Source organism: Aotus nancymaae, unplaced genomic scaffold (genome assembly GCF_030222135.1).
Source record: "Aotus nancymaae isolate 86718 unplaced genomic scaffold, 86718_ANA_hifiasm-v0.15.2.pri h1tg000007l, whole genome shotgun sequence".
Classification (NCBI taxonomy): Eukaryota; Metazoa; Chordata; class Mammalia; order Primates; family Aotidae; genus Aotus; species Aotus nancymaae.
In genome coordinates this window covers 52,474,161-52,762,518 of record NW_026988418.1, presented here as the reverse complement: position 1 = coordinate 52,762,518, position 288,358 = coordinate 52,474,161, and the positions used below count along the sequence as shown (strand labels likewise).

Here is a 288,358-nt window from a genome sequence, read left to right as displayed (position 1 = left end):
CACTCCTGTTGCCCAGGCTGGAGTACAATGGCACAGTCTCAGCTCACTGCAACCTCTACCTCCCAGGTTCAAGCGATTCTCCTGCCTCAGCCTCCCAAGTAGCTGGGATTACAGGTACCCGCCACCACACCTGGCTAATTTTTGTATTTTTAGTAGAGACGGGGTTTCACCATGTTGGCCAGGCTGGTCTCAAATTCCTGACCTCAGGAGATCTTCCTGCCTCAGCCTCCCAAAGTGAAGAAGCACAAATTTTTTAAAGGCCTTTTTCCTCCTAGCCACTCAGTTTTATTCTTGGAAGTAACCACCTTTTATAGTTTGTTGTGACTCTACATGTAAAACCTATACACAAAAATACACACAACACACACTGATGGGACATTCTTTTCATACCACACAAACAAGGTCATATGTGACATGATTTCCTGCTGCTTGCTTTTTTCACATAGTAATGTATCATGGATATCTTTTCATATCAATATCTCTATGTTTGTCTCAAACTTTTTAAGGGATACTAGTATGAACATACCATCATTTGTTTAACAGTTCCCACTTGGTAAACATTTAAGTATTTTCTCCAACTTTTTTGTTATCTCAGACAATGTTGCAGCATTGTCTGCAACATATATTGAGAGTGTGCAGACAATGCTGAACACCATATATATAAATCATGTATTTGTCAGATATATGATATATATAATTTATCAGTTATATATGATAAATTCTTACAAATGGAATTATTCAGTCAAAGAATATGCACACTTTGAAATTTGGCAAATCATGCCAAAGTAATCTCTAAACAACATTTCACCAATTTATACTCCTACTACAACGCATGAGTGCACCTATTGTACTATGTCTATGCCAACACTAGAAATAATCACGCTTTTTAATCTTTTACAAATTAATACGTCAAAATGCATTTACTCTGTTATAAGTGAGGTTACTCAGTTACATTTCCTTGTATCATCTGTATCTTCACATCCATCTTTCTAATGTTCTGTTAGTCTTCTCGATATTTTAAAAGCACTCTTTATAAGCAAATACTTTCCTAGTTTGTGCTTTTTCTTTTATTATTGTTTATGACTTTTTTCTGCTGTGTACAAGTATTAAATATCTATATTGTTAAATTTATCCTTTTGTGTGATTTCTGGATTTTGTGTCAGAATAATCTTTCTCATTGTTAAAATTATTAAAAACAAGTTCAATTATGGTTTTCTCTAGTACATTTACTGTGTGGTTTTTATTTATTTATTTATTTATTTATTTATTTATTTATTTATTTATTTATTTATTTATTTTTTGAGACGGAGTTTCGCTCTTGTTACCCAGGCTGGAGTGCAATGGCGCGATTTCGGCTCACCGCAACCTCCGCCTCCTGGGTTCAGGCAATTCTCCTGCCTCAGCCTCCTGAGTAGCTGGGATTACAGGCACACGCCACCATGCCCAGCTAATTTTTTGTATTTTTTAGTAGAGACGGGGTTTCACCATGTTGACCAGGACGGTCTCGATCTCTTGACCTCATGATCGACCCACCTCGGCCTCCCAAAGTGCTGGGATTACAGGCGTGAGCCACCGGGCCCGGCCTGTGTGGTTTTTATTTTAAACCTTTAGTATTTATTTTGGCAAAAGATTATCAAGTAGAAATTTGGTTAAAAAAAATTTATTCCAAATGCCATGTCAGTTTTTTCCAACCAAATATTTAATAAATAATTAATAATGAGTATTAACTTAAAATATCTTTTTATCAATAATCAGTTTCCATGTGGATTTAATTCTATTTCTGTATTATCTATTCTGTTTTAAATATTATAGATTTGTAATACAGTTTATTATCTTGCAAAGCTTGTGCTCCCTCTTCAATCTCTAAAATTTTCCCATGTTTAGTTTTCCAAATAAACTATAGCATCGCTTTATCAAAATCAAAACAAAGTTGGTATTTTTATTGAAATTACTTGCTTATCTAAATTAACGTAGGGAGAACTGGCATGTTTACAATATTCATTCTCCCTATCCAAGAACAATATATTTTTTTCATTCATTAATCTTGTTTTATGTCCCTCAGCAAAGTTTGTTCAGATGAATTGTGATTTTGCACCACAGAGGCAGAGAGTTATGAGGAATAATTCTTCTCAATTATCAGATGTATGGATATTTGTTACCAGTGATTTTTCTCCTTGTGCTATTATGACAGCCCATAATACATGAAAATATGAATAAGACTTAAAGTTTTCTTCATATATGCTCTGCACCTTCCTTACTGAATTTATTTCTAAGTAATTACATTTGTATCTTTGGTAAATGAGATATTTGATATCATTATATTTTCTAAACTTTATATTTTTTCTGTGTTAGTTATTAACTTTTTTATTAATTACATATCAGATTGGGCACGGTGGCTCATGCCTGTAATCCCAGCACTCTGGGAAGCCAAAGTGTTAGGATCGCTGAAGCTCAGGAGTTTGAGTCCAGCCTGGAAAACATGGTGAAACCCTGTCTACAAAAATTAGCTGGGCATGGTGGCACACATTTATAGTTCCAGCTACTTAGAAGGTTGAGGCAGGAGGCTCACTTGTGCCTAGGAGGTTGAGGCTGCTGTGAGCTATGTTCACACCACTGAACTCCATCCTGGGCAACAGAGTGAGACCCTATCTCAAAAAAAAAATTACATATCAGTTACCTACTGGATTCTCTTATTGTCTCTAAAGTTTTTTTCTCCCAGTTGATTTTCTTGGAGCTTCCAGATATATAATTATATCAAGTAGAAATAATTTTTAAAATCTTTTTGGTCATAAAATTTACATATTAATTATTTTTTTCTAATTGCTTTGGCTAGTACATTTTAAACAATGTTAAGCAATAGTAATAATTGTTAGCAACTTGTCTTGTTTCTGAGTTTAACTGGAATATTTAATTAGTTTAATTAGATTGTCTTTTTTGTAAGTTTAATTAGAATTACTAAGAGTAGTGCTGGAGTTTAAATCAAAATATGCTATTTATTATGTTAAGGAAGAATTCATCTATTTTCACCCTTAAAAAAGTTTAACTGAGGGACAGATGTTTAATTTTTCAAATATCTTTTCAATATTTATTGAGTTTTTTCTTTGACCTATTTATATAGCAAATTATATTAACAAATTTCCTAATAAGAAATTATTCTTGTCTTCCTGAAATAAATCAATTTAATCACATTCTATTGCTGGTGCATTGAATTCAATTTGCTCTGTTTTACTTGGTAGGGTGTTTTTTTAATTCATTAGTAAGGTTTATGCATGTTTTTCTTTTATGTGCTGTCTTTGAAAGATACAGTCATATATTACAAAATGATGTTTAAGTCAATCATGACCCACATATACAACAGTAGTCCCATAAGATTATAATATAGCATATTTCCTGTACCTTTTCTACATTTAGATATGTTTAGATATACAAATACCATTGTGCTACAATTGCCTGTAGTATTTAGTACAGTAGCATGTTGTACAGGTTGTAGCCTAGGAGCGGTAGGCTATACCATATACCCTAGGTGTGTAGTAGGCTAAACCATCTAAGTTTGTATAAGTACACAATAATGAAATTGCCTAACAGTGAATTTCTCAGAATATGTCACCATCGTTAAGTGACACATGACTGTATTAGGATTACTGTTAGGCTAGCAGGCCTTTTCTGAAAACTAGCAGAGGAAATTTTCTCATTTTAAAAGTTGATCTCAACCAGAGATGGAGAATTCTCTGGAGAGCATATGATTTCTCTTGGTATAATCCGAAGTATAGATATGGGTATAGTTTAATTCAAAAATATGTACTGAGCAAGTAAGCATTGGGTGAAATTATATAAGAGAGAATTTGGCTCTTAAAATTAGTACATAAGGCAAAAAAATCTAAAATGTTATTTATCAAAATGTTAAAGGGTACCTTCTATTGTCCTGAAATTTAAAAAAAAGAGACAAATAACTGGTAACAAATAGCCATACATCTGATACAAAAGCAACCTATATCCTTGAAAGATTTACCACAAGATGGAAAAATTAGTGTGGTGAGCCAATACCAGGCTTATTTAAATTAAAAAAAAAAAAAGCTCAAGACATTTAAAATGAAAACTCAGAGAGTCAGTAAGGTAAAAAACTGTAAACTGAGGCCGGGCATAGTGGCTCACTCCTGTAATCCCAGCACTTTGGGAGCCCAAGGCGGGCAGATCACAAGGTCAGGAAATTGAGACCATCCTGGCCAACATGGTGAAACCCTATCTCTACTAAAAATGCAAAAATTAGCTAAGCGTGGTGGCATGCGCCTGTAGTCCCAGCTACTTGGGAGGCTGAGGCAGGAGAATCACTTGAACCTGGGAGGCAGAGGTTGCAGTGAGCTGAGATCGCGCCACTGCACTCCAGCCTGGCAACAGAGCTAGACTCCATTAAAAAAAAAAAAAAAAGCCTGTAAACTGAGTCAGGAATACTGTAGTATTCCCCCACTTCTCCTCATAGGTGACCCCTCCTAAGCCAAGTGAGAAAAGAGCTCAGGGAAATCTCCCACAGAGATTTTCTTCCAGAAGAGAGAACTGACACATTAGCCTCCAACTGGGATGTGAGCTGCAGAGACTTTCTAGTGCCCTTGGATCAGAGCTGAGCCTGGGGCAATTCTCGAGGGATGATGACAATGTTCTCAGGGCTTTGAGGTTATGCGTAAAGACAAAACCTTGTGAGGACCAAAGTGACAAGAGAAGAAAAGATGTCAGTATAAGTGGCTTATTCTTCCGAATTTGGTGTGGCAAAGATGTTGAGTTTTCCTCTGAACTAAGGAATTCTCTCATGAACTACTATTTTGAAAGGTCTCCATCCTAGAAGGTTGCCTGCCAAAGCAAGACAATACCAGTAGAAAACGTCTGATTGTCTACCACCCTACACAGGAAAGCAGAGTTGTAAGAGCTCATCTAGAGAATGGGTCTCCAATACTGAGAATTAGTGCAGTGCCAAAGGCCCTCACAGGAGTCTCCAAAGAACCCACAAAAGTTCTCAGAATGAGAGAGTCCATCTGTGTTCAGCTATCTGCCATATGGTAGGCACTGCAGCCAAATTTTATCCTCACCTGTCAAGTATGACTTTGCCCGTGTACCTCTCATCTCATCCTTCTCACCTTACCACAAGAGCAGCTAGAAACAAAGAAAGGGGAAAAAGAGTAGAACAAGGCAATACAATTGTGGAAGGAACAAAATACGACACATCTTCTTCGGCTGCCTTACAGATTTTTGAGTGGGGTCTAATCTTGGTATGAAGTGTGGGAAGGGAAGTTTGGAACTGGATGAGTCAATGAAAGCATGATTTGAGCTGAATAGGGAATCCTATCTATTATTTATTTATTTGTATCCAATAGAGAGAATTTAACATGGGGAACTGACTTGCAAAAGTTCAAGGAGTAGTAAGACAACTTAGACATCACCAGTGGTAGGAAGGTGCTACCACGAGAACTGGAGAACAAGTAAGGGAGTTGGTGCTGCCTGTGTTCAGGGGTTAGGGTCACCCAGAGGAACGCAGAGGGAATAGGCTAGATGGTGGGTGCTGGGACAACAGAAGAGACATTGCCACTGATGTAGGTGCCGCCTAAAGCAATGGGAGATTCTCCCCTCTTTTTGGGTGCCTATATTCCACCATTTTTATTGCTTAGGCCTAACCACAATCTAATTGATAAAAGAATCTGGGAATGTAGCATTATGGTTAATTTCAGGTGCTGACTTGACCGGGTGAAGGAGTACGCAGAATGAGGTGTTTCTGGAAGAGATTAATATGTGAGTCTAAGTGGACTCAGTGAAAGAGATTCTCCCACTTCCACTTAATGAATAGTAGATAAATTTTCTCTTCCTTGTGATTTTCTTCATAACATTTTCTTTTCTCTAATTTACTTTAAGAGTATAGTATGTAATACATACAACATACAAAATATGCATTAATTGACTGTTTATGTTAACAGTAAGGCTTCTGGTCAACAGTAAGGCTTCTGGTCAACAGTAGGCTATTTGTAGTTAATTTTTGAAGGAGTCAAAAGTTAACCATGGATTTTTGACTGCACGGGGAGTCAGTCCCCGTAATCCCCATGTTGTATAAAGGTCAGTGTGGGTGGGCACCATTCAATCTGCTGGAGCCAAATAGAACAAAAACAGAAAAAGGGTGATTTGTTCTCTCTCCAGACCTGGGATACCCTTTTCTTCTCCTGCTTTGGACATCAAGACTTCAGGCTATCTGGACTTTGGACTGCAAAACTTATACCAGCAGCCCCTCAGTGAACTGAGCATCTTAATACCTAAGAAATGAGATAATTCTAAACCCAAATATCCCAGAAAAGGCTATGGGGTATGTCAAAGATATTGCCAAGGTATGAGGGAGATCAAACAGTCCCCATTCAAATGCAGAGGTGAGACATACGGCATAGTCAAAATTACCCTTGAAAATCTTTCAGGAAAGGGTTATATCAGAGACTAGCACCCCATCTTTCATTAATTCCAACAGAGTAAGTTTTTCTGCCAGCACTAAAACAGCTTGCAGCTATTTCAGTTGGGGACAGATGAAGTAGTTGGCTGAGTTTAGCAGTCATGTTGTAGGAAAAATATGTACCTTTAAACACAGGAATCACACCCAGCACAGCAATATGCTCACACTATAAGAGGCACAGAGAAACGGGGTCTGTGTGAGAGAATGGAAAATAGAAACTGATGATCTCCAAAACACTGCTTCTTCTGGGCCATCAGCTCATTAAATGCAACGGTGAATGGCATCACTTACTTGCCCTAGTTAAATCTTTCTCCATCCCTTTTCTTGCTTTCCTCCCCAACCCCACCCAACCATGTATACAGCTGACCTTTAAACAACATGGGGATTAGGGGGACTGACCCCTGCGCAGTCAAAAACCCATGGATAACTTTGATGCCCTCAAAACTTAACTATGAATAGCCTATTGTTGACCAGAAGCCTTACTAATAACATAAACAGTCAATTAATGTGTATTTTGCATGTTGTATATATTACATACTATATTCTTATAATAAAGTAAATTAGAGAAAAGAAAATATTATGAAGAGAATCATAAGGAAGAGAAAATAAATCTACTATTCATTAAGTGGAAGTGAATCATCACAAAGATCTTATCCTCGTCATCTTCACGTTAAGTGGGCTGAGATGGAGGAGGAACCTTTTTTGACAGATCCTAGGATGGGCCTTCTCTTTTCTGTGGTTCTCAAGCACTTTTTACTCTTCTCAGACATCCTACCATATTTTGCTTTGTGTCATTATTGAGTGTCAACACGTTGTGAACTTCTTGAAGTCCTTGTCTTTACCTCAGTACCCATGACAAAGCCATCCATGTTTTCAGACTCAGGGACACATTGTAAGAGGCAGGAGAGATTAAGTTATGCTGGAATAAAAACGCAATCCCCAATATTGCAGTATTTTTACTCTACCAAGGTTTATCAGAATCTCACACTAAATTTCCAGTGTAAGTTTTTAGGGGGGCGGGGTGCAGGGGGTGGAATTTGTCATTATAATCTCTCAGAAACCAAGGCAGATAGAGGTTCTACCTCAACAAGAGCTTCTATGATCCCTGCAGCAAGAAATGTGACTATAGAGAACTGAACACTGGCTCTGACATCCTCCATGTCATTCTTCTCACATTTCATGGCCAAAGTAAGTTGTATGGCCATGCTTACTTTTAGGGCAGGATACGGAAGTGTGGTATAACAGTGTGGCTGGAAGGAGGAGGAAAATCAAAACATTGATGAACATCTTAATCATATCACAACACCATGCTGTATCGCAGTGGACCATTTTGTCCCTTCTGACTGGGACACCCTGCCCACCTTGTCCCTTCATCTGAATAGCTCTTTCTCATCCAGCTGTTTTCAGAGTTCTTTTAAAGATTTTGTTGACCTTAACCTGCAATCACCACTACCACCAAAGCTGGATAAAGTGTCCCTCCAATATGCCCAAATAGTACCCTATAGCCATACGAGATCACAGTCACACCGGTTTGTAGTTTGGCTTGACTCTTTATCATTAAGCCAAGAATTGGTAACCTGTAGGCCAAGGACTAAATCCAGCCTGCCATTGGTTTCGTAAATAAAGTTTTATTGGAACACAGTCTTGGCCGTTCATTTTCATATTGGCTATGGCTTCTTTCACCCTAAACCCATTGAGACCACAACCCCTTGAGGGCAAGAGTTACATTCCCAGTACCTTCTGTATCCCAGCACTAGCAGAGCAATAGGCTCATACTAGACATTCAATAAATCTATGTTAAATAAATGAAGAGATGTGAGTGTTTATTGAATTAAAATCATCGTCAAGAAAAAAGGACAGAAAAACAGGGAACAGGGCATATCAGAATTTCACATTTTGGCAAGACAAACTCTCTCGGATTCTCTGTTTCAGCTACACATCCTATGACTTTTTTAAAAAATGAGTAAACATGGGGAGTCAACATTAATCTTTTAAAGGTCAAGGCAACTTGAATTTGCCACAGTCTAGTTAGAACAAATTAAGCAACCGTGACACTTACGAAATGTTTTAAAATTACAGAATTGCTAAATCCACATCCGTTTGCTCTGTAGAATATTTCATTCTCTTTGATTAACAAATCTGACTTAAATGAGATGTGGACCCTTCAACACAGTATTGTAAGCCTACAAAAGTCCCACAACGGGTATGAATTGCTTTCAAGCTGGGTATCTACAAGGTAACCTCAGCATACTTGCTCAGAGCTTCCACAAGTAAACACACAGTGCTGCATCTGGGCTCTGGTGAGTTTACAGAATAGGAAAAAAAATATTAAAATACAGGCAAACCTGGTAAGTACAGCATCCCAGCTTGTTTATAAGAGCAATTTCAGCTAGTACACATCCACAATTTATTTGCAAACAGATTAATTAATGTTTCAGCAGCTGTTTGCAGCCAGTCTGTGATCTCGCTGAGCACAAATGACACTTTTTTCCTCTTCTATTCCATAGGGGTAATTTCAGCAATGCTTAGATTAGGTTTTTAGTGTATCAGCCCACATGATAAAATAAGTTGAGTCCTGAAGCAGCCATGATGGCTTTACAAGCCAAGTCTCTCGTGATTCCCCTGTGCCACTGTTCTTGGGCTTCCTTTTAATTATGGCCTCAAAATGCCAGTTTGCAAACAGAGCTGCAAGATGAAAACCTGACATTTTAAAAAAATTGTTTTTTCCTTCTACTTTTAGGTCCCTCCGGGTTGGTATTCGGCAATGTGTACCACTGGGTGTAATAAAAGCAAATGCTTGAATATTTTTCAGTAACCTGCCAGAGAATAAACAAATGGAAGAACAAATGCTGAAGAGCCTACAAGTAATGCACTGTCTAAGCTAGGTAGATCGCTACTGACAAAGCAAGGCAGCTCTTCCCGTTTCATTTCTCTTCTTGAAAAAAAAAATAAGGAAGACGAGACAAAACCCCCAAAGCCTCACTAGGCTAAATTTCCTTACTCTCCTTTGAACAGACTACACAGATTTTGTTGACTAATTGAGATCAATCCCAGTTGTAAATCGCCTAGCTATCCTACAGCTTTAATTAAGCTACCAGAGGGAGCTGTTTATCAATTAACACTTGTTACAAATTATTAGTAATTATATGGACTTTGTGTATACACTATAGCTTGCAAGACCAAAACTGCCTTTCCCAGTTGTTAGGGAGCAAATTGAATAGTTAATAGGCTATTTGGATGAAGGCACTAGTCATCACCATAATTATAGAATTTCTTCCTTGGCAGAAAGATTTAAGGTGAGTTTCAGCACTATTAGCAATAGTTGAATAAACATCACTTTTAAGTGTTTCTTTTGCCAGGGCTTTGCAAGATCATATTAACTGGTGGGCTTTCTATTACGGACTTCAGATCTGTATTCACTTTTTGAGTAATAGACATAATGAAGATGGGAATATTAGGTAAAAGTTGATAACATATTCAAGCATTAAGGCTACCTATTGTGGTATGCACTGCATTCTGTGATAATTTTAATTGGCTTAATTGAGATGCACAAGCCTGGTTAATGTTTAATTCCTTTATATTAAAAAAAGAGTCAAGTAGTTAGACATTTCTTCAATTATGTTAGATCTTTCTAGACTTCAAAGGAATGTTACATTAGACAGCTAGATACAGGGTGAACTGATTAAAGAATAAAGACTGCTCATTATAATCTAAGAGTACAAAATTGGTTTGTGTAGCCTTTGAAAGTCAAAATTATGAGCTAAAACTTGAGCTACAGTAATTAACCCAATTTATAGTCATTCTTGCTTATCTATTTGCTTATAATTAGTAATTTAGAATGATCCATGAGATTGATTTACAGATCTAAAGCCCATTCAGGGACCCAAAATGCTTTGTCTATGATTTCTACAAACACTGGAGGAATGTATTTAGTAGCATTAGTAAACATCTGTTAATCAGTTAAAAATATCAGTACAGAAAATACTTGATAGCTAACTTCATTACCTGCATAAAATACTAAAATATTTGTGTAATGTAATCTACTTACAAAAATTTTTAAGTTTAACTTACATTTGCTGTGGCTTTCTGGAAAAAAAATGCAATCAATTAAAAGTTCAGATATCTTAAGGTGATCAACTTTTAATTACTCTTAATAAGTAAGTTTTTTAAGAATACAGCCACTTATGGTGGCTCACGCCTGTAATCCCAGCACTTTGGGAGGCTGAGGCAAGCGGATCATGAGGTCAGGAGTTTGAGACCAGCCTAACCAACATGGTGAAACCTCATCTCTACTAAAAATACAAAAATTAGCCAGGCGTGGTGGTGCACCTGTAATCCCAGCTACTCAGGAGGCAGAAGAATCACTTACTTGAACCCTGGAGGTGGAGGTTGCAGTGAGCCGAGATCATGCCACTGCACTGCAGCCTGGGTGACAGAGCGAGACTTTGTCTCAAAAAGAAAAAAAGAAAAAATAATAATACAGATGAAAATGTCATCTGCAGTGTAATTTAATTATGTGTACTCCTTCTAATCCTGTGAGAGCCACCCCTCTCTCACACACATGCATTTTCCAAGTATTCTAAATTCACTTCAGGGAATCATGACAGACTTTGGTGGACGATGGGGCATAAACCATTAGAGAATCAGGAGATATTAGAGATGTATCTATCAGAAATAAATAGAATGATTAGCACATTTGCGAAATAAATGTTTCCAGGACCTCACTAACACAGCAATATAAAAACTCGAAGCCTTTGGTGTGATGAGTGATACATAAAAAGTGAAGACAGAGAGAAAACGAATCAGAAAGAAAACATCAGGACCTCACTCAAGAGAGTCCCAAGGCTCAAAGCAAATCAGGTTTCCTGGAACCTTTATAATATCGTGACTCTGTGTTACTTACCATATGAGCGACTGTGTGTGTAACAGTATTCCTCATAGTTGGTTTCATGGAACAAAAGTTCATCCAGATGCTCCATGAAAAGGGGATTCCACAGACCAGTAAGTTTGGGAAATTTTGTATTATATCCCTCTCTTGAAGAGTCATAATACCTATTAGTACAGTAAATGCTCTACTTATTTTACCACAGAACATTGTTTTCATTGAATACCGATTAATATTAGTGAATATTCTCAGACCACAGTAGTGTCATAATATGAATCCAAATGAAATACTGGCACTTGTTTTTCCCAAAGCAATGTTGATCTCATATGTACAAATTAATGAACTCTTCCCATCTCACCTACTTCATCATGCCCCAGCATGGATGTAGTTTAGCCCTCAGAGCCTTCTGCAAACAACCATAGGAGAGCAATGAGGCTTTCGTTCTCCTATTGTTTCTGGCCGTTTGCACTGATCTGCACTTGATACTCTATGTAGCACATGTGCTAGAGTTTGCAGCTTTAAATGAGATGAGGAAACTGTGACCTGGAACTGGGCAGGAAAAGAGCCATTTTAAACTTGATGAAAATATAAGTCCTACAAAAATTATTTTTTATTATGCTTTAAGTTCTGGGATATAGTGCAGAATGTGCACTATAGGGTTGTTACATAGGTATACACGTGCCACGGTGGTTTGCTGCACCCATCAACCCGTCATCTACCTTAGGTATTTTTCCTAATGCTATCCCCGCTACCCAATGCCCCGACAGGCCCCGTTGTGTGATGTTCCCTCCCTGTGTCCATGTGTTCTCATTATTCAGCTCTCACTTATGAGTGAGAACATGCAGTGTTTGCTTTCTGTTCCTAAGTTAGTTTGCTGAGAATGATGGTTTCCAGCTTCATCCATGTCCTTGCAAAGGACATGAACTCATCCTTTTTTATGGCTGCATAGTATTCCATGGTGTATATGTGCCACATTTTCTTTATCCAGTCTATCATTGATGGGCATTTGGGTTGGTTCCAAGTGTTTGCTATTATGAATAGTTCTGCAGTAAACATACATGTGCATGTGTCTTTATAGTAGAATGATTTATAATCCTTTGGGTATATACCCAGTAATGAGATTGCTGGGTCAAATGGTATTTCTGGTTCTAGATCCTTGAGGAATGACCACACTGTCTTCCACAATAGTTGAATTAATTTACACTCCTACCAACAGTGTAAAAGCATTCCTATTTCTCCCCATGCTCTCCAGCATCTGCTCTGTTTCCTGACTTTTTAATGATTGCCATTCTAACTGGCATGAGATAGTATCGCAATGTGGTTATGATTTGCATTTCCCTAATGACCAGTGATGATGAGCTTTTTTTCATATGTTTGTTGGCCACATAAATATCTTCTTTTGAGAAGTGGATGTTCATATGCTTTGTTCAGTTTTTGATGGGGGTTTTTGCTTTTTTTTTTTTTTTGTAAATGTGTTTATGTTTATTGTAGAATCTAGATATTAGCCCTTTATCAGATGGATAGATGGTAAAAATTTTCTCCCATTCTGTAGGTTGCCTGTTCACTCTGACTATAGTTTCTTTTGCTGTGCAGAAGCTCTTTAGTTTAATTAGCTCCCATTTGTGAATTTTGGCTTTTATTGCCATTGCTTTTGGTGTTTTAGCCATGAAATCTTTGCCCATGCCTATGTCCTAGAAGAAAATGTAGAACAAAAATTACGTTAAAGTACTAACCAAACACAAAGTAACAATAATTCCTTTCTCATTGCTTGTGATATAAATAAGCAAAAGCTAGGGTCCCATAGACTGATATGGAAATTACATATAGATATGTGAGTGTGTATGTATGTGTGTGAGAACTAGAAGCAACGATACCTCAGTACTGATAAACACACCTACAATCCAGATCTTGGTTTCTAAATGCCATTCCTCACCAAAAGGAATTAAGGCTCTATGACCAAATGACTGGTTCCAGCCCTGTGGCAGGATGTGTACAAGATGAGCCTGGAGCATATTGCTATGCTAGAAGGTAAGGAAGTATACAAAGACTAATGGGGACATGTCAGAAGGACAGAGAATCCAGATTCAGAGGGCCCCTCACTAGCTAAATCTGGGTCAATTTGAGCATCAGAATAAATCACTATAGTAACAAATTCCAACCCATAGAATAAAATAAAATCCTGTGAGTCTATACAGAAAGAAGGAAGATAAAAAGGAAAAAAAGGGGAAGAAAAAAGGAAGGAAGGAAGGAAGGAAGGAAGGAAGGAAGGAAGGAAGGAAGGAAGGAAGGAAACATTTTCTGAAAGTAAAATGCCAACTAATAAATAATAAATACAGAAGAAATGATAAAATTCAAAATCAACATTTAACACCAACATAGTAATAATTATTTCAGTCAAGAATCACTAATAGATATTAAAATTAGTGGGTATAACTTGATGAAAATAAAATATTTGCATAGTCTCAAAGTATCTCTCCACAAAATACTTATTGATTACCAAACGTAACTTTATAGTGGGAAAATCTGGCCAACACCATGTTGACCAAGAGATCAAAGTTAGCATGACGGCTAATGAGACTTATTGGTGTCACATGCCTCCTGATGTGATGCACCAAGAGAGATGCAACATCACTTCTGTATTTTCCCTGACAAAAATGTACATTCTGATTCTAGCCATGAGGAAATATTAAATAAACTAAACTGAAGGACTGTCTTTAAAATGACTAGCCTGTACTGTTCAAAAATATCAAGTTCATGACAAAGAAAAACTGAGGAACTCTCCCAGGTTAAAGAAGACTAAAAAGATATACCAACTAAATGCAAAAAATAATGCTGGATTCGATCTTGAACCAGAATTATTTTTTCTTTTGTCATAAAGGACACCAATATGATAACTGGCAAAATTCATGTAAGAGTTGTAGATGTTAAGTTTAGCCTAAAACTACCTCCTTTCATATTTTAAGTTCATCCTAAATGTTTCTCCATAAACTGTAACCTATTCTTGGCTCCATCAACAAGTTTTGACTAATCAAAGATCAAACCATGTTCAAATAAGGCAAACTACTAGCTGTAATCAATCTAGCTGTTTCTGTACCTCACTTCCATTTTCTGTCCAAAAATCTTCCACCACATGGCTGCGCTAGAGTCTCTACGAGTCTATTCTGATGCAGGAGGCTGCCCGGTTGGTGAACGCTTCTTTGCTCAAAAAAACTCTGTTAAATTTAATCTGACTCAGGGTTTTCTTTTAGCATAGATTAGATATTAATTAACTATATCCATGTTAATTTCCTGATTTTGACAATTATACTATAGTAATACTATAGTTATATAGGATAGTGTCATTGTTTTTAGGCAATATACACTGAAATGCACGGCAGTAGGCCGGACGCGGTGGCTCACGCCTGTAATCCCAGCTCTTTGGGAGGCTGAGGCAGGCAGATCATGAGGTGAAGAGATCGAGACCATCCTGGCCAACATGGTGAAACCCCATCTCTACTAAAAATACAAAAATTAGCTGGGCGTGGTGGCATGTGCCTGTAGTCCCAGATACTCGGGAGGCCGAGGCAGGAGAATTGCTTGAACCCGTGAGGCAGAGGTTGCAGTGGGTGGAGACTGAGCCACTGTACTTCAGCCTGGCACCTGGCAACACAGCAAGACTCTGTCTCAAAAAAAAAAAAAATGCATGGCAGTAAAGTTGTATGCCTGCAACTTAGTCTCAAATGATTCAGAGAAAGGGCTTTATATGTATACATAATATATATAGGCATTATATATATATATATATGCATATATATATCTAGACAGAGACAATTATAGGGCATCCACTAAGAACAATTTTTGGTAAAAAATGTTAACATTTGGGGAATCTAGATGAAGGATATATAAGAACATACTATGGGCTGGGTACAGTGGCTCATGCCTAAAATCCCAGCAATTTGGCAGGCCAAAGTGGGCAGATTGCTTAAGCCTAGGAGTTCAAGACCATCCTGGATAACATGGCAAAACCCTATCTCTAGCAAAAAGTAAATTAGCCAAGTGTGGTAGTGTTTGCTTGTAGTTTCAGCTATTTGCAGGGGCTTAGGTGGGAGAATCACTTGAGCCTGGGTGGTTGAGGCTACAGTGATCCCAGATCATGCCACTGCACTCCAGACTGTCTCAAAAAAAAAAAAAAGAATGTACTATGCTTTGAAATTTTTTAAGTGATTTTGAAATTATTTCAAAATTAAAAATAAAAGGAAATAGAAAAGAAAAAGCTATGATCTTGGAAAGGAAGCATGCTAGGGAAAAAACCCTGAGATGTGTATTCTTAGCCAGTTATATATAAGCCTTCCATTTAGATTCTCCAGGGCTGTGCTGCCTTCTATTCTTTGAAAGTAGACCCAGCTGCTTGGCCCCTAACACTGTCTTCCTGTCTGCCCTCTCACTCATGCTCCTGCCAAAGCCCAGGTTTGGGGAACTGCCCACAGGACCTGAACCCTAGAAATAATTCTGTGCCTTCTTCAAAGAATACTCACTTATAGCTATGCACACCATTGTGATGCCAGGGTCACATGGCAAACCCCAAACTACCTCTGCGAGAAGGTAAACGGAGATGGTGTAAAATTGCAAGTAAGCATAGAGCAAAGGTCTTAGAGTCACAACTAGAGGAAAGAAGGAGGAAAGTCTGAGTCGTTTGGTCTTTGAAACCAAAAGTTACTCTTTCGCCTTCAAAAACCCATTGTTTTTTAAAGGAACGACAAGTTGGGAAGAGGCGGGGTGTGTGAGGGGAGGAACTGCCACAAAGAAAAAAAATGTCAGCTGCATGGAGTCGCTAAGAAATGGGTACCAAGAATAAAAGAAAAAAAGAAATGGAAGAGTTTTTCCATTGGGATCTTTGAATGTTCAGTGAAACAAGCTAACAATATAGGTAATTAATGATAAAGACATCTGCTAAGAACAAATTATGACAGATAGCATAGACTTCTGGAATTGAATAACCTTCCCACTGGTGTCTTCAGAGATTGAGTTCATAAAAAAATACTCATTGAGAATAAAATATTCAGCCTTGATATGCACTCTCCATATTCAAGGTTTATTATATATTTTTCTGTCAATGAAATACTTTCTCTCACTGAAAGTGGTTACTAGGTAGGATGTTGCTTATTAAGAAAAGCAGATATCCTCAGAACCATAAGGAGAGAGTAATGGTATGATCTCAAACTCAGCTGAAATTAGAATACTGTTGCTATGTGAAGAGACTTAAGAGTGAATCAGAATCAAATGGAATTTAATCAGGATAGGTTTGGGGCTAATGAGCATTATTCTATTAAAAAAGAAGAAAGTAGTTCCTAAAACATGGTTTCTCATTCTGTTTCACTACTAGGCCATCGTAAGGCTTTAAACAAACCATATGAACACTCTAGAGTTCAATTTCTCTGGCTGCTGAATGTAGAACTATGTAAAGAAGGACAAGAAGGGAGTAAGGGAGACAAGTTAGGAGTCTATTGCTATAACCCAAGCCAGGACTAATAGTAACCTGAGTCAGCATGGTGGCCGTGTAGGTGTCAAGTGAGGGAGGTAAACCAAAGAGATTACTCTCACTGAAAGCCTATAAACTTACCTTCCCTGTAGGACTTTCTTCTAAACTATAGCTGAAGGGAGAAATCAAGACTATGCTTTTGGCTCTCTAAGCTGCTAACTATCAATCTGACTCATTTATTGAATACACACTAGATGCAAAGACCTGTGCTAGGTGCCAGAACTTTCACAGTGTGAATAAGATAGATATCATCTCTGCACCCAGGACCTTATAGCCTAATTGAATGAAGAGACAAGCAAATCAGCAATTACAGCGCAATGGAAGAAAAGCTAGAATGGAAGTGTTCAGAAGCTAAAGGATCACAAATGAGGTCCAAGTTACCCAATTGTGGGAGAATCAGAGAAGACTTGGAGAAGGTGGCATCTAGGCTGATATCTAAAGAGTAAAATAAATTCCTTAAAAGAAAAGTGGGCAAGATAGGGGAAGAGATGATACCTGGGCAGCGAGAATAGCAGGTATGAAGTGTCAGCAATGAGAAATGGTAAACTGGATAAACTGAAGGTCGTCTAGTATGGAGTAGAACATGTAAGCGATGAGTGAGTATGCAGGGCAATTATAACCCCTATTAAAACGTTCAGTCTGTATCCAAAAGGAAGTGAGAAGGATTTGAAAAGTTTTAGCAGGAGAGTAACAGTTATTAACTCAATTAACAAATAATTACTGGGCATATACTATAAGCCAAAGATTTCTCTAAGTGCAAGGGAAATAGCAGCTAGATATGATCAGATATTTATGCAAGAACAGTAAGTCAAGCTACTTAATAAAAAACTGTGTATAGAAAGGCAAGAAGAGAGAGGAAGATCAATTAAGAGTTTATTACTGTAACCCAAGAGAGGATTAATTGTTGCTTGGGTCAGGGTAGTGTCCATATAGGTAGAAAAAAAGACTTTGAGAGGCACTGGCTCCCCTAGCCAAGAGTTTCATTGCTGTGTCCAATAATAGGAAAAGAAGGTTTGGTGATAAACAGCATTTAGCATAGTGCATACTTCATCTTTGAGAAAAGCAGGCTTCTGCAGTCACCTACTGAAACATTATTGCTTTGACATCAAGCAATTTTTAAGTACTTTATTAACTCTCTACATACCTACCTAGACAAACCATTATTAAAAATACATAATCCAGGACAGGCACAGTGGCTTATGCCTATAATCCCAACACTGAAAGGCCAAGGCAAGTAGATCGCTTGAGCTCAGGAATTTGAGACCAGCCTGGGCGACATAGTGAGACTCTGTCTCTAGAAAAAAAAATACAAAAATTAACCATGTGTGGTGGTGTGCATCTGTAGTCCCTGCTACTCAGGAGGCTGAGGTGGGAGGATTGCTTGAGCTCTGGAGGCAGAGGTTGCAGTAAGCCAAGATCATACCACTGCACAACAGCCTGGGTGACAGAGCCAGACCCTGTCTTTAATTTAAAAAAAAAAAAAAAAAAGTAGAAAAACCAATAACAAATAAAGAGATTGAAGAAGTAATTTAAAATATTCCAACAAAGAAAAGGCCAGGACCAAATGCCTTCACAGCTGAAGTCTACCAAACATTCAAAGAATTGTTACCAATACTTCTCAAACTCTTCCAGAAAAACAGAGCTACAGGAAATACAAACACATTTCACATTTCACAATGCCAGCACCACCTTGATACCTAAGCCAGACAAAACACCCCAGGGAAAAAAAAAAAAAAAAAAAAAAAAAAACTGTAGTCCAGGCCAGCGTGGTGGCTCACACCTGTAATCCCAGCACTTTGGGAGGCTGATGCGGGCAGATCACCTGAAGTTGGGAGTTTGAGACCAGCCTGAGCAACGTGGAGAAACCCCGTGTCTACTAAAAATACAAAATTAGCTAGGCATGGTGGTGCAAGCCTTTAATCCCATCTACTCTGGAGGCTGAGGCAGGAGAATCACTTGAACCGAGGAGGCAGAGGTTGTGGTGAGCTGAGATCATGCCATTGCACTCCAGCCTGGGCAGTAACAGTGAAACTCCACCTAAAAATAATAAAAAGAAAAAAGAAAACTGTAGGTCAATACCTCTGATGAACACTGATGCAAAAATCCTCAATAAAATATTAGTAAACAATTAACAACAACACATCAAAAAGATTATACATTATGACCAAGTGGGATTTATCTCTGACATGCAAGGCTGGTTTAACAGACATAAATCAATCAATGTGACAAAACACATTAACAGAATGAAAGATTAAAACCACATGATCATCTCAATTGATGCAGAAAAAGCATCTGACAAAGTTCAGCATCTTTCTTGATAAAAACTCTTACATTAGTTTAGGTACAGCAGAAAAGTTCTTCAACCATAATAAAGGCATTTATGAAAAACCCAGAGCTAACATTATAATCAACAAAAGAAAACTGAAAGGTTTTCCACTAAGATCCAACATAAAACAAGGATGCGCACTCTCACCACTTCTATTCAACATAGTACTGAAGGTACTAGCATGAACAATCAGGTAAGAAAAGCAAATAAAAGGTAGCTAAATCAGAAAAAAAGAATTAAAAACATCTCTATTGGCAGATGATATGTCTTATGCATAGAAAAGCCAAAAAATTCAATTAAAACCTGTTATAACTAATAAATGAATTCAGTAAAGTCATAAATACAAAATCAACATGCAAAGATAAGCAGCATTTCTATACACAAATAACAGCCTAGCTGAAAAAGAAGTTCAAAAACCAATCGCATTTATGATAGCATCAAACATAACCAAGGAGATGAAAGATTTGTACACTGAAAACCATAAAATGTTGATAAAATAAATTGAAGAAGTCACATGTAAATAAAGAGATATCCTACATTCATGGATGGAATACTTAATATTGTTGAAATGTCCATACCGCCCACAGCAATGTAGAGATTTAACACAATCACTATCACAATTCCAAAGGCATTTTTCACAGAAATAGAAAAAAAATAATGCTAAAGTTTGTATGGAACCACAAAAACTCAAGAATATCCAAAGCAATAGTGAGAAAGAAAAACAAAATTGCAAGCCACATATCTGATAAGGAGTTAATAACCAAAATCTACAAAGAATTCTTACAACTCAAAAGAAGAAAAACAAATAATTTTATTTTTAAAATGAACGAAGGAGTGGAACAGACATTTCTTCAAAGAAAATATAAACCTGGCCAACATGTATATGAAAAGGTGTTCAACATCACTAATGATCAAAAAAATGCAAATTAAAGCCACTATAAGATACCACCTCATACCCATAAGGGTGACTATTATCCAAAAGACAAGAGATAACAGATGTTGGCAAGGGTGTGAAGAAAAAGGAACCCTAGTACACTGTTGATGAGAATGTAGATTGGTACAGCATTATGAAAAGCAGATTCCTAAAGAAATTAAAAATAGAACTACCACATGACCCAGTGATCCCTCTTCTGAGTATCTACCCAAAAGTGATGAAATCACCACATCATAAAGATATCTGCACTCCCATGTTCAGGGTGGCATTATTCAAAATAGCCATGATGTGAAAACAATGTAATGTTCGTCAGTAGACAAATGGATTTTTTTTAGTGTGGTATATATACAGAATGGAATATTATACAGACTTTAAAAAGGAGATCCTCCCATTTGCCACAACATGGATGGGCCCTGAAGACATGGTGCTAAGTGAATAATAAGCCAAACGGAAAAAATACATATATTCTGTATGTAAGTGAGATCAGGCAATGTTCTGGTGAATGGAGAGGATAGGAAAATGTAGGGCAAAAGATACAAAATAGCAGATACGTAGGATGGGCAAGTTTGTAGATCTAATGTACGGCATGAGGACTAAAGTTAATAGAATTGTACTGTATTCAGGATTTTTTTTAATGGGTATAATAGATTGTAGCTGCTCTTGTCACCAAAAAGAAATAACTATGTGAGACGATAGATATGTTAATCTGCTTCAGTACAGTAACTATTTTACTATGGGTACATACCGCAAAAATCATGTTATAAAGCGCAAATATAAATAATAAAATTTATTCCAAAAAAAGTACATGGAATCAAAAAGAAAGACTCTGCCAGCATACCTGGCCTCCCTTCATGCACAAAAGTAAATTTAACTCTGAAAATGTCTGCTAAACATAACCTTTTGTCACCAGAAATATTGTTGGCAGCTGCTGGTGACAACTTATTTCATTACATTCTAATGATGTGAACTGCTCCCTCAGGATGATTTAGCCTGATGTAGACAAAATGCTTATTGCTTCTTTACTCGTGTAGAACACAAATGATTGCCGAGAAACGCAAATCCAATATTCAGAATTTTAAGCTAACCTAACAGATCAGCAGCATTCTATGAATAAAGGCAATTTAACAAGAACATATTTTACAGCCTGAATTACTGCTATGTTGCACTCTATGTGTGCATCTATTAATCCAGGTTTTATTCTGAAGCCTGGAATTTGGGAAGCCCAGGGAATTTCTTGGCATAGTTTCAACGTTTCCCCAGCCAGAACTGGATAATCCACAGATTCTTTAGCTGGGGCAACCATTGGTAACTTGTGGGAGTGCTGCAGAAAGACCACATATTGCTTCCAGCTGCAGGTGGCTTTAATGGAGTACTTCTAAATATCAGCCAGGGACCAGGTTCTTCAGAATCCGGGGTGTTGGTTAAAAACATGGATTTGGTGCACCTATCTGAGACCTACTTCATAAGCACCTGCACGAGTGCGGCCTGGGAATCTGTACATTGACAAGCTCCCAGGGAAATGTGATGTGCAGCCAGGTTTGTCAGCTTCCTTAAGGGATGACCTGAGCAGGAGCAGGCACACAAAGCTCATCGGCACAACCCACAGAAACAACAGTGTCTTTCGCAGGTGTGTTCACCAGAGCACCAAGTTCAAGCACTTATTACCTCTAGTTCCAGTTCCGTCCCTGCACTCCTGATATGCTCTCCTTTTGATTCGATCTGTGAGATTTTGGACAAATTACTTACCCTTTCTAAGCCTGTTTCTTCAAATCCAAAACAGGGATAATACCACAACTGACTAGGTTGTTATAAAGAAATAAGTACCTGACATACTAACCAATTAATCACTATTACCTATCTAAACTTTTATCTGGCTTCATTTAGGTTTTACTTCTCCTTCCTTACTGGAAAACACTACTTTAGTTTTCCCCTCTAAGCCCAACATATTTTCTTCCACTCCTCTCTCAAATTTGCATCTCCATATTCTGAGCAGGAACTCACCCAAAGGCTCCAATGCTACCCAGCCTGGCCTGTTTAGAACCACACCGACACTCTCTAAGGCTGGATTCTTCCTTTGAGTATAGTCATACAGGAAGGAGCCTGAGGGATCTGGAACTCCAGACCATTCTGCACAAGTTGATCAGCAACAGCAACTTCCAAGATGATATTCGTTACTTGCCCCCAGGAAACGGGAACCCCTGAGTCTGTCATGTGGCCTGCATAGTAGTGTATTGACTGATAGCACAAGGGTGATGATTATCATAATAATATCTACCACTGATTTTTTTTTTTTTGGGGGGGACTGTTTTCTTTTTCGCTCTGTTGCCAGGCCGGAGTGCAGTGGCGCAATCTCGGCTAACCACAACCTCTGCCTACTGGGTTCAAGCGATTCTCGTAGTTCAGCCTCCTGAGTAGCTGGGATTTCTAGGATTACAGACACGCACCACCACACCCAGCTAATTTTTTTTTTTTTAGTAGAGACAGGGTTTCCACCATGTTGGTCAGGATGATCTCGATCTCCTGACTTCATGACCTGCCCACCTCAGCCTCCCAAAGTGCTGGGATTACAAGAATGAGCCCGCGCCAGGCCAGAGCTGAACTTCTTAAAACAGAAATCTACAACTGGAATCTCCACGTCTACACTTGCCATTCACTTCTCAAACCACTCCAGTCTGTCTGCCATCTCTGTCTCTCCACTGAAGTACTCTTACCAAAGTCCTCAATAGCCTATTTGTTATCAAATCCAAAAGATAGGTTGGTTGTCATGTTTTTGCTTTTGCTTTTGTTTTTGTTTTTTTGTCCAAAGTTTTAGAGGTTTGAAATGTCAATTCTCCCTCTTGCTTGAAATGCATTCTAACTTTGGCCTCTTTAACTTCACACGTTCTGATTTTACCTCTGTCTCTGAATGCTCCTTCTGAGTCCCTGTGGTGATCTCTTCCTTCTGCATCTCTCTCTTTAATATTGCTATTCCTCAGGATTCTTTCTTAGCCCTTTTTCTTACTGAATAAACATATTTTTTTTCTCCTTCCCCTAACCTGATATTTTAACACATTCCCAAGTTATTTGCCTAGGATAGACAGAAGCCAAACTCCGGTTTTAACAGGAGAGAAGGAGATATAATATAGCCACCAGTAATTTTTTAGGTTTGAGTGCAGGAAGTTAAAGAAATACCAATCCGATGGTTTCTATTTTCTCTAAAGAGTGGCAAGCAAGATCATCTGCTATACACGTGGGTAGAAGGTGGTAGAGTCAAAGAATATTCGGAAAGAAAAGGATATTGAAATAGTCATCATGGAGGACTGATAAGAATATTTAGTAGGAAAATATAAAAGGATTACTGAGAGATGTTAAGATCCTAGTAAAGTGGGGAATGATGGTTTTTAGATGTCCCCAGTCTGCCTGTGATTTTTCTCTAGCACTCTAAAAACGAGCATGGAGAAGGTCACAGGTGGTTGATCTAAGGTGGGATTTTCCAGATAAAACCAATAAAGGACAATAAAGGAGTAAAGAAATTAAGGACAACAGCAAGAGAGTGGCCAAAGTCCTGGTTTATGGAGGTCTGTGCTAGGAGGATAGAAAAGCATAAGTAGCAGGGGTCTGAGAGTCAAAGTCTTGATAAGTTCCAAGGAACGGCTGTAGTTGGCCATAACTGAATAAGCAAACTGGGAAGACCAGTGAGTTTAATCAGAGCATAGGATCATGGATTTTATTGTATGAAAGTTGGTACAGTCTGGATGATGAGAAAGCCCAGAATATGGCCATGGTAGTCGCTGAAGATAAATACAGGTGATGGTCATTGGAAATAAAAGGTGAGTTTATAGAGTGGAGGGGCCCAAATAAAAAGCCCCTTCTGTGAATTCATCATTTTGCAACTCAAAAGTAATATAGCCTTTTTCTATGCTCTTTCCCAAAAGCATTTCTGTTATTGCCCTTATTCCACTGTATTCTAATTAGCCTGGTCTCTGTTTATTTCTACTTAACTGTGAGCTCTTCTTCCAACCCGCCACGGTACATACAAGGTCAGTGAGCATACAACGTTGAATAAATGAATGAATGAATAGCAATCGTTGTTTTCATGTGACTTCATGTTACAGACCTTTTTCTCCAGTTCCTGGAATACTTCACTGTTGTTATTTATCCGCAAATAAAAGATAAGTATGCATTTTATTTCTTGTCTATATATGATTATCTTTTAATCATAAAACATTTTCTTTTTTCTAAAGAAATTATTTTCTACAGTTTAGATATGGAACCATTATCATTATTTTTCACCTCAAATAATATTTCTTTATCACTTCATCTCACATCAGAGCCATGCTAAGGGTTCTACTACTGTGGAAATTAAATCTTCAGATAGATCCTTCCTTGATATAGAATCATTATTTCATTGCATGAATGATTTATTAGTTGCCTTCCGTATGTCAGACAGTCCCGTAACAAGACTCTAGGGATAGAATGATGAACAAGACAATTGCTCTCTTCAGTCAGACCTATAGACAGATAAGGAAGTAAGCCAATGGCCCAGCAGTGACTATATCAGTCAAGATATGTTGCAGTAACCAACAATCCCAAAAATCTCACTGACTAAAAGGCAGAAAAGCTATGTATCTCACACACGCAAAGTCTGTTGTGTGTTTCAGTAACTCTCCAGGCCAGCTGCCCTCCATACGTTGATTCACCATTACGCCTCCATATCAACACAAGCTTTCAGAATTCCCAATGCGGAGGAAGAGAGAGAGGGACTTGAACACAGAAATTATGTACGTCAATTCTGCTCACAAATTATCAGCCAAATCATAACACGGCCACACATAAATTTAAGAAGACGTGAAGATGCAATCCTCTCACATGCTCAGAAGTAAAGAAACAAATACTGGGCCAGGTGCAGTGGCTCAGGCCTATTATCCCAGCACTTTGGGAGGTGAGTGGATTGCTTGAGCTCAAGAGTTCAAGAGCAGCCTGGGCAAATGTGGCAAAACCCAGTCTCTGCCAAAAATACAAAAATTAGCTGGACATGGTGTCACGTGCCTATAGTCCCAGCTACTTGGGAGGCTGAGGTCGGAAGATGGTTGGAACCCAGGAGGCCAAGGTTGCAGTGAGCCAAGATCATACCACTGCACTCCAGCCTGGGTGACAGAGTCAGACCCTGTCAAGAAAGAAGAAAGAAAGAAGGAAGGAAGGAAGGAAGGGAGGGAGGGAAGGAAGGAAGGAAGGGAGAGAGTGAAAGAAAGAGAGAGAGAGAGAGAGAAAGAGAGGGAGAGAGAGGTACTGGTAAACAGTACAAAGCGACTGTTACAATGACAATGGAAAAGGGTAGACACTGTCATTAGAAAAGCACACAGGAAGGGCTTCTCAAGTCTTGGGAAGTCAAGGAAGGCTTGCTGGAGGACATAATACTTAACCCGAGACCTGAAAGGTGAATGGAATTTCGTAAATTAAATAGATGGTTAAGGATGACAGTCCTAGTCAGAAGGAGCAGTATATGTAGGGTAAGTATGGAAAGTTTATCCTCTTGCCTGGTTCTGCTACTGTTACAGAAGTTGCAGCCAGCAGCATGAGTGCAAGTGGTGAGCTAAAGAACCAGGGCTGTAGGAATCAGTAATAAGCCCATACACACAGAGAAATGTATGTGTATATGTGTGTGTACATACATACTACGTAAATATTAAAATGGAGAAATGATGATAGCTGTCACTGGAGAGTTGATGGAGGTGCTCGCCCCACTACCACCCTAGGGGACATGAACACCCAGATGTGCTGAGGATTTCCAAAGTTTTAGCACCAAGCTTCCTGGGGTCCACTGACAAAAACAAAATTACTTCCCTAGCAATTAAGTCCCAGGGACATAAGTAACAAGTACCTGGCATGGTGGCTTCATGCCTGTAATCTCAGCACTATGGAAGGCTAAGGTAGGAGGATCACTTGAGCCAGGAGTTTGAAAAATAACAGGTTGGTTATGTATTTCGACCTATTTCTCCTAATATCTCCCAACCTCAATGCATTCTTTGTGCTATACTATTGTACCTACATTGTATGGTTACTGTGAGGATCAAGCAGTTTAAAACCCTTAGCGTAGATGCTTAGCACATAGTAAGACCTCATTTAAATCAGCTATTACTCTTTGCCCCACATTGAATTAAGCGCTTCCCCTGAGCTACGTACTTCTGAACCTCCCCAATCCATAATAACTATCATCCCCATTTTACAGATGAGATAGCTGTGAATAATAGCGTAACATCCCCCAAGTATAAACAGCTAGTCGTGGTGGGAACAGAGATTTAAACCTAGGACTATCTTAATTTAAACCCTGCTTAAACTGTTTAACTAAATTGCCACTAACAGAAGAACAGCCAAGCTCATTTAGAATGAGGATGATTTTATATTTGTCTGCAAATTTCTTCATAGAGGTCCACACGTATTAGACAAGTAAAACCATGAGCCAATCGTAAAGCATCATCAACACAGTCTGTAGCAATGGCGACCCTCTGCTGTAGACCTCAAAGAGATACAGCTAAAGTCGTCCAGTTTAATTTTAAAGTTTCTTTCTCATACTTAGTTGGCTGGAAGCAACTCAACTCTCAGAATCACATATCTCTTTCACTCATCTTGAACACACTTGTTAGTGCAGATTAGAACTTGTTAAAGATTAATTCTTAAAGCATCCTCAAGCTTTCTTTTCTAACAAAGGAAACATCAATTATAGGCTCACACGTAAACTTTGCCCCTTTCTTGAATACTTGCTGCCCTTTATAAATCTTAGATTTCTTCCCCTTGAGTATTCGTTCAAAGGAGAGATTTTATTGCCTCCAGGGGTTGTTAAACTGATTGCAATACTGCCTATTTAGAGCAGTTCAGTGGGAATTAAGCTGGTTCAATGCTGTCAGACCCAGAATATAGCTGTCAAATAGCATTACAAGTAAAACACCCTTGATAAGATATAATGACCAAATGTCAATCTGTTTTTCACTACCCTTACTACAGACTTCTCCTGCCACACAAAAAAAGCAATGCTTTATACTTTATAGTAATAGGACATTCTGATATTTCCATTAAAATTCTAGCAGTGTTTTCAATAATAAAAAGCATAGTTATAAAAGCAATCTGGGCTCAAACATTGATGGAAACATTCTTTTCTCTTTCACAAAGCATTGGCAATCTGTTTCAAAACTAACAAATTTTAATAATGCAAGTAAGTGCAGAATTGCCTTTAAACCATTTTTAAGTTTTATCATTCATTCATTCCACTAATATTCACTGAGCCTCTATGAGTTTGATATTGTGCTACATATTAGGATTCAAACATATGGTTACTTGTGAGCAATTTTAAATAGCCTAGATTTAATCCTGCAGGCCACGGGAAATAAATGTAAGATTTTAAGCATAGTCGGATTTATCTTTAGAAAGATTAATGTGGCTACAGTGTATTTCCCCTCATCCCTGTCTTTTCCTAGCATTGATTACATTTTATAATCATATATAAGTTTATACCCATCTTCCCACTAAATTGTAAATCTGTGAAAGCAGGGATGCTGTCTACTTTCTTTATTATGGTATACCCAGAACCCAACACAGTACCTGGTGTCGGAGCCATTTGTTAATTTTATGCATGATTAAATAAATTAACCAATTAATATCAAAGGGTATTGAGATGGTATTTTAAAAGATCATTTAGAAAGCTGCTATAGTTCATAGGCAATTTATTATGACCTAAAATAAAGGCAGTGATATTGTGGCAAAATAGGACCTTATTATATATTTAACGTGGATGGCATAGAAAAGTAAAGTGTTTAGAATAACTCAGAAGTTTCTTATTTGACAAGTGAATGCTGATGCCCTCAGAGAGAAAAAAATCAGGGTAAAAGACCACTCAGCTAATCACTGATAAAACATTATTTCTAAATTTTAGGCATTATAGACGATACACCAAGATACAAATAAGATATATAATATGTAACCCCCCTTTAAAAGGTGTTGGGCACCATTTTAGAAGAATGTTTAAAGTATAAATCACTGAATAATTTAATTGGTGACTTAATCAATTAATGACCCACAATCACACTGGGATCAACAGTTAATCCTTCCTCTTTTCCCCTCTCCCACTTCTGTCCTCTCCATCAAAGGAAATTATTTTTACCCTAAAAGGATAGACTAGCAGTTTACTAATACATCATATCAAATCATTTCCTTTTCCTGAGAAGAGTTATTATGTCAGTAAATTATAAGAAAATCATAATGTCCTAGATCTCAGAATGACATTTGCTTTGGTTTTTCACACATTATTCACTTCCCCTACTTTCATTTTTATTATACAAGTCATTTCACTGCCCAAAAACATTTAGTTAATCTCCCATTGTATTTAAAATTACATTCAAAGTCATTTGCTTTGCAGCGCAAACCTCTATAATTTGAATTCTACCTGCCTTTCTAATCTGTCTCACATACATAAGCAACATAACCATCTCAGGCAGTTTTGGTTTTTTTTTTCCCAGTATAAGAAAATTAGTCTCATTGCACTGTGGTCATGCTTCCCATCTTTGACCAGGAATAGCTTGTTTGCTGTTTCAACGGACCTGTTTCTGAAGGACTTTTACTATTTCTAAAACTCCAGCTCATCCCCTACAGAGGAACATATTTTCCATTATTGAAAACATTACAAAAAAAAAGTGCAACAGGATCCAGAAGAAATTCTAAAACAAGTGTCTTAGAAACAATGCGAGTAAAGAGAACATCATTATAACAGGTGCTTACCTTTCCCGGGTGACCATTGTGAAGGGACTCTTTGTCATGTGAAGTGAAGGTTTTTTCACAGCTGCTAAAAAATTGGTCTCATTTCTTTAGCATCTCCAGCTGGATCTTAATCTTCACTTTCTTTTGTACAAAGCCTATGTGAAATAAATGATTGGCTCCAGTTTCCTGCATTTTTCTTTTTTCCATTTCAATTATTTTTTTAAATTAATTAAAAAAAATTTTTTTTTTGAGATGGAGTCTTGCACTGTTGCCCAGGCAGGAGTGCAATGGTGCAATCTTGGCTCACTGAAACCTCTGCCTCCCAGGTCCAAGCAGTTCTCCTGCCTCAGCCTCCCAAGTAGCTGCGATTACAGGCATCCACCACCTCGCCTGGCTAATTTTTTGTATATTTAGTAGAGACGGGGTTTCACTATGTTGGCCAGGCTGGTCTCAAATGCCTGACCTCGTGATCCACCCACCTCAGCCTCTCAAAGTGAGTCACTGCAGCTGGCCAATTTATATATTTTCTATTTGCATTTGAAGTACAAAAACCCAAATAACAAAATCAATAAATTAAGCAAAAGATTTTAATGTGTTTTGTTTTCTCTGTTGTATAAACAAATAGATTAGAATGGAACATAAATTTTATCAGAATTTTTCATCTGTATAGTAACAAGTAAATTTTTAACTCATTGATGTCAGTGGTGAATTTATTTTCCAAAATTAAAACTCTAGTTATTCCTGAGATTTTTGTGTTTTATTACTTTTAATCCAAAGACAAATAAATAAGAGCACTTCCAAGTAAGAAAAAAAACTATTTAACTGCTAAATAAGGCATAAAATTAGGAGATTATGCTGTATGATAGTGATTATGCTGTTCCCTTGTAAAAAAAAATGAGGTACACAAGCTTCAGCCACCTTCTCTAGACTCCCTTGAACATTCTACATAGCTGAGAAAGGAAAGAACAGAGAACTGAAAAAAGGAGGGCATAAAACATAAACATTCTTTTTTTAAATAAAAACTTTTTTTTTTTTTTTTTTGAGACAATCTCACTTTGTCCATGAGGCTGGAGTGCAATGGCAAAATCTCCGCTCACTCCAACTTCTGCCTCTTGGGTTTAAGTGATTCTCCTGCCTTAGCCTCCCGAGTACCTGTGATTACAGGCGTGTGCCACCACACCCAGCTAATTTTGTATTTTTAGTAGTGATGGTGTTTCTCCATGTTGGTCAACCTAGACTCGAACTCCCAACCTCAGGTAATCTGCCTGCCTCAGCCTCCCAAAATGCTAGGATTACAGGCGTGAGCCACCACATTTGGCCTAAATGAAAACTTTTAAACATGATATAGAAAAAGAATGTTGCCATTTATTAAGCACCTTACTTTCACCTTCACAGGAAATGAATTGTATAGCTTACACATACACACACACACACACATACACACAAAAGCTTCCAGGTCAGTCTCTTTTAACTGTCCTCCTGTGTTCAACTCACAGTTCCTCTTAGCTGTTTACCTCTTTTCTCACTTTGGGTGTGTCGGCTTTGTTACAACAGAGTGGTTTTTGACCACTAGATCCCTTAGACCTGCTCTGCAGTCCTTTCCTCATCCCTACTCAGCAACTTTACTATACTCCACGCCAGCTTTTTTATACTTCTATACTCTTAAGCACAAAGTCAATAAATCATTCCTGCCCTCAACATTATTGGGAGATGGGGGTTGGGATGAGGGAAAAGCCAGCAAAAGTTGAAAGTCCTTCATATCCTTTTCCTTTTTCCCCTAATTTATCTACATTTGAGCCCGTCGTGCCCATCAACCCTGGTCTGAGACAAATCCCTGCAGGTTCTCCATTTCCTGCCACCCTGTATTGTCTAAGACCTCATGTCCTCCGTCATCTTCTCTCCTCTCCTCTCAGCCCCTCCTTTCCACCAGATTCCTGCCTTCCACTTAAAAGTACATTCATTTTTATCTTCATTTTCTTCTTGATCCTGTTACTTCCTTTGTCTACCAGTTCTTTTCCTTTACCGCCAAAGAAATAGTCGACTTCCTTATTTGCATGCTCTCAATCGGATTCACCTCTCAGCTCACTCTAATCCAGCTTCTGCCTCCACCTTCACCCCTAAAATAGAAACTCTCTGAGATAATTATTGTAATGGCAGCCAAATCTGATGTCTCCTCTGCAGTCCTCATCTCACTTGACCTTTGGTTAGCATCTGACCTACAAATCACTTCCTTTTTCTCAGAATTTCTGAAACTTCTTTTAGTACCATGGACCCCTTTGACAGTCTGATAGAGCCAAAACTATTCAAAACATTGTCCTTAAACAACAAAATAAAATACCTGTAATTACGAAGAAAACCAATTTATTGAAAGACTGTTATCAAAATATTTTTATTTGTGACACAGCAATATACGCACTACTTTATTAAAGGATTCAATTAGAAGACAAGTCAGTATATCTAATAACTACCGTAATTCCAAAGAATTAATGCGATATCTATAACAACTTAATATGGCATGAAAATGTATAATTTCTATTAATGAAACTCACAGGTACTATAAACACTACTACGGTTTGTTACCAATATTCATAATAAATTCTATTTGGTATATTGTTCCACATTCTCCTTTGGGTCTTTAATCCATCTTAGGTTCAGCTTTGTACATAATGGGAAATAAAGATCCAACTGTATTGGAGATATGGCGGGTGAAAGAGTGAGCCGATGCTATAATGTTTCAAATCACTGTAGTGAACAATCTATCATCTTCCATCCAATTTATGATGCCACCATATATCCATGCCTCTGTCTGCACTATTAATTATGAAATAGCATTGTGTATGCGTCTTCTCCTTGTTACTCCTTTTCAAAAAATACACTTCATGAATATCAGTCCAGGTAAATTTTTTAAACCTTGAGTTCTTGAAAAAAAGCATCCTACTAGAATTTCTATTAATATTGTATAACATATAGATAAATATAGAAGGAAGTTGATATTTTTATAAGTAATGCCATCCATGAACTCTATTTATTCTAATCTTGTTGTGTCCCTTAAAAAAGTGTAAAACTTTTCTCTTTAGAAGTCCTATGTCCTATGTGTCCTTTACTGGGTAATTCCTAGATACTTTCATTTTTTTGTTACTATTAATATTATAAATAATATCTTCTTTTTTATCATAGTCTAGTGAGTTATTGTTAGTATAGAAAGTGCACTATAGATTTATGTAAGTCTATCTTATATCAAATAACACTGTTGAACTCTCATATAAGCTCTAATTGACTGCTAAACTCTGCTACATTTTCTATGTTGACAATTATATCATTTGTAAATGATGACTATTATGTTTCTTACCTTCCACTTTCTGTATCTTATTTATTCTTCTTCTTATACTGGCTAGAATCCCCAGTACAATGTTGAATCATTATTAAAATAAAGATAAAGGGCATCCTTAAACTTTCCTGAATTTCAAAAAGAATTCGTCATTGTTAAGTATGGTATTTCTTGAATATTATTAAATGTGGTATATATTGTATTATGTCCTTTCTATTGTCAGTTTTCTAGGGCTTTTCTCAAGATATATATGCTGAACTACCTTAAAATTTTTCATGTGGATTAAAATCATCACATAATTTTTCACCTTTAGTCTCTTAATGTGGTGAATTCCTATGATAGATTTTCAGATACTAAACCATCTTTGCATTCAATAGATAAAACCTACTTGATTGTAATGTACCATTTCATAGTATAACATCAGTTTTGTTAGTTTATATTTCATTTAGGATTTTGTCATAATTTTTGAATGGGCTTATAATAAAATGGATCACTAATTTTCTTCTTCCCCCATACTATCTTGATCCAGTTTTGAAGTCATTGACAATTTATAAAATAAATTGAACACTTTAAAATGGTTAATTTTATGTTATATAAATTTCATCTTAATTTTTAAAAATATTTTGGGCAGTTGTGCTCCTGAAAGTGAGGCATGAAAGCCCAGGCCCTTATTCCCCTTTGTGTGAGCTTAGGGAGTATAAAATGGGGGTGTGCCTTCTAGTGGTCAGTGTCTGGCATTAAAATCTAGGTTTGACCACTTCCCACTGGCGTTTCCTGCACCAGAGAACCATGCTCCACAGGGAATCCCCACCCTGGTCTTTCTTAAGGCTTTCATCTGCTCCCATCCCCAACCTGACTCAAGTAGAAGCCTGATGTTACTCCCCTACTCCCACCAGTTGCTGGGCTAGTGCTACCATTTTTCTTTGTTGACACTTTAGGTCATGAACAGAACAATGGGGGGAGGAAAAGAAACGGCACAACTGAAAAGTTCTCCATTGCCTACTCCTGTCCTAGGCACACGGCCTTCTTCTGCTCTGGGCAACCACTGATTTCCAATAATAGGGCTCATCAAATGTCTCTCTCTTCAGGGACTTGTCACAGTTCTTTGTCCTCTTAGAGTCAACATTCATGCTCTGTCACAGCTTCTGTGTTGAGTTGAGGGGAGGAAGCCATAACTCATGTTACCTCACCACTACTTAACTGTAAAGCGTCATCAACTCTATAAAAGGTGGTGGGGGCATCTTACGGAAAAACAAGGATTATTTGGATAATCTTAACTAACATACTCAGTGCATATCTGAGGTTCAGAGCACAGCTGAACACCAGCCCAAGGTAATTTACACTTAGGATAATTCATGATAAGTACAATTACCAAGACTATCACCCCCTTATGTGTAAGAAAGCTACTGAGTGAATTCTCAAGTATCCAAAAGATGTAGACTGGAAAAATTAAGAAGAACCAAAGAAATCTCCATCTATCTGGAGCACCTTCTGTTAAAATTCCTACTTTCAAGATCCAACTCTACCATTTGACTTTGCACAAGTTACTTAACTCTGCATGCTTTAGTTTCTGCATTTGTAAAACTGGATAATAGTACCCACTTCGTAGGGCTGTTGTGAGAGTAAAATGATTAATAAATATAAAGAGTTATTAATAACATCTGGAATGTAGTATGTAGTCAAGAAATGTTGGATATTATTAAAATATTTTCAAATATAATAGCTAGAACGGCAAAAGAGCCCCAGATTAAGAGTCAGAAGATCTGAGTTGTAAATCCAGCTCTGGAATTAACTCACTCTATGACCTTAGGCAAGTCACTTCTCTTTGACTGAATTTCCTTATGCATAAAGTGAGGTGTTTGGACTACAATTTCTCTAAGTCCCTTCAATTGTATAACTCCAGTTGTAACATGTTCTTAATTCTTCACTAAATGAACATATATGAATACAAACATATATTAAGTGGGAATCAGGCTTTTTGTTCTATGAACATTTACCAATGCAGTGTGCAAAGATAAATAAAAGATACATTGTTGCCATATGGGAATTCAGTAGACAACCTAAATTTTGTGAGTTTCTCTGTACCTGGGAGTTGGCCACAAAAGAACAAAAGGTGGGAGTATATTCGGTGGGCGGGAGAAGTTGTTCCATAGCTTCTGCTTCCAAATTTAACTAGAATTGTACTGCACCACTCTCAGTGAAATAAGACAAATGCCAATTAGACAATTAACCCACTTAGAAAAAAATGTGCAGCTCACTGCCAGCACTCATTTAATTTTACATAAGCACAGTCTTTGAGGCTGAAGCAAATCTGACTGATTTCCAATGTGAAAATAAAAGATAAAAACTATTTGTATTAGTCCACTCTCAACACTTCTAAGAACTTCCCTAAAACTGGGTAATTTAAAAAGAAAAGAGGTTTAATTGACTCACACTTCTGCATGGCTGTGGAGGCCTCAGGAAACTTACAATTATGGCGGAAGGGGAAGTAGGCACCTTCTTCACAAGGTGTCAGGAGAGGGAAGATCAGTGAAACTGCTACTTATAAAACCATCAGGCCAGGTGCAGTGGCTCACACCTGTAATCCCAGCACTTTAGGAGGCTGAGGCGAGTGCATCACCTGAGGTCAGGAGTTTGAGACCAGCCTGGCCAACATGGTTAAACCCTGTCTCTACTAAAAAATACAAAAATTAGCTGGGCATGGTGGGTATGCCTGTAATCCCAGCTACTTGGGAGGCTGAAAAATGAGGGAGGCGGAGGTTGCAGTGAGCCAAGATCACACCACTGCACTCCAGCCTGGGCAACAGAGTGAGACTTGGTCTCAAACATAAATAAATAAATGAAGTTTCCTGAGAACTCACTCACTATCATGAGAACAGCATGGGAGAACCATCCTCATAATCCAATCACCTCCCTCTCTCAACACAGAGGGATTACAATTTAAGATGAGATTTTGGTGAGGATGCAGAGTCAAACCATATCATCCTACTTGGAGTTATTTCTAAACTGAACCAATATCAGAACTGTCTATTTCAGAAAAACCAGAATCGTCAAATCAATCTTCAGGCAACAACTGTTCAAGAACAATGTTAACATCACACATAGGAATGCTATGTTTTCCAGGATCTGACATATTCAGCAATCGAGAATGACTATATTTTGTAAACAAGAATACCACTAATAAAAGCAAAATGCTATAAATAGAACAATGTCTTTTGTTTCCAAAGTTGATACTAGAGCAATGCAAAAATAATAATAATAGTGAGACATTTTGTGGCAAGGTTATCTCGGGGTAAACACTGCAGCCACAAGTGCCACTGGGGAGTATTCTCGAGGCAAGGGTTAACAGACATCTCCTCTGGCCAGAGGTATGAATGGGCATGAAGACGCAATGCACAATTATAACAGAAATAACAACATATTTCAAAGTATGCAGAGGAGGGATGAAGGAGGATTTATGACATGTTTTTCGATAGGATAAATCAGTCATCCTACCCAACTTCCAAAATTAGAGCCTTCTTCCTTTGGCTAGAGCATTAAATGTCTATTAAAATACAGTTGACCCTGAGACGGGCAGCAGGCGTTTATGCCTTAATATAAATGAGTTTAGTCCATTCTTTGCCTTAAACAAGGGGAAGCAAGCTTGAGGAAAGAGTGCCCTCATTAGAGAGAAAAGGCAAGGCAAGGAGATGACTGTAAAAGTCCTCTAATTTCTTATACTCATATTCTATTTAAATACTATTTAATTGAATGATTCAATCATAATTACAAATAAACAGATTTAGGAACAAGCAGAGGATCCACTACAAACACACACCCTGCGAGGGGGTGCTGAATGCACATGGGAGCAGTGAGTGGTCAGCTCGCAGGAGCACCCAGCCAGCATGGACACCAGAAGGCAAGACTGCTGCGGGAATGGAGCATGTGGGCTGGTCAAGAGCTTCAGCTGTACTTCCCAATTTTTCTCAGGGTTGGGTCTGACTGTATACGATGACCAAACTCTACCACTGATAATTCAGAAATACAAAATAACACATAACCCAAATAAGTAAATGTCATCCCATTGTTGAGCCACGGGGTGTGATGAGTACATCTACCATGTGCTAAATGCCAGGCAGTGCTAGGTGCTTTATGTTTATTGTCATATTTTGTCCTTACATAAACACTATGATATAGGTATTGTTTTTCTATTTTGCAGAGAAGGAAACTGGGGTATAAACAGGTTAAATCGTTTTCCCAAAGACAGAACAGCAATCAAGAGAGGAACTAGGATTCAAACCCATGTCCACGGACTCTAAATTCTATGTTACTTGTTACTACATTTTGCTGAATTTTATATGTGTTATTGTAAAATATTGTCAACAACATATATTAAAAATTAAAAATTTTGGCCAGGCGCGGTGGCTCATGCTTGTAATCCCAGCACTTTGGGAGGCTGAAGCGGGTGGATCACAAGGTCAGGAGTTCGAGGCCAGCCTGGCCAACATGGTGAAACCCTGTCTCTACTAAAAATACAAAAATTAGCTGGGCATGGTGGCAGATGCCTGTAATCCCAGCTACTCAGGAGGCTCAGGCAGGAGAATCGTTTGAAGCTGGGAGGCAGAGGTAGCAGTGAGCCCAGATCATGCCATTGCACTACAGCCTGGGCGACAGGGCAAGACTCCATCTCAAAAAAAAGAAAAAAAATTTGTTTAGGCCAGGTGTGATGACTCATACCTGTAATCCCAGCACTTTGAGAGGCCAAGGCGGACAGATCACTGGGCAACATGGCAAAACTCTGCCTCTACAAAAAATATGAAAATTAGCTGTGCGTGGTGGCACATACATGCAGTTCCAGCTACTCGGGAGGCTGTGGCAGAAGAATCATTTGAACCTTGGAGGCGGAGGTCGCAGCAAGATCATACCACTGCACTCCAGCCTGGGTGACAGAGCAAGACTCTGTTTCCAAAAGAAAAAAAGGTATATGAACACGAATAAGGCCCTATTCCTGAGGAAATCTGAGTCTATTAAAGAATAAAATAAGGTAAGACCACCTGGGTTCAAACACTAACTCTATTTCTAACTGGTTGGAAACCTCGGGAAAGTTATTTAATGTCTTTCAACTTGAGTTATCCTGTGTGCAAAATGGGATAAGAAGAGTTCCTACCACATAGGGTTGTTGGGCGCAGGTGAATATATAAATATTTAGCAGACTGCCTGAAAAACAGTGGACACACAATAAATATTAGCAAGCACGATTATTGTCACTGACACTGTGAGTCCTCATGGGAGATAATCATGCAGCATGACTATTTCTGACTCCCACTGTCCCTTTTAAAATGTATGCAGTGGGGGAAATACTTCTCCTGACCCTGGACAAAATCTCAGGCAACAGCACAACCCTTCTGATTATTCCCAGGTAATAAATTTAAGAAAAAAGCATTCAGGTCACTTTAGGCCATAAAAACTCTTAATTCAAAAATCAGAAAGTCCAGTCCCTCATAAGAAGTGTAACTTCTAACCTGATTTAGTGTTAAATTGTCTCCCAGGAGGGTTTTGCTGCAGGCTGGCAGCATTTAGTAAGAAAGAGAGGCCTCTTCCTTGCCCATCCCCATAGGCCTTTCCAGTCCTCAGCATTTCTTCTCTCCCCCAGCTTGTTGTCTAGTTTCTGACCCTGCCAGAGGCAAAGAAAGTGTGATGGAGGAGAGGTAAAGGTGGGCAGAAAGTTCTTATTTTGACTGATGCTCTTTTGGGCCAGCTTCTGGGGGCCTGATAGGTGTTTAAAGATGACTTTTTCTAACAATTCCCTGGGTTCTTCAGGGCCCTCCCCCAACCAAAAAAAAAATTAGAAATATTTGACTGCTCTTCATCTGACAGAAATAAAGTATCTTACCCTGGCTGGCCACCTCCTTCCTCTGAGGTCCCCTGTTATCCTCTCCAGGCAGCAATCTTGGGAAGGATTTTAAATGACTCCTGCCTGGGTCAGGCTCCCACGTGGTTCACATTCGCTCCAAGGGTAACTCTCCCTCATCAAACTCTGGGAGTGTCTCTTTCCTCCTGTCATTAGAGCAGCTAGCCAGCCTCTCTCTTTGCCTTTTAAATTTTCCAAGTAGGATTCAGAAAGCAGCTGTGTCTTCCTCACTGCCAGAGACACACATCTCCATGAGATCCCTTCGGAAGCTCTCTCTGGACTTCATCTGAAGGGAGAAGCAGTCTCTGTGCTCTTCCTGGAGGGGGCAGAGTACTCACAACCACGCTTTCTCAAAAGAAATCCTATCAAACTTCTCATCTCCACTCTCTTAATCCTTCAATATCTTTAATGTGAGTAGGGTTTTTTAACAGTCATGACACTCATGAAAATGTGCATTTTTGAATGGCAACCCACTTTGGAATTTCGTACTTTCTGCAACGTGGCACCTTGGTCAAAATGTCCAATTTAATTTTATTACATTATTATCAATTTTACTGAACTACAAAGTAACTCTTTGTTGGAAATAGATGCTTGGTGCTGCAAGGAAAAATCAGCCCTGAGACAAAGGATCTTTCAGCAAAGCAATTTTTACTTCCTGGGCTGCAGGAAGGGTACTCTCACTAGCCATCGTGCCACAAGAGTACAATGAACAAAGGAAAACACAAAATGTATCCCTTAAGCATTTGGGCTCATCTTTACTGCTGTGTCTGATCTCCGTTGGCTGGAGCCAGATCTCACAATCTAAACTAAAACCCAATTAGCTAACAACTTACAAGTTTTCTAAACAGGTAAAAGCAATGGAGAGTTGGGACATGCTTGTGAGCACATCCAGCACAAATATCTTGGTTAAAGTATAAGGACATAGAATGTACTACATGCCTGTAAGCATGGCAGTTTAACAACTACATAGCATAGGGCTTAACAAAGTTATTAGCACACTTATTCTTTAACAAGAAAGGAAACTTTAAAAAGGAACTTTTGTACTTTCCACACTCTTTATGGTAGACTAACTGCTGTGATACAAATATAAACAACGTGCAATGGTAATATGGAAGAATAAACAAATATTTATTGAATACCTATTATATTCAAAGCAGTATTCTAGGTGTTTGAGACAGATCAGTGAACAAAACAAAGATCCCTGTTCTCATGGAGTTTATATTCTGGTAGGAGGATGGGAGAACAGACAATAAACATATTACATTGTATAATGTGTTCAAAAGTGGCAAGTGCTACGGGGGAAGAGAAAACTAGCGCAGGAAAGAAAAGCTCATAAAACAGAAAAGAGATTACCAGGGAAAAACAGTATGAAGAAAGGCCTGCAAGTTTAAGGGGAATACCATAATCAAAGAACTGAAGACAGTGTGGTGTGGCCAGAGTCGAAAGCAATATTCAAGATGCATGTGTGTGCAGCCCCTTCCTCAGGCCTCATCTCAACTCAACAATTTGCACTAAGCACCGTTATTTGCACATTGCCCTCACCTTTTCTCTGGAACTCACAAGAGTTTGCTCTTTGCTCTTATCCCTATGGATACATGTCTGAAGCCTAGAAAGAAAAAAGGTACAAGAACTCATTTAACACTTTTTAAATTGAAAATTCCATAAAATGGATCTGAAAAGTCTATTGCCTATTCAACAACAATAAAAAAGAATTGTCAAACACCTATACATAGTAGGCAATCAGATGTGAAAATGTACAACAGATGTGGTCCTTGTCCATTTAAGGAAGCATGGCAGAAAAGAGAGAAGCAAGCCCCTCACCTCTGCACAGTCCAGCACGGCTCTGCACCTGTAGGACCCACCGCTCAGGGCCCAGCACCACAGCCAAACACTAGAGACAGAAAGAAGCCTCGTGCCACTTGCTTCACAGGCAGACTAGACAGCAGGCAGTCTGAAAGGTAAAATGAAAGATGAGAAAGAACTAGAGGTTCTGCAATAGTGAGTTACGTTTTTTTTTTTTTTTTTTTAAAAAAAAAAGCACTATGAGTTATTATTGTAACTGTGGCTTTATTTCCCACCCTTACCTCAGGTCAACCTGTCTTGAAGAAACGCAGTCAATCGCAGCAAGGAACGTACTCATCACTACTGTAACTGTAATAACAAATGTATCTTTAAAGTGCTACTGTGAGGAATCTATTTTTTTTTCTTTAAATACAAACCAAAGTCTTCAGGACAGAGTTAGCCTTCAGGCTAAAAATTCCCCATTGAAATTCTAATCCCAGCTTTTTCACTGAAATAGCATCAATCAGACCATCACCAGTAAACAAGTTTTTTACATTCTTAACTCCCTTCTTTAAAAGAGGTTTCCGTAATTCGCTTGGAGATAGGGTCCCCCAAGCTCCAGATCCATGGGCTGTGCCCAAAGAGAGCAATTTAGAAATTATTTTCTACAGCTTTAAGAAAGGGATATGGTTTCATTAACAACAACAAAGTACGGCGGGGTGGGAGGAAAAGTGAAATTACGGTCTGAAGCCGTTGAACACCTTTTGAAAAGTGGGACTCTGCTGCCCCCTGCTTTCCACTATAAAAACTACTTAGGGCATAACGAAATCACTAAATCATTGAAGAACCAGTCTCTCTTTCTCTCTCTCTCGCGTTCTCTCTCTCTCTCACACACACACACACACGTGCATGCACAAACACACATACACATCTTCCTCTCTCTCTGTATCACACACACACACGTGCATGCACAAACACACATACACATCTTCCTCTCTCTCTCTGTATCACACACACACACGTGCATGCACAAACACACATACACATCTTCCTCTCTCTCTCTGTATCACACACACACGTGCATGCACAAACACACATACACACCTTCACACATAACCTCAAACCAAAATTACTGACAATACTTTAGCTTAGGGTCTCCACAAACTTCCTCTGTTACCCAAACCCCTTTATTATGTAAACACTGGTTACCTAGAGGCAGTGATGAGGGCTCAGGGCGGCTTCAGCACGCTGAAGGGCACCATGGATCTGTCTTTAGAATCTGTTCCTGTCTGTCCTCTTCCTGGAATTCTCCTTGGATTTTGACCATCGCTTGCTTCCATGCTGACAGAGAGTCTCCAACCCGTCACCCAAACTTTATTCATACTTGAATATCCAAAAAGGACTTCAAACTCAAAATGACCAAAACCAAACTTAGCATTTCTCCTCACAAACCAGCCAATAGGAGGCTTTCCTTCAGTGAGCTTGATTTATTTTCATGGTATTACTATTCTTCACTCTAGATAAAAAAATCGTATTTCATTTTTGATATTTTTCTGTCTCACTGGCCTCCTGCTTCAAATGAATGCCAGGTACTGCCTTCTTCCACGCACATCTTTTAAACCTATTTCCTCCTCTCCACTTACCCAGGCTTAGGCCTTCCTTGGGCCCGCATTTTTTCTGTCTGGAATGTTACACTAGCCTTCTAACTGCAATCTCCACCTCATACCAGCTTGTCTTCATTCCAATACATCTTGTAATTGCTGGCAGATTCATCCTCCTGAAGTACAGCTCTGTTCATGTCACTCCACTGTCTCCCTCATGCCTCAGAATAAAATCCAAATCCTCTAGTCTGGTATTCCAGGCTCTCCACGACCTGCCACCCACTGATTCTTCTACTGCGTTCAAGTACCTACATATAAGGCACAGATTGTTCCCTAGAGACAGTGCATGATTTTCTTCTGCACCTTGCTCCTCCTGTTACTTCTTCCTTGAATGCTTTTCTTCTGCCACTCTTATTATATTCGATTCTTTTGGTCCAAATCATTTGCACTTTTCAGAGTCCAGAGTGCTAACCAATACACTATGGAACCCACATCATCTGCATCTTTGAAGTCCTAGGTTAAACACCACTTCCTTTGCAAAGCCTTGCCTAATTCCTTCCATTGGAATAAATCTTTCTTTCTCTGAAGTCTAATCACATTCCATCTGTTCCTTTCTTTAGTTCAAATGAACAAATATATATTCCTTTTCTGCTGTGTACAGGAATCTGCCTGGTAAGGGCACAATTGGGGCAAACCAAAACAGACACGATCCCTATCCTCGTGGATCTCACAGTCCAATATTTGCCACTTTCAAATTTGTAGCCTCTTTCTGTGCAAGTCTTACTTTTCCTTCTAGACTGAAAATTTCATGAATGCAGTATGAAATTTTACATTTATGTATAGTTCATTCACTTCATGCCCCTCTCATACATAATATTTAGCAGAATACATTGCATGTGTTTTAATACATATTCGAATAAATTAACACATGTATTAAATGTTACTAGATAGCTGAGCTCTAGGGTCATTACCCACTTCCCAAGCAAAAGTAACTGATTAACTTTTTTTTCTTTTCTGAGACTGAATCTCACTCTGTTGCCAGTCTGGAGTGCAGTGGCGCAATCTCAGCTCACTGCAAACTGCACCTCCTGGGTTCAAGCGATTCTTGTGCCTCAGCCTCTCGAGTAGCTGGGATTACAGGCGCGGCCACCATGCCCAGCTAATTTTTGTATTTTTAGTAGAGATGGGGTTTCACCATGTTGGCCAGGCTGGTCTCAAACTCCTGACCCCAAGTGATCTGCCGGCCTTGGCCTTCCAAAGTGCTGGGATTACAGGCATGAGCCACTGAGCCCGGCAACTGATTAACTTTTGTGTCTAAGTCTATGGATTCCCTGGTTTTAAAAGTCCTTTATCATTTTAAGTGTACCCAGAACAGAGTTAAGTGCTCATCCACTGGAATCGAAGGCAGGCATGAATTCCAGCACTGCTCCTTACCAGCTGTGTGAATTGAAGTAGCAGTGGAAGTTACTTCACCTCTCTGAGCTTCAGTTTCTTTGTCTGAGTTTGGATGAGCAATTAAGTAACAAAATAAATGCAAGGCAACTAATGCAATCATGGTACATCAGTGTTCAACAATTTGAAGCTATCATTATTTATTTCTGTTGTCTTCCTTTGAATCATAGCATGTTGATACTGTTTCCCAGAGCATGTTGCTATTTCAGTGGTATGCTTGCTTCTTCAGCTTCCGTGACAGATTCCATGAGAAAACTGACAAAGCAGTCATTCCCAAGCCCCTTCTTCCTTCCCATCTTTTACTATAGACACATAGGGATGGCCATAAGCCAAGAGACCGAGGCAAATAGAGAATTCCCAGGAAAATATTTGCTTTCCTGATAACAGAGACGGATAGGTCTGGCGACTACTTCCCTACTATCCCTCCTTTCTGTCTTTAATGTAGATATATTTCTTGGAGCTGCAACTGCATCTTGAGATTTTGCAGGGAAGGCCAAAAGAATTGAGATGCTGACTCAGACAACACTGAGCAGCTAAACGAATATAGTCATCTAACGTCAGACTTCTTGTTATGCGAGAAAAGTATACCTGTTTCTTTAAGCCAACATAAATAGATTTTTGTTGCTTTCAGCCAAATACAATCAAGACTGATTCTCAAGCTCTCAAGGTAGTTCAGGGTATCTGTAAGAGAACATTCTAAAAAGATAATGTAGCTCTGTTATTCAAAGACTCTTCAATGCATAGAATTCAAATATCTTATCAAAACATCATATAGGAAGAGTCTTACATGTCTAAAGGGGATTCAGATTAAGAATCATCATGAAACTAATCCTGAGGGGAAAAGTTGTAATGACCCATTGAGAAAACCTTGGTTGTGGTCATCGGCTGCCTGCCATTCTAGGTGCTGAGGTGCCAGTGTAGAATTAAAAGACAAAATTCTTGTTCTCATGGGGCTTAGATTCCAGTGAAGGAGACAGGTGATAAGCAAATAAATAAAATAATTTTAGATAGTGGTGAGTGGTAACAGAGCGATGGGATAGAGAATGACTACATGAGAAGTCCTCTCTGAGGAAGCAGTTTAATGTAGCTGAATGATGAAAGGGAACCAGTATTGCAAAGGTTTGGGAAAAGAGCATTCTGCCACCCACTGATTCTTCTACTGCGTTCAAGTGACCTACATATAAGGCACAGATTGTTCCCTAGAGACAGTGCATGATTTTCTTCTGTGCCTTGCTCCTCCTGATACTTCTTCCTTGAATGCTTTTTTTCTACCATTCTTACTATATTTTCTTCTGCCACAATGGCTAAATTACAATAACCACAATGGCTAAAAGACAAAAAACAAGTGTCGTATATCAGAGGAATAGAAAGACCAGTGTTCCGGTGGCATAATGAGTAAGGGGAAGAGTGGCAAGATATTAGAAAGACGGGCAGGATCACATATGGTATTGCTGGCATAGTACCAAATTTAGATTCACAGGAAGCCTTTAGAAAAGGCATGCAGAGAGACCTCAGTGTTCAGCAGTGGCCGCGTGTAGTGTGAGCAAATACTCATGGGGAACACTCCTTGGGGGATATGGAAAACTGGTGTAAGGAGTGGTAACTTCAGGGAAATTAAAGAAAGTAAGCAAACAGGTAGAGGTAAGGATGAGAGAGTTTGACCTATTTTTGTTACTGGAGGAGAGTTTGACCCATTTTCGTTACTAAACTCCATGGGTACTCAGACAGCTGATGGATCTTAATGAAACTTAGGGATACATTTGTAACTAGAGAAGAAAGAAAGCTATTCAACACTTTTTCTCCCTCCATCAAAATCTTCCTTGGAATATTGCCTCTCTTTGTTCTTGGGAGGCCCCTTGGTGGGAAGCGACCAATTGAAGGAAAGGGCACTGTCTTTATGTTACATACAGTTCTCACTGAACATCGTAGATGGTTTCTTGGAAACCGTGACTTTAAGAGAAACAATGATAATGAAACTAACTTTACCACAGGCTAATTGATATAAACAAGACTGAGTTTCTATGGCATATTTCTACTCACAATACACCACCAAATATCTAAATAAAGACGAAAAACACTAAATAAAGACATTAAATGCTAAAATAAATATGACTATACATATGTCTAAGAAAGATTAAACAAATAGTAAGATAATTATTTACCCAATTTTTGGTGAATCAGTGAGTGACAGAGTCAAAGTGTTGGTGGATTAAATCAAGGAACACGTTTGCAAGGCAGACAATATAAGGACCACCCTCTCCCACCATGCAGTTCAAAAACAATCACTTCCATTCTGCATCATTTATTGTTGTGCATTTATATGATTATTGTCTACTTTACAGATTTTGATTTTGATAGAAATTTGTATTTCTACGTTTATTCATTTGTTTGTCCAACCCACTTATTCCAATTCAGGGTGGTGAGTAAATAGAGTCTATTTGGGCAGCTCAGGACACAAGACAGGATGCCATGCCATTGCAAGGCACGCACGCGCACATACACACACACACACACACACACACAGATTGGGACCATTTAGACACTCAAATTAATCTAGCATGCCCAGCTTTGGGATGCTGGAGGGAACTGGAGTGCCCAGAGAAAACCAACACAGACATGGGGAGACCTTGCAAACTCCACGCAAACAGTGGCCCAGTCAGGAGTCAGTGTTTGTTTTCTCATCAACATTATAACAAAACAATATTATTTGAAGATGTGCTGTACTTTCTAACAATCATACCAGCACCATTGACTACAAATTTTCTCCTGTAGAGTTTTGAGCATGGATGAAGTTAGAAGAGATATTTTGGGATCTCTGCAGCATGAGGGAAACCCATGAAGTCTACAGGGCATATTTCTTATGTACAGTGTATCTTAGAAGCAGTTTCTAGGCCTTATACAATTTTGTTTGGAAATCAGTGTCATCAGATAGACTTGGATAAGTAGGTCATTCTTGAATTGCAGTTGCTTCTTAATATTCTTTAAGATTCCTAAGGACAAGGATAATATCTGTTTTGTTCATAACTGTATACTTAGCTCCAAGCATCAGGATCTGGCACATAGTAAACACCTAATATATATAATATGAATAAATAATGCTTCAAGAAAATAAAGTCATACAGGTTTATACAAATTAATGAGATACCAGAAAGTAAAATAAAATACCTACACAGATTTTTGTAAAGGCTATATATTTATAGATAATACATCTAAAAGAAAAAAAATAGCCGTAGCATTCATTCATCCAACAAATTCCTTTCTGGGGCATCTATTATGTGGTAAGCACTGTGCTAGAAGCTGGAGATAAGAAGAAAAAAGAGTGACACAAGACCTTTCTGGGAAGCAGAGGTCTGCAGTGTAGAGTGGAGAAAGAAACCTCTCCACATTTTTGTGTATGTTCTGATGAAGTAAGCAGGGGATCAGGAGGCTCAGAGTTACTGGTAAATATAAGGAAGGCTGAGAAAACCCAGGAATACTTCCTAGAACAGCTGAATCTAAACTGCTTTGTTTTGTTTTAGGAAAATCTTAACACCTTTAAGCAGAACATTTAGAGTTCTGCTCTAAGTTCAAATTCCACACCTAACTTCCTTTAGTATATCTAGACCAGTGGTTCTCAGCTAGGAGTGATTTTGCCTCCCATTTCACACTGTCTGGGAACATTTTTAATGGTCTATATGCTACTGGAATCTATTAAGTAGAGGCCAGGGATGTTGTTAAACATCCTGCAATGCATGGGACAGCCTCCCACAACAAATAATTATCCAGTTTTGACCACACTGTGACAAAACTGAGAATCCCTGATCTAGAATGAGAGAAGAATTAGGAAGAACCATGCAAATAAAAACAAATATATGATTTAGTCAAGGTTTCTCTAATGGGATTAATGTGACCACAGAAATCATTTAATTAGATGCCTCAACTGTAAGTCAATAAAGTACAAATAATAAAACAATCAATTTTTTGTGATGACTATGAATAAAGTACTTAAATATCATGATATGTACAATTCATATATTTATATTAATCAGTTATATTCCTAGCATTATGTATGAAGCCCAGGGTCTCAGAAAAACATTGCTTAATTAGAATTCCAAATTGAAAAATGTCATACTTAGATAGGATTTTTTATATATAGCTTTCAGTTTCTAGGATAGAAAAGGCTTAGCCCACTCCTTTTGAGTTTAAAATTACATTATACAGTCATATGTTCAGCATCTTTTGGCTGGATACGTTTGTTCCCTATAGGAAGTTTATAACTTGTAAAAGGAGTTTTATGCAGAATACAAATTGGAAGAATTACATGACTACCCCTTGAGGGTACTGAGTTGTGCAAACAACATCATTTTATCTGACGTAGTGGCTTTGGATTGGTTTATCTGCTCACCCTAGGGCTGTCTGGAATTATAGATCAGGGACATCACTGTCATACCCCAGCTGCTGCAGAAAGCTACTGGAAGAAAAGGAGATTTATGAGTATTCTGGTTATACTGAACTAAGGACACAGGAGCTATACAACAAGGAGCCTGGTGGCTCTAAATTGTAGGCATTATGCAAAAAGAAAATGCAGAGTTGGGTGTCAAGGGAGTCCTCCAGGAGCAATAGGACATCTTTGTAAAGTCTCTAAAGAGTAAATTTAACAGCTATTAAAGAACACCACCCTGTTGTTGCAGACACTGAACTTTATATCACCAGAAAGATACAAGGGATTTTCAGGAAAACATCTGTCATTTAACAGTGATAGTGACCCTCAGCACTGACAAGCAATTCAAATCCCACTCGAGTAGAGTGATTTAACCCTTTCGGGGTGGCCAAGTTTGAAGCTCTATTAGCAGGTTATTAATGTCCTTGTCAGTTGAGAATCTTTGATGCCAAAGGGAAAAAAAAAATCATTGAGAATAAGTATGATTAATTCTTTCATGAGATCTTCATAAATGATTTCCTTTCAATTATATCCAATTATCAGGTCATGATTTTGTTAATTTTGACCAAAGTTCTGTGAAAACCTTAAAGAGAAAGGAGTAGATACAATATAATCTTCAAAACATGAAAGATCAAAACAAGGTCAAAATTAATTTTAAAAACAATTTTTTTTTTTTGCCTTAACTTCACATAAGGATTTACCAGGCCAATACTTGTTTTTCTCTCTTATCTCTAACTAAAAATGAAAAAACTAGCTCTGATTTCTTTTTTTAGATTAACAATAGGAAACCTTAAAATGTTAAGAGGCCGACCAGGCACCCTAGACAGTGTTAAGGGTTTATTTACATTCATTTAATCTTTGTAACAATCTAGCAAGGAAAGTAGCATTATCTTCATTTGATAGATGAGAAAACGGAGGCTTTTCTTAAACGTTTTTCCCAAGATGGACAGAACTAAAAGATGGCACAGCTGGGGTAGGAGTGGGGAACAGCAGGTAAGGAAGGTGCATTAAATCCCAAGTCTACCAAGCTGTGTTACACTATGCTGCCCCAAGGAATTACATTTTTATTTGTGTCAGACACATGAATAGTAAAATTCTTCACTTGAAAGAGAAAGCATTAACACTCTAAGTTGATCATGAGCTCCCCTAAACACCATACACATATATCCCATTGCTTACCTGATAACACGATTTCAATGCCCCACGGGAAATGGCAATTTAACATGTACCAAAATTGATTCATCATCTTCCTCCTGTAAACTTGCTCTTTCTCTTTCTCTTACCTCAAGAAACAGTATCAATATCTATCTCCTTGCAAAGGAAAATGGATTATAAGGAAATGTACAAATACTGTTAATAGTGCTATTTATCTTGGCAGTTAAATTCTAGGTATTTTTTATTTTATTTTTTATACTTCTCTATATTTTCCAGATTTAACATTTACATTATAATGTAACATATCATTATAATCTGTTTTAAAAATAAAAAAAAAACAGAAATTGGTAGAGTGCAAAAAACAGTCCACACACTCCCAATTCAACTTCCTTCATGTGTAAACACTATTTATATATACTTTCAGCCATTTTTTTCTAGGCAAATGTATTTTTATTTCTATGCATCCTGTAGAAATAGTTTGAAATTTGTATACTTACATATACATATATATCATTTTTCCTAAGTGAAATTCTAATATATACTATATATTATATTGTAACTTGCTCTTTCCTCTTAACAACATATCTTGGAGATTTTTCAAGTCAAAACATACAGATCTCTCTCATTCTTCCTAATGGCTACAGAGTATTCAATCACAATGCCTGTACCATAATTTAATTATTCCCTTTATTGCTAAATTTGTTTCCTATTTCTCATTATTACAAATAACGCTGCAAAGATCATTCTTATATCTATATCTTGTTTCTTAAACAAAAAAAATACTTTTTGCCTTCACATTTTTTCATTTTTGGTGCTTGGGTATATCTTACAACTGATGGCACGTTACCATCACCGTCATCCAGGTGATATTTGTTTTGTTAACTCTGTTTGTTTTTGACATTTTCCTGTAGGAGTAAAAAAGCATTAGCTTCAATGCATTTTACATTCTATGAAATAAGTATCTTTTCATTAGTGTGTATTTCAGACATTCGTGATTTCCAGCAAATACCTAACTATTTACAGGTGGGATTGCTAGATTAAGGAGTATGTACACTTTCAATTTTGCTAGATACTTCCAAATTGTCCTCCAATTTATACAGCCATGGATGGTCTTGGAAAGGGCTTGTTTTGTTTTCTTCACCAACAGTGACAATTATAAACCTTTTCATATTTTCCAAGGTAATGATTGATAAATTGGAGCTGTTGACTTAATTTACTCTTGCTTCATACATATTGCAAATAATCCCCCGCCCCGTTACTCTTTTTCCAACTTTGTTAATGATGTCTTTCACCCTTCAGTTTTTTCATGTACCAAATTTGTCAAACTTTTTCCTTACGGCTACTGGGGTTTATATTTTGCTTAGAAAGACCTCCTCTCCAAAATTAGAAAAGATTTTTTCTGTATTTTCTTTTTGTACTTGGGTAGTTATGTTTGTTTGTTTGTTTACTTGTTTGTTTTAAATCATACATAGCCTCTTTATCTTTTACCCATTTTTTGGCTGGAGTGCTGTGGTGTGATCTCAGCTCACTGCAACCTCCGCCTCCTGGGTTCAAGCAATTCTCATGCCTCTGCCTCCCAAGTAGCTGGGACTACAGACACACGCCACCACGCCCAGCTGATTTTTGTATTTTTAGTAAAGAGGTTGTTTCACCATGTTGGCCAGGCTGGTCTCAAACTCTTTACCTCAAGTGATCTGCCTGCCTTGGCCTCCCAAAGTGCTGGGATTACAGGCGTGAGCCACTGTGCTTGGACTTTTACCCATGATTTTAATATGTAAACTATATATCTACATATTACTTGAGTTTGTTTCTTTAATGTTTCACTGCTGTATTTATCTTTGATATTCTTACTGTAGGTTTGTTGTTTGTTTGTAGTAAGAAATGTAAGTCAAATATTCCTCATTTAAAAACAATTTCTTGGTTATATATTCTGCATATGAGTTTCTGAATAAACTTAAGTGGTATATACTGCTAGTAATACACTAGTATCTGCTAACATCCATTCTCCCTTTTTCTCTAATGGAAGCCCTGCTTTTTCACCTAGGAACACAACCATATAGAATAAACACAATTCCCATCCTGAAAGCTAGGTGTATTCATGTGGCTGCTTTAAGCAATGAAATTCATGTAGAAAAATAGGTACAATTTCTGGGAACAGTTCTTAAAATGGAGATGTAGGACTTCCTTTTCTCCCTCTCTACTGGTTGGAATATACACAGGACGATTGAAGATAAGATTTTGAAGACAGCAAAGTAACACGATAGAGGGAGCATCAGTCTCTGACACCGTGCAGGGTGACACCGGCCCTGCCTTGTCTACCTGAACTTATGTATATGAGAAAGACACTTCAATATTCCACGAGCTGGTATTTTTAACTTTCTCCACCGCCACTACTAACCCTAAGTAACAATTGGAATGGTAATTAATTTATGAATTATCTGAAGATAACTGACATATAGACAATATTTTTCAGACAGGAATACAGTGTTGCTCTATCTATTCAGGCATTTTATTTCCTCCATTAAAATGTATCATTTTTCTCATATGGATTTTGCATTTTTCCTATTGTTTATTCTTAGATAGTATACAGTTCCAAGTTTTGTTGCAAATGAGATTTTCAAATTACATTTCCAATTGGCCAAGTCTATATTCTATATACAGATTTTCTATATAGTACAGATTTTCATGGTGAACTATTAAACAAAACCACCTTCTATCATTTCTAATAGTTTTTCTATTGATTTTCTTGGGATGTTTTTCTCCACAATCACACTGCCCAACATAAGGACTATGCTGTCTCTTCCTAATACTTCTGTTGTTTAGGGTTAAATGATTGTTGTATAGGCAACAGTCATTACTGTCTTAGTCCTGACTTGAATACACGTGTTTGATGAAGCTTTCTGGAAGACCTCCCTAATCCTCACCCAAGTTAAAAAGGTTTTATTGTATTCTCAGCCCGACAAATTTAAATCTGGAATGTGTTAAATCTTAGAAAATGTTTTCCCAACAGCTATCAAGCTTATCACGTGATTTTTAAATTAAAGTAATACATTTCCTAAAAGACTGAGTTACATAATACATTATGTTGCACTCTTCAGATAAACCTCACTCTACCATGACAATTATTTTGGGGGATTTAACTGGTCATGTTTCCTCAATGATTATATTTGTTCATAAGTGAGACTGGTCTATGGTTATCTTGGATGAACAATTTTCTGGAATAAGGGTTATGCTACCCTCAGACTAAACGGAGGCGTTTCAACATTTTTTATAATCTAGAACTGCTTAAATAAATAGGGATTTTCTTTCATAAATTTTTATTTCCCTTTAAATGCAAGCATTACATGGGCACTGTTTTCTTTTATATCTTATTTTTAAAAATTGATTTATTGCTATCCACTTGCTGATTTCTAGTTTCATTTTGTATTGTGATGACAGGATGGACCCTGAATTTCTACCTATCAACAAACAAACAAAAAAAAAATTGTGGCTTGCTTCATGGTCACCTTTTCGTGGCATTTGAAAAGAAATATTCTATAGCTATTACTATTTGTGCACTACATAATTCAGTTTCCCCAATTTTGAACTCTTTATCTGACAATTTCTAAGAGCTGTGTTCAAACACTTAGCTATGATTACAAATTTGTCAATTTCTTGTTCATCCAAGTTTTTCTTTACATAATTTGATGTCCTGCTGTGCATAGTGTTTTATGACAGTTAATTTCTGAAATCCCTGCATGTTCTAAAATTGCTAAAATGTCCTTACTGTGCCCTTTCCCTTGATAGTTTGACTCAGACAGGAGTTTAAATTCAAAACAGTTCTCCCTCAGAACTTCAAAAATAGCAGTATCTTATTAGCACTCCAATGTACAGATGACAAGTCTGAGATCAATGTGATTCTTTTCCCCTTATAGTGGAAAAGCAAGCAAACAAAGAAAAATCTGTTTCTCTTTAGACATTTCGAGATTTTTCTCTTTCACTTCAGATTACAGATATTTTGTCAGTATTCATCCTGTATGACTTCTTCATTGTTTTTGCTCAGCGCTGGAGACTTCTAACATGAATCTTTCATTAGAAGATTTTTTCCTATTCTTCTCTTTTTTCACCGTCTGGAACTCCTACATATATTTATACTTAAATACACATACATTCAAAAATCTTTCTTGGAGGCCAGGCATGGTGGCTTACCCCTATAATCCCTGCACTTTGGGAGACTGAGGCAGGCAGATCATGAGGTCAGGAGTTTGAGACCAGCCTGACCAACATGGTGAAACCCCATCTCTACTAAAAGTACAAAATATTAGCTGGGCGTGGTGGTGCATGCCTGTAATCCCAGCTACTCAGGAGGCTGAGGCAGGAGAATCACTTGATCCCGGGAGGCGGAGGTTACGGTAAGCCGAGATCACATCATTGCACTCCACCCTGGGCAACAAGAGCAAAACTCCATCTCAAAAAAAAAAAAAATTATTGAATACATTTAGCTGGCACTGTGATATATGCAGGGTATTCAATGGTGAATTCTCTACGTATGGCTCTTAACCTCACGAAGTTTAATTTTTAAATAAGTGGTGTTCTGAGTTTTCTGTCTTTAAGAGATATGTCTCCTATGTCTTTTACTGTAACTTCCATCTTTTTTATCTTTTCTTGTAATACTCGGAAGTATCTTCAGTTCAAAATTCTAGCTCAGTAATTTGATTCTCAGCCATGTTTATTCAACTAATCAGCCTAACACAGTTTATTTTCACAACTGTTTTTTATTTCCAAGATACTTCTTTATAGCAACTTGCATTTTTAAAACTAGTACAACCTCTAAAATATTTAAGATTATATTATGACATATATGATGAGAATTACATATAAAACTATTATAATCAGTACTAATTATTATTCCATATAATATTAATTATACTTACTCCAAAGTCATTTTTCCCCCTGAATTTTTTCCCCAGGAATTCTTTCTGCTTGCTAAGTTTGCTGTGTATTTTTCATGTTGCTCTTTTCCTTAAACATTTGCTGTTTCTTGTTTGTCTATTTGTAAATGAGAGCCTAGGAGTCAACAAACTTTTTATATAAAGGTTAGGGTTTAAGGCCCACACATAGTATCTGTCATTTGGTTTTCTACAACCCTTTACAAATGTAAAATCTACTAAGAAATAGGTAGTGGGAAGCCTGCAGATAGCAGTTTTCCAACCAATAAATTTCTCAGTATCATTGTCTGGAATTTATTTTCTGGGATTGAAGGAAAAATTCCCTAAGATTGTGATTACAGGAATTCTAGCATTTCAATTTGTGTGAAGAAGGAGAGGAACAGTCAGAAGAAAAATTGGGAAACGGACAGCTGGCAGATTTTTGTTTGCTTGTTTTCTTAAGTATAAGGAATAAAGCTCTTTGTGGTAATCACAATATACCTAGGGCATTGCCACACTTTGATGGCCGCTATTTATATGCTCTGTGTATATACTCTGTGAGTCTCACCTTATTTGGCAAACATCAAGTTGTGTTATAGCTTTAGTTCAGAGGAATTCTGTGGACCAGCAGCTGTAAGTCAGAGACTAGGATAACTATCTAGTCCTTTAAAAATCTGGCTTAGCACACTGCAGATAACCCATCACAGAGCCATCTCTACAACGGGAGGTAATTCCTTAATTACCATCTGTATGTGGCTGTCAGTTCCTTGGCTCTCTGGGTTTCATCAAGATCTAATTCCTTGTTTCACATCTTCCAGAAATATTTCACAGCACCCTTCTTGTCTTTCTAGTGTGATTATAAACCTATTCTTATTACTGAAATTTCTATTATTGTATTTCCTATGTAATTTTAATAGAATGTTAGAATTTAACAACTTGAGACAAGCATGCCATTTTAATCTGTAACTCTCTTAAGTCCATACTTTATACTGATCTAATAAAGAAGCTGCTCATAGTTCCTTTCCATACTCCATGCTATTTCACACCTCCCTATCACCAAGGGGGCCATTCATCACCATTAATACTACCTCACCCTGACCCCTAATATAATATTTAAAAAAATATTTTTTTCAAATAGAATCTGGGAAAAATTATCATTGGGGGATTCTCTGCAATATTTTATGAAAGCATTAGAATTTATGACAGACCTCTAGGAAACAGAGGTCTGGGAAAGAAAAAGGAAAAGACAAGAAGATATTAGACTAACATGGCTGTCTCCAAGGAGGCCTCAAAATTTACCATTGCCAAGAATCTGCCCTTCAGCCTTGCAGACTCCCTGGATTTGTTTGAATACCAAATAGAAATTCAGCTCTCAGGGCAGGAATTGTAACTACCAACTAAAGGCAAATTGTTTATTTATAGAATGAACTGGAACTGTCACACGGGCTGGAACATTTTGGCCTGTATGGTTACGCCATTTTCTGTCTATTAACAGGTGTCAAACTGTAATCAAAAGTTTGTATGCCAGACGCAGTGGCTCTTGCCTGTAAACCCAGCACTTTGGGAGGCCAAAGCGGGCGGATCACTTAAGGTCAGAAGTTCAAGACCAGCCTAGTCATTTTGATGAAACCCCATCTTTATTAAAAATACAAAAAAATTAGCTGGACATGGTGGTGTATGCCTGTAATCCCAGCTACTCAGGAAGCTGAGGCACAAGAATCACTTGAGCCCAGCAAACAGAGGTTGCAGTGAGCCTAGATAGTGCCACTGCACTCCAGCCCTGGTCGTGACAGAGTGAGACTATGCCTCAAAAAAAAAAAAGTTTGCTTGTAATTAATGCCACTGAATGGTACATTAAAAAATGATTAGAATGGTAAATCTTACCCTATGTATACTTTACCACAATAAAAAAAGTTGGCTTATAATCAAAGTAAGGACAATTAGGTAAACAAATTAAATGTTAAATAACATCTAAAATAATGTGATAATATCTACTTCTGCAATAAGAAAAATCTTCTCAACAGAGTTCTTAAACACATTTCAACATGCATTAACATTTGCCTTTGTAGTTGTTTTCTGTGTCTACATGTACAAGAATGAGCTTATTATATGGGAAAATTGCTACTCCTACTAATTTCACAATATAGTTGTAAGTATTAAATGAGAAAGGAAAAGGCCCCATTTGCTGACTCCCACAGGTCTGTTACAGATTCCAGTCCTTTTGGAAAATATTATAAAGAATCCCCCGAACCTATGCCTACGTTTAAAAGGGCAGAAACTCCTGACTTGATAGATTTACATGCACCAGAAATTTGTATGAGGGCCCTATGAATGTTCTCAAAATGCAGTCACTGACGACTACCTTCAAATTCATGTGAGATATTTGTTAAAAATATATCACCTCCAGGCAAGGCTTGGTGGGCTCATGCCTGTAATCCTAGCATTTTGGGAGGCTGAGGTGGGAGGATTGCTTGTGTCCAGGAGTTCAAGACCAGCCTGGGAAACAAAGTAAGACCCTATTTCTACAAAAAAAAATTAGTTAAGTATGATGGTGCACACCTGTGGTCCCAGCTACTTGGGAGGCAATGGGGGAGGACTGCTTGAGCCCAGGAGGTAAGGCTGCAGTGAGCCATGACTGTGCCACTGCATTCCAGCCAGCATGACAGAGAGAGACCCTGTCTCAAAAAAAAAGAAAGTGGAATTAAAAAATCACCTCCAAAGAATGTGCTCTAGTAAATCTAGGGTGGCACCCCCAAATCCTCACTTCTACAGACATTTTAAAACTATTCCCCCTTTCTTTTTTTTTTTTTTTGAGACAGAGTCTCACTCTGTCACCAGGCGCCAGGCTGGAGTGCAGTGATGCGATCTCGGCTCACTGCAACCTCCACCTCCCGGGTTCAAGCAATTCTCCTGCCTCAGCCTCCTGAGTAGCTGGAACTACAGGTGCACACCACCACGCCCGGCTAATTTTTTGTGTATTTTTTAGTAGAGACGGAGTTTCACCATGTTGGCCTGGATGGTCTCGATCTCTTGACCTCGTGATCCATCTGCCTCAGCTTCCCAACCTTTTCTAACATTTAAGGTGACCTGAAGGATGAAGAATCAGCCAAGGAAAGCTGACAGGTACAGGCTACAGAAACAGAAAATGCAAAGGTCTTTGTAGGAAATAACTTCATTAAAAAAAAAAAAAAAGTAAAAGCAGGCCATTATGGTTGGTAAGAAGAATGGTATGATATAAAGTTGGAAAGCTAGGCCAGTCCGATCAACATGATAAGGAGTTCTAACTGTATAGGTACCAAAAAAAAAAAAGCATGAGATTAACATCACCTGAATTACATTTTTAAAAGCTTATACTTAAGTAGAAAACTGAATCTATCATGTGGAATCAAGATTGGTTAATAAGAAATGATGGAGAGGGGATCCAAGATGGCCAAATAGGAGCAGCTCTGGATTGCAGCTCCCAGCGAGCGCATGGAGGGTAACTGGTTGCCACATTTCCGGACAGATTTTTATTGCCCACAGACCAGGAGATTCTCGGGTGAAGGAGTGCCACAGGTCTCCAGCGAGGCTGTTTCGGCCAGCACCGCAGATCTCTGCACACGGGTCTGGGCGCTGCTTCAGCTGGAGACTGAAGCACCTGGGAAACAGAGTCACCCATTCAACTGATAAAAAGGGGACTGAAATAGGAAGCCAGGCCAGGAGATTCCCAGGTGAAAAAGCGCCACGAAACTCCAATGCGGCTGTTTCAGCCAGCCCAGCAGGTCTCTACACAAAATCTCATACAAATCCGGGTGCTTTTCAACGGCGACTGGAACGCCTGGGAGACAGAGTCACCCGTTAAACTGAGAAAAAGGGGACTGAAACAGGCAGCCAGGCCAGGAGATTCCTGGGCGAAAAAGCACCATAACCCCCCAGTGCGGCTGTTTCAGCCAGTGCAACAGCTTTCTGCACAAGAACTCACATAAATCCGGGCACCATTTCAACTGGTGACAGGAACGGCTGGAACACAGAGTCGCGCGTTCACCTGAAAAAAAAAGGGGTCTGAGGCTGGGAGCCAGGTGATTAGGCACGGCCGGTCCCACCCCCACAAAGACCAGCAATCTGAAGCATTCTGGAGTCAGAGTTTTACAGCAAGCACAGTTGAACCCGAGACAGTCCAGCTCTGTGCGGGAGGGGCATCTGCCATTACCGAGGCAGTCCACCACTACCGCGGTAGCCCACCATTTCCGAGGCAGTCCGCCATTGCCGAGGTGGCCTGCCATTACTGAGGCAGTCCACCATTACAGAGGCTGTCCGCCATTGCCAAGGCAGTTCTAACTATACCCCTATAAATAGGACTGCAGGGAAGTTCACACGGCAGTTGGGCGGAGCCCAGGGCAGATTAGCAATGCCTCTGCTGGCAGACTTTGACTAGGCTGCTTCCTAGCTGGGCAGGGCATCCGTGAAAATAGGCAGCAGCACAACAGAAACTTATAAAGCCCTACCTTCCCGGGACAGAGCACCTGGGGAAAAAAAGGCTATTATGAGTTCCGCTGCAGCAGAATTAAACGTACCTGCCCAGCAGCTCTGAATGGAACAACAGAGCTCACAGCTAAGCACTTGAGCTCCTATAAAGGACAGACTGTCTCCTCAAGCAGCTCCCCAACCCCCATATATCCAAAGAGACACCTCATAAAGGAGAGCTCAGGCTGACATCTGGCAGGTACCCTTCTGGAACAAAGATAGCAGAAGAAGAAACTGGCAGCAACCCTTACTGTTCTGTACCTGCTGCAGGTAAGCCCCAGGCAAGCAGGGCCTGGAGTGGACCTCCAGCAGTCCTACAGCAGAGGGGCCTGACTGCTAGAAGGAAAACTAAAAAACAGAAAGAAATAACTTCATCATCAACAAACAGGACATCCACTCAGCAACCCCATCTGAAAGTCAACAACTACAAAGACGACAGATAGATATATCCACGAAGATGGGAAGAAACCAGTGCAAAAAGGATGAAAACACCCAAAGCCAGAATGCCTCTCCTCCTCGAAGGCATCACAACTCCTCACCAGCAAGGGAACAAGGCTGGATGGAGAATGAGTCTGATGAATTGACAGAAACAGGCTTCAGAAGGTGGGTAATAAGAAACTTCTCTGAGCTAAAAGAACATGTTCTAACCCAATGCAAAGAAACTAAGAACCTTGAAAAAAGGTTTGATGAAATGCTAACGAGAATAAACAGCTTAGAGAGGAATATAAGTGAATTGATAGAGCTGAAAAACAACAGGAGAACTTCGCAAAGCATACACAAGTTTCAATAGCCGAATTGACCAAGCAGAAGAAAGGATATCAGAGGTTGAAGATCAATTCAATGAAATAAAATGAGAAGGCAAGATTAGAGAAAAAAGAGTAAAAAGAAACGAACAAAGCCTCCAAGAAATATGGGATTATGTGAAAAGACCTAATCTACGTTTGGTAGGTGTACCTGAATGTGACAGAGAGAACGAATCCAAGCTGGAAAACACTCTTCAGGATATTATCCAGGAAAACTTCCCCAACCTAGAAAGGCAGGCCAATATTCAAGTACAGGAAATACAGAGAACACCACAAAGATATTCCTCAAGAAGAGCAACCCCAAGGCACATAATTGTCGGATTCACCAGTGTTGAAATGAAGGAGAAAATGCTAAGGGCAGCCAGAGAGAAAGGTCAGGTTACACACAAAGCGAAGCCCATCAGACTCACAGCGGATCTCTCAGCAGAAACCCTACAAGCCAGAAGAGAGTGGGGGCCAATATTCAACATCCTTAAAGAAAAGGGCTTTCAACCCAGAATTTCATATCCAGCCAAACTAAGCTTCATAAGTGAAGGAGAAATAAAAGCCTTTACAAATAAGCAATTACTCAGAGATTTCATCATGACCAGGTCTGCTTTACAAGAGCTCCTGAAAGAAGCACTAAACATAGAAAGGAACAACCAGTACCAGCAACTCCAAAAAATACCAAATGGTACAGAGCATCTACACAAAAAAGAACTGCATCAACTAATGGGCAAAACAGCCAGCTAGCATCAAAATGGCAGTATCAAATTCACACATAACAATACAAAGCCTAAATGTAAATGGGCCAAACACCCCAGTCAAAAGACACAGACTGGCAAACTGGATAAAAAGCTAAAACCCATCAGTGTGCTGTATCCAGGAAACCCATCTCACATGCAAGGATACACAAAGGCTCAAAATAAAGGGATGGAGGAAGATTTACCAAGCAAATGGAGAGCAAAAAAAAGCAGGAGTTGCAATTCTCGTCTCTGAGAAAATAGACTTTAAACCAACAAAGATCAAAAGAGACAAAGAAGGACATTACATAATGGTAAAAGGATCAATGCAAAAAGAAGACCTAACCATCCTAAATATATATGCACCCAATACAGGTGCACCCTGATAGATAAAGCAAGTTCTTGATGACTTACGAAGAGACTTAGAATCCCACATAATAATAGTGGGAGACTTTAACACCCCACTGTCAATATGAGACAGATCAGTGAGACAGAAAATTAAGCATATCCAGGACTTGAACTCAGACCTGGACCAAGAAAATCTAATAGACATTTACAGAACTCTCCACCCGAAATCCACAGAATATACATTCTTCTCAGCACCACATCACACCTACTCTAAATCTGACCACATAATTGGAAGTAAATCACTCCTCAGCAAATGCAAAAGAATGGAAATCATAACAAACAGTCTCTCAGACCACAGTGCAATCAAGTTAAAACTCAGAATTGAGAAACTAACTCAGAACCGCACAGCTTCATGGAAACTGAACAACTGGGTCTTGAATGTTGACTGAATAAACAATAAAATGAAGGCAGAAATAAACATGTTCTTCAAAACCAACGAGAACAAAGACACAACATACCAGAATCTCTAGGACACATTTAAAGCAGTGTCTAGAGGAAAATATAGAGCAATAAATGCCTATATAAGAAGCAAGGAAAGATCTAAAATCGGCACCCTATGGTCAAAATTGAAAGAGCTAGAGGAGCAAGATCAAAAAAACTCAAAACCTAGCAGAAGACAAGAAATAATTAAGATCAGAGCAGAACTGAAGGAGATAGAGACACAAAAAACCCTTCAAGAAAATCAATAAATCCAGGAGCTGCTTTTTTGAAAAGATCAACAAAATAGACCACTAGCCAGATTAATAAAAAAGAAAAGAGAGAATAATTAAATAGATGCAATAAAAAATGATAAAGGGGACATCACCACGGAATCCACAGAAATATAAACCATCATCAGAGATTATTACAAACAACTCAATGTACATAAACTAGCAAACATGGAAGAAATGGATAAATTCCTGGACACTTGCATCCTCCCAAGGCTAAACGAGGAAGAAGTTGAAACCCTGAATAGACCAATAACAAGGGCTGAAGTTGAGGCAGCAATTAATAGCCTACCACCCAAAAAAAGCCCAGGTCCATATGGGTTCACAGCCAAATTCTACCAGACATACAAAGAGGAGCTGGTACCATTCCTTCTGAAACCATTCCAAACAATCCAAAAAGAGGGAATACTTCCCAAATCATTTTATGAGACTAACATCATCCTGATACCAAAATCCAGCAGAGACTGAACAAAAAAAGAAAAGTTCAGGCCAATATCCAGGATGAACATAGATGCAAAAATCTTCAATAAAATACTGGCAAACCGATTGCAACAGCACATCAAAAAGCTTATCCACCATGATCAAGTAGGCTTCATCCCAGGGATGCAAGGCTGGTTCAACATAAGCAAGTCTATAAACATAATTCACCACATAAACAGAACCAAAGACAAAAACCACATGATTATCTCAATAGATGCAGAGAAGGCCTTTGACAAAATTCAACAGACCTTTATGCTAAAAACCATCAATAAACTATTGACGGAACATATCTCAAAATAATAAAAGCTATTTATGACTTACAAAGAGACTTAGAATATCATACTGAATGGGCAAAAACTGGAAGCATTCCCTTTGAAATCAGGCACTAGACAAGGATGCCCTCTCTCACCACTCCTATTCAATATAGTATTGGAAGTTCTAGCCAGAGCAATCAGGCAAGAAAAAGAAATAAAGGGTATTCAATCAGGAAAGCAGGAAGTCAAATTGTCTCTATTTGCAGACGACATGATTGCATATTTAGAAGGCCTCATTGTCGCAGTCCAAAATCTCCTGAAACTGATAAGCAACTTCAGCAAAGTCTCAGGATACAAAAATCAATGTGCAAAAATCACAAGCATTCCTATACACCAATAACAGACTTAAAGAGAGCCAAATCAAGAAGGAACTGCCATTCACAATTGCTGCAAAGAGAATAAAACACCTAGGAATACAACTAACAAAGAACATAAAGGACCTCTTCAAGGAGAACTACAAGCCACTACTCAACGAAATAAGAGAGGACACAAACAGATGGAGAAACATTCCATTTTCATGGTTAGGAAGAATCAGTATCGTGAAAACGGCCATACTGCCCAAAGTAATTTACAGATTCAACACTATCCCCATGAAGCTACCAATGACCGTATTCACAGAACCAGAAAAAACCACCTTAAACTTCATATGGAACCAAAAGACAGCTCACATAGTCAAGTCAATTCTAAGCAAAAAGAACAAAGCTGGAGGCATCACACTACCTGACTTCAAACTATACTACAAGGCTATAGTAATCAAAACAGCATGGTACTGGTACCAAAACAAAGATATAGACCAATGGAATAGAACAGAGGCATCGGAGGCAAGAGCACACATCTACAACCAGCTGATCTTTGACAAACCTAAGAAAAACAAGCAATGGGGAAAGGTTTCCCTGTTTAATAAATGGTGTTGGGAAACTGGCTAGCCATGTGCAGAAAGCAGAAACTGGACCCCTTCCTGACACCTGATACTAAAATTAACTCCAGATGGATTAAAGACTTAAACATAAGACCTAACACCATAAAAACCCTAGAAGAAAACCTAGGGAAAATCATTCAGGACATAGGCATGGGCAAGGACTTCATGACCAAAACACCAAAAGCATTGGCAACAAATGCCAAAGTAAACAAATGGGACCTAATCAAACTCCACAGCTTCTGCACAGCAAAAGAAACAATCATTAGAGTGAAACGGCAACCAACAGAATGGGAAAAAATTTTTGTAGTCTACCCATCTGACAAAGGGCTGATATCCAGAATTTATAAAGAACTAAAGCAGATTTACAAGAAAAAAACAAACAAGCCCATTCAAAAATGGGCAAAGGATATGAACAGACACTTTACAAAAGAAGACATCCATGAGGCCAATAAATATGAAAAAATGCTCATCATCACTGGTCATTAGAGAAATGCAAATCAAAACCACATTGAGATACCATCTCACACCAGTTAGAATGGCGATCATTAAAAAATCTGGAAACAACAGATGCTGAAGAGGATGTAAAGAAATAGGAACACTTTTACACTGTTGGTGGGAGTGTAAATTAGTTCAACCATTGTAGAAGACAGTGTGGCAATTCCTCAAGGACCTAGAAATAGAAATTCCATTTGACCCAGCAATCCCATTACTGGGTATATATCCAAAGGATTATAAATCGTTCTACTATAAGGACACATGCACACAAATGTTCATTGCAGCACTGTTTACAATAGCAAAGACTTGGAACCAACCCAAATGCCCATCGATGATAGACTGGACAGGGAAAATATGGCACATATACACCATGGAATACTATGCAGTCATAAAAAATGATGAGTTTGTGTCCTTTGTAGGGACATGGATGAACCTGGAAACCATCATTCTCAGCAAACTGACACAAGAACACAAAATCAAACACCGCATGTTCTCACTCATAGGTGGGTGTTGAACAATGAGAACACATGGACACAGGGAGGGGAGCATCACACACTGGGGTCTGTCGGTGGGAACTAGGGGAGGGACAGCGGGGGATGGGGAGTTGGAGAGGGATAACATGGGGAGAAATGCCAGATATAGGTGATGGGGAGGAAAGCAGCAAACCACATTGCCATGTATGTACCTATGCAACAATCATGCATGTTCTTCACATGTACCCCAAAACCTAAAATGCAATAAAATATGTATTACAAAAAAAAAAAAAAAAAAAAGAAATGATCATGACTTGAACTGGGTTGGTTGCAGTAGAGGTAAAACAGTGGGCAGATAAATTTTGGAAGTAGAACAGATAGACTTTTTGATATTGGAGGTAGGAAGTGGTAAAAAGGGAAGAATATAGGATAGTTCCTAGGCATGAGGCTTGAACAACTGTGTAGTTTATACAGAAATTTCTTTGGTTATTTAGAACTATGTATCTCACTTTATAATAGAGAAAACAAGTAATACCTGGAAAACAGAGGTTGAAAGGTGTTTAAGATCTTATATAAATCCTTATTACAAAAGCAGTGAAAATGTAAACACTAAGGATCACAAAAACTAACCTGCCTATAAACTGCCCAACTACAAATTATCCAATAGGAAATACATGAATTTGAATTTCTGAATTAAGCACAGTAACAAAATACACTTGTATTAATACCTTGCTAATCAGCTAGTCTGGATAAAGGCTCATGCATCTAACAACAAAAAAATACTACTTAGATGTTCTTTCCTATCGCTCATTCTAAAACATTTACCCAGTTTACAGAGGATTCTTGTTATATACTCTTCTTTCCAAAAGTTTCCAATCTCAATCAGATTACCAGACATTCTTTTTTTAAAAAATCACTCAATTCACTAACAAAAGAACCAAATACTAATAACCTAGAGGAATTTATTATGCTTTTACCTTAGCCCTTCCACAATTTTTTTTTTTTGAGACATAGTTGCAATCTCAGCTCACTGCAACCACCACACGCCAGGTTCAAGCGATTCTCCTGCCTCAGCCTCCTAAGTGGCTGGGATTATAAGCACACGCCACCATGCCCGGCTAATCTTTGTTATTTTTAGTAAAAACAAGGTTTCACCATGTTGGTCAGGCTGGTCTCGAACTCCTGATCTTGTGATCCACCCACCTCGGCCTCCCAAAGTGCTGGGATTACAGCCGTGAGCCACCATGACTGGTCCAAATATTTTTAAATAAAAGAGAAACAAGAAGATAACAAGTCCTATTATCTTTAAAATTTGAACTCCTAAACAAGGCTTTCTGAAGCCTGCTACGTAAATACAGACTCCTAGATAGGATCCAAATTTCACTAGTCTTCAACTAACCTCTTATTTGGCACCAAATCCCTAAAATTAGATACAAGTATCTTTTGGATATTCCTAGCTTAAAGGTAGGCAAACCTAGTTCACCTTAAAAAAAAACTTTATTGGTCCAGAAAGTCTAGTTTTAAAAGCCTTATTTTATACAAAAAGATAAATTATCTGTGGGATTCTACAAATGTTCATACATTCACCCACTTACTTATAATTTGATATATCCATACATTTATCCATTAGATGCCTCAAAACTTTGAGAAGCTAATTTCACTGAAATATAGCCCCCTAGGCCAGGCATAGTGGCTCACACTTGTAATCCCAGCACTTTGGGAGGCCAAGACAGGCAGATCACTTGAGCCCAGGAGTTTGAGACCAGCCTGGACAACATGGTAAAACCCCATCTCTACAAAAATTAGCTGGGCAAGGTGGCTCATACATAACAGTCCCAGCTACTTCGGAGGCTGAGGTTGGAGGATCACTTGAGCCCAGGAGGTTGAGGTTACACTGCACTCCAGTCTGGGCAACAGAGCGAGACCCACTCTAAAAATAAAATAAAATAAAATACAGTCTCTGCTCTCAAAAGAGGCCAAAGTAAAGATGAAAAAAAATAAGAGCACTACTTTTTAGTGATGTAGATAGATGGTTGTTTGAAAATAAATGACTTCAGAATAGATCCTCTATCAAGGATCTAAATGTGTAGGTGTGTAAGCCACAAAAAGTAATTTTTTAAAAGGATAGAAATATCTGAAAGAGAAATAATTCTTTAAAAAGTAAAGTTTGCTTCTTGGTTCTTCAGCCAAAAATAGACATGACAAAAGAACTAACACAACCACAGAAAACTTATTTGTATTCAAATGTATTTTCAGGAAGACTTCAAGATTTGACACAGGTACAGAGAAAAGGAACAAACTAAAACAAATATAAATAAGGTCAGCTACAGACTGACCTCTATTTGAAATGTGTCTTTAAAAAAATTTTTAGTCTTACTTTTTAAAAATATGATTGAGAATTTTTTTTTCTTTAATTCAAGTCTTCTTAATTGATTTAAAATACTTGTGAACTGAACTCATACATTAAGGCAAATTTTGATGTTAAATACTCATTTAATCGATGAACTCTGTTTCATCTAAACTGCTAATCCAGGGAGAAAGTTTTCGTAAAAAACATTTTATTGCTACAAAGAGAAACATGGTCACAAAAAGCCTTTAAGCGTATCTTAACGCAAATTACTATTCAATGTCAATGCAGTAAAAAAATACACAGAGCACAAAATACTTGCCCAGTTTATATCTTCTAGGGTAAGTATTCAAAAAATTAATGCACACTTGAATATTCACTCCCAAGAGCAGCATTTAAGATAAAATGATTAGTATAGATATACTAACAATACACATTTGTTACCCTTAACATCAATAAAGTAATAAAAATTAAGCTTAAAAATTATACAAACAATTCATCGGATCTAAGTTTGGTAGCTATAAAAACTAAACTAAAATAGTTTTACCTTCATTTTATTAAACAAATGTCAAACATTTAGAAATTATATAAAACAAATTTTAACATGTGGAATGCATGCAACATGGATGTTAATTCATTTTAAGCTATTAAATTTCTTACCCTTTTTTACATTAGAACAGAAATGTAAAGCTCCTTTTAAATCTAATACCTTGTATTTAATTTTCTTCAGGTTGCTCAACAGGAAAGTCAGCAGGTTCTTCCTTTGCTGTTTCTTCCTCAACGTCCTCTACTTCCTCCACTCCCTCTACTTCTCCCACCGTCCCTGCTTCCCCTCCTTCCCCCACTCCCTCTACATTTCCTTCACCCTCTATTCCTCCTTCTCTCACTTCCTCTGCTTCTTCTACTTCCTCTGCCTCCCCCACTTCCTCTGCTTCTTCTTCCTCCTCTTCATCTTCCTCTTCTTCAATAGGTTCATCAATCTTCTCTTCATCCTCCTCATCTCCTTCTATTTGCTGATCCTGAGAATGGTCTTGAATTTCAAAAGGATTCTCACCCTAAAAACATAAGAAATGAGTTTTAAAATCAGCACATTCATTGTTACATGATATGGCAAGTGAAATTTTTACTTTCCATATCATGAGGAATAAATACCATTTTGAAACTTTTTATTTTAAATTATAACAAATTCATTATTTGTTGAGTGTCCATTTCATACCTATGTGCATATATAAATGAAGCCATTACTTTATACTCCATAAACTGGAATAAAGGCCATATTTTCCCCTTAACTATATTTCTAAAATCATATATATATGACAAAGGCAAGTGTGGTTTTTGGTAGAAACAAAAGAGATGATGCAAAGATGTATATTTTACTTACTTAAATGAGTATTTAATGTTACAGAATCTCTGAAAAACTCAAATGAAAATCAGGTACCTTGTTTTATGTACTAGTTAACATGCCTCATTTCTACTTTTAAAAAGTAGACAAACCTCTCAGTAAACATTCACAGGTACAACTTTAATATTTTAATACTTGAATTATATATCTGTATCAATCTCATATAAATTTGACCATATCAGAAGGCCATATTAATGTAGTAAGAAATGAAGTTAACAGTGGAGAGTATTAAACAGGAAAATATTAAGACTGGCACTATCCTTTAAGATTAATGGCACAGGAAGGTGCAGGATGAAGCAGAGAACAAAAAGAAGAAATACCAGTGAGGAGGCTACTCTAATAGCCCAGACCAGGGAAATGTAAAAGACGTGGTGACATTATTAATGGAACAGGTAAATTACAATCACTATTCTAATGGAAAGGAAAAGGGGAAGAAGTGTGTATATGCTATTAATATATATAACTTCAGATATCTAGATGTCTAATAGGCAGCTATAAGTTTGCAACTCAAAAGAGAGGAGAGTTCAAAGTAAGATATTTAAATTTGTGAATTGCCTGCTTGCACAGAGTGCATGGTGAAGTGAGGGTCTTAAATGGGAAAGCCCTGGGATGGGACTGGTGGATTAAGTAGAAAAAAGGACTGGAATAGAAACCCTAGGAAGATGCCTATACTGCACATGGGGGCAGAAGTTAGAAATGAAGGAACACTTGGTGCAGGAGGAAACCCAGGACAGTAAAAGACTATCTGGGAAAAGAGTTTCAAGAGTGATAGATCAACAGTGTCAAATGACATAAAAATAAATAAAAAGCAGAAAGCAATTGGCAAAGGTCACTAGAGTTGATCACCATCACAAAATGAGGGTTCTTGAAGATTTATTGTACTATCCCCTTATTTTCATATATTTAAAATGATCATACGTTAAAATTTATTAAAGGTCACTAGATTTGATAATGATATCATTAGTAATCTTAGGAAGAGCAGTTTCAAAAGTATGATATGAGAGTTAGACAGTAGCAGTTGTCCAAGAATGTATCTTTAAATTTCCTATGAAGCTGTCAAAAACCACAGGCCCTGGTTCCAACACCCTGAGATTTCCATTTAGTCTGCACTGGAGCTCTTGCTGAAAACATAAATTCCTGGATTAATCTCAGACCACCTGAATCAAACTTTCCAGGGGAAAGTTTGGTAACTTGCACATTTAAGAAGCATTTCAGGGCAAAAATTAGCTGGGTGTGGTAGTGCATGCCTGTAGACATAGCTACTCAGGAGGCTGAGGCAGGAGAATCTTTTGAACCTGGCAGGTGGAGGTTGCAATGAGCCAACACCACGCCACTGCACTCCAGACTGGGCGACAGAGTGAGACTGTATCTCACACACACACACAAAAAGCAGCATTTCAGGAGGTATTTATCAGCAAAGTTTGGGAAACCCTAATTCAGAAAGCCTAAAAAAGGGCTTAGGCAGCTTTTTATTTATTTTAGCCTCACAGGTACCTGAGCACATTCCTTTGGTTGAGAAGGAAAGAGTGAATAATGAGAGGAAGTGAAGAGCACGTGCAAAGTAAACTACCATCTCAAGAACGCTGGGAAGAGATGAGATGATAAAATAGAGTGGGCCAAAATCTAGGAAAAGCTAAGTCATTTTTAGTTTAGGGAACTCATAAGCATGTCTGTTTGTGGAAGACTAGAAAAAAAAAAAAAACAGGAAAAAAATCAGATGCAAATAAGTGAAGAAATAATGATGAAATAAAGACACAGATGAAGGGCAAAGAAGATTCTTCCTCACAGATAATAAAGGTGAAGGAAAGATATATCTAAGGCAGAAATGCGAACACTTAACTGAATTCACATCTAATTGTCTCAATCTCCCTAATGCAAGAGAAGAAATAAGAATATGGTTAGTAGCTGAGTGTGGTGGTGCGTGTCTGTAATCCCAGCTACTAGAGAGGCTGAGGTAGAAGAATGGCTTAAACCCAGGATTTCAAGGCTGCAGTGAGCTATTATCGCACCACTGCACTCCGGCCTGGGCAACACAATGAGATTCTATCTTAAAATATATATATATATATGAAAAAGAATATGGGAAGCAAAGAGAGCATGAATGAAATCTGAGACATGAAGTTATCAAACGTTGAAAGAGTCACTATAGAAAACACATTACACTGGTAGTTATTAAGTAAAATTATTGTGAATTGAGTGAAAATCTGGGAAACACAGGACTGGCACGATAGAAAATTTTTTAGCAAGACAAACAATAAAGCTAACCATAGAGCTAGAACAAATAAGGAATTTTGGAACAGTAGCATTCCCTACCGAAAGGGGTGATTATGAATGCCTAGAACAGGGAGTTAAAGTTAAGGCAGAACAGGATGATACAGTTGGAGAATTAGGAGAAACTGATGAACTGATTATCTCGATGGGAACAAAGTATTTTTTGTTGTTGTTGTTGTTTTTCCTGTCTTCTCTGCTGTGTCTCTAAGGAACAAAGATTTAAAAGGGCATTTTGTCAGACTGAGAGCACTTGACAGTGGAGGAGCTTTAAGCCATGACCAGAGCTGACCATGAGCAGAGGATGTTCCAGGGAATGACAACAGGGAAGGGAGCAGAGAGGCACGCTAAACAAAGGGTCATTATTGAGTAATGTGATCTGAGTGCTTCTTGATTTTTCACATCCATATAAATCAACAGGGATCTTGTTAAAATGAAGATTCTTATTCAGTAGGCCTGGGTATGACCCAAAATTCTGCATTTCTAATGAGCTCCCAAGTGATGCCAATACTGAACCACAGATCACATTCTGAGTAACAAAGTTCTAGAGGAGTTCTCAGTTCAGGTGAGTTCTCTACAACATGTGCATGAGCAGAATACTCCCACAAGTGACGTCTCCCATTCCATGAAGTGACCAGACTGTGTAACTTGAGAACACTACATGGAAATTCTAATTTTGCATTCTTTCCTCATTAAATATTATCTTCATACATCAATAAAAACCACTGACTTCTCAAAAGTTTGTGACAAAGCAAGAATAAAAATCTAATTTTTCCTTCTTTAGCTACGATGCTTCTTTTTGATGCCACATCTCCCATAAAATTGGATTTCAATTCAGGGCTGCATTCATTTTTTTAAAGTATTGTCAAGAATATAGTAAACAGTGACAAATATTAACAACTATTAGATTAACAAATTAGAAAACAGGCCCCTAAGGGGCAAACCAAAAGAACTGGTATTATTTAGCTTAGAAAGCACTGGCAGAGGGACAATTTAATGGACATTAAATATATATCAGGTTTTCTTCACAGAGTAGCTGTTAACAGTCACAATAGCCAAAATAAACAAAACTTCTTTAATCTACACTTACTAATGTAAACAACACGCTCTTGTAAATCTTCAACACAACAGCTCTCTTCAGTGGAGAATAATGATTTTAAGGTAGGCATTATTTTGTAAAGACTGAAAAACTAACTTCTATCAGACCAGTGTGGGTATTACAAGAGAAGTAAAAACAGAACAAAACCAAAAGACTAACCTCTAAAATTTACTTCTATTAATTTCCCAAATCATAGGAAGTTCTTATTTGTTTAGTACTTATAATAAATTTTATGTAAAGATGGATTCAAGCCATAACATATGGCAAAAACCCTGACAAGTAAAGTGGGCCAGCTAGCCGGGCACGGTGGCTCACGTCTGTAATCCCAGTACTTTGGGAGGCTGAGACAGGCGGATCACGAGGTCAAGAGATCGAGACCATCCTGGCCAACATGGTGAAATCTTGTCTCTACTAAAAAATACAAAAATTAGCTGGGCGTGGTGGCGCACACCTATAGTCCCAGCTACTCAGGAGGCTGAGGCAGGAGAATTGCTTGAACCCAGGAGGTGAAGATTGCAGTGAGCCAAGATTGCGCCACTGCACTCCAGCCTGGCACCTGGTGACAGAGCAAGACTCTGAAAAAAAGAAAGGGCGGGGAGAGGGCAGGTATATATCCAATCGTTCACATATGAGTTTCCTAACATTAGAAGTAAACCTCTCTTCTCCTGTCCTCCAAATTTCATGAGATTCCTTCTTCTGGAACAACATATCTGATCTTCCTGCTACCCTCCAACTTTTATACAAGGAAAAGGAATGATTTATCAATTAGTACTCTTGGAAGAAAAAACTGGGTGTACACAACTCAATCCCTTCTGGGTGCCCTCTTTGAGGTCTTCTTAGTGACAGAAAAGGTACATTCTAGTCTGTTCTATGCCATGTGGCAAACTAGGAGAAGCCTGCTGATTGTCCATCTTGGCCAGTAACAGAAGTTGGGGGTATCTAAGTCTACCTAATTTAGAAGTGAAATATTAAAGTCCAGAGCAACCACATATCTAAGGTATCTTCTCCAAGTCAACTTTTTTCTTAAATCAAGAATAAAGCTGATATTTTGATTTTCTATTGAATTTACGTATTTCTCAATTGATTCAGAGCTACAAAGGTGGTAAGAGAGGAATCACTGCTCCCATTTGGCCAATCCCAACAATTAGGAAAAAAGATGTTTTACCTATATGTAAGATATTGAGTAAAATTCTTCTTAATATGTTATACTATATTCAAGTATCACAAAAGGTTACTATGTCACCAGTTAATCATTGCAATACAATATTATTGAAAAGGCTTTTGCCCTAAAATCTTACCTTAACAAAACGTTCATATCGCGCCTTCACTATTGGATTATTTAAAATGCTTGTAGCAGTCAAGACACTTTCTCTTTTTATTTGTTCCTTATAAGCCTACAAAAAACAGAACACACTGAGTACTTGAAAACCATGCCATGAAAAATATTTCCATAATTAAAGCAGCATTTCATGCTCAAACCCTTAGATTTAAATGATTAATTTTCTTACAAACTATACAGCAATAGCAACTACAGTGACCACAATCTAAACCTATGAATTAAAACAATGAAGATTCAAGCCAATCAGCTGCAACAGAAAACACTCAGTCCCCCAAATCTACAAGTCTAGATTCTACTAGACAGCTGCCTTCTCTTCCTTCCACTCCACATCTGCCTCCCCAGACCCCAACTATTAATTTTCATGCTATCAAAAAATAAAGAATAATTTTTCATACTACAAGGGTATCTAGTCTTCCTCTAGGCTGTAGTTATTTTAAGACTATTATACAGAGGAAGAAAGGTAACAATATAGAATGTCTAATTGCCAAAATGATGTCAAGGGAATATTAAGAGAAGAAAAAGACAAAGATTAAGGAAAGATTGTATGTGTTCAAAAATGCCTGAAGAAGTCTGAGTTAAATGAGGTTCACTTCAATACAAAATACAAATTTAAGACTTGGGAATGTTCTATTTGAAACTTAAGGCTTTAATAATTGAATCTTTAAATATGCTTTTCAAACAAACCAGTTTCCCACAATATAAGTATTTGTGTTATCTGAAGTAAAATCTGACTAAATAAAACCAACCAAGTCAATAGAGAAGCAGAAATATACTAACCAAAAAGAAGTAAATTTTTCAGGGACATTCTATTAAAAAATGTAACAATAGATGCTAGTTGGTAATTCTGGTTTTAAATGTGTTTTTCCCAACCATCAGAAAAATGTATCAGTAATAATCAAATCTTTACTTTCTTTCTTATTCTAGAACACATACACACACACACACACACACACATACACACAGACTCTCACAAAACTGTTTTGGACTTTAAAAAAAGTTAAAACAATTCAACAAAAGCTTTGATTTCCTGAATGCTTACCATTACCAGGCGCTATTTTAACTGCCTTATATGTTTCAATTAATCTAATTCTTTAAAAAAATCAGGTAAGAGTAGAATGATCATCTACCTTAATTTTACAGATAAGGAAACTTAAACAAAAAAAAGAAAGGCTAACTTGCTTGCTTAACACATGTTATAGACTGAACAAATCAGACAGTCTTACTCCAGGGCTCACAATCTTAACCAATATATACTACACTGCCACTCTGAGGATAATTAGTTATTTCCATATAAGACTGATAAATTGATAAAACTGCCAATAGGTGGAAAACTATGGCCAAAGAACAATAAAAAATTGATGGATAATCCAGAAACTTTATTAAGACAGACCAAAATTTTACCTGCTTCCCTTTGATATGATCAGGAGATTTTAAGTGCTGCTGGACTGAACTATGTAAAGCAGGGATATATACACTGCAAGCACTGCAGTGAACTGTCTCTACTTTCATCATGTGATCATCTGCAGTAACACCTACAAAAGACATCCAATTATTAAAGAAATGATTCATATATTATTTCTGATCAATGAAGTTTTTACTACTTAGTTTCCATGATTATTTATACCCCTTTCTCCAAAACAAATCTAGGTATATAGGTTTATGTTGAGTATTTCTACCACATCTCATAAATCTATATAAGTAGATTTAAAAATACATAGCTAACTAATTAAAATTATTAACATATGAATTACATTACAGTTCCTAATCATGTTAAACAACCATGCTCTGAGACCTGTACATTCATCTTCCCAAAACTATAATACAAAGGAAAACAAATGTTGATTTTGCAGTAAAACAAGAATTTTCATGATTATGAATGTGGATGAGTAAGGAAAGGAGAAAGGATGTCAAAACTAGATTCGTAAGGAACAAAGGTATTCTGGATCTTGCAAATGCTGACTGGGGTTTATTACAGATGAAGGCATAAATATATGCAAGGGAGTGAAAGAAAATGGTACTTTCTGCAAGTTAGTACGACTGGAACAGAGAATAAAAAAGAGAATAAAGATGAAAATAGAAAAAAAAGAAGGGCCTAAATAATAAAGGGCTTTATGTGCCATGCCTAGGAATTTGAATTTTAACCTGGAGAGGATGAGGAGTCACTGAAAGTTCCTGAAGTAATGAGATCATGTAGCAAAATCATAAATAAGAAAAACTGGAAGTAAGGGAACTACTTCAGAAATACTACAATTGTTAAGACAACAGACAAGGATCTGAACAAATGCAGTATTTAAAGGAAAGGTAAAGAAACAGATTTGTTAAATATTTAAAAGATAGAATTGATGTTACCAATTGATCAGTGCTATAGATACAGCAAGGAAAAAGTCTAGAATAACTCTCTACTTCTGGCTTTGGTAGGTGATGCAGGCCCTTTTCAAGATACAGGAAGAAGATAATTGTGAGGTATTGTTTTGCTGTCTTTGTAAGGTAGGATATGCTCAAGGAGATAATAAATATTTTGGGTATGTTGATTTTGTGTAACTGCTGTAGAGAGATGTCAGTAAGCAGTTAAATGTGTGAGACTAGAGTTCAGAAGAAAGATCTGTGCTAGAAATATAGACGTATAAGTAATCAACATCTAGATATTAACTTAAGCTCTGTAAGTAAGTGAATGCATTAGTAAACAATATAATAGGAGATGGTAATGGGGCTATTGACAAGAGTACTGAGAAACATCAAATTCTAAAAGATTGGCAGAGAAAGCATAAAGACTAAAAAAATGACAAAAGGTTAAAGAGTGTATTAGGCCAGTGAAGTGCCAGAGACACAAAGGAAGAAAAATTATTCATAAATAATAGTAAAAAATGTTACAGAAGATAATGATTCAAAAGAACTTAGAGAAGACAGTGTTAGTAACTTCTGTCAGAGCAGTTTCAGTAGACTAAGGGTAGTAGAAAGTTGTTTAATGTGCTTCATTTAATATATGGGAGATGAAGAAGCAGAGACTAGTGTGGGTTATGCTTAAAGAAGCATTGTTATTTAAAAAGAAAAAGAGGCCGGGCACGGTGGCTCACGCCTATAATCCCAGCACTTTGGGAGGCCGAGGCGGGTGGATCACGAGGTCAAGAGATCGAGACCATCCTGGTCAACATGGTGAAACCCCATCTCTACTAAAAATACAAAAATTAGCTGGGCATGGTGGCGTGTGCCTGTAGTCCCAGCTACTCGGGAGGCTGAGGCAGGAGAATTGCTTGAACCCAGGAGGTGGAGGTTGCGGTGAGCAGAGATCACGCCATTGCACTCCAGCCTGGGTAATAAGAGCGAAACTCCGTCTCAAAAAAAAAAAAAAAAAAAAAAAAAAAAAGAAAAAGAAAGGTTTTAGGAGAACTAGTATCTGTTTTTCTTTTCTTATTCCTTTTGTTGGCTGTTTTTTTTGTTTTTGTTTTAAGTAAAAGCATATTTACAAACTCCAAAAATGGAATCAAAAGAGAAAACAGGACTAAAAAACAGAAGAGTTCATAACTTGAATTTAGGGAGAAGGAATAGGAGAAACAGAGGACAGAGAGAAGTGTCTTTCATCTAGAGAAAAAGGTAACTTTTCCTCTGAAATTTAAGTGAAGGAAGTAATGGTAGGTAGTGATAAATTTTTAAGCATGAGAACAGGAAGTCAACGAAGTTCATTTCTGATAACCCACTCAGAGCAACTGCATATATGACTGTGTACTGTATCACTCTGGTGGCTAACAATTATATTTAAACAGGTTATGATATATTAAAATGCATGTAAAATTTTAAAATAATTTGTTTTAAATATTTACCTTCCATAACATCTTTTTCAATTATTTTGACTACTTCTGTTTGATTATTTGTCTGTTGCTTACGAATAGATGTTTTCTTGAATTTATTCACCATACACTCCTAGAAAACAAAACAGAAAGAATCCAAATAGTTTTCAATGAGTACTTAGTATAATGCTTAGCACTATGTTCATTCTATGAAAGATGCAGTATCTGCTATATAAGAATTAATATCTTTTCTCAAGGAGCTTACAATTTAGTTGAAAAGATAATCATAAAATACTAGGAACCTACAAAAAGTATTCATTTTTCAAAGTATATTTTAAGCATATACAGAAAGAGATCAAAAGGAGCCAGAATATTTAAGCGGTCTTCTCAGAGTAGGTGGGTATTTAAGTTAGGACACACAGAAACCCATTCAGGAAATACATTACAGAAAAAATGTTAATTAAGGGTCACAGTTCTGTGAAGATTACAGTGGTTTGGATAATCACTGTATTTCTTTCTAATAATTCCATCTCTTCTGTCCAAATTAATTGTATGTTCAATTAGCAGTCCAGCTCAAGCCCCTTCTTTAAGCATTCTTTAACATTCCCAACTGTCTTTCCCTTTATCAAACCCCTACAGTACTTCTGAATTCCTGGCATTGCCACTTAACAGTCATTTAGCTACTCTGAGCACAATCATTCATGATAAAAATGAGTTGTTTTAAGGCTCAACTGAAATAATGAATGAATGTATCTAGCATAACTCCAATTAATGGATGACAGCTGACTCCATATCAATAAAGTTGTTAAAGGACACCTCCACCAGAAACAACTGTGAAAAATGTAATAATTTCTGAAATAACAAATCCAAACTCTATTATAGAGGAATTCACAAGCAATTATGGGTTAATTTTAAAACAACTCTTTCTTTAAATAGTAAATTAAAATTTTAGAAATATAACATGTGAGAGATGGGGAAAGTGAAAAATGAAATCATAAGAAATTCACATCAATAAAATGCTTCTCATTTCAAAAACAGCTACTTACATGTAAAAACTCCATAATTACTTTATCAAATTTAGTTTGTTTCTGTATATGATCTAATGTTTCCTGATGTGAAGAACTTTCCAGATGCAGTTCAATATCTTTCTCTTCAAATGTTCGAAATTTACAAAATGAACATGTAAATGCCATTCTATAAGACAAAAAAAAGTCTTCCTTCAAATATTACTTTATTCACTTATAACAAGTTCACAAGAATATACCATTGAAACTAATTTTATCAACATAAATTATTTCCTTTCTTCCATTTTATTACTGAATTAAAATTAGCTTAAATCAAAAACAAGAAAAAACAGTATTTCTTTAAGTACTTATTTAGACAGCACAGTCATTTTACCACTTTACATTTCTGATCCACCTTGGAGCTTCCACGTAGGAAAAATGGAAGCAGTGGATATATAAATTATCTACTTCAAGCCTAGACCAATTAAAAAGCCAAAGCAAACCTCAAGAAGTATCAAGTTCCAAAGTTCTGTAACATTTTACATGTTGTTCCATCCTCAAGCTTCTAAACCACTGGTAGTATCAACAAAGTAAAGTGGCACACCATCAGACAATCATAATTCACTCCTACAGAATTCTTAGGTGATCAAAAGTCTTGCCTTCTAATGACCACTTCACTTCAGGATAACTAATAGGCCTGGACTGGACAAATGCATACATCTGTAAGCTCAAGAGCCACTCCAGAATGAACTGTCCCACTTGTTTTTGGTTTTTGGTTTTTATATTTTTTGAGATGGAGACTTGCTCTGTTGCCCAGGCTGGAGTAGAGTGGTGAGATCTCGGCTCACTGAAACCTCCACCTCCCGAGTTCAAGAGATTCTCCCACAACGGCCTCCCAAGCATCTGGGACTACAGGCATGAACCACCACACCCACTAATTTTTGCATTTTTAGTAGAGGCAGGGTTTTTTTCATATTGGCCAGGCCGGTCTCGAACTCCTGACCTCAGGTATCCACCTGCCTCAGCCTCCCAAAGAGCTGGGATTACAGGTGTGAGCCACTGCACAGAGCATAATTGTTTCTATCTTATGTTATTTTCTTTTCCTTGAATTATGCTAGCAGTCACATAACTGGTTTCTGTTTCTAGTCCCTATTTTCTAATTAATTATTTGCAATGCTATTAGATTTACTTTACTAGTTGAGAATATAAGCTCTGGAGCCAACTGCTGAGTTCATATCCTAATTCCATTTTGTGATCTTGGGCAAGTTACTTGACTTCTCTGGGCCTTGGTTTTCTTACATTGAGACGAGAAAGCTCACAGATGTGTTATGAGAATTTTTAAAAATACATATAAAGCCCTTAGAACAGTTCCTAACACACAATAATTATTCAATTAGTTATTGTTACTTCCTATAGGAGGTAAGAGCACATTACTCCTCAAAGAGCTTCATTAGCTCCTTAAGTCTCAAAAAACAAAGACAAAAATGTTTTCAGCTGGCATCCAGGAAATTTCCTAATCTCTCCTTCTTGGCTTTACTCACCAATTCCTTTAATAATATCTGGCACATAGCATGTCTTCATTAAATGTTTAAATTAGATTATACCTTTCACTCCACTAGAGTCACTTCAATCTACACTGCTTTCAATTTTCTAAATATCAATAACACATTCCTATTTATTTACTTTTATGGCAAACCATGGCCTCTACCTGGGCTTCCTCTCACAACTCCTCCTGTAACTCTGCCATTCCCAGATCAACACAAATACCACTTCCATCATCATAGCCTCCCCTGATTTCCCTGCACCCTTATTTATTTATTTTTTGCTCTATTGCCCAGGCTGGAGTGCAGTGGTGCAATCTTGCTCTGTTTCCCAGGCTAAAGTGCAGTGGCATGATCTCAACTCACTGCAACCTCCACCTCCCAAGCTCAATCGATCCTCCCACTTCAGCCTCCCAAGTGGCTGGGACCACAGGCACCTGTGACCAGGCCTGGCTAATTTTTGTATTTTTTGTAGAGATGAGGTCTCACCATGTTGCCCAAGCTGGTCTTGAACTCCTAGGTTCAAGGAGTCCACCTCCCCTCGGCCTGCCAAAGTGCTAGAATTACCACGCTCAGCTTCCTACACCCTTATTAAGAAGTTATTTCTCATAAGACTACATTGTACTTCTCTTCTGGTATCCTTCACCATATACTATTATATGTGTACATCTCTCACACATCCATCTTGTTCTCCCTAGGTTCCCTTAAGGGTAGGTATACACCTTTCCATCTTCTTTATTATGTTGAAAGCATTCAGATATCCAAGGGAAGGAACCTATCACAAGAATAGTGATTTACTCAATCTTGAATCCTCATAACTCAAAGTAAAACTGCTCTAATAAATGAAAATAATTTTAGACTACTTTAAAGAAATTATATCATAAAATAGTGACTTATGAGTTGACATTCTTTTCATTATATCAGATTTATATTTAGAGTTAGAGAAAATAGTTAAATGAAAGTTCAGTTCTTTCATTTTCTCCAAATCACAATTTGTTACATTAACATGAACATATCCAGATCTAAAATTTTTGATAGCAAAAGTACTCGTAGGGCAATTAAATTTAAAAGATTGCATCTTATAACATAAAATGATTTTTACATTCCTAGACACTGATAATTTCAATTTATTTCCACACCAAAACCTAACTGTGCCTGTTACTTCTACCAAAAGAAGGAATCACAAGAGATAAAGAGTGAGGCAGTACACTCACAAGGACCAAAAATAGTCGTAGTTTTTAAAACTACAACTACTCTTCTTTTTATGGATTGATTTGTTTAGAGATGAGGTTTTGTCATGTTGCCCAGGTTGGCCTCAAATTTCTGGGCTCAAAGCTTTAAGAAAAATTAAGACTTCTTAAAAAACTGCTAAATCACTTTCTAGAGTTATATTATTATACTGTTACCCACAATTTATAAGTGTCCTTTGACCATTCCTTAATTAGCAAGTCAAATTTCTCCTTAGTAATAAAATGGCATACTATTCTTTAAATTTTTAGTTTATTTAAATTACTGTTAAGTTTAAATAATTTCCTTAAAATTATTACTAGCTGTGTTTCCTCATCACATTAAATATTAAACATCCCAGTTTTCTTACTTTTCAAAAGAATTTGGGTGATGTTTTAATTTAATTTGGATATTAATAACTTCTCATGTTTATATTTTCCAAGTCTGTTTGCTTTCTTTTCAAATTTTAAGTTTTTATTTAGCCAAATCTGTTCATCATTTCCTTTGTAATTTATTCTATAACTTTTAAGCCTAGGGAAAAAAATCTCCTTGCAGAACATTTTGTTTTTCTGTAATTTCATTTTTTTACTACATTGATTCCAGGTGGCATATGAGAGGACTCTAAACTGATTTTCGTTATTTCACTGTTCAACCAATTCCCCTCGTTTCTAATATTTTCTTTACTAAATAGTACATTCTTCTTTACAGTCTCTTCACAGGCTAATAATTCCAGTATAATAATTAGCTTTGTGTATTACCACATATTTTTAACTATTATAGCTTTTTAATGATTGAATATCCAGAAAAGTCAGTACCTACTCATTTACTCTTCTTCAGAATTTTCTTTGGAATCTGAATTGGAGAGAACTTACGTATTTGTAATATTTAGTTCCTGCCCATGAAAATCACTATGATCACTGTTTCCATATAGTCAAATCTCAATAACAAGTCGGTTTCTTTTTGTTGTTGTAGTTTGAGACAGCGTTTCGCTCTTGTTACCCAGGCTGGAGTGCAATGGCGTGATCTCGACTCACCGCAACCTCCGCCTCCTGGGTTCAAGTAATTCTCCTGCCTCAGCCTCCCAAGTAGCTGGGACTACGAGCGTGTGCCACCATGCCCAGCTAATTTTTGTATTTTTAGTAGAGACGGAGTTTCACCATGTTGACCAGGATGGTCTCGATCTCTTGACCTTGTGATCCACCCGCCTCGGCCTCCCAAAGTGCTGGGATTATAGGAGTGAACAAGTTGGTTTCTTTTTAAGAATACTGTTATTTCTGGATATTTTATATTTTTTGGATTGCCCTCATGAATATAATGGCTTTTTTCTTATGTTTTCTAAGTAGTGATTACATATAAAATCAAAAATCAAAAGCATTCCAATATATCTGTATCTTTGAACAAGTCTTTTCATTTGAATCTTAAGAAATTTTTCACATTACAATTGATGTGTCTGTCTTTTCTAGGAAATCATTTTTTAATAAGCCTAATATTCTGACTCTAAACACAAACCTGTATCCATCTCCGTATTTCTCACTGTTTTTTTCTCTTCTGCGCCTTTGTTTCTCTCGCCGAGCCTCAATTCGTCGCTTTTCTTCCTCTTCATTTTTAGGATCAGTTTTTGCTAGGATATCACACAAAAAAGTAAAAGCTAAAATTCATTTTCCATTCTCCCTTTCCAATCATCAGTTCATAAAGTACATACTTATGAGGTTTACTTAGTGATTGTAATCTAAAATTGAACTCACCAAAAAAATCGGAGTTTGAGACTGTCCAGTATTTCTGAAACTTCATTGAATTAACTTCATTCATTTGAATACCATCATCACAAAAGAAGTCTGTCATATTTGCTTGTCACCTATGTAATTATTTGCTACAGATTTTTCTTTAAATCTGCTCATTTGTCCCATCTTTATTCTAAGCAATAATATCCTTATCACCTAAAATCATCTTGGACACCACATACATATTCTGGGAAACACTGAAGTAACGTGACCCAGCATGAAAACGAAAGTCCGGTAAACACTGGAGAGCCCTGGATGCAAGAATTTATGTTCATATTGTAGGAGCTCTCAGAAAATTTCTTAAAATGTATAGTCTCCAAAATAAAACCACGTTTGTTCTCTTTTTTAAAAAGTTTCTCTATTGTGATAAAATACACAAAACATAAGATTTACTAGTTTAACCATTTTAAAATGTGCAATTCAATGGCATTAAGTACATTCACAAAGTTATGCAACCATCTCCACTATCTAGTTAGAGAACTTTTCATCATCCATAAAGCAGTCACTCCCTATTTCAACCCTACCCTAAGGCCCTGGGAACCACTAATCTGCTTTCTGATCTACGGATTTGACTATTCTGGGTATTTCATATAAATGGAATCATCCTGTCTGTTGCCTTTTTGGTCTGACTTTTATTTAGCATGTTTTCACAGTTATGTTGCATCATGTATTAGTACTTCCTTCTTTTCTATGGTTTAATAATATTCCATTGTATGACTACACCATATTTTTTTAACCATTCATCTGCTGATGTATATTTCAGTTGTTCTACCTTTTGGCTATTATGAATAATGCTGCCATAAACATTTATATGTAAATTTTTGTTTGGGCGGGGCACAGTGGCTCATGCCTATAATCTTAGCTTTTTGGGAGGCTGAAGCAAACAGCTCACTTGAGGCCTGGAGTTCAAGACCAGCCTGGCCAACATGGCGAAACAGTCTCTACTCAAGATAGAAAAATTAGCTGGGCATGGTAGTGTACGTCTGTAGTTCCAGCTACTCAGGAGGCTGAGGCATGAGAATCACTCGAACCCAGGGACGGAGGTCACAGTGAGCCAAGATTGTGCCACTGCACTCCAGCCTGGGCAAGCGAGCATGATCCTGTCTCAAAAATAAAAATAAATAAATAAATAAATTTTTATTTGAACACTACTTTAAATTCTTTGGGGTAAAATACCTAGAGGTAGAATTGCTAGATCATATGGATAGTCTATGTTTAATTGCTTCAGGAACCACCAATCTGCTTCCCACAGTGGCTTCACCACTTTACATTCCTATCAGTAATGTGTGAGGGTTCCAATTTCCCCATATCCTTGTCAACATTTGCTATTTTCCTTTTTTTCTTTAATTATCACCATCCTAGTGGGTATGAAGTGGTATCTCATTGTGACCAGGTTCTTTCTTATAATACATTTAACTTTACACTTAAAAAAAATTACCTAATTGCCCTTAAATTTTTCCTTTTATGCACTGCTTATCCTTTTGGATGGCCTTTGAAAAATCTACTCATATATTACCTCAAATAAGAAGTTATTTAATCTTCCTTTCGTATGCTAAAACTATGACATGTTGTACTTCTAGCCAAGTGACAGAATCGGGTTCCTTTCCTACCAATTTTCTATAAAGTCATGTAGTCTATACTACAGCATAGCAACACCTCATATTGAGGAAAATTCAGCAATCATCTTTTTAAATGCCCATTTTACACCTGACAGAAGGCATAATTTAACTAAAGAATTTTAGTTCCATTCTTAGCTACACCACACTATTCTCAAGTTTTGTTATATAAAAAAGGGGGAATCAGGGAGGGATACAGAGGATACATATACATCTGCTTTACTGGACAATCAGTTTATCAAACTTTTGCAATATTTAACCATAACTGCAAAGTGTATCTTTGAAATAGGTCCCAAGAGAATCAACTGAATTTTCTATTATAGTCATGTCTAATAAAATTTCAAATTTGATACATAACAGTCTATCAATTGACAAACTGCAAAAAGTATCCCCATAACACATATTCTGCTTAGTTTCAGGTTTCCAGAATTCCAGAAATTCCAGAATATTGTTATTTCTTACTAAACAATAAGGCATGATGAGAAAGTAATTTAAGTATAGTTTTTAAACCTTTCTTGAATTTTATATTATAGAAAATATTTTAAGGAAAAAATCTAACATTGCAATTTCAGTTCTTTGAAATATTACATATTAAAATATCTATAATGTTATAATTAGGGAAAAAGTTATTTTAAAATAAAAGGGAAACATTAATACAAAGCAAACTTCTGTTACAGTCATATGGAGGTTTAAGAACAGGATTTCTAGAGCATTACTTGCTCTGGAATAAATCCTGGCATTACCATTTACTGGTTATTTGACCTAGGCAGCAAATTATTTATCTATTCTGTGCCTATTTTCTCAGCTGTAAAGGGTCTGATACACAACCACACAGGATTCAGGAAAAATAAATGGACCAGGGTATGCACATTTTAAAAGTATCTTTGGGTATTCATGACCAATTATTAACTGCAATAGGGGATTCAGAGATCTAATTTCTACAATCACAATTGGTATGTAGTTTCCCTATACAAACATGAAAAAAATTACCTAAAAGTATGGAATTAAAAAAAATAAAAAGTATCCTGAACCATAGCAATTATGTTTTCTTACTTACTGGGTGATTTGCTGAGGCTTATCTTCTCCATAGGTTTTGCTAGTTTGGGTTTCTTGATAAAGGTTCCACTGGGCTTATTAAATGGCTGCATCATTTTTCTCTTTATTCCTCTTGCAGCAGCAACTGTCACATTGGTGGATTTGTTTTGATAGTCAACAACAATTCCGGGTCTATGAATGCTTCCAAAATCACCCATATGCTGTAAATTTGTGAAATCAATAAATATTAGCATATTATCCAAGATAAAATATGAATTCATATAAAATTTTCATGTTAACTATCTACTAATTTTCACCTGAAAATTCCCTGGAATGTAACTAAATTTTACATGTCCATTCTGAAAAAACACATTGAAAAACTCTGTAAATTATTACATAAGCTCAAATCCACTGAGTTAGTACTTTTATTTCCAGTAGAACAAATAATATTTGCTACCTGTTTTTACTTTTACATTTCAAAATTACTTGAGATTATAGACAACATATGTGCCTGTCCAAATGTTACCACTTGTACAACTCTCTGACAACTCCTCTTCAGAGTTCCTAATTGATGTTTTCTCATGAAAAGACCCTAAAAGAAATCTTTATTTTACTAAAACCTGGCTTACAACTAAGATACACAAAGAAGACCATATTTGTAGTTTGAAGTAAAAAAGATCCAGAAATCATTTAGTATTTCTCCCTGTTGGAAAAGGGAATGAGAAGGCGAGATGGAACATTAGTATGAAATAGGAGAGTTAAAGCATAACCATGCATCAACTTCCAAGACACACTTCAGATAAAGAATTGCATCTGACGTTCCATTCACATTCTTACCTAGAGAAACATTTTTTGACCCAGAAACCCAAGAAACAAAAGTTTACAGATGAAGAGTCATGCAACCAAACGACTCTTTGTGTCCCTTCCTCTTCTCTGGTCATTATCCAAATCTACTAAACCAAGAGGCCACATGTCCAAAGAAATTTATTCTGCTAATCTTACTTTTAGAAGATAAAGATGGAGAAGTAATCTGAAGAGAAGGACCCAAGGGGAATTGTACAAGTGAAGATTAAAAATGTAGGTCCTATTGGCTCATATACTTCACTACCAGGAGGAGAAGAAGAAAAGTCCATTCAGACTAGAATGGTAAATACAAAGTACAGGAATACTTGTTTTACTATTATGAAAACAAAATTGACTTTTGAAGCCTCATTAAGAAAACACACTTTGCCTAAAATAATAAACAGCATGGAAAATATTACGTATTTTCCAAATTTTCAAACTAGAATGGATTTTCAATGCAAAACCCAAGGCCTATCATCCCAACTATTTTCAATTAACCTATAATCCTGAAGTATAGTGGAACTGTAATGTATCAGTTGCTTACATTTGTATACTATGCTTAGGAATACCTATCTAACCTAGTTGTGTTTCCAGGTAATTTAAAGTCACATCAGGAAAATATTCCTCAATTACGCATTAAAGGTGCAATGCATTTTTACATAAGTAAAGAGTAACTGTTAAAAATGCAAAATTTCTACACAAGTATAACAAGCTACACTGATATACCAAAGGTTAACAACCAGTCAAAAATGTGTACCCTACTACATTTTTTGCTAGAAATACTTTCCTCTGCAAAGAAAATATTAAGAGAAGCTGACTTAACAAGATTCTTATTACATTATAACATAAATACAATACCCTTTAAATGATCAAACTATATAGTAAACCCACAATCTACATACACTTACTAAGTAAAATTTCATGTCAATCAAGTAACCTAAGAACATAAAGCACAATGTTTACACTACATACCCTAAAATTAAACAATTGTGGACTAGTATATTTACTCATTTAAGCAATAATTTACAAATTATTACTTCCTAAGAAGAAGCCATAAACATATCTATACAGGTGGAAATTATTTCTCAAGAGTAAAACTAGTTACACAAGGGAAAATAAAACAACCAGCAATTGAGCATATTGTAAGAGTGACTTAGCAAAATTACACTGACCACAAATCATTGTACAATCTGTTACACACATCAACTTCTTCACCACATAAACATGGCTAAGCTATCCTAATCTATCATCAACTTCTTAGTCTCTTGTGCTTAATGTGAAACATGGAGCTTTGAAGAAATTCTACTTGCTAGAGTTTAGCAACAAAGTGTAAACATTTTATCATACATTGCACCTTTAACCTACTCAAAAACTCAAAAAGGGCTCAGTGACCTTTCACAATAATCCACAAACTATTCCACCAGCAAAACTGCTAGTGTTTACAAGGAAAAATGCAACTCCTTTTAACCCCTTTTAGACCAAACCTAACAGCCTCACCTTTTTAATAAAGGGATATTTGGCACAACTTCATGATCATCTCAAACTGTCACTTATTTTCTGAGGTGCTAGAAAAACTTTTATAGTCAACCTAAAAATTATGTTTATGACTCAGCTTTTGCTTCAAAATACACTGGGATGAACAGTGTTTATTCTAGTTGAAAACGATGGTCTTGAAAGGGTTTAAAAGAGTGACTAGTGAAAAGAATCTGAAAAGATTCTGTTGTACTTACTCCTCGGCCTCGGCCTCTGCCTGTTGATGGTCCTCCAAAAGCATCATAGTTTCTGCTTCCAAACGTACTTTCGGGATAAGCAGGCGTTCCTCTCCCCCGAGAGCCTACAGGTGCAGGCTTCATATGGGGTGAAGAAAAACTGCTGTAGGAAGAGTAATTCTCTCTTCCTCTGTCCTCCATAAACCCAGGCCTCAATTTTGAACGGGAGTAAGGTGCTTCCCAGCTAGACCCGCCCTGGTTTCTACCTCCGAAAGAGTCAAGGCTATTCCGGTAGGAGCTCTCAAATCGACCACCATAACTACCTCCGAAGCGGCTTTGTTCGGGTTCATTAAAACCATAGCCAGATCTGTACAGATCTCGCCCACCCAGAGAAGACCTGGAGTCGTAAGACTCATAAGGTCCAAACCTGGAAAAGTTGCACAGTGAGGGAAAAAACAAAAGTAAGCTTACTAATGTTAGACAATTCAAAAGACAAATTATCAGATGACATTTATCAACTAAAATTCATTTATACCATACTGGTTTGCACAGTTCTACTTTTGTTCACACTTGATTAGGGCTGGGCAGTTCAACGTGAGACCAGATAGAAAGCTATCTGAGTCAGATTTTAAATGTGAATTGAGTTTAGTAAAACTTAGCTTAAAATCTGCTTCTTAGCAGCTTTTCTATTTTATGAAGAAAAGATTTGTCTGTCATTATTTAAGCCCAGCCCTAGTCTTGGAAAAGGTCATTTGCTAAAGTTCACAAACTATTCAAACTTTTTTGACTCTATCCCTAATATTAAAAATTACAAAACATTTACAATATTTTGGCTTTCAATGGGGACACAAATTGAAGTCTACACAGATGTAGGTTATTTGTGACACAAGATCCTTTTGCACTCCCAATAATCTATATCACAAACTGCTTCATTGTGTCTGCAGTAATCCAAATTTGGGGAATTATCTCTGTTTGTAAAAATTTGACAATCTGCCAAACTTCAGCCAAGGTCAATTAATCAATCCTCGATCACTTTTTACTTGTAGACTAGAAAATCTAACAAATCTAGAAGGATAAACACATAAAATAAAACAAGATCACCAACATATACCCTCTACATATGAATTTTCAAGGCAGATGAGAAAGAATACATCTTATAATGTCTTCAATTATTTGAAAAAAATTATCACATAAAACTACCCTAAAAAGGGGAGCACACAGTCTCCTTGAAGTTTTAATAGAGTTAACAGAAGAAATAAATCATCTTCCTTCTCACAAACCCAAAGCATGGATTACAAAAGTTGCCTGATATCTTACAACACAGTTTTATAAAGGCCCACAGTTACACATGAGATAAAACAATAACATCTACAGAAATAGCTTATGCACATTACATTCACATATTAAAACATTAAGTGTTACATTACTTCTATTATTTACAGATCACTAAACAGAAGATACTATTTACTTCTGAATCCTAGTAACCATATAAAAATTATTCCTATTTCTGACTACATTTTTCAAAACATCTATCACATAAGCAAAATAGTTGCAACTGTTCACTTTCTTAATTTTTCTTTACTATAAACCATAGTGGCACACTGGAAGCAGAAAGAAGGAAAGTAAGCATCATTCAGTCCATCATTAAGAAATCCGAATCCTTCAATTTATGAAGAAGGATGACTGTTTCAAATGTCCACTAACTAGTTTTACTTATATTCAGCAGGAACCTTTGTGCCTCAAAAAGTGACACCCCTTCTCCTGAAATATAGTCAACCTTAAAGCTTGTAGTTGTTTAAGCAGGTTTAAGCTTTATACAGTAGTAACAATAAAATATAAATACAGTCTAGACTAGTCAAATGTATAGCATTCATGGCTTTAATACAATGCTCCTAGCCTAGAGCACAACTGTTTTGGTATAAATAGTACCTGCCAATAAATAACCTGGACATAATTTTTAAAATATTTTTATTATTGTAACATGCTCTTCCTTTAAAATTAAAGGAATATCTGTCTTGAATGTTTCTGAGAAAGTAAATGTTAGACTGGTTCAGTAAAATCCATTCTAGTTAGACTGCTTTGCTAATTTACGTAGCACCCCACGTTAGAAAAGATTTCTTTAATTATTAAGAAAAGCTTCACAAATAATATTTTCAATAACACTGTTATATCATTTTTCAGGATATTTTGATTGATAAGTAGTTAAAAGTAAAAGAAGTAAAGAAAAAGTTCACTGCTAAAAACAGAATATCTTACTCTATTATGTCGATATGATATAGTTATCTGTGTTTTCCTAAAATAGTGTCTGCAAGTAATCCTGATTTAAATTTTATACCCATTAATTAACACCTTTAAACATTTAAGGTGATGATTCAATAGCAAACAGTGAAGTTCAAGTATTATAACATGCCTAAAGAATACTTAAAATAATATATCCAGAATCTTATAGTTGTCTAATTATTTGGCCAAATGATTAAGCAATTTACCTGCTACCCCCACCACCACCACTGTGATTGTCCATGCCATATGACTGGTTTAGGTAGGAATCCATGGATCTTTGACCCCCATAGGATCCATGGCCATAGTCACGATCCATCCCTATAAGAGTTTAAAAAGAAAAAAGTTATATGATGCTCACCTTTACTGGCACTCAAAAGAAGAATTTTTAGATAAATATCCTTGAATGCCAGACCTCCATAAGATCCAGGACCATAATCACGATCCATTCCTAAAAGAGAGTCAGTAAGAAATTGTCAATGAAATACACCATTCTCTTCAGGGATCTTTGCACAAAACACAGGATATTCCTATCAATCATCTGAGATAATAATTTACCATTAATATTTAAATTAAACGCACACTAAACACTGAAGGGAAATACACAAAGATGAGAACCTACTGGATCAGATTTGCTAAAAAAGCCTGATGTTTCAAAGAAAAACATACTTTCAACTAAAAAGTTCTATAATTGTTTTCTATTTTTATTTTCTTTTGAGACTGGGTTATAAGACTGGCTAATTTTTGTATTTTTGGTAGAGATGGGCTTTCACCATGTTCCCCAGGCTGGTCTCGAACTCCTGGGCTTAAGTAATCCACTTACCTCGGCCTCCCAAAGTACTGGGATTACAGGCATGAATCACTGCACCCGGCCACAGAATTATTTTACATTTACCCAATATTTACTTTAAGGCCTTGTACTAAGTATTATAGCATACATAAAGATAATTAATAATGCATAATTCCTATTCTCAAAAGAAGTCAGCATTTACTAATGTCAAAGGGGAAATTTTTGTCCTATATGACGGCAGTAGACTATACTTGTTTTCTGCATCTAACTGCTCTTTAAATGTCTGAAAACTCAAAAGAAGCCACATTTCCAATTAGCCTTGTTCATAGTAATTGAAATAGATACTTTTAAACAGTAAAATCACAGATTGAGACCAATCTATGGCACTGTGCCTATAAATTATGACTCAACAAATATTTAAAGCTTCAAATTCCCTTAAAGAAAGAAAATGGGGGGAGTGGGATTTAAGAAAAAAAAGAAAATGAATGCAAATTCTAGCAACGTGAACACTTAAAAAAAAACTAATACTGTAAGCATATTAAGTCTAATTTATGACACTGCAATTCTGCCTAAATAAGAACCTCTGATATGAAAAATAAATAAAACAAAAGAGGTAACAAAATCAATTTCGGATGACTATAAAAATCAGAAAGTAAAACATTTAGAATTTATTTTCTATAAAGTCCTTTAAAAATCCCTCATTACTATCCTCCCCAAATATCATATACAAATAAATACAATAGTACACACAGAGTAAATACTTTAATTTTATATTTCTTAAAACATTAAATTTTATTTATAATCATTTAAATATCTCCAGTCCTAACAACAATAATAATGACAACAATAACAACTTTATAAAAATAGTATTCAAAGTCATCCAACTTTAAACCTGGTAGCAACTTAAATGTTCAAAATCAATCGTCTCATTTTATAGATCTGGGGAACTAAAGTCCAAAGAGATGAAATGATTTTCCCAAAATTCTATATGTAGCCTCTTGTCTAGTCTCATGCTATTGCTTCTACATGAAACATTTTCCTCTACCACCCTAAATATTGGCTTACTGAAACTTTCTAAAGTCCATTTCAAATACTAATGCATTCAAGAACACTTTTACTGATATTCTCTCAGCTGAGTGTCATCTTCCTTCTGAATATTTACAAAAGCCTACAACTCTCACATAGTGCTTGTGATACTCTGCCTTACACTCTGCCATTTGTGGCCTCATCTTAAATTTACCAGTCCTGTGGTAAGGGTCCAATTTTTATCTTAGAAAAGCAGTTGTCAAGGCAGCTGCTGACCACTAGGAGTTGCTGAGATCCTTTCTGAGGATCCACAAGGTCAAAATATTTTCATAAATAACATCTGAACATTATTTGCCTTTTTCACAGTGCTGACAACTTGCACCAAAGGTGCAAAAGCACTAGTGGGTAAAACTGCTGGTGACTTAGCACAAATCAAGGCAGTGGCAACAGACATCACTGGTAATCATTACATTCTTGAACATTACGTGCTCACCGTAAAAATAAAATATAAATGCCATTTTCACCTCAGAATGTCCTTGATGAAGCAGTAAAAATTATCAATTTTATTAAAACATGACCTTTAAGTACGTATCTTTTTTATATTCTCTGTAATGAAATGGAAGAACATATCACGCAATTTGGCTACATACCAAAGTATCATAGTTCTCCCAGGAAAAGCCATTGTGCAAGTGTTTGGTTTGTGAATTAAATTAGCCACTTTTTACAAGGAACACTCTTTTTACTATAAAGAAAGACTGACAGAGAAATACGATGATTTTCAGATTTGGAAATTTGGCAGACATTTTCTAATGAACTAAGTAAAACTACTTAGTTTTACAAAAACAACTGACATTATTTGTTGCCAATGATAAAATTCATGCTTTCAAATGAACATTAGAATTCTATAAAAGTTGTAACTACCACCTTGAGCTTGACAGCTTCCCAACACTTAAAGGCTTTCTGATAAGGCTGGTGGTGGGATTACTGAATATTTTTTAAATATTGTGCCATAAAACCTATCAATATTTGGAAAATCTGCATTTTATAGAAAAACCAGTATTTTCCAAATAATGCTGATATTACAAAATAACATGGTTAAAAAGTATCCATTCAAAGTGCAAGACTTACTAATGGATTTCAATATGACAGTACAAAAAGTGTATCAATATGTTAAAATACAAAACATATTGAGATATTTTACACTGTTTTTTTCATTTGAAGACTTCAAATCTGGTATGTAATTTACACTTACAGAGCACCTCAATTCAGACTATCCATGTTTTAAGTGCTCAATGGTAACCTGCAGCTAGTAGCTATCATATTGGACAACACAGTGCCAGATTAATAAAATAGTTAATTATTCATGATAGAGTTGGTAAGCATATAGTAAAATTTATACTCATATCTCTCAGAGGGTAATTTTGAGATTAAAACAAAGTTTTCAAAATGCAAAGTTTTCCTCTAAGGCCTGATATTTAAAAATACTGTTTAGTCAGGTACGCAGAGAAAAAAATCTTATGTTTTATTTTTGCTAGTTTCTACTCTGAGTTACCACTGGCTGCCTTTGAATACTAAATCCTTTAGTTTTTTAATTGTATTATTATTTCACTATAGAATCATAAAATTATTAACTTTATTAAACACTAATCATGTATGTGTTAGGCACTGTGAAATGTACAAAAATTAATAAAGCTACTTTTATATAGCAATGATTCTGGTTGATCATAGTACTGTTACTACTCATTTAAAGAGGACGAAAAGCCTTTATATTGTATACAATCAGTGTAGTTATAGGGCTACAGATTTTGTTAAGATGACTCCTTTTATATAAATTTTTCTTCCGGGTCACCAAAATGAATGTTAAAATCACTTTTAAAAATAAAATCGTGAGAACATAATAGTATCTCTTTACTATTAATATTAAAAGAAAGTAATTTACCCAGAAAAATAAAACTGACCTAATAATTTAAATCAAATATATTCTATCACTTGGATCACTCCTACAAATAACATGCTCAAAAATGCTAAAGCTCATTTTTTTTTTTTTTTTTGAGACAGGGTCTCACTCTGTCACCCAGGCTGGAATGCAGTGGCGTGATCTCAACTCGCTGCAACCTCCGCTTCCTGGTTTCAAGCGATTCTCCTGCCTCAGCTTCCCAAGTAGCTGGGACTACAGGCACACACCACCATGCCCAGCTAATTTTTGTATTTTGAGTAGAGACGAGGTTTCACCATGTTGGCCAAGCTGGTCTCGAACTCTGGACCTCAAGTGATCCAACCCACCTCACCCTCCTAAAGTGCTGGGATTACAGGCGTGAGCCACCGCACCTGGCCTAAAGCTCATTATTTTTAATTAAAATACAAAGAAGCGGCTATGGAATACTGGTGAAAAAAATCTGACCCATGACCAAAATAACTGTGTGACATTACGTCTTGAATGGGACTACTTTTTAGCACCTCTACACTACCAGCAACCTACTACAAGATACCAGCATCTACCACCTAGGTTATTGCAAAAGTCTCCTAACTGGTTTTCCTGCTCCACTTTTATTCCTTTGCTGTTTATTCTTAAGACAATAGCCGGAATAATTCTGACAAAATGTAAGTTAAATCATGTTCAATGCTCAGTAACCTCCAATGGCTTCCTCTTACTCCAAGTAAAGCCAAAGCTTAAAATAACATATAAGAACCTATACCAGTGGTTCTTAACTAGGGGAGATTTTGCATCCCCTGAGGACACTGGTAATGTCTGAAAACATTTTTGGTTGTCACAACTAGGGGGCAGATGCTACTGACATCTAGCATATAAAGGCCAGGAAGGCTGCTAAATGTTCTATGATGCACAGGACATACCCCCACAATAAAAAATTACCCAGTCCAAAATGTGAGAAAGTTGAGAAACCCTGCCCTACATATCTGCCTCATCACCTCTTCACTTACTTTATTATCAACTATATACACCCTTGATCACTCCACTCCTACTACACCAGGCTCCTTGATGTTTCTAGAACACAAGGTGTATACCCATATTGGCATCTTGCTGTTCCCTCTGCCTGGAATGCTCATTCCCCTGAACCTGCACTGTTTACTCCCTCAACTTGTTCAGGTCTTCGCCTGCTATTGCTTCTTACATATAAGCAAATTATCTTTGATTTTCAATGTTTTCTGGCTACATCTCACCACTCTAACCTTGTCTTAAGATTACTCAGCAAAAAATCATCTGTTCTAGTCAAGCCAGCATTCAGGTCTTGCTCTGTCACCCAGGCTGGACTGCAGTGGCACAATCATAACTTACTGCAGCCTCTACCTCCTGGGCTCAATCAATCCTCCCATCTCAGCCTCTGGAGTAACTGGAACTACAGGCAGGCACCACCATGCCTGACTTTTTTTTTTTTTTTAATTTTTTGTAGAAACAGGGTCTCATTATGTTGCCCAGACTGGTTTCAATTACCTGGCCTCAAGCAATCTTCCTACCTTGGGGTCCCAAACCACTAGGATTACAGGCATGAGCTACCACACCCTTTTCTCTCCCGTCTTCTATCTGCTATTTATATAAAAGGTATTATGAGGCAAGAAGGAAAACATGGAGACACTGGAAATACATTTTCCTTCCAATAAATAGTTTGGGGAAAATCTGTATCTTGCCATGTTTTCCAATGCCTTCTACTTCATTTCACTTGCCAGAAAATATAGTGTTAACAATAAAATATATTTTTGACTTTTTGGTATCTACGCATTGTTTATTTCTTAAATCCTGTAAGTCCTCCTCTAAATAGCCTCATGGCTTGCATACTCACCTATCTTAAATCTATGCTCAAATGTTACCTTTTTGGTGAGTCCTTCCCCAGAGACTCTAAAATTGCAACACAGACAAGCGCGCACGCACGCACACGCACGCGCACACACACACACACACAAACACACACATTTATTCTCCTTCTCTGTTATTCACCCTAGCAACGATCATCATCTAACATACAATATAGATTACTCCCTTTATTCCCCTGTGGACTAAATTGTGACATATATATTACTTCTTTATCTTGTGTACTGTCTATTTCATCCCACTAGACTGAAATCTTCACAAAGGCAAGAATATTTGTCTATTTTGTTCACTGCTATATTCCCACCTCCTAGAATGGTATCTGATGCCCAGCAAGCACTAAATATTCGCTGGATGAAGTCAAACTAAATCCCTGAAATTAAGCTCCTCATTTGTAAAATATAAATAATCTAGATCTAAAAGTACTGTCAAACACTGGCCTTTACCCAGAGGTGCCTTCCAAAATCATTCAGAGTAGTTTTGCACAACATACACAGCCAAAGACCACTTGCCCTGAAATTAAGATTCAAGAGGTATAGGCTATGTCTGAACAGAAAGACTGAAAAAGCTCCCCAGGAGATTCCAACAATCACCCTCACATGAGAACCACTGTTATAACTAAAATTAGGAGAAAAAATAAAAGTCATAATATTAGATCTTTTTGCAACACTGTACAATAATTAATAAACATCCGGGCCTGCATGAGTCTGCATTTCAAGTCCTATGTTTAGACACTAAATCCAACTATCCAGTAAATCCTAGATGGCCTTTTATCATTACAAATTCTCTCCCTCCCCTTCTCCCTCATAAAAGCACTAGTCCTACATGCCAGTTTAAAATCCTGGATTCATTTTTATTCAACCTTCTCAATTTCCTGTCGATTACTAGTCAGCCTGCAAGTTCTGCTAATTTGCTCTTTAAGATTACTACTATCACGTCCCAAGTGCAAGGTCTTAAAATCTTTATATCAAAACTTATGAAATGGCTTTCTAGTTAATTTTCTAGTTGTCAATCTAACCTACATGTGGATGCAAATTAAACTTCCTTTGGTAATTTTGAATTTCCAGCTCACAAATATATTCTTTAGTACTAATTTCCTATATGTTAAGCCTTTTCTGCCCACATGAAATCCAAAGTTCATCTTAATCTTTAAAGATAGTAAATAAAAATTAACTGTACAGTAATTATTCCCATAAATGACATAGTCTTCTTTAGTAGTACATTTGCTTCAGTTTTACTTTGTGAATATATTCTATTCTGTATAAAAGTTGAATTTTACATTTCTCTGGCAATCAGGATATTTAATGCCATTCCATCAAGTCCTTCACATGCTTTTTAACCTCTATTAATTGTTCTGTGTTCTTTTTTATATTATTTTCTTATGTGGCAGGGCCCTAACTCTAATACCTACCAAAATGACATTTGACTGTATTCTACATACCTCTCATAATTCTATCTAGCTCTGTAGTCACAGGTCTAATGTCATGCTCAAGTCAATAAACAATCAAGCTTCTTCATGTGCTCCTCCAGACAGCTCTTTATATACAAACACATTTGGACACACTGAAGAAAATGACCTCAACAACAAGGTCAAAATGCATTACAATGCAAGCTATGTAGAACCAAGCCAATAATCCACTCAGTATATTACTCAATACCAAAGCCTCAAATTTAACAAAAAGAACTCAGCCAGTGTCTTGTGATTCATCACTCAGAATGTAGTTAGGGCCTTTGGAGCAAATTAAAAGAATCACAATTCAAACAAAATGGACAAAAAAAAAAAAAAAAAAAAATCAAACTAATGTGAATAACCCCTAACATTTTCTGATATCAATTTCCCAAATTCAAAACTATATATGGTAAGACATATTAATACATAAGTGATATATGAATAACCAAAAAAATAACTGAAATAGGTTGAACTGGCTTTTTACATTGATATATATTTTTATGGGCATGAAGAGAAAAGCTGAAATGAAAGAGGATACTTACCATTAAAGCCCTGATAAGTATTCCTGCAAGCGGAGTGTGTGTAATCTATGAAGACACATTTAACAAAAAGGAATTAGTGTGATATTAGCAATAACTCAAAATTATATAACCATCTAGTCAAAAATAAGCACAATTTTTAAAATGACAGTAATTATTCCCATAAATGGCATTATCTGCAAAACTGGGGTACAAATAATTACCAATACTCCATTTGGGAAAACCGATCTCTTTTTTCTTCACTATCTCCCCAAATGGTAGATTTATTATCCAAATTATGGTAAACATTAGTTTACAACACCTGATATATAATAACAGCCAAAAGAGAGGATCCAGCACTGATTCGTACCAAGTAACAAAAAGGCAGATAGATTAAATTATGTATCAAATAATGCAAAAGCAAAGACATCTGAGAATTGATTTTAAGTAACATGAAATTTTTGCTAAGTTAATTTCTTTTACCATTTAATTTGCTCTTCAAAGATTTCAAGATTTTGGCCGGACGCAGTGGCTCATGCCTGTATTCCCAGCACTTTGAAAGACCGACGCGGGCAGATCACATGCTCAGGGGTTCGAAACCAGCCTGGCCAATATGGTGAAACCCCATCTCTACTAAAAATACAAAAATTGGCTGGCGTGGTGTTGCACGCCTATAGTCCCAGCTACTTGGTAGGCTGAGGCAGGATCGCTTGAACCCGGGAGGCGGAGGTTGCAGTGAGTGAAGATCACGCAACTGCACTCCAGCCTGGGCGACAGAGTGAGACTCTATTTCCAAAAAAAAAAAAAATTTCAAGATCTTATATGAGACATGCATATGCATATACATATATGATTTATTCTATATTAATCCAGAATGTGTCATCACTGAAAACCATATTGCCAATTACCTCACCAAAACTAATTTAACAACTGTTAAATTCTTTAGTTAATTTTACAAATATATTCTGAAAAAAACAAAAGAATTTAATGTAGTGGTCATCTGGATACAACAGAATCCTGCTACACTACACAGGATTAGATTCGGCTATGGTGTTAGTCAAATTCCACCTTCCAAATACAGCAGTGGTGTATCTGGGCAGTGAGAGAGGGAGTATTTTATCACTAATATTGTTTAGTATTTTATCACTGACACTGTTTAGAATTGTAGGCATATGGCAGTAATAGAAAGCAGACATAGTACGTTTTATTAGTTTTTCATTTCTCTACAGAAAATGGATTCCCTTATTGCTTTGGGTGGGGAGAAGAAAGAACTGCTTCCATTGCCCCACCTCCACCTTGTTAGCCTCTGTTATACGTTGGGTGTTGGCATTACCATCAAACTTTAGCAGGAAAATACAATAATTTTTTTTTTATTTTCACTCCCAACTCTGGACATTTCAAATATTCGTATTTTAAAGGTATCTACATCAAAATGAGTCAAAGTCCAACTAAAACAAACAAAATCACGAGTGTGCTAATCTGAAGAGCTCAACTTACTGTTTCAAAGTAACTGAAAAGTATCCACAAGAGGGCTATTCCAGTCCTCTTTCACAAATCTGTACCTAGATTTGACAGCCTTAACTCTTTGTAGCATGAAATCTTACGAAAAATCAAAAGCTCATTGAGTAAGACATATACTGAAATCACATCTCATTTAAAGATCATTTTTTTGGTGGGATTAAAGGTTTACAGCCTACTTAGCGAACTGGTTTTACTTCAGCATGCCTGGTTACTCAGGATTAAATCCAGTTTAACCATACAAGTCCTTTCCCATGTCTCCCTAATGTTGTCTCTACATACCACCGTATCTTGACAACAATTCCTAGTAAAATTTGAAGACAAAAGTGAAGACCAAATTAATTTTACTTTGTGACCCTGTAAAAGTGGTTTAAAGAACTGATATCTGAGACAACTGAAAGGTATTGCTAAAATACAGTTTATTTAATCTGTAGGTCAAATACTTACAAGGCTATGTACAGGTGTTTAAATGTGAAGGACATTTGATGCTTGCTGTGCCAAAATTCTGACTAACTTAAATCCTATCTACACACGATCCAAAGAAAAGTGGTTTGGTTCACATAAATATTTCAAATTAGAGATTAACAACGAGATAATTTTTGTTGATAAACACAACAGTTTGCTAACCAGGAAACATCTTGCTTTCCATTTCGCACAGATAGCTATCTATATATTAAAGACACCGTTTCAACTCATCTTAAACCAGGACAACCAGAAACATCGCTGTGAACAACCCTCCGAAAATTATATCTGGCAAGAAGTAACCCGAGGCTGAGGATTAACTAAACGGACGGTCTGGGTCGCTGCTGTGTGGGGTGAATGTGAGACTAGGTGGGTGAGGCCGCACTCGCCCGTTGGCTCGAGACCGGGAAGTTGGAGACGTCGGGGCAATTTCCACTACCAGGAGCCAAGGCGAGTCTGGGGCTCCAGCCCGGAGGCCCTCGCGCTCTGGGCGCGTCCTACCCGGCACCGAGTTCTCAGGTCTCCGCCGGCAGCCGGCGCCGGGCGGGCCGAATCAGGGCGCGTGGGTCCCCAAAGAGGCCGACTCTGGGCGCTGGGCCCGCAGCGGGCCGGCGGCCTCAGGGCCCGCAGAACAAAGCCCACACGGCCATCTTGAGACGGTAAACAGACCCTCAACGCAGGCCACCCCGCCTCCCGCCAGCCGCGCCGACCAGCCAGAGGCAGCGCTTACCATCCTCGAAGTCCATGGCAGAGGCTGGGGGCCGTCGGCCTTGGCGGCGCTGGGCTAAGCTATGGCCGGCGGCGAGCGCCCGCGATCAGCGATTCCACACGATCACTCGACGCGACCGAGAGCCGGCCCTACCCGCCCGGGAGCCGCAGGCCACAGAGAGGCTGGGGAGGCGGGGCCGACCGGCGCTGCCAGCTCCCTCGGCGCGGCCTGTTATTGGCTGGCGCGGGCTGGTGGGCGGACCCTCGCGTGGGGGCGGGAAGCAGGTCTGCTGTCAAGCTCAGAGGTGCTGATCCCCTGGAGCCCCCGAGGGGGAAGGAAGGTAAAAAAGGAGCGCCAAAGATTGGCGGGGGTTGTGGGAAAGCAAGCGGAGTGTACGGGAAGGGCCGGCTGCGGCCCGCCATGTTTGAACCTGGCAAGAGCGAAAGAAGCCGGTTGGAATGCCTCCCTCCTTCCCAAACTAATAAAACCCCATGCCTACCTTTTGCTTTGCATTGGCTAAGAATGACTGATCAGAACATTTGTAAGTACTTACGGAGTTTCTTCCATGGAGACACACAAGTCTGGGACGTTTTTAGAAGCCTGTGGCAAATTTAAAAAGCCAGATACAAAATTGCATATGGAATCTGATCATCACTATGTCAATAAATTCCCTTAAAAGACAAAGCATTGAAATAAAATGGAAATCTGGGCCGGGCGCGGTGGCTCACGCCTGTAATCCCAGCACTTTGGGAGGCTGAGGCGGGTGGATCACGAGGTCAAGAGATCGAGACCATCCTGGTCAACATGGTGAAACCCCGTCTCTACTAAAAATACAAAAAATTAGCTGGGCATGGTGGTGCGTGCCTGTAATCCCAGCTACTCAGGAGGCTGAGGCAGGAGAATTGCCTGAACCCGGGAGGCGGAGGTTGTGGTGAACTGAGATCGTGCCATTGCACTCCAGCCTGGGTAACAAGAGCGAAACTCCGTCTCAAAAAAAAAAAAAAAAAAAAAAAAAAAAAGAAATAAAATGGAAATCATAATTCTTTTTAAAAATTTTTAATTATTTTTGTAGAGATGGGGGTTTTGCCATGTTGCCCAAGCCGGTCACCAACTCCTGGGCTCAAGCGGTTTCCCCACAGCCCCGTCTCAGCCTCGCAAAGTGTTAGAATCACAGGCATGAGCCACCACGACTCTCATGGAAAGAATTCTAAAACATGAACAATGAATCTTTTGGTGATGACTTTTTATATACCCATGATTACGTATTATATATTCTCCAAATTACTGAGCACTTTGATAATGTAAAATATGTTTGGCATAAAACAAGATTTAATACTTATTAATGATTAGTGTTTATTAAAAGTTCTCTTTAGTCAAATACTATATTTCATTCTCTTTGAAGATATACTTAGTGATGCGGGGGGCGGGGGGTGCACTCTTGGCCATTTAAGTCAGCGGTTCTTGATTGTGACTGTACTCTGGAATCATCCAGGGCACTTTTAGTAAGTGCCAGTACTCAGGTTTCACTTCAGGGATTCTGATTTGATGATGAACCTAAAACTGTAACAAATGTTTATTTTCCAGACATTTAGAGATGTTATTGGACTAATTTCTTTTCTGATTCAGTAACCTGTACTCCTTGAGAAAATGTCAAGTCTAGAAAAATAACTTTAGAGACAGGCTATGATCCAGTTCTGAATTTTAAGGGGCAAATAAAAGAGCTATAACAGTTCACAGGTGGGTAAGATTTGTAGCAGAAGAGTCATCCAGAGCTTAAAGGATGACCTCCAAAAACACACATACTGGATTGTATTATTGCCATTTTGGAAATGGTGTTTGTGACATGAACAAAGTTATTCACACATTCAACAATCTGGAAAAAGACAAACTGACATTGGAGCAATTTGAACCATAGATTTTTTTTAAGGTTTTTTTTTTTTTCATATTAGAGCAAATGGTGGCAACAATGAGTTGATCATCAGACAGGAAACCATGAATCCAATTATTTACATTTTTCAGGGTCCACCCAGTTGCTGAAACCAAGTTCCAAGGAGGCAACCTCTGGAAATACAACTACGAGAAAAGCTCACAGACGCACTATGTGTATTACTGTTGCCCCAAAAATGGGCAGGGCATTTTTTCCTCCTCCATGCTGATTGATTCACTCTGTTCTCTACCCTTTTCTTGTTTCCTCCTTTTTTCCCTTCTATGCAGATACTCCTCCGTGTACTTGGAGTTACATCCCAGTAAACCCTTCATAAATGGAAAATATCAGAAGTCAAAAATGCATTTAATATGCCTAACCTATTAAATATCACAGCTTTGCCTAACCTATCTTAAATGTGTTTAGAACATAGCCTACAGTTGGGCAAAGTCATCTGGCGGGACAGGAAATTGTAGAATATCAGTTGTTTATCCTTGTGATTACGTTGCTGACTGGGAGATGCTGCCCAGCATTGCAAGAGAGTATTCTACTTCATATCACTAGCCTGGAAAAAGATCAAAATTCAAAACTGGACTATAGTTTCTACTAAATGCATGTCACCTTCTCACGGCTATAAAGTCAAGCACAGTAAGTCAGAGACCGTCTATACACGTATTATATTCACCTGAACTGAACATTTTTAAATTTGAACTCATAATTTCAAACCTGCTCGTCCTCCTGTATTCTTTCATCTCTATTAGTGGCATCATGAACAGCCACACACTATGCCATCCTAAAAGTCATCTAGTCAAAACTCAGCCCTCCCTCATCCTCCCACCTCCAATCCATTCTGAAGTCTTTCATCTGTTTATTAGCTCCTAAAATGTCTTAAACCTGCCTCTCCTCTTCATCCCGCTACCACAACCTAAGTTTAGACTCTCATTATCTCTCTCCAAAACTATTGCCTCAGCTTCCTAATTAATCTCTCTGCCTTCCAGCCTCCTCAGGGTTGCAGTGATCTAAATGCAAATCTGAACATGTCATCATGCGACTCTATCAAGGATTAGGTCTAGTCAAATCTCCTTACCCTAGAACACTTGCAGCGGGATCTGGCCACTGCCTGAACTGCCTCATCTCTGCATTTCCCTCACTTCCTCTCTCTCACTCTTTTGATTAGCAATTTCAGGTGACAGGTTCCCAAAACACCCCTATGCTTTTTCATGCCACTGAACTTTTGCTTATGTTGTTTCCTCTACTTGGAACAGGTTAACAGGTTAACCTGGTTAACCGTACTCATCTTCAAAACACAGCTCAGGATTTATCTCCTTTAAGAAACAGTCCCAGATCCCATCCCCACCCCCTAGGCCAGTACTTCTCAAATATTAACATGCATATGATTCACCTAAGGACTTGTTAAGACAAAATCACTTTCAGTCAGTCTGGGGTGGAACTGGAGAGTCTGCATTTCTAACAACCTTCCAGGAGATGCTGCCGCTGGTGGAGCCACACTTGGAGGAGCAAGGCCTCGAGTTCTGTGACTGCAGTATCTCCCTGCATTAAATATTCTGGCTTCATGTCTTCCCACATTAAAAGCTCTTTGAGATTAGAATCAAGACTTCTTTGTATCTTAAGTGCAAAACATATGTTTACCAAGAAAATTGAGTTCTCACTGAATGATTTTAGCTTTTTTTTCTTATTATTTTCCCCCAGGTTACCTTCTGGCAAAGAAATGATTTTATAGCTTGAGGTCTTTAGGTGTTGGCATGACTAGAAGGAAATAAATATTGGGTCACTGTATTTGTATGTCATGTGTGTATGTGTGCACGTATGCACGCACACACACACTCTCTCTCACACACACAAACACACACACCCTTATTCCCTAAAAGAGAAGACTGCCAGACAAGGAATTCCTAACTCAAGAACAAACCTGACCTTTGCACAAATGCATGGAGAGCCAGAACACACATATCTTTTCTCCCCTTCCTTCCTCTTTCCCCTCCTCTTTTCCAAATAGGAGGTGCTCTTCCAGAGGCAGATGGCCATACACAGAGATATCCTGCAATACATGAGAGTCTATCAAGCTGTCTTCTAATTCATTTATTCTACAAATATTGACTGAACACCATCTATGTACCAAGCATCATTTTCTTACTTCACAGTTATCTCTCTCCCACCCCCCACAGTCTACCTAGGCTGCCTGTCCTGTTCTTACTTTGTTTGGCTCAGATTTTTATCTTAAAGGGCCAACGCTTTGACAAAGCCTTATGCCATTTCATCTTCCATATATTTTACAACAGATGGCAGGTAAATAATGCCAGACCAACAAAGTCTGATGTGAAATAAAAAAGAATAGGGCCTTTCATGTGAAGAGGTAAAAGGATATAGGGGCTGAGGTCAAGACAAGACTGCCAGGAAAAGGAGGAAATGTGAGATCACACCTAGGACCTGATCCTGAGGGAGTTGTCAGAGAAGCCACACCTTGGAACCTGAAAAGAGCCAGGTGAACCGACTCCCTGAGGAGCCAGGGACCTTTGTTCCTCCTCTCCTAACCATCTGCCTACATTCCTTCTGCTCTAACCGCATAAGCCCATCTGCTGTTCCCCGAATAAGCTGTGTATTTTCACATTCCCCAGCCGTTGCTCATGTTGAACTCTCTGCCTCAATCATGTTTCCTCTCTTCCTTTGCCATACTTCAGGCTCAATATAAGTGTTGCCTCTTTGTAAACCTCTCCCTAAGTTCTTACTCGGAATCCCCTTCACTCTGTGTAACCTTATGAGCGGTTTATCACAGTTGGATTTTTGCTACAATTAGTGAGTGAGTTGGTTATATCCTTGCCTTGCTCCTCATTCACACTCTTGGGGTATGGAGACCCTTTGCAACCCTTTGTATGGCCTGTACATAGCACATTGTCACCATGTATGTTGAAGGAGAGGAACATCAACCAAATGATGAAAAAACAGGCTGAAATGAGGTGCCAGAGCTGCTTCTGCAGAAAATTACTGTGTTGTACAATTACGTTGGAAAGAAAGTGACAATAGGGTTGCAAAGGAGAGTCTTGATCCATACAATGCTTTTCTAATTTGCCACCAAATAATTCTTCCTCCATGTTCTTTAGGGAATCCATAGATCCTTAGAGGGGAAGTCAGAAACTAACAATTACTATTGTATAGTTAAGCAGCCAAACTTAAAGTGATTTCTACTGAGGATCTGAGGACATATCAAAAGAGAGCTAGTTACAGGGCCACAATAATGGAAAACTGCTGAAAACAGCTGCTGTGACAGCATTAAGTGAAATACATTTTATACATGGTAAGATATCTCTGCCTGGTTTTAACATAGAACTACAAAAAGATGCAAGTGTCTCTAAAAGCTGAAAGGAATAGTAATATAAGTTATAATTAACCTTTATTAAGCCCTGTATGTTCATAAATGTTCCAAAGCACTTTACAGGTGTTAACTAATTTTATCTGCTCAACAATGCTATGATTGCAAGTATTATTATCCTCCTCAATTTATCAATGAGGAAACTGATCCAGAAAGGTAAAGATTTGTTCAAAGTCACAACGCTAATGAAGCATAGAGCCAAGATTCAAATCCAGTCAGCCTGGCTCCAGAGCTTAAGCTTGCATCTCCATCATTTTGAAGTACCTACTGTGCTCTACTGAGCAGCTACTGTGTGCTAGGAATTTTGATGGATACTTTACATGCCTATTTCTTTACAATAAGGTAGGTTATACCCTTTCCTAAAAAAAGAAAAACTAATGAGAAGTTAAGTAACTCACTCAAGACCACACAACCAGCAATTGCTGGCTTCATGTTTATGATAAATATTGTTTAGTCATGCTTAGGTCTATTGGTGTATAGAGCCAACCTTGTGGACCCAATACCATCATCAGGGACCTCAGTTAAAAAAAAAAAAAAAAGACTTGTCGGTGCGGTGGCTCACACCTGTAATCCCAGCACTTTGGGAGGCCGAGGTGGGTGGATCACGAGGTCAAGAGATCGAAACTATCCTGGCCAACATGGTAAAACCCTGTCTCTACTAAAAATACAAAAAAAATTAGCTGGGAGTGGTGGCACGTGCCTGTGGTCCCAGCTACTCGGGAGGCTTAGGCGGAAGAATCGCTTGAACCCAGGAGGCGGAGGTTGCAGTGAGCCGAGATTGTGCCACTGCACTCCAGCCTGACGCTGGCGACAGAGCAAGACTCCGTCTCAAAAAAAAAAAAGAAAAAAGACTTTGCTAATCTATAGAGGATTTTTACATGATTGTGCATAATGCAGTCAAACAGAACTATTAATACACATAAGGTAACTATGTAAGTGATCATGAATGCTTTGTCCTGAGCTCTAGACCTTCCTCAGATTGAGAAAAAAAAAAAAACCGGTTTATTTTATATGAATTTATTTTCCAAGAAAGCAAGGTAAAGTTCCAAATGCAAAGTGCTTTCAAAATGTAATTGATACCTTCCTTTATTGGTTACGCATTATATAAAGTACACTTTTCTGGAAAATGAAGTACATTCCCTTATAGGAACTCAATTACAACTCTGAATAATTGTCATTCATTTTCTCTTACTCTTGTGTTATATTCCATTGTAAATTTTAATTTACCAAGTAAATTGAGAGCAAGCTGGCTGTGACACCTGTCAACCCCACTGATCGCCAGAATTGATTTGCTGGATCTGTCCTCCTAAGATGGTGTTCTGTTTCTTCCTGGCTCTGCCACATGTGTTGTTCCAAAAGCTGGACACTTCATTGGAGAGGATGATTTTTCTAGATGGAGAAAGACAACTGTCTACAGAGAATCAAGTTCTTCTGCTGGAATATTCAAGGCATGTTGAGTAGGTTCCCCTGCCTGACCGTGTCTCTCCCAATAGTTAAGATAATGAGCCACTTGAAGGCAGAGATTTCATCTTTGTGCCTGCAGCCCCCTAGTGCCATGCCTGGCATGTAGTCAATTCTTTAAAATGTTTCTTGAATGAATAAAAAGAAAACAGACACACAGCCAGTTCCTGTGTTCATATAGCTTCAATTACATGAAGGCAACACCTATAAATAAAAATACAGACATAGAACATTCAAACATGCATGGACACAATCTAAACCCCCTTCTTTAGAGTTCTTAGTTTACAAACGGAAAAGGCACCATCCTAGAATAGCCAGTAGAGGGCATCACACACCAAATATAGTTAGAATGTGGCTACAGAAATTGAGTTCAAGTTCTAGTTCCTGATGATCTGAAGAATTCTAAAGGAACACCAAAGCAGAGAATACTTTTGGCCTGTCCTCTGCAAGTGCCTGTATTTCTATTTTGGCGTAACCATGGATAGAAACTTTCCTGTTTGCCTCATTTCATTTTCAGAGATGACTTTTAAAGCATGAAACAGTGAAAAATGCTCACTATAATGGCAAATTTGAAAAGCAAGATATAAAATTGCTTAGGTCTATTGCTGTTTGGAGCCAGTATGAAATTCGATAACTGCTATGTCAATAAATTTTCTTAAAAGACAAAGCAAGCCTGGTATGATGGTGTGTGCCTGTAGTCCCAGCTATTCTACTTGGGAAGCTAAGGCAGGAGGATCGCTTGAGTCTGTGAGCTCAAGGTTGCAGTGAACTGTGAGCGTGCAACGTGGCTACACTCCAGCCTGGATGACAGAGACCCTGTCTCAAAAAGAAAAAAGAATGAAAGAAGGAAGGAAGGAAAGAAAAAAGAAAGAAAGAGGAAGAAATAAAGAAAGAAAGGCTGGGCGCAGTGGCTCACGCCTGTAATCCCAGCATTTTGGGAGGCCGAGGCGGGTGGATCACGAGGTCAAGAGATCGAGACCATCCTGGTCAACATGGTGAAACCCCGTCTCTACTAAAAATACAAAAAATTAGCTGGGCATGGTGGCGCTCGCCTGTAGTCCCAGCTACTCGGGAGGCTGAGGCAGGAGAATTGCTTGAACCCAGGAGGCGGAGGTTGCGGTGAGCCAAGATCGCGCCATTGCACTCCAGCCTGGGTAACAAGAGCGAAACTCCGTCTCAAAAAATAAATAAATAAATAAATAATAAAAATAAAAAAATCAAGAAAGAAAGAAAGAAAAGACGAGGTATTAAAATAAAGTGGAACGAAGAATCCAAAACAAGAACAAGGATTCTTTTTGTGATGACTTTTTATATATACATGCATATTTATTTTTCTGTATCCTCCAAATTTCTTGAGCACTTTGGTAATGTAAAATATATATTTGGCATAAAACAAGATTTAATATTTATTAACAATTAGTGCTTATAAAAAGTTCTCTATAGTCAAATATTGTGTTTCATTCTTTTTGGAGAGATAGTTATTGATGGTGGGTGTGAGGAACCTCTACTGGCCATTTAAGTCTATGGTTCTTGATAGTGGCTCTTCTCTGGAATCACCCAGAGCACTTCTGGAGTGCCAAGCTCAGGCCTCACTTCAGGGATTCTGATTTGATGATGAACCTAAAACTATCAATAATGTTTACTTATTTTCAAGACATTTAGGAGAGGTGTTATTAGAATAAGTGCTCTTCTCTTTCAGTAACTTGTACTTCTTGAGAAGAAAATGTGAAGCCTCGAAAAAGAACTTCAGAGATTGAATAACCATACATTAACTGATTGATCTATTTGTGGGAAATAATGTAACAACTACACCCTGAATCAGGGTTGCTACAGTTGTATGTGTGTATACAACTTAGAGCTCTAAAAGCTGGATTGGTTCCAATATTTCCTCTAACTACCCTGCAGCCCTTGGGAGATAATTAGCTAATGGCAGTAAAGGTCTTTTAAACTTGAAACATGTTGTATAAATGCTAACCACAGGAAACACACAGAGGATTTCCACTGATTGCCAATACTTTGCAACCAGAGACAATTTGTTACATCTTTCAGCCAATTTCTTTTTTTGTAACTGAAATCTTTCTAGTCTTTAATCCCAGGGAAACAAAGGAAGTTCTTTTTTTAATGCCTTTCCTACAAATCAAAGACCTAAGACAGTTGCTCCTTTCACTGCCTCACATGTGAGGTTCCTGCCTCAACAAAACACCACATTGTAATGTGGTTTGTGTGGATGAAGGTTAGGCAGTTCACTGGTTTGCTGTAACTGAAGCTGGGTGCTACCCAAAAAAGGGGTCATACTAGCTTCTCTAGTAGGAGTCCTGGTACTACCCTATACATCATCTTTTGTTTTAAAGCAAATAATCTGTGCACATGGTAATAAATCACATTGTATAAAAGAACTTCCATTGAAAAGCAACAGCCTTTCCTCCCTCCCCTTGCTCAGCTCCAGTTCTTCCGGAGAGAAAAACTTCCTTGTTTCATCGGGTATGAGATCACTTGGTGTTTACTTCCATTGCACTCTATATTGCTCGTGTTGGTTTACCAACCTTTAGTCAATAGCAGTTAATTCCACAGTTTTAAAATGAGCACGTCTCTCATATTGCCCTCTTCTTCCCAATGTTTAACAGCAGTAATCATATATTTCATTTCCCCTTTTGGAACTAAACCTTTATATTTCTAAATACTCACATTTCTATTTCTTTTTAATAGCATGTCTGTGGGCTTTCTCTTCTATAAAATGAAGCAGTGGTTCCGCTTCCCATTCCTGCACTTTTCCTCTCGCTTCTATTTTTGTCAGCTATACTTTACAACTAACAAAATTGTTAATATTTCTATTGTACTGCCATCGTAAAAAACTATTTTCTACTTTTTCTATAGGTTGACTTTAGAAGTTTAAGAAACTATATAATTCCTTCCAAAAAGTGTAGTAAGGAAAGGGAGAGAACTAACTATACATTGGAGAAACCTGGTAAACACTCGCTCGGCCAGGTGATTGAGGTCATATTGATAGTATGTGCTATCAATACATAGTATGAATGTGCTCTTGATTTGATGTGATAAAAATGGCACCTTACCTTTTCGGTTCTCCTCACAAAACCAATCACGCAGCCTAATAAGAAGAAAACAATTTTAAAAATCCCAAGTGAGCGACAGTCTACAAAACCCTAATCAGTAGTCCTCAAAACTGTCAAAATCATCAAAAACAAGAAAAGCCTGAGAAACTGCTATAGCCTAGAGGAGCCTGAGAAGACATGACAGCTAAATGCAATGTGATATCCTGGATGCGACGGGATTCTAGAATAGAAAAGAGACATTAGGGAGAAACTAAAACAATCTGCATAGGGTATGAACTTTAGTTATTAATAACGTATTGGTACTCATTCATTAATGTAACAAATGGGCTATACTAATGTAAGATGTTAATAACAGGGAAACTGACTGTAGGGTATATGGGAACTCTCTGTACTATCTTGCAATTTTTCCGTAAGTCAAACAGTTCTGAAAAATAAAGTTATTTAAAATTTTTTAAAAAATAAAAACAGGCTGGGCACGGTGGCTCACGCCTGTAATCCTAGCAGTTTTGGAGGCCGAGGCGGGCAATTGCCTGTGCTCAGGAGTTTAAGACCAACCTGGGCAACATGGTGAAACCTTGCCTCTACTAAAAATACAAAAAATCAGCTGGACATGGTGGTGGGCACCTGTAGTCCCAGCTACTGGGAAGGCTGAGACAGGAGAATCGCTTGAACCTGGGAGATGGAGGTTGCCGTGAGCCAAGATTATGCACTGCAATCCAACCTAGGTGGCAGAGAGAGACTGTGTCTCCAAAAAAAGAAAAGAAAAAATCCAATATACTGCACATACTCAATTATGATTAATATAAACATTGTTCAATGTTAATATGTTAGGATATTTTCTTTTCTATGGACTTAATGTTATAACCCCTGGGTCTCTCAAATGAGGCTATTTCTAGCATCAAGGTCAAATGAATTGCCTTTTCATAGACTCTCTTAATTGTTTATATTCCTGCCCAGTTGTAGTTTGCTTCATGTGTGGTCTGTGACTTTATTGTTCAGAATTGTTTCTCTTAAGTTTCCAATTGTCATTTTATCATTGTGTATTCTAGGCTGTGGCATTTTCTGCCCAATTTAACCATTAACTCTCCCCTTCCACCTTCTTTTAGAAATTTGTTGAAATTTCCAGTTTATTGCTTTCTACTGCTCCCTACTACATGCTTTTCTCCCCCTTGTGCTTATTTACTTTTATTTCGACGAGGTCATGGGAGAAGGTGAGTGCATATAGGTTCACTTTCCTGTCTCAAAAAAGAAACTTACTTCATCTTTCAAACAATTTCGTAGATACTAGAGTATACTAGTTGAGATCTGGCTCGAAGAAAGGAAAAGTATATGCAGCATTACTGGGCTAGTTCTAGTGCTCAGGGAAAAAGAAAGAGTGCTTTCCATCAATCAGTGGCCTTCCTGCCCCAGATATTTCTAGAAACAGGTTATTCTGATCAATACAATTCTCTTACTTGTTCTTAAAGAATCACATGATGGTAGGAAAATGCGTTGTTTTAATAGAAAGGTAGAAGGTACTTGTCCAAGGTCATTCAGCTAACAAATGAGAGCGTTATGACTCGGAAACAAGCAAGGGTGACCTGAGGAGTCTTCTGACCCCATCCTGAGTCTGGAATCACTGTTTCCCTCTCAATCCTCTCCAAGCCTCTCTGACCACATCCTTTTCAGAAATTCTAAAAGGAGGCCTAGAGAAAGGACAGCATAGGGTAGGAGGCTAAGAGGACTAGCTGGAAAAGTGTCTGCTCCTGCTTTTTTCAGGGATCTACTTGCTGTGGCTGAGATAAGAGAACTCTGGGGACTTACCTTCCCTCTTCACTCCCTCCCTTACCCGAAACCTGCCTGGGTGGAGCTGATACAGACAGCAGGCCTGGCTCTACTTGTTTTGGCAAAATATATGCCCTGGCTTTAGAATTAAATATCCCTCTTCATGAGGGAGGTAGTAGATGTTCCTATTTACATAATAAATCTTTCTCCTCAAAGTTTTCTTATTCCTAAATATTCATGCTGTTATGAATTGCTAAAAGAAGAAAGGTCATAGGTGTATGATGTTTCATTCAGTAAATTAATAAATATTAGGCAAAAGGGACCGACCACAACGGTCCTGTAATGCCAGCACTTTGGGGGGCTGAGGCGGGTGGATTGCCTGAGATCAGGAGTTCAAGACCAGCCTGGGCAACATGGTGAAACCCTGTCTCTACTAAAATACAAAAAAAATTAGCCAGGCATGGCAGTGTGCACCTGTAGTCTCAGCTACTTGGGAGGCTGAGGCAGGAGAATTAATTGCTTGAACCTGGGAAGTGGAGGTTGCAGTGAGCTGAGATTGTGCCACTGCACCCCAGCCCAGGTGACAGAGTGAGACTCCATCTCAAAAAAAACAAAAACAAACAAATATATATATATATATATATATATATATGAAGCAAAAGGAATTTTTCCCATGCTCTTTAACTCTTTATTGTTTTTTGCTTCCAGAAACTGGAAAGAAGAAAGAAAAATGTTAACAGTAAACTTGACTGTTTATTTAATTTTTAAAGCACAAAGTAATGAGGGAGAGGGCCTTCCTCCTCCATATCCTACAATTGCCTTCTGTAACTCTACTCAGATATTATCCCCCCAGGGCAACAGAGAGTATCCTCTAGAGGATGTAACTGGAGAGTCTAATAAGAAAGCCATGTTCAACCTTCAAAAACCATGGCAATAATCTGTTATAATCATTTCTTTGAATCATGTTGAAAATGCACCCCTTCCTAGGAGGCAGCCCTATGATGCACTAAGAGCTTCCATTGATTCTTATTAATTTATCTGAAAATGAAGGACAGCTGTGACTTACCAAAATTTCTTATTTATGAGGGACACATCTTGTGTTCCTTAGCCTCTCTCCATCCTTCCAGATTCTTGTCTAGGGAGCTGTACATTGCCAGTGAATTAAAAGGTTCAATATTAGAATCTTCTAATTTTTACTTGAGAATATTGTCAAATATAAATTTCAAACTCAAGTCCCCACATTGAGAAAATTATTCTTGATGCTAAAATGAAATATTTAAAATATCTCAAAATGGTTTGCCTTCAAAACCAGGGAATGCCTAGATAAGGATGATAGGACATCCATATAAACACTATTTAAAAATTTTAAAAATGGTTGAGATGGAATATCTGGTTACTATACATTGATTAATAGCATGAAACATTGGCATTAAAAAATATATATTGTGAGCAGTGGCTCACACCTGTAATTCCAGCACTTTGGGAGGCCGAGGCGGGTGGATCACAAGGTCAGGAGATCGAGACCATCCTGGCCAACATGGTGAAACCCTGTCTCTACTAAAAATATAAAAATTAGCTGGGCATGGTGGCGCATGCCTGTAATCTCAGCTACTTGGGAGGCTGAAGCAGGAGAATCACTTGAACCAGGGAGTCGGAGGTTACAGAGAGCCGAGATTGTGCCACTGCACTCTGACCTGGAGACAGAGGGAGACTCCATCTCAGAAAAAAAAAAAAAAAAAAAATTGGAGGCTGGGTGTAATCTTAGCACTTTGGGAGGCTAAGAGAGTGGTGACTCACGCCTGTGATCCCAGCATTTTGGGAAGCCAAGGTGAGAGAATCACTTGAGGTCAAGAGTTCAAGACCAGACTAGTCAACATAGTGAGACCCCGTCTCTACAAAAACTAAATTAGCCAGGCATGGTGGCATGTGCCTGTAGTCCCAGCTACTCAGGAGGCTGAGGCAAGAGAATCACTTGAGCCCAGGAGGTTGAGGCTACAGTGAGCCATGATCACGCCACTGCACTCCAGCCTGGGTGACAGAGCAAAACCCTGTCTCAAAAAAAAAAAAAAAAAAATGTGTAATCACTGAAAAGGTTGAGGTAGTTCTATATGTTTGATATGTATGTTTATAACATATAAAGTGAAAAGGCAGGTTACTTACAGGTTGTATGTCATCTCATTTGCATATATATAGTCTGTAGTATACATACATGTGTATATTTATGTGCATGAAAATTTCCAAGGGATCTAGTCTATAGAGTGGTTAACTGGAAGGTCAACTGTGAGGTGAAATGTTTGTAAAGGGATTTTTCACTATCCCAGTTCTCAATGTTGAATTTTTATAATAAGCTAGTTTTACAGGCATCATCAGCAGAAACAACAGTGATAATTCCATTTGGAGAAAATACAAGGTAATTGGAGATGGTCTGGCACATTGCAGCCATCATTATAATACCAATCATTTTGTCTTCTCCTAGTTAATTGGATACCAATAAGCAAGGATTGACTGTGTTGGAAAGGAAAACATTCTGAGCCATACTTTCACTAACAAACTGGAAAAAGCATACAATTGAATTGCGGGAGGGGAAATATGATGACCAAACTTGGCAAGGTGAGAGATTTCCCTGCCTAATCAGTTTTCCTACCTCTCCAAAAGAATCAGCCAGTATCTTTTAGTCTGGGCAAGAAACTCTGAGAGCATCCACCCCTACCACCCTTTAAGTGACCAACTCTGAGAGTAAAGCTGATAAACATCAGAGCACTGCAGCCCCACTTTTTCTGCAGATCCTTATTATCTTCTCAAGGAAATGGGAATTTCAAAAACACTAAATGCTCAGAGAAAACATCAAAGAGTCCCCTTACGCAACAGGCAATGTCAGAGCAATCCTGTGAAACACAGCTTCGTGTGGCATTGTTCTAAGGAGAGACTTTCACAATCCAGTCATCTTCATGTGTCTTCTCACTCTGCAATTAAATATTCTCTTACTGCCTCCTGTAGTTCCCCTAGTCTAGACATTATAATTATCATGACAATTCTTCCAATGTCCTAATTAACAGAGAATGAAACACCCTGGAAAAAGAAAGTCAGGACCCCGGGACTTTGAAGTCATATCTGCCAATGCCAATGAGGAAATTAGCCAAATATAGAGGAGAATGATTCACGGACTTCTTCACTTCCCTATCTCCCCTTGCTGACCTTCCTATACTCTTCTCAAAGAAACATATCGAAAGTTTGCTTCTACTTTTCTTCCTCCGTATTTAATCTTCCCACACCACATGGCTCTGTTGAGGTCCATCTAGGCCATCAGAATTTAGTAGCTAGTCTGTGCTGCACCAAGACATTCCAGTTTGCAGTGTGTTTTTGAAAATGTGCTTTTATAAATAAATTATGAATTTCTGCAGCACACAGATCATTTGTACATGACTGCCTAGATAGAAGCAACTTGAGCCTATTCAAACAGGACCCAGGTTTCAGATTTGGGACAGGAGGCTTATTAAAGAAGTATCCCTCCAGCCTCTTTTCCATCTTTCCCCTTGTGTAGTGAGGGACTTGGTGAGCCTAATAACAAAGCCACTGTACTCCGTCCAGTGCTCCACCCTTGTTTAGCTGCCACAGCTGTGAGTCAGGGGGTCCAGGGGTGCTCACACACAGCTCTGCCCAAGGTCAGGGCCACATTTCATACAAAGGGCTTGCCATTTACTGGCAGCTGCAGGATGTTTAGTGTGAGCCGAAATTCCCCAGCAATTGAGTTCTGTGGGCTGAACTGCCCTGCCCTTCTAGGGAACTCACACCCAGTATCTTATTACTTCTGCCTAGTCACTAACATCTCTCTGTTTTCAACTTTAATTTTCTTTCTTTTTTTTTTTTTTTTTTTTTTTTTTTTTTTGAGACAGAGTTTCGCTCTTGTTACCCAGGCTGGAGTGCAATGGCGCGATCTCGGCTCACCGCAACCTCCGCCTCCTGGGTTCAGGCAATTCTCCTGCCTCAGCCTCCTGAGTTCAGGCAATTCTCCTGCCTCAGCCTCCTGAGTAGCTGGGATTACAGGCACGCGCCACCGTCCCCAGCTAATTTTTTGTATTTTTTTTTTTTTTTTTTTTCCGAGACGGAGTTTCGCTCTTGTTACCCAGGCTGGAGTGCAATGGCGCGATCTCGGCTCACCGCAACCTCTGCCTCCTGGGTTCAAGCAATTCTCCTGTCTCAGCCTCCTGAGTAGCTGGGATTACAGGCACGCGCCACCATGCCCAGCTAATTTTTTTTTATTTTTAGTAGAGACGGGGTTTCACCATGTTGACCGGAATGGTCTCGATCTCTTGACCTCGTGATCCACCCGCCTCGGCCTCCCAAAGTGCTGGGATTACAGGCGTGAGCCACCACGCCCGGCTAATTTTTTGTATTTTTAGTAGAGACGGGGTTTCACCATGTTGACCGGGATGGTCTCGATCTCTTGACCTCGTGATCCACCCGCCTCGGCCTCCTAAAGTGCTGGGATTACAGGCGTGAGCCACCGCGCCCGGCTCAACTTTAATTTTCTTACTTCTCATCTGCTTCTCTCTGTCTTTAAAGAAATTTGGAGGCGTTATCAGTGAAAAGGGAGGTGTCAGTAGAGGGGAGGAGAAGAGGGGTCCTTTCTTCCCCCTCATTTTATACACATACACATCAAGAACCCAGAGCTTTGTGAGACCCTGGGGACCAGGACTCCTGGCTAGCTGTCTCTGGACATCCCTTAACACAGGGTAACGAGATTCCTGGCCCCTGTCACTCCCCATTTGCTCCCTGCCATGTTCCTTTTTAAGATGAATGACTAGCCTGAGAAGCCAAAGGGGTCAAAATGGCTTAAGAGGTTATCTCTCATTGATAATAATATCATTAGTAATAATATTTAACAGTTTACAAAGCCCTTTCACTTATATATTACTCTGGTGGAGCCTCACTAAACCCTGTGAAGTTGGTTTCATTATTATCCCCTATTCACAGAAGAAGAAATCTGAGTACTAAGTGGTCAAACAAATAAGACATGTGATCGCATTGGGACTCAGACTAAATGCAGATCCCAGGGACTGTCATCCAACAGTTGCTTTTAGTATAAATTGCCGCATCCATAGTACCCAGGATCAGGGAAGTTACCTTAGGCTGGTGTCTACGCACAAGTGACCACTAAGTGGACCAGAGGTAGATGGCTGGCCTGAGGCAGGCTTTCCATCAGTTGGTTAATGACTCATGAAGATGCCTCGGGCAAAGAGCTCTACCCAAAGGGCAGCATCACGGAACAAATGCATCTGCACTAGCTCTCTCAGGCATTTGGATTGAGGGATTGGCCTCTTGATAAAAAGAGGAAAACATAGGAAAAAAGCAGAAAGATAACAAGAGGGAGATGATCCTGGCTATGAGAAAGATAAAGGAAAATCAGTCCCTGGAGCTCCCTCAATCCCCAAACAGTTTTCTGGTTCCAGTTTGTGTATCTATGATAAACACTCTCTTTCCTAGAGGGCCTCAGTGTTTCTCTCCTCCTTAAAACCAAAGGAGCCTTTCCATTCTCTGTCCGCCAGTGATCTTTGCTGACTTATTCCAAAGCAGTGGCCCCTGTCAAGTATCCAACAGGAAGAGATTTGGGGCAAGGGAGTCTCTCAGATCTCACTAGGGGAGGTGGTTGATCTTATCTCCATATTTTCTGCTGCTTTCATTTCCTCTCTGCCCACAAAGAGAGGTTCTGGCCAAACCAGGAAATTCAGCTCATGTGGTCTCCAATTCAGCTGGTTAGGCAGGCAACACACAGGACCCACTACTGAATCCAGGTGGTTAATCTGGCTCTTGAAAGATCAACTTTACAAAGATCAAAATTTTTGAATCAATTTATTCTAAGATAAGGTAAACATGTAGTTTTGATTTGCAAGCTCTGATACTGTGTTCCAAGGGGAAAGATTCTTACAAACAAAAAGGTGGATTTGTTTCAGTAAGAGAATACTTTTTGTTAGGCATGGTGTCATACACCTGTGATCCTAACACTTTAGGAGGCTGAAGCAGGAAGATGGCTTGTGCCCAGGAGTTGGAGACTAGCCTGAGGAACACAGCAAGATCCTCCTCTCTACAAAAAACTTAAAAATTAGCCAGGTATGGTGGCACATGCCTGTAGTCCTAGCTACTCAGGAGGCTAAGGCAGGAGGATCGTTTGAGCAGGAGGTCAAAACTACAGTGAGCCATGACCATGCCACTGCACTACACAGTCTGGGTGACAGAGTGAGACCTTGTCTCAAAAAGGAAAAAAAGAGAGACTACTTTTGAAATTATACTGCAAAACAATGTGATGGCCTTACAAAATCTGTTTTCTAAACACCTCTCTGTGAAAAAGATAAAATAGTTGGAAGAAAGGAGTCATTTGAAGGAATTTTCTATCTCCAGCGAAGACTTTATTCAGGAGGATTTATTTTCCATTCGCCTAGATCTTATAAAAGGAAGCATAATCTGAATCACCACCTGGAAGTAGCTTTTGTACCTTTGCCTTTCTTTTCTTTTCCATTTTTCCTATAGCTATACTTTTTTTTCATTTTAGAAACAGGGCCTTACTCTTTCATCCAGGCTGGAGTGCAGAGGTGTGATCTCAGCTCACTGCAGCCTCAACCTCCTGGATTTAATAGATCCTCCCACCACAGCCTGCTGGGTAGCTGGGACTACAGGTGTGCACTACCACACCTGGCTAATCTTTGTATTCTTTGTAGAGATGGGGTCTTGCTATGTTGTCCAGGCTGGTCTCAAACTCCTAGGCTCAAGCAATTAGCTTGCTCGACCTTCCAAAGTGCTGGGATTACAAATGTGAACCACTACGCTTGGCTATCTATACTTTTTAAAAGTTAATCTGCATTTTTTTTTTAATTTTTTGAGACAGAGTTTTGCTCTTATTGCCCAGGCTGGAGTGCCATGGCCCAACCTCGGCTCACCACAACCTCTGCCTCCCAGGTTCAAGCGATTCTCCTGCCTCAGCCCCTCCGAGTAGCTGGGATTACAGCATGCAGCACCATGCCCAGCTAATTTTTCTATTTTTAGTAGAGACAGAGGTTTCTCCATGTTGGTCAGGCTGGTCTTGAACTCCTGACCTCAGGTGATCCGCCTGCCTTGGCCTCCCAAAGTGCTGGGATTACAGGTGTGAGCCACCTCACCCAGCCATCTGCATCATTTTTTATTGTGTTCAAACTTTTGGGAGGGGCCACATTCCTGAATACTTTTACCTGTTTTAACAAGAAGCATTGAATATGAGAGCCCCAGGTATTTAAATCAGAGCACTTCAAAGGCAGCTGGCTCTGCAATCCTGAATATAATAGTCTAAACAAATATGATTCAGCTTGAATTTGTTGTAATGCCAAGAGCTTTCCAACTAGGAATATCCTGATGTGAAACAGAAATTAGAAAGTATCTGGAATCTTTCAAAGCTAAAGTATAGTGGTTCAAGCCTCTGTTTCTTTGTTACCAGAGAGGTAAGACAATGAATGAATCAGTTGGGGACATATTTTGCAAATGAAAACAAAAGGGAAAAACAAACAAAAACACCTAAGGTTGACAGACTTAGTAGCCTCACAACATTTAAGTCAGGAGATAAGTATTTTGGCTTTCTGGCTTCTATAGTAGAGGGCAATAAGGAAAAAGGTTTTATATAAGCCAATTCCCAGTGTCTGCCATCAACAGAATGGTAGGGGAGAGGAAGCAATCTAAAGTCACCTGAGATGAAAAGCTCTCAGGCTTATGCCCTAAGAGGTAAAGTCCCATTCTAGATAAAACAATACTGAAATAGCTCTCTGGTTAGTGTTCAATATTCTACCTAAATAACATGTTTATAGTCAGGCAGAGAAAAAATGCATTCAGAGAAATGTACAGGGAGGAAAGCTCTGTGTCAACAGGAGATGACCTCACTGAAGACAGCTTCCAGCACCCTCTGTCTGGCTCACTGCTACCTGATTGGTCAGGTCACAGTATATAGTGATTCTTCCAGGAGGCCTACCTGGACTTCTTATCTAAATTATACGCCTCTGCTAAAATGCTCACATATAATCTTGAAGTTAACTCTTGTAACATATCTCTTTCATTTGTAAGCCTTGTTTGATATCTTCTTTTCCATTTAGACATGGAAGTTCTATGAGGACAGAGTCTGTATCTGTCATGTTCCCTGATATTTCTCAAACACTTAGCACAATGTTTGGCATATAATACGTGCTCACTAAGTTTGTTTTGGGTGGAGCCAAGCTGATTTGGCTCTCCTATTGATATATTATGCTCCTCCATAAGTTATCACATTCATAAATATTTATTATAATTACATAATTACCTATTTAAAATCTGCTTTTCTAACTAATTCTTTAGTTCTATGTGACTCCAGCATCTCTCATAGTGCCTGGTATATAGATATGATATAGATGTTCAATAAACACTTGTTGAATAAATGATTGCATTAGTCAAGATATATAACCACTGTGATACTCGGTTTCCCAATCTGCAATCATAACCACCACCGTAAGTACCATGATGATTAAATGTCATGCATGTGTAGAAGCTCAATAAAGAATTCTTTCCTCCTCATGGTGAACCCCACAGACTGAAGCTCTGGGGTTTGCCATGGAATGAAAAAGCAGAACAGAGAATTTGGAGAACTAATCTGGAATCTGGTCCCAGAAGCTTTAATCTACAAAAGGTCCATGACAAAAATAAGGGAGTGTTTTATTTTTCTAGGGCTGTCATAACATAGTAGCACAGATTGGGCATCTTAAACAATGGAAGTCTATTTTCTCACCATTCTGGAGGCAAGAAGTCCTAGATCAAGGTATTAGCAGTGTTGGTTTCTTCTGAGGCCTCTCTCCTTGGCTTGCAGATGGTCATCTTCTCTGTCTTCACGTGGTCTTCCCTCTTTGTGTGTCTGCATCCTAATTCTCTTTTCATAAGGAAATCAGTCATATTGGATTAGGGCCCACCCTAGTGGCCTCCTTTAGCCTTAATTATGACTTCGAAGACTCTATCTTCAAATAAATCCTGAGGTACTGGGAGTTTTGGCTTCAACATATAAATTTGGGAGTATCACAATGTAGCCCATAACAGGGGGCATTGGCAAATATGCTCCTATTCTCTCTTCAATTCAAAAAATATCTCACACATAATCTTCTGGTGAGGGTAATAAGTTTTAAAATACCTACAGCCTGCTAAGAGGGCAGTCTATCAGCGACTCCCTCCACTCAGTGAGTTGCTCCACTAAGTGGAATGCTTTCCTATGAGCCACAGAAAACTAGTCGCCCAGGTGATAGAGGAGGTCGAGGAATGAGAATTCCTCATTTTGACTCACAAGTTGCTACTGGGAAGGGTAGAGCTGGGTAGGCCTAGGAAAAATAATAAATAAAATATTTTACACATCTACTGTGTGTTGTGCCAAGAATGAGTGACATTAGTCCATTGCATTCTTTACATTAACTCCGTGAGACAGATGCATTATTATCATCATCCTCATTTTACAGTAAAAGAAGTTTAGACACATGGTAAGTCGGAGCAGGGATTGGAATCAAAGTCCTTCTGAGGCCAGAACACATATTTCCACCTTCTAGACTTCTTGGGGACAGTTTTCAACATGAGGACATAAAGATCATGAGGATCAGTGCATCAAAAGGAAGGCAGCAAAACCAGATTTTTCACTTTTCCTGTTCTACAATTTTGCAAACAAACAAAAAACAAAAGCAAACTTGTGTACCCATTTGGACATGTATCCTAGTGGCTGTCAGTGCTAGGAATATGGCTGTCAAATGCTCTATGATTTACCTGCCCACCCCAAAATACTAGCTCAGCTTCACAGGTGCAAATGTTACCTATGCAGGAAAGGCTGGGGCTCAGCCCTGACTGTTTCCCATTTTGGAAAGCCTGAAGGAACAGATCTTGTTCCTAAACCACTCCATGAATCAGGGCTTTCTCTAGGGCTGTGGTTCTCTACCCATACACAGAGACCCAATATACCTTTCTTATAACAAATATTTGTAACACTTCTCTTGCCATCATGAAATTAAGTACTTAGATAATAAAACCTGTGGGCCAGGCAGAGTGGCTCACGCCTGTAATCCCAACACTTTGAGAGGCTGAGATGGGTAGATTGCTTGAGGCCAGGAGCTTGAGACCAGCCGGGGCAACATGGCAAGACCCCCATCTCTACAAAAATACAAAAATTAGCTGGGCATGGTGGCAGGCACCTGTAATCCCAGCTACTTCGGAGCCTGAGGGAGGAGAATCGCTTTAACCCGGGAGCTGAGGTCGCACCACTGCTCTCCAGCCTGGGCTATAGATGGAGACTCTGTCTCAAAAAAAAAAAAAAAATATATATATATATATATATATATAAAGCCTGCCTACTCACATAACTTCAGAAACAAAAAAATCAACACTATCTAGAGTGACTAACAATCCTGGTTTTCCTTGGACTGAGGAATTTTCTGGGACACAGATTTTCAGCACTAACCATATTAACCATATTCAGTCTTAACCATATTTAAAAAAAAAAAAACAATAAAAGGAGAGTAAAAATAAGTTACCGTGTATTAGAAGACTTTGCTTGGGCCAGGTTACATGAGAACACATTGAAGTAGTCAGTTGCTTACACTTTCTTTCTTTTTTCTTTTTTTTTTTTTGGTGGGGGGGACGGAGTCTCTCTCTGTCACCCAGGCTGGAGTGCAATGGCACAATTTCAGCTCACTGCAGCCCCTGCTTCAAGCGATTCTCCTGCCTCAGCCTCTCAAGTAGGTGGGATTACAGGTGCCTGCCACTATGCCCGGCAAATTTTTGTATTTTCATCAGAGATGGGCTTTCACCATGTTATTCAGGCTGGTCTCAAACTCCTGACCTCAGGTGATCCACCAGCCTCAACCTCCCAAAGTGCTGGGATTATAGGCGTGAACCACTGTGCCCGGCTCACTTACACTTTCTTATAATGTGTGTTGTGGCACGCATTATAAGAAATGTTATATAATGAATGTTAGGATATAAGTAAGAATATCTATACAAGAAATAAGAAAATGAAAGAACAAGGGTATAGGCCACACTAGAATAAATATAGTTTAGAGAAATTTAAATTTATGCATGTAAGACTAGAGAAAGTGTCCATTTAATTGGAGTAGGGATAACATGCAAAACAAATTACAATGCAAAGTTGAAAACATGAGGACTCTGATATCCACAGTTGTGTCTTGTCATAAACGTAGTGTCTCTCTATATGTACAAATATATGCTACTTCGTGGGACTGAGTAGTGTCTCTTTTCTCAAAATCTCTTTGTGCTTTGTGGCATCTATGGTGCCAGTACTTAAAATGACCTTGGGGACCATGCTCTTGGATGGACAACAGGAACTCAATAATAAACTGTGCAAAGAAATAGTAACTTAAGAGTTACACAGAGGTTATGTGGCACAGCTCTGGGGGCAGCTTCCAAATAACACAAAAATATAAAAATCCTTCCATCTCATTATTTTTCTATTATGAATTTCTTATCCAATTGCTAAATTTGTTCAAATGCAGGGTGGTAATAATATGAACTATTTTTAAAACAATCTTTAGTCATAAAATTCAGTGAGATCAATTCTAAGTCTATTGAAAGATGTGCCAAAGCTTCTATGCTACATATTTGCACCTGACAGCTACAATTGCAGACTGATACAGGTGTGGCATTATAGTGAGTCAAATACCATGAGAAGCCTTGCAATAGGTGATATATTTTCTGAAGTGGTGATCATTTCTTGAAAAAGTCCCAACAAAACAGAATGTAATCTTTCCTTTGTTTAGCTGGTGATTGCATTCCTAAGTGGTTCATATTTGTATATAAAATGAAATTAGATCTTAGGCTTGGAACTTATAAACAGGTTTTCCATATACATGAACCTTGATCCATTGGGACATTAGAAGATCCCATATGATGACAGAAAATTCTTCGTTGTATGGGCTGTCTCACTATGGCAGCGTGTCTCTCCTCCCTCATCTCAGTTCACTAAATGCTAGTAGAGCCCACTCATGAATCACCAAATGCCATAGTTTAGACCCATTTCTTGAAGTGCCATCATAAAGGTGATGGAAACCCAAGTGCTAATAGAACTGAAGGCAGGGCCAGGCATGGATGCAGTGGCTCACACCTGTAATCCCAGCACTTTGGGAAGCTGAAGCAGGAGGATTACTTGATGCCAGGAGTTCGAGACCAGCCTGGGCAACAAAGCAAGGCCCCATCTCTACAAAAACTAAAATATTAAATACTTTGCTGGGTGTGGTGGCGTACACCTGTAGTCCCAGCTAACTCCAGAGGCTGAGGTGGGAGGATAGCTTGAGCCCAGAAATTCAAGGCTGCAGTGAGCTGTGAACATATCACTGCACTCTAGCCTGGGCAACAGAGTTGCCCTGTCCCCCTGCAACAGAGAGCCTGTCCCGCACTCCCAACCAAATAAAAAAGAATTGAGACACAGCAAACAGCAAATATCACCGTGGGAAGAGGTGCTATAACGGGAAAGGAGTTTGGATTTGGGTGGACACAGGCTTGAACTTCACCCACCAATGATGATTAACTAAGACCTTAGACAATTTACATAACCTGCCACGGCTTCAGTTTCCCCACTTTTATAATAGATCTATAATACTTCTGTTATAAGTTTGTATAAAGACTAAACAAGATTGCAATGTATATAAAATGCTTAACATACCTTTCAGGGGCCACATACCAAGTATTTCTTTCCTTGCCATTGAGTGAGAGAATCGCAGTTATCTCTAAGTGAAGGAATATGATGAGGGAAAGCTTCCCACAGCTCAGTTCTTGGAGAGAGACAAGAGGAGCATATAAAAGTGACTAATTCAGGAGGAGGTGATATCTGAGTTATCAGGTAGGATAAAATGACTTCGGTTCATAATCAGCAATAGGAGGCCTCAGTACAGCATAGTGACTCTGCTTGGGTTTTATACTCAGAAAACCTGGCTTCTGGCTGGGCGTGGTGGCTCACACCTGTAATTCCAGCACTTTGGGAGGCTGAGGCGAGCAGATCACCTGATGTCAGGAGTTTGAGACCATTCTGGCCAACACGGTGAAACCCTGCCTCTATTAAAAATACAAAAATTAGCAGGCGTGGTGGTGGGCGCCTGTAATCTCAGCTACTCGGGAGGCTGAGGCAGGAGAATTGCTTGAACCTGGGAGGCAGAGGTTGCAGTGAGCTGAGATTGCACCACTGCACTCCAGCCTGGGTAACAGAGCAAGACTCCGCCTCAAAAAAAAGGAAGGAAGGAAGGAAGGAAGAAAGGAAGGAAGGAAGGAAGGAAGGGAAGGAAGGAAGGAAGGAAGGAAGGGGAAAAAACCTGACTTCCTGTCTTAGCTCTGCTGCTTGCCAATGAGCTGGGACAAGTCACTTTGCTTCTCAGGTTCTTTATAGGTAAAATGAGTTCAACAATAGCTGCTTTCCGGTTTATTGTGGAATTCAACTGAGATGTAGGATGGAAGGCACCTGGCTGGCAGCCAGACTCTTACACACAGTAGCTCTTCCTCATGAGTTGAAAGCTGTAGGAAAACTTCCCTTTTGCCCTCTAAAGGTTCGCTGAAAATCAACTGACAAAAGGCCGATTAATAGAAGGAAAGATATAGAAATTTATTAACGTGCATGGAGGAAAATCACAGAGCTTGTCCCCTCTTTATCCATGAAATGGGGTCTAGATGTTTTTATATGTTTCTTCTTCGGAGAAAGGGAGATGGGGAAGTATGGGTGATGTAACGGGGTTAGTAAGTGATTTTCAGGGGAATTTAATAGGCTTCAAGAACATGTAATGGCCTGAGAAGAAGCCTGTTGGGCCCACAAAGCAGATCATGTTTTGTGACAAAACACTGTCCAGATTTGTTGACAGCCTTGTCTTTCTTCCTGTGATATGAGTTCAGTTAATTAAAACTCAGGAAAGGAGTAGAGGTATTTGTTTTTTCCGTTGGCAAGTCTGGACTGTAGGCAGATAAGGGAACTATAGAGAACAACTTCATCCTGTGCTTTGGGAAAGACGGAGACGGGGTACAGGGGAGGTCAGAGAGAACTTGAGGCTGCTTCCTCCATTCGGCACGTCAAAGCACCGTATTTTGGGGTAGCCGTTTCTGAGCCCCAACAGCTGCTAATCCAGCATCTGAAGAGACAGAACTGACGAACATGAACTTCTGTTATTTATCAGTTATTTCAACCAGGCTAGGCTGGGCTACACTGCAGTTACAAGTAAACCCAAAATTTCAGTGACTTAAATTTGAAGATATAGTTCTTATTCATGATGTTCCGTATCATGGTCTGCTAGAAGCTTCATTCCACACCATTGTCATCCTTCCTCCAGACTCAAGGCTGACAGAGCAACCACGATAGGAATATTGCTGGCTGCTATGACGGTAAAAACTTAAGATACTGAAGCGTCTTGACTTTTACAGCTTCCACATACATTTCATTGGCCAAGTCACATGACCGTGCCTTCAGGTGTGGGGGAAATTACAATCACCATGTGTTAGGAAGAAAAGAGAACAAGAATGTTTGTGAACAACCCTAATGACCATTGTTGTTAGGGAGCAAAGATTTCAGAAAGATTTAATTATCTCTTTTCCCAGAGAAAGACTTGCTGTGAATTAGCTCATTGAGAATTGCAGGTTACCAAGGATATGTTTTTCTTTTCTTGATGAAAATAAATAATTAGTAAACAATCTTGCTGGTGGTTGTACTTTTTGTGGTGTTTTTCTGTTGCCATGGCCCACTGCTGAATTTAACCACCCTAGGTTAATTTTTGTAGCTTTCTTTATTATAGTTGGGAAGATTGCCTTTTCCTCACCTGTGGGTCTCTTCCTCTCTCCAACATAATAAAAGTGTACCACTTTTGCATTTTTACCACTCACATTTTAGAACCCCACATTTCTGACAGCACCGAAAACATAGAACTCTTGATCAAAAATGATGGGTTTGAGGAGGCCGGAAGCAGTGGCTCACGCCTGTAATCCCAGCACTTTGGGAGGCCTAGGCGGGTGGATCACGAGGTGAGGAGATCGGACCATCCTAGTCAACGTGGTGGAACCCCGTCTTTTAAAATTAAAAAAAAAAAATGATGGATTTGAAACAGCCAATGCCTTTATGTATCTTTTCCACTGAGTTGATTCTCTTTTCTCATGACTCATAAGTGCTGGAAAATGTTGCTTCCTTTTCCATTTTTAATATGCAGGTGCTTCTCAGATGGTTATTCTGTAAGGAACCTTCCTAAAACTCAGGGTGTATGTCAATTATCTATTGCCACATAACAAATTACCCTAAATCTTAGTGTTGTAAAAGAATGGGCGTGGTGGCTCATTCCTATAATCCCAGCACTTTGGGAGGCCAAGGTGGGCAGATTACTTGAGGTCAGGCATTTGAGACCAGCCTGGCCCAGATGATAAAACTCCTGTCTCTACTAAAAATACAAAAATTAGCTGGGCGTGGTGGCAGACACCTGTAATCCCAGTTACTCAGGAGGCTGAGAGGAGAATTGCTTGAAACCAGGAGGCAGAGGCTGCAGTGAGCCAAAATCGAACCACTGCACTCCAGCCTGGGTGACAGAGCGAGACTCCCTTTCAAAAAAAAAGAAAAAAGAATGATAGACATTACTATATCTCATAGTCACTGAGGGTCAGGAATTTTGAAGCAATTTAGCTGGTAGTTTTTGCTTGGAGTCCCTCATGAGGCTGTAGTCAAGACGTTAGCCTGGGCTGCGGTCATATGGAGGCTTGACAGAGGCTGGAAGACAATTCGTGCACGTGCTGGAGAGTGCTGACTGCTAACAGGAGATCCCAGTTCCTCCCAACTTGTGGCCTCCCTAGGGCTGTTTGAGGGTTCTTTTCCCTGAGGAAGTGATGCAAGAGCAGCAAAAACAGAGCTGCAGTGCTTTTATGACTAAAACTCCGTCATATACTATCACTTCTACAGTATTCTGTTGCTTATCCAGGATGCATGGGCATTCTGGGAGGGCATTACACAGGAGTGTGGTCACCAGGAGGCAGGTCACTGGAGGCCATCTTAGATGCTGGCTATCACAAAAGTAGGGGAAGAATTCTCTTAATTCCCTTGAAGTCTACCCCAAATATAAAAATAAGAATTACAAGGTAAGTTCTATGAAGGCAGGGATTTTTTTTAATGTTTGTTCACTGCTTAGTACTTTGGACATTACCTAGCACCTAATAGCTTCTCAATAAATGCTTTTGCAATGAATACGTAAGAAAAATCAAGAAAACTTTTAAAAGTCTCTCAGTTAAACATTACAAACACTGTATTTTTCAGCTTCAAATAAGGTATATAAATGTCTTGGAAATGTGGTAGTGTCTTATCACACTGTAGATAGCCAACAAACATTGAGAAAATAATAAGACTTGCCAAATCCCCTCCAAATTGGTGTTTACAGGCGTGATTTTATTAGGGAGGCAAAGTAGCACAGTGAATAGATGCAGAAAAACTGAGATCTTTGTCTAGGTTCTACCACCAATTAGCTTGGTGAATTCAAGCAAGACTTAGCCTCTCTGGGCCTCACCTTTCCTACTTATAAAAGCAGAGACTTGAATTAAACGACATTAAAGCCACTTCTAGCACTAACATTTGGATATTATTTATTTGATCTCAATTTGAATTTTGCCATACACTTAAAACTAGGCTTATAAGAAACGATTTCTGATCTGCTCTATTTATTAGTTCTTTCGTGTGCATCAGGCTTCAGGCTAAAATGTGCGCATAGGTTTGTGTTTATTTCAAGTCTGTGGGGTGAGTCACTAAGTCTATGTGTATAAAGATTCCAGAAGCTCCTTGGGAAATAATTTACTGTAATGGAAGTGGGAGTTTGGTTCAAAAACAGTGTCTCAAGAATTGGAAGGGAAAGGCAATTTTTAAAATAGTTCCATGTCTACTTAGCAAATTATCTGATTTCATAGCCCCCATTAGCTCATGTTTGAGTATCCAAGAGATGGGGCTGGAAGTAAAATGGATGCTTTAAAATCTACCGTAATTTGACACAGATGACTTTTTCATGTGTTATTTATAGCTGAACACAGTACTCTAAGAGTGGTCTAACCCCAGGAAGAGAGTGCAAACACTTTTTTATTTGGGATAGTATGAAGTTAGAATTTTATTTTGGAGGGAGTGCATCATCTGAACTCTTCACAGTCAATAATCAAAGCTTCAAATAGTGTAGTAACCACATCTTCACATGCACTTTTCATTAACTACCATCTTGTCATTTTCATTCTATTGTTCTCAGTCCAGGTCCTTTGCATCCTGCTTTATGTCACTCATGCACTGGCAGGGTTTTGGTTAGTGTTCCAACAGGAAACTGGCCAGGGTGCTGGGAAACCACAAGGGGTTGTCCAGGGCTAGTAACTTCAAGCTGACAAAAAGATTGAGGATCAAGGTAAAGCAGCCTTCTTGTCTGTCATAATGAGGGAGTCATAGGCTGGACTGCAGGGAGGGAGATGTCCTCCATCCATTGCATCTCCTGCTGGAGCTTCCTGTGGCTAGACCCAGCTATAAGCCACGAGAGCTTATTGGCATGATTAGTATAAGCCAGCCTCCCCACAGAGAGCAGGGTAGAGAGTGGATCTGGGGGAGCAATGGACTTCTCTGGGTCATTCATTAAAAGGCAGAACGTCCAAGACCATGGATGGACATCTTTGGTACACCCACTGGACATTTTTCATTTCATGTTGATCCATTAATCTGAAACATATTGACCATATGACATATCTTAACCAGGAAAATTATATTCTTAACATACTGATGCCTCCTCCTTCTAGTGTTTTAAAAAAACTAGCTTTATTGAAATATAGCTCACCCGTTACAGTATACAAATTACTGTATTCATATTCTCTATCCTGTAATTGTATTGAAATAAAGTTTACCCATTTACAATGTGCAAATCAATCGATTTTAGTATAGTCACAGTTATGCAACCATTGCAACAATCGATTTTACAATTTTCATTACCCTAAGAGACTCCATACTCATTATTATATTTTAGAATATTTTCATTACCCCGCAAAGAAACTCCATTCTCATTTGTATACGCTCCTCATTCCTCTTCAGTGCTGCCAGTTCCTGGCAGCCACTAATCTACTTTCTGTCTCTAAATATTTGTTTACTCTGTACATTCCATATAAATGAAATTACACAAAATGTGGTCTTTTGAGTTTGGTTTCTATAATATTATAATACAGTAAGAAACATATATTTGGTTTCTGCCCTGGTTCCTGGCACTACAGCTCCTGAAACCCTTGGAGTCTCTGGAGACAGGACAGTAGCTTTTGTATGCTAATGAGATGACTAGTGGCTGGAATCTCCTAGATAGCCTCAGGATTGTAAGGGTTGGGGGTGGCTAGCTGCCAAGGAAGCCAACCACGTCATCAGAGGGTGTGAGCTTTCAAACCCCCAACCTCTGAGGAAGAGAGAGGGGCTGAAGGTTAAGTTGATCACAAATGGCCAGTGATGTAATCAATCATGCCTACATAATGAGGGCTCCATAAAAGCCCCCACAAAACTGGATTGCTGGACATCTGGAGGTAAGTGGAGGGCTGGTACACCAGAGAGGGTATGGAAGATCTGTGTCCCCTCCCCCATACCTTGCCCTATGTATCTCTTCAATCTTTCTGTCAATCTGTATCTTTTGTTATATCCTTTATAATAAATGTGTAAATGTAAGTATTTCCCTGAGTTTTGTGAACCTGTCTAGCAAATTAAACCCAAGGAGGAGGTCATGGGAACCCTGATTTATATGTAGCCAGTCAGTCAGAAATTACAATTCGTATCAGAAGTCGGGGGCAGTCTTGTGAGAATGAGCCCTCAACCTGTGGGATAGATAGTGTCAGGATGGAGTTAAACTGTAGGACACTCAGTTAATACCCACAAAAGAACTGTGTGGTGTGTGAAGAAACCCCCCTACATATCTGTTATCAGAAGTTCCTGTCGAGTGGTATGTGAGAGTAGGAAAAACACTTTGGTTTTTCCCATCTCTATCAGCTTCTTTCACTAAGTATAAAGTGTTCAAGGTTCACCCATGTTGCAAGCACGTATCAGTGCTTCATTTATTTTTGCTGCCAAATGTTATTTCACTGTATGGCTGTCCCACATTTGTTGATCTATTCATCAGTTGATGAACATTTGGGTTGTTTCTACTTTTTGGCTGTTATATATAATGCAGCTATGAAATTCATGTACATGTTTGTGTGAACATATGCTTTCCTTTCTCGTAGGTATATACATAGAAGTAGAATTCCTGTGTTCTATGGTAACTCTATTTTAAACCTTTCAGGAACTGCCAGACTCTTTTTGGCTGCACCATTTTAGATTCCTATCAGCAGAGTGTAAAGATTCCAATTTCTCCACATCCTTATCAACACTTATTATTATTTGTTGTTTTGATCATAGTTATCCTAGTGTATGTGAAGATTTTGATTTGCATTTCCAAGGTGGCTGAAGATGAGCATCTTTTCATGTGTTTACTGGTCATCTATGTATCTTCTTTGGAGAAATGCTTGTTCAGGTCCTTTACCTATTTTAACATTGGTTTCTGTGTCTTTTTTATAATTGAATTGTAAGAGTTCTTTTTTTTTCCTTTGCTTTTGTGTTTTTTGTTTGTTTGTTTTGTTTTGTTGTTGTTTGTTCTGGGACACGGTCTCTCTCTGTTACTCAGGCTGGAGTGCCACAGCCTTGATCTCCCAGGCTCAATAAATCCTCCCACCTCATCCTCCTGAGTAGCTGGGACTACTGGTGCACACCACCATGCCCGGCTAATTTCTGTAATTTTTATAGAGACGGAGTTTCACCATGTTGCCCAGACTGTTCTCAAAGTCCTGGGCTCAAGCAATCTGCCCGCCTCAGCCTCCCAAAATGCTGGGATTACAGGTATGAGCTGCTGTGCCTGGCCAGAGGTCTTTATGTTTTAGATATAAACCTTTTGTTAGATATAATGATTTGCACAGTTTCTCTCTCATTTTGGGGGCTGTCTTTTCACTTCCTTAATGATGTCCTTTGAAGCACACAGTTTTTCATTTTGAAGATACCCAATTTAGCTATTTTTTTCTTTTGTCGCTTGTGCTTTTGGAATTTTATTCCAGTGTTGTTTTGAAAGTATTTTTTCCTAGCTTCCTATTCAGGGTTAGAAAAATTGTCTGATTTCTATTTCCTGCCCAAAATTACTTAGAATAGTATAAGCTAATATTTACTGAGCACTTACAATGTGCCAGGCTCTTGTTAAGAGTTCAGACAGCTTGGGTAATCAGTCCGGGATCTCAGGGCTAGGAAGGATGAATTCAGCTAATCTAACTCTGGAGCCCATACTCTCAACCATTTCACTGTCCTACTGATTGGGTCTTCCTCATCTTGACATTTGATTCATTTTTGCAGAAGGAAAATGGTGCATTTGCTGTTGGTGTTGGACAAGTTATTCTGCCTATGTTCTTTGTTTTCTTCCCTTTTCTGAGGTAAGTCCTCTGCCCCACCCTTCCTAGGATTGCCAGAATCTACAAGCTGTCCAAAACACACATGTACTCATCCAAAAAGGCAAAACAACACTCTCATTCATGACACAGAACACTCAAAGCCCTGGGGTCACAGCTGCAGTCTCTCTCTGACCCTTGCCTCACCCGAGCTGTGCTGAGTCTTTTCTTTGGTTGTGATAGCCTAGGGTGTGACATCCAGGGACAGCTTTGACACCCCTCAGAAGTAAGTGCCATGCTGTGGCTTGCCTTGGGGCCCGCAAGAAGGACCCAGGTTCAAAATCCTTTCACTGTCGGTTGACTCAAACACGATCACATGGAGCAGTAGACACCAAATCAAGTCGGACTGCCTTCTCAGTTGTTTCCTTTCGGCAATATCGACATTTAAACTTCAAGTTTATTATTATTATTTTAAATAAGAGGTCAGAATTACTTAACAGGAGCCCAAGGACTTCTTACTCCACACTGCACCCCCTCATTCTGCAGTGTCCAATTGCCTATGAAATCCATTTGCATCTACTTCAGAAGTATCTCTCAGCCTCCCTCTCCCATTGGATCTTTCTCACCACTGCATCAGTCCAGATCTTTATCATCTCATTTCTCAGCCTTCTTTTTTCTTTAGACAGGTCTCACTCTGTCACCCAGGCTGGAGTGTAGTGGCCTGGTCTTTCGATTGCAGCCTCAACCTCCTGGGCCCAAGCAATCCTCCTGCCTCGGTCTCCTGAGTAGCTGGGACTACAAATGCATGCCACCATACCCGGCTAAATTTTTTGTAGAGACAGGGTCTCACTATGTTGCTGAGGCTGGTCTCCAACACCTGGGCTCAAGCAATCCTCCTGCCTCAGCCTACCAAATAGCTGGAACTATAGGTGCACGCTGTTGTGCCTGGCTGATTATTTTTCTTAGTTTTTGTAGAGATGGGGTCTCACTATGTTGGTCAGTCTTTGTTTCTCAGTCTTTTCTTCAGTCCAATTGAATTGAATTAAATGATCTCTTCATGGTTGTCTTCCTCAGTAGATCATGAGATCTTTAAGGTCAGAGACCAAAAACAATTAATTTGCCTAGAACCTGACATAGAACCTGCCATCTAAAGGCATTTAATTAGTATTTGTGAAAGAAATGGTGAGTGAGTACCTTAATTTCCCCACTGCTTACAAGTCCTCACAAAAGGCCTTGTAATAAAAACAATTAAGTATCATGTGACTCAGGTGTGTCAGGAATGCCTTCCTATTCTGCTATGTGGATAAGTTTGGCTAGTTCCCAAGGTTTAATCAAGGCAAAGCGGGTATCTTATCTCCTATAATTAGAGAGTCATCTGCTAGCCTGGGGAGGGGCAAAAAGATATGATACTCTGTCATCACTCATCGCAAGGGTCATGGCAGACACTTCTGTAACAAAAGACAAGTTAGCAAGAGAAAAGCATGACAAATGTATTTAACAAAGTTTTAAATGACGTGGGAGACTTCAGAAAGGAAGACCCAAAGACCCAGGAAAAGCTGGGTATTCTTATGCTTAGGTTTGCTGAGGAATGGACAGTCACACAGAAATGAAATCGGACAAAAAGGGCGTGCTGTAATAATGGTAATCAGCTGAGAAGAATGCAGCAAGGCCTGTCCTGATTCTTCTTGGCCTCGCTAACTAGCATTTCTTTCTCTGGGTATAGGACGAGACACTTGTCTCATGAAGGTCTTCAGGGAAGAGGAGAGAATGTCAGAGAGTGACATTTCTAGGTTTTATGGCCTGCTTCAGGGCAGAGGAGTTAGAATTTCTACAACCCATCTTAAGGAAGCTGTATTCTAGTTTTATGAGTTGCTTCAGGGGAGAAAGAGAGTCCGGAGATAGGAGGGTGGGAGAAGGTCAGAAATATGTTCTCCTGAGGCCCTTGCGATCTCCTTCAGTTCAAAGTACTTAGCATGTCAAAGCCTCAGACTTTAGGCCATTGTGTTTTAGCCCCATGATGAGTAAACTTCTCCTTATCTTAATTATGGGGGAGAGTCTGGCCTGTATCCCTCTGGGACCCACCTCTGCCAGGGACCACCAAGTGATCAGGATATTTCTCAAACACATTCATGCCTATTTCCTCAAGTTCAAACACCCTCTGGACACTTTAATTTTTTCTAAAAAATGTAGATAAGCATTGCAAAATCATTCAGAGGAGGAGGACCAACAGTTGTAAGCCTCTATGAGTAACCTGCTCCCTACTACCATATGAGGCAAAGAAGTGAGCAGACAGAACAAGGACTCACAATTTAGACCTTTACAAGATATCCCAAATGGCTGTTACCTTGCTCTCTGTCTCCCCAAGGTTTCTGCTGTCCTCCTCTTCGATCTTCCCTCTGAGATTCCTTTCTAATGATACCATCCCTTTGCCCCAGAAATCTGTCCCATTCTGTCCCATTCCTCACAAGACAAAGTGGTCCCAGTTGCTGCTGTCTCTTATTAAGGGCAAAGATTAATGCCTTGGGCTTCTGAAAGGCAGATTTCTTTGGCTCATCCTTCCCCTTGCTCTAAAGTAGGAAGAATGTGGCCAGTCCTGTAGTGGAACTTCTTGAAATGCTTTTCCCCCTTGGGTATGAGGGCTAATGGGGGAGCCAATTTTGTTTTGAAATAACTAAGGAGAAACATTTCCCCATAATCAGTATTGCTCATCTTCCAAAGACAATGGGGGCCAGTAGCACAGGAGCAAAGTATTTTTCAGACTTCGTTTGTTTGTTTGTTTTTGGAGCCAAAATCTTACTATGTTGCCTAGATTGGCCTCCAACTCCTGGGCTCAAGTGATTCTCCTGCCTCAGCCTCCTGAGTAGCTGGGATTACAAGCCTGTATTCCAGCCCCAGGGCTGGGCTTTTTTCCCCAGGATGTTAATAGTTCTTCACCTAACCCTATTATATTATTATTGTAGTAAAGGAGATTTCGTTGTCTTCCTGGACCTTTTTCAGTACAAAAGTCTCTCATTAGTTGAGAATATTTGTTTACTTTCTACTATAGAGTTTTTTGATCCTAAAAACTCTCCCTAGATGGAGTGGGGGTGGGGAGAATCTCCCTTATCCTGCCAAGCAAACTAAATAGAAACTTGAAAGTTTTTATATAACCGGAGTGAAATGGCTCAAGTGCCTGTAAACCCAGCACTTTGGGAGGCTTAGAAGAGAGGATTGCTTGAGGCCAGGAGTTTAAAACCAGCCTATGCAACATAGTAAGACCCTGTTCTTTCCAAAAAAGACAGACAGGAAGAAATTACTAGGTGTGGTGGCACACACCTGTAGTCTCAGCTACTCCGGAGGCTGAAGCAGGAGGATCGCTTCAGTCTAAGAGTTCAAGGTTACAGTGAGCTATGATCATGCCACTGTACTCCAGCCTGGGTGACAGAACAAGATCCTGTCTTTCTCTAAAATAAAAATAAAATAAAATAAAAACACTAAAATAATTTTTTTTTTAATCTTTAAAGAAGTTTGTATATAGAATTAGCAAGATAATTATAAAGGCAATGTTTATGGATTTGTAATTGCCTGACAGGTCCTTACCCACTGCACAGGTAAATTCAATTCACTGAGACAGTATTATTGCACTAAAGAGTTTAATTAACACAAGGCCAGCTAAGCAGAACTGGAATTATTACTCAAATCAGTCTCCCCAGCAACTCAGAGGCTTGGGTTTTTATGGGTAATTTGGTGGGCAGGGAGGAGTGCTGCTGATTGGTTAGAATGAAATCACAGGGGTGTGGAAAACAATTCTGTGCACTGGGTCAGCCTCTGGGTGGGGCTATAGGACTGGGTAAATCCTGACCCTCTGGTCTGGGTGGGTCAATCAGTTGCCAGAATCAAAAAAAAATCTGAAAAAAAAAATTCAAAAGAACAATTTTAGGTTCTACAATAGTGATGTTACCTACAGGAGCAACTGGGGAAGTCACAAATCTTGTGACCTCTGACCACATGACTCCTGAGCAGTAAGGGATTATAGAAAATATGCCTGTAGTTTAGCAGAATTCAGTCCCCTACCATAATCTTAATCTTGTGACCTCTCATTAGTCTTACAAAGGTGGTTTCAGTCCCTTAACAAGGGGGGGATTACTTTTAGGGAGGGACTATTATCATCTTTCCTTTTAAACTATAGGCTGAGAGTGGTGGCTCATACCTGTAATCCCAGGACTTTGGGAGGCCAAGATGGGAGGAGTATCGCTTGAGACCAGGAATTTGAGACCAGCCTGGTCAACATAGCAAGACCTCATCCCCATTTTAATTAAAGAAAAAAAAAAAAAGGTAAACTAAATTTCTCCCATGGTTAGCTTCGCCTATGCCCAGCAATGAGGAAAGACAGTCAGGCTGTGCGGCTAGAAGCAAGATGGAGGCAGCCACGCCAGACTTGTCTTGCTGTCATAATCTCTGCAAAGGTGGTTTCAGATTCAGGGCCTTGCTCTATAAAGTGTACTTAAAAAACTGATGTTTTCAATTTCAGAGGAAATAGATTTCTAAACAACATGTGCCTTTTTGCCTAGGAGCTAAAAGCTTTTAACTCCTCCTCTTCTTCCATCTCACAATCTGCCAGATGAAAGGAAAAAAATCTAAGATTTCTAGCAGATTCTTGGAATTCATAATTCAACTAATGCCTGCTAAATATCTACCAGGTGCAGTATTGGGTGGTGAAAATGCAATTTGTATCATTTAGGCAAAAATTCTCATAGTTTCTACAACCTTGCTTTGAGCAATAACATACTAAAACAAAGGTTAACACAAATCATGTTATTTCTTTTGCCATGTCAACCTAACAGCAAAAGAAGAAAACGCTTCTCCAAAATGACTTATCCGAAAGACCCTAAGCCCTATTGGGTATTGTCAAGGAATAGGTCATTGTGGTTCAGCAGTTAATAGAAAAGCATTCCAAATTCCTTCTGTTCTTTCCTTCAACAGCGACTTCACTTGACCTTGACAAAGAGACGTCTTCAAGGAAAAACAACTTTGAAAGGAAAACGGAATTTGAAGAGTAATTTAATCTTAACCATCCTTTCAACTGGAAATTTGAGCTTATAAACAGTTTCAGAAAAATGTGTTAGAGGTGTAGCTGGAAAACAAAATGTAACTTTTTCTTAAACTTCTGCAAATGACAGAATTATTCATAGGAATCAAAAGGGAACAATCTCTGAAGGAGAAACACTGCTATTTTACTAGTGGGTCTTCAGAAATACCCTAACTTTCCACTCATCTCTGTTCTAAGAAATCATCTACCTCAACTGGAACATTCCAGGCATGGGCAAAATAGTCTATTTAACTTTCATTATAATGTAAAATATTATTTGCCAGACTAGTTACATTGCTTTTCCAGATATCCCTTTTTCACCTAACACATTGTTACCAAAAATATTCTAAAGTCTCAAATGCATTTGCCCTTCTGTCTTCATTTTAATGTCAGATTCTAAATGAAATATGCATCAGAATACATACAAATGAATGTGTTAGAAGTTATTCTTCATAATTTTCCCTTTTCCATTTGTCTGAAATACAAGTTGTTATTTTTGTTGTTGTTTTACCTCTCAGGAAATGGTGTCACCTGCTCTATGTTGATCAAAACATAAATCTAGTTGACATTCTTGATTTCTCTTTCTCACCTCCACTATATTCAATCCATCCATATGTCCTGTTGGCTCTGCCACTAAATCAGAATCCAAGCCTTCTACTTTTCTCCATTTCCATTCCTTTTTTTTTTTTTTTTTTTTGAGATGGAGGCTAGCTTTGTCATCCAGGCTGGAGTGTAGTGGCATGATCTCGGCTCACTGCAACCTCCACCTCCCGGGTTCAGGTGATTCTCCTGCCTCATCCTCCCAAGAAGCTGGGATTACAGGTGCCTGCCACCACACCTGGGTAATTTTTGTATTTTCAGTAGAGACAGGGTTTCACTGTATTGGTCAGGCTGGTCTCAAACTCCTGTCCTCAAGTGATCGGCCCACCTCGGCCTCCTCCCAAAGTGTTGGGATTACAGGCATGAGCCACCACGCCTGGCCTCCCCATCTCCATTTCTACTGTTCTGGTTTGATACGGTTTGCTCTATGTCCCCACCCAAATCTCATTTCAAATTGTAATACCCACATATCTAGGGAAGGAGGGGACTGGGTCATGGGGGCGGTTTCCCCCATGCTGTTCTCGTGAGAGTGAGTTCTCACAAATTCTGGTGGTTTTATAAGGGGCTCTGCCCTCTTTGCGTCACTCTTCTCCCTCCTGCTGCCTTGTGAAGAAGTTGCCTGCTTCCCCTTCACCTTCTGCCATGATTGCACGTTTCCTGAGGCTTCCCAGCCACATTTCCTGATAGGCCTGTGGAACTGTGGTCAATTAAACCTCTTTCCTTTATAATTACCCAGTCTCAGGTAGTATTCTTTATAACAGTGTGAAAACAGACTAATATATGGTTTAAGTCATCAATATCTTGCACAAGGACTACTACATTAGTTTCTTAAAATCTATTCTTCCTCCACTCTTGCTCCTCTGAAATTCATTGTTCCCAGAGTTTCCATGTTGGCCTTCAAGAGCTTAGATTTGATCATGTTTCTCTTCATCTCCTTGAAATCTTCCAGTGTCTTCTATCATACTAAAAATGCAAACTTTATTCCATGGCCCATAATGTGGTTTACTTTTTTGACCTTATCACATATCCTTATCCCTCACTCACTACTCCCATCCTCTACAAAACTCTGTTTCTCGAACCCAAACACCAAACGTTTTCCCACCTCAACACCTCTGCAATTGCTATTTCTTCTTTCTGGAACTCCCTTCTCCAGATCCTTTTCATTATCCTTTCTCTACAACATGTGTTTCACGGACTAAGCAGCATAGGCATCATCTGGGACCTTATTAGAAATGCAGATTCTTAGGCCAGATCCCTCACCTACTAAATCATAGTCTACATTTTAACAAGATCCCTGGGTGATTCATATGCAAGTTATTAATCCCAATTGTCACATCTTCAGAAAGAATTAGCTATCCCCAATCTAAATTAGCATCCCAAATCACTCTCTATTACACCATGTATTTGATTCTTTTCATAGCAATTAACTTTAGATGAAAATACCTTATTTGCTCAGGGTGTGGTGGCTCACATCTGTAATCCCAGCACTTTGGGAGGTTGAGGTGGGTGATTCATCTGAAGTCAGGAGTTCGAGACCAGCCTGACCAACATGGCAAAAACTCATATCTACTAAAAAAAAAAAAAAAAAAAACCTGGGCATGGTGATGCATGCCTGTAATCCCAGCTACTTGGCAGGCTGAGGCAGGAGAATTGCTTGAACCTGGGAGGCAGAGGTTGCAGTGAGCCAAGATCGAGCCACTGCATTCCAGTCTGGGTGACAGAGCAAGACTCCATCTCAAAAAAAAAAACCATGTATTAAAAAAATAAATAAAATACCTTATTTGCTAACTAACATCTTGTTTTTTCCTCACTAGAATGTGAGCTCCATGAAAATGGGTTGTGTTTATATTGTCCACTACTGTTTCACCATCTAGCCTGTCTCATCAATAAATATTTAATAGCTCAATAAATATTCAAATACTGTACCTATTTTAATCTCATTGATCAAAGAGATGGTTGAATAAAGTTTTTAAAAATTTCTGTTTATCTGGTTCTTTTCTGATCAAATTTCCAGCCAGAAAAATGAGTCATATCAATTGTTTTAGCATAAATCATTTGCAGTACCTTAACTGAATTTAAGGAACAAAGGAAGAAGGCTGGCCTTGGAAAATGAGATGGTAATAAAGATGGCGTCACTAAGAACTACAAAAAATACCACTGCAGAAGCAAGTAAAATCAGATTACAGTGACTCCCCAACATAGTGTGAATTATGCTAGCTTCTCACCTTCCGGAGCATTTAAACACTGAAGATTGGAGGTTTACATTTCCTATTGTATTGCATAGAATACATCACCAGTTCGTAGTGTTAAGAAGGAAAAAGCTTGTTAATAACATCCAAGGTGGGGCACGGTGGCTTGTGCCTATAATTCCAGCACTTTGGGAGGCTGAGGTGGGAGGATAGTTTGAGCCCAGGAATACAAGACCAATCTGGGCAACACAGCAAATCCACCATGTTCGTAAAAAATTTAAAAAATTAGCTGGGTGTGGTGGCACATTCCTGCAGTCCCAGCTACTTGAGAAGCCAAGGTGAGAGGATTGCTTTAGCCCAGGAGATCAAGGCTGCAGTGAGCCATGATTACGCAACTGTATTCCAACCTGGGTGACAGAGCGAGACCCTGTCTCAAAAAAATAGATAAATAACATCCAATTAAGAAAATTAATCTCTTGACAATTTACTTCCCTCATTCATCAGCAAGCCAAATGTACTGTATTGATAGAATATGCACATATTAACAGGTGAAATAAAAACAGTTGAGTTAGTTTCTATACCATTTCCATTGTTCGGGTAAGAACAAACTCATAAGCATGTTTGAGCTACAAAATATGAACTGTGCAATGCCACTAATTCTGCATACAAATTATATTTTCTCTTATATTTGCATTTTAAAAGAGGATTGTACAATATACAGATAAGTGGTAAAATGTATGCTAATAATTTAATTTTTTTTCTTTACTTAGAATGATATTTGATAACCAATTAAAAACACTGTGATGAGAGAAAGAATGAGGGAGAAAAGATAAAACTTTTTATTTTAGAAAATGACTTCTTTTCATTTGGCTTGGTGTGGTAACCCACACCTATAATCCCAGAGCTTTGGGAGGCAGAGACAGAAGGATCACTTGAGGCTAGGAGTTTGAGGCCAGTCTGGCAACATAGCAAGACCTTGTCTTTTCAAAAAAAAAAAAAAAATCCGCCCCTCGACATGCTATATATATATATATGTGTGTATATATATATATATATATATATATATAGAGAGAGAGAGAGAGAGAGAGAGAGAGAGAGAGAGAGAGAGTTAAAGCAAGAAAATGACTTCTCTAATCTCTAACTTGCTTCTAGCTATAGTCTACAAGCTGTCCCAAGGAGCCTTCCTTAAAGGGACCAAAGCTTCTAACCACCCCCAGAATTAGCAAAGTACCTTTCGAAAGTACTGTGTTGACTATTTTCTCCAGTCGGGTATCACTTTTCTTAAATATCAAGATTGACTTGTTAACCAAACCTTCTCCAGGTGGAATAGCAGCACAAAGTTTGAGAGGAGATTGTTCTCTGCTTGCTCCAGGCTGAGATCAAGGTTTATTCAGGTCAGAAGAACTTGGTAACCACAGGTTAGATATGCAGATTTAAAATTTAACTTTATGCAAACAGTGTAACACAATCCAGGGACAAGGTCCGTAAAGAAAGGTCCTGACACCTTTACCTTTTTGTGTCTTGATGACTCTGGATCATTGAGACCTTTAGGTTTTGGCCTCCATGGAGAGATATCAGAAAAATTAAAAATGCTTTCTTTTCCGCTTGGCCCCATGGCACAAAGCTACCTGGCTAACAAAAACAATGAACAGAGCTTCCCAAGCACAAAACCCTGGGGAGAGAAATGGAATGGAGTGAGACGGCATTTCACCTGGGGTTGCATGATGGCTGGTAGAAACCTTGGGATGTGAAGTCACAAGCTCACTTCCTATCAATCAGCTATGTGACCTTAGGCAAATCATTCCCCTGTCTAGGCCTCAGTTTCTTCATTTATAAAATGGGATCAACGATATTTGCCCTGCCTGCCTAGTGAGATTGTTGTAAAAAGTAAGACAAGATCTTTCAAGGGAAAGTGCTATTTAACAGTAAAAGCATGCATAACGGTATAAGATCTAAAATGATGCATTCTGGAAAGCATTTTCAAAATTCATGTATTCAGTTATTTAACAGATATTTATTAAGCACCTACAACAGGCCAGGTTCTATTCTAGGTGTTGGAGGTAAATCTGGGAAGAAAAACAAATGAATATTTCTCTTTCTATAGGATTTGTAGTTGGCCGAGGATAAAAATTATGAGTAAAATAAGAGCGAGTTTGCAATTTTAAATCGGGTGGTGTGGCAGCCTGTTACAATCGTGGTCCCTCATAAATCATGCCTTCCTATATCTGCACACCCTCAAAATGGACTCTGTTGTTTCGAACTTGCCAGTCAGGACCCAAGGCCCTGAGAGATCTTGAAGCTTCCACTTTTTTTTTTTTTTTAAGACACAGGGTCTCTCTCTGTTGCCCAAGCTGGAGTGCAGTGGCATGATAAAGCTCACTGCAGCCTCAAACTCCTGGGCTCAAGAGAGCCTCCTGTGTCAGCCTCCCAAATGGCTAGGACTACCGGCATGCACCATCACGACTGGCTAACTTTTATTTTTTGTAGAGACAGGATCTGGCTATGTTGGCCAGTCTGGTCATAAACTGAAGCTTCCACTTTTGAAAATTGTTGCTGTTGTGTAAGGAATCCCAGACTAGACCAAAGAAGGATGAGATACATGAAAAGAAAGGCCCTGCCAACATCAGCACCAAGGCTCCAGCCACGCAAGTGAGGCAGTCTTACACCCTCTGGTCCCAATCCAGCTGTCAGATGACTGCCGCCTCCCTAGATGACCCTGGGAACCCAGCTGGCCCACAGAAGTGTTAGAAATAATAAATCAGTGTTTTTAAGAGAAAGCCAGAGAAAGCCTCTTTGGCAAGGTAATACTTAAGCAACAACTTGAAAAAGGAAGCTGTTGTGGACTGAATGTGTTCTCCCCCAGTTTTTATTTTGAAGCCCTAATACCCTGTGTGGCCATATCTGGAGATGGAGCCTACAAGGAAATAATAAAGATGAAATGAGGTCATAAGGATGGGGTCTTATCTGATAGAGTTAGTGTTCTTTTTTTTTTTTTCTTTTTCCTGAGACGGAGTCTCCCTCTGTCACCCAGGCTGGAGTGCAGTGGCGCGATAGCAGCTCACTGCAACCTCTGCCTCCCAGGTTTAGGCAATTCTCTGCCGCAGTCTTCTGAGTAGCTGGGATTACAGGCACGTGCCACCACGCCCGGATAAGTTTTTATATTTTTAGTAGAAATGGGGTTTCACCATCTTGGCCTGGCTGGTTTTGAACTCCTGACCTCGTGATCCACCCGCCTCGGCCTCCCAAAGTGCTGCGAATACAGGCGTGAGCCACCGCGCCCAGACTGATAGGGTTAGTGTTCTTATGAGAAGAGACACCACAGAGCTCGCCCAAGTCCCTGGTCTTCCCAATGCACTCATGGAAAAAAGGCCAGGTTGGGGACGTAGCAAGTAGGTAGCTGATTGCAAGCCAGGAAGGAAGACTTCACCAGAAACCAAATGGATCAGAGCCTTGATCTTGGACTTCAGCCTCTAAAACTGAGAAAATGCATTTCTGTTGTTTAAGCCATCCAGTCTATGGTATTTTGTAATGGCAGCCAGGGCCTACTAATACAGAAGCTATGCCGAAGTTTACCTGAAGTTGCAAAGGCCAGCTGGAAGGCTGTGATACCGGAGCACAGTAAAAAAGGACAGAAATGGAGGACATGGGGTCAGAGAGGTAAGGGGGGTGCAAATCGACAGGGCTTTGAAAGACTGCCTTTTACTCTTTTATTCTGAGTTAAAAGAAAGTCAATGTGGAGTTTTGAGGGGTGGAGTGACATATTTTCAAAGGCCATGCATTTCTGCAACGTTTGATTTTTGTGTAACAATGAACATGTGCTACTTTTGTAATCAGGAAAAAAGGAATCAGAACACTTAGAAGCCTACATAAGAAAAAGCAAACAAGTATAAGCTGCGACCTAATGCTAACTTATAGGGTACAAAGGAAAGGGAGAAAAGGGAGAAAAAAAGGGTGGGAGGAAGAGATTGTAGCTGACGAGAAGTACAAGTCCCCGCAGGCCACCATCCTTGAATTAGCTGAGAACCTAGATTAGATGCCTGTATTCTTTGCACTGCACTCCCACCTTTTTTTTTTTTTTTTTTTTGAGACAGGTTTCATTCTGTGACCCAGGTTAGAGAGCAGTAGCACCGCCTCAGCTCACTGCAACCTCCAACTCCTGGGCTCAAGCGACTCTCCTGCCTCGGCCTCTTAAGTAGCTGAGGTTACAGGTGTGCGCCACCATGCCCGGCTAATTTTTATATTTTTAGTAGAGATGGCGTTTCACCATGTTGGCCAGGCTTAAGCCCACTCTTTTTTTTTTTTTTTTTTTTTTTTTGGAGACGGAGTTTCGCTCTTGTTACCCAGGCTGGAGTGCAAGGGCGCGATCTCGGCTCACTGCAACCTCCGCCTCCTGGGTTCAGGCAATTCTCCTGCCTCAGCCTCCCGAGTAGCTGGGATTACAGGCACGCGCCACCATGCCCAGCTAATTTTTTTGTATTTTTAGTAGAGACGGGGTTTCACCATGTTGACCAGGATAGTCTCGATCTCTTGACCTCGTGATCCACCCACCTCGGCCTCCCAAAGTGCTGGGATTACAGGCGTGAGCCACCGCGCCCGGCCTTAAGCCCACTCTTAATTGCACCTCTGCAGAATGGCATCTGACAACAGATGGGGGTAGGGAATAGAGGGTGGGGACAAGAACAGAGAGCAAAGCATGGATTGAATCATTTTTTGCTAGGGATCAAGTACATCTGATTTACTTCACAACCTTGCATGTTGCCTGGCTTATATGAAGTAAGAGCTCGGTTAATATTTCTTGAAGAAATGACTGACTTGACCAGTCTCCTTAAGTTATTCTGCTTTCCCAGTCTCCCCATTCCCACCCTTTTTTTGTTGGTACAACTGAATTCTAAAGGACTTTTTTTTTAAACAAAGAGTTGGTGGAGTGGAGGGTTGATATTTAATATAATACAACAGCAAAAGTCTGCTCTATTTAAATCCTGCATGCCTCATGGTCTGTTTCTAGGTTTAAAAATGCAACAGATTGAACTAAATCTTCAAGTAAAGTTGAGATCTCACAGTGTCTCAGATAATCCTTTACATCTCATCATTGTTTATATCTTACTGTGGATTGTAACAGTGTTAAAATTGCAGTGGAAATGTTATATGAGTTGTGTTATCTTGTAAAAGCTAACTTCATATGTTTACTCATTTAATCTACACAGCTATGCTACAAGGAAAATACCATCATTCATTAACCCCATTTCACAGATGAGGAAGCAGAAGCTAACGCTCATGTTAGGTAACATGGCTTTGAGAAGGCAGTTCCAGCGGCCACTAAATTCTGCAGCTTCTCAGTTCCAATGGCAAAGAGCAGGTGATCAGGCACTTTTTTTAGTCCTTCCTTGCAGGCAAAAGATGGAGGAATGGTTAAAGATGCTCAATGAAAGTGCGGGTGGATAGTTTCTTTTGTTTTTGTTTGTTTTTAAATGTACTTACCCCTTTATCTCTCTAACCCCAAGTCCTTCAATTCTGTCCTCATTTACTGTGCTCCAGTGTCACACCATTCCAACTTGTCTTTGCAACTTCAGGTGAATGTCTTCTGTACTAATAGGCCCATGCTACCATTACAAAGTACCATAGACTTACTTATAGGGTCTTTGTTGCCAAGGCTGGAATGCAGTGGTGCAATCTTGACTCATTGCAGCCTCGACCTCCTGGGCTCAAGAGACCCACCAATCTCAGCCTCCTGAGTAGCTGGGACCACAGGCGCACACCACCATGCTCAGCTGGTGTTTCTTACAATTTTTTTTTTTTTTTTTTTTTGTAGAAACGGGGTCTCACCACGTTGCCCAGGTTGGTCTCAAACTCCTGGGTTCAAGTGATTCATCTGCTTCGTCCTGGGTCCCAAAGCATTAGGATTACAGGCATGAGTCGCTACACTCAGCTGGATTGTACTTTTAAAATGACCATTCTGTCTAAAGTGCTCATTTAAAAAGTGTTGCAAGTATGCTTGGCTGTAACCAGTGGTTTCATTCCCTAAACACTGTATATAAGCACTTTTTTTCTGAGTTCTAGAGGAGCTAACTAACCCTGATGAATAGAAGAAAAGATTCTTTTTGTTTTGCAAATCATACCCTTAGTCATCTATTCTGTAAACATGGGCTTTTATGGATCAGATATTTTAAAACTATAACATAAATATATTTCAAATAAATTCTATGAAGAAAGCAAATGACCAGCTATTAATATCTGTGGTCACAGAGATGAATTTTCATATTTTTTAATAGACTAAAAAAGTAGAACACTTTTAGTCCCAATGACCAGTCTAAGTTTCAAGTTAACCAAAAAGAGATACGAAATACTGCTCAGCCCAGCAGCAGATTCCTTATCCCTTGACCAACAAAAACAGTCAACATTCCTTATTGAGAACTGCTGTGGTTTGAATGTGTCCCCCAGAGGTTATGTAGTAGAAATTTAACCCCCGATGCAACAGTGTTGAGAGGTGGAAACCTGAAGATGTGATTGGGTCATGGGAGCGCTGCCCTCATGAACAGATGAATGCTGTTGTTTCAGGAGTGGGTTCTTGGTAAAAGGATGAGGTTAGCCCTCTTTCTCTCGCCCTGGCTCTCCTGCTCCCTTCTGTCTTCTGCCATGGGATGATGCGGCACGAAGGTCCTCGATGCAGGCACTTTAATATTAGACTTCCCAGCCTCCAGAACTGTGAAAAAAAATTTCTTTATAAATTACCCAGTCTTTGGTATTCTGTTATAGCAGCACAAAGAAGGCTAAGACAAAGACTCAATAAATTACCCCAAGTCAGAGTTCCTTGCTGCTACTCTTTGAAAATCTGTCTTCAGGTCTTTCAGCAGTAGGTCATTGGGTCTGACCCAAGTTTAGAGAACTATTTACAAAAAATCCTAACTAACCCAAGAGAGTTCTTGGTGTTACAATGTCTGAATACCCTGATTTACTAAGCAAAATACACAAATTAATACATGAATAGAAAGCTGTCTGTGACACATTAAGTCACCAGTGACTTGACTTTGCTGTCTTTTGAGAGAAAGGCAAAATAAGTTCTTACTTGGGCAGTGTCTATTTTCTCATCTCTTGTATAATCTTCTATTTGAATAGCTTTTTTTTTCCAGGTTTCAATGATGGATACATCTCTCAAATATTGTAGAAATATATATATCTTTTGAGATGGAGTCTCACTCTGTCACCTAGGCTGGAGTACAGAGGCACAATCTCAGCTTACTGCAATATCCACCTCCTGGGTTCAAGTGATTCTTCTGCCTCAGCCTCCTGAGTAGCTGGGACTACAGGTGTATGCCACCATGCCCAGCTAATTTTTGTATTTTTAGTAGAGACAGGGTTTCACCATATTGGCCAGGCTGGTCTCAAACTCTTGGCCTCGTGATCCACCTGCCTTGGCCTCAAAAGTGCTATTATAGAAATATTATTAATGAAATCACTTAAGTGTATTAAGCATTCAACATGCCAGGCATTGTCCTAAGCAATTCATGTGTTAACTCACTTAATACACACAGCTATGCTACAAGGTAAATATTATCATTAACCTCTTTTCACAGATGAGAAAGCAAAAACACACTCTTGTTAAGTAACTTGCCTTTAAGGAGGCAGTTCCAGTAGCTTAAACTCTAACCACCATATTCTGCAGCTTCCCAGTTCTAATGACAAAGAGCAGGTAGTCATGCTGCTGGCAGGAGGCTTTTTATACAGAGGGAGCTAAGTCTTAAGCTAAGAAAATTAACTTAGTTTCATTCAATGAGGAGGATTTTAGCAACTAAAAACTCAGTATGGCCGGCGCGGTGGCTCACACCTGTAATTCCAGCACTTTGGGAGGCCGAGGCGGGTGGATCACAAGGTCAAGAGATCGAGACCATTTTGGCTAACATGGTGAAACCCCATCTCTGCTAAAAATACAAAAATTAGCTGGGCATGGTGGTGGGCGCCTGTAGTCCCAGCTACTTGGGAGGCTGAGGTATGATAATCACTTCTACCCAGGAGGCGGAGGTTGCAGTAGCTGAGATCGCGCCACTGCACTTCCGCCTGGCAATAAACCGAGACTCTCAAAAAAACCCAAAAAACAAAAAAACCTTCAGTATGCATAGAACCAACTTAGAACCTCTTGTAATCTTCTCAAAAGCAATTGCAATGGTTCTCAATTCACTGCAATTGAGCACACGTGTTATTTGCTATGGCTTTAGCTCTGGCTGGCAGAAGAACTGAGGCCATACTTAGAATGTGTCATTGGGCTAATTTTATTCTGTAAATAAAGGAATAACTGTTTACAATATTTTAAAACATCTTTCCTGGCCTCTCCTTTCCTGGCCTCCTCTTAGCTCCTTGCTCGGTCGGCAGACTTTTCTCGGTCACTACTGACTGTAATTTTAGTCCTAGTGAATGGGAAGATTCTGCTTATATTGATTGTATATGATACTGTGTTATCCCATAAAAGCTCTGCCCACTTTTACAAGGGGTCAAAAATATAAAAGACACACAAATGCTTTTCATCTGACAAGTCATGTTTTGTCTAAAATTTACTCTGCCAAACTGAGCTCATTTGGGTTGAGGAATTAGAATAGATTACAATGGATAAGGGAGGAAGGTAGGCAAAAAATAAAAATAAAAAAATAATAAATAATAAAAAATTGAAACCTCCTGCGGGTTTTGGAATGAAATGCAAATCTGGAAGTGGTACATACATATGTACCAGCAGGGGTGGGAATGTTAGTGTCCTCAACTTTATTCATTCTTTCTCTAAGCAGTTTCTTCCATGTGAAACTGGGTCCTTCCTCCCCACGGACCGCAAATATTTGATTTCTTGTCCCAGCCCAGATGGTGGAGTACGGCGACCATCAACAGAAAAAGAAAAAGATCCAGTAAAAATAAAGGTCAGGGCGATGCAGACGCCTGCTGCCGCATGGGTTGGTAACAGCTGAAGAATCCGTGTTTGAAATGCCATGCTGGAAAGAAAAGTCACATCTGCCCAGAGGGCCTAGAAAATGTTACAGTGTTTTCCTGCACCCACCTTTCTGGATCTGTTGAATGTCACTCTCTGCCACACTAACTCTGCATCAAATAGCTGAGACAGAGCTTTCTCATTTCTGAGTAAATGACCATGAGTAAAGACGGTCATGCTTTTAACATTTAGTGAGGGAAAATAATTTCATGACCTTGGGTGGATTGCCCTTTCACGACTGTCAACAGCCTAACAGAGGAAGCAAGTTGAAACGCTAAGGACAGATGCTGAGACACATCAAAACTTCTCTCTAAACGCTAAAGAATGAAGAAAAATCCTAGCTTGGGGCATATTTATGTAACCGGATGTCAACACAGATTTCAAAACATCTTTTTGAATTGCTGACAGAGCACCAGTCATCTGCTGGGTATTTTAGTGGAAGAGCCTAAACAACACCTCCCTGGTTATAGAGGTGCCTGCATCAGAGACTAGTATCTGCTATTTACAATGTGAGAACAGAGACAGGTCAATTTCTCTATGTTTGTTCATCTGTTAGATGACTATAAAGCCTTTCTGTTAGTGGTCTTGTGAGGATTCGATAAAATATGCACATTGCCTGATTTAGCAGTGCCCCTGTCTCCTGCCGGCTGGGTAACGTTGGACAGATTGTGTAACTTCACAGTTTCTTCATCTGTAAAATAGAAATAACTCACTTTCCTGGTTGGCTGTGATACAAGTCAAATGCCCATCTGGCACAGAGTTGGAGCTATTACTATTGTTACTTATATTGTCTAATTCACTTTTTTTTTTTTTTTTGAGATGGAGTCTTGCTCAGTCACCCAGACTGGAGTGCAGTAGTGAGATCTTGGCTCACTGCAACCTCCACCACTTGGGTTCAAGAGATTTTCCCGCCTCAGGCTCCTGAGTAGCTGGGATTACAGGCACACACCACCATGCCAGCTAATTTTTATATTTTTGGTAGAGATGGGGTTTTGCCATGTTGGCCAGGCTGGTCTCAAACTCCTGACCCCAGGTGATCCTCCTGCCTCGGCCTCCCAAAGTGCTGGGATTTACAGGCCTGAGCCACAGCACCCAGCCCAATTCACTTCGAATATCATCTACTATCTTCAGAAATGGAAACATATAATCCTATAAAGAACAGTAGTTATTTAGGACTGATAAGTGGAAGGTGTAGACTTGAATTCATGTGTCAGCTACTTCTAAGGCAGAGATGAAAATGTTCTCTTCAACTGGATTTCCTACCTTGATGATAAATTAATAGCAAACTCTGATTATGCATATTTATCTCCAGGGAGCACTAGGCACCATGCTGACATAATCTTCACAACATTCTAGGAAGTGGAGATAATGAGCGATTTAAACACCATCTTCAGGGAGATGAAGGGTTATCATCAGGACAGTAACCAGAGGTTTCCATCATAACCAAAGCCCGATAGGTAACAGACCTAAGCTGAAGGAAACAGTTTAAACCCTAGGAGATACATCTTCAAGTTTTCATTCAGGCAGAACCTCATTTCATTTTTCAATTTTAATGTATTTATTTATTTTTAGACAGAGTCTGGCTCTGTTACCCAGGCTGGAGTGCAATGGTGTGATCTTGGCTCACTGCAACCTCTGCCTCCTGGGTTCAAGCGATTCTCCTGCCTCAGCCTCCCGAGTAGCTGGAATTACAGGCACACACCACCACCCCTGGCTAATTGTTGTATTTTTAGTAGAGACAGGGTTTTACCATGTTGGCCAGGCTGGTCTCGAACTCCTGACCTCAAGTGATCCACCTGCCTCAGACTTCCAAAGTGGAGAACCTCATTTTAAAGTACTGAAATGGCTATTACTTACAGTTTTTCAATGGCAAATTGAAAAAAATGTATTTCTTTACATTATCTACGCAGCTTAGTGTAACATCCGTGTGATTCCTTTGAGTAAGTCTTTCCCCTAAAACTACTCTAATTTTCATGCTGGGCTACTTGGCAGTTTTCCAGAAGCATTCTGAAAAGGCTCAAAATGGGCAGATTATCCCATGGTTGACTGAACTTCAAGCAACTAAACCAGACTCAGCCCGAAGGTTAACAGAATGGGAGAGTTTAGCTACCTGGGCACGCGAAGGGTGTCAATGAGTGAAGGGCTTAGCACAAGTGCATATGCCATTGGGGCAGTTATAGACCTTCAAAACCTCAGACTCCTGGGAGGATGACCTATATTGCCATCGCCTCTTCGAGCAGCCCACAATTACTGTGGCTTTTTTCTGCTCTGTAGTTGCTATGGTGACATGGAAGGCATGCCTGCCAGCAGGAGCAAGTAGGGATGTGGAAGCTGGGCTAAACCACAAGCACCAACAAAATCCCCAATTCCTTCCTCTCCCACTAGAGCCCAGCAGGAGGCTGACGGGAAAGGCACAACCCAATGGGGGTAGAAACACCATTTCCGATGACTGATTTGTTCTTCATAGGTGTGTTATTTAGGACAATGCTTCTCAGACTTTAATTTGCCTATAAATGACCTGGACACCATCCTGTTAAAACACAGGTTTTGATTCGATCAGTCTGGGGAGGGGTCTGAGATTGTGCATTTCTAACAAGCCCCCAGTGTTGCTACGGCTGCCCAGGCTTTGATTAGGAAGGTCTTTAGGATTTGTTGCATGTATCAGAGCCCCCAAATTAATCGTGGCTTAAACAGGACAGAGGTTTATTTCTCCTTTATATGACCCTGTTTCTTGAAGTCACCAGGGGCCCAGACTTTTATTGTGCTGCTGTGTCACATCGGATTTGTTGCCCTGGTCTGCACAGTCTAAATGTGGCTTCTATATGTGCAATTTAAGCAGCAGGAATGGGGAAGGATGATATGCCCTTCCTTTAAGGTTCTAATCCAGAAATGTCACATTCTACTTCCCTTCCCACTCCCTTGGCTATAATTTAACTAAATTCTAGCCCATGGCACATCTAGTCCCTAGTAAGTCTGGAAACTGTTTTTCATTTTGTTGGGGCAGGGTCTTGCTCTGTCACCCAGGCTGGAGTGCCACAGTGGGATCTTGGTACACTGCAATATCTACCTCCTGGGCTCGAGATCCTCTTCCCTCAACCTCCTGAATAGCTGGGACTACAGGTGTGCACCACTGCACCAGCTAATTTTTGTTATTTTTGGTAGAGACAGGTTTTGCCCTGTTGGTCAGGCTGGTCCCGAATTCCTGGCCTCAAGTGATCCACCTGCCTCGGCCTCCCTAAGTGCTGGGATTACAGGTGTGAGCTACCGCGCCTGGTCTGTTTTGTTTTCTAAAAACAATCAAGGTCTTGCTGTGTTGCCTAAGCTGGACCGGAACTCCTGGGCTCAAGTGATCTTCCTGCTTCAGTCTACACAGTTGCTGGGGCTACAGGCATGCACCGCTGCCTGGCTTTAATAACACATTTTGTTGTGTTCCAGGTGTTCAGTGAAAATTCCATTACCAAGGAAGGAGAGAATGCATATTAGGGAAGACCAACAGTCTCTGGGGATAAAAGTAATAATAGTATTATTGCATACTTACTATCTGCTAGGCACAGTGCCTCAAATGAATCACCTCATTCAATTGTCACACACAATAAAACCCATTTGGTAGGCACTATGACTATTCCCATTTACAGTAAAAAAAACCTGAGGCTCAGGTAAGAAGCTTCTGCACAGTCACGCAGTTAGGGCCAAGGCAGGATTCAAATCCAGGCACTCTCACTCCAGGGCCTGGAATCTTAGGAGTGAATGGAGATCTCACAGTGACAGCAGATGGGGCTGGGGAAGTTTCTACCATCAGGAGTCCCACAGAAGTGGGAGCGGGGTGGATGAAACTTTTCAGGATTAACTCTCAGCAAATAATCCCATGAATTTCCACAAGAAAGGTGATGCTTACCTGGGACAGTTTATACATTTTATGTCCAGAGACACAAGGATGAAAAATGGAGATCTGCTATTGGCTTTTTGAGTGAAGGGGCTTATTTCCCCGATTTCAGCTGTGACTGTCACCACAGGCCAGGCTAAGCCAGGCTTAAGAGGCAGATGGTTCCTGGCCTGCTGCTCTTCTGTCCCCTTGGCTTCAGCCTTCCCTGTGCCCCAGTGGATACCACCTTGAATACCCAGAGCCCTTGCTTTAAGGGAGCCACAGCTGGCCAGAATCAGACAGGGCCACTTCTTCGTGTTGTAGTCACAAGTTAGAGGACTTTTGAAAACTGGTTTCCAGGGGCTTGCTCTTTTTTCCCCCTTCTTTTTTTTTCATGAAAGGAGCTTTTTGTTAGTACAGTCTTTGTTTGGGGATTCAGTTGATAAAGAGACCATTTTATTGGAATGAATTACTGACGCAAGTGCTGCCAGAAATCCTAGCGAGAGGACACCACTCTGGCTTTTATTCAACAAGGTGAATGGAAATAACTATTGAATGTTGGCCTCAAGGGCACTTTGGAGTTTGCTGCCATCAGCAACTTTGAGAGTTGGTTACTGGTTGAAGTAGAGACCAGGGGAGACAGAGAAAGTATTACAGATAATAAGAAAGAATATGACTTCTTTCTTTATATTAAAAAATGTCAAACAGTCGGGACTTTGCTGGCTAGGAATTACAGAATGAACTCTTCCTACTATTAAATTACTAAATCTGTACTACTAAGAATGAGGTCCCTGTGACAGTTCCAGCTCATCTTTCTGAACCCTTGAAAAAGCCAATCCTCTCTGTCAAGCCAGCTGACTGCTGGTGAGAAAAAATAAAACCACCACAAGTAAACCAAGTTCTTTCTGACTTTATGAGACTCACCCAGATATGGCAGACTTCATGGAAAGATAAGAAAATACTATTAAGCCAAATTTTATACATACTAACTTGTTTTTCTCCCATGTCTGGTCCAAGTGATGTCAACATAAATTCAAGAGGACATATAGATTGACAGTATACTTGGCCCCACAACTCTTTTTCTGTTATTTTGTTGAGGCTTCAAAACCCAGTAAAGTCTGTTAAATGAGTCAGCATTTCTTAGGAACTCTCCTTTGGAGTATTCCTGTTTGCAAACAGTGGTACGGAATGTGGCATTTAAATCAATTGACCGTGAACTTTTCAGAGGTCAAGGAAATCATTAAGGGTTAATAGTCAACAGAAATTTGGGTAAGAAGTACCCCTTGATACTGTTTGAAGGCATCTAACACCAACCAGTTCTAAGTGATTGAACCCCAAGTACCGTTTAGGAAACAAAGCCTATGGGCAGAGCTGCCAGTGGCCAAACTTAGGGACTCTCTCATAGATTGTGGCTCCTATAGAATGGCTCCTCTGAAAAGCAAAGTGAACTGTGGTGTCCTGCCATCCCTGCCCTTCAAAAACTATATACACTTGTTTTAAGAAAGAAAGGCAGCTCATTGAGATGTATACCATATTTAAGGTATACATATGTATGGCCTTTTATATGCCAATTAAACTTCAATAAGTTTTTGCTTTTTATTTAAAAAAAAAGGGAAGACAAATTTTCTGGTCCTAAAAGCAAAGATCGTAAGATCTGGACTCCTTATCTTACAACTAAGATAGGGTGGCATCCTTCTAAAAATGCTGTGCCAATTTCAGCTGGTGGCATTACCAAGCAGGGAGAAGAGTGCCCTTGGTGTCTGGTGGAAGGGGAATGTTCAGGATTGTTTGAGTACAAAACTTCCCTGAAGCTCCTCTTTAAGTTCACTCCACTCCTGCCATTATTCATTTACAGATTCTGTACACTTTTTTGTTTGAGACAGGGTCTTGCTCTGTCACCAGGCTGGATTGCAATACCATGCCTGGCTAATTTTTAAATTTTGTAGCGATGGGGTCTTGCTATGTTGCCCAGGCTGGTCTCAAACTCCCGGGTTCAAGCCATCCTCCTGGCTCAGCCTCTTCAAGTTCTGGGATTACAGGTGTAAGCCACTGCACCTGGCCTATACCTTCTATAATTGTAATTAAACATGTCTATTATTTACATATTTATCTCTCTACTTTGCTATATAAATCTCCATGTAGCCAGCACTTAGAACTAACAATGGATCCCTAGTTCCTTGTACTAGATAGGCACCAAGCAGGTATATCACCAATACTAGTGAATATACTAATGAATGTTGTGACAACTGGAAGATGCATAGAAGAGAATTTCCTTGTACTGAAAATATGCCACTGCTTTTTGTTTGATTAAACTTAAACTTAAAAAACATTTAATAAGCTAGTCCCCCACCTCAAGCCTTTGAAGAGGAGAAGGAATGGCCAGGGTGCCAGAGCCAGCATCAATTCCTAATTGAACTACAGGGGCTGCAGCCTTTTCTATTAGTGATAGTACTTCTCAAAGCATTTATAGGCTCTACTGCAGGCAAAGCTTCACCTCCATTGGCCACAGGCCAGCACCCCCAGAGTTCAGTTCTGGGAGGAAAGAAAAGATATAAGTCTATCTTTGCCCATTCTCTGGAAAATCCTTCAAGCTGTGCTTAGAAGTGACAAAAGTCCAGTGTTTCATTAAGAGAGTTCAGTTTTGTATTGAGAGGACACTACTTTGTCAGAGTGCCAAACTGTTCTCTTCTCTTGAAAAGAGTCCTGCAAAAGGTCTATGAAACACCTGCCAACTAATACCTAAACAGGTGGCAGGGAATTTTTTGATTTTTCTGAGATTGATTAGACATTGGTAAGTTAGATAAAGAAGGACATCATTATCTAAAAAGTGTATTCTGCCAGCATTTCTCTGGCTATGACTCCTCCTAGCTGCACACAAACAGAAAATACAGCTTGTCACTAAGACAGACAGGGAAAGGTAGAGTTTCCCTACCCAATGAACTACATTTCCTTTATTTTCCCACCAACATCAGAACAACAGTGAAAAGGGCAAGAAATTAAATGATACTTGTGATTCTGTGTTATCTCCCAAATAGTGGTGATACTGGAGGTTGTGTTGATAAGTCATTGAAATTTTTATTTTGTTGTAATAAAATTTATTTTTAGAAAATATTTTCTATATATTGGTAACCCTATATTATTGGTAGAAAAATGTACCATATAATCAGAACTCCAAACTATGTCAAAAAAGCTATTAAGAAATTTATTTTATTGTTATTCTTAAAAAACAAACAAAACCTCTAACAATCCACATACCTCTACTGCATTCCAAGTCTGTAAAAGTATAAAATCTATGATATGAGATGCTCAGAAGCAGCGTACCAGTCAACTATTGTGAGAAGTGCTTATCTGAGGCGCTTTAAATTAAAACAGGAAATAAATCACTATTTTAGTAAATCTAAATTTACAATTTTGGACTTGATGTGTCTGTCTTTAGTGATCTGAGTTAAAGCAATATTGCACCAATTAAGCAAAGTAAATTAAGACCCCTCAAAAAAGGTGATACAGTAAGAAAATGTCAATTTAATCATTTACTTTAGCAGGCAAGCAATTTGTAAACATTCAGTAGCGGCAGCATCCAAGTTACAAACAATTTAAAAAGAACCAAGATTAGTGATTGTAATTTTTCCTTCCCTTTCCCCAAAAGAAAAAAAGATTTGGAAATGAATGACTTAAAACCCTACAAACATTGAACATTCAGTTACGTCTTCTATCAGCCGTCTATGCATCCTCTCTGTGTTTTATTTTAAAAGATGTATCTACTCCTAAAATGCATTATCTTGTAAGAACTTGTACGTGAGCACTTGCAATCTAGGATTTGTTCCTGCACATCGCTGTGCATGTATTATCTTAGTTTAAATCCCATTTGCAAAGGGAATATTTATGTCTTGATTCAATGCCTCTTTGACTTCGAGTGGCAGGGTGTCAAAAAGGTGATCTTCCACAACAAGCCCACTTTTCTTGAGCATCCGACACTGGCCCAGCTGGGCTGGCAGGCGGTCCAAGCAGTTCCCCTTCAGCTCCAGCTGAGTGAGCTGAGAGAGCTGACCAACTTTCTCTGGGAGGGAGGTGATGCAGTTTTGTCCCAGATTCAAAGTCCTCAACTTTATGCATTTAAACAATTGTTTTGGCAGAATGTCCACTTTGTTACCAGTGATATGCAAATGCTGCAGGTTCTGAAGCAATCCTATTTCTATTGGAATTATTGAAATGTTGTTATAGCTTACATCTAAGCATCTGAGTTTCTGTAAACTAAATACTGCCACTGGTAAGGATTCGAGCTTGTTGTTAGAGAAATAAAGTGACTCCAAGTTTTTGACATGGGTAATGGAGGGAGGAATAGTAACAATTTTATTATGCCATAATTTTAAACAAGTGAGTCGTTTTAAGTGCTGGAAACTGATGATTTCCTCAATTGTGCGAATGTTATTTGACTTTAAATCCAGTTCCTGTAAATTAGAGAGGCTGAAAATAGCATGTGGAATTCTCTCTAGTTCACAGTTCTGGAGTTCCAGCTCGGCGACATTCATCATTTTCTTAAGGCTGTTCAGTACCAAGAGTTTAGTGCCGTCATTATGAATGACTAACTTTGTAAGATGTGGAGCCACATCTGTAATGTTGGAGGGAACTTTGGTCAAATTGCTCTTCACGTGGAGAATCTTAAGGTGTCGCAACTCCCGGAGAGATTCAAGTCCTATCATCTTATTGTTTTCAGAGTTCAAATTGCCTATTAAGTACAACTCTCGAAGGTTTTTGAGCAAATACACCCAGGCAGGAATTTCAGCCACATCGGTGAACTTCACGTGAAGGCATCTCAAGTGATCGCGAAGAAAGCTAAAAGCAGTCTGTTCAACTTTTGCAGGGCAGTGGCAGAGGTGGAGCTCTTGGAGGTTAGTCATTTGAGAAATCTTAGCAGGAATTTTAGCTTCTGGAATCAGTTCCAGCTTTAGCACATCCAGGTCTGTGAGGTCAAAGACAGCATCGGGCACCCCCGACAGCATGAACAGATGCAACTCCTGCTTGTCCTGGGCATTGCGTGATATGTGCTGCCTGAGTTTTTCAAATGTCCACTCGTGGTTCAAACTAATTTCCCTAAGTTTATTTTCACTAACTTCTGACAAGAACACACCAAATCGCTTGGAATACAGCTGGTCATATTGGTCTACCATGTGGAGAAGGAACGCAAAATCATTTTTGACATCTGGAATGTCACTAAAACTGCTCTCTTCTCTGACTTTTTCAAAAGAATATTCCTTCAAAGGTATCCTGAATAACCAGAAGAGAGTGTAGAGGCAGATAAAGCCATAAACACAAATAATGGATATGTAACTGATGAGAAGCTTTTTCAACATGTAAGCCATATTGTGGGTGCACTCAAATACCTCGTAACCAGTCAGATGCTCAACTTTGGGCTTGCAGACATGTTCAAAGCTGATTGCATTGACAAAGTTTGCTGTGTAGCAGAGAATAAAAATGAACTTGGCTGTTTTGATAACTGTTTGGACCACATAGAGTTTATAGATCAAGTCACTATCTTCCACATGGGCACGGAACTTCCTCACTTTCTCAAACAGGGCTTTGGCCTGCTCTCCATCCTTTTTATCCAGGATGGTCATGCTGGGAACTTCAATCACAGGCTTCTCAGCTGAAAATTTAAAGCCAGTTTTATTGATCATTGGTGTACTGGCACTGGGGCTCCCTTCATCACTGCTGGTAGACACATGCTTTGGTAGAGTCTGGGCACCTGTTATTCTCTGCTTGTTTTCCTCTGAGTCTTCGCATGCTGTCTCAGACAACGCTTTTGTAGTCCAAGGGGATTCAAAGCACTTCCCTAATATTGAAACAAAATGTTCTACTTTTGAGCATGTTTTGGGATATTTGAACCAAAAGTTGCTACTGACCATGAGAATAATAGTATGTATAAGAGCAAGGTATGGAAAGTACTTAGAATACCATGGAAGGGCCAGATGGTAACACATCTGATTAATAAATACATATTGCTGAAAATCCAAGTTTGTTTTTCGGCCTGTTGGATCTTTCTTCTCTTTCTTTGCCTCCTGATTTTGAACTGTGAAATCTGTGCGAGGATATGTGGCTCCAAGAGGTATGTCAGGTGTCACAGCAGATGTCCCAAAGGAAATGTCATTTGTCGCCCGTCCATCTTGGTCTTGGTTGGTGGCTGCGTCCATCTTCGGGATGTCGGTGGTGACATCGGCATTTCCTGGTGGTGTATGTGCCTTTGAACTTACAGGAGATGGCAATACTGGCAAACAGACCACCTGATCTTTGGTAAGTTGCATGGTTCCTGCAAAGATGGCTACCATCAACATAACAACAGCCAGGTAATCCATAAACACATCCCACCATGGTTTCAGGATTCGGTAAGTTGGCTGAATGTCATTAAGTGACGCAACTTCCGCAAGGGTAAACATTCCTAGAAAACAAGAAGACAAAAGACATTATTCTAGAGATGCAAGTGAAAAGAGTAAATGAGAAAAATCCTGTGCCTTCTCCAAACTAAAGTTTTCTTTTCAGGTCCTATCTTTTTATCCAAGATAAGTGTAGTAGAAAGTAAACTAAAAGGGGAATATATAGCTTTTGTTTCCTAGTGCAAGGGAAGGGGGAAAAATGAGTAAGAATTGCATTCTAGGTAAGAAATAATGACAGACTAAATAAAGCCTATAGTGGTTACTTAGTGGACCTTGAAGGAGGATATGACAGCAGGAGGGCATTTGTTGTTGGCTGGACTCATTTAAAGTTAAGATTGAAATTTGGAGGTCAAGGAGAGGGGATGACTCCTATTTTGTGTAAGCCAAAATTGAAGGGTCTGTGTATACCATTAAATACCACTGAACTCTGGATACTCATGTTCCAGACTCAGTCCTAACATTTACTAATGGTGTGATTCCTTAAGCCTTGTATTTCCCATCTGTATAACAGGGATGAAAACTTCTAAGGGTTGTTGGAAAGGTTAAGTAATGATTGTGAAGCTCCTAGCACACCCTCTGGCTACCAGTGTTTGCTAGCTGTTTATGTTAGCTCCATTCACTCTGGTGGAAGTGTCCATGAACAGCTGAAATTAAGGGTCTAGTGTTTAGGAGGAGTCTTATCCACTTGAGATTTATCAATACATATAGCTGAAACTCTGGCCTTTGATGCAGTGTCTATGGAAAGCATGTGGATTAAGAAGACAGCTCAAGACTCAGGTGGCCATGAAATAATCAATGATGGTGATGCTGAATGTCAGCACCTGGAAGACCTATGCTCTCTACTAAAGCAAGTGACCTGAGCAGCCATGAAGGAAGCCCCAGCACCAGGAAACTTGAAATGTGGTCATTATTCACTACCAGCTGGCAGCTTTATAGCACTGGAACTAGTTTATACAAATAATAAAGTATCAGGGCAATCATCCTGGAAGTAACCAAGAAAAACTGTGTTTATAGTGGCAAGTAATGGGAATGGGCTTCTCTAATTACGTACATGAACCAAATGTTTCAAGTTTCAACTTCTTGAAAAACCACATTACCATATTTTGCTTTCTCGGGAGGTTCTTGGGTTTCCATATTCATATTGCTTTGTCTTTTTTAAAGAAATAAATCATCTTGTTTCTTTAAAAATGAACAAAAGACAAAGCAATAAAAACCAAGGCAAGTACCCAAGACTTTGAGAATGCATGTATTTTTTAAAAGAAAGGATGGAAGATGGATTTTTATCTATTCATAGGTTGTCTGGAATGCTGCGTTGAGGATTCTGAGGCTGATTCTGGTTTCAGTAGGAAACAGTGCTGTGACTGATTACTCGTGCCTTCCTTGGATGACACAATGAAGAAAGGTGGCATTAGTACTTTGATTCTGCTCTGTTTTAAATTAAGTTTCTGAAAGCAGGGACCAGGTCTTATTTTTTTTTTTTTCTGAAACCCTTCCACATACCTAGTACTGCACAGAGCAGGTACATAATATTTCTTAATAAAATACAATGAATACTTCAGCAATGATCACATCTATAGCCAGTTTTGTAAGCAAAATATCTCTTATGTAAGCAGGTAAACACAAGCCTAAGAACTCCAAACATAAAATTGTTAGAAATCACATTCCCAGACTTCAGGGCTTAAGTGTGAAATGCCTGGTATCCAGTCATTGTTAAAAAAAAAATTACCAAGAAAGTGAAAAAAACATTTGTACCTTCGTAGGGGAAGTGGGAGATAACACGCTCACTTGAACCCCTTTTATTCTGAGCTCCTGTATTTTGTGTGGGTTTTGCTTTCGTGAATGGCTTGGGTAAACGGGAAGAAAGGCTACTGGAATCATAGGAAGCTAAACTAAATGAGAAACACCTCAACCTCAGGTCATTTTGAGCTCTTCAGTTCCTATCTAGAATGGACAAAACACAGCATCAAGCTGCAGGTTATACGGAGTGACTGTTCTTTTTTTTTGTTTTGAGACAGAGTTTCGCTCTTGTTGCCCAGGCTGGAGTGCAACGGCGCGATCCCAGCTCACTGCAACGTCCACCTCCTGGGTTCAAGCGATTCTCTTACTTCAGGCTCCCAAGTAGCTGGGACTACAGGTGTGCACCACCATGCCCAGCTAATTTTGTATTTTTAGTAGAGATGGGGTTTCACCATGTTGGTTAGGCTGGTCTCGAACTCCTTATCTCAATTGATTCACCCGCCTCAGCCTCCCAAAGTGTTGGGATTACAGGCATGAGCCATCGCATCCAGCCCAGAGTGACTCTTACTTCTTGTACAGACTAGAGAATACACCTTGCACAGGTTTATCCCTGGCAAAGAACATAACAGTCATACCTGGTGACCATGTTTTAAAGGGCCATTTGCATAACAGAAACGACAGATTTCTTTCAAATAGGATTTTTCTTTACTTTTTAAATAAAGTCATGAACTGCATAATGGTATTTTGGTCAACAATGGACTGCATATATGATGGTGGTCCCATAAGATTATAATGGTCAGGCACAGTGGCTCATGCCTGTTATCCCAGCACTTTGGGAAGCCGAGTGCCAGGTGGATCATTTGAGACTAACAGTATGAGACCGACCTGGCCACTATGGTGAAACCCTATCTCTACTAAAAATACAAAAATTAGCCGGGCATAGTGGTGCATTCTTGTAATCCCAGTTACGTAGGAGGCTGAGGCAGAAGAACTGCTTGAACCCGGGAGGCAGAGGTTGCAGTGAGCCAAGATCACACCACTGCACTCCAGCCTGGATGACAGAGTGAGACTCCATTTTATAATGAACCGCACAGAAACGTGACATACAACACTAAACACTGGCATTACAGATCAGGTAGGGCAGTGGTCCCCAACCTTATTGGCACCACAGACCAGTTTTGTAGAGGACAATTTTTCCACAAACAGGGGTTGTGGGGAGAGATGGTTTTGGGATGGAACTGTTTCATCTTGGATCATCAGGCATTAGATTCTTAAAAGAAGCGCACAATCTAGATGTCTTGTATGCACAGTTCACAACAGCGTTCACGCTACTATGAGACTCTAATGCTGCTGCTGAGCTGACACAAGGCGGTAATGCTTACTCGCTCGCGGCTCACCTACTGCCATGTGGTCTAGTTCCTAACAGGTCTCGATGGGTACCAGTCTGCAGCCTGGGGACTGAGGACTCCTGAAGTAGGGGAGAGGACTGATATTCAGTAACGGTGTTGGGAATTTGGTTTTCCATATGAATACATACATACATGCATACATATACACACACACCATCTAGCTCTGTGTAAGTACACCCTGATAGTCACAGAACAATGAAATTGCCTAACAACACATTTCTCAGAAGGTATCCCCTTTAAGTGATATGTGACTGTAGTTGCACCTGGTTCTAGAGAAGCCAGAATGTTTGGGTTGAAGGACTGAGAGAGGAGTGAATTTTCAAAGTCCGTGTACTGAGAACACTGGTTATCCATCTTTTACATCATAATGATTACAACTGGTGTTCCTGCTGCCAGTCTTTACCTCGTTCAATGCATTTTCCATCTTGCCTTAGGTCCTTTGGTAAAAACTCTCTAGGATCCCTCTGCTCCAGTCTTGCTAGAGAAACTTCTGCCAGCTTCTCTAACAAGCCATTCTCTCCCTTGTGTTCAGCCCCTCCAACTCTTTGTTTCCTCTGCCTTGACTACTTCCTCCCTACTCCTTTTCACTAGGCTATCAGGTTTCTGCAGCCTTTTCCAGAAAGCCTTCCCTGATCCCCTAGTCTGGGTGAGGTGCTTCTTGGATGTGTTCTCACAGGACTCTGTACCTCCGCCCATCACAGCCCTTATGACACTGTATTTACTTGTCTGATCTCTCACTGGATTACCAGTTCAATGAAGACATGCACTATGTCCAACTTCCTTCTTTGTCCTATGTATCCAATGCCTGACCTGACATATAGTAGCAGGTGCTCAATCAATGAAATAATTTTGAGATCTTGATCATTATCTTCAGCATCCTAAAAATTCCTTGAGAACATTTATTAACATCTACAGATGGTATTGCGCAGAGGAGCATTTTATTACACTGAATTGCAACCACAAAGCAACCTGGGTCTATGCAAGAATGAACACTACAAGCCAGGTCTCAGCATAAACATAGTTAAAGGACCATACAGCAGAGACACTGTTGGATCCTTGCAACCAGTGTTATTTTGCAGCTGTTGAAATGTCAATGGTAGTTTTCAAGCACCCTGTACTCAGGACAGGCTTTGATCCCAGGAAATAGAAGAGGCTGTCCACCTTCCCAGTGGGAGAAGAAAAGTTCAAAGGTAGTGGCAGTGGGCACGGCAACAGAGTACAGAGTACTGTAACTTCACACACGGTCACCAGCTCGAGCCCCAGACTCCCTGCAAGAATGATTAACACTCAGTAACAGCACACGACCACTCCAACCTCAGATGAGCTCCTCTCCTTCAGCACATTGTCCACTCTGCCATCCCCCACCAGAAGTTTTGTGCCCTCGCTGTTTTCTCCAGCTAATTTCTCTTTTTTTCTATTGAACTTTTCCTTATTAAGTCCCAGCTCAAGTACTACCTTTTCCTTCAAATTGCTATCATATTGTCTAATAATAATCTGTATCTAGGCTGGGCATGGTGGCTCACGTTTGTAATCCCAGCACTCTGGGAGGCTGAGGTGGGTGGATCACCTGAGGTCAGGAGTTTGAGATCAGCCTGGCCAACGTGGCAAAACCCCATCTCTACTAAAAATACAAAAGTTAGTGGGGCATGGTGGCAGGCGCCTATAATCCCAGCCACTCAGAAGGCTGAGGCAGGGAGAACTGCCCGAACTCAGGAGGTGGAGGTTGCAGTGAGCCGAGATTGTGCCACGGCACTCCAGCCTGTGCAACAGAGCAAGACTCTGTCTCAAAAACAAACAAAAAAAAACCCCACAAAAATCTGTTTCTAATCTTGGTCTCTTTGAGTAGCTCTTGAACTCCTCTCAGGCAGAAAATACGTCTTAGTCACCTTTGTAATCCACCATGCCCTACTCTTACCCTTGATGAACACAGATGGCACCCAGTGATGATGATAATGACACTAATAGTGTCTACCACTTGTCATTTCCTTCCACGTGGCAAGCACTGTACTAGGAGCTTTACATCTGATACAACTTCCCAATTTTATACAGAGCACATTCCCGAAAATGAATGTACAAAAGTTTAGTTTAAGGTTTTGGGGGCTAAGGGAATGGCTCTATTTCTAAATGTTATATGAAATTATAAAATCCATCAGAATTCCTAAAATTAAAATGGCAGATAATACTAAGTGCTGGTGGGGATGCTGGAGCAACTGGAATGCAAATACTGCTGGTGAGTGTGTCAATGTTGGGAAACTCTGGGAAATGTTTTAGTATTATCTACTAAAATTGGGCATAAGCACACTCTATGACCCTGCAATTCCACTGCAGGTATATACCTGTAAGAAAGATGGGTATATATTCATCAGAAAACATATATGAGAATGCTCATCGAAGCACCATTTGTATTAGCTCTAAATTGGAAGCTATCCAAATGCCTATCAACTGTAGAATTTAAAAAAAAGATGTGGTATCTTTACAAAATAGAATACTAGGTGGCAGCAAGAATGAACGATCTGGTTACATGGGTGTGTTCAATTTATAAAATGTGATCTGTACACTCAGGCTTTCACTTCAATAAAAAGTTTTTGGTGTGTAGGCTTTCACTTCAGTAAAAAGTTTCAAAGGAAATGGTAAAAGAAGCTGCAGCAGAAACAGCTGTCCTAGGAATGTGTTGTGACATGACATTGAGGCGGCACCTCCACCCTGTCCCAAGGCAAATCCAGGCTGGCTGGGATCACATGCCAGGGAAGCCTGTCTCTTCCTCTGGTGGTCTCCCCTCACTATTTATTTCCCCAGCCTGAGAGTAGGCCCTTGCTCCCCCTGGAGTACAAAGAACTGATTCTGCCATAGAAAAGAAGGTGCAGAGGTAGGACCATACAGTATCTGAAAGCTCTGGCTGGAAAAAGTTGAATGTACACAGGTGGAACACAAGTAGAACATTGCCTGAATCCTATTTAACCTTCACGACATTATTCTAAACAGCCAAAGTGTTGTTATTTATTCTTGAGAGGAGAAGAAATAGACTCACAGAAGTGTGGACTTTAAATAATTAGTAGCAGGGTCTGGATTTAAAATCCCACCTAAGGCCAAAGCACATGTTCTTCCTTCCAGATGACCTTTTCTTCTTTATTTCTCATGTTTGTAGTGCTTTACGGTTTACAAGCTACTTTTCTATACAAGATCTCTATTTATTTTTATCATAATCTGGTCGTCTAGGCATTACTACTGCCCAACAGTATGAGGAAACCTGAGGCTCAAAAAGCTTAAATGACCTCTCTGAACTAATTAAGTTAGAGAGCTAACAGAATCTTTCATCTCTAAATCTTTTTCTCTACCATGCATCATCCGATGGCTATGTGTTGGCTATTGAAGGAGGAAACTCCCCACTGTTGTCCTTGGCTTAGAGGTGGCAAAGCAATGAAATTGTGTAATCACCATCATCCCTTCCTGACATTCACTGGGAATTCAAGAAAGCCACCAGCCCCATGGTGCCAGGCACCATGGAAGGGAATGCAGAGATGGTCTAACAGAGTCCTTGCCCTCAAGGAGATCCCAGTCTAATGCAGGATGATAAGCAGTAAGTGTACAATTACAACATATTAGGTTGGTGCAAAAATGATTGCGGTTTTTGCCACTACTTGTAATGGCAAAAGCTGCACCAACCTAATAGTAAGGGCATCACTCTGACCTTAACACAAAGTAATACGAAGTTAATACAAAATACAGCAGATGTACAGGACAGGGCAAGCCCAAGTCTGCATGTGGTAACTGGGAGAACTTCACAGAGCTGAGAGATGAAGGAGGGGTGACACATGAGGTGGTGGGGAGAGGAGGGAATACAATTTTGACTGAAGAAATAGCAAGGGCAAAGCATAGCACGAGATAAATGATGTGCCAGAGAAACCACAAATAATTTTAATGCTATCCCAGTTATTGTCTAGTATACCCTTATACCCCTGTACAGATATCACACCTCATGGGTAAGCCAAAGCATGGAAACCAAGGCATGGATGTAGGTACAGGCTTAAGGAAGTGCCCAGGCCATAAAGCAGAAAACCCAGCACTTTCCAGCAATGTCAGCCACAGGGCTTGAATTAATGTATCTGTTATACCATTTTACCCACTAAAAATGGGATAATGACATATGCCCTTCCTACGGGGGGTATTTCAAACATCAACTGAATTAAAGATGCACAAGCACTTTGAAAACAAAAGTAGCTTTTCATATGTACTGAGTGTGTATGTGTATAAAGTATATTAAACACATTTATATAATATAGTATATTAAGTACATTATGATTCTCAAGTGACTTATTTTAGGTTCAAGGTGTACATGGGCAGGTTTGTAACATGAGTAAACTGAGTCACTGAGGCTTGGTATATGAATGATCCCATCACCAAGGTCAGCAGTCCCCAGCCTTTTTGGCACCAGGGACTGGTTTCATGGAAGACAATTTTTTCCATGGATTGTGGAGAAGCGTGGTTTCGGGATAACTCAAGTGCATCACATTTGTTATGCACTTTATTTCTATTATTATTACACTGTAATATATAATGAAATAATTATACAACCCACCACAAAGTAGAATCAGTGTGATCCCTGAGCTTGTTTTCCTGCAACTAGACAGTCCCATCTGGGGGTGATGGAAAATAATGATAGATCATCAGGCATTAGATTCTTGTAAGGATAGCACAACCCAGATCCCTTGAATTCACAGTTCACAATAGGATTCACACTCCTATGAGAATCTAATGCTGCTGCTGATCTGACAGGAGGCAGAGCTCAGGCAGTAACGTGAGCAATGGGGAATGGCTGTAAACACAGATGAACCTTCGCTCGCTCTCCCACTGCTCACCTATTGCTGTGTGGCCCGGTTCCTAACAGGCCATGGACCAGTAGCAGTCTGCGTCCCAGGGGTTGGGGATCCCTGACTAATGAGCACAATGCCTGAATCAGGAGCCTTCCCACTCAACCCCGCTCCTTTCTCTCCCCCATTAAGCAGTCCCCTGTGTCTATTGTTCCCTTCTTTGTATCCATGTATATTCAGTGTAATTTAGCTCTTACTTATAAGTGAGAACATGTGGTATTTGGTTTTATGTTCCTGCATTACTTTTCCTAGGATAATGGCCTCCAGCTGCATCCATGTTGCTGCAAAAAAACATGATTCATTCTTTTTTTATGGCTGCATAGTATTCCATAGTGTGTTTGTACCATATTAAAAAAAAAAATCCAGTCCACTGTCAATGAGCATCTTGGTTGACTCCGTGTCTTTGCTATTGTGAAAAGTGCTGCAATGAACATTCAAGTACACATCTTTTTTGTAGAATGATTTGTTTTCCTTTGAGTACATATGCAATACAGATTGCTGGGTTGAATTATAGTTCTGTTTTAACTTTTTTGAGAAATCTCCACACAGTGGCTGAACTAATTTACATTCCCACCAGCAGTGCACTAAGTGTTCTCTTTTCTCTGCAACCCTGACAACCTCTGGTGGTTTTTTGCCTTTTTAATAATGGCCATTCTGGTATGAGAAGGTATCTCACTGTCTTTGATTTGCATTTCTCTAATGATTAGGGATGATGAGCATTTTTTCATATATATGTTGTCCACATGTAGGTCCACATGTAGGTCTTCTTTTGAGAAGTATCTGTTCATGTCCTTTGCCCATTTTTTTAAAGGAATTGTTTTTTGCTTGCTGATTTAAGTTCCTTATAGATTCTGGATACCAGATCTTTGTCAGATGCATAGTTTGCAAATATTTTCTCCCATTCTGTATGTTGTCTGTTTACTGTTGATAGTTTAATTTGCCGTTCAGAACCTCTTTAGTTTAATTAGGTCCCACTTGTCAATTTTTGTTTTTGTTGCAATTGCCTTTGGGGACTTAGTCATAAGTTCTTTGCCAAGGCCAACATCCAGAATAGTATTTTCTAAGTTTTATTCTGGGGTTTTAATTTTTTTTAGGTCTTACATTTAAGTCTTTAATCCATCTTGAGTTAGTTTTTGTATATGGTGAAAGGAAGGGATCCAGTTTCAATCTTCTGTATATAGCTAGCCAGTTATCCCAGCATCATTTAGTGAATAGGGAATCCATTCCCTATTGTTTGTTACTGTTGACTTTGTCAAAGATCAGGTGGTTGTATGTGTGCAACTTTATTTGTGGCCTCTCTGTCCTGTTCCAGTGGTCTATGTGTCTGCTTTTGTATCAGGACCATGCTGTTTTGGTTACCGTAGTCTTGTAGTATAGTTTGAAGTCACGCAATGTGATGTCTACAGCTTTGTTCTTTTTGTTTAGTATTGCATTGGCGATTTGGCTTTTTTTGGGTTCCATATGAGTTTTAGAAAAGTTTTTTTCTAATTCTGCAAAAAATGACAGGGTAGTTTGATAGGAATAGCACTAGATCTGTATATTGCTTTTTGAAGTATGGCCATCATAACAATATGATTCTTTCTAACATGAAGTTAAGCCAATGAGAGAGGAGATCAGCACCTGGTTTCTGCATCCCATCCACATCTTGAGGTTTGAACTCCTTAGTGAATCAGGACTCAGAATGGCTATAAATAGTTATCAAGGGCTTTTTGTTTTTTAACTTGAGAAAGGCACATTTAATAAGCATTAATTGCATATATTCTTTGGTTTCTCCTTTATAGTATGTCCACTGCAAAAGACTTAAAAAATTACATTACGAGAAAGTGGATTTCACATTCCAAAGCTTCTCTTTGTCAATGGCACACATGAAAATCAGCTTAACATTCCTGTAAGCAAACATTTCTCATGGAAGTCAAGGAAGTTTTTGTACTAGAACTGAAAAGGAAAAGTTACTGGACTTTGGTTGGACAAAACTAAATCTGAAAATAACAGGGTTGAATCTAAATCCTTTTAGAATTATGATCCTGTTTTCTTATTTAAATATATGGTTAGTGGTAATGGAAAAAGTCAATAACGAGTCAAGTTAAAAAATCAGAAGATATGCACGTTGGACAATCCCATGATTACACTAAAAAACACTGAATTATATACTTTAAATCGGTAAATTGTATGTTATGTAAATTTTATCTCCATAAAGCTGTTAAAAGAAAGAAACCAGATCTCAACCTTTGTTTATTTTACTGCCTAATCTGCCTTTCAACAGAAATAAGATAGTGAAGGTAGATATGGTTGTAGCCTATTGTATCTGTTCATGCTAGACTACATTCTAAGTTCAAATATGTTTCTAAATGATTGCTTATGTTATTATCTCTCTAATATCCATGTCTCATCTGTAAAATCTTAATAATAAAAACCACCTCATAGTGTAATGTATTAGGAACACCTGGCTCAAGGTCTGGCACAAAGTAAGTCCCCAGAAACGTTTGCTGAGTCTGAATTAAAAAAAAAAAAAAAGAATCATTGAGGAGAAAAGCCTGTCTTAGTCTGTTAATAACAGAGGATGACTAGGCCAATTTGTTGCATTTTAAACTAGTATTAGTACCATGTACATAGAGTAATCCTGAAATAAATGACTGATGATAAATATTTGGTATTTAATTTTATTTATTCTTTTAGATGTATTTAAATTAAAATTACTGGCTGGACACAGTGGCTCACACCTGTAATCCCACCACATTGGGAGGCTGAGGCAGGTGGATCACCTGAGGTCAGGTGCCTGGCCAACATGATGAAACCTCATCTCTACTAAAAATACAAAAAAACTAGCCAGGCCTGTTGGTGGAAACCTGTAATCCCAGCTACTTGGGAGTGTGAGGCACAAGAATAGCTTGAACCCAGAAGGCAGAGGTTACAGTGAGTCAAGATTGCCCCACTGCACTCCAGCCTGGGCAACAAGAGCAAAACTCCATCTCAAAAAAAAAAAAATTATTTATATGAAGAGGTGGCAAATGATACTAGAAAGAGCACAACTCCAATGCCCAAGAGATCTGGATTCAAATCTTGCTCTTTGTTCACATTTGTTAGCCATAGCAAATGTAGGTAGCTCTGGAAAATATATATGCGTGAGATTATTATGAGCAATACAAGAAAACCCTAGCATTAAAACAGAAAAATTTAATCACCTAAATTAAGACTTTAAAAGTTGGCTGGGTGCGGTGGCTCATATCTGTAATCCCAGCACTTTTGGAGGCCGAGGCGGGCGGATCACCTGAGATCAGGAGTTTGAGACCAGCCTGGCCAACATGGTAAAACCCCACCTCTACTAAAAATACAAAAAATAGCTGGGCATGGTGGTGGGTGGCTGTAATCCCATCTACTCAAAAGGTTGAGGCACGAGAATTGCTTGAGCCTGGGAGGTGGAGTTTGCAGTGAGCAAAGGTCACGCCACTGCACTCCAGCCTGGGTCAAAAAGCAAGACTCTGTCTCAAAAAAAATAAAAAATAAAACTAACTTTAAAAGTTCATCTGCACTAGGAGGTCTTAATACCCCGATTAAAATAAGGAAGCCAAATGGCTTTGAAATATTATTTAAATAAAAGAGTTTAATGTATAAGGAAGCAAATGGCTTGATTAATCAATATAATACTTAATTATACTTAGTTTATCTTATCTTTTTTTTTTTTTTTTGAAACAGGATCTCACTCCAGTTGTCCAGGTTAGAGTACAGTGGTGCAATCTTGGCTCACTGCAGCCTTGACCTCTTGGGCTCAGGTGATTCTCCCACCTCAGCCTCCCAAGTAGCCCAGCTAATTTTTTGTATTTTTAGTAGGGACGGAGTTTCACCATGTTGCCCAGGCTGGTCTTGAACTCATGGACTCAAGTGATCCACCCGCCTCAGCCTCCCAAAGTGCTGTGATTACAGGTGTGAATCATCACCTACTGACAAACGTTTGTCAGTAGGTGGTGATTCGGGTAGGCATGAATTAACTACCCAATTAAATAATCGACTTTAATTTTCTTCCTATAGGGAAAAAAGTCAGCCCTCTTGGTCAACCTGGGCAAATGGGAGAACATACAAAAGACTTAGAGGATCAAATTCTCAAATCTTTCATTGAAATAAATCAAATGAGAACAAATTAAAATTTATAGAGCTACACCACCTCTATAATAAAACTTCCCCAACACTCAATAGACACATAAGCGTATACGTGTATGTACACATAGACTCACATACCACACCTAAATCAGATATCAAAAACATATATGGTTAAAGAAAATAACAAATGATTTAGAAGCAACAGGGGAAAAAGGAATGATTTAGTTTTTTTCCAATAGGCCTCTGTGTTACTGTATTATTTAAGTGTTAATAGTTATGGGTATTACAAGTATACAATATACTCTATAGCTCATGTAATTCTACATACAAACGAAACGTAAATCACTAGTGTCACTCCCTCTTAAAAGATTACGATAAGAAATTATACTTTAAAAAACAGTTCCTTTCTAATGCTATTTTGGTTTAGATATTCAAAAATAACTGAAACAATTTTTTTAGGGAAAAACCTGAAGATTTTAAAAAACATTCCTTATATAAAACTCACCAATCTCAGATTTCTCATAGGGCAAAATTCATCCATTTTGCTAACCACCAAAAGCTTTTTATAAATCCAGTTAACACCTAAAAGAGGACTATAGGAAATTCATAATTTGTGAAATATGAAAAGAACTTTACACAAATTACATTTTAGTGTCTCTTTCAGGATTTCTCCCTAGTGTACTGCTTATTCAGTGCAAATCTGCTTCAGAGTTAAGGAAAAGAACTCTAAATACGTGTTAATAGGTCTGAAACAAAGTATCTTAGGAATTAACAAAAATGTGTTAGTATACTGCTGTAAATTTGTTTTTACCTCTAGCTCTCAATTCTAAAAGTCAAGGCCCACATTTGAGGGCTTACAAATGAGATTTTATTCACGTAACAACACAAAAGAGGCTCTAAAATCAATGGCTTCCAAATTTTATTCCATACTATCTCAGTTTCTTCTACAAGCTAGCACCAGCATTCCCTTAAATCATGAACTCAGCCAGCAGAATTTCACAAATGCTTCAGTATCGCATAACCCACTTAGTGTATCCTTTACTAGAAACTTTACTTAATAAATAGTTACAGAGTTTATGCTATAGGGTTCTGGGGATCAAAAAGGGTTTGTTTTAATTAAAAGCTGCCCTTACTGAGAAAGCAACTTAGAGGAAACATAAAAAAAGCAAGGGATAATGACAAGTTTCATCAGTCCCTGAAAGAGAGTCTAGCAGCTAAGAGACCTTAATAAAGGCTCCAGAGAAAGTCATCCCAAACTGAGTGAAGCATTTGGTTCAACTTCATCCAGTTTATGAGGCAGGAGCTTTGCTTGCATTTTAAAATTCCCTGCTTCTTTCCATCTGTAAAATGGATATCTTAGATAAAACCTGACCATTTTCCTTTTAAGTTTACTGACATTTAATAGTATTTCTTCTAGCACATGCCTGGCACAGCATATCCCTGACACCCAAGCAGCTTTCCATGGTCCCAGGAAGTTGCCACATTCTCTTCTAGTTGTTTTTGCTACCGAAAGCCCCCTCTGATCATAAACCCATAAATATCTGCTCTGGCGATAGACAGCTGAGAGCCTGTCAGTCCTTATTCCTGGTTTGGTACAGATTGCTGGAAAAGTACCTGAGAACCTTGGTCTGGTGCTTATCTCACTAACCCTCAAAAAGTTCTCAAAGTTAGTATGAGAGAAAAATACTCAGACACAAATTCTAATCCTTGGATAGGTAGCTTATTGAGTTAAAAGGATTACTTGGTAGTTGATTAGGAGACTCTAGCCAGTAGGACCACAAATAAATGCAAAGTCAGACAATGGCTGCCCAGGACACTTGCAGAACTGTTAGTTCTGTCTGTCTCCCCTTCTTCCTCCACTTGGGTTTCAATGCCTCCGCCTAATAGGAGGTCACTTTCTTTTACCTGCACATCCTCAGAGTACAGCACAGATTAGGAACTTTAAATAAAGGTTTGTTAACAGAATGAATCACTCACAACTGTAACAGCATTCCAGAAGGGTGCTCAGAAGGCACCCAACCTGAACCGAATACTGTCGGTGAGAAAAGGTCACTCACCATTAATTATATCAAAGTCAAAATGACCAACTTTGACAGGCATTTTTCAATGTCCAGATGGGCAACATATTAGAACTCTTTTTAACAGGTTATTTTAACGCTCATTCTGATAGACCACCTGCTTGCAGTTTGGCTCATAATTAAGCACTCTACGGGAAAACAAAGATGAATATAAGCTTGGGCATACCCTCACTAGGAGATAATACCAAGACTTAATTCCTAGCAGAAGGCAGGTGATAAGCCAGTATGACCTCTAGGGCAGTGGCAAGCAAACACCATCTTAGCACATAACAGGTGATATAAAAGGGCAGAGAGGAAGGAGCTCCAGAGAGGGAGGCCCATTGAGACAATGAAAGTGCCAGCACCTCAGGCCTCCTCTTGTCCTGATGGGGTTTTCTGCCCTTCTGCGTTGCAAGGACAATGGAGGCAAAAATTCTGACTGAGAGTGAGTTAGTGGTGAATGCCATACGTGTTAAGGCAGAATACCATGTGCAAGTGCTGAGCAAGTGCCCAGGACATGGTAAGCCCTGAGTAACAGCTGCTGGTTATTATTCATTGTGTGGAATAAGGTGCTTTATATAAATAACCCTACAAACATTCATCTTTACCACCTGGTACTGAGAATTTTGTCTTTCATGATGAAATGGTATGAGCCATGGAACCCAGATGTTCTCCACCTGGCTTTGGAGTCCAAGAAATTCAGCCAATTTTATACAGGCATTATAAGCATCAATTCTAAGTCTTCTTTTAATTATTCATTTGCTCATTTATTCCTTTACGCAAGAAAAATATACTGTATACTCAAGTGTTAACACTATGCAAATTCCTGGAGAAAACTTGGGGAGTAAATTCAGACATATTTCCTCTCTCACACGGTGCATAGTGTAGGGGAAAAAATATTCACCTAGTTGCGTATATAAATCAAATCATCAACGTGAAGAGCTACCAACAAGAGGTACAGGCTGAGGTAGATTTGCCATGCAGTGAAAGAAGAGTAGGGGTCAGGACCCTATCCTCACACTGACCTCTTCCAAGGTCCTGTACTCATATTTGTTATCTCTAATTTTATGACAGTTTTCTTAATGAGAGCCCCTCACGATGCATAAATTTCAGATCCCAGGAGGCTTGGACCTTCCCCTGGCTGCACAGTACTATGAAAGTGAATAATGGGGTGTTTCCTTCAGTTTTCAAGATCCAGGAGGAATTTTCTGAGGAAATCACGATGGAAGGGAGGTGTGAAGAAAGAGTATATGGGTATGGTGGCCCAGAATGTGCAAAGGCTCTGTGAAGAGAGGGAACATAGAATGACTGGAGAACTGAAAGAACACTAGTGCCCAAAGCCTGAAGAATCACAGGAACATGCAGTGGAGATGATGCAGGGTCTTAGAAGCACAATTTGATGTCATCAAACTAAGGGGCGGTTGTAAGTCACTGGCATGTTTTTAGCTGCAGACTGGAGGTGGGTGTGAGGGATTGCGTCAAGGAAAACCAAGTCCACAAGGGGCGTGGTTTCAAAGGCAGAAATTTCCCAGCAACATGCCCGACAGGCCTTCATCCCCGTCTCCATCTGGGAACTTAGAGTTCTTTGTCTAACATTCCCTCGCACGGGCTAGGTAGAAAGTCCAGGGGAGTTTCCTTTGTTTAGAAAGCCCACCAAAAGCTCCAAGGGAGGAGGCTTTGATTTCGGGCCAGGCAACCAATCCAATATCAGAGTCGAAGATCAATCACTCCAGAGGAAGTTTGGAAAAGCTCCTCTCACTGGATGAGAACTTGAATGGGGCGGGAGTAACTCCAGGGTTAAAATCTCCCCTACTCCCTTATCTATACCGACCCCGTCTCCGGATAGCCTCCCACAGCAACATGGGAACCATCTCCCTCTCTTTACCTGCACGGAATTTCTCTCTCTGGGATCCCCTCCCACAATAGCACGGAACTCCACTTCTCTCTTTCTGTCTGCCTAGTAAATTGCTGTCTGCAAAACTCTTTGGGTCTGATATTTACTTGAACGAGCTCACCCTGCCGCCACGACCCTCTCCCCATTCTTGGGTGAGTGAGAGCCCAAAAACCTTCGGCATATCCCATAGGGGAGGGAGCCAAGCCTCCCCCACATCCCACGACCCCGGTTACAGGTGAAAATTAGATTTGTGCCTTTTAAAAGATTACTCTGGGCTCAGCATATAGGTTAGTGAGGGAAGATGTAAGATCAGGAAAGCAGCTATTGCATGACTCCAGGCAAAGGATATATATGTAGGTAGTTAAAACTAGGTTGTAAGTGATAGAAAAGGTATTGAGTAAAATTGATAGATTAATAGGCTATTTAGGCCAAATAGTTTACACCTGTATAAAATATTCAACGGATGGCATGATTTATACACAAATGGGCTAGAGTCCCTATTATGGAGCTAGTTTAACTAGAAATTAAATTACTAAGTTTGTAGAATACTGGATAAGAATGTGGCTTAAGGAGTTAGCTTGCTTGAGTTTTCACCCCATTTCCACCTTTTTTACCTGTAAAATAGGAACACAGATAATGTTTCACATCACTGTGTAAACCTGGGACTTCATTTTCCTTATCAATGAATTGGAAATAAAACCCCACTGTGACAAGGTACATTACAAGGTACATTACCACTCAGTGTAATGTTGAAGACATGACAGGCCCGCTCATTGAATGTTCCTACCCTAACAACTTCCCATAATTGGATTTAAATGTCCAGAAATATTTGAGGAAGGTGGGGTCCCTGGGAAAACCCAGGATTTGAAATGTGGTGACAGACGAAAAAAAAAGAATCATAAAGGCTTTGAGACGAAGAAAAAAAATCAACGAAGAAAAGAGAGAACAGAAAAGCAAGAAAACCAATAGATGAGGAGACAGAGTTAAAATATACATCAGTCAAATATTACAGATATCTTAATCTCAATCTCATTAAAGGATAATGAAGACTTAAAAATCATTAATGACCTTTAACAATATAACCTCTATTGTAGAGGAATTCATTATTGACCTCAGAAAATATTTTAGAGATAAATAAAAATTCCCCTAAAGGGTTGGCCTTTCAAATACAAACAAGTCCTTATTTTCGATTTAGTGATAAATTGGTAAATTTGGCTAAATATACCTTCTGTTCTATTTCAAAGGATTTGATAAAGCAAAGAAATGTTTTATTCACATTCGATTTATTTAATTCTAAGTACTTAGCATCTATTTGTGCAGCTCTTGTGAAAATAACAAATGATCTTTAGAAAAGCAGATCTGATAGGACATTTAACTGGAAGCCCTTCAGAAGCTAAGATGTGCTTGGAATTAATGGTCTCTTCCCTTCCCCAAATTATCTTAACTAGTAGAATTTTAGTAGAGAGCCACTGTTATGATACTATAATTTAAAACATTTTCCCCGTGATAAAGCATTAGTAGAGATGTAGGACTGACTCACAATGGAGCAGCCCACAGTTCATAAACACTCTTCCACCTTCCTGTGGTGGGAAGGTCCAAAATAGAAACAAACATGCTATCTTTCTTTTTTTATTCTAACTTCATGTGAGAATATGCTTTCTAATTCAGTATGTTGTTACATATTTTAGATGAATTGCTTCTTTGAAGATTATGGTCTTTGACTTTGGATAATCTTGGATATTTACTTTCTGATAAAGCATATCTATTTAACTCTCAAAAAATGGCCCAAGATAACATTTTTGAAAAATTATTTTGCAAACTCAGGTGTCAACGGTGCCAATGCATTTATTTAAGCACCTGCTATTTTAGTTGTAGAGGGCATTAACAGTGTTTCCCAATCTGTTTCACTTCACAGCTGACAGAGGAAAGGACATTTATATATGCCCTGGAGTAAACTGAGGAGAGCGAATGCAATCAGGGAAACGGTCTCCAGCCCCACCCAAAGGAGCAGATATCTCAGCCATCTAGTAGCCATTTCTGGCACATCCAGTGGGACTCCCAGCCTAAAATATCATACATTGGTTATAAATTAAGGTCTAAAACTTACAAGTGATAGAATTTATCTATGATGTGATCATTTTCAGAGTGATTGTCATCTTTTTTCCTCATAAAACCAAAAAACAGTAAACACAGATCATTATAACCAAGAAATAAGTTTCTTGTTTCTGTGACTTTATATACAACATATTACAACTGTAATTGTAGAAATGTCTAATGTCTTGATGAACCACCATATCTTTAGATAGAGGCTGCAAATGCTAAGAAATATATAAGACTGAGGTGACCATTCATTAATCTACTTCATTCCTAAACACTACACACTGTGTTAGGTATTTAGCATTTGTAGTTGGCAACAACATATCTTGCCCATCACAGACTTTACCAAACTTGTGTTGTCATGAAGCCATCAAACTCATTATCATTTACATTTTCAACAAATGTTTAGCTTAGGTAAGTGGTAGGTGCTGTATACACATACACACACACACACACTCACAAAGTAGAGGAAGATAGATACAGTCCTTGCCCTCCCAGAGCTTAAAGGTCCATCCATGCTTATCTTAATTAGTTTGGAAAAGATGGAGCATGGACCACTGCCACCATTCTGCCCAGAATCATTTAGGGTAAACAGTGCTAATATCTAAAATGACATGGCTGGATGCAGCGACTCGTGCCTGTAATCCTAGCACTTTGGGAGGCTCACCTGAGCCCAGGAGTTTGAGACTAGCCTGGGCATGTAGTAAGACCCTGGCTTCACTATATGTAAAATTAAAAAAAAAAGACAATAAAGTATATGAATGCAAAGAAAACTGTGATAACTGAGACCAGCAATAGGCAATAATAGTAAACAAAATCAAGGACTTTTCCAGGAAAACCAGGTGCTACTGTCACCCTAATTACAAGCCACATAGGCTAGATAGGTCTGATGCCATTATGTAAGGCTGATATATAAACCTCAGTCTAGATATGTTTAGGCAAATAATCTATAGTCGTATCATATCTTAGATATTTTACAGTTATAGTCCCTTGAAAGTGGATAACATAGCAGGATAACTTTTACTTCTTTATGAAGGGGACTGACCTTTTACCATGGTAGTATCTTATAACAATTATTTTCTAGTAAAAAATTTGGCATACAAAAAGATGAAATTTACATAAACCATCGTAACAGCATTTCCCACATTTTTCCATATCAGAATATATATACAACATGACAGTATCTTTGCTGCATGAAGCAGGAAACAGCTGAAGCTGCTCATGGTTAGAGGCTGCCCTGTACCATGGGCTGAGGATTTGCACGTCGGCAAGCATGTATTAATTCTGTTACTAGCATGCCAGGGGACATCAGCCAGGAAATTGACCCAAATTATGTAACACATTTGACAGTGAGGAATACAAGGTAGCAGGAAAGGAATGATAATTCTTCCACTTAGAAAATGTATCAGTATTATCTTTCAGAAAATATTTTGAAGATGGTAATAAACTGATACCATAAATTGTACTGAATTTGAAAATATAAGTAATGAGACAAAAGTGTACAGAGGGTTCCATGTTGCAAGCACTTGTCTGTAATATGCTCTTGTATCCTGTGCCACCACTTTTCACCACAAATGCACTGGTTCAGGATAAGAGCTACCAACTGTCTTTTAAATTTACATAAACTCTGCATGGCATATTTTTCTAGAAGGAAAAAAGAAGTATTGAGTTCTGTTACTTACTTATGGCAAGTACTGAAACTTTTAGGGTAGGTCCAGATGTTTTTTATTTTTAATCACTCATTTCCTCCCAAGTTGACTTTTAAATCAAAATCATTCTCTGAGAACTAGGTGTCCCTGCAAAACCATTCTTTGGTAAGAGACACCTGCCACCATCATCACCCAGTATAGCTGGGTACGTTGGTGTCCATCTAGAGATAACATTTCCCAGCCTCGTTTGCAGCCAGGTGTGGCCACCTAATGAAGAGGGACCACAAGATGTCAGAAGCAGTTCAACTAACTTCCTGGTAACCTTCATAAAGACAAGGCTACTTGACTTGGCCTTCCTTTTCGTTTTTTCCTGCAGGCTAGAAATGGTGACAGCAGGACAACCTTAGAAATCATGTGTGCAACACAGCAGTGCTATCCTGCCAGCTGCTGGCTGCTCATATCTGGACTGTTCTGAGGAGGAAATAAACATCGATCTTATTTCAGTCATTCTATTTGGGTGTCTCAACAGTTTAGTTGGTACCATAATTAATAAAACCTCCAACTACTAAAAAACACCTCTTAACTAAAAGCATCTAGAAAGATTTGGACAGACTTATAGTTGATCCTTATTTATAAATACAAGTATTTTACAAACACTAAACACTTAAAGTGGAAATATAAACATAAAATAGTATTTTATACTAACAATTATAAACAATATATTGTAATATATTATAAAATAGAGATTATGTTAATATACACAAACATAAAATGATATAATGATAACTACAACAAAGTTAACAGGGTAAGACTTGTGAGAGACAAAATGCACCAGACAAGGAGGTGATTTTATTCAAGCTATTGCAATAAAACATTCATTAATGAGGGCTGCCTCAAAGAAAAGGAAAGGGTCTAGATTTTTTTGTTTTGTTTTGTTTTTTGAGCAAAGTCTCACTCTTTTGCCCCAGGCTGGAGTACAGTGGCGCAATCTCAGCTCACTGCAACCTCTGCCTCCCGCGTTCAAGCGATTCTCCTACCTCAGCCTTCCAAGGAGCTGGAATGACAGGCCCATGCTACCATGCCGGGCTAGTTTTTGTATTTTTGGTAGAGATGTTGGCCAGGCTGGTCTCAAACTCCTGATGTCAGGTGATCTGCCTGCCTCGGCCTCCCAAAGTGCTGGGATTACAGGCATGAGCCACCGCGCCTGGCCAGGGTCTGGAGTTTTTAGAGGCATGTAAACAAGGAAGCATCTGGGAGTCAGGAGGAAGGACTCTGATAGGTCTAATCTCAGAGATGGGTCTAATCCCAGAATACTGGAGGGCAAGATAGTCCTTTGTTGTTTTCCAGAACACAAAAGGGTGGGGGTAGGGAGTGAGAGTTGGAAAACTGAAGGATGGGGAGATTTTTCAGAGTACAACTAAGGGAAAGTTCAATATTGTCAGATCCTAATTAGAAAGGGACAGTAAGGAACGCCTGAAAGGTTTTAACAAGTGAGGCAATAAGGTCACCATTCTGTTTTAAAAATAATTCTACCAGGAACGTAGAAGCAGGACTGAAGGGAGGAAAGGCTGAAGGCAGGGAGATGAAGGAGAAAACTACTCTACCGTCAACATGATTTCCAGTAAATTCAATTTTTCAGTTGGAATGGCTGGTACTGGTATAATAAATTTAAGTCAAGGTATCTCATAGTTGATTGTCCTGAATCCTAAGAGAAAGATCTGAGATGGAATTACATATTTATGAATAATCCATATATGCAAGATGAGATAATCCAAGGAGAGCACACACAGAGGAAAGCAGGCCAATGGCAGAATCCAGGGGATCACTAGCATTTAGGGAACTGGGAGAAGAAAAGCATTCAGCAGAGGAGAAGGAGGGTGGGCCAGAGGACGAGGTGAACTATGGAGAGAATGTCGGCCTAGAAGCCAAAGGAGGCAACCCCTTCAGGAAGAGAGTGGCAAACAGTACTGCAGGTGTCAAAAGCAAGTCACGCACATTAAGGAGTAAAGGTGACTGCTGGATCTGGCAGGTGAGAGTCACTTGACATTCTGGCCTGAGCACTTTCGGTGAAGAAGTCTGGCTCACCGTATGTGGGAAAGTGAATATTCACCTCTTGAATCTCAGCTCCAGACGAAAACAAAAGGCTGGTACAACAGTAAGGAGGGAAGGCAGGTATGATGGGAGGGTGTATTTTTCAGGATGGGAAAGGAGTAGAGAGGTTGGGAATAGCAGGGTGAGAAAGTACTGAGATGTTTTTCTTATGGTTACTTGTTTCTTATTTTGAGCATAAAGTCAAATCATACAAACATATTTCTACAAGGAGCTAGAACTCAAGTATGCAGCATGTTGCTATGACTTCATAAAAGTACAGAAATTGAGGAATTCAGAATTCCATGGAAATTCTGTTTTTTTTTGTTTGTTTGTTTGTTTTTGAGACAGAGTTTTGCTCTTCTTGCCCAGGCTGGAATGCAATGGTAGAATATTGGCTCACTGCAACCTCCACCTCATGGGTTCAAGTGATTCTCCTGCCTCAGTCTCCCAAGTAGCTGGGATCACAGGCATGCACCACCATGCCTGGCTAATTTTGTAATTTTAGTAGAGACAGGGTTTCTCCATATTGGTCAGGCTGGTGAACTCCCGACCTCAGGTGATCTGCCTGCCTCAGCCTCCCAAAGTGCTGGGATTATAGGTGTGAGCCTCCCCATCCAGCTGGGAAATTTTTTTTTTTTTTTTTTTTTTTTTTTGAGACTGAGTCTTGCTCTGTCACCAGGCTGGAGTGCAGTGGCGCAATCTCGGTTCACTGCAACCTCTGCCTCCTGGGTTCAAGTGATTCTTCTGCCTCAGCCTCCCGAGTAGCTGGGACCACAGGCACGTGCTACCATGCCTGGCTAATTTTTTTTGTATTTTTAGTAGAGACGGGGTTTCACTGTGTTGGCCAGATTGGTCTCGATCTCTTGACCTTGTGATCCTCCCACCTCGGCCTCCCAAAGTGCTGGGATTACAGGCGTGAGCCACCGCGCCCGGCCTGGGAAATTCTTAAACAGAGTTTGGACATATGTTGTTTGATTTTCCCTTCAGCAAACTGGTAAACACTAACCTTGCTAACCACCATATTACTTATCCCGTCATAAAATTTTAAAAGGTCCTTTTTTGAAAAGTCTAAAGGAGAAAAGGTAACTTGAAAAATAATTCCACAAACTATATAACTAAAAAAAAAAAAAAAAAAAAAAAAAAAACACCAAAATACAGAATATATGAGTGAGTAGCTCTGTATATATTCAAGTAATTCAAGCAGAGTCAGGCTTTCTCACCCACTGAAACTCCCTGGGAAGGCCAAGCATTCAGAGAACTCAAGTCAGATTACACTGAAAAAAAGAAGGAGGGAAAAGAAATATGTATTATTCCTGAGGAGACTGTCAGTGACCTAAAGCAGCTAGTTTACTTCTCATTTCCTTGCCATGGTATACAGGGGCAAAGATGGGGTAGAGAAGGGAATTGCTGTGCACTGCTGGTGTCTTTACATGGAAATCTTGGGCTTTATCTTGCCATTCAACACTGAGGCTATTGCTAATAGGCAGGGGAAGACAGGAAAGAAACTACCCCTCCTGAATAACCAAGCACTCACATACTTGAGCTTATTAAGTTGTCCTATCCATCCTGAGCAGCGGTATTACTACTCCAGTTTTACTGAGAGAAAACAGGTTTTGAAAGTTTGAGTAATTTGATCAAGATCACACAGCTAATGCATGATGGGCCAGGATTCAAACCCAGAAGTGACTGACACTACGAAGCCCATACCTGCCCCCTCAGCTTATTTTAAATTAGAGATTAACTCAAATTAAATTATATTTGCTTCTACAAATTAAAAAATCATTAGAAGAAACCCTTAAAGCGAAGGTGACAAAATGTTGGTAGTTAAAGGCTGCCTAAGGGCACAAGGAGTAAAGTCTAAAAAAATGAAACAACAACCCAACTGTCTTTTAATAACAATATTACCTAAGGTCTTTATCATTATCTCAGTTTTTAAAAGAAAACTCCACGGATTCCAACTAATCTGATCCTTACAAACTGCTATAAGACAAAGAAATAATATCAACTTTATTTTATAGCCAAGAAACCTGTAACAAGGAAATGGCACAACAGAGATGAGAATCCCAGAGTTCTTAACATTGAGTGTGCTGGACACAGTCCTCCAGTAAGTGTCATAGTCTCAAATTTTTAAAATCTTATCTTCAAAAAGTTGTTAACAAAGTCAGACCAAATATTCAGTATAATCTCTTCTCTAAATTTAGGCTGTGAAGATTTCTTTTTTATTCTGTACTCATTAAAGTGTCACTTAATCCTTATTCTTAAAGAATAAACTGCTCACTTAAGTACAAAATATGTACTGATCACCCCACTATAAGCAGAATGGTACCTTAGCTATGATTTTAAGAATATGAAAGAAGGGGCTAAGGGACTTAAATTAGAGCTAAGGTTCTTAAATCAGTGAGGGAATTTGGTATATTTACTAAATTCTTATAATGCCAATAAATTCCCTATACTGCTCCTGAATGATGCACCATTGGAACCCCATATACATTCTCTCTTAAATTAGGAAATTAAAAAAATGGCACAGGAAAAATGTATTTCTACCTATTGGTTTTAGTTATGGAGTCAGTGGCTACACAATCAAACCCCAAAAGTTGCATTCTAATCATTTATACCAAACAGCTACTGTCTGTAAACAATGATATGTGAGGAGGCAGTGTGTTTCCTAAATGACTCAGGTCTTTATTACTAATGACACAATCACAAGCAGAAGAAAAACCAGACCTGAATTGCACAAGCATAGCCTGAGAGATAATAATACCACGGATATAAATTAGAGGCTTCCTCTAAATCAGATACTGTCATCAATCTCACATAGAGCTTCCTGCCCAGTAAAATCTTCCTTAATTGGTTTTCATTCTGTTGTTGTTATTGTTGAAAAACTGAAAGAGAGTGAGCCATCCCAGACACACACACACACACACACACACACACACACACACACACACCCCTTTAAAGCTCAATTGAGTGCATCTAGATTTCAAGGAAATACTAACAAGGAACACGTTGAGGGTATTTTCCACTGGTTTAAAAATAAAGCATTCTACCCTTAAAAAAAAATAAATCCCCGAATTATAGAAACAGGAAGCAGCAGCTGGATTTATCATCCTTCATTTCCTCTGAGAGTCACGGTAAGGAACTCCCTGTTGAGACAAAAGCCATGGAGAGGTTAGCCCCTCCTGCCTGAACCCACACATTCACATGCTGCTGCTGCTGGTCCAACATGGACAATGGTCAGCCACTTTAAACTTGCTTTGTCTTACAAAGCTTTGTGTGTCCAAGCCCTGCGTTTTGATAAAATGAAAAATCTGACTAGCATTTAAACACACATACATAACTGGTCTTAGAAAGACCTCACTCTCATTTCTCATAAAGATGTCTCTTTCTTGGGCTCACCCAGGAGGGCTTTAAGGGCCCGAGGACCTAAACACACAACAGAAGATGCAGCAGATTCAACAGAAGATAATGACAACACCCCTGAGGGACTCTGCAGCCTTGTTCTAGTGGCTGTACTGGAAGAAAGCAAAAGGGCTGACTGGGTTCTAGTCTTCTTGCAGTTATTTGTGATTATAGTTGAAATACTTAGTCCTGCTCAGCCTCAGCTCTTGTGTCTGTGAAATGACAATGAGGCCACCTACTTCACAAAGGTGTAATGAGAAGTGAGATGATGAATATGAAATACTTTGTAAATTACACAGAAATAATAACAGATGAGAGTAACAGCAATCTACATACCTGCATAGGTGGCTTTGCCAGTTCCAAAGCTCTCACAAATATTATCATTTAGGTTGACCCTCAAAATGACACAGTTGGGTGGGTGGTGATGACATCATCACTATCATCATCATCATCACTATTATGAATGTTTTATAAACGAGCTAGTGTAGAGGCATATAATGGGAAAATTATGTCCTAACTCCTTTGCAAGAATTCACATTATTTAAAAACCTTTGTGGCAACATGTGGATGATACATACATGGCTGGGAGTTATGAAAGTCACTCACAATTCAGGGCTGCTACTCTAGGCAAATCCCTTAACCTCTCCAGGCAACATGATTCATCTGTTTGTCACTGGTTGGTGAAAGACAAACATAAATTAGACCTGGTTCCATCTCTAGAAAAAATCAGTTGGGGCAAGGCGGCTGATGATGGTGGTGGAAAGAAGTGACATATAAGCACATTAATTACAAAACAGTATTTACTTAAAATATGGAGTATGAACAAATTGCTGTGGGATCACAAAGCAGGAAATGACTAATGCAGGGGGGACTCATGAAACAATTCCTCTAATTTGTTTGTAAACTGAGAAGAGAAGGAAATCAGACTACAAATTGATCCATGTCCCTTTTGAGGCTGAAACTCTGAGAAAATGCAGCTTAGAAAGGTTGTCAGCAATCTCAACACACAGTACGATTCCTCTTCCTCATCTGCTCATAGCCAATACATGATTTAAAACGATGAGTAGCTGGGTGCTGTGGCTCACGCCTGTAAACCCAGAACTTTGGGAGGCCAAGGAGGGTGGATCATCTGAGGTCAGGAATTTGAGACCAGCCTGATCAACATGGTGAAACCCTGTCTCTACTAAAAATACAAAATTATCCAGGTGTGGTGGTGCATGCCTGTAATTCCAGCTACTTTGAAGGCTGAGGCAGGATAATCACTTGAACCCGGGAGGCAGAGGTTGCAGTGAGATGAGATTGCACCATTGCACTCTAGTCTGGGCAACAAGAGCGAAACTCCATCTCAAAACAACAACAACAACTTAGTTATCCAAAGTGCTAGAAAATTATACTTAAAAAACTATGAAAGATAATATTATCAGAATATTATTTAAATACAAATCATACTTTTAAGTCTGTGGTAACTGGGTCTATATAACAAGGTTAGCCCCATGTGCAGTAATTATGACACTGGGTCCTAGAGCCAGACTGTCTGAATTCAACTTTTGACTTTGTTAGAACTAGCTGGATGAACGTGGGCAATATACTTGATCTCTCTGTGCTTCTGTTTCCTCGCTTATTAAATGGTGGATGGTGGTAACAGTAGTAGTAGTAGTAGTAATGGCCACCAATCTCACAGGATTCTTGTGAGAATTAAATGAGTTAATATTTACAAGGACTTAGAACAGTTCCTGGCACAAACTACAGGTTACTTAATTAGCTGCTGCACATTCCTGGCAGTTAGGAACAAAGGGGAGTGAAGGGTGCTGGCACTCAGAATTAAGACACAGTGGAAGGCTGGGCACAATGGCTCACGCCTGAATCCCAGCACTTTGTGAGGCCTAGGTGGGTAGATCACCTGAGGTCAGGAGTTCAAGACCAGCCTGGCCAACATGGCAAAACCCGTCTCTACTAAAAATATAAAAATTAGCCAGGTGTGATGGCCCATGCCTGTGATCCCAGCTACTCAGGTGGCTGAGTCAGGAGAATCGCTTCAACCTGGGAGGCGGAGGTTGCAGTGAGCTGAGATCTCACCACTGTACTCCAGCCTGGACAACAGGGCAAGACTCACTCTCAGAAAAGAAAAAAAAAGACACAGTGGAAGACAGGAAGCCCAGCACCTGAAAGATGGATGGGAAGCCCTTTGAGACCCCTTGTGTTCCAAACATGATACATGACAATAGCCTTTCTGCATGAATAAATGCTGACAGGTTTGTTTGGAGAAGCTTGAGTTACCGTTCTTATGTGTTTCTTATAAACATTTGAATTAAGATGAGCTAGGGTACATAATACAAATTCAGATTCCTGGCCTTCGCCCAGACCTATTCCCTTTCTACATGAGCCCCCACAGACCTTCAGAAAATAGCTGTTGACAGGCTGGAATGCAGTGAACAGGAAAAGCAAACTATATGCAGCCTGGGAGGCCTTGCCAGCAAGGCTGAGCTCAGATGACTCAGCAGGTTAGAGCTGTGACCCTTCACTTCTGGAGTCATTACTCCAGTTCTTATCCGGTGCCTACTGCAAACGCATGCACACAGGCTGGTCTTACTCCAGAGCCCATCTAAGAATAACATGGAGTGGCTGACACAACTTGGCACCACACACAGGCAGGTTTTTCCAAAGAATGCCAGTCCCGGGTCCTGGGTGACAACTGGCTTCCAAAAGTTCGGCTGAGAAAGCCAACACCAAGGACAGGCATTGTGAGCAAGCAGCAACCTGGCCATCATGGTCTACTTTTTTACAAAAGCTTGTTTTTTTGTTTTGAGATGGAGTCTTGCTGTGTCACCCAGGCTGGAGTGCAGTGGTGTGATCTCAGCTCACTGCAATCTCTGCCTCGGGTTCAAGTGATTCTACTGCCTAAGCCTCCCGAGTAGCTGGGACTACAGGTGCTCACCACCACGCCTAGCTAATTTTTCTATTTTCAGTAGAGACAAGGTTTCACCATTTTGGCCAGGCTGGTCTAGAACTCCTGACCTTGTGATCCGCCCACCTTGGCCTCCCAAAGTGCTGAGATTACAGATGTGAGCCACTGCACCCAGTCAAAAGCTTGTTTTTTAGAAAGGGGAAAGAAGATGGGGAAAGTAGAAAAGGCAGGGTCAGGGGTGGGGTTAGTAAATACTATAAACCAATTTCCAAAGCTATGAAATTACTAACAGGGATAATGATGAATTTCCTTCAGTGAAGACAGCGGCTCTACTTTTCTCCATTCTTCAGGAGCAGTGATGCTTGAACTTCTCCTTGAGCTGACTGCTGCCGTACAGTATACTCTGCTTATATTGAGGGTAAAATTCACCTTTAGGCTACAGTGTGTACAGTACTAGATGTCTAGTTCTGTTTAGCATTTTATGAAGAGGAATCGTTCCTCTCATTTTTTCAGTCAAATAGGGATTTTTTTTTTAAGCCTAAAATTGATACTTGAAAGCAGCTTCAGATGTGGAAAGTAAACAGCAGTAGGGGGGCAGTTAAAACAAGAGGGAACAACGTGGCTGCCCCATAAAAATGTGCTCCCACTTGCATTTAGAGCCTTAGCTAAAGCTGTGAAGGACAACTGTTCAAACACAGTTGTAGAGATGCCTTCTCTTCCTCCCCCATTCAATGTACCTGGTAAGCAGGGGCCAGGTCTCAGCTACCTTTGGAGATCCTACTGTAGCTGTTAAGGTAAGAGGACACTTACTCATTCTCTTCACGTTACATCACCAAGAGAGAATGCTTTACAATAATACACCAGGCCTTCCTTGCTGCCCTCTCACTAATTCCTCCTCTTCGTTCTCTTTGAGATTTGCCTGTCTGCAGAGGTCATGAATTCTGGACTTCTCTCCTGCTGGGGGTAGGCAGCTTTCCCTTGCAGGGTACCAGCTTCTGTTATCCTGGCATGCCAAGAAAAGGGGGGTTGTTTTATCTAATTCAGGGATAAAATTTCAGGAGGCCCAGTTGGCTGCAGACCCAAAGCCATATTCTCCAAAATGCATCAGTAATAAAGATGGTATTGTGCTATCTACCAGCCTGACTCCTTTATCTTTCTAACTGGTATGGAATCTGGGCATGGAAGAGGGGTTATTCACTTGGATCCCTCAAACTTCAATAGCGGATAGGTTTCCTTGCTTTGTGTAGCTTACAGCTTTCAGTGAATATTTATTAAAGACATATGTGGGCTGGGCGCGGTGGCTCACGAGGTCAAGAGATTGAGACCATCCCGGTCAACATGGTGAAACCCCGTCTCTACTCAAAATACAAAAAATTAGCTGGGCATGGTGGCACGTGCCTGTAATCCCAGCTACTCAGGAGGCTGAGGCAGGAGAATTGCCTGAACCCAAAAGGCGGAGGTTGCGGTGAGCCGAGATCGCGCCATTGCACTCCAGCCTGGGTAACAAGAGCGAAACTCCGTCTCGAAAAAAAAAAAAAGATATATGTGCAAAAATGTGGTGACAGGGAAACAAATCTGTTTGATTAGTTCATGAGTGAATATTTGACCATATCCCATCCCCCAAAATTCTTGGGAGGTAGTCCAAAACGTGATATCCAATTTCTGTGTGAATTCTTAGAGGGAAACAATTAACATATATTCAAAAGAGAAACAGCTCTATTAAAATATTATTTATGTCTTAGCACATGGAAATCGGTTATTAAACCATGAAAAGTTTCTTCCAACTATTGTCTAAGCCAAATGACACAGGTGAAAACTTAGCTCTTAGGAGGCTTCTTTCACCTGTGCTGAAATAAATCTGAAGGGCACCATGACACTTCTTCCCAAGTTCTTTTTCATTTTTATGACCAACTATTTCAAACTATCAATCCTTTAGATTATTTAAAACCTTCAAAATCAAGTATATTTGCCTGCAACTAAAAAAGTCAGCTGTGTATAGAACTATAACAGAAAGGATCCTAGATGGCTTAATAAGTGACTTTAACACACAACAATCCTGTAAAGTGAGTGTTATTAGCAACTTCAAGTTAGGGGAAAAAGTGTTTAAAAAGTTCAACTCCAAGATTACCCAATATTACCCAGCTAATTAATAGTAGTGGCACTGGGACTCAAACTCGGGTCTTCTGATAAGAAAATTGACCTGCTTTCTACTAAGTCAGGACTCTGGACGCTAAGGCATTCACACCCCTCCCTGCAGCTTTACAGTGTCTGGTCCTAATACCTGGGCAGTGCAGGAGTGGCCAACAGAGCTCCAGGTAAAGCATGTCAGCAAGAACCAAATGAAAGAACCTGGAGCAGAGAGAAGAACAAGTTAATTTACTGAGTTCAGATGCCCCTGATCCTTCTCCTGTATTCCTGCAGTCCTTTTAAGGAAGAAAAGTGAATGAACTCATTTCATTTTATTTCCTTCCTTCCTTTCCCCTGGGCTGAACCAAAAAGGCACAGCCCAGGAACCAGACCAGTAGGCAGCTGATACTTCTAAAAAAACAGTTTCACATCTGTTAAACTACAAGATGCTCCATTAACTCCAAAAAGAGCCAGAAGGTCCAACTTTCTTGAATTCACCAGTGGTCACTTACAGCTGCAATGAAAACTGCAACTGAGCCTAGGGACTTTCGAAGGAGCCAAACTAAGGGGGAAATGTTTTTAGCTTTGACAGAAGTATTGGGGGTGGGTGAGAAGATCCTTCCAGATAGTTCAGAAAGCTATCTCTACTTTTAGTGTTTTCATCTTGTCCCACCCACTTTAATTCTTTAGGCCCTCCCTTCTCTGGTTTGTCCTTGGAGTCACAGAAACTGGTTTAAATCCTGAGTAGGAGAAGGTTAGATGGTCTCAGGCTAACCTGGGGATTTCATGATGATAATTATTCTCAAAGGCAAAAACAATGACTTTTAGCAGCCTTCCAAGCCTCTAGAATCATTAAATAAAATGACATGTGAATATCAGATGGAAGAGGTACTAAGAGAATCTTAAAAATACATATATGTTTTAGGAGAAATCAATTCAGAGCCAGCTATAAAGTTGCTGGGCTCAACTCAAGACACCAGATTGAAATGTTTGTAAAATAAGAGATTCCTTTTTATGAATCACAGTTATTACTACAGTTATGAACATCAGCAAACACCCCAAAAAGTAAGTGTGGTAAAGTACCAGATGTAATAATGTTTAACTTTCTGGAGGAAACTCTCATCCTTAAAATAAACCAACCAAGTCCACCAGAATCCTGAAAAGACATATTCCAATATGTGTAACGATGCTTGCCCACAGATTAAGGGAGATAAAATATCTAATACCACCCTTTCTGATAATCCTGCCATTTCTCACAGCAGTGAGAACAGTGTCACATGAGTGTAAATTACATGTGGCAATGTGATACTGTGTACCTCATTGAAAAGGCATCAGGACAGACAACTTTAATTTTGATCAAATACTAGGCAAACAAAAAAAAGGTGATGAAGAGAATTAAGCAGATGTCATTACAGAGAAAAGATATTACCTAATCTATTCAAGGTGAAGCATTTTCCGAAATTTCCTCACTAACAATTCAAACAACTTTCATTGTGATAGAAAGAAACTGAAAATCAGTTCATCTACTCAAATGGAGAGTGTTACTACTTTCCCCATGCTGTCGCCAGCACTCTACACCACTCTATCCTCTCTGCCTTTGCACTCAGAGTACATGCAGTGCAATGATTAAGAGACGAGAAACAGGAGTCACACTGCCAGAGCGAAGAATCCTGGCTCTGTCATTTATTAGCTGTGTGATGCCAGGTGTGTTACCTGACATCTCTGTTCCCCTCTGTCTTTCTCAGTAAGAGGGAGACAACAGCACTCACCTCAGAGGTTGTGGTGGGGATTTAGTGAGCCCATACATGTCTGCACTTAACAGTGCCCAGTGCACATTAAGCAATCAATTTATTTAACTTCAAAGGCAATGACATGGGATTAACCAGACGATGAAAACAAGAAACTGGGGATTACTTACGGACTATGCAAAAGACAAATGTTCCCCACTAGGCAACCAGACTGAACCCATTAGAAAACATCCTTTTATTCTGTGGGCTCAGGGACTCAACTTGGTCATTCTTCTCAGTGGCTACAGCAGCTTATCAAAGAGGGCAGGCTCAAAGGACAAAAGGCAGGTCAGGAGAGATATGAAGACAGAAACAGAGAATGCTTGAGTCTGGGAGAAACTGGTTTGGGGCAGCTCTGAAAATGAGTAACAGCCAACAGTCCACAACCGTGGGATTTAGGGCTTGGAAATAAATAGTAGCAGGCCATTCAGATATTCACATCAGGTTAATATGGTTAAACTTTCCACCATCTTCTCTTTGAGGTCTCTTCTGCAGGAGCATCTTCCAGAGACTGCTCTGCATGCCTTCAAATATGTATGGCCATTTCTGGTGCTTAATTGTTGTGGAGAAAACATGTGTCTCAATTATAAACTCTGGAGGAGGATGAGTGTGTCTCATGCCCTGTGCCTCTCTTCTTGGCCTACCTTTGCCTCAGGGTCTAGCCCCCAGCATGGAGATGCTCACCTAGAAAGTATACAATCAAGGACTGGGCACGGTGGCTCAAGCCTGTAATCCCAGCACTTTGGGAGGCCGAGGCGGGCGGATCACAAGGTCAAGAGATCAAGACTATCCTGGCCAACATGGTGAAACCCCATCTCTACTAAAAATACAAAAAATTAGCTGGACGTGATGGTGCGTGCCTGTAGTCCCAGCTACTCAGGAGGCTGAGGCAGGAGAATTGCTTGAACCCGGGAGGTGGAGGTTGCAGTGAGCCGAGATCGCACCACTGCACTCCAGCCTGGCACCTGGCAACAGAGCAAAAATTCTGTCTTAAAAAAAAAAAAAAAGAAAGTACACAATCAAGTGGAACACTTGAGTGAGTTGTGCTATAGAGAAATGTGTTACCACACTAAAAGCAGCACACACAAGGCCGGTACAGAGAAAACGGCAGAGCAAAGCAGCATCTCCCTACCTCTGTGAGGCTTCAGTGGAAAGGCTGAGTCCAAGAAGTTTAGGAGGAGAAAAAAGATGACTTCAGAGGCAGAAAGTACTGAAAAAAAATTACAGTGTTCCTCCAAATAGAAATCAAATTTAAATAATAAACCATAAAATAGATATAAGAAAAATCCAGCAAAGGTCTGCTTTTTCTCATGAAAAAGCAGCAAATATCAAATTCTTAAAAAAAAACACACACACATTTGAGTGCGGTATCTGCTTTTCAGGTGTCCCAGACACATGTTTAATCTGCCTATCTGGTAATCTAGCCCTGTCTGGGCACCAAAGTATTCCCTCTAGATACGGAGAGGCGGGCATGAAAGAACAGAGTTGGCAGGAGCAGGTCAGATGCAAAGGGAAGTACGAAAAAGACAGAGTGAAAGGGTGGGGCAAGGGCAGAGGTGAGGACAGCTGGGGATCAGACAATGACGCAGTTAGCGTAAGGTGAGCAACTACAATTCCTGCCAGGTTCAATCCAGACAGAACTTCAGAAACAATCTAAACCCAATCTTTTCCTTTTATAGGAGAGAAACTATTGTCCACTGATGATATACCCAAGGCCAGGCTGCCAGTTAGAGGGAGAGATGGACCTGAAATCTGGCTTCCTGGCTGCCTCTTTACAGCTCTTTCCACCCAGCATATCTCCTTTATGCTTACAGAGCATGGGGAATCAGAGCTCAAACAGGGGAGAACTCCAGCTGTGAAAGGCCCTGCAGGCTCTCTTGCCCCAATGCTGCCTGTTAACAGAGTCGGCAGAAGAGGCAAGAGAGAAGAGGTTGTCACTCTGTTTTTTATGAAGGCATTTTGTCTTCTGATAGGATTTGCTAGACTAGAGATGCATGGGGCACAGTCTGCTTCCCAGGGCAGAGGAAGCCTGGCTGGTATCAGGATGCTGTGGAGTACACTTGACAACTTATGGCAGGAAAGCCTACAGCACAAGAATTATGCACCCCTTACATTCCCTGACTCCTCTGGCCTCCACTCGCCATGGCAAATAACTGAAATCACCATTGGATACCTGGCTTTGTGGTTCCTGATTCCTACGATGGTACAGTTGTAAAGGAAACAGGGTGAGGATAAGACACATAAACCAACAGAGACAGCTGCATTAACAATAGTCTTGACGAGATGCTGCTGTGGTTTTGCTGCCTAAAAATTGGGACAGAAAGAAAAATTAGTGTGAGGCTCAAGAGAAGCTTATCTTCAGTGTTCTGTATGGGCTGTGGACCAACTCTTAGTTTTCAGACCTCCTGAGCTACAAAGACTTTATAAAATCAGCCTCCTTTCTCTGAGAGACACTTGCAGTAAGTACCACTATGCTTCGATGTCCACCTTAAGTGGTAAACATGTACTACATCTGGCCTGGACAAAGTTTTGTTTTTAGTTACAGTTTTTTTTTATGATGGACATAAATCACTCAACTGTATTATACTTCATTTTGTGTGGGTATATTTCAAATACCCACACAAAATCGGGCAAACTAAGAAGAAAACAGATGATGACTTTCTAACCTACATATCTTGCCGTCTTTACCTTCTGAATCTTCTCTGATGCAAAAAAGTCATTTCTCCTAGGGGAAGGCAAGAATTGAATAAAACACCATCAGCATTAGCATCACATTGTCCCTCTACCAGGTTCTCATCCACAGGCTTTTGCCTCCTGTGTTTCCTCTGCCTCAAGTACCCAGCTTTCTCCAATTTACTTTGTTAATTTCCTGTCTTTGCCTGCTGTCAGTGCCTATTGGGAAACCTTCCTGGAATAACCCAGTCCTTTTAATCCTCCCTTGATGCTCCAAGCGTAGTATCCTGTGCATTTCTGCCCCTCCACACTCCCATATAATTATCTGGTTTTGAGTCTGTCTCCTTCACTAACGCTGTAAGATTCTCCAGGGCAGGGATCATAATTCATTCACGTTTGTTTCCCCAGGGACTAGTATACTACCCAGCACATGGAAGGGGTGCAATAAATACATACTTGTAAGACATTATCACACATATTCTTTAGCTGAATTCTTAAAAGTGACACTGCAAGGCAGGAATTGTTGGTCTCATTTTACAAAGAAACAAGCTCAGAGAGGTTTCAAAGGATCCCCAGGGCCATCAGTTCTGACACCCTTTAGCTCCCAGGCTAGATTTTCACTTTACTACATTATAATCATTTAACCATCCAAGTTCCACATAGAAGACAAATGAGAAAGCATTGATCCTTTGATGTGGGCCTATACACTGTGATCTGCATAACTGAAGAACAGATACACAAAATTTTCAAATGTGAGTAAAATCATTGTTCTAAAAGCAGAAACAATGATCAGCTAAGGTGATGGAGAATTAATTACATTAATTCTTTTCTCAAGGACCTCGCCATCCTAAAGATCTGTAGAAATGTCTGGTGGACATGAATTAGATACAAAGTTGACTTGGTGGTAAGGTCACAAAACAAACTGCCTCTGGTTAACTGCCAACACTGTCAGACATCTTTAATTAGCCAGACATGGCACAGCAGCAATGGCTGGCAAACCAGAAGTAACTTGGACATGGCTGATTTGACCAGGCAGAAAAGAGGGGTCACCAACAGGATGAGGTTGGTTTGGATCTTTGACCCTCCACGAAACTCTGGCATACTTGAGCCTCTCCTCAGCCAAAGAAAGTGGTTTTCAGCACAGCTGCACCCTAGAATAATGTGGGGTGGCCTCAAAAACTAATGTAATCCTAGGCCACAGCCCCAGAGGTGTCAACTTAGTGGGCCTAGGGTAGCCTCTTGCATCTACATCTGAATCATTGAAAAGTTCCTCTGCAACTGTAGCATGCAGCCAGAACTAAAAGCCTGGGTGTTTTCAAAGCTGAAGAGCTCATCTGGTTGATCCAAAATTAAGATGACAAGCACAACTGGAACACCTTTTGGAACTTTCCTTTCCTTTACATCCATCAGCATTTAAAACACTTAAGTAAACAGCCACTCAACACGTCGGAGTATGGACACTGCTTTTGAGTTACTCAACACTGGCCTTCACGGTGATGGAAATAGAACATCTTCACAGTGATGGAAACAGAACATTCCTCTACTTTATCTGGGAGATTTTCCAGACTCTTCTGTACAAGCATTTCTAATGACAGGAAACATACTACCTTAAAAGGCACTTTGGAGTTGAATGCTTAGAACAGGTGAATATTATAATATGTAAATTAAATCTTAGTAAAGCTGTGTTGTGTAGGTATATATCTGTTTCAAGGTACTTTGCTTGATTTTGGGAACTGCACTTATTACAAGAAAGTTCCTTTGGATCTTTCTATGAAATTAATCTCTGTCATACTCATCGATACTGGCCTTGCTGCTGGGGCCACTCAGGTTTAAGGCTAACTCCTCTTCCACTTGACTCTGAATTTAGGCATATCTGGGTTTGAATCAATTTACTAGCTATGTGACCCACAGCAAAGGAGCTCTTTCTGAGCTTCAGTATCCTGATTCACAGGAAGTAAGAGTATTTCCTCTGTAGAATTTGTGAGGATTGGCCAGCACCTAATACCTGGAACACTGTGAGATGCTCAATGAATAATGCTTCCCTTCCCTTCCCCATAGAGGTGGAGAACAAGGCTAAATATCCACGCATAGATATTTCATGATTCCTCAACAGTATGCGATTTTCCATTTTTCACCATCCTCTCATGAATTACTTTTAGATTTAATAAATGTGGTGGCCTCACTTCCACAGCATCAGTTAACTCTGGTACAATAACGGCAGTATATCAATGACTGCTTACTGGCTCATATTCAATGGTTTAAAAGTTTCAGGAACGCAAGATTTTTCCTCCCAGTATCAGCTGTTGGCGGGCACTAAACCACATACAGAGGTTTAGTCACATATCAGAGACATCTTTATTCAGCTGCTCAGGAGCAAGTATAGGGATCAGGTGCGAATTCCTTCTGTTATCTGCTGTGCCAGGAGAGGTACATCATGACAATGCCGCTCCTTCCCTGTACCAGGCACTCACCAGATGCACCTTGTCCCAGCCTCAACCTCCACTGCACCTCGGCCGCCCACACCTTATATCTTGATTCTGGTTGGGCAACATAGCACTGCAGAAATCAAATGGGGTTTGGCTAAGGCAGACAGGTTTGAATCACGGTACGCTTACTCAGAGCAAACTACCGACTTTCAAAATCATATTTTTTTTCAGATAATTAAAATAACCTTTTTTTTTAAAAAAAAGTTAATGTCTGCCTAACAGGAAGCTGAAAAACCCAAGAAGCAAAGTACAAAGTCATCTACGATCACAGACAGTTTACAGTTTGATGTGTCCTCCTAGGTCCTGCATGTGTATAGACACAACAGTCAGTTTTATGGGATTAAGACTGCACAGTGTGTATCATGCTTTTTCACACCTCATGAATATTTACCAATTCTAAATCTCAAAGCTATATAAGTATTTTGATAACCAAGAAGATACTACACCAACTTAATCTGCTAGGAAAAAATATAATCCCATCTTTCTTGGGACAAACAAAGACAAAAATGGCAACAGGCTTCTAGATAAAAGCATTGGCAGAGTTCCGATTACAATACTGTGTTCCCTTAATACTCAACTTAAAATGAAACCATAAAGCAACAGAATACACCAAGTATAATGTTTCTAACAGAATTCATTAACAGATCTATACTATTAAAATATTAGCAAGAAGGTATGTTGCCACTGGATTACTGAATGCATTCCTATAGAACAGCCAAGAGAGACGCACATACATCAATAGTTATCATCAAAATGTGCACATGAACACATCTGCATACTTCTCTCCCTTTGGATTTCCTTCTGCCCCTCTGCTCCCAACCTAACGAATGGGTTCTAATACACTCTGCTGACTTCAAATCATTTAAGTCTCTGAATATCAATCAGTACCCCCTCTGCAAAGGCTGAACCACCACACCTTTCCAAAGGGATTATTATGAAAATTAAATGATTATGCTGCAATAAACAGCCTAGCCTAATGTCTAATGGACAACAGGTATCCAACAAGTAGTAAATTGTTTTTGAGAATATGTGAATATGTTTATTTAGGTTTATTTCTCATGATATAGATTTAGCTTGTTTTTTTTAACAACTGTGATTCACAAGAAAAGAGAGAAGGAGAGAGAAAGGGAGAAAGGCAAAAAGGGAGAAAGAAGGAAAGAGTAGAGTAATTATTATCATCACTAGTATGGCAATTTCTCACTCTTAGACTGGACTCCGTCCTGAATGCTAATCTATTTGACTAGGATCCTGACCTGTGTGCTGGGGTCTCATACCACTTTTGTCCTCCAGGGGTGGTAAACCCTGATCTTCATTCAGGAGCTTCACATACCCTTGGCCTGAGCGCCCCTTACCTGTGTTAATTCTTCACAGCCTCTCTCTCCCTGCCAAGCCACTGTGTGCATTTCTCACCTCCTCTTAGCAAACTGCCAGTGTGTAAAGTGTGCTGGGAGTCACAAACCTGAATTCTAGTCTTGCTCGGCCACTAGCTACGTGACCACAAGCCAGGCATATAAATGTATTGTATCTCGCTTCCCCTCTGTGCGACGATGGTGTCAGATGACATGATCTCTAAGGGCTCCTCCAGATCCAAAGTTTACGACCCCTCCCTTCCCCACCTCCTGGCCTCTTCCCATCTATGCTTTACCACCCTCATCCTCCCCTCTGCCCTCCCATTCACCCACAGGGGAGTCTTCAAGACTGATCCTCTCCCCACACTTTTACTTCTGCTTCAAGTCCTGGAAATATGCCATTATTGGCCGTGTATTTATACGAAGTCACTTAAGACATAGATTTTTGGGTGGTTAGTCTGGAAATCTAAAAGTCATGTATCATTTTTTTGACTATTAGAGAATGTATCTGTGGACATATCAGGACCACAATGTCTAATAAAGGTTTCAACACTTGCCTCTTAGAAGGAGACATAATATATACACTACGTAAAATGTTTAATAAACATATGTTGTCATGCCTTTCCTTTTCTGATGTTTCCCATAAAAAAGTTACCCATGTACAGCTGAGTATGCTACTCCAGAGTATCAGACTCAGAGGCATTCTATCCTGGGCCTCACAAATTATACATAGATGTAAACTGCTTTAAGAAACACGATAAAGAGATTACTAAAATCATTGAAAAAATTGGTATAATTATTCATCTTCTTAGAGTTCTTTCAAGACATCTTAAAATCATTTAGCTTACAGAAGTTCAAGGTCTCAACGACTTTTCAGAAGTTCAACTGCTGCCTAAAATGAAATATCATGTATCAATAGAAACTTGAAAATATTTTAATTTTTAAAAGTACATGTCAAATTTGCTCACGTAGAAAATTAAAAGATAAGTAAAAAAACAAACTGGTACCTCTTTAAAACCAACATTATGCTACTTAGAAGATACATGTGGTACATGGAAAAAATTTATTACACATGTATTTATACACAGTGTTTTGAGTTTGCACAGGGCTAACTCAAGTTGCCTTTGAAATTAAGCAGATATTAGAGATAAAATTACCTAGCTGGGAATTTTTCTGAGGCATTTGCTTGTTTATAATGATAGCTTGAGGAAAACATACCAAGTCTGCCAAATCTGTAAGTATATAGGGATTTAAAACTCTTGTCAAATAAGAAAAATGAACACATTTAAAGGCCATCTAACAGACTTCATAATATATTATATGAATATAGTAGGCTTATCTTTTTTTGGGTAGTAAGATAAAAGTCCTGCATATGTTCCCAGTACATTGATATATTTTTAGGATCATGCAATAATTTTGTTTCTAAAACAATGTTAATTATCTAGCACACCTATCTGTCCTCAGAGAAGCAAGTACAGGAGTCAATGAACACTGTTCACTGTAGGCACTGAGACATCAGCCGGCTTGCTGACTGAGTGATGGGTGGGGGGGCGGTGGGAGACCTTCATCTATTTTTTGTATTTTTTTTTTTTTTTTAGTAGAGACAGGGTTTCTCCATGTTGGTCAGGCTGGTCTCGAACACCCGATCTCAGGTGATTCACCTGCCTCAGCCTCCCAAAGTGCTGGGATTACAGGCGTAAACCACTGCGCCCAGCCAACCTTCACCTATTACAGACACATTTGGGTCTTGGAAGCTGACAATGAAAGAACATGGGCATCCTGCAGGGAATACGGTATTTTCCTCTTTCAACACTATGGTTCTCTCTGAACTTGACAGAATTTTCCCTATCATGTCGGCCAATATCGTCCTCACCTATAAGATATGGAACACTGGTATCTTAAAGAAAGGAAAGAAACAACTATTTGAGTGGTGACTTACATTGCCTTTATGAAATTTACTTATGTCACTCACATTCAGATAATAGTAAGTACACATTATTTTTCTGTATTTCAGCTTACTCAACATTGTGCTGATAATGTACATGAACATTATCTTCCTGGTTTACTCTGTTCTCCATTCACTTTTAGCCAATTCATGTCAGCAACCTTTCTTACACCAACCTGAAAACCCAAGGGGCTATGACTCTGTCCAATTTCCTGAAAGATTTAAGTTCAACTTGCCTCTCTAAATTGCTATCTAAAAGAATGTTTAAGGGAGCATCTCAATTTCCTATGTTCTGAAAGTTAACACTCAGAGATAAACAGGAATCACATTTCTACTATACATTCCAGTCATCTTCAAGCATTTCCTTTCATGCCTTTGTGCTACTGATGCCAAGAATGCTATGTGCTCAGCTCACTCTAATATGAAGAGTGAGTAATACAGGGCTGTCTCAGTCAACCTGGACTGCTAGAACAAATTACACAGGCTGGGTGGCTTAAATGACAAACATTTATTCCTCACAGTGCTGGAATCTGGAAGTCTAAGATCAGGGTACCAACACAGCTGGGTCTGGTGAGGGCCTTCTTCCAGGTTGCAGACAGCTGACTTCCCTGTCTATCCTCACATGGTAAGAAAAGGGCAGGAAAGCTCTCTAGGGTCCCTTTTCTAACAGCATGAATCCCATCCATGAGGGCAGGGCCCTCACGCCCTAATTACTTCGCAAAGGCCCTACCTCCTAATAACATGACACTGGGGGTTAGGATTTCAACATTTTGTGGGGGACATAAATACTCAGTCCCTAACAAGAGCCCTCTGCCTCCAGCATATATTGCTCTAATGAGAGTTATCAGGTAAGGGTTTAGCACATTTTAATCTCAAGTTAGTCAAAAACTCACACCACCAATTATCTGCAAATATAGAACAATTCAAATGATAATTAAATTACTCCAGTATACATCTAACAATACTCTTTATTTTCCACTATGCTGTACTGAAAAAGAGTAAGTCTGAAATCATCGAGAGGTCTTAAGTCTAAAATCAACTGCATATTTCAAGGCATTTTACACTACTATCTAATATAAAAGTCATTCTAAAATACTAGGTATTAAAGCATCCAGAACAATACTGTACGTCCCATTACAATATGAATGGATTTCATTGTACCTACTTCAGGGAAAAAAATGTATGCTTGGGAAGACAGGAGCATTCTTACCATTCCTTGAAAATACATGATTTCTAATATTTTGTTTTGTTTTGTTTTCAGAATACTTTGTTCCTGGAGAAACGTGCTAAATCTCTTGCAATTCTGGGCTACCATTTTTTTCCTAGTTAAATGAGCAAATAAAGTCAAATTTTAAGCATGAAATTAGATGCTTTCTAGACAAAAAAGTGATATGAATATTTTTCAAGTAACTGAAAGCTATAACCATGTTCTCGTCCACTGATTGCCCCACTGTTGCTTGAATATGCCAAGCTGACGTGTGTCTCAGGACCTTTGCACATGCTCATCCCTCTGCAGGACTGTTCATTCCCCAGATCTTCTCATTGTTCCCTTCTTCTCATCACTCCTGCCCTAGCTCAACTGGCATGTCTTCTTGGAGGCTTTTCCTGATTGGTCCCCACCTCATTTCACTGTCTTCACAGCTTTTACAGCTATTTTATATTATCTTGTTTATGTTTTTGGTTGCTTACGGATCCATAAGTGGAGATCTTGTCTATTTTTTTCACACTCTATTCTCAGCACCTAGAACAGTACCTGTCATAAATGTTTATAGATTATCTGTTTAATAAATGAATGAATGAAAGAACAAATGAACCACGTCAACTGAGAGTTGAGGACATGTAATTTCAAATAAACTTCGTCTGATTGATTTCAAGCAAGTGTTCACAAAGTTACATACAACAACCTTGTGAATTTGATAGAAATATCAATCTAGTGACAGTTCTGTAGATTCCTTACAGGTCGAATCACTGCACCTAGAGTGCTAAACAAGTGAAGGGGATAACTTGGTCTGGCTTTATCCCACACTGTTATCAATCATTTGGAAGATTAAACATTTTAAATCACACAATGCTGAAAAGGATAGCAAATGGGCTGGAGAACAGAATCAGGTATCAAAAAGATCTCCATAGGTTGAAAAGGCAGGCTAAAACAAACAAGATGATGTTTAACAGGGATCAGTCTAAAGCCTGGTACATAATTTAACAACTCAGGCATGGAGAGAGGGAGTTCATGACGCTTGGCTTAACAGCAGCAGCACTGTGAAATATCCAGCATTTTATCATTGTGAGCTTCACATGGGGCAAACACATGGCTTGACTACTAAAGAACAATTATCAGAATGCAAAACAGAACAATGGAGCAGGCTCAGGTAGGATGAAGTGGGGTTATACAGGCTCAAAAACAAATTATTTTATTCAATAATAGTTTCTGAGCACTTACGATGTGATGGACATTATACATGGAAGTGGAGAGGCAGATATAAGAGACCAAAAGTCTGGTGTGGAGTGAGAGAATCCAGAGTTGTTAGCACAGAGGGCAGGGGGATGATGACAGAGGGGCAAATGTAAACTACAGGAACAAAGGGAGTTATTTAATCCACACCGAAAAGCTGGAGAGGGTTCTCCAGGAAATATAACTCTTGTGGACAGATGAGCTCATCAAGAAGGTGTTATAAAAGTGAAATCAAGAACTCAGCACTGTGTCAGGCACAAAGCAAGTCATAATAACAATGTCGGGTGCTATTAATATAATCAACATTATTGTGATTATTATTATTACTAAAACGAATGCATCTTGAGAGCTCTTTCTTAAAGTAGAATTCCAAATAATGTATGTAGAGGTAATGATGGAACGACAAAAATCACCATTAGGCAAACATTACAGCAATAACTGTTGTAGGCACACGACACTGATGACAACTAAAAACAGTGGGCAAAAGTATGAAAAACAGGATATTTGCATAGCCTCAAGGTATCTCTCCACAGGATATTTATTATACAGGTGAAAAGAATAATTTTATGATGGAGTGGCAGACATCATCCTTACTAACAGATCACAGTTTCACCACCAGTAATAAAATGTATCAGTATCATGTGCATCTCGGTATGACGAACTTGGAAGAACACATCATTTCTGCGGTATTCTTGCCAAAAATGCATAAACCCAATCTAATCATGAGAAAATACCAGAAAACCCAAATGGATGGACAATGTACAAAGTAACCAGCCAGTATGCTTCCAAAGTATTGATGTTATAAAAGACAAAAACTGAGGAATTATCTTCATGGCTTGGAGGAGACTAAGTACTACGTGGGATCCTGAATTGGATCCTGGACTAGAAAAAGGTCACTAGCAGGAAAACCGGCAAAACTTGAATAAGGTTTCTAGATTAGTTAACAGTATTGTATGAATGCTGATTTCCTGGCTTCTAGAATTGTTCTATGGTATGTAAGGCATTAATATGAAGGGAAGCCGAGTGAAGGGTACTGGAGAACCCTCTATTATTTTTGTGACTTCTTCTTACGTCAAAAAACACTCCAAAATCAAAAACATGGATGTGCCTGAGCCAGGAACCAGAGATTCTGCCAGGGAATGAGGAGAGTTTGGTGACTCCTAGGTTAAACCATGTCAGGAAAGACTCAATAACGACAGAGTATACAAAGCCTGGGGCTCTAAATACCAAAAAGTTGGCTGTAACCAGGAAAATGTAGTAAGAACATCCCTGAGTTAGTTGGTTCTCAGGACAAAGTTGAACCTGTTCATGATGACTCAGCTCCAATATCAAGAACATCAATCAACACTTCTGTAATACGGAGGCCCACGGGCTCCTAGGGTGTGGTATGCTGCCCTCACCTACAATGCTTTTGGAATCCTGAAGCCATTTTGTGTGTGTGTGTGTGTGTGTGTTTTTTTTTTTTGGAGACGGGGTCTCATTCAATTTACCTAGGCTAAAGTAGAGGGGCACAATCTTGGCTTCCTGCAGCCTTGACTTCCCAGGCTCAAGCAATCCTCCTACCTCAGCCTCCCAAGTAGCTGGGACCACAGGCGCTCACTACCACAGCTGGCTAAATTTTTCTATTTTTAGTAGAGACAAGGTTTCACTACGTTGGCCAGGCTGATCTTGAACTCCTGACTTCAAGTGATGTGCCCGCCTTGGCTTCCCAAAGTACTGGAATTACAGGCATGAGCCACTGTGTCCGGCCTGCCTTTAAACAAAAAAAATTAAAATATATAGTTTTAGATTTAGAGGAAGGTTGTGACGTTACTGCCAGGAGTTACAATGTACTCCACCCACTAATAATACCACAGATTAGTCATAATTCACACACCAAACATAAATACATTATCCACTAAAGCCCATACTTTTTGCAGATTTCCTTGGTCTTTACTTAATGTTCTTCTGTTCCAGGATCCCATCCAGGACACCATATTACATTTATTACTCATCTCTCCTTAGGATCCTTTTGGTTGAAACAGTTCCTCAGATTTTCCTTGTTTCTGATAACCTTGACAGTTTTGAGGAGTACTGGTCAGGTATTTTATAGAAAGACCATCAACTGGAATTAGTCTCATGTTTTTCTCATGATTAGCCTGAAATTACGGGTTTCTGGGAGGAAGACCCCAGAGGTAAAGTGGCATTCTCATCACATCGTATCAAGCATAACTACTAGCCTGACTTACCACTGTTGATGTTAACCTTGCTCACCAGGCGTCAGCAGTATTTGTCAGGTTTCTCCCCCTTTCCACATTGCTCTTTGGAGGGGAGTCACTATGCATAGCCCACACTTAGGGAAAAGACATGTTATTATGACCCACTTCTTTGAGGATGGAATACCTACATAATTCATTTGGAATTTTTCTGCACATATTTGTCTATCTCCCTACGTATTGATTTAACATTTATTTATATCAGTATGGATACAATTTCATAATTTGGGTTATAGTTCATTAGTACTTTATTTTGTTACTCAAATTATTTCATCTTTGGCTATACTGAGTTATTTCAATATCTCCTGTGTCCCTCTGATAAACCTTCATCACTGTGGGGTTTTTTAAGCTCTTCCTTACTTTCCAGCACTACAAGATGCTCCAAGTTCATCTTGCACATTCCCTGCTCCAGCTCTACAATCTAAAATTCGTCATTCTGCTTCAGAACGAGGACTCCTGGTTGCTTTTACAGGATAATGGTATAAGAAACCAATGTCTGGATGCCAGGTATGCTTGTTGCTGCTGGGGCGTTGTTGCTTTTAGGCTCTCTCAGCTGACCCAGCAAAGAAATTGTGTGTTTACTAACTCGTGTTTATACACATATCTATATTCCTTTGTATTTTGTATCTATATCAAGCTAAACATGAATTCATACCGGTATCTCCAATTCAAATCCATTACCACATGGATCATTTCTCTCCTTGCTTATCTATAACTTTTCATTCCAAAGTGAGAAACCAAGACCCTCATGATCCACTACCCACTTACTTAATTATTCAATTCCAGTATACACATATAATGGTTTCAGAATCATTAGCCTATATCCTCATGGGAAACAATTTTATCAAACAAAACATAGTGTTTGTATATAGTTCCTAAGTTACTTATGTCGGTACCCTTTTGCATTCACTTTCTTCAGTGAGTTTATTCCATACTTCGTAATACAGTTGGATTCTTTTGTCATAGTCTGAATTCCATCCTGGGATCCTCCAACCTTCTAAATGACTTTTAAAAATTTGGATACATAACGTTGAATATATGTGCTGTAAAGTTTTATGGGTTTTGACAAATGCATGGTGTCATGTCTTCCCTGGTGTCCTTTTACATCTTTTCCGTTTTCTCCTGAAGCACCAGATAATAATTTCAGACTATGATCAGTCCACCTGACTCTAAGAAACCTCCCTCCCTGTGGCTCCCAAATCTGTCGTTAGCCAAGAAACTAAATAACTGAGGTGGTAACATTATAAAGAACATAATAAGAAGGATGCCATGCCATAGGGCTCTCTGTCCTATCCCACATTTTAAATTTATGATACTGCTACAGAAATTTTGATTGCATAAAGCTTAAGAGGATAGCATACAGCACAGAAAGAATTAGCAATTCAAACACCTTAATAGGCTGAAAGATGGGCCAAACCAAAAAAAAGGTTAGATTACCAGGGAAGTCAATAATTTGATTCAAAAATTCAAGAGTACAGATCAGGGAAAGAGAACTAGTTCAGCTACTTCATCATGAGATACTTCAGTGTTTTCATAGGTTGAAAGCTTGCTATGAGGCAACAAAGGGACTTGGTCACCAAAAAACCATTACCAGGACAATGACCAGGACAGGGGAGGAGATGGTCAGCTAGTCTTTGCGCTTGTCAGATCATGTGTGTCATTCTGTGTTCAGTTCAGTTCTGGGCATCAAAGTCCAAATGTGACACAACTACCAAATGAACCAGAGCTATAAACAGTCTAGAAAAATTCATTCAACAAGCATTTAGTGAATACCACCATTCATACAAGGTATTATAATATTTGCTAGTGTCCAAGGGTGATAATAAAAAAAAGTGTATCATATCCAAGCACTGCTCAAAGCACTTCATCTGTATTAATTAACTTAAACAGATAAACTCCTTCTTTGTGAACCTTCCAGATATCTGAGGTTTCCAGATTTTACCCATGTAAATGATTAGTATATTCAACAGGTCATATTTAGTCACTTATTCTCTCAGATTTTATACTTCTCTTGCATTTTTTTCTTCTAAGAAATAAAATTTAACAGATCACCAAATCAGCACACACCCATCATTTGGCATCATTTCTTTAAAAGACACTTTTTAAAAACTGACTTTTTGGCCAGACGAGGTGTCTCATGCCTGTAATCCAGCACTCTGGGAGGCCGAGGCAGGTGGATGACCTGAGGTCAGGGGTTCAAGACCAGCCTGGTAAACTTGGCAAAACCCCATCTCTACTAATAATACAAAAATTAGTTGGGTATGGTGGCACGTGCCTGTAATCCCAGCTACATGGGAGGCTGAAGCAGAAGAATTGTTTGAACCCAGGAGGTGGAGGTTGCAGTGAGCCGAGATCATGCCATTGCACTCCAGTCTAGGCAACAAGAGTGAAACTCCATCTCAAAAAAAAAAAAAAAAAAAAACTGACATTTTGATTATAAAGTTAATGACATTCAATAAGGAAAAATTGGAAAATATAAACACATAGAAGTAAACGAAACAAAAATCAGGTAAGTTTCTGACCACTGTTAATATTTATGGCATTCCCCGCCACTCTTTGCTATGAACAAATTTGCAGTTTTCTTTGAAGTTATCATTCTGCATATGCATATTTGTATTTAACCTAATTAACCTCACATGCATATTTCCCTTTTATGAAGTAGGCTGCTGTTACTGCCAATTTATGGGTTGTGAATACAACATATGTTTTGAGATAAAAACTGAGGAAAATGTTTCTTCCTTCTCACCTTATTTAAATTGATTATTATTTAGTGCTTTAAGGTTTCTAAAAAGATGTTCCCTCCTTACAATAAATAAATGCTAACAGAAAGAGAGAAGCAGCCTCTTAATTGCTACTATGATTTAACAAGCACTTACCTTATTGGATAAGAAAAAAATGCTACTGAGTGAGCTAGCATGTAAGAGCTACTAGATCCTTCTTCCACTACTTAAACTTCTAAGAAGAAACTTGAAGAAACTCGGAGGAAAAAGAAAATCCTAAATATGACTTCTATCCCTGAAGAAGTCACAAATGACCTCTTCTGCCTGGGGCGCTTGAGAAGAGCACTTCCCTGTCTTGAGACTTGAGAAGAGTCTCTCACTCTTCAGAGATTAAATGAATTGGCAAAGGATAAATCTTAGGATATTTAAGTTTCCACTAACTGCCATGGATGAGGCTCTACACTCTTAAAAATGGGAGGAAAAATTTTGAAGACAATGAGATTCATCATGAATGAAGTATGATATACAACAGATTCTCCCATTACTATTCCTCTCCCTTCTCTTACTCCCCCTTTTTTTTTGAGACAGAGTCTCGCTCTGTTGCCCAGGTTGGAGTGCAGTGGCGCGATCTCGGCTCACTGCAACCTCCACCTCCCAAGTTCAAGCGATTCTCTACCTCAGCCTCCCGAGTAGCCGGGATTACAGGCATGTGTCACCATGCCTGGCTAATTTTTGCATTTTTTAGTAGAGATGGGTTTCACCATCTTGGACAGGCTGGTCTTGAACTCTTGACCTCGTGATCCACCCGCCTCAGCCTCCCAAAGTGCTGGGATTACAGGTATGAGCCACCACGTCCAGCACTCTTCTTTAAGGAGTAAAGGAATAGAAAGAAAAATGCAAGTAAGTGAGGTAAAGCATCACAACAAACCAGAATAATGTTACATTGTGAAGACCAAGCAAAACAGCATTTGTCTATAGGTCAAAGACACATCAGGTTATATCTTATGAAAACTGATGTAAAGGAAACCAGGGAGTAAACTTAAAATGACTCCTTGCTTATTCTGCCTCCACAGCCTGCAGCCTGAAGCCATGGTTTGAGGAACTGAGGATCCTGTAAGAGACGGACAACAGGGAACTCTCTGCACACCAGGTCTTCACTGATGCCCAAGTACAATGTGTTTATTCCATTAAAGAAAACAAACTTAAGGAAGACAGTAAATACCAGCAACAGCAGAATAAGGATTCTCTGATGGGTCCAGACAGATGTTTCTTTGTGCACATATACAGGAAACTTACAATTGCCTTTCTGTCCTTTCCAAATACCTAACTTAAAAATCTCGTCCTTCAGGCTACTAAACGTGCTGGTACCATCCTTACTAGGATGTATTCACGCCATTATGAAGTTAATGTGCTCTAACACTAACAGAACATTAATTATCAAGGTGGAAATGAAACGGAGAGCAGAGGAATGTGTCTAGATATGAATTTCTCCATCATTCTTTAAAAGAAAGAAGTGTTTCTGGGTCTTCCTGTTTCTTTTATGACTCATAATACATGCATCCATGCATGCACACTTTATAAACAATGCTATATGCAGCATTTTAGGCAGGAAGACCACCATGAACAAAGGCACTGAGGAGGACTGAGTTCACTCTACGTTGAAGGTTAAGATGCCTGGTGTGAATGAAGCCAAAAATTTGTACTGAGTAGTCATAGGAAATAAAGTCAAAGGATAAGATTTTGCCAGATTTCAGAGGACATCAAAATCCAAAGAGAGTGTAGTTTTATTTAACAAGCAGCAGATAGATGGTACAGATTCACAGTAACGTGAAATGGTTTAGAATGTATTATATGAGATCTGTGGTGTGGCTATGGGGAGATGGGAGGATGAGAGATACTAGTAATTGTCTGGGAGGTTGCTGCCACAACTTAGCTAGAGGCAACATCAAGCATGACATCAGTGGGACTGAGGCAGAAAGTGTAAATGCAGTATCTTAAAGGGAGAAATGTAGATGGGAACTGTGATAGTGTGGGTATAAGACACAAAGGTAAGAAAAGGTTCCTGACGCCAAGATCCAACAGTACACCATTTAAGTAACTGTTATTATCAGTTACTGTGTCCTTCTCTGGTTCCAAGCATATCTGAGTTTTACAAACCTAATTTCTTTCCATCATCACATCAAGTCTGAGAGGATTTATAGTTCTAGTTTACAATGAGAAAGCTGGGATCTTCAAACATTAAGCAGCTTGCTAAAGATCACCCTGCTGCAAGAGTTAGGGTTTGAACCCGTGTCTGTCTATCTAACTCCATGCTTCTTATCCATGCTATTGCTTCCCCAGTGTCAAAGCCTGCTCTTCACCACAAATCCTTACCTAAATAAATGCATGCACCTAAATATTCAATATTTCCTTTTGCTTTCATTAGTTAGAGTATAACATCACACATATGATTTCTGATATCTGGATGTTAATATATATGGCAAGTGGGAGCTCCAAAGTGCTGAACAGATGTTAGGTATTATTTTTACTATTACGTGGGCGTTTTCCTTCAGTGACTAATGTCAGGAAATAGAAAGGGCTCTATTACACACGTCTACCTCGTCTACAGCCCACCCTAAGCCTCTCTGTGAGATCATTTTCTTTTGTAACAAAATATAAAGAACAAATTAAGAACCTGTGTTCACGCATTTAGGAATTTTGCAGAAAGGCCCATCTGCAATTTTAGGTGCAGGCTGTAGCATGAGTAGATGCTGTTCAAACAACCTGCCCTACTTTCTTCAGCATTGAGAAAGGAAAAAAAGGTTAACGTGAAACACACTCTAAACTAGCTGGTTTGCTTTCCTATAAACTTTTACCTACAAAGAAGAATCAGTAATAATAAGAAAGAAATGGATCAAAGTACCCACAATGATAGGATTGGATGCCCTTCCTGAGTTGGATGCTGGCAGTGGGTGTTTGTTTGGGTTTTCAGAAAGCACCCAGCTTTTCTAAAGTCCCTATGTCTCTCCACTGACAGATTCACAGACTGCTAGTGCTGAACAGAATCTGAAGCGTTGTTTTACAAAGGAGGTAACTGAGGTCCTAAGAGATGAACGTTCAGTGCTCTGCATTTTCTGTCTGATCATCAATATGTCAATTATACCACTTGAACAACATGTTAGATGTTTTGGAGCATGCAAGGGGTCTATCATAAGCCCCTCCCGTTTTTTCTTTCTTGTTTCCCTACCCAGTTGAAACCCCACAGTCAGTGATTTTAACAGCAGCCTTAAAGGCCCAGAATCCACAGCCTAGGCAAGCTCCTCCAGGGCATCTCTCTCCAGCAGGGACTTTGCTGAGAATTTCCAATACCAGTGCTGATCCCAATGAGGTGTGCTGTTTATCTCCTCTCTTACCATCTCAGAGTGACCATGCACTCAGAAAACCCCAGGGTTCCTTCCCCTTAGCCTTTGGTCATGCTTGGGTCTCCCCAACTCTCAAAAATAAAGCCCTATTTTGATCTAACTGGATCTGACTGCCCCAATCTGCCCACCACATTGCTATCAAAAGTAGTTTCTTCATTTTTTTTTGTAAGATTTTTTTTTTTTTAAATTGCATTTTAGGTTTTGGGGTACATGTGAAGAACATGTAAGATTGTTGCATAGGTACACACATGGCAATGTGGTTTGCTGCCTTCCTCCCCTTATCTATATCTGGCATTTCTCCCCATGTTATCCCTCCCCAACTCCCCATCCCCCGCTGTCCCTCCCCTATTTCCCCCCGACAGACCCCAGTGGTGTGATGCTCCCCACCCGGTGTCCATGTGTTCTCATTGTTCAACACCCACCTATGAGTGAGAACATGCAGTGTTTGATTTTCTGTTCTTGTGTCAGTTTGCTGAGAATGATGGTTTCCAGGTTCATCCATGTCCCTACAAAGGAAACAAACTCATCGTTTTTTATGGCTACATAGTATTCCATGGTGTAAATGTGCCACATTTTCCCTGTCCAGTCTATCATCGATGGGCATTTGGGTTGGTTCCAAGTCTTTGCTATTGTAAACAGTGCCACAGTAAACATTCGTGTGCATGTGTCCTTACAATAGAACGATTTATAATCCTTTGGATATATACCCAGTAATGGGATTGCTGGGTCAAATGGCATTTCTATTTCTAGGTCCTTAAGGAATCGCCACACTGTCTTCCACAATGGTTGAACTAATTTACACTCCCACCAACAGTGTAAAAGTGTTATTTCTCCACATCCTCTCCAGCATCTGTTGTCTCCAGATTTTTTAATGATCGCCATTCTAACTGGCGTGAGATGGTATCTCAATGTAGTTTTGATTTGCATTTCTCTAATGACCAGTGATGATGAGCATTTTTTCGTATGTTTGTTGGCCTCATGTATGTCTTCTTTTGTAAAGTGTCTGTTCATATCCTTTGCCCACTTTTGAATGGGCTTGTTTTTATCTTGTAAATCTGTTTTAGTTCTCTGCAGATTCTGGATATTAGCTCTTTGTCAGATGGGTAGACTGCAAAAATTTTTTCCCATTCTGTTGGTTACTGATTCACTCTAATGACTGTTTCTTTTGCTGTGCAGAAGCTGTGAAGTTTGATTAGGTCCCATTTGTCTATTTTGGCTTTTGTTGCCAATGCTTTTGGTGTTTTGGTCATGAAGTCCTTGCCTATGCCTATGTCCTGAATGGTTTTGCCTAGATTTTCTCAAAAGTAGTTTCTGAAAGTACCCTCTGAAAGAAGTTTCTGAAAATATTCCCCCCTTAACACACATGCATACACACACACACACATTTTAAGGGATGAGGTCTCACTAAGTTGCCCAGGTGACAGTGCAGTATTCACAGGTGTGATCATGCACTATACCCTCAAACTCCCAGCCTCAAAGGATCCTCTTGTCTCAGCCGCCTCAGTAGCCAGGACTACAGGCAGGCATCACCATGCCCAGCTCTGGAAATCCCCTTCAAAAATTCCACTACCTGCTAAATAAACTCTAAAGTCCCTTGACTGGCAGTTGAAGCCCCGTCCACTATCTGCCTACATCCTTTCTCCTAATTTCTCCATATGCTGTAGGCTCATTACCAGGCAGAACCCAGGTTGTTTCCTGGGCTTAACAAGCGGTCATTTCTGGAGTTTGCATGCCTCTTCTCTTCTCCTGTGGAACTGCCACCTAGTTTCCCAGGCCTGGCTCAAATATCACTGTTTCTAAAAGAACGACTTTCTATTATAGCAACATGTCAATTTCTGTGTTGTGATACACAGTTATTTATGCATTAATTCAACCAACATTTATTAGCACTTGAATGGCAGTACTCTGCTGGGAATACAAAAACACTGGAGTTTGACATATAAATGATGAAAAAGTGAAACATTTGAATAGCAGGATATGCTTCTGGAGGTGGTGTAGTTTTCTTCTCCTAGGCAGACTATAACCTCCCTGAGGACAGGGAATGAGCCCTTTTCTGCATTCAGTATCTCCCACAGCACTTACCATCTGTGGACTCACAGCACTTGCAGGAGATCTCACTTACGGAGTAAATATGAAGGTATTATAATTTCTCTGCTTATCCTTGAATAGACTCATATTAATCAATTTTTAAAATTCCTGATAGCCAGTCCAGTGCATGGCATGTAGTACTCAAACAGCAAAGCTCATGAAATGAATGAATGGAAGGAAGCAAGAAATAAATTACCATGACAGCAGGGATATCTCTACCTTATTCACCTTTGTGTTCCTGGGGCCCAGCACAGGGCTTAGTACTTAAGGGGACACAACAAACATATGCTAAATAGCCATAGCTACTGTTTTAGGGCAACTCGTTTCTCAAACAACTGCCAAGGTTTCTAGTTTCCTGTCCCAATGCACACTCAAAGGCTCCAGAGGCAGCATATAACAAGAAACAGAGGTCCTGGTCCTAATTCTGATGGCAGTGAGGTCTATCTTCCTCTCTCTGGCAGCTGCTCTGCTGGGAAGAGCCTCAGGAGTTCCAGGCCCTCCCAGTACATTACTCCGTCACCAAGGGATTGGGTATGGATGAACTGCTTCCAGATGAAGACTCCTGAACAGTTCACAGAAAGAGTTAAAGTTAGCAGGGCCAACTCCATCTCTTACTTCACGGTCAGGGGTACCCTCGGCATAGCCTTGCCATTCTGGGCCAAGGGGGCCAATGACCACTCAACTACGAATCTGGAAATGAAAAACAGAAGCTAAAAATGAAGTTAGGTGAGGCTGTGCCAGGTTAATGGATGGAAATCACAATTCATGCCTAAGAAAAGGCTGGTGATAGCACAGGCTGGCTGGCACTTATAACCCCCACATGCCCCTTCCCAGAACTGCTCTAAGGCCTGTGGCCTGGATGGCACAGCTCAGTACCTGCTTTGCCTCTGTGTAACGTGCTTCAAATTTATTCTTGAAGATGAGGTATAAATGCAGTTTCATATAGATAAATCTTATTTCATAATGTGAAAGAATGTCCTCAAGGGGAAAAGTGGTATCTAGGGTCAAAATACAACTTGCCATTTTTTTTTTAAGCCAGCATTTATAAATTGGGAGACTGCATATTAAAGTCTTGACCTATTTTTAAATACTAAAATATCTAGCAGCCTGGGATCCACATACCCCATGATAATATCAACTATAGCTGAGCTAACCCCCATTCAGAAAGACCAAGTGCCTGCTAGTTTACCATAGTCCTCATGCAATCATTTTCCAATACTCTTACCCAGCTAACCTATGACAATGTAAACTTGAAAACCATATTTATCCAGTCAACCCAAGCTAAAGTCTAAGCAGCATTTCTGACTTCACCCTTTCCTTCTCCTCACATCCAGTCAATTAGAAAGTTCTATTTATCTTTTAATGTTTCTAAAACTCTCAATTGTCCAAATCACTCCCTCTGGTTTTCACTCTAATGATCTGTTCACATCCCTGGGACGAAATTCCAATAAGCCTATGCTTTTTGACTGTACTTTCATAGCCAGGGGCACTCTCAGCATGGCCTTGCTGTTCTGGGCCAGGAGTCATAAGGCCAATGACCACTCAACTATGACTTTAGAAATGAAAAACAGAAGCTAAAAATGAAGTTCAGTGAGGCTGTTGCAGGTTAATGGATGGAAATCACAATTCATGCCTAAGAAAAGGCGTGATCATGCCTTTTCATGCATTCATGCCTTCAGCCCCTTTAGGCCCTCTCTTCCACTTGGCCTATTACTGTAACATTTCCTTCCTTCCTTACACCATAGCTCCCTTGCTTCTTCTTTTCTCCATCTTACTCATCTGGCAAACCACAGCTCTTGCTAAGTCCAAATCTGCACCTACTCTGCAACTGTACCCAGGCTGCTGAACATGTTTGTTGAAAATCAGTCCCATGCTGACTGACAAGTACTGTTTTAAACTTATGACCACCGATCTCAGGTGGGTTCTTAGTTTAGCCTGGCAATCCTAGTACACTTCCCAAGTCCATCATTTATCTCCTTTCCTAGATGACTATTTCATACGTTTTCCTCTCTTTAGAAATCTCCTCCCTACCCTCAGCTGGAAAACTACACTTTGTATTTTCCAAAGAATATGCAATTGAAGGAGAATTTCCACATACTCCCACTTTTACCAGCCCTCCTGTTGGCTGAATAAGTGACTGGATGAAAAATACTCAAAGATGGAAAGAACCATAAAGGAGAAATCATTGGACTGGGAGGATTAGGGATAGAAATGGAGCTGGAAATGAGATTGGCCAGTAAGAAGAAGAGATTAATAATGGAATAGAGCTCGTAGGTAAGAACTTGCTTTTCATTCTGTGGGAAATGGAGGGCCATCAAAAATCTTTAAACAGGGCAATACGGTGGCTCACGCCTGTAATCCCAGCACTTTGGGAGGCCGAGGCGGGTGGATCACGAGGTCAAGAGATCGAGACCATCCCGGTCAACATGGTGAAACCCCATCTCTACTAAAAAATACAAAAAATTAGCTGGGCATGGTGGCGTGTGCCTGTAATCCCAGCTACTCAGGAGGCTGAGACAGGAGAATTGCCTGAACCCAGGAGGCGGAGGTTGCAGTGAGCTGAGATTGCGCCATTGCACTCCAGCCTGGGTAACAAGAGCGAAACTCCGTCTCAAAAAAAAAAACAAACAAACAAAAAACAGGGCAATAACATATGCTTGAAAAAATTAATCTAACATTTTGTATTTGGACTAGAATGATCAGTTCAAAGTCGACTAGTATGAATAGTCCATGCAAGAAGAAATAAGGTGTTGAATTTGAAAGGCTGAAGAGGGATACAAAAGGAAATATATATAAGGGTATCTAGCTGGCTGGGCAAGAGTTGCTGCTTTAATCCTATTTTCTGATTTAGATCCACTGATATTTATTACACCCTTCTTATATACATATAAGACACCAAGACTGGAACTTTCACATACTCATGGGTAAGTTTTATTATCTCTCATGTTATGGCTAAAGAGCCTAAATCTCTGTAAATTATAGAATATTCAGCAAGTACTTGGTAGGCCAAGAAAAAAAGAAAAATCAAACCCAGGCCTCTTCTTTCTGATTTATGACAAATGTTCAACCTAATGAGATTTCACTGTCTGTAACAGTCTAGCACTGGGATCTAAAGTTCATCACTCCAATGCCAATGTATTTTGCATTAAATATTTTGCCTCAGATGATCCTAGAAATGACTTTAGAAAGTCAAATTTTTCTTTTGGATTAGATAATTTGATACTAGTCTACATTTCTCATCTCTTATCCAGTTCCCTGACCCCACAAATTCCACATAGTCAGCCACACTAGACTACTCAACACTCCCTGCTTACACATCTATACTAAATTTCCTCCTTGCCCCTCATCAGTTTCTACATCAGTACAATGATGGTAACAGTACCAGACATTGTAGAGACATGCAAAGCACATAAATGCCTCACATACAATAAATACCAAATAAATGTTAATAATAATTATCCTTGCCTCTTTCAACCTCACTTCTTTTCAAGTTCAGTCTACACCACCTCTCTAGATTGCTCCAGAAGGAATTAAATGGCTCCTACTTCACCTTTTTGTAATTCAATCTTAATACACTTCATAGTTTCATTTATAGTCTAGCTAACCTACACATCTCTTTTTCCTATTAGAATGTAAAAGCAGAACCATATTTATATTTTTAATCCCTCATGAAGCTAGCACAGTGTGATGGATACAATAGGTCCCAAACAAATAACTACTGAATACAGTAAAGTATATTATAATTAGTAAATTGTTAATTAATTTTAAAATACATTTGTAGGGAAGAAATGATTATATAACATGAATCATCAGAACAATGGTATCTACTAGTGTGCCACTTTGATAGTCTCATTCACCTATGATTTAGGGAAAAAGAAACTGTTTCTTGTACACAATATTATAAATAAAGGTAACACAACAGATTTACCAAGAGAGTATTTTTGTTATCTTTGAAGTGTACAATATCCCAACATACAAAACCATCTCACCAGCTTCCTATCCATTTCAACATTCCTACCAGAATCATCTGATTGAGCTTGTTTAAGGTCTTTCAGTAGCAAACTACTGGACAGCTTTAGTTCTCAACAAATGTTTCCTTATAGTGAGCTGAAATCAGTCTGCTCAAAAACCTCTACTCATTAATTCTAGCTCTGCAATTTATATTAATAAAGTTTATACCCCCAGGAAATTGAAAATTAGAACCACCTTCTAAACTGAAAGCTGCATCCCCAAACAAAAGGAGAAGAACACATATTGAATTTACAGCAGGATAAATGCTTTCATTGCCTACTCTTTTTCAGCTGAAGAGATACAAATGGGTGTCAATGGCTATAGATAAGAGTGCTACAAAAGCATAGATAAAGTCGAGCAGGCAAATGCAGCAGGGAGATACAGAGCCCGGGGTGCACAGATGTGCACAGAAATATAGAGCCTGCAGCCAAACAGCTGTGCTTACTGAGCAGTCCAGTCCCTCATGGGCCACATCTCATCAGAAACTTTTTATTATTATTATTATTTTTGAGATGGAGTTTCACTGTTATTGCTCAGGCTAGAGTGCAATGGCGTGACCTCAGCTCACTGCAACCTCTGCCTCTGCCTGGGTTCAAGCGATTCTCCTGCCTCAGCCTCCTGAGTCACTGGAATTACAGGCACCCACCACCATGCCCAGCTAATTTTTTGTATTTTTAGCAGATATGGGGTTTCACCATATTGGCCAGGCTGGTCTCAAACTCCTGACCTCAGGAGATCCACCTGCCTCAGCCTCCCAAAGTGCTGGGATTACAGGTGTGAGCCACCTCGCCCGGCCCTCATCAGACTTCTATGCCTCCATATCCTCCTTCCCTAAGATGACTAAAGTTTCAGGCTGTAGCTGGTTTCAAGCTAGAGGATATTAATAGTTGACCATGTTCTCATTCCTTTTGCTCTAAGTGTAATGAGCCCATGGAAACTATAAGAAGGTTCAATGCATCTCAGATACATTCAAACACAATCCAGAATGAGAAAAGACAACAAACAGAAGAATATGGCCTAAACAATGGGACTACTAGCATAAGAAAATAGCTCTTGACATCTAGGCAAGGGCATTCTTCTTATATACATTTGCTCATCAAGGGGTGTTGGCAACACCATCTTACAGATCAAAAACACAGCATGATGAGCAACTGTTGAGTACATAATATCTGCTGAACACTAGAGCCTTGGGTAACAGATCTAGGCACTAAAACGTATTGTTAGATAATTGCTGTCTCAGAAAACTTAAAAGTAGATTTTTAAGAAGCTGCCCTCACTCACTTCTGAGAAGTTTTTAAGTGATATCGTTTCTCCACTGCAAGTCTACAGAACTAGATACTTAGTAAAAAATACTGAAGATGAAGAGTTAAGAAACAGCCACTGGAGGCCAGGTGCGGTGGCTCACACATGTAATCCCAGCACTTTGGGAGGCCGAGGTGGGCGGATCATGAGGTCAGGAGATCGAGACCATCCTGGCCATGGTGAAACCCTGTCTCTACTAAAAAATACAAAAAATTAGCTGGGTGTGGTGGCACATGCCTGTAGTCCCAGCTACTCAGGAGGCTGAGGCAGGGGAATCACTTGAATCTGGGAGATGGAGGTTGCAGTGAGCCGAAACCCCGTGCCACTGCACTCCAGCCTGGTGAAAGAGCAAGACTCCATCTCAAAAAAAAAATGAAAAGAAATAGCCACTGGATTTTAAGAACCCATAGTGACATGATTGAGTATTTTTTTCACTTTTCAATTTCTGTTACCGCTATCATTTACACAAACAGTTGCAACTCCCACCTCTCAAACGGTTCCTACTGGTCCTGCTCAGCTTCTATAAAAGGGAGGACATCAAGCTTACTCATGTTAGGAGATTCTGACACATCTCAAGATAAAACAGAAACATACTTCCTTTCAAATATTACTATGATTTCTGCTTAGGAACAAGAACTAACACTAAGAAACAGTCTGTCTCTAAATAAAAATGCCTTGTCTATTTTTGAAGAGTTTCTGTTATCTATCAAAGTTTACAGTGACCACCAATAAAACACAGACAATACCATACCACGTATGTCACGTGCTGGACCCAATGGTGTTAACTGTAATGAACCTACATGGAAGGATATGAAGCACAGCTGGTCCCTAAATTAGGAACAGGCTGCATTAGCCAGGTTGATATACAAATTACCCTGCAATTCAGAATCCACTTTCCTTAAAACAGAAAAGGGGAAGAGGGGCAAATACATAGGGATTATTTTCTTAGATTAGGCCATAAAATATCATGAAATAATGATAACGATAATTAAGAACAGCAAACACTCACAAAGCTTTTACTATGTACAAGGTAGTTTTAAAGCATATACACACTTAAAGCTCATACAAATCTTAGAAGGTAGGTATTACTATTATCCCTGTTTTGCAAATGAGGAAACTGAGGCAGAGAGAAGCTAAGTAACTTGACCAAGGTCAAAAAGCTGTAAGTGGCAGAACTGGATCTTCACAGGTTACTCTTAATCAACACAAATTAAAAAAGAAAAAGAACTGTTTGATGCTTCTTCTAAAATACATCCTATCCAGATGTTCCTTTCCCTAGACTCCCTCTTCCCAGAGGCCTAAAGCAGACCCTTGTCATATTTGACATTTTACAGCCAATTCCAATCTGAAAGCTTCACTTTAGTTCTGCATTATCCAACATGGTAGCCACTAGCCAAATGTGGCCATTTAGGTTTAAATTATTTTTAAGAATTTATTAAAACTAAATAATATGAAACATTCGGTTAGTTGGTCATATTTTCCACACTTGACGCGCTCAACTGTCCAAACTTCAAGGGCCAGTGGCTATCATACTGGAGAGCAGACAGAAACTTTCCAATCTTCATATAAAGTTCTTTGGCCAGCTTAGCTATCCAACAAACTTTGTCTATAAAGGGCCAAATGCCAAATATTTGTAGGCATTTTTGTTGGCCTACATATTTGTTGGCTTTGCAGGCAGTATGGTCTTTGTAACAATTACTCAACTCTACCACTGAAGTGCAAAGGATCCACAGATAATACATAAACCAATGAATGTGGCTATGTTCCAAAGAAACTTTATTGCGGAATCAGGCAGCTGTCCTGCAGGCCACAGTTAACTAACCCTTATTCTAAATGACTCTGGAGTTTTCACATCAATTTTCCCTTAATATCTGATCTCCTACTACCCTGCCACCTCTCTGCCCTAACCAGGCAAGGAAAGAATTGCATCAGAATTACAGACTCTATCTGTATTCTCTGTGGAGAAAAACCTGTCTCATGTAACTCTCTTATTTCATCTCTTTCCCCTCACAAGGGCATCTGCACATCCTCTAACCCAGTAGTTTTTAAGAAGATTAAAATAGAGATTTTTGGGCTCCATCTGCAAAGCCTGATTTAATGGGTCTGAGGTGGAGCCCAGGAATATGTACAGTGAATGAGCCCCATGGTGGTTTTAATCTTGAAGGTCTGTGGACCACAGTATAAAAACACTGCTTGCCATTTAAATACTAGGTAGGCAAAGGGATGAAGAGGATAAATTATTCTCTAGTAGCTGTAATCCCCCAACCACAGAGGAAAAGCTATCACTTAACCTCAGCCCCAGGAAAGTCCAGGTGTCAGCAGAGCAGATGAGGGCACAACTGAAGTTTCTAATGGGTCCAGCAGAAAAGAGCTCTAAGTGGATGGAAGCCTAAGGAAGAGTGGTATCTGCCCCACCTGGGAGGTAGGGGTATTAGGAGCTTTTCAAAAGGACCTCAGGGGTTGACATGCTCCACATCCACCATGCTCCCAAAATATGGAGTCCTATCCTCTCTGGTGTTCCTGAAAGCCAGAGGTGGCACTAAGACCCTTTAAGAGTCTTTATTTTTTAAAATTCCTTTACAATTTAATTCATTCATTATTAGCTGTGACCTTGTGCAAGTTCCTTAACATATCGGTGCCTCAGTTTCTTCATAAAATGAAACAGTATACAAAGGGTTATTGTGAAAATCAAATAAAATAGTATTTGCAAGGCACTCAGAACACTGTTTGGCACAGAGTAAGTGCTCTATCAGTGTTTGTTAAATAAATAAAAATTTAACATTTAATAAGCACCTTCTATGTGTTGGGTAGAGTGTCAGATGACAAAATATAGAAATAAAGAGGACCTTAAAAGAGATGGAAGTTACACTGTTGTATATGATAGGTTTTCTCTGACCAAGTAATACCCTCTTCTCTCATTGCCCTATCTCTTTATCTTGCTTAATTTTGTTATTAGCACTTATTACAGGACATCTAATAGATACCCATGAAATGCATGCTTACCAGACTCATCTACTATATGATATTCATAAGGATAAGGATTTTGTTATATTCACAACTGTGTATTCCAGCTTCTTAACAGTGCTTGGCATTTAGCAAATGATCAAAAGCTATAAAATAAATGAATGAGTGAATGAAGAACATTTAATGGACAGCTATTATGATATTTTGTGAAGACCAGATAGTTAAATGTTTTAGAGCTTCTTTCAATCATATGCATATTTTAAAATTTGAAATCTAGTCAACTTCTCCCATATTAAAAAAGTATCCAATAGCAATGCCTGTCAAAAAGGCATTTGTATTTTCAATCAAGTCCAAGAGATTCCACCTGGCTACTTAACCTGTACAAAATAATATTGGTTTATAGCTTTATATAGGTATTTTTTATCCCCATATTATTCTTGAGAAGGATAGGATAGCTATTCCCCCGACTTAATAATGAGACAACAGGCAAGAGAAGTTGCCTTGTCCAGACACAACCACAGCAACACCAAATGATTCAAATTTTCATTATAGGAAAATATTCCCATTACATAGGAACTACTGCAATGACAATCATGGCAAAGTCTTGGTAGAACTAAGAATTAAATGGATTTATGAGTAAACATTCTCACTCATCAATTCAGCCAGCCTCTTCTTCCATCAACTTCCAAAGATCTTTGGATTACTGCTTAAGTCATTATTCTTACTTTTATTTATGAACAGCAATTATACTCCTTAAATGTCACCTTTTGGCTACAAGTCAATTCAACATCTACAATTTAGATTATTGCAATACTTCATCATTGCTAGACGATAATGACATCCTTTGTCAATACATACTGAGTTGAGCAGAAGGCACAATCCATAGATAAATGGCAACATGTGGACCCTATCCTTATTAAGCATGAGTTTTTGTTCTTTTTTTTAGGTGATAAAGTCACTGAAGTGTAATAGTAATCTTCATTACTCCTGACATAGTTAATCCAAATATTATGCCCCTCTTACCACACATACACACAAATGGTTTCTTACTTCTCAAGGAATAATAAAGGAAAACAGATTCACACTTCGGGGTCATAGAGTCCAACTCTATCTCATTATAGAGGAGAAAACTGAGTTCCAAAGAAGTTAGAAGACTAGTTCAAAGCTACACAGCTAGTTTCTGGCAGCACCACAGCAAAAACTCTAGTCTTTTGACTCCCACTTTAGCGGTCTACAATTATGAGCTTGATGATCCACATAAACTGGCAACTCTTCCTCCTAGTTTTTCCCTTTATGATGTTTTCAGCTTTGTGTAGAAGAAATTTAGTTATTAAACAAAGTACCTACAAACCCTTTAATTGTAAGTGTCCCATAAATATTTGAGTGAAGTGAACCAAATTTGGGTATGACTTATTGCCATAGGAAGCAGAATGGTTAACACTTAAGACTATCCCATTTGTGATTTTTAGTTTCCATAGTGATAAATAACATTTACTGCTACATGTGGTCTGGCTTACATCTATGAACAAGTATTTCCTGATGAATGGCAACTCCCACAAGATACAACTTCCCAAATATTTTAGGCAGCTGATGAAGAAAAAAAAAACACTGCTCACAGAAAAGATTGATAACCTATTAGGTCATTCATTATCAAAAGGCACTCTAAATTTGCTATGATAAGGCTGATCCTCTGACTTTATAAATTTGTTTCATAAGGGAAAACATTTGGGCTTTGCCAACCAACTTAACAGATAGGATTATAAAATTTTGATTTACCAGAACCATGCCATAAATTTGATTCAACAGCTTAAATCATGATAGTTTTCAATCCTACACAATGACAAAGATATATTTCATATTTTAACTCTTCGGCTGTTAGTTTTTGACAGTAACACCCCTCTTCTAATGTGTCTGTTGCGTATTTGGAACCTATCAATACAGTCAGTCCATCTGGACATAAGCATGGAGCTGTGTAAGGAGGAGAAATCACTGAAGGGAAGTCATGAACTTCAATCAATACCCACCTAGTCATTTGCTGTCTCCAGCTGGCTTTTGTGTTTGGTAGTTTTGTTTTTAAGAATTAAATTTATCAAAATGTTCAAGGTATTAGATCATTAAAAATACAAGGAGAACCTAAAAAGTGTATATATGCAATTATACATTTGGAAATATTTTTTCTCCCAGCACCCTCTTCCCAGAAGGCTGTAACATAGAAACTTATATCAAAGCCTTTGCTATTTTGCAACTCTGCATTGTAGCATTGAGGCGTTGCTGAGATACAGGGAAGAGGGTCAAATTTTTCGACGAGGACAGGTTGAATTAGTATCTTCTGTTCCCTGGATCTCTATGATCTCTCCCCTGTACAATTACAGAAGCCTGTACAAACTGTTTCTAAGAACATTACACCAAAATTGCCTTTGGTGAGAACAAGACAACTGTTCACAGTCTGGACAGAAAAAAGTCAATTTTCCGGACTAAAAGTCTGCTTATAATATCAATTTTCATTCATTTTGGGTCACAAACTATTCCTATCTAAAATTCCCAAGATGCTATCTTAATTTCAACTCTACGTTAATCCTATCCTAAACTTGTGGAAATTAAGCAAAATATTAAGAGTTCAACTTCTTAAAAGCATCCATGCAAGCTTTGCATACACATTACTAATCATGTACTGCCTACCTGATGCAGTGTAGGAGACACAATGGTGCAGGTTCTCTAGTGATGCACCTTCATCTGAGAGGGGAGGGGCAAAGTTGGGGAGAGACTGCAAAAACACACAGCATTCATCTCAGGGAAATGCAGTCACATTAAGTAAGCAGAGAGAACCCAGAGGAAAGTTCAATAGTTAAATATAGACACTTCATCATCAATTAGACATATTTCTAATAAGATGGTTATCCTTAAGAAAATTCTCTTGGACATGTAAAATGAGGAAACCAAAGCTGGGGAAAGCAGAATGGACCACAAATATGTTTGGACAGAATATGACTGGGTTGGTTCATGTCTTGCCTCTTTATAACAAATAACTGAATAAAGTCCTGGTCACTGCCATCGAAAGATCCTCATAGAAAGTAAAGAAAGCACTAACAACTAGCCAACTGCCTTTGCTTTCCACCCCACTGGGCAGTTTTCGACCTTATGCCTTGGCAATGAGCGGTCTTCCCTGGAAGGGATATACAGTATTTCTGCAAACAGCTAGCAGAACACTCTCTATGTTCCACATCCAGATAATACGGCTGTCCATCATGCACAAAGGTGAACTCAATTCAATGAGCACTTACTGAGAAAGCACTGCATAGTTAGTACCATGCTTGCTACTGTCAATTAATAATTTACATTTAAACTATGGTACTTGTCCCAAAAGAGCTTGCATTTCAGTTGCAGACAGAATATGCTCTCAGGAAAGTGATATTCCAATTTACAAAATATAACTTTGAAATTTTGCCAGAGATTGCCAGGTAATGAGGAAGAGATCATCCAAGAAACTGAGCAATACTAGGTCAAAAGAAATATAATGGCCACAATGAGAAATGAAGAGAAAGGCTGTAAGTGCCCAAAAGTAAAAGTGGACGAACACGAAGCAGTATTTAGAAGTAAACAAGTAAAAAAGAAAAAAAAAAGGCAAAAGTACAAAAAAGCCTCATAGATTTTTCAATGGACTTTTTCAGAAAAGAGCCACTGAAGGTATTGAAATAAACCCATTTACCATCTGTTCCAAACTATAGGTACCATGTACAATGAGTTGTCAATATTTTCAAACTGTAAATCACCAAGAAGTTTGTAATGAAGTTTACTGACATTTGTCATTAACTTTTGAGATGACAGTTAAGGTATTTTGTTAGTATTCCAAAAAAACAGTAGAAAGAAACAAGAGTATTAATGAAAAAAAAAATGGACGTCTATTACCATCAGAGACCTAAGAGTAATTATGCCATATGTAAATGCAAATAGTCTAAGAATCAGAAACTTCATATTCTGTTCAAATACAATTTAAGTCTAAGAGCAAATGTATATTATTAGGAGTGGAAAGGGGGTATCTGTAAATATCTGAACCCCAAAAGACCACTATGTGTAGGCACTTACCAAAAAAGTGCTTGTGTATGTTTTCAATTAATCATTAATGAGTCTTCAAATACTGATTCAACTAGAAGTAATCACCTACTTGTTTTCTTTAACAAAGCACCAAATACAAGCATTGTTACGTTACATTACCCATGAGATCGTGACATTTAACAGTAGGCAGACATAAGATACTGTGACTCTATAAACAAGACAGCTGCAAGAAAAGACCAAAGATAGTCATCATTCTAAATGCGGGGAGTCTGTACCTTCTAGCGGTGGCAAATGAACTTTTCCTCACCAGTATTTTACTGTAAACGACTTACGTAACTTTGCAACCTGAGACATGAATGAAACAACAACACAGGAAGTCACTTCATCATCTACCACTTCAACACTGTATTACTAAGTACCTCATCCCAGGAACAGACTTAAAGTAGAATTATTTAAAGTTGAATTCTATGCCTAGGTAGAAGGCATTTCAATATCCTATAGAAAATATCCAAATTTAAATCCAAGAGTAAAATGCCCACAATGCTATTAGTTCACTTAAAAACTACCAAACTGAACGAAAGTTCACAAAGCTGAAATGGAAAGGGTACCTATTTCTAGGTACCCCTGGTCACTGCCTCCTACATGTCTGTTTTCCTTAAAGTTTCATCTTGAAGCATCTTATAGACAATGTTGGGACTAGATGGCTGTGAAAGCCTCCACATTGTCAGGTTGAATTCTGAGGGGAAGGTGGGGAGGGAGTGTCAAATGCCTCTCATCTCTTCAGTGACAAAGTATTTCTTGAGTTTCCCTTCTAAATGCACCAACTTAAGACAAAATTTCGCAAAAACATAGGAAATCTGTAGTAAAAGTACATAAAGTTTAACTAGACTCTCTTCTTGACCTTGAAAACTGAAGCCAAAAGACACTTTAGTCTCTATCAGATTTTTAGAAAAACCAAAAGGCAGGCAAACAAATTAATTTCTTTATCTTCTAATTAACTTGACAAAAGCTCCCAAGATCACAAAAGAACCTCAACAGTTCTCAGACCATCAGAGCAGAGTCCTGAACCTAAGTCTATCACAGGCTTTCATGCTCCTCGCCCCATCTCTCCCCTAACCCTGCAACTCCACATCAGTGATGGCTCCTCTTCCATGTCTGCCAAGTTAGACTTCTTAAACCCATCTTCAAGTCCTCTATCACACAGGCAGGTTACCAAGTCCAAATAGTTTCATCTTTGAACTCTTTTATACTGGTCTTCTCCCTCCCACTGCCTAAATCTGGGCTTTAACTCAAATGTAAATCCATTCTACCCATTTCTACACGTTCTAGTCCAACCTCGACAATGCCACATCATATTTCATTAGAAAATTAAATCTAATCTGTCTGGGTGCAGTGGCTCACATCTGTAATCCCAACACTTTGGGAGGCCAAGGCGGGCGGATCACCTGAGGTTAGGAGTTTGAGACCAGCTTGACCTGTCTCTACTAAAAATACAAAATTAGCTGGGTGTATTGGCACATTCCTATAATCCCAGCTACTCACGAGGCTGAGGCAGGAAAATCGCCTGAACCTGGGAGGCGGAGGTCGTGGTGAGCCAAGATCGCACCATTCCACTCCAGCCTGGGCAAGAAGAGCAAAACTCTATCTCCAGAAAAAAAAAAAAAAAAAAGACAGGGAAAGGGAAAGGGAAAAGGAAAGAAGAAAGTTGACAGGAGTTCGAGACCAGCCGGCCAACATGGCGAAACCCCACCTCTACTAAAATTATAAAAATTAGCCAGGCGTGGTGGTGTGCATCTGTACTCCCAGCTACTTGGGAGAATGAGGCAGGAGAATCACTTGAACCCAGAAGGCGGAGGTTGCAGTGAGCCAAGATTGTACCACTGCACTCCAGCCTGGGTGACAGAGCGAGACTCTGTCGCAAAACCACCACCACCACGACCCCCAAAAACAGTGCCAATACTTAGAAACTTCTCATTCTATGACCTCCCAATTTCTACAGCAGACTAAGAGGTATAAGAAAGACATTTTTACATACAGTGGCTGAGATTACTGACCAGAAGCCTAGAATCCTCCTGTAGCCTCTTTAGAGCTGGTGTGATACTCGGCAAGTTACTTGGTCTTGCTGAACTTAATTTCCTTTTCTGTAATATGGGAATAGGAGTAGGATCAACTTCATCAAGTTGTTATGTCAGTTAAATGACACGATGTACGCTGCTCAGCACAGTGCCTAGCATATAGTTAAAACTCAACAATTAGCTCTTTATTACTGTAAAAATTGATGTGCCTTATTTGGCAGGAGGATACGCTGAGGTATATTTACATAAATACACCTCACTGGCATTATGGAATTCACATATATCTTTCATGCATGTGTTGTGGGGATCATGGGAGAGATTAGACATAATTTTAAAGAACTCTGCATAATCTGAGGGGTCCAGTACCTTTAAGAATTTAACGGGTTTGTGCAGCCCACTTTTACTTAATATAAAATTCCCTGTGGGAATCATTAGCTTCTAATCCTTACATTTTATGATTCAAAACTCTTGGTGTGTCAGCTGCATTCAAGGTTCTATCTTCTGCAAAACCAATGATAAATACTTTGTGACAGACACCAAACAAGGTACTAGAAAATATATAGATGGCTTAGGTATGTTCTCAACATTTGAAGGCCATTATTTGGTCTAGTAACTTAGCATCTTGAAAGGGAATGGCTTACATTGGCCCATCTGCCACTTTTTCTCTTCCCTCCTTTGCTTATCATAGATAACCAAGTTCAGGACTCCGTTTAGTACGTTCCTGAAAATAAGATTGCTAAACCATTTCTACTTAAATCCTAACCTGCCAACGGTCAGTCCTTACAATGAGGGTAGCCATTTACTCTCTGTCTTTCAATCCTCATAATTTGGGTTACAATTTGTATCCTTGAAGAATTCCAAAAGGATGTTTCCTTCTTAAGTTATAACCCTGACAATCTAGTAAAACATTATTTTAAGGAAAAAATTTTTATTAAATGTCTTCACATGAAAAGATGTTCTACATCCTTAGTTATTAGAAAAATGCAAGTAAAAAACGACATTGTTAGTGGGAATGTTTTCCAAATGGTGCAGCCACTTCGGAAAACAGCTTTGCAGTTCCTCACAACGTTAAAGAATAATCAGATGACTGCCCCATCAATTCCACTCTTAGGCAGAAAATACAAGAGAAAAGTGAAAATATATCTCCACCTAAAAACATGCATGCAAATATTCACAGCAGCATTTTACACAACTGCTCTAATGGAAAACAACTCAATCTATGAGAATGGATTAATAAAATGTGGTATACATAGCTTCAGTTTTGTAAGATGAAAAAGTCCCAGAGATCTGTTTCACAATGTGAATATTCTTAGCATTAGAGAATGGTACACTTCAAAAATCTAGCATATTTATACAATGGGATATGATCTGGCAATAAAAAGAAATGAAATACTGACACATGCTTACGATGTAGCTGAACCTTAAAAACATGAGAGAAGCCAGTCAAAAAGTGACTATATAAATATATGAAAAAAATACATATTGTATGATTTCATTTACACTAAATGTTCTCAATAGGCAAATATACAGATTAATGTTTGTCAGCGGCTGGTGGAATTGAGAAGGGTGGAGAATGACGTCTACTAGGGACAGAGTTTTTTTCAGGTGATGAAATATTCTAAAATTGATTGTGGTAATGGTCACATAACTCTAAATGTACTAAAAACACTGTTGGATTATAAACTTTAAGTGGGCCAATTGTATGGTATATGAATTATATCTCAATAAAGCAGTTAAAAATATATATGTAAATACTAAGTGACCTTCTACCCTGACATTGTTTGGCTTAATAAAATGCCTTCAACTTTGGGGTCCACATCACACCGACTTTTCCTTTTTAAGTTTAAGGATCTATCTGATTGATATACTTGAAATCCTCATGCCACTCTTAACTCTCCTTGCTGCTCTGTTCTCTACATTCCCTCCTCAACAGGTGCTGCATGCTCCTGAGGGGCAGGGCTGCAGGGTTACCTCGGTAACCAGAAATAGCCAGAGAAAGACGTCAACAGAGAGCCTATCGGGCCTTAGTGAGACTAGAAAACAAAGCCTGACATTCTTCTCACCAAGAAGGGGTTTTATAAGATGTAGGGATAGGCTTGAAGGCTAAAGAAAAGTAGAGAACTAAAGGAATGGCCTACAAAAGCCACAACACTTGCAGAAACACGATAATCTGGCTGTATTTTTGTACACAGTCTGCTATGAGTGTTATAAACAAGTGTTCTCAAACAGGGGTCTAAGGATCTCTAAAAAAACTACCAACACATTCAAGAGTCTATGACTTCTCCAGAATAATCTTTCAATCTGCGTTTTCATCTCAATGTTAATCTAAAGGAAACTGATATAAATGTACACTGAACCATCTGAATGACCCCCTTAGCAATACTGTCCCCAGGTGTATATTTATGATTGCCGTAGTACTGAGCGTTCCTTGTCAGCCATTAGACTCCTGGGGTGCTGATAAGCACGCATGACAATGAAAAAGTGTAATTTAAGACTGTCATTGAGTAAGACTTCGATTTCATGGCACCATAAAATGACAAACAGTGAAGAAATGTACTATAGTAACTGTCAGGCTGATGAGGAAAGGACAGAGGCAGACTTGATACGCAATCCATAGAATCACACCAAGGGAAGGTCAAATGACATGAAGGTATGTGCTATACATGAAAGTACTGCAAAACAAAGGTTTCAAAAATTACAAAGAGGTGGCAATAAGAAAGGGTTCCATTCAAGTTGTTTTCAAAATAATGTGAATGAGTCATTTCTATAATCCACTGACTTCCTTCAACAGTCTGACACTTTCAGCTGCATGCTGAAGACCTTAAAAATTTTCCATATCAGTAAGAACTAAAATTTACAAGCATATTCCTAACCCTGATTCTGCCAATAATTGAATTAGATATATATTTGGAGTTGATGTCAGTAACTCTGAAATGGTAACATCATCTTTGAATGAACAGGACATTTACAGCTCTAACAAAAAAGTTGTAAGTTATTAAAATCATTAAAATTGCAACTAAAGAGCTATTCACTCGCAGACCGGTGGTCTGATAAGCTCCGATAGTCCTGAGCTAGCAAGCAAGGCCTTCGAGTCCATAATGTGCTTCTAAATAACTTACTTATGCAAGCAAGTATTCTCTGAATTACTGTTATCAAAGTCAAAAGACTCATATGCATTAAGTACATATTTTGACCCAATGCAACAACTTTATATTTAAAAAAAAATCAACATAAGTGATTTGGCTTTGGCAAAAAAGCATTCATCTTATTGTTAATTTAAATTTTAATGGTTTTAAAGTATTATTTGTATGTGTGATTTTAAAATATTTTAATAGTTTTATAAGAACTATAAGCATAGAAGGTATATATTTCATGTTTATATATATTTAGTACAATTAAGCAAAGTAAAGTCAACAAAAACGATTTTTGAAAACTCCTTTTAAAGAAACGAAATTCATTTCCAGGTTGTGTGCTAAGCACTACTACAGGTAATAATACAGGAATGATCTGGACCACATTCATTCATTCAAAAACACCTGAGATCCTACTGTATGCTGGGTATTGGGACATAGTAGGGAACACGATAGACATATTTATGCTCTCATGGGGCTTGGAATCTTTTAGAAAAGGCAAATAAATGTAATAAGTGAAATGCTGGAGACGTATAACATTCTATGGAGACAGCAAGGAGACCTAATCCAGTTTAGGGGTTAGACAGAGCTGTTGGAAAGATATTAAGTTAAGACAAAAAGAAGACACAGGAGTTAGCCAAACAAAAGTGAAGTAGCAGAGGGGGAAAGAGTGTGCTAGGCATCAGACACAGCCTGTTGTCATGAAAACTTGTCCAGTAAGAAATACGGAAAGAAGTTCTGTGTGTCTGGAAGATGGTGGGGGGAGGGGACGTAAGACTAGAGCTTTAGACTAGAGATGGAGGCCGAGATTTCCTGGGGCAAGGTCTTGATGTCTTAAGGACTCTGGCTTTGTTAACTCCTTATTAAGGAGTTCCCAGGACAATGAGAAGTCACTGGAGGGTGTTAAGGAGGTCACTAAGGTTTCAAGGTACAGAGAGCACTGGAGTTCAGAGGCAGCTGCAGCAGTCCAGGCAAGACATGATGGGGGCTGCAGCTGGAGCTGTGGACTCCAGCAGCATGCAGGAAGACAGTCAAGAGACATCAGATAAAATCTGAGATAGAATTAAGAGGGTTTGGCAATTCATCACAGCTGGGAGTTAATTGAGAAGGATACATTATGGAAAATGTTCAAATGGTAACTGGTGGATAGTGGTGTCTTTCACAAGATGAAGGAAGGGTTATAAATTCTTGTAAACTGAGGACCACCTGCATTCAAAGACTGCTTTGTACAAGTTTGAAAAAGTGTTTTTGTTTTTCTTGCATTTTCTTACCTCTGCATCTATGAAGAACAGTTTTTAAAAAACAAAAATACTCTGACTTGCATTATCACTCACACCCAGAGGCAGCAATATTCAAAACAAGTCTGTGTTCTTTTTGGAAAGTCTTGGTTCAAAGACAAAAAACAGAACAGACAAATCTTTTGATCCTCACTATTGACGTGGTGCCTCAGTGCAAACCCTAGTACTACTTAAGACCTTTCTTTGATGGGACAATGGGGCAAGAGCTCAACATAGCAGGCATTTAGTTTTAAGAGGTTCCAGCTCTGCACTTTATGCCATAAAAACAGGGATTTAAATATCAAAAGAACCAGACTCAAGTTCAAGTGACCAATGCACCTGGCAGAATTTAACCCAGCATAAAACCTCTTCATGCAAATTCACAATTTTCTAAGAACAAACAACCCTGGGAAATTTTTCCCATGACACACTCCCTCGTGAACATTTTTAATATTTCAAAAGTATTTAAAAACCGGAACAAAGCAGGTTTAAAATCTCAAAGGGTCAGAGCAACTGGAATTAGTTTAAGAATGCATGATACATGAAAGACACCAAGGCTTTATAAACAAGGCATCTTCTTTCTTCACACCAAAGCACAAAAAAACAAAGGAAGAACTAAACTAACACAGACCACAGAAAATATCACATGAAAGGAAATTCATGTCTGGCCTACCCTGCAACAGAAAAATCTCAAATAAACAGGCTCAGTTTCCACGGGCTCTCTGAAAGCTAGGAGGAAAAAGGAGAAGCACAATCATTTTTAGCATCTTGAAAATGAGAGACAGAAGTTTATTAATATTCCAGGTTATTAGGATCACTAAGAGGAAACAAATAGAAACTGAGGTTCCCAGGCCGCCTTCCCTGCCCCTGCTTCAACACAGCTCAGCCCATTACCCACTTGTGTACTGCATGATCTACACTTTCGGTCTGCCTCTGCCTCTTCCTCCAGGGGCCACAGACCAGAAGACTATCTACATGGGCAGCCCTTTATTTTATCCAATCAATGCTTGTGCTGCACCTGCTATGTGCCAGTCACTGTTCTAATTCTTCACAAGTAGAGCTCATGTAATCCTCATAACAACTATATAAGGCAGGCAATATTATTATTCTTGTTTTACACACAGAGAACTGAAGCATGAGAAGGCTATAAAACTTGCCCAAAGTCAAACAGCTAGTGAGGGATACAGCTATTTGAATCCACTCTTCATCATCTGACTAGGGAGCTACAAAGGTCATTTTTTATTCTCCTTATTTCCTATATGTTCTTTACATGAGAATTTATTACTTTTATAATAACAAAGAACTAAAAGCCTTTTTATTTTGAAATAGCAAACCAAAAAATAAATTTAAAAAGGCCTTGAATATCTGATCCATGAAATCATGGGAAAAAACACCCTGTCTGCTGAAAGCCACGGGGTCAGGCTAGATGATCTTCCTTGGATCATCTGTCATAGTAAGATCTTCAATTCCATACTCTGCTCCCCCTTTACTTGGGGAGTAAGGAAAGCAGGAAATGTAAAAAAAAAAAAAAAAAAAAAAGACGGCAATAATGAATATCTGCTCTGGAAAACTCACCTGGGATCCAGTTCCAGTTTATAAGCTGTACAACCTGGAACAAGTTGTCTAAGCTTTTCAAGCCTCCTTTTGTCATATGACAATAATGGATACAGTTACACCCATCTCCTAGAGATAACTCACAGAAAGGCTAAAAAACACAAATACATCCAGCACAGAGAAGAAATCAAAAAAGTGCTAAACACAGGAGAACAAAACTGTCCAAAGATTTGCCTACTTCAATTATCCCTAAGCTAGAGCAACCAAATAAACAAAAAAATTTATAAAATCATTTAACATAGACAAAAGAAGGCTCTGATGAAGAACAAAAGGTTTTTCATTAACACCTAAGTAAGCAGTATAGGCTCACAGGGTGTATATAGCCTTCTTTGAGTTACAAAGAAATGACTCCCAGGTCCAGAGGTTGAAGTCATGGTGGTACACTGGATGTAAGAAAATAACACTGTTAGGGCCCACATCTCCCTTTTTCAGTATCAAGAGTTATGTTTCAAGGAAAAAGTCACTTCACTTTTCTGATCTCCATTTTATTTTAATAGAAGAAAGTCACTGCATAGAGTGACCTGAAAGGCTCCTTCTAGCTCTAACAATCTGTGTTTCTCTAGCAGTATAACCAGCTCTTTTAGTCATGAAGTATATACTAATGAGATTCTACCACTTTTCTAAATGACATCACTCTGCCAAGCAAGTGGGTCTTCATACAGTTTGTAATGAATCAATGTTTTATATTGCCTCTTTAGTAACTACAGCTATTCCCCAAAATTATGTTAAATGTTCCCATTAAAGAGGATGAATCATTCTGGCCCTTCTGGATCTGATATTCTTCTCTCTCAAATATAATTATTTGTAATTAGATGCCTGGCTCCAAAACCAGAAACTTAAATGAAGAAAATAATAAATGTTACCAGCATACTACATCCATTAGCCCCTGTATAAAACCCTTTCCCCTATCTATACCCAACTGCTATCTATGCTTTTGTGGAGCAGAATGTGTTATAGTACACATCATAAGAAAGCTAAAGTAGCAATAAATCTTGGCTTTGTCAAGGTCTTTGGGGATGTCCATATGTCAAGTCCAGAGGATACAGAGAACCAATACCTGTTCACTGACTTGTCCAGGTGTGAGACGTGGACAGTGATGCTACCGAAGGAGTTCAGGGCATCCCTGGGCACCACTAGTAGGTCCTAAGACACAGGTATTAATAGAGAAGAGGACAATAAAAGGTGAAAAAATCATTAAAGGCTCTACAGTGAATGAATGGGAGAGCAGGAAAAGAAGAAAGGAAGGAAAAGGGGCACAGAATGAAAAAGTATAGAATCACAAAGTCAGTGAGAATAACTAAACCATGTGCTTTACATATGTTAAAGTCACACGATAATCCTCATACCATTTTGACCTCATTTTAAAGAAGAGGAAACTGAGGCTTAGAGAATTTAGCTGACTTTTCTAAGGTCATACAGTTAGTAGGGGGCAGAGGTGGTATCGAAGCACGGGCTTTTCTAGTATAAAGCTTGTGACTGAATGGTATGTACACACTGCATAAACTTAAGAGAGCATCTCTGCCCCGCCCTCCCATGAAGTTTCAAATCTCCCTACTCCCTTGGCCAAGGATGGACAGACTCTCAAAAGTGCCCTTAGTGCTAAGGCCCTAGACAGCACCTGGCAATTCAGTCCAGCTCTGCATGGCTTTGAAGTTGATTTGTTTCTTGCATTAACCTAAAGTATGTCTCCCTGCAACTTCTACCTATCTTTACCCCAGAAAATTATCAGATCTGCAAATGAAGTTTCCTATAACAGCCCTTCCAAGTAACTTTAAAAGGGAGAATGGAGAATGTTAAAAGAATTCAAAAGAAAATCTAAAAAAAAAAAAATGCACAAAATGTGTGTATATTTTAAAATTGGACTTGGAAGAGTAAAGAGTCCTGGGATCAATAAAGAAGAAGGATGAAAGTGGGCCTCGTCTTTGGTTAGTTACTTCATGGAGGATGATGTAAAACTTAAGAAAGGAATCAGAGTTGCCTTAATTAACTTTTAGCATAAAAGATTTAGTTTAAAATGCTATTGATCTGAGAGAGATCAGAAAGTGTTGAGGTTTTCCTTTCTTCCAGAAAAGCTTAAATTGTACATTTTCTTTATCTTAGAATGGTTCAGATATAAGCCTGCCTTAAGTAGAGATTTGTAAGCTTTCTTGCCCAGCACTGGTGAAAACTTACTTAGTAATAAGAGGCTCACCTAACCAGTGACCTTCAAGTCAAACAAACTATCTGGCTTTTATGCCCCATCCATAAAGTGGAAACAATACTTGGCAAATAGGTATTCTGAGACTGCTGTAAAAACGTTGCTTTTGGCCTTACTGTTACTGCCCCAAAATATACTGATTCTTTATCTAGAATTAAATACAAAAAGAGGCAGAGAAATTTTTGCAAATGTCTAAAATATCTCACATATTTTATACATTGTATGTAAATGTTTATTAAATGTATAAATTTAGCAGTCACATAAATATTATTTTGGTGCTCGGTATTTTTACATAGTACTGTCAAAATAATTTTTGTCATTTAACAATTTCACTTTCCTGTTTACAACCACCTCTTGGGAGCACAAAATGGAAGGCAATCTCTTTGTCAATGCACTCCTCTAACATCTAGATTGTGTACTGGCCTCCGTGCAGGATCACAAGCTCTCACTTTTTCCGAAGAGCAAATGATTAGGAAACATAGAGGAATCATCATGAAATAAATGGATGAAAAGGCAAGTAGAAAATAGACCTACCAATCTTTTCCTAAGAGTAGTTATTATGGTTCACATCTATAAAAGCAAAGATCACCTATTATACTTTATGTTCTTTTGGGGTAAAGAACATAAAGGTTACAAATAATTGGGGTTACAAATAATCCTCTTTTCCTGTATTGAAAATAATGAGGGGATTATTTCTTCCTCCAATTCACAATCCTTAACCCCAAACCATTTCTCACTCAAGTATTTTCACAGCTATACCTGAGAAATAAAGAGGTAGATAGATGTTATAAAGACAATTTTGACAAGTTAAAAACAGAGAGAAGGGTCCAATGTTAGCAGGTCAAAGGCCCCAAGGCCAACATAGGTAAATGCTAAGATAAATGTGTTAAGACAGTAACAACTCCTAGAATTCTTATCATTGTTTGCCACTACTATCTCTGTGTATGGAGTAGCTCATCTGAAAATAAGTTTGTTTTTTTTTTAAAAAAAAGAAAAGTCAAGTTACCTAGCTTTGCTGCTACCTACCATTACTCCCCACATCTACCGAATAGTCTACAAATATGACTCGTAATGCAAATTTAAAAATTCAATTACATTTTGAGCTTAGCTTAATAAGCATCCCAACAATTTGATTTCTGACCCCTCTACTTCTTGTAAGATTTCTAACCTCAAAAAAATTGTAAAGAAAATTTATTAAATGTACTTATAATCCCTTAAATAACAATTGTTTGCATTTTGTGTTCAATATTTGTATAGACTTTAACATAGCTGTAATACTCAGTGTACTGTGAATCAATTCTTTTTTACACTTATTTTTTAAGTTTTGTAATTGTTTTATTTATGTCAAAATGTTTAATTCTATTAAACAGACTATAACTATGACTTCATTTCTTGTCTTAAATGAAATTTGTTCTAATAATAAGCTATATTAAAATAGAGGCCTACAATTTTTCATCTGAAGTACAGAAAAAGGCATTTGCTTTTATAAACTTCCTTCTCTCAGAAGATTCAAAACAATTTCACTTGTCATTTGTTCACTTTAATGCAGCAGGTAAGCAGCAAAAAAAGAAAAAGTCCAAATTTTACAGGCTACTAAAATGATATTTACAAAATTTATAACTTTCTTGAAAACACCTGCAAGGTCAGTTAGTACTAAAACAATTTTTAAAGAAATCAACATTTTGTCTGTTTGCACTAATCCATGCCACTTTCTTAAACCTTAATTTGGGTTTGGTTTACATGTAAACCTCTAAAACTTCAAAAGATATAATTCGCCTTATGAGAACAGCAACGGTAATTTTCTCTAATATTTCACAAAGTGAGTTCCCTGAAATCCAGATGGACCAACAGCCTCATGTTAGCTATAATCTCTTCACCTGTTACCACTGATACTACCTGACATCCCTTCTCCACTCCACCCAAAAGGAGAGATTTCATAACAGCAAACAAAAAAAGTATTAGAAAGTTTTACATGAATAGCTATACTTTTTGTTAAGACGGAGTTCTACTCTTGTCGCTCAGGTTGGAGTGCAGTGGCACGATCTCAGCTCACTGCAACCTCTGCCTCCAAGGTTCAAGCAATCCTCCTGCCTCAGCCTCCCGAGTAACTGGGACTACAGGTGCCTGCCACCATGCCCAACCAATTTTTGTATTTTTTGTAGAGACGGGGTTTCACCACGTTGGCCAGGCTGGTCTCAAACTCCTGACCTCAGGTGATCCACCCACCTCGGCCTCCCAAAGTGCGGTGATTACAGACGTGTGCCATGGTGGCTGGCAAAGGCTATACTTTAAAGTTGTTTTCAAGTGCTCTAATTCTGCTCATTGTGTTTCAAAAGACAGTGAAGAGGCAAAAAGACATCCCACTTAGAGGAGAAACCTCAATTATGCAGAAATGGTGGGGTCTGGTTAACTTTACACATGTAGAAAACTTTATGTCAAACCACAGGGTAGACTGATTCCAAGTCACTCTAAGGATTCAATTTTCATTGTGTAGGCACAAAAAGTATAGGACAGGGGCTGACCACCTTTCCAATGCAAGCTTAAAAGCAGTCAACACTTTCCTTTTCCCACCAATGGAGTGCAGGTGATTATGGGATAATGTGCTTATCTCAAGCTGGAAGCAGAGAGAGGGTACACATTTTAGAACCATAATAAGACTTTCAGCTTATTTTGCTGTGATTTGCCTCTCTTTTTCACCAAAATTTCTAATACCTGCTTGTTATTTTTTTAAAAAATCACTTAACACAAAAAATTACAAAAAGTCAAAATCATCTATAATCTTACCACCCAGAGATAATTACTCTCAATGTCTTGTATAGCCTTCAAATTTTTTTCTATACATACACATACATACGTTTTTGGGTATAAACTCTAGGGTAACCATGAAAACCTTTTTAAAAAGAAAGTACAACTGATATGTTAAAAGAGGAGATAAAATGGAATTGTATAAAATGTTAACTTATAACCACAGTAGGCAGTAAAAGTGTGGGGAGACGCCGAGCACGGTGGCTTTGGGAGGCCAAGGCGGGCAGATCACAAGGTCAAGAGATCAAGACTATCCTGGCCAACATGGTGAAACCCCTTCTCTACTAAAAATGCAAAAATTAGCTGGGCGTGACGGCACTACCTGTAATCCCAGCTACTCAGGAGGCTGAGGTAAGAGAATCGCTTGAACTCAGGAGGCAGAGGTTGCAGTGAGCCAAGGTCACGCCACTGCACTCTAGCCTGGTGATGGAGCAAGACTCTGTCTCAAAAAAGAAAATAAAAAAGGTGGAGGGAGAAACAGAAACAGAGCACATGAGATGAACAGAAAACAGTTACAAGCATGGTGGATCTTAATCCAACTATATCAATAACCACTATACATGTAAATGACCTTAGCATACCAATTAAAAGACAGATTGTCAGAGTAGATAAAGAAAACAAGACCCAAATACATACTGTCTACAAGAGACCCATTTAAAATATAAAGACTTAGGTTTAAAATACCTAAGGGATTGAAAAGGAAGCTGAGATCATAGCAGTAAACTGCTCGGAGATCTGATTTTCTATATTTTTGTGAAAGACAAAATGTTGACCTATTTTACACTGTTGGAGGAATACAGAATCACGTTATTTGACAGAAATTAATGATAGATGAATACTGCATGGATATACCGCTCCCTCATCTTGCTTGTACCCCACAAATAAAAATTTGCCAACCATATGAAGATTTACTTTCTTTCTTTAAAATAACCTCTCATATCTTATTTCTGAAAATAGAGAACTATTAATAAATGCTGTTATTCTTACCTGAGAGAGAGAGAGAGAGAGAGAGAGAGAGAGTGTGTGTAATTACTGCAGCAGATGCCTTTTCCAATATAGTTCAATGTTCAACACGGGCTGCTAAACTTTTGCTACTAGCACAGCTGTGCAATTATTTACTGATCTAGCAAGTTTAATTTTAATTTTAGATGCTAAACAAATAAAAAAAAAAGTCAACTGGTTCTTCTATATTCTTCCTAAATTTAATGCCCAAGAAGGCCATTTTCCCATTGTTCCATATGTGCATGTTCACACTCATCAAATATATCTTGAAAATACTCTCTCCCAGACATACAAGGTAGTCACACTAGGCTAAGTCAATTTCAAATATGCCAAAGGATATACATATATATCCTGATGCCACAGGCAACAAAACAAAACAAACCCCAAAAACTAGCATTAGACTTATTTTTGTGGTTAGAAAAATGACTGAAAATTTCCCATTGTGTGCTGAGGCTTGAATCTTTGATCTCTACTGGTCTGAGTTCATAGTCAAGCTACTTAGTTTATTTTGAGAAAGTAAATCTTTCCTGTTGTTTCTCAGGAAATGAAAGAACACATTTATGAACAATGTTTTAACTTTCAGTTTAAGTGGTTTTAATTTTTTTAACTATTTTCCCTTTGAAGAGTATATAATTATGTGGAGAAATTAAGACTTTCAGAAAGAATCGAGAGCTAAGGGGCGGAAAGGGAATTGTATTCTCAGACTTAAGCTAAAGGGTGAATTTTTAAAAGATGTCTCACAAAAACTGTTACACCCTGTTTCTTCCTGTGAAGAATTTTCCAAGCATTAAGTTGTGTAATAACTTAATGGGGAAAAGGAAATTCCCAGGTTTCTCTCAAATCTGCATGAGCACAGAGAAAAATTAGAGGCTTAATTTACAAAGGAGTGTCCTATCACCTGCTTAGGCCTGTTAAATTATTACACTAATCTCTGGAGCCACTCACCTGACTGGATTCACCTTTTAATGCTAACCACACCTTGAGGGATTTAAGATGTTATCACTGTTCTTAAAAGGGGGCTCAGACAGTTAAATGGCTTTGAAGAATAAGTACACCTTCCAAGGGAATAATATACCCAACTCAGAGGAGTGATGAAATCCTTTAAAATCTATAGGCAAAGAAATATCAAGGTGCAGTGATGGAAGCCGAGAGAAGAATGGACTCATAAGGTAAGATACTATGAATACTTAGCCTTCGCCAACTGTTTGATTTTCTTCTACGATACCACACTTTTAACTAAGAGGGAGAAATGAGCCTAGAAAAAAGGAAAACGCAATCAGAGAGAGAGAGATAAACAACAAAGAGATGAATGCAAAGAGCATCATCTCTTATGAAACGACAAAATCATCTGCTACCAGTGATTCCTCAGGGAACTGTGGCACTCAGCAGGAGGGGCACATGGTAATTCCACACTGTCTACCTCATGCACAAATCTGATCACAGCTTCATGCTCCTGTCCTTCCCCTTTTCTGACTTGCTACCCATCTCCCATTGCCATACACAGACACAACTGCAGACACCTGGGTATGTTTAGCTGACAGCTGTCCTGCTTTCACGCTGGCAACTTCCCAAAGGCTCTGGCATTAGTGCTGCTATCAGAAGATTCCATAAATGATCAATGGTAGGACTCTAGCTGCTCTTATTCTCTTCACTCATTTTTGTCTAATAATGTGCAAATATCACAGAAGTTCTGAGAGTGACAGAAGACTTCAGAGGACATTAAATGCAACTTCCTCCATTGAAAGACGGGGAGGAAGAACTCCCTATCTTTCATTAAATGGAAGAACTAGGACTAGCACTCAAGTTCCCTAATGTTCAGTCCACTGCTCCTTCTCCCCTCCTGTGCAATCTTTAAATAACCATCCAAACTTAATGTTTTAGGCAAGGCCCGTGTGTTCTATTTTAAAAGGTCATTCATGTTATTCCTATTACAGTACTCCAACAAACAGCAAAAAAATCCTCCATCGGCACCTACCCACCACTGATTAAACCCCAGCTGGACCTTCAGTGATGCACAGCTATCACTCATCCAAGAGCACTGGGCTCCTTTTTCAAAAGTAACTGTTACTAACTTCCAGCTGTCTCCTCAAGGCCCCACACTCTCAGAGGTTTTCATCTCCTCCTTTACTGAGAATATCCAAGCCATCAGGAGCAAACTTTCTCAACTTCCTTCCCATCCACTTGCCTATTCACCTACAGTCACACATATCTCTTCCCCCTCTTCTCCTGTCCCAATGGAATAAACGTCCCAATTCCCTTTTATAGCAACCCCTTTGAGCATGCTTGTGCTCTAGAACTTGCCCCCCCATCTTTTCTGGAACTTTACTCCATTAATGATTTCCTCTTCTACTTTTAGTCACTTTCTCACCACTATTCTCAACCAAACTATAAGCTCCAGTCACAGTCACACACACACACACAATTCCTCGCAGACAAATGTGTACACGCGTGCCTCTGCTCCCTCTCCGGCCTGTGCTCTCTCGCTGTCTCTCCACTTGCTGCCCCCACTTCTCCTCCTCTTTCCTCACTGGTGACAATCCAGTGTTAGGCCTTAGAACTCTTCTGATCACCTACTGAATATCTACCTGTCAGATCCAATTTCCTATATTCAGTCTTCACTCTATTGGACCTTCCTGTGGCCTGACAGACCTGATGGCTTTTCCCTGTTTACTCTCTTGGCAGCGTGGCAAGTTCCTCACCTGAGGTTTAGACACCCTGTCTGTAAAAGGCAATAACATCATTATTTCACGGGAGATTGTTCTAAGAATTGTATAAAATATAAAAACAAACACACAAACAAAAAGCACCTGGTACTCAACGTTTTCACTTTTGTTTTCAGAGTTTCCTCTTCTTTTGTCTGCTCTGTCTTTGATCCTTTGGCCATCCCTGTGGAGTCTCAATGACATTCACCGCTAACACAGTCAATTCTAGTCACTCTTCAACAATTGTCTCCAGCCCTCACTTCTCTCCTGGGGCTCAGGTCTCTAAGATTAAAAGAATGCCCCACAGACACCCCAACTCCACTTCAACTTGAACTCACTATTGCCCCCTAACTTCTATGTTTTCCACCCTTACTAATGACACCTTCAGACACTGAGTCATCCAAACCAGAAGAATCAAGAATCATCTCTCTTTTTTCTTCCTTTTATACCCTTCCCACTTTCCATCTAATCAAGAATCAATTATTTCTCCTCAGCATTTGTCCAATCCAGTCTCTCCTTTCCTTTCTCACCTTCATCACCTTAGTTTGGGTCCTCATGATGTCTGCCCGGATTATTATAGTAGCCACTAGACTTCTCCCTGCTTCCTTTCCACATATCTGAAAACAGTGATCAGAGCATTTATTTTCCCTTTAATGATACCACAGTGCTGTCAAGATAAAGTCCATACTTCCAGAAACGACATTCATGGCCCTAGACATGGGCTTGACCAAGAATCCAAGCCAGTAGGCACCTCCAGCGTCTTCTCCCCTCTTCACCACCACCACTCGGCGCCATTCACTCATATTCCATGTTCAGCACTCACTAAGCCCTTTGGGGCTCTGAACCTGGGCTGTTTCCTCTGTCTGGCCTTTCTCCACCTCAGCCTGGTAAATGATCTCAGCCTCTCAATATTCAGCACCAAAATCACCTCCCTCAGGAATTCCTTCCTTACAAACAAGAACAAATCTCTCCCTCCTATATGTCCTACTCTTTATCATCATTAACACAATATATTGCTATAAAGTGCCTTAAGTTATAAAAATTAAGTTCCAGTTAAAGGTTTATGAGTCTATATTCAGAAGTTAGGCACCTTTTGATAGCTACATTGCAACCCCAGAACTTAACAAAATGGTACACAGGAGGTGGGGGGAATAAGATTTTATAATTTAGAGCTCAGCAAATGTTTCCTGTTGAATGGATGAAGTAGTTTGGCTGTCAATTATATTACAATAATTGAAAAAGAGGAAAGGAAAGCACAGAGGAATCTGAATGAGAAATGGAGAACTTCCATACTGATAAAGTCCTCTAATGAGCATGTAAGTTTAGTCAGGTCACTAGCGAGGGCTGTTATAATCAAACTCAAGAGAATACCTAATAAATCTCATTTAAAGCACAATAGGAGAACGATTCCAACAGCCCACAGATATCAGTCTTATCTGTCTCAGTGGGTTTTAGACTCTAGAACATTCCATATTATGAGTTTATCAGACTTTGTGCAAGCTTAGTAAATCTCAGCAGTTAACTAAAAAGTCTGCAACTCTCTCCTGTGTCCATAAAGCACCTGAAGAACTACAGACACACACACAAAAAAATACAGCTATCATCTACCTAATCCTATAACTATTGGCCAAGGGTAACATCTTTGTCTTAGCCTAACCTTGTCACACATACCTATTTTGAGACCTTAATTTGTCCCCATAATGATTTCAAATTTATTTATAATAATAAGCTATGTACCCAACATGGTTTCATCACATTTTAAAAACCAAGGGGAAAATACATCGTACTCTGCACAGGCACACAAACACCTACTTATCAAATAAAGTGACCTAGCATTCAGTGTGACATAAATTGGAGACGGGGGGAAGAATAAGACCCAGTAAACTGAGAAGATGGGAGCAAAGTAAACTTGGGCAAAATCAAGCTGAAACTGACAAAGTCTTCCCAACAATAAAGAGACATCTATAATTAAGAGACTTTCAAGAATATTCACTCATGCAGTCAGTACAGCATCACACCGCATAAAAGATTCAATCAAAAGCCATACCAGGAATGTACGTCATAGCTCTATAAGCATATACAGAGCAATGGAGGAGGACAAGCCTTTGAAGTGAGACACCACTGCCCTACACAGATGACCAAGTACGAAAGGGAGCCATAACTGCTAATGAAAGAAAGGAAAGAAAAGAGAACAAAAAAACAAAAACAGAAGAAAATGTAATGTCAGCAATATTATGTTACCAAGTAAGGAAATCAAACAATATTCCTAGAAAAATGTGTCTTTTAGAAATGTGTTTTTAGAAAATGTGTACTTGCAAAAAGTTAACACATGCAAATAAGGGCAAGGAATCTGCCTCAAAATAATCTTAAAGTCTTGAACTTTAAAAAATTTATATTAAAGTATTAATCATGCCAATATGACCAAATTATATAAATGTCCATGTAACAAGAAGTCATGCTAATAAGTTATATAAAGATACACAGAACAATTAAAACAGTGTATTCAATAGCAAAGAAATGGAGTCAACTTAAATGTCCATCAATGACAGGCTGGATAAAGGAAATGGGGTACATATACACCATGGAATACTACATAGCCATAAAGAAGAACAAGAGCATGTCCTTTGCAGGGACTTGGAGTTGGAGGCCATTATCCTTTGCAAACAAACACAGGAACAGAAAACTGAATACCACATGTTCTCACTTCTAAGTGAGAGCTAAATGATGAGAACATATGAACACATAGAGGGAAATAACACACAGTGGGGCCTTCTGGACAGTGGGAGGAGGAAGAAGATCAGGAAAAATAACTAATGGGTACTAGGCTTAATATCCAGGTGATAAAATAATCTGTACAACAAACCCCCTTGACACAAGTTTATCTATGTAACAAACCTGCACTTGTACCCCTAAACTTAAAACAAATAAATAAATAAACAGTGTATCAAAGATCCAAGAACATACAATTAAGTCAACAGGAACCAAATAGAGATCTCAAAAAGAGGCCTTTACATATATGCACTTACACGCTAGAGGTAGCACCAAAACTCTGTGGAGAAAGAATGTATTATTGGTAAATAGTGTTGGGAAAACTGGCTCATAATATGAACCAGATTTTTAAAACTGAAATTTAGATTAATACTTCATATCTCAAATTCCAAGTGGTTTAAAAACCCAAATGATAAGAGCAAACCTCTGAAGTTAATAAAAGAAAATAAAGAGAGACAATATTGTGAGCCTGGAATAGGGGGGGACTTCTTAAATGACTCAAAATGCACAGACCATAATAATATTATAAAGTGATGAGATAACTGCATTAAAACTAAAGATTTTATTGCTGCTATTACTGAAAGGCACCATAGACAAAATTATTAGAAAAGCGACACACTAGAAGAAAGTTACAGTGTCTAAAGACAATGAGGAATTAATTTCTAGAGTATACAAGAAACACTACAAAAATTATTTCAAGAAGTTCTTGCAAGAAAAAGGCAAGAGACCCAACAGAAAATAAAGGATAGGCTAAAGACGTAAAAAGACAATTCATGGAAAAGGGAAATTAAATTAAGTAGATGAAGACATGTTCGGCCTCACTAGCAATCAGAAAAAGGCAAAATTAAACGATTAGATATAATCAACATCTATCAGGTTGGCAGCAATCAGGAAATCTGTTTAAGAAAAAGTCATTATGCAGTATTGGTAGAGACATAAAGTTGACAACTACCTATAGAGTTCCCAGTAAAATTATGCAGTTCCTAGTATGCATATATCCTATGATCCAGCAATTTTGTTTGTGGGCAATATTGTCTCAAGAAATTGTCATGAAGGCCAATAAATTCCATATGTCTAGGTTCCTCAGGAAGAAATGAATACATACTACATGGAAACCAAAAATATTCATAAAAGTGTTGACCCTTACATGTCCCAATTCATACTGTCTCCATGTTCTCTATAGTTTTAACTTAACCTTTGCTGAAAAGGTAAGTAAGACTAAACAAACCATGATCACTTCTTTACATAGGCTAGTTTAAGAAAAAGGAAAGCAGGGTATGCAGTGAGGGAAATGTTTCAGCGTTAGAGACTGCACAAATCTGCATCTGAGTCCAGGCCTTGGTTTGTCCATGTGACTTGGAGTCTCTGCCTGCCTCAGTTTGTTCACATAAAACATGGTTATTACCCACTCTGCATACCAGGAGGATTAGAGATAACCAATGTCTATTTGTCAGTGCCTGAAAACTATAGTGTTCAATAGATAGGAAGTGATTTATTTTAACCAAATAAAGCAACTTCATGAAATAACCCTACTAGATTTCCAGGCCCTGCTCAACCTATCTTAAGCAGAATGACTTACATTTGTGTCATACAACACACACAGAAATCAGGGACTAATTCAATGTGAATTCACACATCAGTTTTTTCCACTGCAGAACAGGGAGAAATCAAATCTCCTTTTTCTTACACTTAAACTGTAAAGGTTAAGACTGGGAAGCCTCTTTTAGCTTCTGGGAAATGAATACAAGGTTGGTAGTGGTGGTGGCTATGACCGTCGTGATTCTACAACTGGCCTCAGAGTCCTGACTCTACAAAAACAGGGAAGGGATATTCACAGATGTATTGCAGGCAAAATGCTCTTAGGAGAAATCCAGTTATCCATGACTAACTGCAAAGATCTCAAAGCTGACCATGAAAAACAATTAGCCCAGAGACAAGACCAGATCCAATATCAGGGCTTCCCACATCACCCATTTAATGTACAACAAAGAGGAAAAATTCCATCTGTGAATCTTTATATGCTGATGGCTAATATATTATACATTTTCAGTCTGGAGCAGTTGTTTTGCTTTGGCCTCGATTCCCAATCTATAGACTTCAGGGTGCTGGAAGAGGTCTGTAGGCTGAATCCCTATCTCATGCATACATGCAGTGCTATTTTACAAATACAGGAAGATGCTGAAGTCATTACTTGCAATATATACTCAGCTGAGTGAAATTACATAACCCTCATGAAACATTTGCAATTATAAGAGATACAAAGTCAACAGTGAACCAGTTAAGATCATTGAAATCTTTTAATATTAAATAAAAGCTTCCTGATTTTTGTAAGGGTCAGGGGCCACTGCATTATAGTTTATAATTTGACTAAGAAAGCTATTTTTTGCTTTGTAATATACATGAAAAGAAAAAAGGTTTTGAAAAAATGAAATCTTAACTTGCATTTATCTCCACTCCTAGTCCCCTCTTGGCCATTAACTTTTCCTTGGCATTTAACATCAAAGCTAGTTACCCTTTCATTTTTAGCCTTTCTGTTGGAAGAGATACACGGCTAGCTCACAAGCCACTGCAACTCACCAACAGACAGAAAAGGCAGTGCACTGTGTACTAAGGAACTATACATGTATCATTTCATTCCTCCCTTATAGAAGAATGATCTCTCATTTCTTCTCTTTTGCTCCTCCCCTATCTTCTCTCTCTGAGGGTTTTGACCACAGTTTTACAGAGGGAAAGTTATAGACCACTACAAATACTCTAATTATGGAAGAGAAAATGAATATTTTATCCAACACTTATGAAAAATGTACTCCAAATTTTAATTTGCAGTACAACAAATTAAACCATTATTTTACAGTTTAGTTAATGGTGCAACATTAAAACCATAGCTAAAGACAGCCTCAAATTTAAGTGCTACAAAGATAAGGAAATAAACTTACTTCCATCTAAGGAATATTACAAAAATATTTCATCTATAATTTAAAGTTACATGGGTTTACTCACGTTGTTCTGTAACATGACCCTCTCAGTGGATTACCTTGAGCTGGAATGAAAGCGTAGGGGATGTGCATGGTGGCAGCAGTAGTGGGGAGTGGAGTCATATACATCATTTACTAATTAATTAATTTTCTGGGACATAAACTGCTCTAGGAGTAAGCCAGAAGTGGTTTTTTAATTCTAAAAAATTAAAATATGGTAATCTGGTCCCTCGGAAAGATACTTGCTCACTAAAACCTGACAAAAAATATCTGTAAATTAAAATATACTATTAGAATTTTGGCAGAACACAAATCACACTGGTGCAAACACAGTTAAATCTAATCACAGACACAGAGGAAGTGTAAATTTCAAATATTAAAAAAAATTGCCTCAAAAATAAAAACAAACCTTGAGCTTCAGGCAGAGCCTGAGTGAAAAGGAGTAACGAGAAACCTGGAGATGTGGTAAGGCAATCCAGCTTTCTTTTGGAATGGTAAAGGACCACCTGAATCAGCACTGCCACCTCTTCCTTAGGCAGCAACTTTCCAGACTACAAAAGAGCCACACATTACATCAAAAGACCCTTGTTCAGGTCTCAACAACTCCATTTACTAATACGACCACTGACAAGTCACATCTCATCAGCCTGTTTTCTCTCTCCATAAACTAGAGAAAATGAATCCTACTTCACTACAGCATGGAAAGGAGCAAGAAGGGTTTACCTCTGTTGAAAGGAGTAAAGAAAAAATACATAACACACAGTGTGCAAATAGAAATGACAATCTAAAGGCCAGATAGAATATTTGAGTTTAAGTATCAGTAGAATGGAAGGAGACTCTGTACCTAAATGGGAAAGAGATTTGGAGGGTCACAAAAGCTGTTCTACTGTATCTTAGAGCAGACTGACAGATGCTAAAGAAAGTCCCCAGATAAAAAACTGGGGGGCAAGGAATACACATGGGATAAAAGCAGAGGCAAAACACTATGGTTGTACAGGGCTTTCAAGAATCTCTCAATTGACTGAGTGCAGTGGCTCACGTTTGTAATACCAGCACTTTAGGAGGCCAAGGTGGGCAGATCACTTGAGGTCAGGAGTTCGAGACCAGCCTGCCCAACATGGTGAAACGCTGTCTCTACTAAAAATACAAAAATTAACTGGGCATGGTGTTGCGTACCTGTAATTTCATCTACTCGGGAGGCTGAGGCAGGAGAATCACCTGAACTTGGGAGGCAGAAGTTGCAGTGAGCCAAGACAGAGCTACTAAATTCCAGCCTGGGTGACAGATCGAAATTCCATCTCAAAAAAAAAAAAAAAAAAAGAATCTCTCTTGATTACTTTCTTCACTTTTCATGATATATTTGGCAAGAAGAGGCATAAACACAGCCATCTCACAATTAAATTCAGACTTAAGAAGTCCATGTCTATCCAGGAAGGATAAGTTTAATTGTTCAGTTTTTAATGTGCATTTTGGCTACTTAATGTCAGGTACTTAATGAGTACATGTTTTGTACTCAGGTGGGTAAATTTGTCCCACCCTGGTAAATTTTACTTTCAAAGCAAACTTAATTAGATAGTAAATGTTTTATTATAAAATTTTTAGCATCAGAATGTATAGTCAGCATCCCATGTCATAAATGTAAATTCTACACCTAACCCTGACTCCTTAGATGGCTTGGCTACCCAATAAAGTGAAAGCACACAGTATGTGTGATACTGTGCTACACAGATTCACTTTTCCTCGGTGCTACAGGGAGAGACCTTCTCTGGCAGAGTCTCACTTTCCTCCCCTCTAGTCATATGCTCACATCCCTTCCTCTGAAATAAAAATTAAGAAGATGCTACTGGCTTTAACAGGGCTCAAACATTTAATTTGAGACCATATAATGATCTGGTCAGACTGATCCTACTCAACCATGCCAGTCCCTTAGTGTCCTCCTCAAGCCTGGAGTTTCACCAGGTAGATAAACAGGCAGTAAAACAAGGCCAGGCTTTCACTGGGGGGAGAAGTCAATCTGAGTTAGTCTGGAGAAAGAGGAGCTGCCAGGGAAATAGAGATGCAAAAGTCTGTAGCATAAGACCAGCCCTAGCGTTTTATTCTCCTTCTATGAACGTGTGAGATGGAACACGATGTGGATGTGAAATTATAATCTACTTGGTGAATTCGAGAAAAGTCACTCTCAATTTTACTTTGATGACAAATGGAATTAATAAAGATGCCTGGCTCATATGTTAAAGTACCTTCTGTCTCAGCAAGGAAGCCTGGCTAAGAAACCACGGTGGAGTTAACAAGCCAGACACCAGACTAAACACCTCAGAACTCGCTGCTGTGTCTCATTCCTGGTCCCTACCTTTCTGGTGTGTGTCTGCATCACTAATTCCCTCCATTTGGCACGGCCTGGCTTTCCCAAAACAGAAGGCAAGGAACCGTGGTCCTCTGTTTCAGCAGCTGAAAAGCTGAGACTTCTGAGCATGGACACTTAAGATTCTTCTCTCCTGTCCACCTTACACTTCACCCACAACTCATCTTCTTCCTCTTCCCTACGTCCCCACCCCTTGCTTTCACACCACCCTGCCTCCCAGGACATTTAAGTTCATAACCTCAGACCAGCAAGGGAGGAACAAAGAGCTGCCGCTTCAGGCAGCAGCAGTTGGAGGAGAGAGCAGAGAGGGCAGCCGGGGACTCCAGGAAGACTCCCCAGGCACTGGCAGCCCCAGCGCAGTCCCGCCTGGAAAGCGCCCCGGTAGAGTCCTGGCAGGCGCGTCCGCAGCACGCGCCCAGGGCCTTCCGCCGGCCCGAACCCAGGGCGGCAGCAGCCAGAGTTTGGCAGAGCCCCCGGGGTGAGAAGCCAGTGGTGGGGACCGGCGAGTGAGGCTGCAGCACTGAGCTGGAGGTGCAGATCCGATCCCAGCAGCACTCCGTGCCGCGGACCTCCCCACCAGCGCCCCGGACCAGACCCGACCCCGCGCACCTGGACCAGGCGGCCACCCTGTTCCCTCAGGGCGCTCTCTGGGGACTCGGCTTGGGCGAGCTCCGGAGGCTGGAACCGCGGCGACGGGGACTTCACTCCTCCATCCTGGGACCCGGCAGCACGTTATCGACAGCCGTGCACTTCCTGTTTGAAAACACAGGGGAGAGAAAGAGCAAGAGAGATCCGAGTGTCGGCAGCGTGGAGGAAGGGACGCGGGGCGGCGGGGAGGCAGGACCAGGGGCCACCGCTTGCATAACGGCCATGGTGGGCACCCAGCGCTCCCCTGGCCGCGGTCACCCCGCACCGGCTGCCCGCGTGGTGCCGAGGTGGCGCGGCCTCGGCCCGGGCCCCCCCTGCCGGTGGCCTCGCTGCCAGCCGCCCGCTTGCTCACTCACAGCCCTTCCGTTGGCAGCTGCTGCTCGAGTTCTCCCCTCCCCACAAGTACCTAGATCAATGGACTCCACACTTCCTCCGCTGGTGCCCAGAGTGGTCCGCCTTCTTTTTCCTCCTTTCTTCTCCCCCCAGTTCCCACTCTTACCCCCAGAAAAGAATCACCTCAGGGGAAGGTGTAAAGACAAGACTGAGCCTCTGCAGGGGAGTGGGGGCTGGATTTATGCAAATTTTTAAAGTTAATAGCCACATCCCAGTTATAGCCACTACAGCTCAGCAGCTGTGACAGATTCAGGATGGGAAATTACTTGTGTGCCTCGCTGACTCAAAAGAGAAAGCGTGCACACAGCTGCCAACACTGAGCAGCCAGGAACTGCAAAACAACGGCAACAACAACACAACTACATAGTATCCTAGCTTCCTCCCAGGGTCTCTACTCAGATCAACCTGTCAACCTCATCCTCAGTCTACCAACATTTAGGTATACCCATTCCACATGGAGCATAATCGCATGGTGCATTCTTCCAGAAAACGGTTCTGTAGTTCTCTGTGCTATGTAATCACAGAGAAGCTCCACAGTTCTGGGATTACATTCATTCATTTTGTTGAACTCTGGCTTATGTGGACTTCACGATAGTCATAAAAAGGGTAGACAGATGGCTTAAGAATCTGCTGTACGCAGAGTGTACTAGCTATGGGGATTCGCATTTGTAACCTGCCTGCCCTTATATGCAGAATCTACCAGGTTACAAGGCACTTACAGGACTGTCTCTGACAAATGGCCCCTTTTATCATAAGGCTGTTGGCATTCACGGTTCAATATTCAAAATGGAGAACGGAATACAAACAATAATTACTCACATAAAAAGGTCAGTTTTGACTGAAGCAGAAAGGAACTGATTGATATTAAGCTCCTACTCAGTGCCAGACAACATCTCATTTTAAACCCCTCTTGACCCGAATATTTCCCAACAGATCTGCAAAAGCCCTATCCCTAAGTGAGAAAACAGGGTCAGAGACATTAAGTATTCCCATGTCTCTGCTAGATAGTGGTCAAATGGAAAGCAGAATACAGGTCTTTCCTAATTATAAAATCTGCACCATTTCCCCTACACTGTGAATTCCTACAGTGATCATGAATTCTAGGGCGAAAGTCCAGCACAGCAACCATCCTGTGATCCATCCCTTCATCTCTGGATGATCCTACCACTTACCAGCTATTGCTGTTGTGCTAGGCAGGTTCTTTAGCCACCTGGATAATATGTACCTTAATTTTTCAGGCAGAGGACACTGGCTTTTTCCACTATCTACTGCTGGCTATCAGCCTTTTCAGAATTACTTGGTGGCAAAAGTTCAAAAGGTTCTAGAATGACTACTCGTATGCCAAGGTCCAAAGTCTGTACAGTTCAGAACCTAACCAGCCGACTAAAATTTGCTCCCTGCACTATTTTTTCTCTAACTGGGGTTCTTTAAGAAAGTGGCAAATGTTGTTCACAAAAATGCACACATGGCTTCAAGTTGGCATTCTCTCATTTTCTGTTTCCTTCTCCTTTAACACTTAGTTCACACTCACCTGTCAGTAGCATGCTGCTATGAGCCTCCTGATGCAGGCCAAGAAACAGAACACATATGAAAATGTGATTAAGAGTCTTGTGTGCTCAAAAGAAAAAAAAAGGCAATACTGAGGCCTCCAAATGATGAACTACATCTCGTCCACCCTTTCTGCCCACCTCACAGGCCTGAGTTGTAGTAGCGTACCCAGATGACTGCAGCCTTCAAGTACAAAGGCAGGGGCTGGGAAGAGGACTGCAAGGACCAGTGAGATGCATTCCTGTCCATCAGGCACTCACACTCTAATGAGGGCTTCTTACTAAAAGACTTCCCGGGAGGATCTTAGCATCCGCTTACTAAAAGAATTCCCGGGGGATCTTAGCATCCTTTAGCTCTGTCCACCTTTTTCCTTCTCTCAGTCCTCTGCTTACCCTGGACCTGGCAACTCTTCATTTCTTTTCACAAACTTAATACTTCTTCCCAAAGAGCTACCACATATTTCCCACAAAGTACTCAGTGTGGGAGTGGGGGTGTGAAGGAGGGCATTTAGCTAGAAACTTCTGTCGTTTTAAAACCCTGTCAATAATTACCATGTTTTTAAGGACACAATTATGTTTTAAAATATCTTTTGGTAGCCCTCCTTCATTTCTGTTACTCATTATCCACAAGCCCAAAGGAAAACCTCTGAAGAAAAAATTTAAATTCTTAAGAAAAGGCAAAGGAAAACTTAAACCTGCAGAGCCTTTGTTTCTTATATTTGGCACTCATGAGATTAGACTATGTAACTTCTTAAAATCTCTCCTAGGAAAAATTCAAAGTTATTAATCTAAAAACAGTCAACAGTAGACTATTCCTATTTTGTCCAAGTGCTGTACTGAGTGATAATTTAATGGTACATAGGAAAATCTATATGGTTAACAGGTAACAAAACACAGAAGAGCATTTGGTGGAAGACTAACAACCACACTCACCTATGCTTCTGTGTCCATACCCAAATGTGTCATACTCTCCCCTCCAGAGTAGTGGCCAGCTGTGGGGGAAGGGCAGCCACATTTCTCTCTCTTAAGCTCCCTATAAACCCAAACCCTCCTCCTGATCAAAAATATTTATTAACATTCACTCTGTAGGACTCCTAAAGTTTACAGTTTGGAGAATACAACACAGCTCCTGACATTTCCTAATCCTATCTACCATGAGGCTTGAACACCATTCTCATACTTGCCCCCGGGGTCAGCTATTCACCTGTTCCATGTTTCATGGAGAAGCGTTTCCTTCTCATAGCCACTGTTATGCTTCTCTCTCTCTCTCTCTCTCTCTCTCTCTCTGTGTGTGTGTATTAAAATCACAACCTCATAAAAAGAAAAACAATACACTCGCGGGTAGGCACAAATGATGCCACAAAAGTTTTTGGAAAAATCTGGGATGTTCACGTTGAAAGTCTTCACTCCCTAAGCACCATAATCCCCAGATGAAGACAGCAACACTGTGAAAGCCATTTTAGAAGCTCCAAATTCAGTTTCAAGAAATAGCTTTTCTGAGGACTAATGGGTGTGGAGGAGGAGATGATAAACTCATCTTTATAAAACAATGCTGCTTATCTTTCTTCATCTTAAAAAAGAAAGATCTTAGTTTGGCAGTTAAAAATGTTTGCCACAAGCACTTCTCTGTGTGAATATCAGAATTCTTGGTGATTATTACATATGAATTTTGAAAAGAAGAAAATAAAAAATGACAAGCTGTCTGGTTACCTAAGAGATGACCTCTCTGCACTATCAGCCCTCACAGCAGTGTCCCTACCTTGTCTTCACTTCCAGGATAGCACATGCAACAGAATTTTCTGGGAAGGAGGTCTCTGGAACTCACATTCACCTTCTGGCCTCTACAAAACTTGAACCATGGCTTTCAAGGAAGCCCTTCTCAGAGCCAACTGGCTGGCCTGATTGGCAACTACCCATTAGCCATCTTCAAGGAGCCAAGGTAAGTGTCATTTCACGTGACAAAATGCAGCAAGGGGTTGCAAATCATCTTTTAATAAATATGCCTGTAAGATAGTTTCCTGGGTTTGAGCAAGCTAATAAGGAAAGCACTTCTTAAAGGACCCCACAGCATGACTTAGAAGATCCAGCCACAAGGCAGAAACACAGGGCCAGGGTGGCTACAGGCCTGAGCTGGTATCTCTCTAAGCTCAGTGCTTCAATTTCCTCAGCTTCCAACACACATGATGAACTCACACACCTTGCACAAAATTACTAACATCACACAGGAAAAACCCTCACAGGCCCTGCCTCAGTGAATTATGAGAACTGCCTTTGCAGGGAGGTGTCATTATTAATGTGTTACAGAAGCAGCAGCAGGGCTCACAGATGTTAAGTGATATTCTCAAAGCCTTAGGTAATGGAGCTAAAACTCACCTGGGGTCTGTTCTTCCTTCTTTTAATTGAATAGAAATGAATGGGTGCATTTTGGTTGTGGATATATTATTCTGCACTACATATCTTTTACTCAGAAAAAATTCCAGTTTTAAAACATAATTTGTAATGTTCTTTCTCAAGTGCATCATACACCCTCATCACTTGCCATATTTTGGTGAAGTGTAAAGGATAAACACGTATTTTGTAACAGGCCAAATGATTTTAAGCCATAGGAATATAAATGGATATAAATTAGGTAAAATATGCACTTGAACTGCAGCTGGATATTATTTTATAAAATAATAAGACAGACCTACTGATCAAACCGTGATAAACAAAATCTTAATACTTTTTTTCCAAGCTTCCGCTCTCATTTTTCAATTAGATGTAAAAACTGCATGTAAAGTGGGCCATGTTAGTTGATGTACTGGGATTTACTGAGCATGATACTGTGAAAGAAGGGTAAGATACCCCAAAATTCTGACTAAATGAAAATACCTGTATAAAAGACTATTCAAAATGTTCCCAGCACAGATTGCTAGCAATGAATAGCCTTGGGTTATTTAATGACTGTTGATTGTTATGTGTATTATATAGACTAAATACTGTCCTATAATTCATTCTTCTTTGGAAGGCATGTTTTGTCTGTTAATCTTCTGTGGTAGTATCTGTTTCCTTATTTGAAACATTGTTTTAATTCTCTTTGGGCAATCTTATTTGTCCTATTTTTATTTTTGAGACAGAGTCTCACTCTGTTGCCCTGTCTGGAGTGCAATGGCACAATCTCGGCTCACTGCAGCCTTGTTCTCCCGGGCTCAACAGATCCTTCCACCTTAGCCTCCCCAGTAGCTGGGACTATAGGCAATCACCATCACATTCAGCTAATTTTTCCTTTTTTTTTTTAGGGACAGGCTTTTGCCACCTTACCCAGGCTAGTTTCAAGCCCCTGGACTCAAATAATCCACCCATCTCATTCTCCCAAAGTGTTGGGATTACAGGTGTGAGCCACCACGCCTGACCTAGGCAATCTTGTTTTTAAAATAACATATTAAAAAATTCAACAATGTAAAGGGTTGCATCCTAAAAATACAACATACAATAAATACAATGTTTATTATTAAGCAAAGAAAAAAAATGCTCTTAAAAATGACTTTCAGAGTTCATAAATAAGTCACACACACCATATCTTGAATACAGTTCTCCATTATACATTATAATGGAGTTTACATGAAGAAAAATAATTCATGAATAATTTAAGGTTACAAAACTGGATACTTTGAATTTCATCTGCTTTCCTTTGCCTGTACTAGAATAGCCAAGGTAAATAGCGTGAATGAGAAAGAGTACCTGAAAACTCCAGAAACTTTATTATGAACTTTTACAAGTTTATTCATCAATTTTTTAACTAACCCTAGTTTAATAAATGCCAAATACTTTACATGTATTAACTCAATTATTCCTGACAACAACCCTATGAGGTAGGCATTATCATTACCTCCATATTACAGATGAGAAAACAGATATGGAAATGTTATATAATTTGCCCAAAGTCACACTGCTAGTAAATCCTAAAACTTCGGCAGCCTGACTGACCAGTCTTTTAACCAAAACATTTTTTTTTACCCACAAGACACAACTGGATTGAATTTGCTTTCTCTAGTGTGAAAGTTCATGAGGTACAGTGCCACAGACACAGCAGAATAAAAGGAGTGGGGTGAGGGGCTCAGAGATTTTCCAGTTTGTAGTAAGAATGTAACCACTGGTCATAGGAGCATTGGCTGAAAGCTTCCGGAAGTCAGGGATGCAGAGCTTGGGCCACATTGCTGAATAAATGAATATTAAGAAGAAAGGAAAGATATTTGCAAAATGAAAAAGCCTGGAGGAAGGGCTGCTTCTTCACCTTAACCAGAATCCTGGATTTCAAGGCTCCAGGATTACCTGGCTACAGCACAACTGAATTAGCAACTGAAGGGAATGCAGTGAACCCATGTACTTTGATCTTGGTAAAGCAGTTGATACAGTGTCCTGTGAAATCAGGATCCTAAATCAACTAAAGCTTATGTTGCTCCAAGAACCACACAAGTTAAGCAGGCTAGAAAGAAAAACACTGGCTACATCTACTAGTATGATGAAGAAAAAAGCCACAAGGAACAGAATTCAATCTTTACTCAAAAGTAACTTAGAAATTACACTGTTTTGATCAAATTTGCACATAACATTAATTTGGGAGGTGTGAAGAGCGCCAATGAGAGCGAGCCAACTGACTTAGTTAAATTAGCAGAGAGGTGAAGAAAAACAGAAGTTCAGTTTCATTTTTGTGTCCCCTTTAATTTGCAGGGAGTGGCTACGGACGTCCAGTGGGTAGTAACCACCTCTAGACCTAAAATGCCAAGACTGAACTAAGTAAGCAATAGCAAACAGATACATGTTTAAAATGTTAGGACTTCAGATCTGAACTTCACAGAGCATGATCCTATTATTTCATACACTATCAGTAAAGTTCTATGGGAAATAATATTCCTTTCAACAAGAGTTTGTTAGGAAAACCTAAAGAAAAGAAGGGGCTCAAAGGCTGAGTTTAGGAGGTCAGATGAAAAAGTCAGTGGCGTATGTATAATCTGGCCCCACTACAAATATGCCGTACAGGCAGAAGGTCATGAGAATGGTTTGCAAACACATGGCAGGATAAAGAACAGCAGAGAAGGGAGAGAGAAGCAAGCTAAAATTTGAACTAACATTATTTTTTTAAGCATAAATTATAATTTCTAATTTCTTTAATGTTGAGAAATAGCTTCTCCTTTGGTAGAACTATCTGTCTTCCCAGCAAAAACCGTATTTTAAATGTTAGCAGTCAAAAAACGAGAGTAAGAGAGGTCTGAAACATTTGAAAAAAAAATGACCTATATTCAGGCTGGGCCCCAGGAAATGTAAAGGTGAGCATCATTTCATGCAGCTCCTAAGAGATTGAAGAACTGCACTATTAGCTCTGCAGCCAACATGCAGGAAGAGGTTCTTGCCCAGATATGGGTTCTAAGTATATCCTAGCAGGCTTATTTATGGTAGAAAAGCATACCTTTCTAGAAAATAAAAGGCTCTGAAAGGAAAGAGTGTCACTGAATAATTAAAACTTTCTCTTTTTTTTTGAGATGGAGTCTAGCTCTGTCGCCCAGGTTAGAGTGAAGTGGCATGATCTCAGCTCACTGCAACCTCTGCCTCCTAGGTTCAAGTGATTCTCCTGCCTCATCCTCCCAAGTAGCTGGGACTACAGGCACCCGCCACCACACTCGGTTAATTTTTGTATTTTTCGTACAGTTGGGGTTTCACCATATTGGCCAGGCTGGTCTCTAACTCCTGACCTTATGATCCACCTGCCTTAGCCTCCTAAAGTGCTGGGATTACAGGCGTGAGCCACTGTGCCTGGCCTGTACAGTTATTTTTTAAAGTAAACCCCTCAGTATGTGAGCAATGCAGACAATGAATAACTTTGGGTATTTTCAGAATTAATGACAATAATAACAGCAGCAGCAGCTAACACCTGAGTGTTAACTATGTGCCAGGAACCATTCTAAGCTTTTTAGCCTATCCTCACAACCAACCCTAGATGGTAAATACTGTCATATCTTCATTTCATAGAAAATTAAGTAAGTTTCCCATGGTCCCATGGCTAGAAAGTCAGAGTAAAAACCTCAGCAGTAGACTCCAGAACTCGTGCTCTTCAAGAGACTGTCATTGAAGGAACAGCCCACAATAAAATCCTATATATTCTGCTGCCTTCTAAAAGAAACAGCAACAAAAAGGGAGAAATCTAGCACAGAGGTATAAGGATTAGAGCCATCCCACATTCTAGATTTGAAAAGGAAATATATGTAAAAAATTTCGGCCAAATGACAATGCTTGGAGAGATTCTTGTTTAATACTTACAGAGGACAAAAAGCAAACCATAAAACCTACACAGACAGATCTACCAGAAAGTAGGATGACTGGCCCCCTCCCACAGTTTAAAAAATCATCCACACAATGACAAACTCAAAATTAGCCTCAGCTCAGACCTTTTTCTAGAATGCCCCAATGCTCTCTAGAATCCTTCCCTCACCAGGCTGCCCTCAGAACCACCTGCAGGGGCCTTCAAAACACAATTTCCCAGGCCCCACCCCAGATGTGCACCATTGAAATCACAGGGGTGGAGGGGTGCTCCTGGAATCTGCACATTTAAGAAATTCCCAAGTGATTGTTAGATGTAGCCCAGTTGGCAAAAGCCCGCTGTAGACAGACTATCTACTTCCTCCATGCTATCACCAGAATCGCTGAAGGCAGAGATCAAGGTAAAACTATTTCCCTTCTCAAGAACCTTCAGTGGAATAACCTTTATTCAAAGGCAAGCAAGTAAAGTCTGAATTCCTCAACAGGCACTCTATTCCCCCTGTGATCTGTTCCAAACTACTTCTCTGGCTTCCTTTCCTCCTCCATCCCTCACTCTATCCCAGCAGCATTCCCCAAACACCTTCTGTACTTCTACATCTCCATGCTTTGCTGCTCCAACGTTCCCTCAGCTCTCCCATCAATCCTCCACCTGTCACTATCTTTGTCATCCTTCAAGGCCCTACTCAAGGTATTTTTCCTTGTGAGACCTTCCCTGATCTTTCCAATCAAAATCAGTATCTCCTTCTGAGCAAATGTCCAAAAAATTTAGCTCTCACAAGAATTACAACATATAATGCACATTGTGCTGAATTATACTAAACCATGCAGGTCTCCTCTTCAAAGCAGGAACATCATCTTACTCATCTTTCATATTGGGGATGAAAACGAGACCTAAGTCAAAGTGTAGCTCTCCCAGCTAGTTACTAGCACTGTAACCTTGAGTGGGTTATTTAAACACACTGAGCCTCAGTCTTGTAATCTTTGAAACGGAACACCAATGACACCAACCTTCACAGCTGATATAAGTGTAAAACATGAAACGTGGCCCACTGTGGACCACCTGAAATGCACTAACATAATAGCTGTTGTTAATATTTAGTGTTAACTTTTGTTTCCCATCCCACTACCATGCATTGCAGGCAAAGTCAATGCTCAAAAAGCATTTGCTTTTACTCAAAAAAAAAAAGCATTTGCTTTCAAATAAATGTTAAGTGATTTCTTAAAGTCCTTTATCCTTACCCAATCTTGTCCTGTGATAAAGAACATTTCATAATATTTCTATTCCTATTCTATCTGTACTCTCCTTTCCTTCAAAAAATCAACGTTCAAAATTCTGATGAACAAGCCCTGTCACTGTCTCTCCTACTCTAGCTTGGCTGTTTGCTTTGAACTACAGTAACCGCCTGCAGCCACAGTGTCGGTGCTCGGAGAATCGCCTGCTTCACCCTTGCAACAAACAGCACTTTGTAGGCAAACTGGAAGAGAGCCCAAGGTAGGAGGGGGGAAAACCAAGGAAAAGGAGTTTGGGCCAAAAACTGAGCTGACACCCACACTATCATTCACACTAGAATACAGGTAAAGGAGAGAACAGGAAAGGAAAGGGGTTCAGATCAACACAAACCTTCCCCAGCCACCTACCTCACCACCCACCCATGGAAAATGCATTCCAAGACTTACAAAGGACGTGCTGGTCAGCTCACTGCCTGATACACACGGCTATTGTTGTGAATAAAATACGGTCATATATAATAGCTTCTTATCCTCACCAAACCAATCCTATTGCTGTTACTATCCCCTCCCCCATTTACAGGAGATGAAACGCAAGGTCACACAAGTCCACAGAAGAGAGTGCTGGGACCAGAATTCAAGTCTTTAAAGCTCCAGATTCTAGGTCCTTCCCACTGCCTCCATATAAGTTGCAAAAAGCAATTTTAAAAGTGCTCTCAGAAGCTTGCCAAATCCACCAGTTGTAAAGGTAAAGGTAAAACAAGATGGGTTTTGTGCTATTAAAAACAATTCTGGCACCAAGGATGTGTGTTGTCACAGCAACACGGCTCCAACTGCAGCCTCTGTAATGATCAGTCCAGCATTTTAGTATGCTGTTCCAGGAAGATCCTTCAGTCAGCTTTCTGTTCCTCGATGGAAACTGTCTCCACAATTTCATTTCGTCATTTGGTTTGGGGAGGCAGTATCAGGGAAAGAGTATGATTTCCTTTCTTTTTTCAACCAAACTCTGATTTTGACTTTAAGACTGAGGTAATGTGGAAAGCAAAACAAGTTTCTAAAGCAAATTTGTGTTCATCATTGTGAGAGAGTTCAAGGGGCAATGACGCAGTCCTAAAAAGCACAGGTCCTGAAGCCATGGCAGCTTGGGTTCAAATCACAGTTCTGCCACCTCCGATAAAGACCTGGGCTGTTCGTGGTGATCGGGAGGTGCAGCTAGACTAGAGAACCCAGCCTTGGTTCCCTCTACTACAAAATGGGGCTGCTGTGAGAAGTAAATGAGGTAACATATGTAAAGTGCTGCAAACAGTGCCTGGCACATGGTGAAGTGTTTCCTATTCTCATTTCCAGATTAGTCACTAGGACTGGATTCTTTTTTAAGTGTATTTTATAAGAAGGTTAAACAAGACTTCTTATACAACTTGTTAATCCATAATGCCCCAAATGAGCACAAAGATTCTTTACAAGTTTCACTTCCTGATAGGATCTTCCAGGATTTCAGTCTGTAGGGTAGAGTCCCTAGAAGGCCGAGCAGTGGAATTTGAAGAATTTTTCTTCTTCCCAACAACAGTGCAAGGGCAAAACCTGAACCTATTCTCTCAGTACTACAAATGGTTTCCATAAGGGGGAAAACAATCCATAAAGATCCTTACTGCATTAAAGTAACAAACAGAAGGGAGCATTTAAAACTGCCTTTATTCTAAAAAGCAACCAAAGTATTAAAAACTTAAAGTTATACCAGTCTAGAAAGACAAAGTTCAGATCACACAGGGAGGACAGTCCCAGGACTGGAATAAACCTGCAGATGAATCAAAAGACCCGACCCAAATGCTGAAATTCCAGGAACAAGGCACTTAGATACGTGGGATGATTAAGAGCAAAATGCTTTTAAAAATCCTCTCAGACTAGGATTCTGCTAGTAGCGGAAATCTGTTCAAATATCACTCTCTTCTCTTTCAAAGAGGGTATACGTACAACAAATTACACAAACAATGTTGATTTGCCTCAGAAAAGCAAATAAAACTAAAGACAGGAACTCTACTGGGGTCACAGTAAAGGCCTGAGGTCCCATCCTGCACCAGAATACCCAGATGGTGGAGAGGGTCTAAAACCCAGGAGACAATGTCCTGCCGGTAGTGTGCCCTGACAGGGCAGACGCAGCCCCGCTGACACTGTTTCACACAAAGGGACCCTGGAGGCTAGCCCTACAAAAGCAAAACAAGCTGGTGTTCCAAACCATCTTTTTCCTAGGGACTGCTGTGATACCCCCTCAATGTCATACTTTGGGTAGGGGAAGAAAAGTGTTGCTTTGTACTCCAACACAGCCAACTTTCCATGATGCAAACATTTTCCAGCTTTCTTGGTTTACGTTTTGCTATTAGCTGTTCTTCGGACCCCTCTGCTTTATTTCACTCCCTATTTATTCTTTCTGACATAAACCCTTTCCCTTCCTTCTCATTCCAGTTCCGCTTTTGGAGAAGCCACATCATACATTAACATGATACATTAGGAATGGCAAAATAATAGCACTCTTTGCCCCCCACCAACATAAATTCTGTACTATTTCTAAATATTGGTATTTTTTTCTCTTTCTTCCTCATCTACCCCAAATCCATTTTAAGATATTAACAAATCTTCCCTTATCTTCTGGGGTAGATGCTCTCTTTACTCAATTCTAAGTGGCTCTTACCCTTCATTCTCTCTCTCTGTGTCCCACCTGTCTTCTCCCCACTTATATTCATATTCTACCTATTTCTCCCTAAACCTATTACTCCTCAGGCCAGACAACCTGTTCAAATGTACCCACTGCAGATATAATACAACACATTTAAAGGTCAGAAATTGTTATTAAAAGTGTGGGGCTTGGAATTTGCTTTGCTCTGCTTCATGTTTGGGGTTGGGGAGAAAAGGATGAAATCAAGTTTCAATTTGTGTCAATTTAATGTTTAAAAGTGTAGGCCGGGCGCGGTGGCTCACGCCTATAATCCCAGCACTTTGGGAGGCTAAGGCAGGTGGATCACGAGGTCAAGAGATCGAGACCATCCTGGTCAACACGGTGAAACCCTGTCTCTACTAAAAACACAAAAATTAGCTGGGCATGGTGGTGCGCGCCTGTAGTCCCAGCTACTCGGGAGGCTGAGGCAGGAGAATTGCTTGAACTCAGGAGGCAGAGGTTGCGGTGAGCTGAGATCATGCCATTGCACTCCAGCCTGGATAACAAGAGTGAAACTCCATCTCAAAAAAAAAAAAAAAGTGTATTGTGGGCCAGGCATGGTGGCTCATACCTGTAATCCCAGCACTTTGAGAGGCTGAGGCGGGCAGATCACCTGAGGTCAGGAGTTTGAGACCAGTTTGGCCAACATGGTAAACCACCTCTTGACTAAAAATACAAAAAATTGATGGGTGTGGTGGTGCATGCCTGTAATCCCAGCTACTCAGGAGGCTGAGGTAGGAGAATCACTTGAACCTAGGAGGTGGAGGCTGCAGTGAGCCGAGATCACACCACTGCACTCTGGCCTGGACCACGCACCAAGTCCATCTCAAAAAATATGTATATATATTGTGCTTTTTACTCAAACCCTATGCTTCCATTTATCTGGCCACTAAAGGACTATCTTCAAGGGTCTAAATTAAGAAGCTGTTTCCAGCCCACAAAGCTATTTTGTTTGGTTTACAGGAAGTTCTACAATTTTGAATTAGCCAATCTTTAAAATCAGATTTTACACAATAATGCAGATTTCTGGCTCAGAGTAAAAAAAAATCAAAAGATCTGGCAACATAGGCCCACACGTTCCCACACAGCAACAATGCACTGTGCAACAGGCCCACTTCAGACAGGCCTCCCACTCCTGATGACCCCACCCTGAGGACGAGTGCCTGTTGCCACAAATCATCTGAGGCACACTATTTGCTCAAGACCCCCAGGCTACTGCTAGTATCCAACTCTGATTAGCACAGAAATTACAGATCTAATTTCTGCTTGGTACAGAACTTACCAGGTATAAATAAGTTATAAGAAAAAGAATTTAGAACAGATGAAAGAGAAAATATTTTGGAACAGAAAAATATCTTGAGAGCTAAGCTAAAGAACAAGCGTATCTCTCTCTCACTCTGTGTGTGTGTGTGTGTGCACGTGCGCGCGCACATAGGAAGGGGGTGTTTTGGGCAAGATATATAAAACTACAGCCTACTTCCCAATTTGTACTTTATTACTGGCTAAACAGTAACATTAATAATTAAATTGTTAAAGTAAAACTTGAACAGAATAAATTCACTCCAGTGAAGAGATTATAATTCGGTATAATGAAGTATAATTTTACTGTATTTAAAAAATAAAGGAATGAATGAAATAGCCTATGACTATGATGTAGATATGTGGATATTTATTTATTCATTTACTTTGAGGATATAGATTTTTTAATTGAATATATTTATGGCATTTGTTCAGCAAACATTTGTTATAGCAGTTTTTTCAGCTAAGACATAACACCTTTGCAAAATTAGGTATAACTTTGCATGATATATTTATGTACAGTAGTTATTGTGGTAAGGTGAGATCTAACTAGGAGGAGGGTGCTTAAAATGTCCTTTACAGCTGGGAACAGTGGCTCTTGCCTGTAATACCAGTACTTGGGGAGGCCGAGGCGGGCAGATCACCTGAGGTTAGGAGTTCAGGAGTTCGAGACCAGCCTGACCAACATGGAGACACCACTAAAAAATTAGCTGGGCATGGTGTGAGCACCTGTAATCCCAGATACTTGGGAGGCTGAGGCAGGAGAATTACTTGAACCAGGAGGCAGAGGTTGCAGTGAGCCAAGATCATGCCACTGCAGATCCCAGATACTTGGGAGGCTGAGGCAGGAGAGTTACTTGAACCAGGAGGCAGAGGTTGCAGTGAGCCAAGATCATGCCACTGCACTCCAGCAGCCTGGGCAACAACAGTGAAACTCCGTCTCAAAAAAAAAAAAAAGATGTACTTTACAAGTGGCATTTTATTGTCAATATGGGTGACAAAAGAGAACAGGGCTAGAGAAAACACCAACACAATTAAGTGATTTAAAGTTACCCTCTGAATTCCAGGATAAATTTTCATTGAAGTAGTTTTACCAACAGGCTGATACTTCTAAGACCAATCTGGGACGACAAGAGCACTGGCCTGGAAGCCTACATGCTGGGGCGTCACTACAGCTCCACTCTTCAAACACGCAGCATCAACTACAGGAGTTACCAGGTACCTTTACAGCCCAAAACCCGATGTTCTTTTTCGTGTAGCAGAAATATCAATAGGTATTACAGGTATTATAAAACAAATACAAAAAATGTGCAGAAATGAGAAAGGGTACAGTAGATAATAGGTATATTTTATAAAATATTTAAAAGTCTGATTTAAAATATAAAAGTCTGATATAAAACGAGTCTGGTTTCAAATTCCACCTCTATGTGACATTGTTGCAAATTACATAACCTCTCCAGCCTTATGATCTCATCTGTAGAATGGAAATAAGTCTACCTTTCACTCAGAATTGTTTTGAGGATTACGTGAGAATGCACGTAAATTCCAGGGCATAGGTTTGGACAATCATTAAGTGCCTGATAGCTGTTATTATTAATAACTTTAGGTGTTCCGTACATTGTCCAACTACTTCTTAACGAGCTAAGTTAAAAACAAAAACAAAAAACTAGCCATATCTGAGAATAAACTAATTTTAAAAGCCTTTTCAGTAGAGTGCCATTGCAAGCATCATGGGGATGATTTTTCCAAGAATTTTAATTTTCTAATATTTCTTAAAATTGGGTTGGAAGCAATCAGTGAAAATAATTTTGACTGATGGCATTTAATAACCAGTCTGAAGAGTTCTTTCCTGTCTCCATAGCAGATTTTGAGAGGCAGCCTTTTTTTTGAGAGATTTTGAGAGGCAGCTTTCTGGCGGCCAATGACCATCAGAAAAAGGTGTCTTCTTGTACATCCTTTATCCTTGTTCTGTAGAACTCACTGCGGTGCTAGCTACCTGTTGACGGTAAGATGCAGCAATGGGATTTATGCGTTCCTGGGGAAGTGAGGCTTTCTCTGGCAATGTTCCTATTACCAGCAAGCATAAGAGGAAAGAAAAAAATGTTTTAAAAGAAAAAATGCTTGTAATGGAACTAACACCGTATTTATGAGCATTCCCCAATAGCAGGTGTCAAGGAATAGATACAGACATCTTGAAAACCTCAGATGAGTGGTAGTTCCCAGACTTTTGATTTCACAGGCCACTAAAATTTCTAAAGAAAGACTATCATAAAATTGCCAGCTTAAAACTGGACCTAGAAATGACACCAAAAAACCATCACCATCCTTTCATAAAATGAAAAAACAAACCAATCCTCCAGTAGGAAGGACAACCCAAGATTAAACAAATTAAAACAAAAAAACCAGACTCTTATAATTAAATAAACTTAACACTAAAGTTGCAACAGGAAAACTTGTTGCATTGTCTTTATTCTTCTCATTTTCTCATGGGCTGGTGAAACTGTCCTCAGGGACCCACTCCGGAAATGACTGCTCAAGAATGGACTGGGAGTTGGTCCCATCATACCATCCAGCCCAGGGTGCTCTATTTCATGGAGGCACCAAGGGTCATGTTGTGGACCAAGTGCTGTTTGGGTCACCATACCTTCCAAGAAGACTGACATATCCTTAAAGCTCCTCTTTTCTCTTAATAACCAATTATGGGCTTGCTGGCCACAAATGTTTCAAAACCATTTGAGGGTGTCTTCACTCAGTACCCAGCCTTTGTGTACAACTACTAAGATGGTGGTTCTTAGCCTGACTGAGCTGCACAGTAGAATTACCTGGAGGTAGCGAGAGCTCTTTTCAAAACTAAACTCCATATCGGGAGATTCTGATTCAATTGTCATAGGGAAGGGTCTGGTTGTATGTATTTTAAAAATATTCCCCAGATTGATTTTGATGCCAGCCAGGGTTGAGAAAAACCAAATTTCTTTGCATTCATTCTGAATATGTCTTGTAAAGCTTTAAGGTATACCTCTTCATTCATTCCTCTGGGTGACAAATACTAATAGAGGGCCTGCCATGCGCAAGGCACTAGAAAATCAGGAGAGAACAAGAGAGATAAATCCCCACCTTCGCCGCACTGACAGAGTACTGGAGCATGAAGACAGAAGGCAATTAAAATAGCACACTCAGGCTTATTAGAATAAAGTGAACTATCAAGGCTGCCTATGGCCCTATCCCCATGGTTTCATAGGCCTCCATACCATCTCCTCTCAGATGACTTTTTCCAGATACTAGAAATCCTAATATTTTTATCAGAAAAACAGATGAGCAAGGACCTTGCCCTCATGAAGTTTACACTGTAGCAGGAATGTCCAAACATTATATATATATATATCTTTTTTTTTTTTTTGAGACAGTCTTGCTCTGTCACCCAGGCTGGAGTGCAATGGTGTGATCTCAGTTCACTGCAACCTCCGCCTCCCAAGTTCAAGTGATTCTCCTGCCTCAGCCTCCCGAGTAGCTAGGATTACAGGCGCCACCACCACACCTGGCTAATTTTTTTTTTTTTTTAACTTTTAGTAGAGATGGGGTTTTACCATGTTGGCCAGGCTGGTCTCTAACTCCTGACCTTAGGTGATCCACCCACCTCAGCCTCCCAGAGTGCTGGTATTGCAGGCATGAACCACCACACTCAGCCCAAAAATCTTTTTGATGAAGGCTAGCAATTCATGGTGTTTGTTTTTCTGCAACAGCAAGTCGCGACAACAATGTGAAGGTATTTCCAGAGCCCCTCCCTTAGTTTATCCAACAAAATACCATCCTATGGAAATTCTGTAAATTCCCCTTAATATCTAACCTCCTATTTGCCCACAAGAAACTCACCTGCAAATCTTCTGATGACTAATACATCCTAGTGTGGTTTTCCTGAAGCAAATCCCCAGTGGTTAGACATTTCATAATCCAGAAAAGCTTACTGTCATCTGCAAACCTAGAATTCCACTGTGTGCTCCTTCTTTTAGATCAATTATGTAAATAAGCCCCCAGGGACCCCACTGTTTACACACCTCTAAGCAGAGAAGAAATCCTGATCCTTAGCCTTTATTGTGGTCTTTAAGGGAGACAGATTCTAATGCCTACTCTGTCACTACATGTGTAAACTTGCACATCACCTCCCTGTGCCTGGATATGCTCAACTATAAAATTCAAGGGTTGATCCCTTCCAGCTTTAATATTCTATCTTTCTACTCAAAATGACACAACTGCATCCTTAATTCTAAGGAGACTTCAACTTTGACACAGCCTTTGAAGATATAAAAGGACAGTAATAATCTTCCCCTCAAGAACTCTAACTATTCAGAAGACATCCCTTCTTTTCATAGGAATATCCTTCATCTCCAGAAGATACAAAGAGGTTTCACATGTGGACCGGTAGAGAAGGGAGACCAGGTAGACTGCACCACCTGGACAGGCAACACACTAACAAAGGACTGTGACACAATGGCCATTCATCACAAAGCGGTCACACACACTGGCTATGAGATTTGAAATTTTCCTCTAGCACTCCTTCAACACTGCAAGATAGCTACCAGCCAAATCAAGTAATTTATTAAATCTAGTTCCCTGGATAGATCTAGAGTATCTGGAGAACTTGGCACTAAGTTACCTGGGATTTCTTATCTGCCTGCTTCTGAAGACATCCAAAAATGGTAATTTCCTAACGACTTTGCAGTGAAGACTGTAAAAGTCAAGTATGAACTTACATCAATGACAAGTTGAAGCCCAGCTCCAAGAAAAAGGTTTGTCCTCTCTCCTTCCCTAAATATAAGGCTGTCACTAAGTATTTAAGGCATATTAGCAAAAAAGGAAACAAAGCTTAGCTGAGTGGGAACCAAGTCCATAGTTGATTTTGCCGGTTATACTACCTCCTCACAAATTTCAAAAGCAATTCTAATCCTGCAAGCTTCAGATTTGCACAAAACATTAAAAACTCTCTTCCAGATAAGCAAACAGAACTACAAAGACCCAGAGGAAGGAATACAGATTTCAGAAGCTTGGAACAGACTGAGACAACTTCAAAATGGTACCTCAGTTGCAAACATTTCAAGAGCTAAATGTCATGTGGCTTGGCATTTAGATTTCTCAGAAGCCCCCAAACTAAGGGCTAATTAGCCCTAGAACTCACCTCCATCACTCAATAATTCCAGCTCTCAAAAGGACCAGCAGTGCCCCAAACTACTGAGTTTCACATAGTACTAACTGACTACAAAGTTTTCAATAAAGTCATCCTCCATTCCTCGCTGATATAATTAGAAGACATAAATTCAAAAATGTCAAAGGCTAGAAGACAGGATCTAAATAAGTAGTAGGCTAACATTAAAAAGGAACAACAAAAAAAACTTCTCCAAAAAAATCTGCTCAAAAAATACAAAATGCAGCAGCTCACAGAGCAAATGTCGAGGGGTTTTGACTATCCAAAACACGATTATCTAATGACGAAGTCTGTGCTCAGCACTGCCTAAAAAACACCAAAGGCAGTTGTAGGCTTAAGGTGCAGTAAATAGACATTTTGGCTAGGTCTCAGCAAACAGCTGTCTCTGTTGGCCAGATCATATCTCAATTACATATTCAATTCCAGACTCTCCATGTGAGATGCTGACAAACTGCAAAGACATCTAGAAACTGCATCCCAATAAAAGGCTGTGAAAAGAATTGGGACTAGTTTGCATTAGGAAAGTTAAATGGGGGTAAGGGGACATCATACTGTCTTTGTGCATTTAAAGAGCACAGCAGCTCCAAAATAATGAAATCAATGGAAAAAAAATTCAAGGAGGCAGTCTTCAGCTCAAGTAGTAATACAACAAATAGTCCAAAGATGTAATAACATATCTTCAGGAGAAGTTGTTCACGGTTCCTGGTGTTATTTAAACAAAGGTTACCTAGCAATGGTTAAGAATTTACTAAAATAAATAAATTGGACAAAGGCCCCTCTAAAATGCCAATTCTGATTCTATGATTCCCAACTTATTCCACTATCGTACTGTGCTAATAGTTCATCTGCTATGATCTCCCTCGAAACTGCCCCTTTCTTTCAACTAGGATTTGCCCAGACCCTAATCACATCAGGCCTGAGCACAGAAGTCTCCTAGATCGGCTTCCTAAGCTCAATGTTATTATTCCTCCCATGACAAGCACTATCTCCTTTCAAGACCTTCTGAGATCTAAGGGCAGGGTTCCTCAACCTTGGCACTATCGCCACTTAGGACAGGATCATTCTCTGTTTATGAGGAAGGGGGCTGATGTCCTGTGCACAGTAGGATGCTTATGTAGCATTCCTGGCCTCTACCCACTAGATGACAGCAGTACCTGCCCCCTAGCTATAACCAAAAATGTCTCTAGGTATTTCTCAACGTCTGCTGAGAAGCAAAATTGCCTACTGCTGAGAGCCACTGGTCTTGAGGCAAATGATTAACATCACTGACTTATAGTTAAGTTTTTCACTAACTGGGTTCCCTCTACCCTCCTTTTTAACTCATTATTTTCTGTTCCACAACCCTGACCACTGTCAAAAGTCAATTCAGATTTCCATGCCTCCCTGAACATACTTCTTACACTTTCATCTGGTTCCACACACCCTGGATTTTAGACAACTGTAACTGTCTGCTTCTGCTAGCATCCTCATGTGTGCCTGTCTTATCTGCTCTCTGTGATTACTACGAGAATCCTCTCCTGCCTTGTTAAGATCCGACAGCACTCACTCCAGTTCTCTGCTTCCTGCTGGCATTCAACAAATATTAACTGGTGTTTCTTAATATGTCAAACACCAGCTCCAATTAAAAATAAGTGAAATCCCTTACAAGCTACCACTTCAAGAATATATAATCATGATTATAAAGTTCTGACAAACTTTTGACCTTTAATAGCTATTTTGTCTACAGTGCTGAAAATAGAATCAAGTCTAATTTCCAAACTATAGCTACCAAAACAACTTAACTATTTGGACAAGACAAACACATCAGAATTTTCTAAAATTAATTTTTAAAACTCTGCATAAAAAATAAGGAAGAGGGGCCCTAGTTTTTCTCTCTTTTTTTTTCCCCCATTAAACTTTAGCGATTTTGAGGAAAAAAAAAAAAAAGGCCAGTTTTGACCACGTTTTTTAAATGCTGGAAAACACAGCAGGGAGAAAATGATATGAATATGGCTCAATACTTTAACTGTTGCATCATATGCTACTCCACATGGTAATGGAAGGCTGGGTCATCTAAGGACAGTTTCCTCTCCAACCTTCTAATCTGTTAGGTTTTAATCAACACACACACATACACCCTCAATAAAAATGAAACAAATCTACGATAAAGTGTTCAGATATATAAATAAACTGTGCCAACTCAAGATTTTGGAATTTCTCCCTGGCTCCATCGATTGCTTAATCATTTTATGAGGGGCTCCATAAATAACCTACAGAGACCAAACGCCCCCAAATCAACTTTCCGTGACTCCTGTTTTAACCACCTAATTTTCATCTCAGATTTTTCCCTATCTTGCACTTGGATTTTAACAGGAATTTAGTTAGTTGGTGTCAAGACAGATGAAGCAAGAACCCCAACCCTGACCTAGCTGACAGTAGGTGGGTGGTCGCTATTTTTGGACTGTAAAAATAAATGCTGTCTGAAGACCCCCTTTACGGTATACAGTACAGGGTTCTTCCCACAGGTCTGTAAGAGGCAGAGAGGCTCCAGATGCTTTGACGAGGAAGGTCTGAATCACTGTCATTCTTGGCACTCAGACGGGCTCCTTGGTTGTTTATAAGGTAGACAGCCCTCACCATTAGGTGAGGCATTCCCTGCCTGTCCAGACTCTTCCAAAGTCCAGTACAGACCACGTAATAGGTGCTCAATAAACGCTGCCTGAAAGGAATTTTACTATTAAAGCTGCCAAGGAAAGTTTCCAGAAGTCAGCTCTTTAGTCCTCTCTCTCTTCCAAAATATGTCCTCATAGCTTTCTTTGTCCAACAAAAAAAATATTTTTCAAGATCCAAGAGCAGGAAATCTGCGAGGCAACGAGGAGCCAAATATAAGCCCAAGCGGCTCCAGCTGGGTCCTACATTCCACTAGGACTCCCCAGTATCTATTCCCCATTTCTTCCCCTTCCTCCTGAGTGCGCTCTCCCTCTCCTCTGGCTGTTTCTTTCTCACAACGCTACCTCTACACTTTCGGTCACATACACCCCCAACTGCGTGCTCCTGGGACCTCACAGCCCACCTCTCCCTCTCCAGCAGGAACCTACCTCTCTTCCCCTCGACCTGCAGCAGTTCTTCTTCGCTGCGGCTGGCTTTTTAAGAAATCAAAAAATCTCATTTATCTGCAAGAAATATCCCCCAGTAAAGAGGGACGGAAAGGGGAAGGTCCTATCAACCCTTCAGTAACCGGCGGTGCTGGTCCTCCGGGCAACCACCCCCAATTCTCCTCCTCTCCAAGCCCCTGGACAGGATTTGAGCAGAAGTCCCGCTCCCAAGAGCCCACGCCTCCAAACAAGCTAGAAGCGGATTATACCGGTACCCAACCCGGAGATGGCCCGCGGCCGGCTGGGTGCACCTGCGGGCCCCCAGCTCCCTCCCACAGGCGCGGGGGGCGGGGCGCGGGCCTTCATCTCCCCGCCCCCGCCCGCCAGGCTCCCAGGGCAGCCCACCCGCCACAGGAAGGAAGTGGAGGGGAGGCGATTCTGGAGAAGTTCAAGGTTCACCTTATGGACACCGGGCCAGCAAGGCCAGACACCAAACACCTACCTCCGGGAGGAACCAACGAAGCCGAAACCGGCTCTCCCCGCCTTTCCTATCGGGCGGAGGGAAGCGAGAAAACGGAGCGCGCGCGAGGAGTCCAGAAGCCAGGCGGCCGCACTCCCCTAGCGCAGAGCCCGCCGCCCGCGGCCGAAGCGGCCACCGCTAAGACAGCAGAAAGCGGAACAATCTCCCAGGCCCTGGCGGCTGCAAACGGGAGCCCACTCCGCTCGCCGCCACCTCCTCCCGACCCCCGGACGTCCCCGAATGAGTTCCCGGCCTTAGTCTCAGCTCGGGCCGCGGCGCCTGCGCCAGTGTTGCGCGCTTCGGCTCCACCTGCGCGTCGCCCTCCCTTGCAGCCCCCGGCCCCTGCCCGGAGAGGTGCGCACCAACCTTGGGAGGCAGCTCGGCCGCCGAACCACGGCTTATGCTGAGGCCAGAGGTGGCGGCATCACCCGCGGCGGGCGACGGCTGCACCGGGACGCGCCGGGGCGGCGAAGGCGCGCTGCGCCCTGGACCCTGCTCCCGCGGCCCCGCCCGCGGCTGCCACCTCGAAACGCGGCGGAGGAGCCGGGGCACCACGGGCGGCGGCAGCGGCAGCGGCAGCGGCAGCGGCGGCGACGGGAGCAGCAGCACATGACTCTGTAACGAGGGGAATTAGACAAAGCGTAACATGGACTCCGGGCCCGTGCAGGCGCTGTAGCTCTGGGACCAACCGCAGCCGGCGAGCGCCGCGACTGGCCCGGCCGCAGCCAATGGGGCGGGCCCGGGCCTCCATGTGATTGCGAGCACTTTCTCCGGTCGCCCTGCAGCGCCCGGCGGGGGTCGGGGCGCTTCCTCAGCCGATCTGGCCAGCTGACCGCACGGGGTCTGTGTGGCTAGGGAGGTGGCCCGGGCTTGGGGAGTGGCGGCGAGCAACTGCTAGATGCCGAGCAGGTGCTTGGGAGGGGAAGAACAGCAGCCTACAACGCCATCGCCGAAATGCTCTCTCTAGCGCCCACCTGAGTAGGGCTCCGGGCCGGGCAGGCGCTGTTGCCAGTCAGGTGCGAGGCAACGTCAGGGACCTTCACCCGTCCTGGGCGAGGGAGTCCGTCTGGTCGACTAAAACGCTGATAGTAAGACTTGGCGCGGGGTTGGGGGGTTGAATCCCGTTAAAAAGTCACTTAATCGCCTTCCAACTCTAAGAATACTTACCTGAACTTTAGGGCACACACAACTATTTCTTGGCATGGATAGTTTCCAGCTTCTTGTGTTCTGTCTGCTGTTGAAGCTGTATTGGAAAGTCGGTGCTTGTTTTTATCTGACTCCGCCCCTTCCCATTCTTTTCATCAAAAATGTCATATATCTGAAACAGGCAGATGAAAAGATTGTTCTCTGCTAAGAGAGTTCTGCAGCCCTATAGGCGCTATTGTTGTTGTAGGATCAAGGCTCGTTTGCAATCTTTGTGTGTGTGTGTGGGTGGGAAGAGGCAGGGGCCAAGAAATAATTTAAGGCGGGATGTTTGGAATTATTTGGTTCTGACAAAACATGTGATTCAATCCTGTGCTTCAGTATCTTCTTTTATCTGAATCCATGTGTTTCTGTAAACCATGGAAAGTCTCATCTGTCTTCTGCCAAGATCTCTCCATGTCAGCAAATGTTCAGTCAACATTTACGCAACATCTAAATGTTCTTAATAAGAATGCTGCACAGAATCTTATGGGTACTCAGGAAGGTGTTGGTTCAGAGATAGTGAGATATTAAAGAGAATGACTGTCTAGGGTTTCAGGAAAGGATTTAGAGAGGAGGTGATAGAACTGACCCTTGGATAGTGAGCAGTTGGCCATCAGGCATTAGACGTGAAGAAGAGCAGCCCAAACAGGAACATGAACAGAGAGATCCAGAATACACTCAGGGGAATGCCCAAGACCCTTTACAAGATGACACCAGATTCTGAGCCCTCAGCCCTTCTCTTGCTCCCACTTTTCTTCCCCGTCCCGCCTTGCCAGCAGCCTCTCCTGATGCACACACTGCTAAGAAGGAGGTATGCGGGCAAGGAGTGTGTGGCAAGTGATCTAATCAGTGTCAGGTTTGCTGATCTAAGAGACGAGAGGTCTTTTACAACTTAACAACTAGTGGAGTTATATTTTGATTGAAAACAGCCCACTATTATAATGAATTTGGAATGTTTTACTGTTTGTGAAAAATAATAATAATAATAAAGTCTTCTGTACTTTGCTCTTTTGATCTTCCCTGGGTTTTAAATTGTGATACTAGATTTGAAAAACATGATTTCAAGATTGGTATAAATTGAGAAAAGAAGTGATACTCAGAAAACAGTCAAACTGTGGAGAAATAGACATTCTCTCACACTTTAAATGTAAGAGGAAATTGGACAAATCCCTTTGGAGGACAGTTTGGAAATTTTTGATAAATAGGTGTGTTCTCTTTGAACAGGTAATTCCATGTCTAGGAGTTTGTACTTTAAGCATATTTGTGCAAAAATTATGTCACAAATAATTACACATGTACAAAAATATATATATTACAAGTGTCTTTATCACAGCATTGTTTGTAATAGTGAGAACATGTAATAGTGTAAAAATCAAATAATAAAGTTCCAGTAGGAAACTGTTTAAGCAAATTTTGCTAGATCTGTAGAAGGACACCTTAAGCAGCCATTAACAAAAATAAGCTAGATCTATTGGTACCTACATGAAAGGATGTCGAAAATCTATAAGTGAAAATAAAAGCAGGCTGCAGAACAATATGAATAGTATGATGCCATTTTGGGGGGGTATTTTGCATTAAGATATACATGTTATTAAATGTATGCTTCAGAAGAAATCTGGAAGCATATATAACAAGCTGTTAATGGTGATTATCTCTGGATGTGGGATTACTAGGGCCTTTCACTTTCTGTTATCAAGTTCTGTGTTTGAATTGTTTTTATATTGAGCACACATTACTTTGATGATCAGAAAAATAATTCTTAAAACTTAAAGGATTGTTTTAGTATACTCAGGCTATTATAACAAAATACCATAAGCTGGGTAGCTTATAAACAACAAATTGACTGGGCATGGTGGCTTATGCCTATAATCCCAGCACTTTGGGAGATTGAGGCTGGCAGATCACCTGAGGTCAGGAGTTAGAGACCATCCTGGCCAAAATGGTGAAACACCATCTCTACTAGAAATACAAAAATTAGCCAGGAGTGGTAGCAGGCACCTGTAATCCCTTGGGAGGCTGAAGCAGGAGAGTCACTTGAACCCGGGAGGTGGAGGTTGCAGTGAGCCAAGATCTTGCAACTGCACTTCAGCCTGGGTGACAGAGTGAGGCTCTGTCTCAAAAAATAATTTTTTTTTTCTTTTTTTGAGACGGAGTTTCGCTCTTGTTACCCAGGCTGGAGTGCAATGGCGCAATCTCAGCTCACCGCAACCTCCGCCTCCTGGGTTCAGGCAATTCTCCTGCCTCAGCATCCTGAGTAGCTGGGATTACAGGCACGCGCCACCATGCCCAGCTAATTTTTTGTATTTTTAGTAGAGATGGGGTTTCACCATGTTGACCAGGATGGACTCGATCTCTTGACCTCGTGATCCACCCGCCTCGGCCTCCCAAAGTGCTGGGATTACAGGCGTGAGCCACCGCGCCCAGCCCAGAATTTTTTTTTTTTTTTTTTTTTGAGACGGAGTTTTGCTCTTGTTATCCAGGCTGGAGTGCAACGGCGCGATCTCGGCTCACCGCAACCTCCGCCTCCTGGGTTCAGGCAATTCTCCTGCCTCAGCCTCCCGAGTAGCTGGGATTACAAGCACGCGCCACCATGCCCAGCTAATTTTTTGTATTTTTAGTAGAGACGGGGTTTCACCATGTTGACCAGGATGCTCTCTCTCTCTTGACCTCGTGATCCACCCGCCTCGGCCTCCCAAAGTGCTGGAATTAGAGGCGTGAGCCACCGCGCCCAGCCCCCCAGAATTTTATTTCTTACAGTTGGAGGGTGGCTAGGAAGTCCAAGATCAAGGCACTAGCAGATTCCACATCTGTGTGTGTGTGCCTTCTTTCTGGTTCATAAAGGGTGACTTATTGCTGTGTCTTCATATAGGGAAAGGAGTGAGGGTCTCTCTCAGGCCTCCTTTTTAAGGCCACTAATCCCATTCATGAAGACTCTGCCATCATGACCTAATTGCCTCCCAAATGCACCACCTCCTAATCCCATCACTTCAGGGGTTAGGATTTCGACATATAAAATGGAGGGCGGGGTGGGGACACACAGTATTCAGACTATAGCCTGTATAAAATTAGTAAGAAGTCTACTGTCTCTGGTCTCAGCCGCAGAAGCAAGATGACGAAGGGAACATCATCGTTTGGAAAGCGGAGCAATACGACGCACACATTGTGCTGCCACTGTGCCTCTGAGGCCTGCCACCTTCAGAAGTCAACCTGTGGCAAATGTGGCTACCCCGCCAAGCGTAAGAGAAAGTATAACTGGAGTGCCAAGGCTAAAAGACGAAATACCACCGGGACTGGTCTGGGGAGGCACCTAAAAATTGTATACCACAGATTCAGGTGTGGATTCCGTGAAGGAACAACACCTCAACCCAAGAGTGCAGCTGTTGCAGCACCCAGTTCATCTTGGAATTTCAATGATTTGTCATGTAATAAATGTTCTGGTTTAAAAAAAAATTATACAAAAAAAAGTCTACCAATGATAAATAATGAAAAATAACTCTGATCATCTGCAATGTCAAAACAAAAAACCAGCAGCCCATCAGCTTCCCCATTTCCACAAAAAAACAAACAGAACGGAGGCAGCAAAGGACAATAACTGATTTCGCATTGGGTTCAGAATGAAGAAATATGATGGAAAAGGAATCTGAGGCTACTCTAGACATATCTACAGAGAAACTCAGCTACTAGGAAGTTCTATTCAACAACAAATTACAGAGCACTTACTATCCTACTTATTATAGTTAAGAATTAGCAACTGTTTCAGCACATGGTAAGTCTGTATCACAATAATAACAACTAATACTTACATAGGTCCTCTTCCAAATACTTTACACATACTTTTAGTCTTCACAGCAACCCAATGAGATACTATTCTCATGTGATAGATGGGAAACAGAAGGCTTTAAAGAGGCTCTGTGGCTAGCTCAATACCACACAGCCTTTAACTGACAGAGCTAGATTTTTAAGTCAGGTGGCCTGGCTCTAGAGGTCCAAGCACTTAATCACAGTACTGTCTTAAAAGGACCGTGTAAGATAAATGCCATTATTTGTGCATCTTTTCTTACTAAGTATACTGATTCTAACTTGATTTATTCTTACCTAAACTATAGCATACTCCAAGACACTCAGTAATACTTTTTAATGAGGGAATGAATAATTGACTTTCCTACAAAAGAAGAATCTGAGCTCCTTGGAGAAGTGATTTTACATTCTTCCATTTTATCACCCAGCAGAGTGCCTAACATATGGTAGGCAATATGGGTTTCAATAATCTGTAAACATGTTTTTGAAAAATTGTGCAGCAACCAAACTTTATAAATTGATCTCAAATGCACTGAGGTGGCTTATGAGTTAATGTCATAATGAATTCCTTGTAAAATGGAAAATGGCCCTGGGGGAAGGGGCTAACTATGGATATATTGCATCGTCATACACAAATAAATGTACGATATATTTGCTTGAAAGTGGTAGTAATGCTGAAAAGCTTCAGATTATTTGAGCCTCTCTCTCTCACCTCTCTCAGTTTCCTCATCTCTGAAATGGGCATACTAATACATACCTCAGTTTATTATGAGGGAAAGAATTAAATGACATATGGAAAGGGCTTAGCCAAATGCCTCATAGGCATTGCTCAGTAAATGTTACCTAAGTACAACCACATTAAGTGTGACAAAATTTCTTAATCTCTTGTTGCTCTTAATAACATAATATGCAAAATCTAGAGCGCCTTCATATTGTCAGAAGACAGGAACTCAATACATATGGTGCTTTAAAATGACATGGTAGGAGTTCAGCCTAAGTAAATGGTAAAACTAATGTTTTCTCATTTTCTTTCCTCCCCCGTGCTACCTACTACTTTCATCTTCTTTCTATTCTTTGTATGAGTTAGACCCATTTCAATCTTTCTTTATAAGGGTTAAACCCATTTCACTTCTCAGACTTATTTAAACTCTTGTTTTTTGTTGTTTGTTTTTATTTTTCCCCTGAGACAGGTTCTTGCCCTGTGACCCCGCCTGGAGTGCAGCGACACCATCACCACTCTCTGTAGCCTCAACCTCCTGGGCTCAAGTGCTCCTCCCACCTCAGCCTCCCAAGTAGCTAGGACCACAGCATGCATCACCATGCCCAGCTAATTTAAAACCAAACATTTTTGTAGAGACGGGGTCTACGTTGCCCAGGCTTAAACTGTTAGCCTCGTAAGTAGCTGAAGAGGCTGTCTCCATTCCTCACAGCTGAGGAAATTGAAATGACGAAGACTAGCAATGAGCAGGTTGAAAGAGGAGAAACACTGTGGAGGAAATGGAGCTGGGCAGAGTGTTGGAGGTAACCCTCCATGAGTATGACATAAATAAGTCCAAAGAGGAAGGGAAATTGCTAGACTGCTATAATTAGAAATAATATGGTGAAACTGAAACTAGAAAAACTAAAGGTGCATGTCTTAACCAACCACAAAGAGAAGAAAGAAGTGGATCTATGCCTTCTACAATGGATTCATAGGGCTAGTTGTGTTGGCTTACTCCTGTAATCCTAGCACTTTGGGAGGCTGAGATGGGAGGATCACTTGAGGCCAGGAGTTTGAGACCAGACTGGTCAACATAGCAAGACCCCCTTCTCTATTTAAATAAAAATAAAAAATGTATTTGAAGAGTGGTGAAATTAGGATTACCTATCTAAGTGAGTGGGTGCTTCTTAATAGGTAAACATGAAATAAGTCTTTCCTTCACTAAATTTTTAAAAAAAGGAAATACACCAAATTCAACTGCCTATGAATTTATAACCATACACTCTGCCTTCCTGCATGCTTCTACTATGGATGGATCTCAAAAGAATCGTCTGTACTCATCGTCTCCAATTCACCCCCTACTCCCATCTTAAACTTAATTGAATCAGGGTTTTACTCCCAAAACGTCACTAAAACTGATCTTGCCAAGGAAACTGATGACTTCCACACTGCTAAATACAGTCAACAATTCTTGGTCCTTACTTGACCTCTCAGCAGCATTTGACACCATTGAATATTACTGCCTCTTCAAGTGGACTTCTCTTGCCTTTCAGGACACCCCTTCAGTGAGTTCATCCAGTTATATAGCTTTGAATTCCCTTTCTATGCCAACAACTCTGCATTTATATCTCTTACTCAGTCCTCTTTCCTGAGCTCCAGTTGGTGTTTCTGACGGCCTAGTTGGGTTTCCTACTTACATGTCTAATAGACATTTCAAACTCCACATGTTCAAAACTGAACTCCTGATTTCTCCCCAAAACTTGTGCATCCCACACAGCTTCCCCCAATACTAAATGGCAATTCCATTCTTCCAGTTGCCTGGGCTAAAAGCCCTGAGTCATCCTTGACTCTTTATCTATTGCAACTCATATTGAAATGGGAAATTCTGTTGGCTCTACTTTCTAAGTATACACTTCCACGGCTACCACCTTGGTCCCGTCCACCATCCTCTCTCTCCTAGATTAACTCATTAGTCATCTAATTAGTCTATGTGCTTCTGCTTCTGTCGTATCCCTCCCACACTCTGTTCTCAGCAGCAGCCAGAGTGATCATTTTAGCATGTGTCTGATTGTCTCACTCCTTTGCCTAAACCCTGTGATCGCTCCCATTTTGCTCAGAATAAAGCCAAAGTGCTTATGGTGACTTGTGAGGTTCTTATGTGATCTGCATACCACACCCCCAAATGTCATTTACTCAGAGAAGCATACCCGGACAACCAGATCTAAAATTGGAACGGACTCCCTGCCTATTTCCGTTCCTATCACCTTGCTTCATTATTTTCCTTTGGGCACTTATCACTTGCTTATTGTATTTTTTGTTTATTATCTATGTCTTCCTGCTAGAATATAAGCTTTTTGCAGGCAGAAAATTTTATCTATTTTGCCGACATGTATTTAGAATAGTGTCTCGTATGTAGTACACACTGAATAATTATTTCGTAATGAACTAATGCATTTATTTCAGGTTTCTAATCAATAGTAAATGCAGGAAAATTTTTCCCAGGAAGAGATTTTCCCACATCATCCTGTTCTCTGAGTTTTGTTAATTGAAAAGGGCATTCATATTCAGAGTTTCCATCATACATACCTATTACTAAACAAACATTTAGTCATTTACATGGCAGGAGAAGAAACTTAGTGAAAAACATTGCTATTTTTGCTCATCTCTTATACGGAAAAACAATCTAATCTGAGTTAACAAGTAAACAAAATTGCTAAATAGTAATTCCAAAGTCCTAAGTTATAGTCTAATTAAGGAAAATATTAAAGCAAAGTAACACAAGAGTGAAAAGAATAAGAGCAGATTCAACATTCATTTTCCTGTAACAAATTATTTACTTTAACACTGTCATGTTGTGCAGTAAGGCTGCCATGTATTCTAATTGGCTAAAATAAAAGAAAGGTTTAAGTGAGAATAAAGAACACAGATGTGACATAAAATAGCAAGTGGGAATCTTAGTTATAGTTTTGCCAATTCAAAGTTGAAATGGCAAAAAAAATAAAATAAAATCCTCGGGAACATCACCATAAGAAAAGAATTGAGCAATTCTTAAAAAATTAAAAAGCTCCCGAAGTAAACTGATTTGTATGGTCATTTGAAAAGAGGAAGAGTAATTGCTGTTTCCAAATGGAGAGTTGAATGTTTAGAAATCCACATGTAAATTACTTTGTTGGTGTGTCTCCTCATAGCTCTTGTCTGTGGGAAGAGAAGATGAGCACAGCCAGAAACCTTAAATGTCAAGATGAGGCTGAGCAGGGCCTGTGCTGGAGACTGGAATGTAGGAACAGGAAGAGGGAAGCCAGCTTGTGGGGTTTTCTTACTCATGGGTGAAATTCTGGCATTCTGGCTTTAAAAGATTATTATATCTGAGCATTGTTTGAAATTTCACCTGACTGCTTCTCAAAGCAGCAAAACCTGGAGATGATTTGAAAATCAAGTTCGGGCCGAGAGGTTGTAGCCATGGAACTAAAAGTCAGCATTATCCTAATATGAGTGGTTCCCTGGGCAACACAGATGCACAGAAGAAGGCAGCAGTCCTGTCTCCTGTTCCTGATCATTCTCGAAATTAGTGCCCTTGCTCAGCTCAGGTAGGGAAGTTAAACGAAAGGGGAGTGCGATACTTAAATTTAGGTGTCAATTTGATTAGGTTAAAAGATACCCAGATCGTGGTAAGGCATTGTTTCTGGGTATGTCTGTGAGGGTATTTCTGGAAGACATTGACATTTGAGTCAGTGAACTGAGTAAGGAAGATCCAACTTTACCCAATGAAAGCAGCACCATCTAATCAGTTGAGTCCAGATAGAACAAAAAGGCAAAGAAAAGGCAAATTCAAATTCCTTTCTGGAGCTGGGACACTCATCTTCTGTGCTTGGACATTAGAACTCCAGGCTCTCAGGCCTTCACACTCCTAGCCTTGCACTAACGGCTCTACTAGGATGTCAGGCCTGCAGCTTCAGACAGAGAATTATGCCATTGGCTCCCCTGGTTCTCAGGCCTCTGGCCTCAGACTGAATTACACTGCTGGTTTCCCCAGTTTTCCAGTTTGCAGAAGGCAGCTTGTGAGACTGCTTAGCCTCCATAATGACATGAGCCAATTCCCATCATAAATCCTCTTTTATCTGTCTCTCTATATGTACAGTTAGATCCATTTCTTGAGAGAACCCTTACAAATACAGGGAGCTGAGACCAAGAGTCTAAATCCACCAATCACAAGACTAGGTGACCAAGTATCTCCCATTCCTGAGCTTCTACTATATCCCCTGGAAGTTTATCTCCAGCACATCAACAGATAGTTCTCCTGCACCTTCCTCAGTAATATTTACCTATCTCCTAAAATATGATCTTTCTTCTCTCTCAAATGGAGTTAAGAGTTTTATGAGTTGACTACGTTAGTCTCCCTTCTCTTCTTGTGCGACACCTGGCTGACAAGCTGGAGACCCAAAGCCTACAAATGTGTTTTCACTGCACAGTGTTCTAAGATTTTTGTAATTAGTTGCTGATATTTAGTAATCAGGAGATTTCATATAAATGCCTAGATTTCCAGCACCTTTTACCATCCAAAACAAAGTGCAAAGTAGGGTGAGGAACAACCCAGAAAAGGGATTCTGACAGCTGTTTGAGTGATAAACATTGGATTGGTGTAATCCACTTGGAGAGGGGTAGAACTCAAAGCTCTGACACCTACCGTCACTACTGTGAACCGTTAACTGTAAGATGCAATCACATATTGCTTTTTATGTTCCCTGGTATTTCATGTAGGTTTCTTTTAACTCTCCCAATTAGGACCTAGACTCTGTTTTATGTTTCTTCAATCTCCCCACTGCCTGGCACAGTGATAAGTCAGTGATTATTAATTTACGAAATAATGCCTGTACTCAATTCTTTTTATTATTTGTTCTCCTTATCATTGCCACATATGCATGCCTTCTAAAAGCATTTATTTATACACATGATAAATAATAACCTTTAGCGAATAGTTGCTTGCTGTGAGCCAACCTTTGTGCTCAAAATACACATGTCAATAAAGCGTATGCTTGCACTTTTATGAGCCCACGGTCTGTGAGAAGAGACAGAAATCCAGATAGAAAGATTATACTGTGCCTTGGGTGCATCAAGGAAGCCTTCAGAGAGGAGGTGGTATTTTTTGCTGGGTCCCAAAAGATGAATAGAGATTTACCTAGTGGATGAGGCAGGGAAGGTTCTACCAAGAGGGGACAGTATGAGCACAGGCACTGACTTGTCTTCATCTCCATTCTATCGTGTAGCATGGGACAAGCAATGAGGCCCCTTCTAGACCTAAATTCAATGAGTCATTGAATAAGGATTACACAATTTCTGTTTACACTGTGCATAAGGCAAAAGCCTTGGCTTAATTCTTTTCCTTACTAGCAAACATGCAAGTAAAGAACTCAGAAAATTGCTTTTTTTGATGGGAGTTTGTTGACTTTTTAACCTCTCATCAAGAGTCTAAACACGAAACTCTTTGCCTTTTTCATTATGAGCACTAGACTTGAGTGGCATCTCAAAAGAATTGCTCTTCTTATTCTGTCTCCTTTTGATTAATTAATCGAAGTTGTATACACCATGAATAAATACTTCACACTCATTTTGATCACAAGTAACTTTTTACAGTAATAAACTTAAAAATTATTCCTGTCATGTACAAATTTCTCCTTTATTTCTTAGCATCTTAAAAATCTTTTCTTTTAGCCAACAGCCAGACAGTACTTTGTCCTGCTTTGAGCAAGCACTTTTATCTTCCGAGTTGTCATGGAATTCTTGAAATAACGTAGATTTTAAAGATAAATTCTAAAGAATGGTACATTATAACACTAACACTGTTCAGAAAGAATGGGCTAATTATTTAAGGAGGAAGATCTTCCTCTGATGAAGTCTATGTTCCTCCCTCTATTGTCCCCAGACCTTAGACACACCAGTAACAGTTAAATAAGTCTGGTCTGTGTGCCTCACACTGTATTCAGAAACCCCAGATCAGAGAGGGTTCATTGTAACCCCATTAGGTAAAGGCATGGCTGAGCCCCGATTTAGAAGGCCACGATCATGATAGGGAAAGTAATCAGGCTACTTTGGAACGACCAGCATGGTTGGGTATAAGCACCAAGAAGACTGGGGCTTTACCTTCATGCCTGGAAAGACCCCCATGGTACTTCCGCTAAAATCCAGAGGGCAAATAGTCATGTCCCAGCTGCTGTGACATGCATGGAGGCAGGGCTGTAATTTGTGACTTGGACCTCTGGCCTTGTAGGACAGCTGGGAACATTTTCCTAAAATCAACTTTGACCCTAAGGGACTCTTGAGTTTGGATGGATGAATGACCGAAATGTTCATTGCCACAGTGTTTTATTCTCTGCAAGAGCTTGAGCTCTTTTTTGTTTGGTTAGTTGCTGGTTTTGGTGGTGGTGGTGTGTGCATGCTTGTGTGTGTGTTAGTTTTACACGATAATGAACAAAAATCTGAAATCTTGCTTATTTTCTCCCACTTGCTTCATATAATTCATACTCCTGGATGATTCAAAGCAAACATAAGGAATCTGGAGGTGCAAGATGCTGGCAGTAGCTTTGGCAGCCAGGACTTCTCATTGCCCAGGAACTTGTCCCTCCTTCCCATACCCGGCCTTCTGCAACCCTGAGTTCCTTCTCTAAACCTCTCACCTAAATCTTCACTTTCATTTAAGTTCATTATAAACCCCAGTGTGACATGTTTGTGATGTTGTGTGGAGGCTGCTGTCCAAAAATAAACTATTGTATTGCACAGGCAGAAGGCTGGTGTTCAGAAGCGTGCCAGCTAGCCACGGCTTTCAGTAGTACTTACTGGTTAATGTCTGCAAATTTTCTTTCTCTACAAAAAGTTAAATGGGGCTATTAAACTCCTCTGGTGTAATTTTTCAAAAGAAAGGACAAGTTAAAAATAGTCTAAGAACAAGCATTAGAGGCTTAGCGTTGTTAGGAAGAACTGATGATGAGGTCTGGAGACATGTTTTCACCACTCAAATTCACAGCCCTGCAGGAGCAGCAGAACTCCAGCAGGAGGGGAAGACTGGAGGGCTAGGAGAGAGAAACCTTGAGGGACAGAGCAGGGGCTCCAAGGATGGACTCACATTCAGGTCCCTTTCAATGTGCATTTTATCAAGCACCTACTAACGTATAAGCTATTAAACAGTAATAATGAAATTCCTGACTCATGTCTGCTTAGGAAATCAGGATCTTGGTACCATTTCCTGAAACAGCTGAGACTGAAAAATCTAAAGGACCGTCTCATTTTGAGTCTCCAGCCCTTTGAAGAAGATAGCTGTCCCTAGTCATCAAAGGATGATAAGGCCTTCCCTGCTGTGTGTGTCAGAAAAGAGAAGACAAGACAAACAGGTAACCAGTGTGTGAATACAGTGCTACCCCTCACTAATGACCCCCTGTGCTGAAAGCCAAAGTAGGAGACTTTAAGGTGCAGTATATTGTATCAGTGAAAGGAAAGTCAAGGAGAGACTTGGAGATGAAAATTAGTCATCAACGAGCGTTCTGTAGCCAAGAGCTTTACCAAGGGCTTAGATGCCAGCTCGGGGGTGTTGCTTGTGGACTGAGCGTGTACAAGTTTGTGCGTCTCTGGCATCTGAGCCAGATCTCCTCTGACAACTGCCTCCCAGGTCTCTGTGGTGATGCCAACCACACCAGTTCCCGATGACTTAGGGGCCCTTTTGTTTGCGTCAATGTTAATTTGGATTTCCAAATATATGAATCTTTTCACTGCCTTCTGGAGGGACAATGAGAAAAGTGGGTTGGAAAGGAATGATTCATTCTATAGGAAGGAGGGAAAAGCTCCAGCCTCTCCCTAGGTTAAGTCCCTGCCATTCCCCCTCCAGGCAGGCCATGTGGAACACTTGGGGTTGACTTAGAAAATCTTGAACGTGTCATCCAGGGATGACTTCTGGGACTTAGGCTCTATCCCCTGCATTCCCTGCCTGAGAACCATACTGAGAGGCCATCAGTGAGAGACGAAAGCAGCGGCAGTCACTTGGCAGGGATGTGGTAGAGGCGTGCAGGCACCAGATTGTGGACCTGGGTGACCTGTGAGGCCTTTGTAACCCTATGATGTTAGGGTTCCACAGGTCTGGGTGGTAGCTCCTGAGTCCAGGGACGCTCAGTGCAGGAGGAGTTGCAGAAGCACTGGTGGAGGCTGAAGAGTCTCCTCTCCTGTGTCTGGCTCATGCCACAGGCTCTGGAACCTCGCCCTCCTTGCTCTCTTGCTGAGCCATCCTCATAGTAACTAACAGCAATAATTCTGTGGGCCTGACTTATGAGTGCAATATAAATATTATAAACCATTTATTAAAAGCTTATTATTTGCCAGCACCATGCCAGAATTTTACCTACATTGTCTCATTTAGGTTCAAATCCCGACTGTACTATTTGATATGTGGTTACTTTAGGCAAATTATTTAACCTCTCTGAGCCGTATTAGTCAACTCAGGCTGCCATAACAAAACCCCATAATCAGGGTGGTTTAAACAATAGAAATTTATTTTCTTCTAGTTCTGAAGATTGGAAGTCTGAGATCAAGTTCCCAGGAGGGTTGGTGTCTGGTGAGTGGTCTGTCTTTAGATGGCACATGGCTGCCTTCTCACTGTGTCTTCACACAGCCTTTTTTTTTTTTGGTGCAAAAGCCTCACGTGGCCTTTCTTGGAGGGGAGGGGGTGAAAGAGAGAGTTTTCCCTGGGTCTCTTTTTTTTTTTTGAGGCATGGTCTTGCCCTGTCTCCCAGACTAGAGTGCAGTGGCATAATCATGGCTCTGCAATCTCTACTCCCAGGCTCAAACAATCCTCCCACCCCAGCCTCTCACGTAGGTGGGACTACCAGTGCCCCATCACACCCAACTAATTTTTAAAATTTTTGTAGAGACAAGGTCTCACTATATTGTCCAGGCTGGTCTCAAACTCCTGGGCTCAGGTGATCCTCCCACCTCAGCCTCCCAAAGTGCTGAGATTACAGGTGTGTGTCACTGTGCCTGGCTTTCTGGTGTCTCTTCTTATAAGGACACTAAACCTATTTTATCAGAACCCCACTCTTATGACCTCATTTAACCTTAAATACGTCCTTTGAGGCCCTATCTTCAAATACAGTCACAGTAGGGGTTAGAGCTTCAACATGTGAATTTTGGGGGATCACAAACCTTCAGTCTACAACAGCCAGTTTCCTCAGTAGTAAAATGTGAATAAAAGTGTTACTTAGATAGTTGAGAGGATTAAATATGATAATGCATGGAAAGTGCTTAACAGAGTGCATGGCACAATGCTAATCGTGCTAACCACTGCTAATACTGGCAGAAATGGTGTTATTATTATTAGACCTACATTACACAGGCAGCGCAGGCTGCTGGTAGCATAACTAGTAAGAGGAGGCAGCTACGGTATTCAACATGGGTATGTGGGACTTCAAAGCCTGGCTTTTTTCTTTTTCCTATTGTGCTTCATTGCTTCTTAAGTCTCACCTTACATAATGTAGCAATTATAAGACCCAGAATCATTTGAACTCTCCTCAGAGAGGAATAGCGTCATCTCTTGTTTCCTATTAATAGTTAAACACACTGGCATATAGATCACAAAATGGTTTCACTTTAAATCTCATACCCTCAAGTTAAGGGACTGTGTCTTACACATTTCTGATTCCCCAGTGTCCAGCATAGTGCCTTTCACATCAAAGCCTCCCAATAAATATGTATTAAGTTGAACTGTATTAGATCCACCCGGCAGATGGAGTTAGTGAAGTAACCAGGGCTCCATAGCTCCCCTTGGCCATCCCTGGGTGCCCCATTCTGAACCCAAAGGTCACTGTCCCCACACTTCACATGTCTTTTATGAAATAAGGTAATTTTAAAGTGTTTGTTCTCCTGTATTTCTCTTTTTAATCATTCTTCTCAGCTCGTTCATTCACTTATCTATAAGCAATCATTAAGTGCTTATCACATATCAGGCTCTGTTTCTAGAGTTGGGATAAGAAAACCAAAGGTCCTATCCTCACAAAGAGGGTACAGCAAGTATCTAACAGGTGAGGCTGGATAAAGTTTCTAAGGGAAGGCAAAGATGTGTGCATCGTGTGCCATGCCCTGGTGGGAGAGGTGGAGGGTGCCTTGGTAACATGTAGCAGGAGCGCATTCCTGGACTTGAGCAATAAGATTACTTGGATCCATCCAGACGGAGCCATGAAGTGGGGTGGGAGCTACACAGGTCAAGGACATGGGGAGAGAGTTATGCTGTAGGCGAAGAGAAGTGCTGGGGATCTGCCAGCCCAGTGGGGACCTGATGGCTATGACAGGGAGGAATAGGAAAGAACAGAAAATGAGGTCTCTGCCCTGTAAGAGCTTCCACCCTTGAGAGACAAAATGTATTGAAATGTGGCAACTTGAGTAAATATTCAAGTAATAGTAACAAATGGCAAATCATAACATATTAGAAGAACGCAGCAAGAGGTATTTTGCCAAGATGAGGTCCACAGACTACCGATGTCAGAATCAGCCAAGATGCAAGGATATTATCCCAACCCTTGGCAATCATTATTTCTTAGGGTAAGGCCTGAATATCTTCAAGTTTGACAAGCACCCTTGGTGATTCTGATGCCTATTAAGGTTTGAGAACCATTGTCAGCCAGTATTTATCAGGCACCTACTGTGGTTCAAGAAGTCTCTACAGTCAGGGTCAGAGAGGAGAGGTGTAAGGGCCATAGGAGGCGCCAGTGCAGACCCTACGGCACGAAGGTTAGGTGGTGTCAGAGAAGGAGGAAGAAAAGAGGATGTTTCTAGTAAGTGAGGTTGGAATAAAATCACTAAGAGAATCCAGAATGATATATTTACGGACAAAAAAAATTATGGGGCTGATTAGAGTGGAAGGACAAGGTTGTGTAATAACAGTTTTAACTAAAGAAATTCTAAGGAATTCTGCAAATAAAAGACATTTAATTAGACAAAAGGATGTTATTACATGTTCTTCAGTAATCAAAGCCTTATTGCTTTGAAAATGCTATGAGTAGGCATTAATAATACACTACTTTTGCATTTATGACCCTGGGCATATGACTTAATTTCACTGAACCTTGATTTCCT

General features: G+C 39.6%; 3 protein-coding genes and 1 long non-coding RNA gene across 8 annotated transcripts; 1 reads left to right on the top strand and 3 right to left on the bottom strand.

Moving 5' to 3' along the window:
* Positions 1-65,453: 65,453 nt before the first annotated feature.
* On the bottom strand, positions 65,454-98,919 carry ZNF326 (zinc finger protein 326). 3 transcript variants are annotated; one of them, XM_012464831.2, is made up of 12 exons: positions 98,815-98,919; positions 96,129-96,173; positions 88,913-88,948; positions 88,707-88,818; positions 86,242-86,647; positions 83,691-83,889; positions 80,746-80,857; positions 76,511-76,658; positions 75,498-75,597; positions 73,081-73,211; positions 71,639-71,734; positions 65,454-66,626 (listed from the first exon to the last, which is right to left on the bottom strand). In XM_012464831.2, the coding sequence occupies exons 1-12, from the start codon at positions 98,828-98,830 to the stop codon at positions 66,288-66,290; spliced, it is 1,740 nt and encodes a 579-aa protein (XP_012320254.1). In that variant the 5' UTR covers positions 98,831-98,919; the 3' UTR covers positions 65,454-66,287. The 3 variants fall into 3 exon arrangements, with proteins under 3 accessions (XP_012320254.1, XP_021522098.1, XP_064228672.1); XM_021666423.2 differs by lacking the exons at positions 86,242-86,647; positions 88,707-88,818; positions 98,815-98,919 and having other exon boundaries at positions 88,859-88,948; positions 96,129-96,287; XM_064372602.1 differs by lacking the exons at positions 86,242-86,647; positions 88,913-88,948; positions 96,129-96,173; positions 98,815-98,919 and having other exon boundaries at positions 88,707-88,781.
* A 6,150-nt stretch (positions 98,920-105,069) lies between these two features.
* LOC105725692 (uncharacterized) lies at positions 105,070-120,429 on the bottom strand. The gene is made up of 3 exons (XR_001109341.3): positions 119,175-120,429; positions 108,638-108,672; positions 105,070-105,770 (listed from the first exon to the last, which is right to left on the bottom strand). It is a non-coding gene; the product is annotated as an uncharacterized LOC105725692 (long non-coding RNA).
* Positions 120,430-155,011: 34,582 nt separating this feature from the next.
* On the bottom strand, positions 155,012-272,201 carry LRRC8D (leucine rich repeat containing 8 VRAC subunit D). Of its 3 annotated transcripts, none has more exons than XM_012464828.3 (3): positions 271,936-272,201; positions 249,270-249,413; positions 155,012-157,942 (listed from the first exon to the last, which is right to left on the bottom strand). In XM_012464828.3, the coding sequence occupies exon 3, from the start codon at positions 157,938-157,940 to the stop codon at positions 155,364-155,366; it is 2,577 nt and encodes an 858-aa protein (XP_012320251.1). In that variant the 5' UTR covers positions 157,941-157,942; positions 249,270-249,413; positions 271,936-272,201; the 3' UTR covers positions 155,012-155,363. The 3 variants fall into 3 exon arrangements, with proteins under 3 accessions (XP_012320251.1, XP_012320250.1, XP_012320249.1); XM_012464827.3 differs by lacking the exon at positions 271,936-272,201 and adding an exon at positions 271,053-271,298; XM_012464826.3 differs by lacking the exon at positions 271,936-272,201 and adding an exon at positions 249,715-249,807.
* Positions 272,202-272,395: 194 nt separating this feature from the next.
* LOC110567285 (large ribosomal subunit protein eL37-like) lies at positions 272,396-277,204 on the top strand. Its single transcript, XM_064371741.1, has 2 exons — positions 272,396-272,657; positions 275,851-277,204. The coding sequence occupies exon 2, from the start codon at positions 275,864-275,866 to the stop codon at positions 276,245-276,247; it is 384 nt and encodes a 127-aa protein (XP_064227811.1). The 5' UTR covers positions 272,396-272,657; positions 275,851-275,863; the 3' UTR covers positions 276,248-277,204.
* Positions 277,205-288,358: the final 11,154 nt, after the last annotated feature.

Bases quoted from the DNA above. Each gene is read 5' to 3' on its own strand.
- LOC110567285 (XM_064371741.1), top strand. From the start codon at position 275,864: ATGACGAAGGGAACATCATCGTTTGGAAAGCGGAGCAATACGACGCAC.
- LRRC8D (XM_012464828.3), bottom strand. From the start codon at position 157,940: ATGTTTACCCTTGCGGAAGTTGCGTCACTTAATGACATTCAGCCAACT.
- ZNF326 (XM_012464831.2), bottom strand. The intron at 83,890-86,241 runs GTAAGTACAACA...ACAAATTTACAG, and splicing joins GCAGAGGCCGAGGCCGAGGA to CATATGGGTGATTTTGGAAG. The intron at 66,627-71,638 runs GTAAGATTTTAG...TTATGTTTTTAG, and splicing joins GATATGAACGTTTTGTTAAG to GGTGAGAATCCTTTTGAAAT.